Source organism: Aythya fuligula, chromosome 17 (assembly GCF_009819795.1).
Source record: "Aythya fuligula isolate bAytFul2 chromosome 17, bAytFul2.pri, whole genome shotgun sequence".
Lineage (NCBI taxonomy): Eukaryota > Metazoa > Chordata > Aves > Anseriformes > Anatidae > Aythya > Aythya fuligula.
The window spans coordinates 9,133,156-9,389,631 of NC_045575.1; the positions used below are offsets into that span (position 1 = coordinate 9,133,156).

A 256,476-nucleotide genomic window follows, 5' to 3' on the forward strand; every position below is an offset into this window, starting at 1 on the left:
GCCTTCTAATCTACTGCAGTCTGTCTACCAGTGTTTAAAACTGACTGTCATTGGCAGACAGAAGTACTTAAACCAGCCGGAATGGATCAAAGGTACAGCTGCTAAGTAAGCTTCCCTAGAAGAACAAATATTTTTGCATAGATGTGAGTTTTCGGCTGGTACTGTTCATCTCTGGGTCTATTGTTTTGCTAATATTGCTCTTACATGATTAAACAGCTGTTGTTTTCCACCCAGGAGATGGCTATACTTAGCAGCTGGTGAAGCGATACCTGCATATGTATTCAGAGTCTACTTTACGATCCTTTTGCGTTAGTGACATTACGAGATTTTCCTGAGTTATTTTTTTTCTGAAACATAAGAATCTGAACTAGGTGGGTCTTCCATTTTAGATTATCTGAACTCTGCTAAATGTCTACAGAGGCACAGCCCATACGTTCCAATCCAAACACCTCAGTTGGCACTGGCTGCCAACGTAGGAAGAAAAACAAAGTGAAAACCATAACTGTACTGTGACTGATCTTTTGGAAAACAACAGCGTGGGAGAAGGATGGCAATGCTGGAGTTAACTCTGCAAACAGCCTCACTAGGCAGGTTCAAGGTAGTCATCTTAAATCTGTTTCTTCATTTGAAATGTTTACTTTCAAACACTGCTTCATTTCACATTGACAGCTTCAAAAGCAAAATGAAAAAAGTGAAATCAAAAGCACAAACCAAGCCACGAGACTGAGCTAAAATCACAGCATATGCCAAGGTTTCAAGTACGCCTGGGGACTTAGTGCGGTTTATGTTGCCGTGCCCTTACCTATTGCAGCTGGCTGTGCTGCTTACCACCGCCAGCTCTCCCGAATTTGCGTCAGAGCCTGCAGGCCCCTCTGCCAAGGCTGGCGCTGCTCTGCTGAGGTCAGGGCGCGCCAACCGGCCTCCCTCCCAGCCTCGAGCAGCTCGTGCGTGCTGCAGGCCAAGCTCTTGCCCGGCTGCTGCCCGCGGGCCCTGCTGAGTCCTTTCCGGGGCTTCCTTCCTCTTCAGCGGCTGCGGCAGCATCTTCCCCTGCCCGCGCCCCAAAGGGCTTTGACCCCGGCTGTCTGGGAACGGCAGTGGAAAGGGGTGAAACTCTCTCTCAGCCTGTAGGAAGTTGTATAGATATCTAGATCAGAAGAGATTATCGCGGTGGTCCACTTTGGCCCTTAATAAATAGGCATTAATAGGGCAACACATCCTCAGGGAAGGCGAGACCTGCCAACAGCTGCCTGCAGCCTGCACCCTGCAGAGCCGGGAGGGAAGGGAAGCCCCAGGGCAGCCCGAGGCATGGCGGGGGGCAAAGCCCGGGCAGCACCGAGCAAGGAAGGCCCCAGGAGGACAAGGAGAAGGCAGAGGAGCGCCATTGTCCCCTCAGACACCTTCACCTGAGGGGACCAGGCGGGCATTTGGGGGCGACCTGCGGCACAGAGCGCCTACAGCTGGCGCGGGGAGGCGGGCGGTGCCCCCTCCCTCCCATCTTGCCGCCTTTCACACACATATTACACATATTACTCCCCCACCACACACACAGGCAGGGAGGACCCCAGTTATTGCGCCGGGGGCTCGTTTGATCTCCTGCAGCCCGTCAAATAAGGAGACCGAGGCGCGGAGCCGCCCCCCACCTCCAGGGCCGCCTCCCTCAGCGGCGCCGCCCCTCCCCCGCCGCGCTCCCCTCAGGCGGGCGCGAGGCGCCTGCGCGGGGCGGTGCGCCCGGCGCCGCCGCCATTTTGGTGCTCGGATCCGTGAGGGGAGGGAACGGGACGGCACCGAGCGCCGGGACACCGAGCCCCCTCCCAGCGCCCCGCTGCCGGCCGGCCGAGCCCTCCCTCCTTCCCTTCCCTTCTCCCGGCCGCTGTCGCAGCCGGCCGGCCGCCCTCGCCGCTTTATCCCTCGCCGGCCGCCGCTGCTCTTCGCCACCCGCCCGCCCGGGCCCGCCGCAGGCCTGAGGGAGAGGCGGGAAGGATGCCCCGCACGCCCCGCCGCTGAGGGAGACTCGGGGGCCCTGACCGCCGGCTCCGGCCGGCCCCAGCCCAGCCGCTCCTCGGGGCTTCCTCCTGCCGCATCGCTGCCCTCTTTTCCCCCCCGGGCTTCCTCGCTGCTGGGCCGGGCGCTCGCCTCTTCCTCCTAGCCCCCAGCCCCGCTCCGCCTGCCGGGCCTCCCCGCCCGGCCCTTCCCTTCCCCGGCTCTCCTCCTCCTGCCGGGCCTTCGGGCTCGCCGCCTTCCTCCCTCTCGCCCTCAGCCTTCCCCGGCCGGAGCCATGTCCTCCGCCGCCCGTTTCGATTCGTCGGACCGCTCCAGCTGGTACGTGGGCCCGGTGTCCCGGGCGGAGGCGCAGACGCGGTTGCAGGGGCAGCGGCACGGCATGTTCCTGGTGCGGGACTCGTCCACCTGCCCCGGGGACTACGTGCTCTCGGTGTCCGAGAACTCGCGGGTTTCCCACTACATCATTAACTCCCTGCCCAACCGCCGCTTTAAGATCGGCGACCAGGAGTTCGACCACCTGCCCGCCCTGCTGGAGTTCTACAAGATCCACTACCTGGACACCACCACCCTCATCGAGCCTGCGCCCAGGTGAGTGCCACCCTCCCGTCGCCACTCCCACCGCCAGCTCTGCTCCTGGCGCTGCGAGGCGGGGGGCTCAGCCCCAGCACCCTAAGGCTGGAGGTAGGGCCGTGCTGCATGCAGCAAGGAAGCCTTTCTTTCTGGCCCTCCCCAGGAACCCTTCCTAATAACTGTCCTCAGCGCTCTGGAGCACGATGACCAACATAGGTTGTTCTTTTGGTCATCGTTGTCCAGATGGTGCGTGGGGCCTGGCCTTGCATTGCATGTAGATGGATGCTAAGGTAGTGTGTGTACATCCCTGTCGCTGCCTGTAATTGCCTTGCGAGAGGGCGTGGTCTTGCTTTGTATCAACCTTCTGGTATTGTCCTGCTCCCAGGAAGGTTGAGAAGCTGGTTCAGAAATCTTCCTTTTGGTGATTGAAGTACAGCCTCTGAGCTTAACTTGCTCTCTGGCCCTGCATCCACAATGACACACCTTTGTGATTAGACTGCTTCACCCTGTTAACTGAGTTTTAATGCATTCTAGGACAGCATTTCCCAAGCTTCTAGAGTGACATTTCCCCCAAAAAATGTAAAAACATGCATCTCGGTTTGGTTATGGCACTCTTTGTATCTGCATATACTACACTGGGAAATGCTTTTCTAGGAGGATGGGAAAATATGACTTGACTATGAGATCATTCTTTGTCCTGAGCCCAACAGGGGACATACCTGCAGCTTGCATCACTAAACAGCTTATTGATAAGTCTAGAACATATTTCTTTCATCTTTGGGGCTTCCTGAATAGAAAAAAATGAAAATAAAAGCTAGAAAAATAACATGGAAAATAAAAATTGGTTTACTTCTAAATTCTGCGGTTTAAGATTTTTTTTTCAGATTGACAAGTTATTTGGTGGAAAAATAACTTTGAGTTTTATAACCACACTTTAATCTTGGCATAGTCCAGTTCTTAATAACTGTCAGTAACTTGTCAAAGGTTGACAGTAAGTTGTCAAACTGAATTTTGACCACACGTGATCAAAAGTCTTCCTGTAAAGCTCTCAGGTGGTGGGTGGGGGGAATGTGACAAAGCACCAGCTTCAAGAACTCATAAAGCTGTTGAGACATCTTCAGGGTAGTGGCTGTGCGGAGGCTAAAGAAGTGAATAGGTGAAAAATTCACTCACCTTTCACAGGTGCAGGAACACTTAACTGGAGCTGCCCAGGGTTTTGTGCATGTTTAAACTTCAGGATGGTTTGGATGAAAAAAGTCAAATCTACAGCAATTTTTATGCTTACCTCTGTTCTCGTTAACCTGCATACTGCTGTGCCTCTCTGACAGTAAAAGCTTCTTCTCAGTTATGTATGGCAATGACTTCCTGGGCTTTATCAAGACGCTTAAACTTAGCTGATGCCACTTGCTCTCTTGGTGTTTGTATAGAATCTTGCATGAAGTATTTCGTGAATGTTTTCATGACATCATGAACACGCCACCTCATTTTCAAGGTTTGATTCCGTACAGCCATTGGTTGTTCTCTCAGCATACAGGGACAGATGGAACCCCAAGCATACAGCGAACTCACATGCTTTTATATTTATATAGATATATATAAAACTCCAAATGGGGTTGACTAGATGTTTTTCCTTCTAGCATAAATTTTGTTCTAAACTTCTTGAAAAATCAATGACATGGTTGGTGGTTTGAATTTCTGTTTAAAAGAAACATCCTGACGCAAGAGGGAGAATGAGGGGTAGCATTCCCAGATTATTATTTTTAAATTAATGGACTAGATTTAGAATAGGGGTGGACAGGCACTTGTGTCAGAGCTGTTATTGCTAGCTGTCATTTTTCTTTAAAAGTTGGCATTTTCAGAGGAGCATCACAGGTAACAATAAGATTAGGGAGCTTATTCCATATTACTTTCCAAAAAGGAAAATAAAGTATTGTCTCATAAAAACACAGAATCTGCCTTTCTTTTCTTAAACAAAGCAGTTTTCAGTATTAACAAGACTGAGTGTCCCCAAAACCCTACCTATAAACAGCAGCTTTCTGTTACAAAGATGCTCTACTGCCTATAGAATCAGAAAGATTTGAGATTATCATATCCTCCTCTTACTTTTCTCTTTTTCCACTATGCTCCCTCAAGTCTGGCACTCAGAGTTTCTGAATTCTTGAGGAAAGTGGATGCTGAGGTTAAAAACGTGAATGCAAAGAACTGAAGAGGATTAGTTAGCTCTCTGAGAGCCCTTCCCCTCCTCACCCCAAGACACCCAAATCTTTTTCATTTAAGTATCGTGGCCTCTTGTCACTTAAGCTATAGAAATCATTTTAATCTACCCTAACATCTTCAAAACGATCCAAAAAAAAAGTAAACCAATAGATAAGATTTTGCATTATTTCTCCCAATTTTTGCATCCCCGATAGTTTTTTATTGGATTTCTGGGGAAAATAAGATGGGTACTTAGGTAATTGCTTGAGAGTATGAGTTAAACTTGTTAAACGTTTCCCAGTGTTACCAAGCTAATAGTTTTGTTATAAAGGTGAACGTAGGTAGTTCTCTTTCATTTGGTGGTCCTAGTGTAAAAGTGGTGGTTGGCTTTGTTACTGGAAATACAGAACAATAGCTATGGGATAGCTATTGATAATACTGACTTTTTTAAACTTAGGTATCCAAGTCCACCAACAGGATCTGGATCTGCCCCTATGTCCACTGCAGAAGAAAATTTGGAATATGTTCGGACTCTGTATGACTTTCCTGGCAATGATGCTGAGGATCTTCCATTTAAAAAGGGTGAAATACTGGCAATCGTAGAGAAGCCAGAAGAACAGTGGTGGAGTGCCAGAAACAAGGATGGTCGGATTGGGATGATTCCTGTTCCTTATGTAGAAAAGCTAGTCAGATCTCATGGGAAGCATGGAAACAGGAATTCCAACAGCTACGGTATTCCAGAACCTGCCCATGCTTATGCTCAGCCTCAGACCACAAGTCCCCTTCCCTCGGTATCCAGTACACCGGGAGCAGTGATCAATCCTCTGCCGTCAACACAGAATGGACCAGTCTATGCCAAAGCTATCCAGAAGAGAGTACCCTGTGCTTATGACAAGACTGCACTGGCACTAGAGGTAAGTTTCTTTTCCTTTCAAGTCTGACACTTGTTCAATGGTTTTGTAGAATAAGAAACAAAAAATTGTTAGTGGCAAAGTTGGTGTAAATGACTTCATATGGAGTCTGCTCAGCTGTGTCGAGGGACTGAGAAGTTCTGTTAGGTTCTAAAGGAAGATTACAAGAATTGCTTCATCTATACCACTTCCTTTGAGAAAAGTGACTAAGTTATGTCAGAACCTATACTTAATTTACTGTTTTCTTGCCTCTGCAACAGTGAAAATACGCTCAAGGGTAGTAGAATGTATACATCCTACTGTGGGAGTAAGTGCTAGGGGGGATGACCTGCTTCTCCACCTTACCTTGGGGAAGGAAAGGGGTGTTTAATTGTTGCAGTGTTCCAGGTTGAGAACTGGCAGTAGCGTCCTTCAGAGAAAGGTAAGGATTGTTTATGAACAGATTTTTACTTATTTTTTGATCCTCAGCTGTAGCATGAAGTACGCTAGTGTTGAGAGCTTGTGTCTGGGCACATCAGAAATACAAAGAAGCAGAAGAGTCTTCTGAAGGACTCTAGATTTTTTTGAAAATTGGAATTTGAGAAATGGTCTTAAGACCTAGAAGGGGAGGGGAAGGGTGCGTTTATTTATAAGATGAAAGACTGTAGTGTAGCCTCTAACCTTGTGTTGAGCTTCTAATAAGTTCCTGTGCTTGCCAAAACACTTTTTTTTTCTATTAGGGACGTCTTAAAGGTTTTAGAGCTTTATTCTTTAAATGGTAAAGAATTCATGTTACAATTGTAATTAAATTGGCATAAATGATGGAATGGAAGAAGTTTTTGAAACTATATCTAGGATACAGACACTCTTACTCCCATGCTTTGACTATACTGAAAGTTCGTTAACTCATGCTTCAGAAATGTCTCACCTGGAAGCAGTGCTATTGGTGGTTGTTCTGAGTGATGAAATTTGAATGTGGTAAAATACTTCAAGGAGCAAATGCAAGGAAACAAGCAAAGGAAGCAACAGCGTTTTAGCAAGTAAAATAGTGGTTTTAAAAATACTTTTGAACTTCGCCTGTTGCCCTTGCCCTGTTAGTTTGCAAGTTGAGGCTGTTAGCTATAGCTGATACTTAGACTAAGGTTTTATGAATAATTGGAAGTCGCTAATAAAAGTTACCTTAAGGCTTTTTCCTCTTGTAAAATTTCTACAAGTGATTACTCTCAGAGGGTTAGAAATTAAATATGTATCACTGGATTTTTTTTGAGTCTTAGGAAAACTAGTTGCTTGCTATTCATGAACAAGGTGTGAAAATTATCATAGGAAGAAATGTAAATTCACTGCCAGCTGTACCGTACAGAAGATCGCTTGCCTTGCTCTGTTTTCAGAAGTGTGAATAGTTTTGGCAGCAATTGATGCTGTTGTTATCAGTGTGTCGTGGAATTACTTCAGGGAGCTTGCTTTGCTGCAGGGTAGCAGAACTGTGTGGAAGGATGGCTCTCAAATAGATTTTTCTGATTTGCTGTTGAGTGATCTAGTTAATTTTAGCTGCCAGAATGTAGTGGTAGGATTAATTCTGTGACCAACATATAGGTCAGAGTTCTTTGGAACCTTCAAGTTGCTGAAATTCTGTTTGAAATATTCTTCTGTTCCACTGATCTCCAATTGCTTATGGCTTCGTGTCTTTGCATCTCCCACCCCTGGTATATTTTGTCTTCCTATGGAGTCTATTTTTTCACAGGTTCACCTTAGTCACACTGTGGCTTCTCAAGAGGTTTCAGAAGTAGAATTCTGGGAATTGATCTACATTTTCATTAAAATTGGTGGTTACAGCTTCTCCTTCCATGCACAGGGAACATTAACAACCTCATTATAGCAACATTTTTGTCATGTGTTCTATCCTTAAAGAAAATTCCAGATTCTTTTCATTATCTTCCTTCAGCTTGCCTAACACATGCTGGGCTCTGATGTATTAATCCCAACCTTGTCAGGGCTTTGCTTCTCACTAAATAATCTGAACCATTTGAGGTCATAGTTCAACATTCTTAGAAATAATAGGGTTCATTTAGACTAGAAGCTTCTCTTTGGTAAGAGCACGGAAGGTAGCTAATGGTAGGGAAAGGATGGGTTATGAGGGCGTTTGGGGGAAGAAAGCTAATGGTGTTCTTTCAGAGTAATAGTATTGTACAGTGTTGTGCCTCAGTATGACCTCTCAATCATGGTTCAGCTTGTACTGATAATTGTTCCTACAATTGTACAGCTACTGATTGTGTGTAATCTCATTTAAACTGATAAAAGTAAGAAAGCAAAATACCTGCTTGCTGGCTGGAGCTTTATGTGATCAGCACACAGACACTACTTACAAGAACCAGAACACCATCAGGAGTAAATACAGCTATTGAGTGGTAACCTGCTCAGCTTCTTTTAAGTGGAGGGATGCCATTTTGCAAGGTTCAGCTTGAAAATGGGACAAACTGTCTGCTTTCAGGTCCAGTTTGTCTGTTGCACGCTATTGTTTACCTAAGCTGTCAGAGAAGATAAATATTCATAGACTGTTACTGAGAAGAAACCTGGTTTTAAGGAAGGTAATTACATTTTTCATGTGAGAAATGTTTTTTTTTAAACTTGTAAAATGAATATTCTCTTGAAAATCCTTGTCAAGATCTAGTTGGTTGGATAATGATGGAGTGCTTAACTTTGAAGTAGTATTTAAAGCATGACACTTTAAGGGCAAGAAAGTTTGAGAGTGTCTGCAATAGATTTCCTGTAAGGATACTAGGTAGGTAGCATGGCATTTGGTACAACTTGGACCTAACTGGGCTAAAATTGTTCAGCATCCATATTTATATTCCTGGAGTGACTAACATCGAAATGGGGATTTGGTCCTGTTGCATTATATGCTCTACTTTTACTCTCTAAGATAAAACATCAGTAATCTGCTTTACAAGCTAAAATACCAATTTTAGATATTGCTGTCATCCCCAAACGTACAGTTACTGTGCATATAGTTTTGTGCATCCCACTGCAGCAGTGAACAATTAGTAAAGCCTACGATAAGTTTATTGTATGTGAAAGATTAACACATGACTGTGGTCAGTTCTATTAATTACATAGGCCGTTCACATTTAATGCTTTTTAGCGGGATGATTGTCTGCAGTTTCTCACTGCAACTTTACTAATTTTGATTACTACTGTGTGTAGTGTTTTCAAGAATACTGCACGCACACACACACACACACACACACACAAAAGCATCAGCCCAGGTCTGTTCCTCTAGTTGTGTGCTTTCAGCCAAGAGGCAGTTTCCTTCCTTTCTGGTGCTCTAGAGGAAGAAATACGAAGGACAGGGATGCAGTGTCCTGCGTTTATGGGAACTAGAACTCTACGTTACGGGACTATGTACTGCGCCTCTTCACCCCTGATTTTCCGTGGGAAAATGAGGAGGACAGCCCTGCGTTCAAAGGTTACACAAACCAGCACCGCACAGTGATGCAGGGACTGTTTGCTCTGTCACTAAGGTACAGAACAGCAAAGTCTACCTTAGAGTTTCTCATCATTTATAACTTGGAGTTCTTCAGCCAGCCTGCTAATGAAGCCTCATCTGAAACCAGCCTATGCAGTGCCCAGAAGCCTAAGACCTGCTGCATTTTACCTTAAAAAGGAGTTTATCTGTTGGTATTTGGACTTTTTGCTTGGATCCAAGGAAGATGATTAATTGCTAATAGCTACACAACAGAGTTCTTCGTGCCTAGCCTGGTCAGTAGGTAAACTAATGGTAGGTAATTCCCTTAAAAACTGGTGAGCTGTTTGAAGGTTGGCTCAGGTTGTGAACTACAAATTCCTTTATCAAATGGTGTGGAATGACTTAAGGATGTTTTAAATACACCATGTGTTTAAATAATGGTTCTTAAATATACTGCAAGCATTGTAGTAAGTGTCATAAACCACTTTGAAGTCAGTGGTAGTCCTAGAGTTCACATCCAAATCTGACATGACAGTGTTAGGGAATCTTAAGGTTTTATATATATATACAGAGCTTCGTTATATTTTTATAGCTTTTTTTTTTTTATCATAGTGATTTTTTTCCCCAAACCTGTGCCAACATTATAGTGTGAAGTAGCTTATCGGTGTGTGGCATATCAAGCACATAGATGTATCCATGTGCTATCAGGGAGTTAATGTTTCACTGAGATGTTTTGGTGAAATAAATACCTGTTCCTCACAGTTATATAACTGACATAATGTGTCTCTTGAGCTCGTTGCAATTAGGTTATAGTTAACTTTCTTCTCTTTAAAGTTGAGACAAGTAGGGCAAGATGTGCTAGTAGCAGAACTTTCTCAATTAGGAAATTAGGTTGCTATTTTCACTAGACAACAAGTGTTATGCTTCTCTTAAGTCAGGGAAATTCACTATTGCTGTTTTAAACATTAAAATGCATCTAACTGACAAGATAAATATTTGGCTTTAACTACACAAGTATAGGTTCTAGGTTTTAAGTGTTGATCACAGAGCTTTAGCTTGGAGAACCATTGAATTGAAAGTGATGTTGGTGGCAGGATTTCTGTATCTGCTGATACACACAAACTTTTCAGTATGCTATCTTTGAAAATGCAACTGCCAATTACATTGGACGCTGTGTGCGTTCTTAGCCTTTGGGGCTTCCTTTTCCAGTCAGAATTCTTTATCGTTCCCATCAGGACAACAGTCAGTGCCTCGCAATTTAACACATGTTTACCCTCAGAACTGTTTGCAGAGTTTATTTTCAGATGAAACTGAAAGCGATGGGGATAATCTAGATGAGTTCCTGTGCTAAAATGAGTTTTAGTGTGGCTAAAGAGTGACTGACTGTTCATGGGAGTTCTGAGCTCTCCGGATTCTGGACTGTTGTGACAGCATGCTTAGCAGATGGGGACAGGCTATCACAATTCAATGAAAACTGCTCTTTGTTGTGGTGCTCTAAGCCCAGCTCTGGCTCTACTTGAGGTACACGCTGCAGCATTCTTTCTAGGTGAGGCTAGGTTAACTGCATCTGGGGTTTCAGCACTTCTGCACTGCCCTTCGACCTGCTCTCACATCTCAGGAACGATCAAAGGTCTTTCCTCAGGTCAGAATGACTTGAGGCATCAGCTGTTATTGTTCTGGCACGCAGCATCAAGATCAGGGCAATAAAGGTGTGCTATCAGCCATTTGGTTTCTAGAATCTTCTAATACTTAGAGCACCGGCTCCTTCAAAGTATCGATTCGTTCTCCTTGGTATACAACTGAATTCTGCCTCTTTTGTTTAGTTTTATACATTTTGGGGGACAGTGGGATATCAAGTGATTTCTTTGGAATATGTCTAAAACATGCTGAATTAATGGGCTACGTGACTCAAATGGCATGCAGGAACCTTGTGCAGTGTATGAATCAGCTTCAAGTGGAAGACAGGTACAGAGGAGTCTGGAGTGAATGAAGTAACCTTTCTGACTGGCATGTTCCACAACTCACATTTCCCTGGGGCTTTGAATTCGTGCTGTAACAGGGACGTAATGAAAGGATGCTATCTAAAATACGCTTTGATTTTATCGTTTGGGTGGAACCAAATGGCTGCATTTCAGAAATATTACTCACTTCAGTAGGTGCTACTTCCATCTAGTGATGCTGGCATGCTTTGCAAGTGAGTTATTTGTCTGAGAGATGCTGAGACTAAGGAAGCATTAGCCTAATTTATAGATAAGGGCCCATGAGCTGTCCAGAATCATACAGGAAGTTTGTGGCAGAAATGACAATAGAACCAGGACTCCTGACTCTGTCCTGTGCCTAATCATAAGACAATCCTTCTGACTAGCCCAAAATATTCTCTGAAAACAATAGCATGTTAAATAACTTTAGTAGGAGATCACACCTCGGCTGACAGGCTTTAAAGAGACTTTACCAAATACTGCTTGCAGTTAGTACTTGGGAGGGATGCCCATAGAGACTACTTGACCAGATTCTAGAGATGCTCTCAAAAAGAGTCTTTATGAAATCCAAGAATGATTTTATCATGACATCAAGATTCCTTCCCCAAAAATCTTGTTTCAGCATGCTGTTTCATTTAATTTTCTCAAGGGACTGTATTTTGTGTAAATAATACAGCATTAGGGGATATTCGGCAGCTTTCCTTTGGGAAAAAAAGAGATCTGTTTATTGCAAATCACTCTACTATTCAAGTCCTTGGTATATTTTTTTTTTTATGTTTTTTGCGAACCTTTTCTCACCTACCACTCTTTAACAGCTGCTACTGATTTGTAGCAACTTTACCTGCCCAGCAGTGTAAAGAACACTTTGCATTGTTAGACTGCACTGTTTTTTTTGCAAGGTGATACTTAAATTGCCATTTTCTATCATTTTTTGCTCAACTAAACTAAGACTCCCAACCTGTTCAAGCTGTAGAAATCAGAGTCAAACTGAAGTATGTTTTCCTAGAGCTTCTGAATTAATTTTGGATTGATCTCTACAGCATGTGTCCGGAATTAAGTTGTCAGACAAAAAAAAAAAGTCCACGTGTTTGATTCTGTGTACTACTGATTCCCCTCCCCATCCCAGGAATAAGATTAGTGTGTTTCCAAATAGATTGTTTGCGTGGTGTGGGGTAAATGCAGTTTCCTGCTGGGTTTTAACTGTTGTGTCAGATGTGCCTTCATGATTTCGAGTCTAAAACCTGGAACTTGAATCTGTCTTCAAGGGTTATTTTAAATCTAGCAGTGCAACACTGACTATTTATAGATGTTATCAGCCTTTTCCTAAAGAGACTTTTGTTAGGTTCCTGTTTAAATCATCTTGTTACTATTTAAAGCTTTCTCTAGACTTTCCATTTAACGAGAAGTCAGACAAATTGTGCTTTTTATCAAAAACACAAAGCGTGCTGCAGTAGTCCACCAAGAGAAGAAAGCCAGTCAAATTAATGCTATCTGTGTGTGCTAAATGACCTGGGCAATGTCTAACTACTCAGTAGGACATGTTGGCTTCATGTTTGAATTTATGAGCAGCATGCATAAAGTTGACAGTTTAAGAGACTCTCAATTATATCCCAAAACTGTGTGGGGATCAGAGGACTTTCTCCTCTCTTGAAAGCACAGGATTAAAGTTGTCTCAAGTGCGAGTCTTGAATTTCCGGATGGGAAAGGGGAGGGGGAAAGCGCTAAGTAATGAGAAAAGCAGGGTGAGGGAGGATTTGGGTGGGAACAGAACAACACATTTTGAGTTAATGTCCAATTCTAATACACGTCAAGCTTAAATATCTGGAAAGAGTTTCAATGTTTGAGACATCTTATTTTAAGAGATGTAACACTGAGTGACTGCCAAAGAGTTCGTGGTTGTGTCTTAAACTTTGCTCAAGGTTTCTGAATATTTCAGAGTGGTTGTCAAAAATATCTATTGAAGTAATGGTAACTGCTTTAAACAGGCTTTGGATCACCTGGTGATGCGTTTCCTGCAAGATATTTTGTGGACTCGGCTTTTTTCCTTTTTGGAAAACTAAAAAAAATTTTATCTGAAACGTTTTAATCTAAGGTCCTTTGCCAAGGCCCTTGAACTATCTGCATCAGCTGTAAATGTTAATGCTATTTAGATAGTGTGGACAAGTTGTTATATATACACACCGTGTCAAGAATAAAATCTAATTTTTCCTTCAAGACCAAAGCTAGTTTCCTTTGGATTTTGCAGAAGTAGTTTGGTAATCTGAAACCCAGCTACAAATTGCTTGGACCTCATTTGGGGAGGAAGCTTATGAACTGCTGGCCGTTAGTCATAGGCAGGTTCTACCTTTTTTGTGAAGTTAGTTATGAGCTGCTAATGTCACTTTTCTAATATTTACTATAGTTACCACATAGATGCAATTAAGTAAACAGGAAGGGAGGTGTAGTTCAAGAGCTGCTGCAACAGGCCACGGCTTCAGCTATTCTGAAGTGTTTGAGGGAGAAATGACTGTTTAGTCAGTCTCAAAAGCTGGTTGTCATGTTGAGTATTTTGCTTTGTAAATTATCCTAATTCAGGTTAAATACAGACACTGAACAGTGGTAAAGTATAATTTGGGCGGATTTTTCGTTTTGCTTTATCATAGCTTTTCTCTTCTTTCACCACCAAATAGAAGAGACAGTTATGATAGGAAAGGCCTGACATGTTGTTCCTGTTCCAAATTCTTTGATGGGAAGTGGAGGTGAAAGCACCAGATAAAGCTACTATTTGCATATCTAATGCTTATTAAAAACATTTGAGAAGTGTATCATTGTTTTAGAAAACTACACAAGTTTCTTAGGCTGTGGTAGTCAGAAGTAGAACTTCACGTAGTGGTTTCTCTGTCACAGGAATCGTTCTTTGAAAAGCTAAGTTTTCTTTGAAATAAGCATGTTAATGCTAAACCCAGTGAGGGCTGTGCTATTTTGAATGGGGTTTGCATCTCATTATTTATGGTAGCTTTAGTGATGTCAGTTTACATCTAAGCTAAATATATGGCTGCATGAAGTAAGCTTTCCTACAGGAAAAGGCGTGGTTCAGTAATTTATTGAAATACGTAAGTATCCCATTAGTTAAAGTTTTCAAAGCAAATGCAGACATCACATTTAGGAATGGTGTCTGTGTTTTAGTTGAGTAAAACTAACTTTTCTTTCCTTTTGAAGCTTATATCAATTTTCTTTTAAGTGATGGGATTGTATTTATTGTTCTTCATTAGATTTGTATCTGAGGTAAGATTCTTATGTGTGATTTTTTTTATATTTTTTTTTAATTCTGCAGGTCGGAGATATTGTGAAGGTTACAAGGATGAATATAAACGGTCAGTGGGAAGGAGAAGTCAACGGTCGGAAAGGGCTTTTCCCCTTCACACATGTCAAAATATTTGACCCTCAAAACCCAGATGAGAATGAATGATTCCCTTTACCCAACTTACACTGCTGCTTCATTTTCCTGGCTATCATTAGCATTGTTTGAGGTGGAATGACTAAATGGCACGTTGCTAGCATTGCCCATTTTCCAGCTTGCTGCAGTTTGACAGTTCTTTTAATATACATTTGGAATACATACAACCCAAGTCACTGCCTGACCTTCATGCCGTAGTTGCATCAACCAGAATTTGGTTTCACTTTTAAAACTGTATTGGGCTGTAAGCTGGAGAAGACTGAACCGCAAGGTGTGTGGCAGACAAGTATGGGAGGAAAACCTTTCTTAAGACTTCCACGGGCTTGTTCTGGCCTGCTTAGTAGGAAGAGCCCTAACCTTAGATCAAACATGCAACTCGTGTTACTGTCCAACAAAAAGCAACAACAAAAATGCAATTTTAGGACTGAAGAAGACATAGTTTTAAGTGAACCTGTCCTAAGGTAGTACATTTACGATGATGGTCTCTTTAAAGGACAATAATTGAAGCTATGTATTCTAAGCAGTTGTATTAGTAACTGCTCGTTTCTGTTAACTTTTGAGCTTGTTGTTGACCTTCTTGAAACAGTGTGTGTTAAATACAGATAACCATTGATTGAGCTGCATTGAAGCTGAGGCATTTATTTATAAGGAAATTTAGGAGGGGTTAATACTCGTAACTCATTTTTGACATACTTAACGCATTTCTGTTGATTTTGCGAGCACTAACTATAGTAAGTGAGCTTTAAAGGGAAACACTTTGGCCTGGTCTATGTACAGCTCCTCTGCTGTGCTGAAAGTCTGGTTTACTGCCACAGCAGTGCTTGTCACCAAGCTGTTACTTGGTAGACAGAAGAGTCAGTTCACCACAGCGTGGAGAAGTACAAAAGGACCAGGACAGAAGAACCTGGTAAATACTGATGGAATCCTCTTATTTAAGCATAAACCTTTTATACCTATTTCTCTGCAGGTTCCCTTATCACTCCAGAGTTCCCTAGCTAAGCCAGCCCCACCTCGCTTAAGACTCCTTAAACACAGTACCTTTTTTCCAGGGTGTCTCCGCGTTGCTGTGCTTCTCTTCCAGAACTGCGTTCTTCTTCATTTTGGGCCTTTTTTTCTCCCCATCACTCCCTTGTATCACAGATCCTCTGCATGCTACAATTTTTACCCCCTCCAAATGAGTTGGCTCTGGCTTATACATGCCCCAGATCCCTCCTACTCCCAGCACCCTCCAGAAAATGGTGAATTGGAGTCAGCTGCCTGGGTTCCCTGTCAGATAAGTGAATGCTCAGGCTGGAGGAGGCCACAAAGTCTTTTATCAGTATAGTTTTTTCCCCTTTTCTGTACATAAGCTGTACTGTTGTACCTAAAGTAGGGATCTACATGGCTGTAGCTATGTAAGTATAATTAATGCCATGCAGGGTAAGTCCTTAGCCCATTTACAGGATATGAAAGCTTAGGTACAGTGCTGTCTTCTACCTTCCTCTTTAAATGTGTTTTCTAGGTGAACTGGAATGCTCTTTTAAAAATAACGCCAAATTAACAGAGTAACATGTCTGCAAAGACTGTAACTATGAAACCTCCCTTTTCAGACAGCCTGCATAAAGAAAAATGCCTGCTGCAGAAAGCCAGGAATATCTGACAGGAAAACAGCAGTGCTACAATACATTCATTTTTCAACTTGTGAAGGCTGTCAGTTGTAGCAAAATGAGAAACTTCAGACACCTGCAGAACTGTACCACTTCTTACAAGTGTTAAATTATATGGAAGTTGTCATCTTAAGTTCCAGCATGTTTTCTTGTTGATTTGTGTCACTTTTTCCTAGTAAAAGAACGTTGTTCTCACTCCTGTGAAGGTGCTGTGAGACCCTTAAATGGAAGGCACTGAAGAAATGCGAAAATGGCATTTACAACAAGAGATGTAAAATGCTGTGGTTTTCTTTTTAAGAAACTCGGTTCATCTGTTAGTTATTTTCTGTAGTATTAATCAGGTGGCTGACAGTCTAGAAGTTCTTGTAGAGCATTTTACTACCAAATTAACTGTGAAGTAGCGTAGCATTGACTGAAGTGTTTGGTGCTGAAAGAATTTCTTGACAATAGGCGCTGACAGGTTGTCTTGCAAAGAAAAGCTATGCAGCTCTCTTAACTAGAGGAGGTTGTGATTCTTCTGTGCCCCAACTCCACCTGAAGTTTACTACATAGATTGTACTACTGAGAGTCATCATGTGAATACAGAAACTGCACTAAACTCAGTCTGCTGCAGAGAAAGCTTATTTCAGACCTGACCTAGCTGCAGGTAGCTCTTCAGAAAACTGGTTGTAGAATTCTTCTTTTGCATGTTAAAGTCCATGAATAAATACTGTGAGATTTGAGATCTTGAACACAACTTTTAACCTGGATTTTGTCACTAAAATAAGTGTCTTGACTGATCTCCTCATTGAATAAGGTATACGCTTTGAACACAAGCATTGTTTTAGGTTCAATTATGTTCTGATACTGCAGAAAAGCAAACTATTTTCCTTCAAAACTATGCAAAATTTGTTTGCAGTGGGATCTGATGCAAAGATGAGAGTTCGTACATCTCTGTGAACCTGGTTTTGGGCCCCAGACGAACAGTATTTCTCGCGGTAGCAGCGGTATAGATTGGTGATGTTCAATGCGGTTTAAATGTAGCATACTGACCAGCCTAAGCTGATTGTAAACTCGCTTCAAAGTGTCTTTGCCATTTTACTATAAGACGAATATTTTCATATAAAGACTGCATTTGATCAGTTGGTGTTTTTCTTTGAAGGACTCTTTTGATTCTCAATCGCTTGTTGCTTGCTTACATGTGTGCTGTCTGTTGCTTTATGAAGCCTCCTGAATTCGAGTGCTAACCTATCCATGTAGATGTTCCCGGGGGGCGTCAGGTATTCGTACTATGAAGCATGAGTCTGCAAGTGACAGCTTCGATCTATGCACCATTAAAATCGTCCATGCTTTTGAACTAGCAGCCGGTTTCATCACCAGGTGCCACACTAGTTAACTATCATGAAAGGCTTACTGTTTGACTCCCTCCTGTTGTGTATGTGTGTATATAGACATTGAAGCCTCTGACCAGTCCGAAAGTTTAAACGAAAACTGTTTTAATCAGTGTCCATCACTGGATAAGCGCTAATTTAATTCATGATTGTTTACAAATTGGAAAGAATAAACAAAAGGGAATATCCTGTCTGGGCTGGGGCTCTGAAGAGCCTGAGCATTATTTTTGTAAAGGGAAATACAGCATTCTTTGTGCCATTTCATGTGCCTGTAAAGTAATTTTTTAATATTATATTAACATCCTGGGAACGAGTGGGCTGCCTTTTGTTTTCTAGTCAAGTTTTCAAGCATATTTCTCAATACCTGCATTTGAAAGTGAGACCTGCCTAAAAGACTGCCTTTTGGGACCAGTGAAAGCATTCTTGTATAGCTGTCATTTTCTGTTCTGTTAAATGAAAATGTTTTTTGAGACAAGAATACAATTATTGCAGTGGGAAAGGTGGCCTTGTATTCGAGACAGTCTTCACTGTGTAAACTTTAAAACACAATATGTAATTTAAAGACCATGAACTTCAGGCAATAATATTAAAGTGTAAGCTTTTAAAATTTATTTTGGGGATCATAGCTTGTTTTATTTTTTGTGCTATAAAATTAACAGTATTAAATGAATTATATTCTTAGAATATATGGAGTGTCTTTTCTTAAGATTAGTGCCTTTTAATTTCTTACTCCACTTTTTTCATAGAACTGGTCCCAACATCAAGCCACTGTTTTTTTTTTCCAGTGCCCTGTTTGTACAGTCTAAATAAAACTTGCCTCAACTTACAGTATCACTTGTTGTCTTTAGTCTTAAACCCGTGGTGATAGTGGCAGAGTATTTAGGTCCTTACTGTGTCAGTATCATGGCCTATTCCGTAGGTAAATCTGTGCCAGCTGAAGTTTTCCCGAGTCAAAGCAACAGGTAAGCAGGAGAAAATACTGATGCTGAGTGAATGACACCGTCATGCTCCATCCTTGTGCGTGTTCTCCAACTGTTCTGCTGTGCTCTGCAGGCTCAACTGAAAGATGCAGCTCCGGTAACGCCAATCGCTGTTTCCTTCCCCCTCGCACCTGACACCAGCGCTCTTCCTGTCACTACATTTAACTCTTCTTTTGTAGAGGCTTTTAAAAGTCTGTGTGGAAATTATGACCTTCTTTCACTGTGATAATTATCTTGATTGTGCCTGTAAGAACAATTTAAGCATTTGCTTTGAATTTAGCTTATTTTTTAGTAACTAAGGCCTGACGGGTGCAGGTAGGGACAAGTGAAGCCTTCTAGCCCCTGTTGAAGTTGTCACCATAAGGTGTTACAGAGCCCTGCTTTTGTAAATCAAGAACAGGAGGTCAGCTTTTTGCCTTTTTACAGTCAATCCAGATCAAAAATAGAGATTACGGTAACTTTTTAATATTTGAGATCATTCAGGTAAATCATTCACAATGTGTTGAAACTTGAAGTGAGCTTACATGAGATTAAAAAAAGCAGAACTTCAAACACGTAAATGCTGTAAGGGAGAAGTCTTAAAAGCTTGCATTGTTTCCCTGGCCTCTTCGTGGGTATGTGCTCACTGCAATGAAGGCTAGTGGGTGTGTTCTCTGCAGTACAGATTTCTACAGTGTTTTAATAAATGTTATAGCCAACTCTGTATAGTGTAGTAGCAAATACTCGTATTTGGCAAGTTACCTTTCTTCAGGAAAAAAAAAATCTCAAATACTCAAGCAAGACCAAGGAAAGTGCATACAGGCAGCCTGAGAACTGCTTCAAATTATTTTGTGTACCTTTCTAGCAAAAACTGAAAGTGCTGAGCTGCTTACTGCAGCTGCTTCTCAGGACATCATTGCCTCACTATTTATGTTGCTTCACTATTTATGTAGCAAAACCAAGGCCCCTGCTTTACCAGCAGTCTGCTTCCTACAGCCCGAATTCTGACCGCATGTGCAGAAGCAGCACCGCTCCTGGCTACAGTAAGAGGTGTGCAATGCACACAGAGGCAGTTGCTGCCCATCCTCTGAGGAAGGGGCGGGCTGCCTGCACCAGCCAGCCCAGACAGGGCCTGCCTTGGTTTTTGTTTCAGTAAAATTGGGTTTCTCTGACATTAACCTGAGATGTCCACATGCACTGTTATCGGGCAGTGGGAGACGAAGTGCTTTCAGAGCCAGAAGGCTTGGGGAGTTTAATAATACCTGTGTTCTGAACAGAAGAACTTTGCATTTGTCTCAAAATGCATCAGGTTGGTATAAATCTGCACTACATAGGGGTAAGAGGCCACAGAACTCTGCATGGCCTTGTTTTGTCGTGCGCTTAGAAATAAATGACCTCTTCCTACCACTTGAGGTGGGAGGGGGTTGCTTTACTTTGGCAATGTTATCAGAAGGGATGCATTACACAGTCTGAGTGAGCTGCAGCAACTAGGGTGCAAGGGACTGCCATTTGTCTGCATTTTAAAAGGCAGCCTGGTTCCTGGCAGCCCTCGCCCCAAGTGCCAGCAGCACCAGCTTGCCCCCAGCTCCCTCTGCCTTCCCTTCCTGCCACCAGGCTGACCCCTGGGTGGGGCCCACAGCTCTCGCTGCCTGCGCTCAGGGCTCAGGGTTTGTACCAGGAGCACCCACGCTGCAGCTGCCTCCAGCTCCAGAACAGCCAGGGTTACTCAGCAGAACATCAAAGGTAACAAGAAATGAGCAACGACTCAAACGGAGTTTAGTTGTGGCTTACCTGCATGCAGACCTTCACTTATTTAAATTTAAGCGAGTTTGGCTAGGTCAGGCCAAACAGCAGCCAGCATAAGCCCAGGTGCAAGCAAGGTGGAAGGAGCTGGTTTGTCACCTTCATTTAAATAAAAGGTTTTCTTTCTAAACCAGTACAATAGAAAACAACCCTTTAGTTTCAACCAGCTCTACGCCGGCTTGAGCTTACACGAGTAGCAAGTATGCCTAAATACACTAAAATAAAATGCTGTCACAACACATGAACAAGTTTCCTTGTAACTTTTTTTACACGGTTTACAATAACCAGTGTGATGTGCACGCAGGAAAGCTCTTCGGGACTCTGCCAACAGGGATGGCTCACCTTCGAGCAGCTGTAGTGGTTTCTGCCCCGTGTCCTCTGCCCTTTTTTGAGGGAGCGTATCAGCTGCTCTTGTAGCAGCTGTTGGACCACAAGCCACAGCTCAGTGTATTAAGGTAAAGCAGTTCCAATTTCAGGTTACCTTAATACCACGAGCTGCAAACGGTGACGGTCACTATGCAAACAGCTGAGCCCTCCTGCAGCAGGACTGTGAGTCCATGAGGGTCAGGAAGGCAGCAGGGAAAGAAACCATCACAGCTGTCCCAGAGTGAGCCTCCTGCTCTGAAATTTGAGCCCTACAAGCTTGCCTGCAAGCAGAAGTTGCATCAATTATTGTAACTTCTTAATGGGACCATTGCGTGCCCGGCCTGAATCTGGTCAGCACCGCGCTGCTCCAGCTGGACCACCCTCCGCAGCAGCAGCTGGGGACCCCAGTGCTGTGCCTCAGGCCCAGTTCTGCTTTGTGGGGTCCCCAGATGGGCACCACCTGCAGGAACCGGCAGCTGAGCTCCTGCCGCTGCCCAGCGGTGTGGTGACTGCTCACCAGAAACCCAGCGGCTCCTGGCGCTGGATGCAGCCTCACCTGTGGAAGGTGCCCCCCACGCTGTTCCTGAAGCAGGCCGGGGTGAGCAAGTGGCAGCAGGGACTTACCGCGGCGTTCTCCTCAGATAACCTTCCCAGCACCTGCTTGCTTCATTCCGGGCATTTTGTAACCAGAGCCCTCCCGGCACAAGTTATTAGTCTAGCCTGCCGCTGGCACGCCAGACAATTGGGAGCAGGGCTAAATGCAGGCTATCCGCAGGGACCCAGCTCCTGCTTTGTTCGTCCTGCCTGGTCCAACAAGGGCAGCTCAAAGTCAGCGCTGAAAAATCCATCACTTGTAATCCTGCATTTGCTCTAGAACTTAAGCACTAAAACACACGAGGAAGCGTGGATCTCAGTGACTCAACAGCCCTCTCGTATGCTGTTTCCCAGTCTGGCTCTCTAAGGAATCCCCTTCAGGCCCTGGGGCAGGAAGGGCTCTTGCTCAGATGAGGGGGCAGTGGGCACTGGTTGGGGTCTGCTTTGCAAAGATGGGGCTGGCTCAGGGAGCAGTGAGTCAGTGGCAGGGGCACTACTTGGAAAAGACAGAAGGGACTGAAAGAAGTGAACATCAGGGGCCAGATGGAAACTCTTGGCACTCCTCTTATTCCTTCTGCCCACTGCCCTGCAGCAGCCAAGCCAGGCCATGAGACCCCCAGTGTGCTCCTGACAAGAAGTGACAATCCCAGCCGGGTCCTAGAGTGCACTGTCACTGTCCCTAACTTGTCATTAAAAAAACAAAACAATACAAACTTGCCCGTTACTCATTATGGTGAAGCACCCCTGATCATTTATAAGCCTTTGTGTGCCTAGACTCCAGCCCCAGAGCTTGTTGTTTTTTTTACTATACTTTATGTTACTGTACTGATTTGATCTGAATTAGGAGGTAGTTCAAGGCAGGAGACTCTCACTGGGACTTTTATTTGCTGAATCTATTTCTGAAATGTTGGATTTTCTCTTTTTTGCCCTGATCTCGTGACCAGTGTTATCATTAATCGACTGACCTTGCAGAGGAACAGCTTTTCTCTTCCCAGGTGAGGCAGCTGACGAACAGTGGGAACTGGCTCCTCGTTGGGTACACACACAGCACACGGGGCTGGCTTCCTGCCGGGCCTCCAACCTAATGCAGGCATGGCACAGAGGCAGTGTCATTCATCTCACCAGGCCTTCTTAAGGGCAGGAAGAGCCACATCCTTCAAAGAAAGAATACCTCCTGCTGCCCCGACTACCTGCGATAGCTGTGAGTACTCAGCACTTTGGAGACCCAGCTCCAACATTAAAAAGAGAATTTCCCTGCATGAAATAACACCTGGACATGGGACACCTCAGCCTGGGGGGTTGGCCACTGAAAGGCTCAAATGAGCTCAGGTCTGGAATTAAGCTGAACAGGGTAACACCGGGCTGAGCAGCACACACAGCGTATTGGCACTGTCAGAAACTTCTGCTCGAAATCATCCCAAACCACAGGATGTCCCCAGTAGCAGTGTAAGGCTTTCTTCCAGTACTCAGTAGCAGCTCCTGCCTGTACGGGGCTGAGTAACCCACCTGCATCAGAACGGGCACTTGGCATCATTTGATTGAGGCAGAGGTAGCTGATGGGATGGAAATAGCTCTCCAACCGGTGGGACAGCACGCTGGGCTCCGAGCAAGGGTTTGTGCTGTACAACAGTGGTAGCCCACAGACCTCCACCATGGCAATTGTGTTATCAACGCTGGCCTGAATTTAAATAGATAAAAATAAAGAGATGTTAGCCTGGGAACAGAAAGCTTGCACAGTCCTTAACAGGGCAGTGAGGATGTAGGACTTCCATCCGTCAAATGTGTGGGACTCCTGCCTCCCTCACTGCGGTGGCCTGGTTTCAGCCACACGTTGCAGTCCTGCAGCCCTAAGGCAGCGTGGCACTGAAACAGCTTTGGAAAATGGAGGGGAGTGGAGGAAGGAGACGAGTACCTTGAGGAGGACAGGCGGATTAAATGCCCCTCCCTGCTGCCAAACACTCTGAGCTCTGTAGTCATCACCCAAAATAGAGCCATAGTCTGTGTCTCCTCCAAGAGACAGTCCCTGCTGCAAACATGTCAGGGCATTGCTGGGGCAACGATTTACAGCACAGGGAGCCACTTGGGGAGCTGCTGACACCGCACCCCACTGTACCTGGCTGCTTTCCCTTTCCCCCACCATTAAAGCTGCCTGTTGATGCTTGCTAGCCTGGGAACCTGACACAGGGCTCGACCCAGCAAGGAATGTAGGCAGGGTTTGGGCAGAAAGGAAGAAAGGTCCTGCGCTGACCTTGGGTGTAAATCAGAAAGCCACCACATGTGGCTATCATCTGAAGCCAGGGCCACCTGAACCCCAAGGGGGCCTTTTGGAGGAGGCTGAGCAGCTCTGAGGCAGCCCCTGCAGTAGCCTGGACCCTCCAGGACTGGCCATGCTCTCCCCTAAGCCCTGCCAGGGCTCTCTGGCTCTACCAATGCAGACTTTACACTGCAGCTGGGACCTTCCCCAGGGGACAGATGGCAGCAGCGGTGCTGGGCCACCTTTTTTGGGGCTGTTTCAGCAGGCAGGGTACTTGCCCAGAGTGCAGGAGGTGTGGATGCAGCTCCTTCCTCAGCCAGCAAATTGCCAAGCCCAAGTCTCCAGTGTGCGAGGGAACGGCCACAGCACAGCTTCCACGGCGCTGCTCCTCCTCGCCCTCTCTGGCTGCTCTGGGGTGAGGAGTCCCAGGCTGCGAGAAGTGCAGGTGCCTGAAGTGTGGATGTTTGGGGCCCCTCCAGGCCATTCAGCAGCTCTCCAGCTCCACGCAGCCTTGCTCACTCCTCCTGGACAGAGAGGCAATCAAAGTTGAGAGCACAGAGTGGGCTGGGATGGCGCAGAGCTCAGCTCCTTTGGCCCGGAGAGAGCTGGGGACTGGGTCCCAGCTGCCTGCCACAGCCACAGCATCCCCCCTGTGGGTGGGTGCTGTGCGCTGGGAGGACAGCGAGGCCCCAGAGCACTCCAGGATCGCAGCCCAGCAGCGAGGTGAGGGGCCAGCCGGGCTGGCTGGAGAAAGGAGAGTTTCAGGGATATTTGTAACAGACAGATGACACTGGTGATCCATCGAACGAGGCAGTTTGCAAAGCCTCACGGCTCCTCCATCCCTCTCACTGCTGCCAGCACAAACCCCTGCCCACGCAGGGCTGCCTGGAGCACCCAGCAGAGCCGGGGAGCTGCTCCCAGGCCGGCGCTGGGTTCAGCTCTGACAGCCTGCCGAAGCCACGCTGCCCTGGGAGCTCGCCTGCGCTTTCCAATGCGCAGACACCTCCTTCCCTGTGGAGAGCAGCACCTCCTCCTCCTCCTCCTCCTCCTCCGCTCACTCGCCTTGCTGCCAGGGTCCCTCCTGCACGCGAGCTGCCTCAGCCCCAACTTGCCCTGGGCCCCATTGCTGGCAGTGTCTGAGCAAGCCCGCTCACGTCCAACGCCCGCCGCAGACACGTCGCGACAGCGCGGGAGCTCCACGCCCCGGTTACAAAGCACCGTGGCTGCTGCTTGGCTTTCCCCGTGCTCCCTCCTGCCCTGAGACACCCAGGCCCCAAAATCTTCTGCAGCAACCCCTGCGTGTGCTGCCCGGGTCCTGGCCCAGCCGTCCCCTGGCAGTCACTGGGTGGCACTGTGCCCCTGCCTTGTGCAGCCACCCGCCTGCACCCACAGCTGAGGCCATGGGGTGATGACTGCCCTGGCCAAAGCGTGCCCACGCAGGGCAGCCAGGGGCTGGGCCGCGGCTGTGGCAGCAGGGGACGGAGGCCCCGCGGTGGCTGGCAGCCCGCAGGGAGGTGACGGAGCCGTCCCAAGCGCCCGGAGCACAGGCTGGCCGCCGGCGAGGCTGGCTCTCCCCACTGCGCCTCCATTCTCATTACGGTGGTAAAACGAGATCAACTGCGCCCTCACAATATCCCCCCGCCATAAAACTAATAGGGCAGGCAATTGGAAGGGCTCTGTGAAGTGCTTTATGGTCTGGACACTGGGAGTGAGCTCCGCAGCTCAGAGGCTGTCCCAGTCCCCATTCCCAGGAATTTCCCCCCCAGCTGCCCCCTCCAGGCTGGGAGCACCGGGAGGAGCCTTCCCGGAGCACGGCACTGGTGCCACCACCCAGAGCCCCACAAGGGCCCACCAAGAGCACCCAAGGGGAGCTCCTTTCCCCCTCGGGGATCAGGATTTCTGCTTTGCAGCACAGCCCAGCACAGCCTTGCCCCAGCTTGGGGGGCTGCGAGGCCATCGGGTGAGCCAGGGCAGCCACAGCCCCGCTCACGTTTGCTGGGGCAGCCTCCTGCTTCAGCTGGGATTGAAAGGCAGAGGCTGGGCTCGTCTTTGTGAGCACAAAGCAGCCCTTCTCAGCCTTGCTACAGTAAAACCACTCGGCTCTATAAAGGTCACCTCCCTCCACGCTGACAGCCCCGTGCTTGGGAAGCTGGAGGGAGGCAACACGTGGTGCTGGGGGAGCCCCGTCGCAGAGGGCAGGGTGCAGAGATTAAGGGATGGGTTTAACTTCACGCATTGCCAGGACTCACACATCCCAGCGCCGTACTCCAGACCCACATCAGCCTGAAACCAAAAGCAGGAGCCCAGCCCTGCCCCTGGCAGCAGCCCCAGCACCACCCCGGGCAAAGCGATGACCGAAGGGAGCGGTGGCTGCCCGCTGTGCTTCATCCTGACGTGTAAGAGCAGCCCGAGAAGCTTCCCTTCTTTGCTCAATCTCCATTAGACCCTGCAGAGAAAATTAGCACGAGTGCGCCAGCAGTGGCACCGAGGGGATGGACCCTGAGCAACTCAGGGGGGGATTTAATTAGTTTGCTGAAAGCTTTTTAGCTACCTGCTACAGCCCCAAGCCCTGGCAAAAGGAAGAGACCAAGCTCCTCTGCCATCAGGGCAGGAGACAAATGGGAGATGGGAAAGCAAAAGGCTTCCAGGTCTCCGTAAGCATCAGAAGGGAGGCAAAGAGCCTGTTTCTCCCCTCTGTGGTTTAACTGCAATCTCCCTTCTCCTTACTGTCCCTGCTTACCCCGTGGGACACAGCTGCATTTTGCTGTGCTGAAATCCCTAGTGCTTGCAGAAATCCCCTGATAAGAAGTGCCACAGGCGCACACAGTGTTACTGCTTGCTCCTTCTGAGGGACGAGTGGCTCACCAGCACTGTGGCTGCTAACAGGGGCTCTCCACTGCCTGGTTTTTGGGTTCATCCCAGCCCCGGATCAGAGCTCTGTGCTGTCGTGGGGGGACGGGAGGGAGCGAGCACAGCCCCAGCTCCATAACCAAGCCCCTGCTGAGTCCCCTCCTTTAATCCAAGGATACAATTTCTTTGCTAGGCACATGGTGAGCTGCCCTCCCTACCTTCTCCGCTGCCTGCTGACATTTGTATCTCAAACTAATTGTCGCTGTATCATCTGATCCTGCCCAGCTGTCTAAAAAAGCAACATCCTGCGTACCTCTGGGACCTCTTTGTCAGAGACTGTGAACTCATCTCCATCCAGCACCAAGATGGATTGAACAAACCAAAGCAGTATTTTATTGCTGAAGCATAAAACATGGGAATAAACAAGCACCAAAGTGCTACTGATCATTAAAACCAGATGGGAGCCCATTTACTGCCTCCAACAGTGAGGTGCCACCGCTGTGCTGCCGAAGCCCCATTGAAATAGGAAACCCACGGCACCATCTGGGAGGTGCAGGGTGGCCACAGCTACTCACAGCCCCTGGAATTCAGGCCTGGATTTCGCTGTGGTCGCCTCTCTCCTCCACCCTGGGCACAGTAACACGGCTTTGGGTACTGGCTCCAGAAGCACGGTCACTCCTGTAAGGTTGTGCCTAAATTAAAACGCCCCAGTGGGGACAAGCAGCCTGTTCAGGGCCAGTTCCAGTGTCAGGGAACTGGGAAGAATTACAGGCCAAGTTGCCTGCACAGGGTGGGAAGTCAGTTGCATTTTAACAGGATTTTCTCAACACAGGTCAGAACCGTGCTGGGCAGCCCTGTGCGTGTCAGCTCCCGCACACTGCATCACCCAAAGCAGCCCGGGCCTTACCTTGTTTCCTTTCTGAGCGGTGCTGGCTGGCAGGAGAAGCTGAGCACCACGACGGGGAAAATGCTGGGGCTGTTTCTTCTCCTTTCTAAGCACTGCAGACGAATGCACGATCAGCTTCTGCCCCGAGCATAGCAAGGGTGTTCCCAAAGTTTGGGGTACTGGAAATCGGCCTTCAGAAAGAGCTCGGTCCTGAGCTCAGCACCCCACCTGGACTGGGGTTTGTACCTGTGTCTTCGAGCCCCATCTTCCTGCGGCAGGGAGCCCCGAGCATGGTGTGGGGCCGGGGGCAGGTCCCTGGGATGCGCCCCTGTAGCTGGGGATGCAAAATGGAGCAGGAGGCTGCTGGCAAAGCAGAGAGACAGACAGACAGATGCTTTTACACTTCAAAGGAAACGGGGCCCTGTGAGGCTTTCAGGAACACTCACCGATCGATAGACTCCTTTTAAACACCGAGCACATTTGCTCAAGTGTGAGGCAATTAGTCCCTGAGGATGGAGGCAGGGCAGGACCATTAACAGACATACGGGCAGGATGAAGCCAAGGATGAGAGACTTGGGGCCAGGCTCCATGCGAGACCGGCAGCCTTTGGGCCAGAGGCTGCCCTCCTTTCCTTCCCAAAAGAGCAGCCGAGCTGGCCACATGTGGCAGGAGACAGCCGCCCTTCTGCGGGGCAGTACCTCTACCCACACACCTCCGGAGGGCAAAGAAACGTCTGCAGGGCTGGAGGACAGTCTGGGCTCCAGGCTCATTTCTTTTAGCAACATAACATCATTTATCCTGCATCTGCTTTGTTGTTTGTTTGTTTGTTTTCTAACCATAAAGCAGATCTTGTTTGTGAGCATCCCCAGCAATTCAGATGCAGCCTCACGCTGCAGCAGTGCGAAGCTGCTCTCAGCACAAAGCACGCGGCATCAGGAGTCTCCTCGGGAGAGGCAGATGGGTTAAAAAATGGGCTGTACTGGCCTGCTGTTCTCACCCACAATTTTCAAATCACCCCAGTGCCTTGTGCTGGCTGGGGGCTGAGCTGCTCTGGACAAGCTCGCTCTCCACAGAGCCCCTTCGAGGTGGTAAATTAGAGCTAAAACCAGGCTGTGGGAGCGCAGAGGCTGCCCAGTGAGAACAGAGCCAGCACGGGGATGAATCCCACAGCATAATCGAAATCAGGCCTGGTCACCCCCTTCTGCTCTGTATCAGCATTTCCATGAAGCTCTCCCCTCAGCACGGCCGGTGAGGATGTAGCAGAGCTCCCGGTGCTTTGCGAGGCCCCCAGATCAGAGCTGGAGGAGCAGCAGTGCCAGCGGGCAGGAGGTTTCTCCTGCAGAGAGCTGCTGCAGTTCACCTGCACGGTCTCATTTTCCAACACGAGGGAAAGATACCAAAAGTGAGCCCTGCTCTGTGCCTAGCTGTGTGGCTGAAAGCTACTCTCTCTGACTCTCCTTTACAGAGGCACAAAATTTTTCCCTCTTCAGTAAAAATCAGAGAGGAAGAAGAAAATCTCAGCATGCCCCCAAAGAACTGTAGGGGATGGAAATTGAATCCACCCACTGCACTCACCGAGCGGGGCACTGTCTGGGCAGGAATGCTGGAGCCGTACACCTGCACATTCAAAGCAAAAATAATGGAGTATTACAGAAGTGTCAGAGGTAATTCAGCACCCTACAGCAAAGTACTTCGTGCCATAAAACAAACTCACATGACTTGGAAAAACAAAAAAGGAACAACACTAAATCAAGCCCAGCAGCAAGCACAGAGCAACTGGCTGTTTGTCGTGGCCGCAGGGCCTCTCGTTACCGCTGCATTAAAGGATTCCTTCACACTTGTTTAAAATTTTGTCTAAAGCTGCTGCTTGGGCCCAGCTCTCAGCAATGCTTCAGCATTTGTTCGGGGCAGCACACGCTGCACGCCGCAGGGAACACCGGCTGCAGAGGAGAAACACTTCCCTGGTTTGCTTTACTTTGCCCTGGGAGCCTGCGAGCAGCAGCGTTAGCTCTGCCTGGGTTTCTTTGCTCAGATTCGCTGGCTGCAACCTCGAGAAACCACATTTCCACCTCATTACACCTCTACAAAGCACAGCAGCAAAACCAGCTTACCTGGAGCGGCTGGGAGCCTGGCCAGGAGCACGCCTGCACCTCGCAGCTGGGGGAACCGAGAGCTGAGCCCTGGAGAAACAGGCAGGGCCAGGCACCCACCCGTGCCGCCACACCAAAACCGTATCTCTGAGCGCTGCAGGAGCCCACGCAGCCCGCAGGGGGGCTTTGGGGCACGCACCACCCAGGGCAGAGGGGAAAAGTGCAGCAAATCATCCCCTCCCCACGCTTCGAGGAAAATCCCTCATCCTCCTCTCTGCCTGCATGCTCCGACCCCTCTGTCTGCCGTCTCTTGGGTGTTTAAATTCAGCGCTGCCCCCTCACTCCCCTGGGCGAGATGCAGGTAGGTGAAGACACCCGCGCCCTGCACACCTGGGGGCTGAGGAGGGGGCACAGAGGGGCTGGCAGCGCTGCTGAGGCTCCTGCCAGAGCCAGGCAGGAGGTGTTGGGCTCAGCAGCAGCACAGCCCCACGCAGCAGGGGCCAGCAGGTGCCGGCTGCTGTTTGCTGGTGTCAGCCAAATGCTGCGTGCCCCCTGCTAAGAGGCTCCGTATGGGACCCCGACGTGGGGCTCACGGTTTAAGTGGCTTTCAAGCCCTGCAATAAAAAACCATTTGACTCGAAGGATGTTGTTATTCCTGGGAGGGGGCTGCTGCTGCTCGCTCGGCTCCTGTGGAGGTGACCCAGGATATGCGCTACGGCAGGAAGGGCACAGCAGGATGCTCCCCCCGCCACCGCCACCCCCACTGCCCTCAGCGGGGTCCTTCTGTAGGGCCAGGGGGTGGCTGAGCGTGCAGAGGCCACATCCTGGGCCAGGCGAGAAGGGACCGCGCCTCTGGGAGGAACCGCAGTGCCTTGTGAGGGCCTGGGGAGAGGCGAGCACCCCGTGGGGTCATGGCAGCAGCACCACGGGTGCTTCCCCCAGGCCCTGCCACTGTCTGTGGTCGGGGAGCAGCGAGGTGGTGTTTTTCTGCCATCCCCACTTGCATTGAAACAGCCTCAGACTGGGCTTGTGGCTGCAAAACCAGTAGGAGAAACCAAAATAAATCAGGGTCTTTATTTCCCATAGGAAATGTACCTAGATCCTACTTCGAGTCCGTTTGTCCCCATCCTTATGTAACTCTGCTGCGGGAGAGGAGCAGAAAACAGAGAAAATAACTTGCTGCAAAGAATTAGCACAAGACTGAGTCATAGCGAGCACTGCAAGCAGATAACCTGGGGCTCGCTGAGTAAGCTGCAGAGAACAACGAGCGCTGAGATCAACAGCGTGTGCCAGGTAGGAACTGGCTCCAGGTAACATGACCACAGCGGAGCCACTGGCGTGCTGGAAAGAGATGCACAAAAACCACATTTCAGAGTTTATTTTATTGCTCTTAATGGCCTGCCTTCCGCATGTCTCATTTCCTTTTATTGAAGCTGTCAGGGAGGCATTACATTATCTCACATGTGTGCAAAAACAGGACTTCAGTCAAGCTCGTACAGATTTTAAATGCCACAGCTGAAGAAAACAGAGTGGAAACTGCAAAGGGAGGAGGCGGCAGCAGAGTCCAGAGCGCACACACCTACGGGCAACATTTTCCAAGGCTTCACAGAGCAGCAGAGCTGCAGTCCCTAACCAGAGGCGGGCGGGAGGCAAGTGAAGGTACCTCGCTAACGAGCAGGATGATTCACTGAAGGGCAAGGAGTCCTGCTGCAGCAGAAGGCTGATGAGTAATTACTGGCTCCTCCTATGCACACAGCTAGGTCTTCCACCCGGGCGCGGCGGCCGCCTGCCAAGCCAGCCCTACCAACAGGCCCTGTGGGGCAGCAGCACCCCCAGAGCTGCTCTGAAGGTTTGGAAATAGCCCGGGTCTCTTCAGCTCATCGTACTCACCACAGCACGGTTTCCATCCTCATTAGCACCCTAGGGAAATACAGCCCGACTTCTAGGATAAAGGACCTGACCTAGGAACTAGCCAACTCCTCGGCAGGCTTCTCACCTGATCTCCAAGACTCAGAAAAGCAGTGGTGGCAAAGTGAACTACCGACACTCAGAGACATGACCTCTCCTCGCCCAAAGAGGACAGGCTTTTACAGCTGCCCTTTGCACGCAGCTGGCCTGTGGGCAGCAGGAAAGCACGGCGCTCTGGGGCTAACAACAAGCTCCTCCACGTTTCTTCCCCGAGTGATTTCTCCGCAGTGAATCACTCGCGTTCGCAGGCGTGTGGTGCACAGCGGGTACAGGTCAATACTGGCGAGGGTGCTGCCGGAGGAGCAGCGAGCCGACATCATCACATGCACTGTGGCGAAGCCTGACCTTTATTTGTGTGCTGCACATCTCACGCCCATCCTGTGAGGCTGAGGGGAAGTATTTGGCTGCTCTGTACATGTAATTGTGGTGCAAGGCCGGTTAGCAATATGCTATTTAAATAAGGAAGTAGTCATTGGAGTGGAGTTTCACAAATACGTAGGGCTACTCTTAAAAGTCATTTTAACAATAATAAACACAATTTAACACCTCTACACTATGCACACGCACAGCGCTGGCCTGGTCTGCTCAGAGAACATCTTGCTACACACACACACAGGATGCCATCTGGCAAACGGACTAAAGGACACACCTCACTGCCTACTGACGGCTACAGACCACAAAGCAGTTTATTGCAAGTGTTACAAGAAAACATTCCCTAAATAACAACAAGGAACACACCTATCCTCTCTGAGAAGCAAAGAGCCTGTCTCAAACAAGACCCCACTTGGGCAAACGAGGACACTTCCCCCTTCAAACACAAGGACAAAAATAAATCCTCTGTGCCAGGCACCTTGCAGGCTGCTCACAGACAGAACAGCTCCTCCAGGAGAGGGGACCAGAGGTAAGGAAGGTGAAAGCACTGACAGCTGACTGGACATGGAAGCAGATCCCTACAGGCACCCGAGCAGCAGCACGAGGACTGTGCCGAGCTCTCCAGCGGGGCAGAGAGCAGCGTGGCACACAGCTCCGTGCCTACGGTGCTTTCACTGTGCTAAAGGATGTGGGCGAAGCACAGCGCCAGGCTGGTCAGGAGTGTCTTCTGACTAAGCTTTCTCATAGCACAGCACACAACAGCTATAAGTTAAATTCCCCAGGGGTGGCAGGGGGTGGAGGAAGGAAGAAGTTCACAGCGAAAGACTTCCTCTCCCTCGAAAGGAAGAGGTCAGAGTGACACGGCCAGCACCACTGCTGAGGGCCCTATTCGGGCCAGGCACAGGCCTTCGGAGGCCCCCGGAGCAGCCCCAAATTCTGTGAACGACCTCCCTCCACCACCAGCAGAAGGAAAAGTATTTCACTAACCTCGAATCTAGGGGTGACAGAAGAGGGGTGGGCATGAGGGACACGCAGACACAACACAGAGCCTTGCTGCTGATTCTCTTGCAGAGGACAAACTCTTCCCTGCCTGCATGACCTGCAAACACGTTTCACTGCATATTTTACCGTCACATGCTCCTGGAAAAAAAAAGGCAAGACTCTAGCTTCAGTTTGACTATACTAAGTGAGGGAACTGCTCAAAGAGTCACTGGGATTGCATTTTTTGCTTGTCTTCACAAAAATCTTCTACAGCTTCTTGGCCACCTGGAAGGCTAACTGAAGCTCCTCAGCCCCTATCTCCTTGCACTGATTTTCCTGTGAGGATTGGATTTTGGAAGCTGCCACATGCAAGATGCAAATGCAGACTGGGACAGGGTTTGGCAGCTCTTTAACTACTGCTCTTACAGCTTGTGTGCCACTCCTGTTGGAAACAAACAATGCAGAACACACTGATTCAGCCAGATGTGCACTGCCATAGCCAGGGCTGCCAGCACTTCTGCTGCTGCTTGTGAAATACCACGAGGGCTGTTGTGCAAGGAGACAAGGAATTGAAGGTGTCCCATGCTCCCGTCTGTGGCAATGCCTCCTTGTCTAGTGTAGACAAGGCTTCAAGGTTAACACCCCAGAGCAAATTTGTCCTCATTTACAATTTTCTTTTAGTCTTTTCATGGAGAAGGTTCTTCCCTGCTCACCAGCAGGCATAGGGGAACAGCGGGTACTGGCTCCACTCTGCCACGGTCCCGTGGGCATGTCCTGAAGCCCCCTGTGTGTTGTAATCTGTGGAGAAGGCCGAGTAGCTCATTGCCCTGTACTGGCTGTGGGAGGGCACCATCCACTGGCCAAGACCTTGCTCGGTGCCGTACGGACTGTACATGGGCGCTCGGGCTCCAGGTTTCCCCACCGAGTCCAGAGCCATGTTCACCACTCCCGTATAGTCCTGGGGAGGGGGCAGAGGCGGGGGGAGCGGAGGCAGGTTGGTGAAGCCCTCTGGGAGCTGTTTGGAGTCGTGCTCAGGCACTGTGGCAAGATCCAAGGGGTGGCACCTTGCTCGGAAGTCATTCAAGGCGGCGACGTCGCGGGCAGGAAGCTGCTGGCTGTCCCCAGCTTCATGGAACCTGAGCCCCGAGGGCAGAGAGAAGAGCAAGTCAAACCTACCGCAGCAGAAAACCACTGAAAACCCACAGAGATTCCCCAGGGAAAGTCAGGGCAAGCCCTTAGCATGCCCTCTTCTCCTCACTGTTTCAAACATCTGCTGTCCATTCAAAACAAGCATGTCTACAAGGACCATTTGTCTCTGTACAGGCTTCTTACTCCCTCCGTGTGCCTTGCTTCCAGAAGCCTTGACCCAGAGTGGGAATGTGCAATGTGTCAGCTATTTCACAATGATTTCCCACGTGAGAATACTTGCATGAAAGCAAAGTGAGCCATCCTGTTCTCCAATGCACTTACACACATTGCGTATCAGAAGGGGGCAGAGGAGCATCAGCTCAGTCACTCTCCACCTTCACGTGTTGGCTGATTGCACATTAACTCCCACGCAAATACAGCCTCACCTACTGCTTTGTCTTATTGTTAACGTGGATTTTAGCCCAAACCTAGCTGTCACCCACACAGAAGGGCTAAGTGCCAGAGAAGGTAAGCTCAGCCCGCCCTAGCTCTGGCTAAGTTCTAGCCTGGGCTTACTGTAACTCGTGTCTGAATTTGCAACGGCAAAGAGGGAAACATCACTGGAGTCCTGCCACTCCTCCAACACACTCCCACCAAAGGACAGGCAAGTTCTGTGGTACATGAAGTTGGCTGGGAAAGCATTTCAGGACAAGGAAATAGAGAGCACTACTAAGACATGAGTATGCCCAGAAGCAGTGGGCTAGAAGTAACACAAAGGCTTTATTACAGGGATAGCTCCATGCTGCTCGAGTACCTATCACCCAAGTATGGCATGCAAAAGAAAGATATCCTTCCTCACTCACTCTGGCTGTTTTTCTTATTAAACACAATGTAGAAGAGGAGGACTCCCATCAATTTAAGGGTGACTTTGGACACGAGCACCGAGAGATGGGACTTACCGGTATGTCTGGTAGGATGGGGTAGGCACTTGCTGCTCTCTGGCTGGACCCTCCCTCTGGTCGGCTGTCGCCGGCGATGCTGCAGTAAAGGCATGGCTGCCGTTCTGCTCGGAGATCCAGAAGGGGTAGCCACTGCTGACGGCAATGGGGTTACTCTCTTCCTTCACATCCACATTCTCATCTTTCTCGAAATCTGACTCACAGTGGGGAAAGAAAGAACAGGGAAAAATGAGAAAGGAGAAGAGAGAGCCAGGGCTCACAACGGTTTATTAGCAGCGGAATTAATTGCAGCGTGGTGGAAGGAAACACACTATTACCTCTTCTGCAGTCATACTGCCTTAAGGAACCAGCCCTTTGCTGCTTTTTTCTGTCCTTACACTGTGGCATTCAGTCCTTCCCTGTCCCCTCTCCCTAGCTGTGCCACTGCAAGTAGTGCCCTGAACTGGAACACCGAATGATCAAGCTTAAAAATAACCTAACAAAAAGAGTAAAGGTTACTTTAAAATGGTATCAGTTCCCCCATCTGCATCACAACCCAGCTGTACAAGCGCCAGTGCTGGCACAACTGCACACACAAGAACCAAGGCAGATGGGTAGAAGAAAGCCATGGGCGACACTGCAAGCTGGCATCACTGTTGAAAAGAAAATGTTTTGAAAGAGCAGCCTTTGATCACATGTGGTCACAAAGCATGGCTGGGAGGCTGGTGCATGGAGAGCTGATGAGCAGTCACTAATGACAAGTGACATGTGAGCAGGCTCCTGTGGACCATACACAGTCAGAAGACTTCCTAACCCCTTCCTCATCCTAACACAAACTGAATGTGTGTGGGGGGATATCAGGCAGAAATTAAGAGAGGGAAAGGTCTCACAAAGGATGATCAGTCATCATTTGTTGGCTCATTCTACTAAAAGACATCTCTCTGAGCTGCTTTCCTGGCTGCTGTCGTGGGTGCAAAGTGGGTGCCCTTCAAGGATTACAATTAAAAAGCATAAGCAAGCATCAGAAATTTTAAGCAGCTGAATTCGTGTCACTGTGCATGTTCTCTGGCTCCCCATCCCAGTCCCCTGCTCTGTTTGGCCAAACTTCTGTGCTGGGGCTTCCCTCCAGGGCTGCCACCTGTGGGCAGGGGCAAGTGGTGCACTCTCTGCATTCTGGAAGCATCATGTCAGAAAATGCAGTGTTGGAAGAGCGGGCTGTACTGCTTCCCTCTCACCTGCATAGAGCAAAATATTCTTCAAACAGGGATGCGCTGGTCCTGTCTCACACTTCTCCCTACTCATTCAAGCTGCCCCCTCGGTCATTCCTTATTCCTGGCCATCCTCCCTGAATTAGGGAATTAACACCACTTTCCAGCTTTGCAAAGCCGTACGCAACACCCTTTGGGTGCCCTGCCCAGGCCACTCTCCCCAGACAACAGACAGAGCAGAGCAATGTCACTGCCTGGTTTCCTTCCTGTGGCTTAGGCAGTGTTTGGGACTGACTCTGGGTTTGTTGTTATCAAGATTACCACGTTCCTCAGCACCGGACTCCTTTTCCTCAGGCAGCTTCCTCTTCTGGCCCTTGGCTGGACTGGGCTTCTGGGATTTGGCTCGTCCTTCCCTGGGAAAGAAACAGTGCATGGGAGTAGTTTGCAGTTAGCTTTCTACCTAGATAAATAACACAAGGGATGCTTGACAAAGGCCTGGAAGACAAAAAGATGGGATGAACCTCTCTGATGTCCTGCATGTTATCTTTCTGCTCACAAAGCAACTTGACAGATCCATGGGGAATGTTTGCCACAGTTGATTTACAGAGTTGTGTTGCCTGCCACAAGCATCAGCTTCCAGGGAGAGCTCTTGCCCCACAGGATACTGGGGATAAATCAGTAAAGGGGTTGCTGCTCCCTTCATGCTTGTACAAAAGGCAAAATCAGAGTGGAAACCTCAGCAGGTTTTTGCACTGAGTTAGTAACTGTACCCAGTGTTGGATACACATACTACTAGATATGCGTATAGTAGGGTGGGTGTTTTGCTTAAAAGCAGCCTTTTTCCTAAATGGAAAGCTTAGTCAGAAATGATCCTATTATGAGGAGAAAGAACATCTCTGACAGTTTTGAAGGTTAAGTAACTAGAGTCAGGTTGGGCCTTTTTTCTTCAGGATTTTTTTTTTTCAGGCATAAGATAAAACTAAATCTCAGATATTTTCGTACTATTTTCTGCTTGGGGAAAAACAAACAAACAAACAAACCATTTTTTCCCTCTCTATTACCAGTTTGTGGGTTGCATTCAAGATTACTTATTTGTTTAAACTCTCATCCACTGGCTGAGCTCAGACCAGAGAGACCTCACTTGTACTGGTGTTCGACTTTCCTCTTGCAGACAAAACTTGCTGCTCGAAGAGACACTTTTCCACCAAAGAGAAAAGGAGGTGTGAGAGCCTTCAAACGTCAGAAGCAAGCTGATCTCACAGGGACAGAACAATCTACTGTGGAGTCCTTTTACCTTTATCACCACTATTCCCATGTCAGATTCCAATCTAGATCCAAACTACAACACAATGTAAGGTATCAAATCTGTCACGTTTCACACATTTCTGTAGGAAATCCTCTGTTTCCTCCCATTCCCCAAGCCTCTTGGGCAGCTTCTGCGCAGCATCATTCCCAGATACGGATAAATGCAATGTCCAGAGCAAAAAGCTCTGCAGAACTAGCTGGTATACTTTGCTCTGTGGACTTGTGTAGAATTCACAAGTAAACTCTGGTTATACATAAACTGAGATGGAAAAAACAGCTTACCGCCGAGTGTTCTTCCCGTGCTCCCGGAAACCTTTAGCAAATGGATTGTTGTCAATCTTCAGCTTTGTGATCTTAAAATAAAGGACCAAGATTCAGTATTGTGGTAACTGGTTGGGCTCATTATTATTTCAAGACCTTCACCTCAGTATTTATCACAACAGGTTTTGGGGGAAGAAGGGCAGGGGCAGGTGTTTGGGGGATGCCCTTGCCACAGCATCTGAGCTCTCCCAGCAGTTCCCTCTATTAATTAGGAAGTAAGATCTAGAGAGAAGTGACTTTCACAGGTTCAGTGGGAATTTGAGTGATATTGATCTGACCAGACACATACACAGGGCCGGTACCTACATCTGGACCTCTCTCTCTACTTTTTACTGCATTTGGGATTCTGTTGTATTAATTGCCCTGTCAGTGATCAATTAGTGTGCAGGATTCATCTAATCCCTGAGTAGACGTTTTCTACAAGAACAATAACGTGCTGATTTCTTTCCCCTGTCCATCACAGGCACCCAGCTCTGAAGGAGACATCTCCCTCTACATGATTTCTAAGGACAGAATATTTAACAATGTGTCAAAGGACTTGCACACTGTACCTGCTCGTTCTGGTAGGCAGTAACAGAAGTGAAGACAGTCTCAGGGAAGCTGAAGACTTGGAAGATGCTCCAGCGGACACTGAAGAGGTCATCTGCCTGCACAATGTGGAAGCGAGGCTTGTAACGGTGCATGGAGTGGAGGATGATCTGGCACAGAAACAAAAGGAGAAGGTTTCCATGTGCAACCACTGCTAATGCACTGTGCAAAGTCTTCTGTGGAGACTCTCAGGACATCCCTTTCAAAACAGGGGTTCCTGCCTAGAACTGGTGTCTTCACCTAGACAGCAGAGACTAAAACCTTCCTTAGCAGGTAGTTAAGAGAGCAGAAAGGCCGGGCTGAGGAAGGAAGAGAGGGCCCTTGGATATCTTTTAATTTCCACAATCTAATTTCTCGCACATCTCATTTCACTTAATATCTATCTACAATTAATCCCAAGAGAGAACGGCACAAAGGCCAGCTGCAACCTACGTGCCCATGTTGATCCAGAGTGTTGTTGGTGAGCTTCAGTTTTTGGAAGGAGACAGGCTCTTTCATCCAGTGGCTGCCAGGAGCTGGGGAATCTGGGTGGACGTAGGTGCGACAAGGGAGCTGGGGCTCTGCTTTTCCAGCAACTTCCCACTGATCTTTATTCCACTGTGAAGGGAAAGATGGAAATCTAGAGCTTAAAAAACCTACTTTTGTTATAAGGACCCCCAGCAACTTTGCTTCACTGCATGATTTAGTGGATTCCTCTGAGGCATGCAGTCCTGACAAGTAGCAGATTTTCTCTCATGAGCCATGATCATGTTACCAAAACACCTCCAAGTTTAGGCCTCATTTTTCCTCCCTTTCTCCCAGTGGTTGTCAGAGAAGTCTGACATGAATCACGATCAAAATAGTACTGCTTACAATGAAGATTAGTTACCTCTCCAGCTGCTCCCCAAGCATAAGTGACAAATAACTGCAGAGAGGCGTAAAATCCACCAATTACTTCTGAACTTTGTCCAAGACAATTTATTTATCAGCCTGGACAGTGAAGCATAAAGATTAATCTGTTTCAAACAACAATGGAAGGAAAGCATAACGTCTATCATTTAAAGTACTTACCTTGTACCTGAAGTTGTCCACTGGCACAAAATCTACCAGCATGAGGTACTTGGCATATGGGATTAAGCCAGAGACTTTGATTTTGCATTGTGGAAACATGCGTCTGAAGGAGAAATTAAATATACAGTATAAGGATTTCTGTATAAAGTGGATACTGTTTCATGATCTACCCAAGCAGCAGGTCACGTTCACTCACTGCTGTGCAAAGTTCTGGTAGCAGTATTTCTACAGGCCAGCTACTGAACGTTTCTACTATCTTATTGATGTATTGATTGTCTAATCCTATGGGTTTAGGTGGAATAGGCACTAAGGGGACAGTAGTCTCTGATGGCCTGACATGGTTATTGCTTTTGTTCTTCTGACTCCTGTAATGCAACAGTGGAAAACTTAAAGAAAGCACTTGGAATTTGCATGTAGTTCCTAGCTTTATGCAGCTAGCACAGACCTGGAGCACAGATTAAAGGATTTTCTAGCGTGGGTTGTGCTCATCTGAGAACAGATCTAGCTTTCCGTTCCAGTATTCCCTACCACCACTTTTATCTTCTGACTTCGCAAAAAAGCTTCAACAGCTACGTCCCTACCCAAAGGGATTGCTTTAGCTCACAGCAGTTGACACAATACATTACAATTTCATATTCCTTCACTGCAAGCTCCCCAACACATGATTTAAATTTGAATTTTAGAGTAGCCTGCTTGCACTGATCATTACCATTCTATGCCACGTTCTCATCTGCACTTGCAGAATCAAACCCAGGTATTTACTGCTCAACTGCTCCTGCCCGCAACGGAGGCAAAATAAAATCAGGGCACTTTCCAGAGCAACCTCCCAGCGACAGGATGAACATCGGTGTTAAGTACTGAGATAAGAGCAGAGAAGATTTCACAACACATCAGCCCCACAGTGACCTTTTGCACTTCACAGTTTGGACCTCTAGGACATCCTGAAAACACAAGTCTTCTGCCAGAGGCAGGGAGATGCGCATAACTGGCTAACAGTTTAAGAGCTATCATGAAAAAAAAAAAAAAAAAAAAAGTGCTGGAGGTTTGCAAACAGATTGGAAGGGTGTGGTTTGGGCAGCTGTCCTGCTCCCCTCACCTGCCAGATTTGGTGATGATCATCTCAGTTCCTATCTGATGAAACTTCATCCAGAGCCCCATGTCCTCCAGGGTGACCACGATGGAGCTCTGTGGGTAGGGCTCCAGGCTGGGGGAAGGAAGTGCATCACACGGTGCTTTCACGTCTAGGAGGGAGAGAAAACAGTAACTTCAGACAGGCAGGAGGGGAGCCGGCACGAAGCAGCCTCTCCTGCGCAGAGGCAGGGCTCTGAGAAGCAGCACCCACGTCAGCCCTCCCAGTACCTGTGCTCACAGTTACCAAATTTCACGTGCTATTGTAACAGATGGGCTCTACATCTGGTCATTCACTCCTCCTACCTGCCCCCAGGACTTCTCAGCCCCACATCAGTGCACAGGGCACAGCCCTGGTTTAGCTCAGGTAGGTGAATGTTATGGATTTTACCCAGGAAAGGCCCAGGTGCTGCCAAGAGCTCAGTAGTCCGCACCACAATAAACCTCTTAAATAAAATCCATTATCTTCCTTTCAAGGCTTCTTTGTTACTTAGTAGACTCAGAAGGAATAAAGGCTTCTTTGACAGGTTTAGTTTTAGGGGATAAGTCCTTTTGTAAAGATCTGTGTGTTGAACAAATTGAACTTGATTTCCTTTATTCCACAGCTCTGACTGCTAGGTAACCACAATCTGCTTTTATTCCTGTTCTGGTATGATCAGGGTTACACAAAACACTTTACCAAGAGAATGAAAAAGGATTGGAAATATTTTAACTGTAGCAGTAGAAGAAAACAACAGATATTCGGTAGCAGAGGTGAAAAGTCACTCCAGAGGACTGCAGAGGGATAGACAGGAGACCAAGATGTAAATGGAGACAAGAAAGGAAGGAGACAGACCTGGACCAGGGAATATTCCAAAAAAAGGATGGCTGATCTGAACTGGGCTTGGAGATGGAGACCACTGAGATGCCTGTGACGGCAGCAGAAGGCAAAGGACTAATCATGCTCCTGGGGAAGGGAAAACTACCCCGGAGAAACTTCAGCGCCGACAGTCCCTACCTCCTCTGCAATGCCATTTGGATTAAAAACCTTCCATAGGAGCTCTTCACATAAAGCTAATGTAACACACACAAGATCGCTGCTGCTGCCGCCCTACTGAAGAGCTCAGGCAGAAAAGACTCTAGGTCCAAAAGTGTGGCCTGGTGTAGCTACTGGTGGATTGATTTCAAAGCCAGCAAGGCTTTGCTAACACTGCTCTGTGTATGAAGGACATATCAGTAACTCTGCTTGGCTGGGAGAGTGCTCACAGCGGCAGCACTGTCCTCAGTTTAACGAGGGCAGGCCACTTCTGCTGGGTGTTGTGTTACCAGCCATGGCTATTTGCTTAAAAGGGAGATTTTTCTGCCTCTTAGCCTAGATTGGATATTATTCATAGTACAATCAGAAATAAGGGTTTTTATCACCTTGTTACAGTTTTCCTGGGTAATATCTTTAAAAGAATAAACATGAAAATTAGGCAACTACTTCCAGAGAAAACGGCTTCTTTCACAAAGCGACATATTGCCACAAAAACAACTCAATGCAAGCCTCTTCCCACTATATTAGGAATTAAGGAACGTTTAAACATAATTCTGCCAGTTTGTAAAGGTCTTTAGACATTAAAAAAAACAAACAAACAAACAAAAAAAACCCCTTTACCCTTTTTTCTGCTTTGATCCAACATTAATGAACTGGCTAAGAAGTGACACCTAGTTTGCTCACTAAGATTAGCCTGTTAACATCTTCCTACTAAAGCTTCCCTCATATCCTCTTGCAGAGACATGAAAGCTGCCACGAGACGATGCATTGGGTAGCTCAGTGCAGCACATGTATCAAAAGGAGTTACAATAAAATTGGGCTGATTTCCCACAGGAGTCATCCAGTCACAAATACATGCAAACAGATTTTGATTAGCTCGACAGATGCTCCCTCCTTTCCCCAAATGAATTTTACAATTAACATTTTTGTAAGCAAATTCCAATGCCATTAAATGAGACTACAACAAGGGAGATCTCAGGAGTCCTTACTGAGAGACTTCCAACAAAGAAATCAAAAAGAATGAAAGTAAAAGGAGCTCAGTACTGAATTAAAAATCAAAGGCCGACGTTATCATCTGTTTTTACCAAAATGATCCCACCACAGACCTGTATGAGTGACAGGGAGAAAGAGCTGCGCATGCAATAAACATTGCAGCAAAGACTTTAAAATGTTGTTGATGTCATTCTTGTCACAGCTTTTGTGTGCCCAGTCAGAGGCTGAGAAACAGGATCTTTACAGTTTGCATGTGGATCTGGACCACCGTAATGACTGAGCCTTCTGGTAGACCCTCACTGCTGACAGCAAAGTCATGTGCAATCAACTTCGAGGGGATTCTGCAGTGATGGATCCATTTGCAGGATCTATTTCAGATGTGCTTTGCAGAGCCAGAGGCTGGCTTGCAAATTCACTCCTAGTTTGTGCCCATCCAACTAACGCCAAGGCTCACGCTCACGTCTTCCCCATAAAGATGCCTGCGTGTTGGAACTACACCACTAAGAGCTTTGTGGCAGGGCGGCCAAGCACTGAGCTGGATTTGTTAGGTCTGTACTTCTGATGTTTCCTCTTCTGCGTACCTTAGGTTTTAAGGATTATTTGAAAGCAACTTAAACATCTTCCAAGAATTTTAGTTCCAAGCTACTGTAAAACTATTCATTACTATTACCATATTATTACCGCACATGGCACATTTTGAAACATATGCCAAGATGAAGGCGTAGAGCTGCTATGATAAAGGCCAGCACTGAAAATCAAGAGATCTTCACTCTATTCCATGCTTGATTTTAAAGCCCTGATACAAACAAGACAGGTTTGTGCTTTGGTTTCTGTCTAAATTAGGCTGTACCTATCTTTTTCCTATCTTGGAGATGGAGAGAAAGGAAAATGAGAGTAAATTCAGTAATGCTTTGAGGGAAAGGAACAAAAATCTTTGCATAGAAGATGCTGGAGATTAATTCACTCACCGAAAGCAGTCCCTCAATTAATTGTCCACCACTGAGACAATTACATGATGTCAGAAAATCTGTTGCAGACTTCCCATAAAGTATAGTATAAGGTTTGCAATAGTGGGAAACTCCAACAAGGTAAAAGGTACATTTCTTATCTTCATCAAAACTGGTTATCATTACATTGTTTCTGTTTTATTCTCAGTGAAGTCTCATGCTAACAGCTATCTAGCGTCCACGGGGAAGAAACACACATCAGTACGAAAAGCTATCTGATAAATTATTTTTGCCAATAATCAATTAAACCCATGTTTTCTGACCTTATATATGCCAGTAGGAACACCTGGAAGAAACCTCACTTCCTGGAGCCAAAAAGCTTTTTTGGCGCTAACGAAAGGACTGTGTTTCTACAAGTGCAATGGCTTCACCTCTCAAATGCATGCAGTCATATTTCTGCTGTGTAGGGTCATACACCATAAACAACGCAATAAGAAAATCAGATGACTTCTGGAAGAGCTGGAATCCTTAACATAACAAAATACTTCAACGCGTGATTTTCATTTTTGCACTTTTGCTTAAGTTAAAGTTCTCTTGATGTGGCAGAAATCAGTATGAATCCAATCAGCACCCTACAGATGGCTTTATAAAAAAACCAAAACAATGGCAAAGTTGGAAGTCATCGTACGTGTATTTTACTTATGAAACAACTCATTACTGCAATAGAGAAAAGAAGGTGAGAATACCCTGCCACCTCTAACGGGTAGGTGAACTGCATACCTAAACTAGGCAAACATTTGTTTCCTTCCAGCACAGAGGAAAACATGGGACTAAATCTGGGTTTCGGTTATACTGACACACTCAGTGCCCCTGGACTGGTCCTTAGTTTCCCGATGCATTATCTGCCATTGTGCCCAACTGATCATGCCCCGCACAGAGGTTAATAAAGAGGTTAATAGCTTGCTGTGAGAAGGACTGATGAAGAAAACCATAAATAAAACCCTGTGGAAAAGAAAAAGAAAAAAAAAAAACACACCACTGTGTTTGGGCATAAAATGCTGGTAGAAGTTGCGGGGTATGTCTGCTTGGAGTTTATATTATCAAAGGGCAGAAAAAAGACAGGGGCAGGCAAAACAGACGGTTTGCATCTGAACTATTAGCAACATACGAAATATTTCCATACCTTCTATGGCCTTCAAACCCGAAGGAACTCATTGTGCTACTTTTCAGACAATATGCAAAAAACATCTTTATCCTTCAGTGAATGATCACATTGCACAAGGTGACCCAGATAAGGGAGTTTAGGGCACAAGAGTGAGTGAACCTCTGCAAAAGATCTTCCACAGCTCCCAAAGAACATTCAAAACCACAATTGTTCAACCATTCCTACAACAAAATTTAGAAATTATCTCTAGCCACACACATACTATAAATGCTGGTATCCCTTCAGGATGGCTTGTTCGCTTTCTAAAATTATTGTGCATTCTTGGCGTATCTCTAGGATCTTTCCACGCAGTAAGGAATAGGAAGGAGTCCTTTACCTACCTGATAAAACTTGCATTTTTCCATGTACTGTGGAGTCTAGGAAGTTGCTCAGCCACCAGAGTCTGTAAAAAGGGAGCCCAAATAGTCCAGTTCAAAAGCAGGTCTGATTTCCTGCAGCAAGCAAAAGCCGTTCCATCTGAGATCCAGTGTCAAGAGTGACTGAGATGAGGATGGGACTCCAAGCACAGCTAGCCAAGGTGAGTTCCTGTTTTATGGAGGCTAATGAGCAGGGAGGAGCTTCTCGCCAGGGCTGTCCCCTTGCAATCCTTTGATGTCCAAAGGGACAAAGAGAGGAAGGATCTGCAGCAATGGCTGGGGCTAAGGGAAGAAAATCAAAGAGAATTAACATGGCTTTGACATACAGGAAACCCTACAGGGGAAATGCACCTTGATTTACTGCTAACGCACTTTTAAACAAATAGAGACAAAACCAAAAACATTAGTTAAAGACTTATCTACTAAATAAAACCTTAAACATTTTAAGACCGTTCCAAGGATTTGATATAATTTTCTTGTCCATTCCAAGGATTTGATATAATTTTCATCTCCAAGCACAGAATCACTTTACCATTGATTTATGGTATCAGAATCAGGACTGTATTGAGTTGTTTATTTCCCAAGTGAGTGATTAACAGTCCGTGGAAAACTTGAGTTTTGAGAGTTTTATCCCAGCTCAAATCTGGGATACTGAGGTAACATATACATTTACCAAAAGATGTCTTTTCCACTCACAGAAATGCAGGTGATGGTACAGTGTTACCTACCTCACCAACCTCTCCATTCATAGACTTTAACTGTACCGTTCATTTTCCTGTTGTATTGTTTTTTTGTTGTTCTGTTTTGTTGTGTTTTTGTTTTTTTTTTTTTTTTTCTTGGCTTGGTCCTCACCACTGCATCAGACATTCTCAAGCTCATAGCTGAGGCTGCTCTGCACGATACCTTTTTCTGCTGAGCTTCATCACTGAAAGCTGCAGTTGCTTTAATGACACAGCTATGCTAGCACATCGTTTTCCTGGCAGCAAATTTCTTCAGCTGGCACCTTCCAGCACCAGTGCAAGTGATCTAAAAGTCTCAGGTGTGGACCAGGCACTGGTTTTATTTAGGCCTGCTCTTACTGAACGAAAGGCTGTGCACAAGCTGAAGGACTTCAGTGTTTTCCCTTAATTAGTTTATTCTGCAAGTGTGACCATTAGCTTTTGTACTTACAAGTGCTTACAAGTGCTAAGAGACAGCAATCAAGCCTCATGCTTCAGGTCACAAACCAGTGGCTACGCCTCAGTGAAGAAGGGAGTTCTACACATTCATGGACAGAAACGGCTATACTAACATTTACAGGTCCGAGATGGTGTTCAAAAAGAGGAGGTCAAAAGCAGGACATCAGTCTCGATGGGCCAGAGATGGATCCTGCACAACAAATTTAGGAGTTCTTCATTTCAAAGAGCATTGCTGGAAGGCTGCAGCTGATTCATGGTCTAGTTTTCCTCCCAATAAAACAAACACTTTTTATTTTGTGAATGACATTATTGGGACAGGATTTTTTTGTGAATCACATTATTGGGACGGATTTTTAGTCTGACAGGCAAAACATCCTGAATTTATTTACAGTCAGTTCCTATAGAAGAACATGCTTTTAGTTCTACTTTTTCTGCCTTTTGGAGCAGGCAATGCAACAACACGCAAAGAGGACAAAGGAATTTAATCAGAGGAGGGCCCGTCTCTTTTTCACTATTACTTCGAATTTTAGGCATTCTGTTACTGTGGGGGATGGGGGCAAGAAAGGACAGTGTTTATTGTGGCAAGGAAGAACATTTAAAAGAAAGGGGTTAGAGAGTTTGATAAGTCCTGAGGAGGATTTTATAGCAGGAGATGGTCCACTGGCTCCTGGCAACTTTGAAGGACCACATCCAGCCTTCCTGACAATCCTTTAAAACTACGGGATAATGCAGCAGACCACAAGCTTCAGCTAACTCGGGGGCATCCAGAACCAGGGGCTCAGTACCACTGAGGAGGAAGTTATCATCTAGTGGGGTAACATCAACTTGTAGCTCAGCTGGAGATTATTTATTACATGTGTAGAAAAATACATTGGAAGGAAAAAGATCAACTGTAAATGGCATCAAGGTCAAATCTCTTCTGCTTGTACTTGCAGAGCCACTACCAGACAAACTAAACAGGATGCAGAAATGCTTTTCTGCTCTGCTACAAAAGGGAAGGCAGCGTCAAATCTGCTCCCTGTGTCCTGCTTTTGTAATGCTAGTAGTTTAACTGCAGACAGCAGAAAAGACGACCATAATCAGAATCTGAAAAGGGAAAATGGAACAAAAATTGGGTCATATTCAAGCTAGCAGTGAGATGGATCAACATCCCACACAGTTAGAATCTGCACAACAGCAGCAGCAGCGCTGGGAATTTCAGAATCTTCACCTGACAAGAGCGTGGGATGTGTATCATGACTTACTGCTTCTTCCACGAAAGGGGATCAGATGGTCTCCTGCTGCCACTTCATTTGCACACTGCGGATCAGCATGTCTAGAGAACACACATTTGCTACAAGTACTCAGATCCTTTTGGCTTTTCCCAGCTGATTGATGAGGAAGGTGGAGTCATTAATTACCCATGACTAGTTAACAACTAGCTTTCTCCCAGCCATTCTAGTTGCACTGGAGAGGTTTTAAAAGTGAAAGAAAAAAAAAAAAAAAAAGTGAATTTGTTACTATTCCTGGCAAGCGTGGCTAACAGGAGCAATCCCCATGAAATTCATCACAAGCAAAGGGGGATGTAGCAGATTACCCTCCTGTCTGCCCACAGAGTGCCCTGGGCAGTTTGCTGGGAAATCAGAGGTGAACATGCTGGTGTCTAACAATTCACTGGCAAATCGAAGGATAGGGGGAGGAAAGGGAAGGGAGAGAGAGTGGATCTGATATGTGTAAGCCAGTGACATACACAGCTCTGCTCCAAGCTCATTTACAAGCAGCAGGTAAAAATCCTGCTTTGCCTAGCTCTAACAGTAGGCTCTCCTGCTACGCTGAAGGGGATGAGCTAGGGCAGCACAGAAGGGAGGGGACCTGTGATGACAAAAGCAGAAGTCAAGAGCTTTTTGCTTTGCATCTCTTTGAGGAGGTGATTAGAAAGAAACATTCCCCTCTGTGTTTTGTAGTAAGGCAAATGTTTTCTGGCACTTCTCCTGCACGTGAAGTTTTAACCCTTCACACTCAACAGGCCCGGGAGGGAACTGGCCAGCACACACACCCTCCCCCACTCCTACCTTCTGAACTGAGAGCTCTTTGAGACAGGGTGATCACTTCACCATCTCTGGCTGGTGATGAGGGCTCTCAGACCGCAGAACAGATAAGAACAGCGTGTCAGCTGCAGACTGTGGCTATCAGGATCCGAGTCTGCCAGTGGCTGCACAGGATGCACCACCTCCATCCAGGCAGCATTTCCAGGACACCGTTCTGCCCTAAGAACAAGCTCAAGCACAAGGCATGAAAGTGACTCTCAGGGAGAAGACTGCTGAAATGCAACAAAAAACAGATTAGTAATAACAATCTTTGGAATGAGCCAGCCTTGGATCACTTGCTGATCTGTATTAGCACCCTGGTATGGCAGACAGCAACGCAGCCACTTCAGGCTTCCCTCTGTGCACACTGTTGTGAGAAAGCATTATCACAACAGCTTTAATAAAGGTGGGCTTAAGTGAAACAGTGGTGTCTGCCTGAGTTTGTCAAGCCAAATAAAGTAACACAGAGATGCGTAAAATGCATTTAAGAAATACTCCCCTCTACAACATGAAGATTGCCTTTCTGCCATTTAAATGCAACTCAGCAGATTCCTACCAGGTGCATGTAGGCCACGGTCTCAGAGCATCTTGGCAGCTCTTTACGAAGGGTACTCTGCCATCTGCACAGGATGAGTACTGAAAATATGGGAAGACAGTGTGTCGTTAATGGGACTCAAAATAAAAAAAATAGTCTGTTACATATTTTCATACTTAATTAAAAACTTGAAGCAGCCTCAGACTCTCCAGTCACCTTTAAAGCCCACCAATCTGTCCCTTAACTACAGGCTCAGCCTGCTGCAGAGCAAATGAGGCCTGACTGCGCACACCCAGGGCAGTGGGGAAAAGCAGTATTTTTCCAGAGAAAACAAAAATGATGGAAGTGTTGTACCTACAGCTGTGCTAGCCTTGAAGTATGCAACTCCCTGGCCTTGTTAGTGACCAATATTGCATACAGAAAGAGATCTAAGTGCAACTTCAACCAGACACTGAACTGGCTAAGTGAACTGACGAGGATCTATCAGGATAGAGAGGTCTGCCTCTGGCAGCATGGGCAGTCTGAAGTCAGGCAGGTTTATAAGCCAGTCTCTCTATGGGGAGGCTACAGGAACAGTAAAAGCCTGCAAAGTATTTTAAGATCCTCTGGTAAAGTATTAATTAAAATTTCTTGTGGTAGGCATAAGGAACAGTGCCTTCCTGGTTCCTTACAGCAGTTCCCATAGTACAGTATTTTCTTTTTATGGTGAGAAATGGTACTTTTTTAATTTTATTTTTTTTCTTTAAGCAGCTGGGTTGGATGTTTTTTTCCTGGTAAAAGCTGTCGTCTGTCTTCAAGGTGTGCTACATGTGCATTTGCATTCAGCCATTCCCATACTGGAACCCACGCAAGAGGCCCCACTGAAGGCAGCAGCCCTTTGTAGGGCTGAAAGCCCCGTGCTGAGTCCCAAATTGTATTACCCCAAAATCTTCCCGGCATTCTCAGCAAGCAAAATCACATTTGGTAAAACAAAACAGTTGGTTGGAGAGGGCCTGTTGGTAACAGCTCGATGTTAAATTCACAACAGGGTCTCTGGACTGAGGTGCAGTGTGCTGCGGGGACTGGCCACATGCCTGCGCCCACCCTGAGGAGGGCTGCATTTAGCAGTGCCGGGAACCTTTTGGGGAAGGGAACATGTGAAAGTTGCCCATGCAAATGAAAAGTAGTACATTAGAAGTTTAACAGAGGCTTTTCCTCTCGCGGGTTTGTGGATTGAGGTATCTGACCACAAAGCTGTGGCTCCTGAACTAAAAAGCACACGCTCTTCTGTCTCCTCTTTATCACATCCGCCCTCCCCAGCCCTCCTGGAATATGCACCCACTTCTCCCAGCAGTTAGTTAGCATTGAGACAAGAAGGGAAATACTTAACAGCCACTTAACACTGAAGGCTGATTTTGGCCTCAAAGGCTACAGTCCAGAGTCAAATGCAAAATATTTCTGTCTAGAGCTCTTTCAAGTTTTCACAGACTGCTGATGTTAGGTGCACTGTTTTCCTGTCAACCCATTGTGTCTCCCAGACGCGGCTCAGCACTCTGTCCCGCTCAAATCCACAAAAGATACCTTTTTTGAAGGACTTTACAGCTCAGAGGCAGCAAGACCAGCTTTGTCACACAGCAGAGGAAAGTGCCAAAAGCACAATGCTGCATAGTGCTGCCCGTCCTCTCCTGCGCTGGGGAATGCTCTCTGCCCCTGCACACCTGGGGCCCTGCAAGGAAGCATAAAGGATCAGCCTTAGAAAACAGGCAGCGAACAGCTCTGGGTTAACACTCGTGCAGAAATATTTTTGTACAGATACACACGCATACACAGGAAAACGCAAAGAGAAGCATTAGGCAGAGCTTAAAAATTGCTGGCGTTTCAATTTAACCATGAACTGAGATCAGGAAAAAATCCTGGGCAGAATGGATTGTGCTGAATGGAAGGCCAGCTGACAATGCTTCAGCAGTCTGCTAAAAAGCTGATCTTTACAGGAAAAAGCAGCACGCCAAACCCAGAAGCTCGTATCTAAACTTTTTGGGCTTTTGAGATTGCAGATACACTGTAATACTGCTTTGGTTTCTGCAAAGGATTCTTTCTGTTGGCGTGCAAGTGTTCATCAAGGCAAGAAATTAACAGATAAAAAGCCCGACCTGAATGATCCAAGTCAGTTTGCAAGGCATTTTGGTTTGCCAAGGCAGATTTATTGTGTGAGAATCCTAAGAAAGTTTCCATACACTTTGTATCATAGCAAGGTTCTAATCACAACATGAAGTCAGTAAACAGAGCATAATTCCCTATCAAAGGGACTGTCTTCAAAGAGTTTATGAAAATGAAGATTTAAAGGTTTTAGAATTTAAAAATAAAGACTTGTGAGCTCTACAGAGCTGAGTAGAGAATTTGAGAAAGATAACGAACAGCAACAGAAAGCATTGGAGAACAGAACAATTAAACTGTATGTAGAAGATTTTGATTCAGAGCATTTTACAACAAATCATGTTTCATTTTACTAAGGTATTTTATGACTGCATTTTTTTCCTTTACATTATTATTTATCAATTCTTAAAAAATAACAAGTTATATAGCCACAGGTTGCACACTACTCTGCCCATACCTCACAGGAAGAAGGGCCCACAGGATGTCTAACCAACCTGCAGAGCTATTTATAGGATCTCCCATAAAAGCAAAGTGAATACCAAGACAGATTCACACAGCACATCCCGCAAAACTGTTTTTGAAAGCCGATATAGAGTATTATGATGGGACATGTAATCTGTAGGGAAGTCTGAAGCCAGTAACAAAAAGCTGGAAATATCTACCCACTTTAAGCAGAAAGTCCTTGGATAAAATCCAAACCATACTTTTTCTCACCCAACTTGCTCATCCCCTGGTAGCAACACAATACTGATGTCCACAATAGCCAGATTCAGGTAAGAATCCTTCTAAATCATCAATAACAGAAAAAAAAGCACCTGTCAGTTTTCACGGATTCCTCAAGTCTGCAGGGGGATGAGGTTGTCATGAATGTACGCTACTTTACATGATCAAACACAGCTTCCTCTTAGCCATTTTTCTGCAGTCCCTAACTTGTCTAGAATTTTCCTCCATTCTTCTTGTATTAACAAATTCCTCATACTCAGTCTTTGTTGCTGCCAAGGGCCAGGGTACAAACTCCAGGCAGGATCACAGACCCCCAGTTCCCTCCCCCTACCCAGCAGATTGTGAAACATTTATGACCTGGCTCTTATGGCTCTAGAGGTGCCGAATGGCCTTTCCCCCCCCTCCAAATCTCAGCTCCTGATGGGCAGCTACAGACCAACTTTTAGCCGGTTTGGTCCGTAGTTGTGGATTTTATTGCCCAGTTTGTCTCTTCAACTCACATTTGTAAGCTCCAGAGTAGATTTTTCCCTGGGTAACACTCTGCAGCTCAAAGAACTCTTCTTGTTTTTATTACATCCTTAGTGATTAAAGGGATATTTAAACCTCACAATGCTCCCTGCTGTGAATATAAAAGCCTGGCATCATTTTGGATAGATGTGTTTAAAAAAATAAATTAAAAATTAGCCCTCCTATAGCAGACAAATGCTTTTAAGTTGTTAAAACCATCAGGCACTTGAGTGATTTAAATACATTGTTTGCAGTTCCTTGAGAGACCAAGGGACAACCCATGGCTTTGAGCTATCTGAACAATTAGACAGACGAGTTCCACTTGGAGTGAGGACAATGGAGGTATGATACTGAAAATACTCGATTTCATCTACTTATGAATAAATGACTTAGAATTATTTTCCTCTCTAACCTGGCAATCACTAATGCACACATAACAGGTTCCATTCCTGAAAACATAATCCTTGCTTTTGTGATGGAAAAACTGTTTTTAAATGACTGGCACGTTACAAGCTAATCTGTGCCTGTCATCCAAACATAGATACAAACAACAGTATAATGCAAACTCAATAGACATATCCATGTTCTGCTAAGAAGAGTGCTGGGGAATACTCAGGAGGAAATGAAGTTATATTTGAGAGCAAACATTCCTTCTGAGCACAGATTAGATGGTTATCAATAATGGCCTTACTGGTTTTGCCACCCCCTAATGCTGTAGTTACTAGTTTAAGCTTCTCCAGGGAGCTACTGCTGGAGTTAGATCTGGTGAGAGTTAAATATGCCTGCAATGCAGGTTTGGGCTCACCGCTATGGAGCTCAGAGCTTTCCTCTTCACTGCTAGCTCACTTTGCTGATTGGTGCTGCTCAGTTTCTTCCTCCTAAAACAAATTGTTTTGTTTTGTTTTGTTTTTAATCTTTTTAAAGATTTTTTTTTATTAATCTTTAAAAAAAAAAAAAGATTATCACAAGGTGCAAGGAATATTCACACTTGTACATGCACTAGAATGTGCACCTTGTGGCCCACCCTGAGCTTTTACTGATAATTTTCTCATGACCGAGGCATTTAAAAAGGAGCTTTCCTGTCTGGATTATCTGTTGCCTATGATGGTAACTCACATTGCAGCCATTCCCCCAGACACAGCATCTTCAAGAAACCTGTAGGACCTAACTCCTCTGCATGACTGCTACGCTTCTGTCAAATTGGGCTGCAACCTGGTTAAAAGAGTTATTATGGAGGAAAAAAGGCAGTAAGGCCACACAAGTCTAACTGCTGCAGGAAGTCAGGCCATTGAGGGGGCACAGAAATACTCTTCAAAAGATGAATTTGGTCACTGTTTCATGAGATTAAGTCCACACTGTTTTGCCTAGCTACTACAAATAATTGGCATATTCATAAAGACGGCTCTAACCTCAGTCTCCAGCAGTTACAATGGCAGTTCCAACAAGCCTGCCTAATAAAATTAGTCCTGACTCATTAATATACAAATCCTTAGATACGTTTCACATATACCTGTCAAAGGCTAATTATGACAGGACTACTCAGTATTTAATCTTACTGCCATTCCATGATGCTCCCATCACATGAATTCTAGGTGGTGAAGAGCTAATCCTAAAAAATCTCAGAGGAAAGTGTTGAGAATACTCTTGCACTTCTGGGGAATATCCTGTCGTCTCAGCACTCCTGGTGACCTACCAGTCCTTCACTGATTTACTAATTAGCCTGTTTTATCAGTAAAAGGAACCCAAACACAAAAAAGGAACCATCATTCTTACCATGCTGTAACTCAAATCTGCCCTACGGATTTCTTGCTGACTGTGGTCTTAAAACACTCTCAACTGCCTCTGTCTCTCATCCCTAACAGTGCTCCTACCACCACAGATGGAACTGTTGGTGGAAAAGTAAAATGGTGGCTGGTTTCCACTGAAGTGAGAAGCAGATGCTTGATACAACTGGAACTTGTAGTTAAAAAACTACTTACTGATACCTTCTTGCAGCTGCATCTGTTTTCCTAGAAACCTTTTTACATCTGCATTGTTGTTGATCTTCAGTTGGGTAACCTGTGACAGAAAAAAAAAAAAAACAAGGACAAAGAAAAAAATGGTTGGATCAGTGGAGTCAGAGAAATGAATGATGAAAAGTAAAGGTGAAAAATGTAAATAAAAGAAACAAAATAGGGGAAGAGAGAGCATAAGGGAAAGAACCATGTTTAATCGTGCTAAATGTTCTCTGACCTTTCAGAAATAGATGGTATTAAGCAGCGCATAGAAACAGCCGTTGACAATGTAAAAAGATCAGCTGCTGAAATCAGAGAATATTACTGCCCAAACAGTGCTAGAGAAAGGTAACCTCTTTACCAAATCCATCATTTTAAACAAATACACTGGCTTATGAGATAATAAAAAATTAACTCTACCCTAATGAACCTCACCGGCTTGCTTATTTTTGTAACTATGCTTTACCATGGAATAAAACAGAGCATCTTTTAAGAGGCATAATTACAACGTGCAGCATATATTTTAGTCTTACTTTCAGAAGGAATCTCCACATTTCATAAAAAGTGGTGGATGACAGCACATGCTAGAAACAGCTGTAAAGTCACCATGTGTTATACAATTCTCCCAGCACTATTTCATCACTATGTCAGCAGATACTGTGGGGTGACAACGCCTGGTTCCTATATGTTGTGCAGAGAGCCAGGACAAAAATTACTGCCAAGCCTGGTGATAATCGGATGGGATTCTGCCTGCCCTATTCGTTATCTACCTCACCTAATTCCAGTCTATACCGCTGTGAAAGGAAGTACACATTAACAGCACCTCATATTCTCCTGAGTTTTGTCAGTAACACAGAGTTTTAACCCCCTGACAACTTCAACACGTTATTCTAACTCAAGCTACTGGGCTCCCTGGAAGGCAATTTAGTGGTGTGTGATAAGCAGAAGGCCAGGCTGGATGCTCTGATGCTTCTCCCCTTGCAGCTGTTGTTGTTAAAGCCAGCTACTGAGTTCTGAGGTTTCAAAGGCTTCCACTGGGCAAAGCCATGGCAAAATTCCACTGCAGGATTTTATTTTTTTATTTTATTATATCTGAAGTAGGAAAAATGATCAATTTTGTTAATGAACTAAAGCAAACTCAGAGTCCAAACCTCTGTCTCACTCCTACTTATACTTATACTCCTACATCTCTGCATTGAGAGATGTTCCTTTGTCTCATGCAAACTTAAAGACAGATGGATTGAAAAGGACATGAAAACGGTCACCTTGGAACTGTGCTCGGCTGTCATGGCCACAGAGATCATTTCAGGGAATAAAAAGGCAGTTATTGCACTGCAGGGTAGGGTGCAGGTATGCATGCTGGCCAGCACCACGTGAACCTGAGCTGGTATTTCTGTACCAAATGCAAAATGATCTGAAGCCAAAGACAACATAAGCGATCAGGATAATGGACAATGTCATCAAACCTGCTTGCATTCCTGCAGTCCGCAGTGGTTTTGCAGAAGTTGCTGGTATCCTGCTTCATTTTTAAATAACAGCTCATGGGCGAGAGGGAGCCTATAAAATTTAAAGAGCAGTTGTGCTCTAAGGGACAGGATAGAGGGTTATGGTCAGCAGCTTGGAAGGACTGGTTTAGAAACCTGGAGGCAAAAATTTGATATCAAAACGCATCTACGGTCACATCTTACTTCCACTATGTCTTTCTGACCTCTTTGCCTTGTATATCCTCTCCAGGATGGAAATACACCTCCTCCTCCCTTCACATCACGTTGACAAGGAGTCGTTCAAGGGAGGTATTGCTGACTTGAATGGCTCTCCCTCTCTCCTGACTTTCCCCTAAGAGTTGCTTGGTATCACTTAAACTTTTCTTTTGAACACCATGGTGTTCAGCCACCTCCATCTATAAAACGTGTTAATATTAAGGAGGTTACAATATAGAGATAGTTTATATAGTTTTTTTTAAAAATAGTTTTCTGCAGTAAATGCAACGCTTCTATTTCCCTGTTGGATGCATAACCACATATGTGAAAATAGCATAGAGATGAGCAGGAAAGTGGCAGGGCTTCTTCCTGATAGTCTGCTGTAAAGTAAACTGGCAAAATCCCACTTAATTCTTATTGCCTTACTATCAAAGCTACAGGTGAACTGGAGGGAGAAGGGATGGACTGAACGTGGCAGAAGCTTTGAGCAGTTAAGAGTAGCTTCATTGACTGATGGCTCTGTGGTACAACATTCATCAGCATCAAGGAGACAGAGGGTCCAGGCCTGAAGCTAGCAGCTGCCAGGAGGAAAATGATGTCCGTATGAAGGGAGAGAGCAGAACTGCGTGCTGTCACTGTGGGGTTGATGCTAGATTACCTTGTGCTCCAGCAGAAACAGAAGTGCAGCTGTCAACAGAACATGCCAGACAGCTGACACAACACACAAAGCCTTCCTCTTCACCTACTCCCTTCATCTTCATCTTGGGACCATAGCTCTGCCTCTCCTTTGACATTTGTTCACATCGTGCATTGATACATTTCAAATCTGCCCAAGTTATTTAAGAGGGTCTGTGAGATGAAACATTGATCATCCAGAAGGGAGTCGGTGCAAACTGAGTGAAATGCATAAAGCAAGCATCTTCCATGCTCAAGTTTGAACCTCAACAACAACCCTGAGAAGGGCTTTCTTTGTCTCAGGCCCGTCTTTTGTTCAGAAACTTGATAACAGAGACCTTGTGTCAATTAACAGGAAATAAACTATAGTGATAATGCCAAATTTTCCCTTATCTGCTACATGTTTAGGTCTCACAGTATATAAAAAACTACACTACTGCTATCTAAGGTGACAAAAATTATGAGTGTATTGGGTGCCTCAGATGACTGACCACTTTCTCCTACCTGGCATTGGCACTGGTGTTCTTTGCCGTTGGCCAAAGCTGCAGCTATGGCAAGGCTGGTGCCTGCTTTGGCACTGGTGTTGTGAGCCATCTGCGGACAGGTTTCCTGAAGACCCCTAGAGAGGAAGTGTAGAAGGGCTCCTTAATTCCTGTTCTCCATAAGAGCTGTGTTTTTACTTGTCCAGATCCTGTGTTTAGAAAAAAAGAAAGGATGGGAGGTAGGTGGGGGAGAAACGTATGGCAAAGTAAAAGCAGAATGAAGGAAAGAAAAAAGGGGATGGAGGAAGGGACAAAAGGCAAGATGCCATGGAGAATAGAAATGTAAAAGGCTGTGCACGCTTCTACCTTTGGTATCCTCTTGCTGGGCTCAGGGGTCCTGCCATCAGCTTTTGTACCTACCTGAGAATTCACAACAATAAAACCCTGTATTTCCACACATCATGTTTCATAAACCATCAGCCATTTTCTCCCAAGAGAGCTGCGACTGCAATCTGAATGTTGCTGAGCCTGGTAGGGCAGTCCTTTTCCCCACTTGTAACCCTACGCTAAAGTGATGGGAAAGGTGACATTATTGAGCCTCTGGGTTTCATTTCCCAAGAAGCGCCTTTTGGTGACAGTGGAGATACACTAAAGCCATCAGCCATTGTGTCAGGGCTGACAAAAGATTGATCCATGGATGAAAGCAGTTTCACTGCAATTACAAAGCATGAAGTTTACTAGCTGAAGCTCTCTAAAAGCAGAGAGGAAAGCAAACAGCCCTCAAGGGAGAAAAGAGCCTTCAGTTTACACAAATCACGTCCACTTAATATATTTAACTCATGCCCAGTATTCACGTCTCACTAAGGCATTTTCCATGTCATGACAAACTCCTGCTATGGGCAGTTCTTCCTTGCTTCCATCACAACTTTCTATCCCTTGTTACCCATGAGCAGTCCAGAAGCAGAACATCAAATGTGCCACAAAGTCTTGTCCTTTGGGGAGCACAACCCAGGGCTGTTCTTATGACAACCAGCTGAGACTGACAATACCTCCCTCTCCTGTTTCATTCCTAATGTTCACAGTAGTGCCAGATTTCATTTTGCCAACTGCAGTCCTATTTTCCATAACTGGTTTTACTCTGGCAGAGGGAGGGATTGTGTCACATCAGTGCTGGAAAGGGCTGTGTTTCTCTTTGCCTTGTAAACGGGGGCGATATGAGATGAACTTCCCATGTTCCAATACCTGGGTTATGGGCTCTGACTATCAGACACGCAGCAAACCTGGTAATTCATTGAGTGAAGGTGACTGCAGAGAATTAAAACTCACATAATAAATAGTATTTCAGAAGGGAATTTGCTAGATTAAAGGTTCTGGTTTAGCACTTTCTGACTGAATTTTTTTTCTTACCTGAAGACAAATGAGAATAGACTTGCAGAAATACGGGTTTTTATTGCTAGTAAGGAGCTGTTTATAAAAACACTTTCTGTGCAACACCTTCATTTAGTTATTTCTTTTTTACATTAGGTGAGGTGGTTACAGTGAGCCTACAGCAGGATTATCACACTTAAAAATTTATCTGACTAGCTTGGTCTCACGATTTGTTTGCCATCCTCAAAGCTAAACTGAAACTTGCATCTTGCCAATGTTTTAACCAGCAACATACCAAAGGTATTTAAGCCTCAATCCATTTCTGTTCACAGAGATGAAAGTTGTACTAATGGATGAAGCTACTGCAGAAGACAATTATTCTCTAGCAAACTCTCCCCAGGCTGAAGAACCCTAGGTTTCCTGAAGGCAGCTCTGCTCCAGCTTTTTTTGGGTCTATTTCAGAAATGGAATTAGTCCCTTAAGAGAGCTGTCAGTTAAATATATTTGCCAATAAGAGGTCAGCTTAAATAAACCTCAGAATACTTGTGTTTGCACAGACAGATCCATTCCATGTCTAGCCAATGTAAATTCTTCAGCAAATAAACTAAAGTTAGCAGAAACTAAGTAAAATAAGCAAAATAACTCTTTTTGCCATTTTTTTTTTTTAAACTTTATCCTCCACCACACAAGATATTAAATCTACATTGACATTTAGGCATTAAGAAGTATTCCCAAAACAGGATCAAAACACTTATGTCCTCGGATTTGGAAATGTGTTACCTTGATGTCTGTACAGCCACAGGAGGCCATTCAGCAATTCCATTGACATCATCTCTCCAATTCAGTCATAGGGACTAGAGAATTCTATTTTATTTTTTATTTTTTATTTTTAACATGTCTTTCATCTAAAAGAGAATAAGGCAGGATATAATGGATGGTTAGTAACGCTGTTAAATAGTTAAACGAGACGCAGGAAATTTCAATTGGGGAGCAGAGAACATAGCAAAATCTAAGTCTTGATTTAGAAAAAGACTTGATTGTTGCACTGAAGTATCCCAAAATCTCAGCAATCAGAGCTGAGGGCTCTCCAAAACAAAGAGCACATTCTACTTAGAGGAGCGGACACCCATTGTTCTTCTCCAGAATTCTACTCATGGAATTCTGTTATCTATTATGACAAAGCACAGGTGGGTTTTCTGTATTCCTCTTGTTTAAGTCAATTGTGGGAACAGCTCCTAGGCAAATTTACATTAACTCAAATTAAAAAAAAAAAAAAAAAAAGCAGCACCACATAGTTTTAACTGTATTTTATTAGAAAATAAAATTGTAAACTATTTAAGACACATAAAAATTTCCTAGCCTCACATTCAGTGGCTTTTTTTTTGACAAATAGTTCCAATTTTATAGAATTGGAAAATGGATGATAAAAGGGTTTATTGAAAAATTTGCCAGCTAGTGGAAAAACTCTGATACACGATTCATTTTTTATTGACCCTTGAAATTAAGCCAATGAATCAATGGTGTTGTTAATGTAATAGGTGTGGAAAGTGAGTATCAACAGAGCCCAGCTACAGAACATACTAAGAATGAGCCAGCTTCTAGTCTGTCATATTCAGTAAATATCACCAGCTCGGCTGCTGCTGCTTGGAAAGTCACCAGGATTTCCTTGCAGGAACAGTATCAACCACTGAGAATGGGGGAGACAGCTGTCAAAGAAAATGATATTCCCAATAAACACTGCCTCAGGGATCACACAAAGACAGGTATTGCTAAATGGAGTTTTATTTTATGATTTCCCTTTCTGGAATTTATGTAGATGACGTCCACTTTACCTCCAAAGTTAATCTATATGCTGTAGCCATGAAAATTTCAGGGAGAATTAATTGAGGCATTTTAAGTTTCTTAGTACTTCTCTCAATCAATGAAGAACAATTTAAAATTATAGTTTGTTCCTGTTTACTGTTTGTTATCAAAACCTCAGAGTACATCACCATTTTTATTTACACACTTTACCACACCCAGACATATTCTTTGTAGTCGCCCACAAATTTTATACTTGAATTTCTTATTAGCAAATAAATTTCCATTTTTGTTTGGTCTTTTGATGTTTCAGTGGTTAACTGTAAACTTTTGAGCTTTCAAATACTAAAGAAGTATTTATTCTAAAGCATCTTTTTTCAATGGGAATTTTAGTTGCAGAAATACTTCTGTTGAGCTTTAGAGCTTACAATATAAGTCTATGACCAAATAGAAGCTGATGATGCTATTGTCATTGAAAGCAACAGTAATCATATACTTAAGTATTTTGTTGAATCAGACACATATTGCTGGAGAAATGTTGTTCTCCTCTCTTCCTTTTCCCCAGCAGACTCTGGAATTGGAAACATTTCCATATTTTCATATTCTTTATACCTACTTTTCTATTTGTCTTCGGGGTTCCAGGTAACATGACAGTTACTTCTCTGTTCTTTGTCTCCACATTATTACTGAAGCATGCATACACTAAAACTGGACATTTTAATAGTGTATTACCAAGTTCCATTGAAATTGCAGGTTCTTTTTTATCACAAGTGTAAATGCAGGATGTTATAAGAGTGCATATTAGCACATATTTACTCTCCCATTTCAGTTCAATTATCATTGTCTGAAAGTGAACTCATTAATTTAGACAGTAACATTTCCAGAGCAGTCATCTGAATTATGTGCAGTTGTTAAAGAGCCTTGTGTCTGCTTCTTAACAGCTGCCAATACACATGTCCATGGAGCTCAGCCTCAGGAACCGCTCTGTGTCCTGCAGAGGGAGAGCTCCAGTGCTCAGACGAAGCTAAGCACCTGTTATCCCAGCTGAATAGGGACATATTTGTAGCCATGGGGGAGGCAGTGAAAGACATCGAGGGATTAAAAGGACTATGAGATTGTAGTCTTTCAAGCAACCCTGTACTGCTTCTCTGGTTTTTGCTCACATTGAGAAAACCTGCTATACTAACTTCCAAAGAAAAGTACAGGCCTGGTAAAACTTGACATTGCTCAGTTTATTTAGAAGATTGACTTCAGAGACAACGAAAAGCATCCTGGTGCATCCAACAGAATGCCCGTAAACACACTTGACTTATTCGGCTTCTATAGAAAGTGAGTCTCTTTCTTCTCTCAGTTAAATGACCACAGTCCAACAGCACTACCTAAATGCCTATGGATAGTTCTAATTTAAAACGTTACCAATGCAATTAAATGGCTTCTTTATGCTAGCAAAGCAAAGGCAATCACACCCACATTCTCAAAGAGAAACTCTTGAATTTGTTTTTTGCAGCAATACTTTAACATGTGCACTCCCGAGCTGTTATTATGCTCACAGAAGCCAAACTGAAAAATCATCTTGTAGCACAGCTACTTGCTGTGAGACAAATGTGTCAGACGCTTTGTTATGGTCCCAGGAAAGCCCATTTACTTATTAAGTATAGGAAGTGTTTCCAGCAGTGCTGTCTATTGGGAAAGTCATAGCAGCACTGTTATTTGTTTGAACTTGCGTTGACTACTTGAGGGCATAGCATTGCAAATAGATGTTGCAAGCTCAATAATTTCCACTGTGAATTTCTAAACCTTAATATTTTTTTCTAACCCACTTTAACTTAATGGAAATCTAATGTACAGTCTAGACAATCCTAAGAGACAAATTTCCATATTCAAACTACTGCTTTTTGACATTTATATAGCATAGTGTTTTTACATGTTGGTTCAATTAACAAGTTAACTGTCTTTGAGAATTCATCTAGTGCCATATCTAAAAGGAAAAGAGAAAATGATCACTGCAATCTTATTGAAGGAGTTACATTTGATATATATGCACACATTTAAAATAGAAAATGTGACTGTTCATACATTTGGGTGTGCAACTTAAGGAAATTGTATCTCCAGTGTGACTTACATTAGAAGTGTTCTGTGATTCTCTTGTAAAGTATGAAGCTTTTCTGCTCACGTATCATACTTGAACAGTATGTGTTCAGTGCCATATTAGATAATGCTCCATGCAATGCCTATTTGCAAATAAAGTTCATTTGCCAATTGTTTCTTGTGAACAGCCCTCCGTATGTGGCAAACACCTTTGAGAAGTAAAAAGAAAAAAAGGTGAATACATAGACAGGTTCCTAAGCTAACTGGAGCTATACATTAGAAGAATACCAATTAAGCATTCCCACATGAAGCACTATGTCTAAAATACTGATACTTGGCCTTTCAATTATAGCTAGGGTAGTATCACTAACTAAAATAAAATTAATCCCAATCTGATTCTCATCTGCTTTTTCCATATATGAACTTTGTTTATATTCCACTTATACCAGAATTCACTGTTGTTTGAAAAGTCTTTTAAAAGGAAAGGAGAGAAATAATAGGCTGAGAAACACTGAAAGGGGGATATATCACTGTCTGATCTCATAGCAAAAACTCCTTTTTAACACATATGTTGACTTAGTTTAGACAGGCAGTTTCCTTTAATATGACAACGTACTTAGACATTGTGAAGTGTTCTTCCCACTGGGATTATATAATTGAACGCTCTTGTACTAAGCTATATACACAATCATTTAATTGCATAGATAAATCCTAAATGCAGGCAGAAGTGTGATTTTACTTTTTCCCTTGGTAGAAGAGACTTTGGTTTTCTGATTTTGCAATCAGTTCACAGCCTCTGCTACATCTCACTACCCTATTTCATGTGCATTTCTGCAAGATAAGTACAGTACTTGATCTTAGCTCCTGGTGACTTTAGGTAACAGAAATTATACCAGATTTTTCTTTAGGCTTGAAAGTTACGTATTTCTTTCCTCATCCGCACATACATTTTCATCCCCAATTAAAATTTGCCTTAATGAAACTAACTCAAAGCAGTTTACAGATCCATTTATCACTTACCGCTGGACTCAGGTTACACTGACACAAACCCCATGCCACTGCAATGAACCAGATGGAATTAATCAGGATTTGCAATGATGAAGCTGAAAACACTATTTGAGCCCTTTGACACAAGACTGTCAAAAAATATTTTTTCCCTCCCCCGTTATAATATGCTGCATATCAAGACATTGAAAAACACCCAGTAGGTTTCTTACAGGGGGGAAGGGAAAAGGAAAAAAAAAGCTAAAAAAAGCTATATGAAAAGGAAGCATAGAGTATGTCTGGTTTTATGCTAGCGCTGTCAGATTAATAATGGAGTGAGCACACACCTTTGTGCATTTGTTGCTGCTGTATTATTGTTTTGTTTGTTTTGCTACGTGGGAGTTAGTAAACTGACTATGAGAATTCTCTCCTCATTCCCTTTGTTTTGATTCAGACTATAAATGACTATAGAAGTATGAAAAAGACATACGTTACAGTAAGACTGCAGAAGCCTCTTAGAAGTGAGATTAAAAGCAGCAGTATAGTTCAGTCTTTCAGAAATTTAAAGATAGAGCCTGGTCATCCATTTTATTTATTTGTTTTCCTGTCCTAGGGCACCCTCTAGCGCTATTACAGCAGCTAGTGTAACTTCCAAACAGCATGGGATGAATGAACTCTGGGCATGGCTATATACTCTCACAATCTTGAGACAGCCCTCCAGCCAGGTTTGCCATTTACCTTGTTCTTATTCCTACATAACATTTTATTATGGATAAATCCATCCATAGGATAGAAAATATTTTGGAGCTAACATACAGCACAGCCCCTAGATGAGGTCCTACTTACTGTGCTGTGAGGTTGCATCTGAACCTCTGCAGGCAATGAACTCCTTTAATACATGGCAAACAGTTCATGTGCTTGATATATAGAAGGCTTGTGGGAAGTACAGAAAAAAAAATCAAGCAAGCATGAGTGTTGTGTGTGTGTGTGTGTGTGTATATATATATATATATATATATATATAAATATATACACACATATATACTCTAAGACTGACTCTTTTTATGGGTCAGCTATGGACAAATCTAATCAAGAGCAGCAACCTCACATTGCCATAACAAAGCTGCAGAGATGTTGGTGACAACATGCTGCTCTAAGACTGGTACAGAGGTTCTGGAGCTGGCTAGCAAACATTTGCTGATAAGGTGACCCCATAATATGCATTAAATAATCAGCAGCAGGTATAAAATTGTCTATCCAAGGAGAGACGTGTCTTTAAATCTCTATTGAGATTTGCCTGGAGTCTCTACATATTAACATTGAAGAGCCATTCAAGTGAAGATGAATAAAAGTTATCCTCCAGAAGCCAACAAACCCCAGGTGCTGGCCTGTTACCCTTCACAGTGCTGTTGTACCATACCCTGCAACGACAGCTGAGAGTCACACAAGGCAGATCTCACAGAGGCTTAACTTGGACTCGTACAGCCTGTGGTACAGTACCCCAAGGTTACTCCCAAAACACTAACACACAGATTGATGTTTGGACTTGATGATCTTAAGGGTCTTTCACAACCTAAATAATTCTATGATTTTAGCATTAGTGGCTTCCTAGTCATCAGCTAGAAGAGAGGGGAAGGAAAGAAAGGTGTCAATTAGCACTCAACATCTACACTAACATATTCACCATTTTCTTTAGAGGCAAGAGCAAAGCTCCTTCATTCCAGTTTTATGTAACTAAGAAACCATAGTAATTATGCCTGCTGCCTTTTCTTCTGAGAACTCCAACATATTTACTCTGCCACCTTTTTCCTTAAAGTATACGAGCTATGTGCTGTGTGTAAAACTGCATGCAAGCTACATCCACCACAGGTTTTTCCACCTTCCCCAGAAATGTTATCGCCACTACCCAAACTAGAACATCGAATTTAACAAGTGTGATCCTACCCTGGATGATAAGACTTTGTCTATTCTCACCTGGCCCCTCTGCTGCCAGTCAGTGCATTTTGTCTCCTAATCAGCTTCAGCTGCCATGCCTTCCTCATCTTTTCCTGGTCCCTGTCTCCCTGACCATATGGTGTTTGTTTGGGCTGCAAAAGACATTAATTTCATTATTTATGAGAAAGTCTCGTTCTAATAGAGATGAGGAGAGAGTGAGAAGAGAACGAGAAGGGAGAGAGAACAGAGAGAAAGAACAAGTACTGAACCCTAGTGTTTGATAAAACTAATGAAGGTATTTGCTGTCTTCCTTGATTTGGTAATGTTTCATTCCATAACCGAAATATTAGTTTTTGAAGAACAGCATTTCTGAGGCAGTGGGGAGAAGTCACTAACAACAGCTGTTGTTACAACAAAATTAAGTCTTCACAACACACTAACCGCTACCTCAGACACAGAAATTCTCGATAGTGTCAATCATATAGATTACACAATCTTTATGCCAGACAACGAAATTTAGATGAAAATTAAACACAGACAAATCCAGTACTACATACTGGAATGATGGTGATCAGTGAAAGACACTTTACAACATGTAAAACCAATGCCAAACAACAGAAGAGCTATACACAAGTTATTCTCAAAATTTGAGTAAAAGTAATTTTTTTTCATTTGCCTGGATGTCTCAACTGTTTGGGTTTTCAGTAGCCAAAAATACTTGCTTTTTAATAAAATCCAGTTTTCTAGCTCCAAGTATTCGGGATAAAAATGACATTTGAGTTGGACAATGTACTTTATTTGGCAAATTGTTTTCTGTTTTTAAAGCTCTTCCTACGTCAGAGCAGTAAGGATGGTACAAAATACCATCTTTCAATACATTTCTGTCTGCACATGATAAAGACAGCTTCTTAATCCACAAGCTGACTAAACAAAGACCTTACCTTTAAGTTTACTTTAGGCACCAGACATTCCTCTCCCTATAGCCTCATAGGGAAAAACAACAACAACGTATATACAGGAGCAGTATACTTCAGCAGCAGCCATTTATTCATCTGGCACAACATTACAGAGACATCTGGGAACAGAGATTTCAGAACCAATGGTTATCCGGTATATCCTGAAGACAGATGCCGTGTTTACATTTGATATTCAACTCTGAAAGGAGAGAGTTGGTAAGTTTGATCTTGCCTATACTTGGATGTCAAGCTAGTGCAACTAGAATTAGACTAAAATCAAATAAATTATTCAAAGTAAACTCATCACTAAGTGCAGTTTTACCATAAGGCATATTTTTTTTTCCCCTTGAAAAATCCCACAAAACTACCCTGGTAGGCTTTAGAAGCTGCCGTATTAAGTGAATGCTTCTGTTTGTACAGGATTTGAAGTTCTTGCTCCAAAATACCTTTAGGCAGGATGCTTCAGACAAACATATTCTTGGCATCTTCTCTCCAGAATATGGTTCCTTGTACTGAAGGACTATATAAACTGTACTTACAGAGAGAGGATTTCACACATACAGAATGGCTCCATTAGCCTAAGTCAGCAGCAATGCCCACTATGGAAGATGGCTCACAGTCAAACAGTGCACTGTTCAGCCATTAGCAGAAGAATGGGATTTGAAGGAGATTAATCTCACATTAATCTACATTAATCTCAGTAACTTCTTGAGATTGACAAAAAGCCGTTGAGCTACCCAACAATATAACGGGAATGTAAAATTATAGATTAAAAAAAATAAAGGAAAGAAACAAGGGGAAAAGATATAACAGTTTTGAATATAGGACTAAAAAAAGTTATATGGTTCTGTAGTTTGAAGATTAAAACAAGCTTACTGCAGATCAGCAATGTTCAGCTCTCTTTGCTGATGGGAACAGTTGTGTTTACTGTTCTTACTTTCCTTCACCAGCAAAAAAGGACTAGAAATCAAAGAAAGTTCAAGATCAGGTATTTTAACAAGCTCTGGAAGCTGGAAAGAAAGCCCAACTACAAAGAATTCTTAAGAAGAATAAAGAAAAACATTTTCAATGGCCAAATTCAATTAAGACAATCAAATGCTCAGTCATCATACCTCACACTCAAGCTAGAAGTCATTCAGTCTATGAACTTAAATGTGGTCATAAAGTTAACCATACATTGAAAATATAAATCAGCCAAAAAGCTTATGAAATCTATTCGAGTGAAGGACCACTACTGAGAACTAGCTACTCTGAGCTGTCTTCCATTTCTCATTAAATATATATATTTTTTACCATGCTATTTTTTTGCAAAAACAAAGCTTTCTAAAACTTTGTTTTTTGGCTTTGATTTTTTTTTCCCTAAAGCCAGTCAATGACTAGAAAGTATACTATGCATTGTATTTACAAGAACTTATACCAAGTTAAAGAGCAAACAAACACTGAAAACATATTATTACTACTGAAAAGATCCACATACTTTTACTAATCAGTTACCCTGATCTTTTTCACATCAGTTGCATCCAGCTCACCTATCATTTGTAGAAAGTGAACAAGTTACACGAACAACTGCTAATATGCCCAACATGGACATCCTCACTTACTTACAAATTACATTTTGTTCAAAACAAACAACCCAGAGTATGAGAATAAACTTGCAATACTAAATTCAATGCTGCTTCTTTTTATTCAGGGTCCATTTATTATTCTTACACTGAATGAACGACCACTGTACCAGCAGATTAACTGCTACTTTGTTCAGCCAAATATTCTTTCTATGTGGTCACATTTACTACATGTTGTCTTCTCCTTTATGTTGTTCATCAGTATTTAAAGACACTCAGGTGAAAAAACTCAGATCACGTACCAGCGGGGGAAGTGAAACCACTGTGTGCCATCTTGGTAACACTGACTAACCCGGCTCTGGGGGGTTAGTTAGACCAAATCCATCCTAAGAGATCTGACATTCTTCAGAAAAAGAGGCTTCCCCCAGCTCCCTTCCTGCACTACCTCCTCATCCAAGAAATAAAAGGAAGGGAAGAGTACTACTTCTTCCAGGACCATGGCATCTTGTCCTCTCAGACGAACAGAGGCAACAATAGGTACATTTCAGCTTTATTAGAAAAAAACAACAACAACAAAAGTTTATACAAAGCTCTGCATTTTACAGAAAATCACCTCCCCCAAACACAAAGAAATCCAACATGGCAAGCTGTATGCATTTTTTCATATACATACATATATATGTACATACACATATATATGTGTGAACGCACGCGTGTATATATACTGTGACTTTTTTTGCATGGTTTGCATTCATTATTTTACAAAGTTAACATTCAGTAGAAAAAAAGGTCTTTGTTACCATTATTTTCTCATATAAATAACTGTGAGCAGTCCCTCTGCAGATAGATAAAAAACACCTTTTCGTGTCATTCTGTAAAAAACAGACATTACTGAAATGGCATTGAAATCTCAATTATTTTTTTTTCAATACCACCATAAAAATATCATCTAGCCCCCAATTCAAAATGCTTGTCCAAGGCATTAGAAGAGAAAGGACTGTAAGACAATTCTGGAAAGATCAGTTCGTTAAGCCAACATTCAGGTAGGTAATTTTTGCTGGACCTCATACATTGGTGTGAAATGAGCACAAACAGGAGGCCAACCTCTCTGTCTGCCTAGTAAAGCTGGTTCTTTGCCTATTGCCATTGAGTCAAATTCCAACAAAGCACACAGCTGCGCCAAGTAGCTGACACTCTTCACTCACCCTTCTCACCATGCAGCAAAGCCGCAGACTTTCTTGATGCAATCAAAACCTCTACCAGCTCAGCAAACTTTTCCTAATCCGTTCACCTTAATAGGAGCTGGACTAACATGGCATAACTAGACAGAGATTAGGTTGCTGAATTATTGGGAGAAAAACTTAACCAATGGCAAAAATACAAAGACAATTAAAAAGAAGAAAACACTATAGAAAAGAGCTGTCAGAGTGAATCCCAAGGCTCTGGTTTGAAGAAGCAGAAACAGTAGAGAGATGCAAGTTGCAGCTCAAAACATCCTTTTGTTTACTGAAGTTAAAGGTGACGTCGTGGTCCAAATGAATTAACTGCCTGGTAAACAATCATTTTTTCCATCAAGCACCATGATGGAGAGAATGGCAAAGATTTTGAAGGCAATACAAGTGGTAGTGGTGATAACAAAGGTAATGAAAGTGAAGAACATAATGATGCAGATTAAATGGTGAGTAATGCCAACGAAGATGTTTGGACTGCCAGAGATGCAGGCAACAAGAAGAATGGTTATATGGTTGGTGTTGATGATGGCCAGAATTCATTCATATGTCCATGTAGTCATCATCTTCATCAGTATCACTTTCCAGTGAGGACTCCTGGCTTGAGGTCTCTAAGATTTCCAAAGCTGGCTGACAAAGGCTCTCCTTCTTTACATTCGCTGCAGACTGAGCAGACAAAATAGCAGACTGATCCCAAAAAGAGAGAGAGAGAATATATTGCTAAATAGTCAGGATAAACCCATGATCACAGGGACAAAAGCCAACTGGTTGCTACTTCTTCACATTCCAAAGCCCTCTTACTTTTATAAAAGATATGGCATCCTAATGTGAAACACCATAACATTAACCAGTAGGCTTCCCCACAGTTAATATTCTAGTAGCTTCCACTAATATAAGAATAGCAATTGCTGCACTAACTCTCCCATTTCTGTAATTTCTTCTAATTCCCTCAAAAAAAGGACAAGGACTAGAATAGCTGTGATGTCACCCATGGCCAATATTTCACCAGTTCTTAAAAACTGACTCCTGCTGACAGCAGCTCATATCTTAGAAAAGAACAGAATAGTTCATTTGGAAGGGACCTACAAGGATCATCAAGTCCAATTGCCTGACCACTTCAGGACTGACGAAAAGTTAAAGCATATCAAGGGCATTATTCAAATGTCTCTTGAACACTGACAGGCATGGGTCTTCCGCTATTTATGCTACCTCTGGTTATGAACTGGAGACAGGAACTGTTGTTCCTTATGCACAAGTATTTGACTGAGGGGACAATTAAGATGAAAACAATCTAAATAATTATTTTTTCCCTTTTATTACCTTTAATTTTTGCTTGGTCTCTTCTGAAATGCTGCCCTTTGGAGAAAGGAGGGTGGGAGTGGGTGGAGTGACAGTGATCTCAGGTGGAAATTTGGTGACAGATGAAGGTATGAAAAGCTTTGGCATGTTGGGCAGAACACGAGTTTTTACTCGGGTGCCATCTGTCTTGTTCTGCTGACTTCCCAAAGTCTGTGAACTGGAGCTGAGTTCAGGCTTGGAACTGGAGGCTAAACAGAAAATAATAAGAAAAAACATGTTAGGAAGTTATCAAGGATTTCACATGTCAAAGAAGAGGGAACAGATGATTGTTAGACATATGGCTGGCTCAAAAGGCCTTTCTTCAAGCTTTAATTAGGGTTCAGAAACAGAAGAAGAAAGTGCCTTAAGTTTCTAAAATGGCAACTAGGAATAATTAAAAAAAAGTATTTCTAGACAGTAGAAACTCAGCCTGTCTGCACCAATCATGACAGTGGCAGCACTGCACTGGCCCATCGACATCTAGTTAGAAGGCTACCACAAACATCTTTAACTTGTTTCAGAAGAAATCATCTAATGTTTGCATTCTTTAACTGTATTTCCATTCCATAATGCAGCAAAAAGATACTTCATTTTACTTGTGAGTCTTTTTTAAACTTCCTCCACTACAGCGTTGTCCCTTTAGTAACTGAAGCATCAGCTCCTACTTCCTGTCAATTCATACTGTCCAGATCTACCATCCACTTGCTACATTTTCAAACAGGAGTTTTGTAATTTCCACTAAACTGTCCTCACAAGTTAAGAAAAATATATAGTAATGCCTGTCAACACTTCCTCATTACTCCCTTCAAATCCTGCCATAAAAGAAAAAAAAAACAACAAACAACCTCTTTTGGTGTAATGTCCAAAAAAGCAACAAGATCCTTGGTATGCTCATGCTATTGTCTGCCATATGGGCTAGCACCATCACATCATTTCCACATACTCCCCAAGTATACTTTTAGCCTGTGCAATGCAAACTTGCTCAGACGTGGCTCATCTTGTGAACTGAAGAGGGATCTGGCCCTCCCTTATGCTCCATCACAATACAAAACAATGTATATGCAACAATAGTCAGCAGAAGACAATGCTTTCACATTCAAAACTGAGAACAGAGATTTCTTGATATCTTACTAATAACAATGCTTCACGTGAAGTTAAATTAAAAAAAAAAAGTTGTACAAGCAAAAACACCAGTGTCTCAGACGCATAATAATGACAGATGTCTTTATACACATTTTTGTTCGTATTTAGTCTTAGTCAAATCCATCTCTTGCAGGTTTCTGGAACTGACAGGGCTACTTTAGCACAGCAAAACAAAATGCCAGCTCCCTGATGCTATCCTGAAAAACAAACAACAGCAGACTGACTACTAAGGGATGTAAAATTGAATTGTATGTTCTCAGCAGTATACAAGAATGTAAGAACTGCCACAACAGATGAGGCTTTCCATCATGGTCAGTGACCCATCTCCGTTTGCACGCAGTCAGTTCAGAGTCAAGTACCAGAAATGTTGCAGTAATCAGACATGGGATAATGTGACTCATAAATAAGGAAAATAAAGATACCTTCAACATGAATATCTACATTATGCCTGCCTGAAAAAACAAGTTTTACATCTTTCCAGTTAAAACACCTTCTCTTGGGAAGAGGGCAGAGAAGGGATAGACAGCATTAACTGTTATAATGCTGGATTTTGTTAACTTCACTCATTCTGAATATTGTAAAAAATTGTTTCCTTCTGCCAAATATTCCAGTAGTGTAATCCAAAGTGTAGTCATATTGACCTGTGCAAGATTACAATTAAAAGAAAAAATCTACTTCCAAAGAAACACAGACTATAGCACGATAGCCTAGTACTAGGATGTCTTTTATTTGGCTTTGCTGCCATAGTATTTTGTATGTGAGTCACGCACCAAAAAGAATAACCATTAAGGGACTACAAGGCACTTCTCCAGGAAGCTGTGACATTGCCAAGAATGCCTCTAAACTCTGGAATACTCTACTGGAAGGCAAGCCGCAGAGAAGCTGGAGAATACGTGTTGCAACTATCCTGTAAATCAATCCCTACAGATTGATACTCAGATAACCACTTATTTCCACTGAAGCACGGAAAGCTCCTACCTTGGGTACAAACATGTCCCGAATTTGTGCTTGTCACTGATTCCACTTGCCAGCAAACAGGCTCTGGTGATGGTGCAACAGTAGCCATTTTCATCTGCTGACAAAGCCGTGACTCCTGTTGCTGAAATCCAAGCCCCTCCAAAGGCACTTCAAGCTCTTCTTCCTCTTTATTAATGAAACATAATTCACAGATTAACAGACATCCTGCTCTCTTTCCTAAGCTTCAGTCCTTCTGCTGTCTACCCAACTGGTAGAAGCTTTCTTTAAAAAATAAATTAATATTTTTTCTATTTCTAAATCATAACATGACTGTGTAAAATGAAATACTGGCAAGGCAAGATGGCAACCACAACTTTTTCATACCTGGTGCCATCAATTCAAACTCGTAAAAAAAAATTGCTCTTTAAAAAAAGTGAAGAAAAATATGTGGTGTGTGGCATTTTGTTATCTCTGCATACCTACAATAAACAAATACATGCAACTGACCATTAACCTTTGGAGATGTGAGGGGTGAATCACCTGTCATATATGCAAAGCAAAATCCATCACCCTTAATGATGAGCCAGCTGTGATCGATGAGTCCCTGTCTGATCTGCAACCACAGGTACAAGCTACACTGAACTGCAACTTACTGGCAAGTAAGATTAATTACTGTGAACATCCAGCAACAGGGATTTTTTTTTTTAATGTAATCAATATGAAGCTATGCTAAATGCCCAGTTTTCAGTGATATGCCTACCGAACCTTTATAAATGCATTGGTCTAGTATTCCCACCCTCTGTTATTCCAGAATTTGGGATGCTTAAAACTCAGAATCCTGCCATGTGTGAGCACAATTTCTTCATTACAAATCAGCAGTATCTGTTTTTAAATTAATGCAGTGTTAAACCAGTTTTCTTGCACACTGTACTGCATACTGTACTTAACAGGAGTAATTTTCACTGAACTACTGAGAACTATTAATGGCAGCCCTTTCTGGGAAGGGCAGACTGAAACAGCAGCTGGCATTTCAATGCTACAGGCACACAAACAAGGTCTTATTTTCTGATGAAGTCGAACATATCCTTCAAATACAAAGGGCTGTTGAGGAAAATTTGAATTATCTTCTGCTTACACAGGGTAAGGTGTGCACAGGCAGCTAATGCAGACAAGCAGATGCAATGTATATTCACAGCATCACTTGCTCTAAAATTCTTCCTATGTCCATGCTCTAAATCAATTTAGGATTTTGACAGCAGTGTCTTAAGAAGGAATACATTTTTCAACTTTTCCTCATTCGAAAAGTATTCTTCCCCTCCTCCCCCCCCCACCTCACTATATGTTGAAAACACTTCTCCATCTTCGTCATTGTTGATAAGAACTTGAAATTTACCATGGTAATATTTTCCTGTCCAACAGCTCCCCTTGCAGAAAATGCTTGAGAGAATGCCTCAGCTTAACAGCTTGGTAAAATCCACGTTGATGCAGTTTGAAAGACACAACTTTTTAAATGAATTAGATTCCTAGGGTCCTTAAATAATTTTGTATAGAAAAAGCTTGCCAAAGCAGGCTATAAGTTCCTTCATCCGCTAATTTTCATTGGTAAAATAAAATAACCCATTACCTAAACGGGTAGCTGATAGCCAACACAAGCCTCAGGATAAATGAGTCTGCTTGCAGAGAATTCTCCAAGTTACCAAAAAAGAAAAGGTCGCACACTACAGCACAAATCACAGGCAGCTTCTGTTCTGTGATGTTCCACTCACTATCAAGCACAAAATGGGAAGGTCTAACGCAGAAGAATAGCTCTCTTTCTCAGCACTTTCTTGCACATTTTTGTACGGATACTTCAAAAATTAGCATTGGAAGTAGGAAAAAAAAAAAAAGTTGCATCTGACCAAATCAGCTTAAAAACAACACAGAAGGAAGTGGTTATACAACAGGAATCTGAACTAGGAAAATCACAATTCACTGTTTCCCTGTTTGAGAAACAGAAGATAGCTGAAAGATTGTTTTGTGTATTTGCCTGCTCATTCTATCAGATACATGTATGATTTAACCACATGCTGACAAGTACGAGGGACCATACAAAAAAGGATCAGCCCTAATGTGGCCTGAAGCCAATACACACACATCCCATTACACTGTGAGCATCTGACAATAAGCTGTAGTCTAAACCCAGAAGACTCCTATGCCGAAATGTCTACAAGACACTTGATCAAAGATAGAAAGAAACATTACATCGACATTTGAAGAAAAGCAAGATGAAAATTATGATTTCCGATTACCCTGCAAGGCAACAGCTCCCTTTAGCTTACTCCAGAGTGCCAGACCCCAAGTCTTAAACATCCAGGGTAAGTACTAACAGAACCTTATTTATCCACTTATTAACCAAGGATACAAAACACTAATTAATTTAACAGATACAATACTACATAAACTGGAAATCCTATAGCTTTAACTATGCTGCTAGCTGAGAACAGTTTTGCATGTACTTAACTGCTAAATTACATTGGGGACTTAATAGTTCACCATTCAGAACAAAAGCTCAGATTTGCGTTATTGCTTAATGACTAAACCCTACCTCTTTTGTTGGTTATAATCTTTGTTTAATTATAAGATATATCATTGCATAAGCTGATTTGCTGTGCTTTGCTTTAACTAAATTATGCCCCACTGACAAAGCTCTTTTGAGCAGCATATTTCTAGCCAGATGCTACAAGACAGATGTAAGTCTGCATTCTTTTATGAGGAATCAGCTTACTTGCATGCATTTCCATCTTCCACATCACGTCTGTGTTTCTTACTTTTGAAGATGCAGATTTGTAGCGTAGTAAAATTAATTTTAATAAAATTGTGTGTCAGCCCTTTTTCAAAGAAGTAACTGTAAACGCAAGGGCAGGAGCTTGGCACAGCAAGTGTGTATTTCTATTACTACACTTCTGGAAACAACACTTGTTAATATTCAATCAGGCTGCTTCTTTCACTATGTGACATCGAGAACCCCCATCTATTAATCAATCCTTTGCTGTCAGGTATTAAATACACAGTGACTGAATTTTATTCCCTGATTAGGTCATAGACTTTATTCTTTTATGACTGAGCAGTATTTTTTTTTTTGGTGATAGTCACCTGAGTGATATTATTTCTAAGTTAAAAATTATGTTAATTAGCAAAATATTTTTATTTCTTGATAAAGAACTGGTTATTTCAGGTGTATATATCATAATATGTATTATCAATACTTTAATATCTGTGCACTATATTAAAGTATTGATAATACATAAAAAGGGCAAAAAGACAGAAGGATAATCATGAAGAAATACACAGTTGAATTGCTATTATTCGTCTAAAACACATTTCTGAAGAGAGTATCTTGATATTAGTCTTGTGGACGATGCTGTTATAGCCCTGAACATAATGTCCTAGTTTTTCTAATAAAAACTTTCCCCAGGGAGGTATAGACTCCACTAACTCATGAGCCACAATATTCTGCACAAGTGCAAGAGCACAAGAATACAACTAACAGCACATCCTGAAGGTGCTCGGAAGCGCAGATTTAATCTCAGTTAACAAATTGTTTGGTAATATGCAGTACTTGTGCGGTTCTTGCAGGCTTTCAAACATTAGCTGCACAAACCCAGTTTAAAATAAAATCAGTTTGTGAAGACGTAATATGCAACAGTCACTTGTCTCCAGGCTGACAGTGGGACAGATACTGTGCTCTGGAGATCTATTTAGCACTCTCACTTCATAACATAGCACAAAAAAAATAAGCATATAGAAAAAGCACAGATTTGCAATGCATCTTATTAATATTGGTACCGAAAAGTTCCTCTCCGATCGAGCTGAATTCTAAGTATCCTTCTCAGCCTTCCCTCTCCCAGCAACTGGCTAAATATATATAAAATAGCAGACAGAGAGAAAGAGGGACATCATACCTTTCAACATCTCCCTGCTTTAGTGAGGAAGAAACAAGCTGAAAACAATTCAATGCAACAACCTACTCCAGCTTTCCTCTCCAACCTCTTTCCACTTGTTGCCAGGGAAACCAGTGTTTGCAGATGCCTATAGCGGGCGCCGGGGTTCATGACTTCATCACAGCTAATATTCTCCCTCACCATCTCCCTTTATACAAGGAAAACACTATATACACATAGCCGCACACCAGAAACAGATTACACAACTCCTGCACCCATTTTTACACCAGTAAGACAGTTATTTGCTATTCTGACGCGGCCACGTCAAAAAATATTCCCTCGGCAATTTGCAGATGCGGAGAAAGTTTCAAAGCAGTAGCAGTGTAACAACGAGCAGCTGCTCCAGTCCCTGTGCACTGCACTGTGTGCTCATCACCCAGTTTCTTTGTGCTGCCAGGTGGAAGGAGACATCAGCATTAGTGATCTAAGACATTTTAGCTGGAATTTCAAAAAATCCTTTAGTCATGCAGTAAACCTATTATGTTACATGGAGAGTGAAAGACAAGCCCAGAAAATGTGACTGGCACCTGGAAAAAATGTTTTCCACTTGCTGAGGGAGGTGGTTTGAAGTATTAAAGCACAGATATGCTAAAGGCTACAAGTAACTTACAGTGCAAGCACAAAACATCGTTTCGTTAGAGGAAAAAGGAAGAAACTGAGCTTTGAACTCCAGGACAGAACGCTAACATGATTTCAAAAGTGTATGCTTGGAGAAATGAACAGATAACAGCTTCAAGTGCTTCACTGAAGCAGTTGCACCGCTTGCCTTCATCCCTCTGCAGAGCACCTTCCCCAGCAGTTCTGTGTCAGACAAAAAGCCTGAAAATACATTACTGTGATTTGGCAAATCTGCACCACTGAGCCTCCCAAACACTTCAAAAGAGTAAGGGCTACATCCTGTGTGCCTGCAGACACTAGGAAATACCTATGCTATTTGTTCCAGCAACAACTGGTTTACTTTGTATTTTACTGACCACACAGAGTACATACAGGTTTTCACAGCATCGTTACTTTTTTACCATACTAGGTAGATGCTATGCTTTTTTTTCCCCATGTTGATGGAAATGGGTCTGATCCATTGCTCCCTGACACAATGGAGTAAATATCTTGCTGCATTTCCAAAGAATAGTGGCTAATGTGTAAACAATTAATTTCTGTATTCCATCTGCCTTACCCTCTGGCGTGCTGGGAATTAATACAGCTTTTTTTTTCCCCCCCTATACAGCAGCTGCAAAGGCCATGGAAATCCTGAATTTGAAGGAGCTCAGAGTTTCCTCATACACTGTGGTACAAGTCAACGGAAAGACTGGGCTGGAACACAGGTTGGTTCAGCTGAACACAGGCTGGTTAAGGATGCTGACCCACAGAAATAACAGTGGCATCCAGCCCCAAACTGCATGCTGTGTTTGCCATGAGGTACACCACAGCAGGCAGAGAGACCAGGTGTATTTAGTCCATCAGGGGATGCAGGAGGTATCCTTGGTATCCTTTCCTTACACATTTTCTTGCTCTACATTCATTCCCAGTATCCTAGCATGGAATTTATTTATTTATTAAAAAAAAAGTCATAGCTGTAGAAACACAGATTTGCCTTGAAATGCCAAATTCAGGAAATTACATTCAAAGCTGACACACAAAGCCATGTGTTAAAAATTAAGCATCAGTAATTTTGGAGGCGAAAAGCTGCAGAACACAAGTTCTGTGGCCCCCTGAAATGAAAGAAAGTCAAGCAGTCTGCTGAACAGAAGTTCACGCTGTAGTAACGTGGCATACTGCTATATTTATCACTAGAGTCCCGACAGAGTCTGCTGTGCAATTACGTGAGACATACCCCAAACTCTTTCCTAACACTGAGGTCAGCTGTCACAGAACAACATTCATGCTAGGAAAGCTTAAAACAGGTGGCTGCTCGGAAAGTGCTTCCTGGAAATAGTCCCTGGCCCATCCTAATTCCCAAACTCCCAGGTCCCTGAGGGAGCCACATTGGGGCACAGCCAGCAGAGCTCACTGGTACCTTGGTTAAAAAAAAAGCCCTGAAGCACAATACTAACTTTCTCTCTTTTTAAACAAACAAAAACAAAAATAAAAAAATAAAAATAAATAAAAAAAACAACCCATGCCCTCCAATAAGAAATTTACAGGCCAAGATCAAAAAAGCCCAACAGTTTTGTATGGAATGATACAAACTTTCAAATGGCATTATAAAAATTCATCTAAATAGTAATTGTTTCTTTTCTATTCAATTTAGCAAGAGCACACCATTTGAAGAACATCATCTAGTAATAACCATAGATAGCAAATCTCTCGTTTGCAGTCTACTCCCTGTGAATTTTATATACTAGTTACCTAATGAAAGCCATAAGACCCTTCCTTCCCCATCAGTATTTCATCCTTCTTTGACCTGACAGCCAATTAAGCCCAAAACAAATTAGCACAAGCAGCTAAGGGTTTCGTTGTATTCTTTAGAGAGATTTTTCCAAGAACTTTGGAAACCATGCAATACCTGTGCAGTAGGCTTACAACAAGATCTCTCTTCAGTCTGCATTTGTGCAGCAGTTTATAAAATGTTCTGCTGGCAGCAAGCTGAGGCCAGTGAAACAAACATACTGAAACAATACAGCATTGTCATCGTGCTCTTCTACAAATCTTTGTGGTCTCCAGAAGATGCATTGTTACTGCAAGATATCCATAGGGCAGCGCTACAGGGATTTTCAGGGGGATCCAGAGAGCCTCTTTGGCCCCTCAGCCTGCCCAGTCCATGCTATGCCCCTGGCTCTTCCCACCACCTAACAGGGCACAGTTTGGAAGCTGCTGTTCCTGTCCTATTTATTCTTACTGATTGAGCTTGGGCACATATAAACAACAGCTTTAATTTCAAAGGATTTTCCGCACAGTGTTGGACTGAATAAATAAAACTTGGGAAAAAAAAAAGGTAAAAATTAGAAATAGGCATTAACAGTACTGAAAAACTCTGTTTGTTGCAATAGATACTAAATCAGCGTGCTTCCAAAGGGAAGAGGAAAAGACACAGCTGACTGGTACTGCCTGAGCATTAGGCAAAAGGGAATTAAGAAGTCATTCACAAACAGGAAACCCCCTGCTGGCAGTCAGCAGTGAAGTTGTTTTCAGAGTGCACCCATTGTGAAAAATAAAAAGCTTCATGAAAAGGAAGGATCAGACAGGTGGAAGTGAGAATACCAATGCCAACACAGGAGGCAGACACAGAGAGAGATTAGAGAGAGCAAACGGGGAGTTAGTCAAAGGCTGCCTGCTTGATTTCTAAAGGCAACTTCGCAGTCACTAACAGGTGGAAAGGAGCTTCCACCCCAGGGTGCTACAGAAGGCGTGGGGTTACAGGTATTTGAACAGAGCTTTTAAAGCCTTGGAGGAATTCAGCCTTGGGGACTGAGGGAAAAAGCTGTCAAAAACCAGGATAAGTCATATTGTCTGTACAGGAAAGAACCCTCACACCGGGTAACTGCTCGAGGAATAACGCGATACGAAGACTCACATGAGGCCACAGGTCCGTGGCCAGGCTAAACTTCTGTGTTTCACATTTCCTTGAACCATCTGTTGGGATCAACTCTGAACAACACAGTTCAAAACAATTGAACAATACAAATTCAAAACAATTTTGAATTAAGCAGAGAAACCAAGAGATGAGACTGATCATGGTTAGGAGGGCTGAGCTGCTACTTCAGGTCCTTTAAAAAAGAAACTGAATGTTCAAACTGAATTCCACAGTTAAAATAAGGTTAAATAAAGTTAAAACAATTTAGCCTCATTTCTCACTCTCACCATACTACTGTTTACCTTTCCATGCAACCTTCTTCACTGGCATTTATTTCTTCTGCTTCTTGAAGTCAAAGTTCTACAGCTTGAAGCACACTTACACCTGTACCTGCCCTGTTGTGCCTACATAACAAACATCTGAAATCATAGCAGGATTATTTATTTATGGCTTATAGGCTGCAATTCCTCTGCACACTAGAGAAAGACCTGATTGACTTCCTCATCTCTGAATTTCTAAGCTTGGACAGCTGTATCATGACCTTGTTTTGTATTGAAATGCTTTAGGCTTGAATGGATGTAAATTTCATGGAGAGGGGAGAAGAATTTTCATTCTTCCACCTTTATGTTATATTCCAATGAACTGAATAGCTGGTTTTAAGCAAAACACAACATTAAATAATTCCAACTATACAAGCCTCAGTACGAAAAGTCAGATGTCAGATGTGAATGTTTTCCTGTCCATTCATTATAAGAATCGTTATTTGGGCAAGGACACTGAAGTTAAAGAAAATGTCATGATTTTGCAGCAATTTAGAACAGTGTAAAAACAGAGCAGCGGGACACATTGCAGAGGGTTTATCTTAATTGTCCTATTTTAGTTTCCCCACAGAAAATTATAGGCTGAGCCAAAAAGACTAATAGGTCCACAGACATTCCTACATGTAGGAAGCTCTCGTGTTGAAACTACCACTACTTTGCTGCTGGATTTCATCATGTTGTATTCTATACTAGTCATATTAGACAAAATCTCTTGAAAACATCCACATAAGAAATGAGTGGCAACTTCGCTTTTAAAGCCATTCTTTTTTTCTGAGTGAAACCACAGAAAACAATAGCAGCTAATCCTCTGTGACACTGAATACTCTCATATGAACAAATAGATACAGGAGGAGGTTACAAAACATGGCAAGAGATGAGAAAGATGAAAACAGATTACTCTGAAAATGGGGGAACCGATTTTATTATTTATTTTTAAAACAGAAACAGAGCTAATGAGAGGCAGATGAAAAAAAGTGGTAAACCAGATTATAAATAGTACTTTTTAAAGGAGGTGGGTGCAAAGATAGGAGAATCAAAAAGAAAGGAAAAGGAAAGGAAAGGACACAGCAGTAATTGGTGTCTCTCTCAGCTAGAAAAATGACCTGTCAGGTATGTCTGAGAGCCAGAAAGCCAGATACAACACACACACACTCAGCACTGGAACAAGAGCTTTGCAGAGAGAGCCTCTTGATCTTCAGACACAGGGATCCAGGGTTATAATTTTGGCAGCTAGCCCTTCCATCTCCCTCGACCAAGATAAGGTATAGAAGCATAAAAGACCAACGAACAATATGAAACTTCACCACCCTAACAAAGCCTAGGAAGTCAAAAGATTAAAATAAACGTTCTAATCACTGCAAGGCAGCCCGGGAAATTGCTGAGAGGAAAGCATGTCAGAAATGCTCATGAGTTTGTTTGAAAACTGAAAGAATCTGGGACCTCTTATCTGCATTGTCATTCCTACCAGTCTCCTTAGTAAATGCACAGCAACTGCATAAAATAGAGGATTTTTCCCCTGTTGTCTAGGCACAAACCTGAATTACTCCCCGTTGAATAAGCCTGCAAAGATATCTTATGACACTGTGCAACTCCATTCTTCAGCTTCATAAGGAGAATAACAAATGTGGTTTACGCACTGACTCAGCCATTCCCTTCCTTATCGTTTCCCTTCCCCTCCTCTCCCTCCCAAGAGGCTCTCTCCCTACTTTTGTGAAAAAGGAAAATGAGATGATTATAACGCAACTCCTAACACTGGATGTTAAATCTCAATTTTGTCCTGTACTCAGAGATTAGCAAATTGGGAAAACTGATTTCTCCCTCGCTTGTTCTTTGTTGCCCATGAATTCAGCAGACTGCGTGTGTTTAGATGCCAAGGCTGATTACATAAGGCAGTGTATGGATAGAAGTCACAGTACGAGTTTACTTTCACAAAACATCTAGATGATACATAATACCCATTAATGAGTAGGCTATCATTAAGTCTCACAAATCTAGGCACTATTCCCATTGTATCCTTGTCTGTCACTTTCCCCCAAAGCTGTATGTTTGTTGTTCATTCATAACTCTATCTGGGTTCCTATTAATTCTGCTGTGGCATTTTATGGGTAGCTCTAAAGTTCAAGTTTGCGAGCAGATGGAGCGAGTGCAAGCAGCAGCAGGTTTTTCAGACAGTGTTCCTGCTAAGGTTGCAAGGAAGTACACACCATAACAGGTGCTCTACCACTGTAACATGCACAGTGTCCCACAAATAAGCACAGCCATGTCTTTGGGCACCCAAGATAAGTCTGAAACTGGGTCTAATCCTACTGCATTCCCAAAGTGGATCAGCGATTTTTACTACTGCTAACAACGCCAGCTTGCCAGGACAGCAGGAAAGAAAAAGACGGCGCTCTCAATTAACTCTTTCCTCATTTAGGCAATCTGTATAGGACCAAGTATATGACACATTCCTAACCAAATCACACAATCTTGCTACAGAATAAGTAACATTTGTTTTGCCTCTTCAACCCTTTTCTGTACTCCAACTTTGCACATAACCATACTAGGACTATAAATATATTTCCAACATTCCAGTCCTGCCAGATGCTTCTTTTCTCAAATGTGAAACATAATGGTGATGGTACACTAACTTATGAGCTATGCAGAAGCTTGGAATTTTCACAGTATTACGTATCTCCACACACATATACATGGCTGTGATATCTGTGCATCTAATTATGTTAATCTGGCACTTACAAGTCAGATGTAGGCTATCCATCAGTTTATTGCAATTTCAATCACTTCCAACTTTTTAAAAGCATTTGAAGTATTTTAAAGAACCATATCTTTACTTTCTTTAAGAAAAAACAAATGCCACTTCAGACTTAAATGATCTATTTAAAATATTATGTTATTTTTAGGCTGCTATTCCATGATTTCACGTGCAAGTTACATGCAGTGCATACTAGAAGCTCTTTACTCTATCCTAGCAATTAAAATACGTGTAATTTTATACATGTCCCAAAACAAACCCTCTGTTTGTGTAACCTTTTGAGTATGGCCAAGTGATCAGGAAGTGGGACAGAATCAGAACTCAGGCACTGACTCACAACGTGGCCTTGGCAAACTGATTAGAGCGTGCCATGATGTTCTGTCTCCCTGAGACTTACCACGTGCGAGATCACTCATGCTGGGAGCAGTCTCTGCATTCTGACTCCGGAGATGCTCAGTGTCCCTGTGTGACTCCTGGGAGGGAGGCACTGAAGAAGATGCTGAGGAGGAAGAGGATGAAGAGGAAGAGGCTGGTTTGGATTTGGGATGAAGATCATTCAGTCTCAGGAGATTTTCAGGAGTCACAGTGTCTGGATTCACTGGGGCAGGATGCAGCGTGGCTGGTGTTACTGGGAAGAAGCTCTCTCTGGTGTCCTTCGTGTGCTTTGGGGTTGTGGGCATTTCTGCTGTGGACTGCATAAAACACAAAAGGGAAGGCAGAGACAGTGAGAAATACATGCCAGTAATTCTGCACCTGCTACCTGCTTCAGTTACAACCGCAGGCAGTACAACTTCTTGTAGACAGAAAACACTAACAAATAAAAAATCAAACATTATTATAAAGCAATCTTTCTCCTTTACAGATTATTTTCCTGTTCCTTTCAATCCACTTATCAAACTAGCACTTGAACACTTATTCATATTCACATTTACAATGCTTTATTTAACAAGTCCCTCACAACATAACACTTTCCTGAGCTCCATCATTAAGCACAAGTTACAAACTCTTATAAATAGAAATTTATTTCATGCAAAGGTGTGTTGACAAACTTGGCCTGAATGAACAGATACACAGTGCTTTAAGAGAATTTGCAAATTATTAAAATAAATGATTTTTAGTAGATGATATGAGAAGAAATGGAGAAAACAGAAACACGTATTTGCTTGAAAAATAAATCATCAGCCTAGCCCCAAATCATAAGTCCCCAATATCTGCAGAACTGAATAACATCGGTGTTCAATTTGGAACAACACTCCGGGAATTCATTGCCTTTGTAGAAGTTAAAAATGGCACCAAGAGCAACACTTTTCTCCAAAGGCCAAGCTAACAATTTAATGCAGTGCTGTTACTTATGTAGGCAGAAGGGTGACAAAAATTCACCAAAGGGAATAAAAGCACCCATAAAATGAGCATCTTCGCTATAATTTTTATCAGTAATTAAATAAAATATTCTTGCCTGTGGGGCCACAGGATGTTTTTATTTCATGTTCTTTACAGTCTTCATTTAATGGAGACTTACTGTACCATAAAAGATATGGTTGAGTGGAACCTCAGTTGTTTAATTGCCTGTCTCATTCCTCTACCTCTCATACCTCTGCCAGGAATGAACAAAAAGTCATTTTAACCATGGTGATAGAGTACGAGTGTTTGGAATAGAAATAAAGAATTCTGCTGTCAGATGTAAAATCAAATTGGTCCCTAATGTCCTAGATGACCAAAGATTTATTACCGTGCCTTAAGATTCAGCAGAATTTCACTGAGAAATAAAGTAAGCTGGGGAAATTACATCTTTAAAATTCCACGGTGGAAAGCATACAAACACATTTCTGAAAATAAACGGTGGAACGTATTTTAAAGTTCCTGAACTTGATTAATCAATTGCTAAAACATGTGATTAAAGTCTGCAACATTTTATGTGCACAAAAGAAATGAAACATAGCAGTTATAGTCAAAACAATTGCCGTGTAGGATGAAATAAGGTCTACTCTACCTCTGAAAACAGCAAGTTTGTGATGTGTAAAGCCATCAGTTCCAAAACTAAAGGTCTCAAGATGCACAAATAAGATTGTATAAACCTGAGGGAAATTAAGCTGCAGAAGAAAGCCTCACGCCAGAAGTGAGATCACTAGAGGAAATGTTCTCAGCTGTGATTTAGAGGGAAAACCCTTCACACCCATGCACTTCATTAACTCACATAACACGTTATGTAGAACCTGAAATTTCTATGCTTATATTGTATCTATTTTTTTCTGCAGAAATATATGAGGATACTACTAGTTAGTTACTCATTTGTTAAAAATACATCTGCATCTCAAACGGCATTCCTATAAAAATGCACAGCTATTACCACAGACAGAAAGAGGACATCTGGAAAGTAACTCAGCAAGATTGGGATGGCACTCAGAAAAAAAATGATTACTGAGAGAAGGAACACAGCATCATGGAGTAATTCCTGCTGGAAGGGACCTCTGGTCCAACTCCCTGCTCAAAGCAAAGCTGGCTTCAAAGTCAGATCAGGTTACTCAGGGCCAGTGTCCAACCCAGTTCCACGTATCTCCAAGGATGGAGGTTCCATAACCTCTCTGGGCCCTGTTCCAGTGCTCTGCCACCTTCACACTGAACGCTTTTTTTCCTATCACTTCTGCCAAATTTCTCTTGCTCCGACTTGTAACTGGTGCCTCTCATCTGGCTCTTTCTTCTCTACTGAAGACAGCAATTCAATACCCCCCAGCCCTCCAGTAGTCTTCTCCTCTCCAGGATGAAGCAACCCACCTCTCTCTGACTTCACTGCTCTAAGGTCACACCGGTGACCAGAAACCAACTCCTTGTCCACCAGGACCCCGAGATTGTTTTGCCAGTGCTGCTCCCCAGCCAGATGTGTTACACCGGGGTCATTCTGCTCCAGATGCAGGACTTTGCATTTCTCTTTGCTGAGCCTTCAGGAAGTTCTTGTTGATGCTATCCTCCAGCCTAGCGAAGGTCCTCTGAACAGTAATTTCCATTCTCCATCTTCTTGACCATGCCCTCCAAGTTGGTGGCATTCATGAACTCCCTGAGGTTTCACTCCATCCCACCATCTGGGGCCTTACAGAGGATGCTGCCCCAAAACGAGCCCCTCAGGAACGCCACCAGGAACTGGCTGTCAGGTGGAAGCCCAGTGGTCAGCCACCGCACGGGGACACAACAAACGGTGAAGAGAAGAAGGCCTCCTTGCAAGTCGTGGATGGCCAAGCACACAAGGAAGAAAGCTTGAGACTGAAATAACCCTTATAGGTGTACATAAGTAGAACAAATTCATATTTAAATTTCTCTCAAAATAAGGACGTGCTATCAGGGGCAAAAGTCTTTTTTTTTTTTTTTTCTTCATTTTCTTTTTTTCCCTACCAGGTGAAGTTGCAGTTTGGGCAAGTTTTTTTTTTTCCCCCCATATAAAATTAACCTGCCTTATCCAAATGTTAATTGCAGTAAGATTCCTAATGCACAGTCAAATAGTACAGCCTCATATACTAAAGCCTGGCAACCAAAGATTTTCATATTTATGGCTTTAAAGGGAACGTTCCAGATGTGACCTGGTACAGAGCTGTCGAAGGATTCTGGAATTATGTTCTTTTCAACCCAGTGAAACAGACAGACCTTGACAGGAGGAAAAAAAAAACACAACAACTCCTCTCAGTGACTTTCTTTTCTCAAAACAGTGCGTGGGGGTGGGAGAAAAGGAGGAAAAGCTATCTTTAAATAAAAGATGAAGCATAAAAACACAAAACAAAACAAAAAGCTACCGTGCATTCTGTCATTCACATAGCCCTAACAAAAAGGGATTTAAGCCTGGCTTATAGGTTTTATTGGACCCAGAAACTGGAGAAAATCCAAAAGTTGTGTACAGAATGCTAGGAGAACTTCTTCTTTAAGACATTCGTTTTTTAATTTAAGGGCAAGAATTTCAGCACCTCTGATCAGTTAAGTGTTGTTACTCCCAAACTCCAGGTTAGTGCAATGTCATTCGCTATGCTGTTCATCAAGAGTTATGGGGCCACGCCATCATCATCATGTAGGTGACTGCCTCCAGAAAAACACCTTGTAACACCACATTTGAAAAGTAAACCTAGAAAAACTCATTACAGGAAGTCTTGCATTTGCCAAAACCACTTTATGTTCATCTATTCTTACTGCTCTGTCAACACAAGGCACAATAAAGATTATCCTGCACAAATGTGAAGTAGGAAACAGAGTAGCACTGATAATCCTTTAACAGTGTTTTATGTTTCCTCATTGAGGCTGTTCTCATAGAGCAGGGATTCTTCTTAATGCCTGCTTTGCTGTGGCACTTTTAAAATTACAAAAATTCTCCTTCCCTCACCCCTCCAACCCATCTCACCCTGCTGAGCTTCCCTATTATCACTGCTGCTTTTGATCTACAGCAGCTTTATCATAAAGTGGCTTTAGTTACTGAGGGGAATCTTCTGTTTTCAGGCATGATGCTCACAGAACAAGCGCATATAACCGAAATAAGATGAAAACTTATTTAACTGCCTTCCTTATATCTTTTGTTGAAATTACAGGTTCATCCAGTCAAGATTGGATTTTCTTCTGGATTTTTATTGAAGAGCATGAAGTTCTACTTTTGTCTCGACTACCATACTATCAAAGTGGATGGAAGAAACATTTAAGACATTAATATCCAAACAATGTGTCACAGACTGAGAAAAATAGTTCATTACTTCCATAAATATCTACCATCTTATCTCCTGTTCTTTAAACCATCTAGTAAAAATGTTCTTTGTTATGAAGTTCGTATAAAGCCAAAATTCAAATGAGTAATTAGCATGCATGTTTGTATGGATTATGACTATTTCTAACTTAAACACATGAAGGGATCCAAATCATCTCCTTATTTGCTCAAACCTTGACTATTTCAACATACTTCTCTGAGAGATGATTCAGCTTCAGGGAGGCTATGGGCAAACCCATCTCATGTTGAAAAATGATGTAAACAAAGTAAATAAAATGCAGGAAAACAGGCCCTGGAACAGCCTTCCACTAGGAAAACCAGTAGTGAAAAATAAAAGAATTTTTTTCAGAGATGTTACTGGAAAAAATAGCTCCCTATTATTTCCCAGTGAAGCAGCTCAGTAATGAAACAACAGCACGAAAAAATAATAAAATAAAATTGGGCATTAAGTCATAAGAAAATTGTGCTTTATAGACTGTCTGCAAAGGCAGGAGGTGACAACCTGAGCAAGGTTATATTTCTGCCTTGTTGTTTTCAACATGTTCTGAAAAACAAATAAATCCTACAGGAACCTTACTATATTGCCTCTGGAACACTTCACTGCTTTGTGGCTGTGGGAAAAAATAACGTTCAAATGTTCCATAAAATGGGAAAGCAACAGGCTTCCCAACAGGAGTTTCCTAATGAAAGATGCTGGCACTGCAACTATTACATAACGTTTGGTGGTGGTGGTTTTTAAACTAGTCTCACATCTGAGTGTGGCATCCTGGCAGGACTGAAGTCAGAACCCCCCAAACAACAGGTACACCTTTTCAGAAGGACACCTTCCTGGAAGCCATCGCATGAACTGTCTGACTGATATGCCGGCCGCGTTCTACAGCATTACTGCTCCAGCTTCTGTTCAACACTGTTATAATTATACCATGTCTTTTCATATTTTTCCTCCTGATCTCACTATGGCAATATTTTGAAACAAATCTCCCTTGGAAGTTTTCTCCAAAGTGCATTAGAGCTGCAATATCCATTATCCATAACCCAGATTCTGAGGAACCTTCTATTTCCTAAGATTACTGTTTTATACACGGAGCATAATGAACTTCATATATGTTGACCTGACTGCATTCCAGCCTAAGAAAATCCCCCATTTGCACAAATGCATCTGGGACTTAATGTCCTGTTTTACCCAGGCAGCAATATTCTGGCAATACTTTCATACACAAACAGCAGCATTATTATGGACGGAGAAAGATAAGGAAGTAGGATGAAAAATATGAATAGACAAACTAAGAGATAAAAAGTGACTTTTCTTTCCTTCATGTTCACTTAATGATTGCTTTCTGCAGCAGACAGAAGGAGGAGAGCTGTTAATTATATCAAGAATACACCTCCAGGATAGAGTGAGAGGGGGATGCCATGGCAACTGGCAAATGCAACAGTGAACAAAATGGTCACCCTTTGGTAGGAGTGAGACCATGAAAAAGCTCGTCCTCTCGTCCCCTCGATCCTCACCTCCGCCTTCCTCCTCCTTTGTCATCTTTGCTGCATTAATAAAGCACGCAGACAACTCAGGAAAAACAACTTTCACTGTAAGCAGTCTCTGACATCTTGATGTGCAGGAAGAAAAGATGAAAATTAGCAGCATGTGGGTGGAACAAAAGGGGGGAAACACATGAGGTAGAACTAGAGATTATTATTTTCTAATTATTTAATATTTGACTTATCTCCTCCCATCCCCAGCGAAGTGCCTTTACAGAGAGGGCTTTTAGCTCTGTTTCTCGAAGAGAACAGCTTGCTATGGCTTTTTTTTTTTTTTTTTGAAGTGAGAATTTGAGAAGAAAATGCTCTAGACGTTCAAGGCAGTTCAAACAAGTCACTCGCAAGTTTTCTCCCTGAAGAAAAAAGCTTAAAAGACTGTAGCTGCAACGCTGGCTGCATTCCACAGCAGCAGGGGAAAAATCCACTGAAGTGCCCTCTAGCTCCACGCACAGAAGACGATCCTTATTCTGTTCCAAACAAAACGTCACATTCACTGTAAGGTCAAACACAGAGACTGGAACTTCACTAGGCTGGTGGTCAGGAGTCAATCCAAGCACTTTGCTGCTGAGGTTGTGTGCAGTTCCAGCTACAGGCTCCATACACCAAGCCCATTCCCTGCATTTCCCTAAAATCCTTCACTGTGAGGGACCAGCCGAAAACCAGCCATTGCCAGCACTGGGGAGAGTCACACCGGCGAAAGAAGAAACCAAGACCTCCGATACCTGTTTTGGAACTAGAGAAGGGTGGAAGCAGCAGCCCTAAATCGCTGCCTTTCTCCCACAAATATTGCTTTTCTATTACGGAGGTGGCAAAAATTTCGTAAAAGCAAAGATCATGCTGGCAGCCTGCCAGGAGCCTGAAAACACGGCTGATTTGCATAACCTGATTGTGCCTTTGTGTTTATAACAAATTTACTTGTTTTGATTCTAGTGGCAGCTTCTTCATGAAGCGTCATGTTTAATTAGATCCGATATTAAAAATCGCTGGAGTTGTGACTGCAGGTTTAGAAAGGGGAAGCAAGGAGAGCGCTCAGAGGTTGGCACCAAGGAGAGGTAGAAGGTGGTCGCAGATGTGGTACTTTGGGAAAGGAGAGCAGAGTTATGGGCAAAAGGCAGGATTTTACCCGTCAGAACAGCGCGGGGAGAGCTCGAGGTTTTGCAGCTGGAGTAGGAAAGGGGGGGGCTGAAAATTTCTTTTCTCTCGCTCTTCAGGGATTGAGTTGGTCCCAGAGCAAGGATTTTTTGGCTAAGGCAGCAGTGAGTCTTAAATAACTCAGCAATGTTGAAACAGTCCCTTCTCATGACATTTAGATGATATACTATATGGTGAGGAGCCAATAGAAACGCTCAGCTTCTACAACGCTAGCTTTTCCTAGGACTTTCTACATTCAGTTCCGTATTCTCAAGGGTCAGAGCACAGGACTAGAGACTTAGTGGCATTTTGGAACTTTGCCTTTGAACACTACTGTATTTTTAGATGTTAAATCCATGTGCAATGTTGATGTCTGCAATGTTTTAAAGCTGTTCCATATAAATGCAGTTCTCAGGACTGGTGATGCACAGTATACCCTAACGCGTGACCACAGAAGTTTCACTTGTCCTCTTCTCTTCAGACTACCTGTCATGACAGTTTCAACACCGATGAAAGCTGTAATTTTAGCGTTAAAGCACTCAGTATTAAGCTTGCAGTAATAGAAATACTTTTTCAAATTGCAAGTCAAGAAAAAAAAAGCATTCTTAGATTGAAGTATCTCCACTTGCACTAATGGGATACGTTGTGTATTATGAATCTTCATCCTAGTTCGTGCTGCAGTAACTTTCCCACACAGACTTGTCTTTAATGGCATCAGACATCATCATTATACATAAAACGAAGAATTTAATATGACCGACTTTAGGCAGTCAGTGAAAAGGCTTATTAGAAATTCCCTAATTATCTGGAAGCTTCAAAACTCTTTTCTGCTGGCCCTCCTCAGTCCTCAGGACAACACATTTAAGGATAATGCTACGTCAAGGTCAACCTAGTCTGCCTCAACCTTTCATTCTCCCTCACCAAGGCCTCCTAGGTATTCAGTTTCCAGGGACCATTAATTTCATATGAAAATCATAGTTGGCGAGACTAAAAATATATCTCATAACTCAGAGCAATAGCTGACTGCTTTCAGGATCTCTGCAAATCTTTTTAATAACTTTCTCAGACTGAGAAAATAAAAAAAAAAAAAAATAAAGAACAAGCATCCTTCAAAATGCTGTTTGACCATGAACTGGTCAAATAATTTCTCAAGTAACTTCAGTAAGTTAAATACTAATGACACAGTGACCGTTACTGGGCAGCAGTCTCAATACATTTGATACTTTTCTGTCAAAGATCTTGCTCTCAATAAGAACTTAAAAGGAAATACACAAAAAGAAAGACTTTTGGTCACACCTGCTCTCCAACCCAGCACGTTGCACAGCCTCACAGACACCTATGCCAGCACGGAGGAACGCTTCCATACACACCATGGCACAGGAAGCAGCAGCCACCGAGGAATCAGGCTCACTTCTAGCAGCAGTTCTCGTTTAGAAGTGCTGATTTAACTATGCTGTGTTCTTGCACTGTGATTCACTGCCATGTCTCCCGGAGGTATTATTTTAAACAACAATAAATCCAGAAAACCCCAACATCACCATAACCCGTAAGTTCAGCCAGAACTACTTCTTTTCTTCCCTCAGATAAAAACAGCCCAGCAGGCGAGACTAGAAAAAAATAAATTTCAGCAAGTGAACAAAACCCATTTGCCCCCTAACAAAATGAAAATCTGGCCACCCCCCGTCAACCAAAGAAACTTCTGAAACTGCAAAATGAAATTGGCTCAGTACCTGCTCACAGTCTACCCAATATGCAAAGTAAAACAAAAACGTGGAATGGAGCATTTCATGTTTTCTTTATTCTTCCTCTCATTCAACTCCTACCCAAGGATGCAGTTGCACATCACTATGGCATCCCTGCTGCTGCTCCTCTTTCAGATCAAGGTTTGCATGGTGCACAGCTTCAGAAGAACAACTAGGCACTGTACAAACACAGCCAATGCTGCCACAGTCCAAACTTTTCCAGTTTGACTATTCCCTCCATGACTTTAGTAGCATAAAAAATTAAATGTCTTTGGGATCACAACCCCACTCCTGACAGGTTGGTCTGAACTAAATTTAAGCAGGCTCTGGAACTTGACTTTTATTTTACTTTATTTTTAAAAATAGTGCAGTAGGCTAAAGAGTACTAGGTCAATACTACAAAATGGGATTGTTTGAGAAGACATTTGGTTAAATCCTCAGCATACATTCACTTAGTCACACAAAGGCTCAGTGACTTCAACAAGAGCAGTTAAATACACAACAAGCAGCAAAACTGAATTCTCTGAAGGGCTGAAATGGAGTCTTCTGTCCCTGATGTGAGCAGGGTATGCTGCCACACCAAGCATGATCTCATGACACAATACCTAAATTCTCTGTTGAAATGTCAATTTTCAATAGAGAATACTTCCATTCTAACAAGCCTCCAGGAGCACATGAGCTTTGCATGGCAAAGCTTTGTACCACCTTCCTTTTCTGCCTTCTTCAAAGCTGCGAGCCAACCTTTATAAGCCACTTCCCCAGGTATTAGGTTGACTCTGTAGAAGAGGATACTTGAGTCCCATTGGCCTAAAATGTGTTAACATTACCTCAGTCACGAAGACCACAGAGGATTTCTGAAATGAATTGAAAGTGTCACAGCATTGTCAAGCTATTAAAAGGATTAGATCTCATCACAGAAGTATAATAACCCACTTCATCAAATTCCGTTTACTGATTGCCGTATTGTTTCCTGCTTGTGCCTGAAGAGGCATATAAAAAGATTTCAACAGAGTTGTTAAATATTTAGGTTAAAAACCTTGACTGGTCTGGAAGACAGCTGAAATGCTGTAATTCAAATATCTCCTAATTTAGTAGGAAGCGAAAACTTTCATAAAGAAACCATATACTGTCTGGAACTGCAAAATACAACAACTAGCAGAGGAAGACATATATCAAGATGGGTTTTGTGCTTGCTTTTTGTTTTTTTGGCCGGCAATTCCATGGGATAAGAGACTGAAGAACCACAGGCCCTGTAAACCTATTCAAACCATCCAATAACAAAGCACTTCTCTGGCCTGCGGCAGCTTTATGCATGACATCATTTATTTACAGAAGGCGAATACTTGCCAATTTTAAATAAAACAGGATCCAGTCTGTTGAAAACAGACAGATGTCTACAAGAGCGGCTATTCCTGTGTCTCCACACTAATTCAGTGTGTTATACTAGCAACAGTAGGACAGCCTCACACCGCTAACAAGATCTGCTAGAAATAGACGAAAAGGAGACTGCAGAATGTGATAATCTCATTAGTTGGGACTGCTTCCTAAAAGGGACTGCTTACAGGCTTCAAAGTGCATCACATTAAGAAGTATGTTTTATTTCTAGTGATTTAACAGGAAATTTCATTGCCTCCAGTGCAGCTAAATACTAGCTCACCTACTGCATCTATTTCCAGATTAATTTGTGTGCAGGTTTTTCACCATTCTAACATTTTGCTACATGCCTGATGAACCGTGGACTTTGCTGGAAGAGCTGGCACAGCAATCACATACCCAGAACCTTCACAAAGGCCCAGCAAGGAACTTGGCTGATACACACAGCTTCGCACAGTTTTTGAAAAGGTAAATACATCCAAAAAGCAAATTGTAACATTACTTTTTAAACAAGCTTATTGGCAAACTCCTTTTTAAAATCATAAAACAGTGCAATGTCTCCTATTTTTCCCCAAGATAAATAATTAAGACTAAGAAACATCTTAACATTCTGAGCCAATATTTCTTTGTTAGCAAACCACTGTTAAATACCAGAAGACAAGCAAAGAAAGATTTTCACTACAACACCTCTCCTGACATTTCTGTTCATTTCTACAGTTCAATGGAAAAATGTTACTTGTTTCCTGAGGGGCAAAAACTGGAGAAAAATGTTTCCTCCATGAAAATCTTAATGAAGAAAAACTCCCTTTACTCTTACATCTTCTTCTGTTATTCTGCTAGGAGATGCACTGTCTAAATGCACATTCTAATTAGATGCACTCTACGGTAATTTTTACTTCAGTATTAAAAACTGGAAACCTTTACAGATACTCAAGATCCAGACTTTCTACAGAGTACAGAGAAAAAGACAGGTTGGCACATCTCCTACCAAATAAAATTGACACCATTTCAGGAAGAAATTTAGTATGCAGGTAATCTTGTACAGAACAAATGGTGAATAATAGAGTCTGCTCTGAGAGCCTGAACCTCCTCTAGCCTCCTCGATAAGGCAGTAATAACCAGTAAAACAATATTCATCAGAATGAGATGAGGAGAAAAAGTACCTAGAGATTCAAGAGAATGATGCATGAAAATACAAGGTTCAAGCTCCAACAGAAGGCAAATATTAAATGGGAACAAACAACAACAAAAAAAACTCTGAAGGGTTTCAGGTATTTCACAGAAGGCATAGAAATATCTGATTTTCCCAGAGTTGCAGAATAGACAAGTCTAAACCTTGCTGCAGGAGCTGACCTACGGCCTCAGTTTCCTGCAGCTCTAATAGGTAGAAAATCCTAAAAGGAAGGCCTTTAACTCTAGGTAGCATAGGAAGTTCACCTTGCAAGTTTTGCCTCCTATTAACCAGCATCCCTAATGCTACTGTGCTTTAGTTAGCGTATATGACAAATACATTTCCAGAACACACTAGAGGAAGGACCAGAAGGCATACGTTATTTGAGGCTAGGTTGAATAGATTTAAAGAACAGAGGCAGTGTCTGGTGATGTATATCAGATTTGCTTTGTGAAGTAGAAGAATTATCTGAAAGTTTAACAGAAGTATTTGTTTTGAAAGACAGGTGAATTAGGTATTAAAATCCATTCCGCAGTAAGACAATATTTAAACTGCTGACATGAGATGTGCCTCCTCAAAAGGTTATGTTTTTGCAAAGCAGAGACAGCTGTATTTTACAAAAGAAAGACCTCTGCCAAATTTCAAAAATCGAAAAGAGAAATTCTCAAAGACTTTTGTTGTGCTTCAATTGTTATGAAAATTAACACACAGGCAAGTGATGGAGAAGCAGACAGTTCTCCCCCTTCTGCAACCATAACACTTCTTTTGGTAGCTGGTAATCTGCAATGCATTACGTTGCTATCTCTAGAGCAGTCAGAGCCATATACCAGAGGTATATTTCTCATATACCTCTACTGTGCAAAACACACAATGGGAAGAGGAAGTTACAGGAGATGATGGCAAATTGAAACATTAGGCAAAATGAACCACTAAACATGCTATTGATCCATTTCAGGCTTAATTTCCCATTAAAGACTGATAATAATCATCCCTTTAAAGCTCTATAGATGTTTGCTGGAGAAACCCAGATACTACAAGCTAATACAAACTGAGTAATACAAGAGTTAAAATCAGAGTTATTGTTGCAAGCTGAAAGAGAAGACATTTGGTACCTCCGCAGCAGGGTGCAATGTCAGCAAGGAAAGAACTGATGAGGTTGTTAGCCCTTACGGGATCAGAGAGAAGTAATTACCATCCATGAAACGCTGAGGAATGATGCGGACATTCAGAAAATCATAGTGTGCCTTAAGTATTTCAATTTGAAGATTATTTAATGCTTTCAAGAAAAGATTTTGGGCACGCAAATTCAACTTCAAGCAAGACAAACAGTAGTAATGACCCTAATGAAAGGGATGAGCTTCCTCCAGTAATGTGGCCCCACTTATCCTTAGACAACAGTACAAGAGAAGTAGGTATTTCTAATTTCTGCAAGCACTCAGCCACAGACTTGACTTTACAGACAATATAATAAAAGCATGTTACAAGTAACAAGGACTTCACAGAGCTTACCTGTTTCTGTGCTGATGCTCCCATATGCACCTGGCAAAACTTGACTGCCTGTTCAAGTGCTGCTTCTTCATCCACCTGAATAGAGAATCACAATTAATGAAGTCATAATTACTTAGATCATTTACAAATCCAATTACATTCAGATGAAATGGGGATGCGGAGCATGGTAAGTGGGAGAAGCAGCACTCCTACGGCAGAAAAGTGATCTTTAAACGTATAATCCTGAGTAACTGAAGATACACAACTCTTTTTAAACTCAAACTAACATTTAGTATGAACAAACTCTACGGAACTGGTAGTAGGGCTCTTAACTGATTTCAGCAATTTAGAACTGGGTTCTTGAGTTCCAAAACACAGAGGGGCTTACCCCGCCCTTCCCAACAGCGCTCTTGTAGAGAGCAGTTCTCTGGGAGACACTTATCTCCACCTTTTGAACAGATACAGGGCCAACCTTATACTGCTTGGTTTGGCGATTACTGTTACTGTCTAATAATCTCTAAGGTCACCAACAGAAATTACAATGAACAACAGAATGCTTTACCTGTTTAATCAGCATGTACGTCTCAGACATGATCTTCTCAATTTTACCCAGGTCATAGGCCATAACTTTCTGACCTTGCTGCCATACCCGGTAAGCATCAAGTAGAAGTGTTTTCCCAGAATCTACATCCTCAAGTAATTTCCTCTTCCTGCTGGATCTCTGGACAGGTTCTTCCGTAGGTACTGCTTGAACCGTTCCTTTAGTTGCCTGCTGCTGCTTTGAGCTGATACTTAGCTCTTCCAAAGAAAGTTCTGCAGTCCGGCTCTCTTGAGCTCTCTCTTTTGAGTTCCTGCCAGCCTGAATACGGTCTGGCTCACCGCATTTACATGAAGAATCAATTTTTTCAGGGTCATTGGAATATCCATCGAAATCCATAGGCTCAACTGAACCAGGCCTAGGGAGCTCTTTAATTTCCTTGTCATTCTTGTCATCATGTTCCAATATGTCCATAGCATTAGGAATTTGTCCCTGGGTCACTTCTTTTACTCCATTTTCAGTACTATGTACTACTCCATCCGATAAAGCTTGCTTTTTGGGAAGGACATCTTTGCCCTCTTCAGCGCTAGTTTTATTAGAAACGTCTGTTGTCATCCTTCCTGAAGCAAGGTTAGAAGACTTGGAACTCTGATCTTCTGAAACCTTAATAAAAGAAGTCATTCTTCTCTGTTATTATTGAAATCAAAAAGCATTTCAGCACAGCTATACTACCATGACTACTGACATGAAGAACCTTCACATTACTGCCTCTGCTGAAGAAAATATATTACTTCATATTCATTCTTGTTTGTTCCTGAGAATTAATTAATCCAAGCCACAAGTCTTATAATTAAAGTATTTTAATCAGTTAAACACCACAGAGAAATCAACAGCACAGGCTGAACCAAATCTGCAATGATTTTTTTTTTTTTTAAACTGAAGTCAACACTATGGAATCCCATTAAATGAAATCCAAGGTTTTAGTAGCACAAATTTTATTTTTAATGTATTAAAATCAAAACTGCATCTGTTCCTTTGGCAGCTGCAGATCAACCTCAAATACCAGAATCTTTCCTTTGGTTGCTCTTGCATAACATTATTACTAGATGAAGTATGCTAAACTCTGCTATAATATTTCAGTTTTGTACCTTTACATCTGTAATGGACTAAAGATAGAAAACCTCAGTACCATATCCCTTTGTTCAAATATTGCTGATCTTACAATTTCTTACAGACATTTTCTTTAAGTTCCTTAAGACACTGCTAACTTGGAAAACCCATAGGAACAAGTCCTTCCTTGAATGTATTTACAAAAAAAAAAAATCAAAGTTCTAGTTATTTTAATCTGTAAACTTATTAGTCTCTAAATGACATTTAGAAATTGGCAGGCATGCAAAATCCAATTGTCTAGCTTTGTTTTGTAAGAGGAATTGTAGATCATTTTAAATGAAAGTTGCAATAGACTCCACCTGAAAATGCAATAGTTCTTATATCCCATGTAATTACTATTATTCAAAATTTAAAGGTAGTCAAATTAAACTTACTGTAATCCATTCTCAACCATTATATTTATTACTGAATTTAAAAATCAAAAAAAGAACAATGCTGGAAGACAGTTTTCTGTGTAACTGCATATAAACAGAAGTTATGAGAAGTGATAGAAACGTAACCTTTCAACTTCAGTAGATATAAAGAACAAGTAAACTGAATCTAGGAAAACCTAATCATTAAATCAATGAGCATCACACACACTGCTGCCTTACTTGCGTCAGATCGTTGAGCGTCTCCTCCAGCACTTTCACTGTAAGCACGAAGGCTTGCTGGGCCAGAACCTGGCGATCTGCATCACGCAAGTACTTCCTGTGCCACAGTAAAAGAACATAAATGAAGCTAACTGCCAAAAGGTTAGGTGACTAAAAGCAAGTACCGGGATTTAAAACAAAAATTATTTTAAATATGCTAGAAGAAAGCAAACAAAACATATTATACATGAAAATTGTATACAGAGGTGTGTACATGTAAACTCATAAAATGTAACATTTTAACTATGTTTCCCTCCACCTCTCTTCTCCCCATAATAATCAAAGACACGCATGAAGTAAAAGGTAGATAGCACTACCTACAAGTGTAGGTGAGGGAAGGGGAGAAATGCAAAAACTACAGAGTGAAAGAGACAACCAGGATTATAGTTTTCTTTTATCAAGCCATTGGTACTCCTCAAATACTAACTGTGTATTCAAAACCTTCATAAAAAGAGAATTAGTCACACAACATTATCTTGAACCGCCAGGTGATTTTCATGTTATGGATAAACTGGGCATGTGATATTAAGGACATCAGCAAATCCCTCTTCTCATTGGTCATATTGGTTAATTTCAAATCGAGGTTTTTAGAGCTAAAACACTGATGTGCCAATGCCTTTTTCTTATTTAGTACTGTAAAAACCTGACATTCTAACTGTAGAGCTTACTCTACGGCTTCATTTAATTTACTACATGGCAACTTCACAGCATTATGATGCTTTAGACCACTTTCAAGGAAAACATTTCCAGCAATCAACACTACCCAATTGAGTTTGATAGAAAAACGGTTTTGTATTTCAGAATGGGATAGTTTTAATGGGCTAAAATCAAGTAAATAATTTTGAAGGATGCTCTTTAGTCAGCAAGTTGACATTTTTAATAAACATTTTCTCTCTACAACATTACATTAAATTAAAAATTTTTCTTTCTCTTTCAGAAAAAAGATAGAAAAACTTGACTCATCATTAATTCTGATTTTTGTTGTTGTTGTTTAGGTAGGGTTGCTAAAGGCGCATACCAGGCACACCCAGAACATTTGTAAGTTCCTGTAATGATTGCAGTTCACCATGGCTGGCATTGGCTGATCCAAAACATCAAATTACTTGTTTGTTAAATTCAGTCTAGACTTATAAATAACATAATATTTTTAGTACAACTGTGGGCTTGCTTAGAGCAGAATTTAAGCCTTCTATGGTCCAGTTCTTCTGATATGTTAAAAGTCAAATATTTTTGGCTTCAAGTTTGCTGAACATGTGGTGACATATTCCCAGATATACTATGATCTATGCAAATTCACATGCACTCACATGAGAAAAATACATTAAGAAACCTTCAATGCCTCCAACTTATTGCCATCAATCATTCAGGTCAATTTCTCAAGCATTTGCCAGAGACTAATTTCAATGTTTCCCACTCAGTGAATAACTAGAATTTTACCTCGATTGCTTCAGTATTTTCTGTAGAAGTTTGTCTTCCCATTGATACAAATCTGTATATAGTTGTCGTGGTTTAACCCGGCTGGCAGCTAAACACCACGCAGCCGTTCGCTCACCCTCCCCCCTCCCTCTCTGGGACGGGGGAGAGAAATGGAAAGTGAAGCCCGTGAGTTGAGATAAAGACAGTTTAATAAGACAGGAAAATAATAATAATAATAATAATAATGATGATACAATGGTGATAATACGAAAGTAATAATAGTATGTACAAACAAGTGATGCACAATGCAATTGCTCACCACCCGCTGACCGATGCCCAGCCTAACCCCGAGCAGTCCGGCCCCCTCCCCCCGGCTAGCCACCCCTATATATTGTTTAGCATGATGTCAGATGGTATGGAATACCCCTTTGGCTAGTTTGGGTCACCTGTCCTGGGTCTGTCCCCTCCCAGCTCTTACTGCACCCCCCAGCCTGCCCGTTGGCAGGACAGAGCAAAGGCTGAGATGTCCTTGGCTTAGTATAAGCACTGCTCTGCAACAATTAAAGCATCGGGGTGTTATCAGCACTCTTCTCATTCTAAGCCAAAACACAGCATTCCACCAGCTACTAGGAAGAAAATTAATTCTGTGCTAACTGAAACCAGGACAATAGTTCACATTAAATGGCTTTTTTTTTTTTTTCTCAATTAGGGTTAATACAATTAAAATTAGATCACCCTTGAATAGCACAAGCTTTTTAAATAGCATCAGCTGCCCGTAGCCACATAACCATTGTTCAGTCAGTCAGGGATTACAGGAAGGCAGGATGCCTGGGCCGTGACCTCTCACTGGACAAGACTCTTATGCAAGAGGCCATCAGAGGGGTGCAGAAGTCGCAATGCTCTGTTCCACCAGGGAATCCCTTCACAGGATAGAAAGCCTCTGGAAGTCTGGTTAAGGCAGATGCATTTCTCTTGAAACTCCGAGCAGCCACGCAGAGAAACTCCAGGCTCTATTCTGGAATCATAACCCTGAGAAAATTTAACCATCGCTCCACTATATTCCCATGGAAGTCTGTCTACAGACTGTTTCCTAAAGGAAGAATGTCTTTTTTATTTAAAGAATATCCTGACTTGGAAGGGACCCACAAGGATCATCAACTCCAAAACACTTACACAAAGAACAAAACATAGGCAAAACTTTACAAAGTAACAGATTAAAAGAAGTATCTCATACTTTCCCTGATCAGGGGTCCTCTGTAGCATAGATGAGACTTTCAGCAAGGTGTTGTAATCCTTCAGCTGTGCCAGCACGTTTAGCAGTAAGACTATAGAGCGGTTCATATGAGATGCGAAACTGCCCGGACGGTCGATTTCATCCACGGGGATGCGCCAGATTCCCTGTAAAGAGAGGAAAAGAGGAAAACCCTAAAGAAAGATCCAGATGAAAAGGACAGAAAGCTTAAAATGTGCACCTGGTTCCTCAGCATACAGATTTTCAGAGAATCAGGGGAATAAAGGACAAATAGGGAGATGTGGACTTAAAGGCAACTGATTAATTCCTGTTAGTAGCAAAAGAGGGAGTCTTGTAGAAGCCTCAACACACCTTTTAAATGACTCTGAACTATTCCCCCCCCAAAAAATCAAGCAAAGCCTAAATTATAATGTGCTTTTTTGTTAAATGCCTGTGAACACACATCCTACTTAAGCTAAAACTCAGCTACCATTAAAAAAACAAGTAACTTAACACAGATTTTCCATGCCTGAAACCTGCAACTCTTGCCCAGCCAAAAATCTGTAACTAAATGTGTTAGGAGCTTGGTTACTGTCTTGATACCATCAGTGTTCACCTTGGCAGTAACCAGCCTGATAGGAAGAATCAGACTCCTTGGCTGTATCCATTTTCCAGTGGGACATTCAAATACTTGTGCATACATCCTGAGCCTCCTAATTACATTTCTGGGACAAGGGAATCTTTGGGGAGCAAGGCTGGAGATGGATAGAGAACACAATTTAATTATGGTTCGTCAGCTCAGATTTTGCAATGTCTAATAGGTTTAAGCAGTGTTTTTCTCCAGGTGTTTCATAAGAATGCTGCCAACTGCTAGTCAACCATATCTGAAGAACACAATTTAAATAATATTATGCTTGCATCTTGGCATGTGCTTTGTATTTTGTATTATGGCCATGAACAAAAAAAATGCTGTTACATCAGTGCAAACCCTCTGCTCACTTTGCTCAGTTCTGAAATGTTTCCTGTAGCAGCTCTTTAAGATGAAAACCCTCTGGTCATATATACCGCTCTGCGACGCTGCAGGAAAGAATAGCCGCCTTGATAAGAGTATTGGACTGAAAATGAGAACTGCTTTCCAAGCCTGGTCAGAGAGCAGGATATACAAATATTTACTCTTTTATCCTTGTTTAAAGGTCTTGCTTTGGTATTTTTAGCTTTACTTTCAGTGTGAGCAGAACTCTTCAGAACTTAATACAATGTGGAAACAAAGAAAACGAATACTGCAATCACAAGTGACATTTGACCACAAAAGAAGCAGGTACATAAATGGCCTGCTTGCAAACCCCCTATGTCTTCAGAGAATCTGTAGTTCTGCTCCATAGTATGTATAGGAATGTGGGGAGGTGGGACACAACAGAAAAAAAAACACACAAAAAAAAGTACAAATATCAGGAAAAACAGGAAACAATAGGAAACAATTACTTCAACTCAATATAACACAGACTGTTCAGCCAACTTTTTTTTTTACTCTTGCTTTTCTTCCTGCTCTCAACTCTTACTCCCTAGTGATCAGAGACACCCATTTTTCCTCTTTGTTCCCCGGAGCTCTCTTTACAATTTAGTTGCAGCTTTCTTTTTCCACGAAGTTCCTAAAACCTTGAAGTGGTTGACCCCTGAGGCACAACTGTCACTTCCCATCCCCAACTGCTAACACCCACAAGTACCTTCCATGGCTTGGTGGCAAAGATTTTATCTGCTCAAGCAGCTTATTGGCTCTCACCTAGGTACAGACCCTGGAGGAAACAGCTCTGTAACGCAGCACAAACTTTAAAGAGCCTTTTTCTCCCCCAAAACTACTCGATTTTACTTTTAGGCTACAGATGAACATGCACATTCTAGAGCTGATTTTTTTTTTTGCTTGTCTGCACATATGTAAACTGGGTTTCCGCCAAATCCTAAAACAACTGAATGCTTCATAATGGCACCATATGCAACAACTTACTTAGCCAATTTAACTACACAAAACAATTTACGGTCGACTTAGATGCATACTGAAGGAATGGAAAACAGCCAGCGCAGAGGTTCCTGGTCTTTTTCAGCATTATCTCATCCTTTATTTGAATTAGGCAGATCATTTGGAGTAAGTTTCAGGATATCGTTTCTGGAATCAGTTGAAAATAATTCTGCAGATCCCACTTACATGTTCCATGTATACATTTTAGTAACTCACCACATACCAAAGATTATTGATTTAGAAGTCTCCATGTACCACTTTTCTTTGTTTAAATTGAAAATACGAGGGAGAAAATGAAGAGAAACTGCTCTGAAGTAACAGACTTAGTCCAACAAAAAACTTTCGGAAAGGACTAACTCCATGTGAAAAAGGTGAGCCTCCTCATACTTCAAGCCTTCAGGCTCTTCATGTAAACTTACCACAATCCACATTATTTCATTTGTGCCAACAATATTAGCCATGATTATAGCAATCTCAAAATCCCCTTCCCTTTAACTCGAAGATGTATCTTGTGTGTGTTTATGAGGCAATTTTGATAGACCTAGATACATACTGTTACATGAGAAATTCCCACCTCTGCTACCACAGAAACTGCACAACGCAATAACACCGTTTGCAGTGATGGAATATACAAATTGCAGCCAGGAAGCCCAGCAAGTGACAAAGTTCATCTGCTACAGAGAAGGCAAGTTGCCTATTTTGGGGCCCACTGCTCTTCCATCCTTCTAGTACACCAGGCACAGTGGAAGAGTTTTAAACAAAACTCACATTTTAAATTTACTTTAACATTGTTGTACAACAGAAAGTCTGATTTTAAAAGGAAAGTCACTAACTTGTCACGTATTGACTCACAGTGTTACCAATGCAAAACAGCAATGCATAAGATTCCTGTCCTAGGTTACGTACCTGCCCGTTTCATGTGCAGCCTCAAGCCAAAAGCTGAAAGAAACCTGCCATTAGGAGCTGGAACAACATTCATTCCACCCACTGTGATTTTATTAAGCAATATGCAAAACAATTATGGCGAAGTGAGTTTTTCAGAATCTACTTCATAAGCGATATTGAATTCTTTTCAAGAATGCAATTTGAGCCAGAGGCTAAAGAAACATTCTCATCCAAACCTTTGCCAAAGAGAGGTTTAGCTAATCCCACCAGGCGTATATTCTTCCTTACCAAGTATCAAAAGCCTTCATGAAGAATATTTTTGAATTAAGATGAAATTCTGCAACCTTTTTTTTAATGGCCTAGGCCATTTAAAAACATTCAGCTTTTAAAACAGAACTTCAGAAATAAATACAAATGCAAAGCTTGAAATGAAATAACTGGGGAGAAGACTGGAAAAAGTTACTCAGCTTGACTGAAGTTTTCATATCATCATTTTAAAATTCAGATTTGCTAGCAAAGTATCTCCCTTGAAAGTACAAACGCACAGGCGTGCAGATCCTTGCGACAAGCCTCTGCAGTTCCTTAGAGTGCTTTTATTACTGATTGTTACCACTCAGGCCTTTTGACAAAATGTCTCCAACTCTAGCCACCAAATGGATTTTACATCCAAGGCAGCGCTCCGCAGCGCAGCTCCTGTTTGCTGGCCGCCATTCCTGCAGCTGAAAGGTTCTCCTCCCTTCTGCAACAGCCAGCAAGGCTGTTTACATGAAACTAGAGGAAGGAGCGAGGGAGCCGCTTCCAACAACTCCAAATGCCTCTCAAGATCCAAAACGTCAAACTGCTTTCCATGCCTTCCTGGCTAAGCAAACATTCTGTAAGAGTGGGGGGCGGGGAAGCCAGCCTGATGCGCACTGCTAGAAAAAATACATCTGGGAGTAAGGGAAAATTCTGCAGATGACTTCACGTTGAACTTTACATTAAATCCGAAGCTGAATAATGAACGCCCCGGTACAGGATATTCCTCATGACACTTGTTTCAACTTTTACAGCCTGAAATTTACTGCACAACTTCCACTTGCAGAAATCCAGACCTGGGGAGGAAGGTAACAAGAGGACCATGCTGCATGGAGTCTTGTGAGCATGTTACAGCAATAGTGGATACTTTCTAGTTCAGTCACTGAAAATAGAAAGGAAGGAAGTTCTTATTATTCCTCTACACTGCTAACTTCAGAACCTTAAGGGAGGGGATTCCCTAGGGTTTAGGAATGCCTCTCCAAAGAGGAAAAGCTGACAGCTCTTAGCAAAACCCAAACTTCTCTGGAGAGAGCTGCCGCTGACACTGCAGAGTTTTAGAGTAAGCCATTTTCTAAGCAGAGATAAACTTTCTCAACATTGCATGATTTCTCTCAATGAAATGGAGTAATGCTGGTCATAACTCAGATGATCTAATTCCCATGTAACAGGCAAACCCATGGAACAACTACTGCTGCAAATAAAGACCTCCCATTACTTAGGACTCAACTCCCAATTTATTAAAAGGCTCCCAGAAGTGCAAGTTGCACTGGTTACACCAAACAACTCCACTGCTGCCTTCTTTAAGTGACCAAAGCAAATTCAAGCTCTTCTTTGACCCAATATTTGTCAGTCTAAGTAACATCCTAATGTACCAGTTAATAACGCAACAACTTACACAATATTTTAAAATCAGAAGTTGAATTAAGTACAATTGTATAATTCCTGGAAATCTCACTTTCCGAAAGATAAACGTTTTTCAAACTATGTAACAGGGTCAAACACAGCATACTGGAGCACTAGAGGCTATTTCCATCTAGGTCAATATAAGATCTTGCTCTGGGGACCTGAAGAGGGAAGGAACATGGCTCAAGATGAATGGTCTCTGCATACAGGAGTCTAAACCTGACTCTTTTCAGCCAAGAAAGCAGAGCACAGACCCTCAATTAAGAAAACCCCCACTCCCCTCTGTAGGCACTGCTTTATTTAGTGCTCAGCTTGGTACGAGTGTGTTTGCTTGACAGCCCATGACTTCCTGCTAGCGCTGAGTGCTCCCATTGAAAGCTCCTCCCCACCCCCCTGTTTAGCAAGTTACTAAACCACTTTCTTCACCCAACCTTAGCATGCTCCATCTCTCTTGCTGTTTTACTTTGCCACCTGATCTGGGCTTTTCTTCTTTTCCACAGACAATTCTATTATTCATCTTCAATTTTTCTCTTCATTGTTATTCAGTATGTAGTGGAACAATTCCACTTCTGTGAGCAGGAATGCAGGTGGATACAAAAAACTAAGAAATTAAAGCAGTTGTATTCACAATATTAAAATTATTATTAGCTGCAGGGACTTGTACTATCAAGGAAAAAGAGGAGCCTTCTGTGAGTAACTTACAGAGACAATGTCAGAAAATCTTACAAACTTTCACAGCATTTAAAGAGCATTCTTCTTCTCTGCTGTTAGTCCTGTCCACGTTGCACAGTAACAAACTAACAAAAATAGTATAATGATAAATAAATGACATTTTTTCAGCCTGAAAATGTAAAAGAAATAAAGCAAAACTGCAGCAACTTTTAAGAAGCAGAACAAGATTACAATTCCTAGGCTACATGTGTGTATATATTTAAAAACCATATACACAACGAAAAATAAACAAGATGTATGCTTTCTGGCAGAACTGCAAAACTGTGCAGCATGATTTCAGCAAGACAGCAGCATGAAAAATGGTGACAAATGAAAATGCTCTGCATGCTCCAATTATCATATGCTGATAAAGAAACGCAATGGACAATTTTCACTCCTCATTTCTCTCTACAAACTATAACATTTTCAGAGCCTCAAATTTAAGACTTTTCAATTTCTAGAACAATCATTCTACAATTGACATGACATTGAATTGGTTTTAACCCTATGAAAAGAACACCTGAGTTGTACCTACTTCGAGAGACTATTATGGGTGAGCATGAGTCAGGGACGCGCACAGATGAGGTAGGGAAAGGGAGTCATTTCCTCGCTGAATAAGCGATCATCTAAAACCAGAAGTGCCTTGTTAAGATGACAAGTTACAAGTTCAGGTAGAATCAGTGAAACAGAAACCAAGGTCTACAGATAGCCTCTGCAAAACATCGGGTTTGGCCGTTTGCCAGGCAGCATCTAGAGGTTTTCGTTTGCTTGTTCAAGAGGCTCAAGGAGTTTTTTTTACTCATGTTTCCCATGTACCACCTGATTGCACAATGATGGCAACAGACAGACAGACACAGAGACACAACAAGAAATAAAGCATCCATTCCACTCCGTGGCTACAGCAGAAATACAAAGAAGAAAGTGAGAAGGAGCAACAGGCCACTGTCTTCACAACCCCTGCTTTGAAGGTGCAATCCTGTTCAAGAAGTGACACGGTTGCGATGCCTCAGGAGCTCTGCACAGTGTGCCTCAGGCAGACATCACCCACCTGAAAATCCAGGGAACACAGGAGGAGTGCGCATCGTGCATCACCATCTGGATAATGAAGCCTGCTCCCCCTGCTACTTCTCCATGTTAATGTTGACAGTGCCAGTGGAGCATGTTTCCCCAGAGTACTCCAAGAGACAATCCTTCGATTCTTTGGTTTAGCACTTCTCTACTCTGCAAATCTGGGGTGCTAAAGGGAACGTGGATTTCAAGATACAGCTGCAGAACAACAATTTTTTTTCTACATTAAAAAAGGTTTCCTTTTGTATAGCAGGACAACTCCTCAAGCTGAGACAACAGCTATTGGTAGAAGACTTTTGGACAAGTGAACTATGCATGTTTATCATCTTTTCTTCAGCTTTGCTCCAGAAGTTGCTTCCTTTAAGCAGGTAAATTTTAGGAATGAGAGAAAGATGGGCTGGTTAGGATAGGACTGAAATCATCAGCAGTAAGGATCATCCACTGGGTCCTGCAGCCCATCCAGGGTTTTCAAAGAAGAGAAAGAGGTTTGTAAAAGGGATGCAGATGAGCAGAAGTCATCCAAAGATGTAGTCAGGCATTTCCATCCAAAAGAAAACACCAATGAAGGAGTCTGGTCACCTGTTTTGGAATTTCTGATTCTGCCTCTATTAATTCAATATCTTTTTGGGGGTACATTTTGGTTTATGTCCTGTCTCTGTTTGAAGGATTCTGGAATTTTTTTCTTTGGGAGGGCATAGAGCATTGAAACCCCCCAAAAATGTTTCTGGGTCTTCTAATAAGCAAATAGCTTGATGCAGAAACCTAATATACACCACAGTATAAAAAGGACATGAAACTGTTGGAAAGTGTCCAGAGGAGGGCTACGAAGATGGTGAAAGGCCTGGAGGGGAAGATGTACGAGGAACGGCTGAGGTCACTGGGCCTGTTCAGCCTGGAGAAGAGGAGGCTGAGGGGAGACCTCATCACAGTCTACAACTTCCTCGTAAGGGGTTGTCGAGAGGCAGGAGACCTTTTCTCCATTAACACCAGTGACAGGACCCGCGGGAACGGGGTTAAGCTGAGGCAGGGGAAATTTAGGCTGGACGTCAGGAGGGGGTTCTTCACAGAGAGGGTGGTTGCACACTGGAACAGGCTCCCCAGGGAAGTGGTCACTGCACCGAGCCTGTCTGAATTTAAGAAGAGATTGGACTGTGCACTTAGGCACATGGTCTGAACTTTTGGGTAGACCTGTGCGGTGTCAAGAGTTGGACTTGATGATCCTTAAGGGTCCCTTCCAACTCAGGATATTCTATGATTCTAATGAGAGGATATGAAACCCTTGATAAAAAAGCTCCTTACCAGGATTTTGCATTTCTTTAGGCATTCTCAGGGGCCAGACGCAGGAAGATTTCTTTACCACCAAAATAAACAGTTAGCAGAGCACATCTCAAGAGTGACAGGGGTTCTGGTTCTGCCTAACAGACAATCTGTCATTTTAAGAGGATTTTTCTGCTTAGATCTTTCCTGCGTATCTGCTACAACGAGACTGCCTGGCATCAGATGCAAATGGTATTCTAATGAAACAAAGCTTGGTACAGTCTGTCCATCTCCCTGGAAGGGGGCAAGCTCCTGCATTAGTCCCCTGCAGACATTATCAAACTCCCATTTTTCAACAGCACATGGGATTAATTTAATCTAACTTCAGATGTCTATGATATTGTCAAATGTACATGGCTATATTGCCTTGAAACCTTTTACAGAGAGAAAAAGGCATCTGGGGGTGTGTGGCTTACCTGAGCTATTGTAGGCTCTAGCTTAGGATGAGATGAGCTACACTCTAGGAACAACTGTCTTCACTGTTTGTAAAGGATGTCTGGAGGAACAGGTCATAAAAGACAAATATTAGGGGCGACAAACCCCAACTGGCAAGTCTACAGGTGGTTCTGGTCTCTATCAGTAGCATGCTGAGGTCAAGTCCCTATTCGTTCTTCTTCCTAAAGGAGCTGCTGCAGAACCAGAAGAAAACTGGGGCTGACACAAGGCTGGAAGAAGCTGGCAATTCCCCAGTTCCAAACAGGGAGATGGGAAGTTTCAGGACTGAGATTATCACCTAGACCTGTACACTGCTGTCACTAGAGTGACTGTCCCCATCTCCCTAGAGGTTACAAAGTAAACAGCTGTTAGCTGACATGCACTTTAACGGGCGTTAGATTGTAACTGGGGAAAGGAGAGTTACCTCAAACTAATGTGAACAGCCTTTATCTGTACCTCAGAAATGGCTTCAGGCCACAGAACAACCAACTTTGCTACCTGTGGTAACACCCTGAGTCTGTGAACCTGGTGCATTGTTCTGACAACATTCGGCCTTAAATAAATGCAAGAGTAGCACAGCACAACAAAGTCTAGGAATGAAGAGAGATTAAAAATAATAATCAGCAATATAATCCAGGGACAGAATAGTAGAAGTCTGGAGCTAAGTCTCAAATGCCTCTCTCCAAAAGGTAGCCTCTCCACTCCCCTGAGAATAACAACAGGGTAATGCTTAAATGCAAAAGCAAGTTAAACATTGGACAGATGTTCAAAAAGATGTGGAGAATGATGCAATCTGTGGAACCGACCAAGAGCAAGGCAGCTGCTACAGGCAAAAGACAACAGATTTTTCATAAGAACATCAGCTGATTTTCAAGGTGAGTGGAGGTGTGCAGCAAAGGAAAAATGCTAAATCTCAGACACTATTCTTACAGGTAGGTACCTAACGGTGTCTTTCTCCCAACAGCCTGGATTGATTCACTTTCATCGTCTAGTGAGTTATACATGACACTACAAGCAAAAGAGGACACAAACTTCATAACATTGAGTGGTACGCTAATCGCCGAGACTCAGCACGTTGTTAATGGCAAATTATGAGCTCCTCAGAGATCCTTAATGCTGAAGCACTGCAGTGAGGGTCTCCTTGTACAGGATGACGCCTTTAGTATTTCAGAAGGCTTGGAGGATTTCACACGATTTGAAGAAACACATATTCACCTACTCACTTACTGAAACATCCAAGTTCTAGACATGACTATTACTGGGTACCCAGTACACAAAGCGTAAGTGACAATTCTTTTAATAGTCTAGTGAGTCCTTAATACAAGACTCAATGGATACTGAGAATTTTAAACTACGTTGTCAGAGTGCTAAAAAGTTCAGCTACCAAGACATTCACATTTTTATGCCAACAAAAATTGCTCTTCATTCCCACATCCCTTCCTTGCAAGCAAACAAAATGCCTAACTCCTGCAGCTGACATCCAGAATCTCTGCACTGACAGCACAGTGTCTCCCAGCTTTTAGACTCTCTTCTGTGTAATGACACACTGAAATACCACGATGAGAAGCTACAAAATTCAACTGTTTGAAAAACACTTCAGCATATTCATACAATGCTTAGGAAAAGTAGCAACATCCATCTGAATGTTTTACAAATATATTGACAAGTTAGACTCAAAAATCTCAAATAATACCAAAAACTAGAGCATATCAGGTTAGCTCAGTACTACAGAGAAAAACACAAGCACTTCAGAAAAAAAAAAAAAAAAAGTACTGGTCAGGCACCTGACCTGCTCCTTCTTGTCAGCACCAAACCATGGGAATAATATGGTGCTAGAGGACCCTGCTGAAAGTGATCTTTAAGTCTGAGGGAACATAAATTCAAAGGTCCGGAGGAGACTTTCTACTGGTTTCCATCACAGTCTTCGAAAAGAGAAAACCCTCTAAAGCAGTACTATGTGGCAACCCACAGAATACAGATCAAGTGATAATTACTTACCTAGTACAGAATAGCCTTCAGCTTAATTTCACTTTCACTAACGTTAAATTACCTAGAAACATTCTCCTTATTGGTACCTTTTGACTAAGATGCATTGTTTCAGACACGGGTATCTCTTATCTCAGACCATGTCAGCCAAGTCATCAAACTTTGGAGGACACTTCTCCATAATCTGTTGGGCATAGCTTTTCACAACTGACCTGGTGAGTATGAGAAGGTGGTTACTCTGCCTCTCAAGAACACTTCTGAGGTGATGCAACACAAACCCAAGCAGATCTAGTGTATGGTACATACTGCAAGCAAGAGCCATGCCATCATTAAGAGGTGGCATAACAAAACAGAGTAATGACTGCCCGTGGTTTGGTACTGGTGGTGGTATAGCAGATTTTTGTTATAGAGTAGTTATGACCAGACTTGTGTAGTAGCTTACGAGCTACAGCCTTCAAAATATACATAGGTGGGAGTTTGTAGCTTATTTAGGAACAAGCTGAGATTACAGAAAATGTTAATAAGTTTCACTGAACAGGCTGTGAAATGATTTACAAAAGAAAGAGAACTGCATATTGGAATGTAATGAACTGTCAATATTTTTTTAATACTGTGAATATAAATAAGTGCTCTCAACTAGAAGAAAATACCAAATGCCAAACACATCAGTAATTGTACTAACAAGATTATACTCGACTGTTTACTATTAGCTTTTAAACTCTAAAGGCTTGCTGGAAAACAACAAGAATGGCATGTTCCATCACCAGGTGGCATTTTGGTATATCCACACAATCTGGAAGCACAGAGAAATACTTGCACCTTTCATCTATGTTGAAAAAGGGAAAAAAAAATGAACAAAAATTTAAACACTTCAAATGTTCTGACAGGGTAAAATGACACTAGAAACTAGTGAGAAAGCCTCTAAATCTCAAATCAAAATCCCCTAAGACCTGACTAGAGATCCCTACCCCTTTTCTTTAAATGCCAGTTTTATAAAGATACGTGTTTGCAAATACTTGGCTTGGTTCATATTTGAATGTCACAGTTCTGTCTAAGGTTTCATACTGGCATCGGAATGACAAAAGTACACATCCTGGATTTCAGGCTGTGAGCTGAAGTTGAGGACAGGAAGCAGCTTATTTAAAACAGGTAACAGAAAACAAACACCCTGTGTGAGTGACTAGGAACTGGAAAGAGACATAGGCAGTGGTAAAAGGGTGTCAGCTCTTGGGGAATGCATACTCCTCTCAAACAACGTCAGCTCTACGGGAGTTTGCACATTTCATCCTCACCAATTAAGAGCTTCAAATGAAGTTATTAGGAGCTGACAGATAACTCACATTTCACCATCTCTTCTCCCCCCACTACACCAGCGTCCCTAGAACACTTCCCTTCTCTGTCCAGCAAGTGGAGGCTCTGAACAAGTCCTGACTGCTATAAAAGGCAAAAAATTCTCTTACTGTTATGCACCCCATAGCTAACCTCAGAATATCTTTTCTCCTCTAATAGAGGAATTCATATAACAAAAGAGAATTTCATTAACTCTGTTATCAAGCTTTTACTTTTTTTTTAAGGTTAGCATCTAATGTTGTTGTGCTTTCAAAGACTCCCAGGGCTCCCTTGGCCTTTTTTTTTTTTTTAAAAAAAAAAAAAAAAAAAAAAAGAAAAGAAAAGTAAACAAGTTCTCTATCCAATTGTAAGAGTTGGTGGAAATGTCTAATTCAAGTAAACATTTAGGCAGCCATCTGCCTAGCACCCCAACTAAAGTCGCAGATCCCTGATAACACCAGAGGAACATGACATCGCAGGGAAGCTGTAATTCAATTACCCTATTTACAATAATGCAAATCACAATATACACAAGGGATCTTCAATATTCAACCAGCAGCATTATTACAATAGCTTAGTCCAGCACAAGGCATAGCAGTGACTCAGTTAGCTAGGCAGAAGAGAGTGTAGAGTCCGCTGGGGTTTGATTTCAGGGATATTGTGAGATAGGAATGATTTGTTTGAGAACAACCTGATTAATTACTCAGGAGGAGGAGAGAGGACTCAACATTTATTTAGAGCATATCAGGCTCTGATACAGATGCTAAAAACACACAAAAGTCACGTTACTGAAACCAACTATGTTTCTGGGGATTCAAGATGTCAACCTGAATATGCTCCAATACAAAAGACACATCCTGCAGCTTCCAGGGAAATAAAAACCTCCACAGCATATGCTTTAATTCCTAGATCTGCTTCATGCAAATTACCCGTGGCACACACAAAAATCTGCCGTTGCACAAATAAACACATGCTGCAGTAAATTAAAAAACCAGAAACATGAAGCTGCCACAGCCAATGCCGCAAACAGCGCGTGGCACGGGCTTATGCACATCAGAATTTACTGCAATTAAGACATACGTTCTCAAATTATAAACATGTGACTAGACAAAGCTGACCGGTTTTAACAAACTGCTAATTAAATTGGAATCCTCTTATCCCCTCCGTTTAGCTGAATGAAGCAGCGGGTGCTACAGCAATAGTAGCTCATGCAAAATAGATACTGAACAACAGGCTCTCGTCAGGTCAGCGGTACGAAGGGGAATCTCCAGCGTGAGCCCGGCTGGCAGAGGCTGCCCAGCAGAGTGCACAGCACGGATCGCAGCTGGCTCGCTCCGTGCCAGACGCGATTCCTACAGACCTACCACCTCTTGAGTCTTCCAACGCCAAAGCGTCCCTTGAAGGCTGCACCGAAAGCGAGGATGCGAAATAACTCACCCCAGCGAGGGGGGCAGAAGAAAGAGACCGCGAAACCCCGAAGAAGGCACCGGGAACCCCTCAGCCCTTCGCCTCCCAGGCCAAACTTCTCCCGGCTCCCCCGTTCCCATTGCTCCGGGGTTTTTTCCCCGGCCCCTCCGGCAGCCCCGAGGGGGCGAGGGATTCCCCTCCTCTCGCTGCCGGCCGCCCTCGGGGGAGCGGAGGCGAGCGACTCCCCGCGGCTCGGGGCGAGCCAACTTACTGCGGCTGCCGGCCCGAGGCGGGGCACAGGGCCGCGCTCCCACCGCCTGCCCGCCGGCCCCCGGGGCATCACCGGGGCCGGCCCCGCCGCGGTCCCCGGCTGCCCGGAGAGGAGGAGGAGGAGGAGGAGGAGGAGGAGGAGGAGGCCGCCCCCGCACTCACCATTCCCGAGGCTGCGGGCTGGCTCCGCCGAACTTCCCCGGCCCGGCCCCCCCCGGCCGCGCCGCCCCCGCGCCCCCACCTGACTGCGCGGCCCCCGCCCCGCGCTTCCTCTCGCACCGGAGCGAGGCCAGCCTCTGGAAACCGCCGACCTCAGATTTCCTGCTGCCGCCGCTTTTTTTTTTTTTTTTTTTTTTTCTTTTCTCTCTTTTTTTTTTTTCCTCCCCTTTCTCTGCAGCCCGCCTTGCGGCCGGGGCGGGGTGTGGGGGGGCACGAACAGCTGCTGCCGGCGCTCGGAGGGCGTCAGCGCGAAGCCGCCGCCCCTCGCCCACCTGCACGGCCCTGCTGGGGCCGCCTCGCCCCCCCCTAGCCCCTATCGGCCCTCTTTGTCCCCTCTCAGCCCCTTTCCCCTCGCTCCGCCCGCAGGAGCCAGGCCCAGCGCAGGCCGCGGCCCCTTTTCCCTCCCCAGCCCTTTCCCCCCGCCTCAGCTCCCCCCGTGCCGCCTTCCCCTCAGGTGCTGCCCCCCCCGGCCCCTCTTTCCCCTCAGGCTCCCGCCGCCCGCCCGGCCCCGCGCCCCCTCCTCAGCCCCAGGCAGGGCTTTGCGGCCCGGCCCGGCTCTGCTTCCCCCCTGCCTTCATCGCCACAGCCCTAACGGGACATCCTCATCCTCCCCTCGCTCCTGGGACACCTGCTTTGAACTCCTCACCTTGCTGAACTCGGTCCTGTTCACTAACAGCCCAGGTCTAACAACCCGCTCCGCCACTGCCGAAGTCCCTGCATGCTGTGCAGCAGGCAGTTGCTAATATCTCCCCTTTCTTAGCGTTTCAGCCACTTTTTAGTCAATTTTATGTTTCTCTTTCCACATGGCATCAATTCTAAGCTTCTCACTGAAAACCCCACATACCCGGCCCCTTCTCATTTATATAATACACATTTACGCTTAACAGAATCCTTAAAGAAGCTGAAGAGTCATTGACTTATCTAATTTATCTTTCATAAATTACATTAATGAACGACACCGTCTCTCTCCACTTACACAGTAAAAGCCAGCATTTTGGTTTTGATGCTAAAGTTCCGCTGTGGACAGTGCCACACCATGACTAACCCATGTCCTCACCACCTCGTACATCTTGCCACCACAGGCAGTAACCCACGCCATACTAACAATGCTGTCTGGCACTAACACTTCAAAAATCCATTAACCTTTCATCTTTTGACTGAATAATGTTTTAAATACAGAACTTACAGCATTGAAATGAATACTTACTTTCTATGTATTAATGCAAAGCGGCTTTTTTTTGACCTGCAATCTTTAATCTGCTCCGTTAGTCAGTGTTAGCAGCAGAGCTCCTATCCCCTCTATTGCACTGGAGCTTTTTTCCTATGTATTTATGTAGATTAAGTAGTTGTTGTGCCTGGAATTAAATGCATCTTAAAATGTTTAAAGTTAATAGCCCAAGGACTGGGTGTTCACTAGATTGGAAATTATGTCATATAACAACCCTGAACAGCTAAATGCCTTTAAGCCACAAGCACGGCAGTGTAAGAATTTTGTTTTCTAATTAATACTCTGGCTGTTGCAATGAACAGTCATGGTACCATAAAAGCAGCAAGAACACAAACATCTTTAAGTGATGATAAACGGTAAACATGAATACTTAGCTCCTAGATTTCAAACTGCTTTACAAACAAGCAAAACTTTTAAAAAATCATTAGGTGGAATATTCATTATATGTCTGATTTATTGTTGCTTTTGTATAGAAAAATTATTCAGTAAAGGTTTATCACCAACTTCAATTAAAGAAACAAGTTTGCTTCTCAGAAGTTTAGAAAGATATATTTTTCACCACAGATTATCTTAAATTCTGTCCAATTCCCAAAGTTTCCTATCTGCTTCCCCGTCAATCAGCATTTCTATCAATCACCATGAAATCTGCTAGGCTTGCCTTGTGCACCGCCTCATCACACATCCATCTGTCTGAACTATCACGAGCAGAATGAATTTTGCACTATTTCCACGTGTAGGTGTCTGTGACTTACGGTGCTATTAAGAAAGAGCATTCAAATTCAGTAACCTAACATTACAAAATAGAGGCTCAGTGAAGCATAAGTGGCAGTATTGGTCCCTTCTACAAATGGGAACCAGCAACATACGATGGGACTTCAACACCCTCTAGATCTCGGGGATACGTTACAGAGATGCCATAAATCCAGTAGTCGTGTGGCAAAAAGAGGATGAAACGATTTACTTGGCGTTTGCCAAAAGGGAGCTAACGTTGGGCGCTCAGGCCAGCAATAACCTGGAGTCATTCAGGTCCACCCATGAGCACACCTCTTAGCTCCAGCTCTTGCTTACGCAGCTCTGCTCCCATCGCAGCCTGCTCCGGGCTCGCTGGTGAAATGGCTGCTGCAGAAGATGGCTGGCACCACTACGCCCACATTCCTGCTTCAGACTTCACACTATGTAATATCAAAGGCCTTTTCATTAATTATTTTTACACAGCACAGCATTTGGGACATGCTATTCAAGACTTCTGGCTGATTAGGGGTGAAAGATGATATGGTATTTTCCTAATTTATGACTTTTCTTAATTAATGACTTGGGAGACACTGCAAATGAGGGCTGCATGAACAGCTAACAGCTCCTGCTTTTTATGCTTAATTTGGGTGATGGAGGAACAGAACAGCGTGGCTTTATGCATTTTGGCAAGAAAGATGGATGGGGAAAAAGAATGACAGAGCAATTACAGGGAACTTGAAACATGCCCAGAGTCAACAAGATGACTTAACATTTGTCCTTTTAAAAATAAATGCTCATAATGAATACTTTCAGTTCAGCAAACAGTCTACAAGAAAGAACAATCATTCTAGGTGCAATTGTTAATCCTCAGCGACCATGTCTTAAACTCATTTTAGTTATTTACGAGGAGAAAGGAAAAGAGCAGAGAACTACTCCAGACCATTACAAGTGACCAAGTTATATTTAAATATATTTCCTTCTTTGAGAGTCTCATTTCATCAAATATTTTGTTTGTTTTAAAATCTTCTGTATCTTTAAATCAACAACAATCAAAGCAAGTTTGAGGAAGATCTCAGCCTGAATCACCTACTGGGATATGAACTCTAGCATGTGCTTTCCAGTGCCACGATACTACAAGCTAGAGGAAAGTGATTTTCAACTTTTAAGCATTTTTAACTCTTGTACACTGGTATTTCTTGATGAAATGCTCTGGGGTGAATAATAAATGTCCAGAAATGCTGCAGACCTCTCTGCACTGTAGACAAAGATGCTAGCTCTCCATGCAAACACAGCATACAGGTTTGTTAAGGTGTGTGTATATTTGAAATTCTGTTCCACTTTTAAGTGCTTTTCTTCAGAGGATATGCATTTTATATCCTTGCGTGAACTCTATTTCCACTTCGGAAGACTACATTTCATCTTTTGTTTTAAAGGAAGTAGGATATTGTTTTGACTCGCAGATGACTTTTTTTTTTTTTTTTTCTTGCAGAGAGAAAGGTAATCTCCAGCTTTCAGGGCAACAAAAGTCCTTCAGGAACTCTAAAACATTCTTCCTTCAGCAGCAGGATTTGCTTCCTTTAAACCAGATTTTTTTTAATCTTCTTGCAAACAGTCGGGTAACAATAGCTACCAGATCAGAGTATTTGCCTAAAAACCAGTCTAATCCAAAGCGGTGACTGTTATGGTATTATGTAATTATTTTCAAGGCCAATTTCTCTTTAACAAAAGTGCTGGGACTACTACAGAGAGACCACCACTGCAGAGCAGCAGAACTGGCTGCTGTCACTGAAAACAGCAATACACCTGCACTGAAATTAAACCTGCACAGTGAGCAGCAGATAGCAGAAAGACAGAGGCGAAGGGAGGGAAGAAAAATGTTTTTCACATTTCCTTGAAAATATACCAACTTTGTTACCCAAAGATTATCTCCTGTTTACACGCAGCTTTATATTTCTTGGATAAGAACTCATTTTACTTCCCTTTGAATCTCAAAGAGAAAGTTGGACCCACAAGTGTCAAACCTGGGCCTTCAAAAGACTTGTACCTTTTCAAAAGCTGTGCCTTTTTGATATTCAATGACTAAGGGTGATTTGATCCTTTTTTGACAATTACTACTGCTACTTGAAAATGAGAGCTTTGTAAAAGAACATTTTAACTAATTTGATATCATTTTATACCTCATCTGACGAACTAGAATCTCCTCTAACAAACAGGAACTTCTATGGGTGAAGGTTTAATTTGGGGGATTTAATATGGACCACATGTTGTTTTGCCTTGGAGCAGGAGAAAAAACAAAACCAAAAACAAAACAAAAAGCCAGACAAAACAAAAGCAAAAGCCAGGAGACAAAACAGGAGACCAAAAAAAACCCAAACACTCAGCTACCTGACTACTTGTCCACACATTACATTTAAGCTGCTGTTAAGAGGGTAAATGTAAGAAAGAAAAAATGCAAATGGAAAATATGTCAAAAGGTAGCAACAGGAATAAGAGAAACTGAAAGGAGCTTTATAACAGAAATCTGTGGTACGTCATCTTGCCGTCTTCACCTTGCTGTCCACATGCTTCAAAGACTTCAGATTCAGACTCATCTCCTGGTGGGCCTTTCATTTTGTTAGCTCCAGGCTGCCATTGGAGACAGCTCTCAGGATGGAAGTGTTCAGGAAGAAAGACACTTTGCTTTGCTTTACCTTATTGATCTGAGAACATACAGAGGCAGGAAATTTTATTCTGGCTCAATTATTCACAAAAAAGCAAGCAGAGACTTGTCAGATTTTGAAGGAAGAAGAGTGACATATTGAAAAGACAGTGACAAAATAACCCAGAAAATAGGCCTACATGTGAATGGTTTACTACCCACATTGTCACAGTAATGCTGTGCCCAGAATATACTACTTTCTAGCAAAGATTTTAGGCAAGCAATACTCACTGATTCCTAATTTACAAAGAAGAATCCCTCCCTCCTTTTTAAAATGATTCTTCCCTTCTCTCCCACAGTTTCTCAGCAGCGTCAACCATGACTGTCTAAATCCTAGGCTGAGAACTCTCTGGACATGAAGTATCTAAGGCAGTTAAGTCCTTTCTGTCTGGTCTTCTCGTTTCTTCCCTAATTCAAACCTTTTTGCTTTCCAAGTGCCTGGGTGCCAGGTGGCACAAGCTGAAATCACGGCTTTTATGACAATGTTGGTATTTCTGAATTTCAGCATGGGAATGGACTTTCCAAAATTACTCAGCCAGATATTGATGATCTCAAAAGCAGTCAAGACTCTTTTTTGGAAATTTCTTGACATGAAATTCTGCATCCCAGCCTACCAATGCTGAAAACCCAAACCCATTTTCTAATCAAGAGCCATTAGACTCCTCCACGTCGAACACATTTGCTGTGCAGCCCCTCATCAGTGGAGAAGCATAGCAAATTAGTCTTGAAGCTATTTCTACTCCTTTCTCTGCGATTGGAAATAGCTGTAACTGGACTTCAGAAGTATTATTTCATTCTCTTTAACTTTGATGCGTCTATAAGACATGTGAATAAACTAACAGGACACAAAGTACATTATAATCTCATTATGTTACTATCTTCCCACTAAAATCTTAGTTTTGGAATTCAGTCAGTCACAGGAGTAGGATTAAGTCCTTCAGACAGCTAGCTATTGCTCAAGATAACACTTCTTTCCTATTAAGACTAGCTTTACTGCCTAGTGACTTTCAAAATAGTTTTTCTTTCTCCCCTTAGAAAGTCTATTTGTTCTTTCACATTTTAACTGTTCTTTCCCCTAAACTACAGGTAAACATGCATACACATGCAGAGTAAAATTCAAGAAGTCTTTGCTCCTGTTTGATCCCTGCAAGACAAGAATTCACTGCCTGCAGAAATCCTGTTTGATGCTGATGACAAAGCATTTTTCTGGTTTGGGGTTTCTTCCCCCAGTGGAGAAAGATGTATTTCCTTTCTGGGATACAAATACGGATCCACTGTGCTCAAGGACTGCAGACCAGTTATGAAAAGGTGAAACATTTCTTGATTCTTTCTATATGATTATTTTAGGTTAATATTGTTAAAAGGTTAAGGTGTAAAGAAATCTTCATACAACGACCACAAGAACTATGGGGGCAAACTCTAGAGAGTAACTCCTGTATGTGGCACTAACTGATGGATATTCATTTACTTCAAATGAAGAAAAAAAGCAAAACAGCAAGAACATCTCATTACAGAAGGTGTGACAGAGATGCAGCATGTTTACTTCAAGATTTGTGCAAAGAAAGAATGAACATGGAATGAATGTGCCAATCAAACGTTACTCTTCATGCTTCCGAAATTAATTTGACACCAATTTTGGATAGTGAAGCTAATCACTGAAAGCTTCAGAGTTTTTGTTTAAATGCGAGGGCTTCTTGTGGGAACCCCAAACTGAAATTAGAAGGTAATCAATCATAGGAAGCGTTGAACACTAATATACCTCTCAAGTTAGATGCACACACACACACACACACACACACACACACACACAAAAGAATAAAAAAAACCACAAAAACCTTCTTTTGAAAATCCTGGTTTTAAACACTGTTCCTTGGTTTATCTTTAAAAATACAATGACTATGTTACTGCAGCCATGACTGCAGAACAGGCTACCTTAAAGCAATGCTTGGAAATTGATCCACCTGGTTCAAAAGGAACATGTCCTTACCTGAGTTACAAGTAATATAATAGTAGAACTGCAACTGTTTCTAAATCTCTCATCTTTCTTTTTCCCTGAGCCAAAGTTGCTTACTTTTTCACTCCTATCAACTCTGACACAAAAAAAGAAAGTCGCTATTGTTAATTTCAATTTTCATCAGTTTCTAAAACTTTTATATCTTAATGTTTTCTTTACGCTCCTATTATGAGTACTTTCTCTTATGTGACAAAGAAAATGCTTTTGAAATCACTGCACTGCATTCACATGGAAAGCCCCAGCTTTGGTATACCAGAAGAATAGCCTTAAAGTGTCACAGAGTTTGGGAGAGCTACACACTTCTCCACAGATGAGCTAAACAGACATTAAAGGTGACAGCACAATGGCCTATCTTCAAATTTGACCAAATATTTCCCACTGGAAATAATCAGTTACTTAAGAATCAGCATCACTAGAATAAGCGGAGCCCAGTGACCCTGAAATATTGTATTTGATAGTTATACGGTGAATGCAAAAACAAACAAGAAAAACCACCACATCCTCTTAAACCCTTTGAGCAGTCTGTCAGAAGGAACAAACTAGGTATGCATAAAGAGAAATCATTTAAGCTGTTATAACAAGCTCATTAAATTATCTCAAACATCTGAATACTTACGAAAATGCCATTAATTTAATGACTCACACTAGTTCCAGCCTACTAAGCAGTACATCATAGTGTAAGTGCTGGTATCCTTTGAATATACACACAGGGAGTGGTTATGAAGCGATAGAGATTTAAATTGAAAATGACCTGGCACGAGTTTTCAATTTTTGATTTTTTATTCTCTGTCAAACCAAATAGCCAGCAAATTCTGCAACTCATTCTGGACAGCTTTTAGGAAGCGCTTCAACTGAAAGCTTTGCACTTTTTTTTTTTTTTTTTTTTTTTTTTTTTGACTTTGCTTCCTTTAAGCTTAAAAAAAAAAAAAAAAAAAAGTATGAACAGCAAAACCAAACAACTTCATAAAAGCCAAATTTGTGAAACTGCTTCTTGACAGGAGGTGAGTAATCAAATGTGTGGAGGTGAAGTCAGCTGAAATGAACAAAGGTCATAAAGCTCCTGGAAATAAGTTATTTTTCACTCAAGCTCTTGCAGGAGCTTCCCCTGTTGGATCACAGCCATATATTTGGGTGCTCAGAGGAGCAAGCTAGAACACTGGCCACCATGGACATCGTTACTTTCAGTCACCCGTCCAATCACATTTTCTTTTAACACCTTTAGGAGAATGAGACATCTCGTTTAAGTGCTCAACACTTGCAGGTTTACATATTAGCTATCATGCAAACACCAAAAAGTGTTCATGTTATGCCAGGAAATCCTACCTCCTCCACAGGAGCCAAAGAGTCTGGAATAATAATACACTACACAATATTCAAGATTTTTACTCCTCTAACTTGAGGAATTTTGCCAAAGACGGAGTACTGTTACTCAGATAACTCCTGCTTCAAACTCTTCATCTCAGCTCTGCAAAGTGGTACTGCAGTCAGCTCACGAACAGTTCATGCACTAACTACTGCAGAATGACAAAACATGTCCTTACCTATCATAGTCTGCCATCTTACTTCTTCGCCTCCATCTTAACCTTTTAATTTGGCCAGTTTTATCCTGCTGTATCCATTAAATTTAAAATATTTATCTATAAATACTCTCCACTTGCAGAGACATACACACAGACTTGTATCACTGCTCTCATCCCACACTCTCCTGTTTTCGTTTTTACACTGAGGCAATGTGTGGCCATGAAAAACACTCAGATCCTTCTGCCGAGAGCTTTAATTCCAGGAATATTTCTCATGACATATGCTGCTTTAATAAAAAAAAAAAAAAAAATCTACTTTCACTATTAATGTGCAATGAAAGTTGTTATAAATCACTGTAAGTTTTAGAACGTTACTGAGCTGTACATCTCCTTGTGGCTGGTTTTGCATTCTCTTACTGCCATTTGGCTCCTTTAACCTTCACAGTAAGGTTGGTCTTTTTATACAGGCAAGATACAGGAATGAAAAAACCTCACTGCAATATCTGGAATATGGAACAGGCAAGTGCTGTACTGAGCAAGATCAGATACAGAACTGACATCTACCGCAACAGCAGCCCCGGGAACATCTTCAAAATGAAAGATACGGAAGCAGTAGAGAAAATTGCATTGATTAATGCCACAGAATTCTCTTAACATACAACTGGCAGAAAGAGCTCATCAAAAACATACAGTGGAAAAAACACACTTCATCTTGGATATGTCATACAGAGCTTCACCTAAGCAATCGGTGTTTTAGAAAATTGCTCTGTTTGAGAAGGTTTTGATCCTGGCAATACATTTAATGTATCTGTTTTAGAACAAAAGGAAAGGGTTTTTAAAAAACTGAGGTGTGACTTCAGACACACACACATTATTTTCAGCACTGTTGTGCGAACTTTACACTTCAATAGTAACAGGACTTAGAAGAAACCTTTCAGTACCAGGCTGTAAGAATTTGGGAAAAGTGAAACACCAACGCCAGCTAACTAAACTTAAAATTCTGTGTCTTAGGTTTGCTTCTAAAATTCCTAATTTACTGTTTTCTGCTTTTGTTTGCTTTGTTTTGTTTATGTGGTGGTCTACACTGGAATAACAGTTCTTGCCATTTATTTCTATGATAAAAGTAGGATAAATGACTGACAGTAAGAAGCCACAAGAACTAGTCTAATAAGCAGGTATTAGACATATAAAACCATGCATTTTAAAGACCTTTCATGGTTCATTGCCTTAAAACTCTTTTTTACATGTCCTACTGTATTCATAAATCCTCAATAGATTTTTTAATACATACATATATATATTTCTTTTAAGGGAAAGAACCTAGCACTACTTTAAAACAAACCCTGTTAAGCGTCTAAAGGTCACTCTCCCATCCATATCTGATACAAAGCTGACAGATGGCAAAATCAAATTATGGATTTATTCCTTGCACATATGTAAAAGGACACTCATCACACATTATCCCAGCAAACCAGCACCCACCCTTCAAATGCTGTTTAGACAGGGTAAAATGGTTGCTGTTAAACTTTTAGGACCCAGCTTAAAAACTAACTGCTTTATGTCCTGTAACACACTACAACCTCCACGACAACTGCTCTGCTATAAAGCCCTATCTTCACTTTTTCAGGGTTGTTTGTTTTCCAGCTCACCTTCGTCTAAAAATTCATCTAGTCAGTAAAGGAAACTTTTCCTAGGGAAACAAAATAGGAAAAACAAAAAACAAGAAACCCACCCTGTTTAATATCCACTGGCACAAACGACAGTTTAAAACCCCGTGCCTGTATCTCCAGGGATTTAGATTTATTGGCATCTGTGCTAGCGAGGTTTTGGAAGCCTGCAAAGCTAGCCAGAAAGAACAGTGTGTATATATTGAGACAGAAAACCTTGTGAACGACGGACATTTTTCACTGATGAGTTCTGTTTTTCCAAGAGGATGGAGTGAAGAACTGTAAATAACATGTTGGGCAGAGGTTGAAAAAGTTATCTAGCTTTTTATAGGCAACTTTAAGACTTCATTGCTTACTGGCTTTCTGGTCTTAGTCCAATCACTACGAAAGTTTCACTTGCACAGTTAACTCTTTGCTTACCTTTGTTTGCAGAGTTGGTATTAAGATTGCACAAGAGAGAGCGAGCACGCAGAAGAGCAAGCAAGAGAGAACAAGAGAAAATACTCCTTTGCACCCACTAAAAGCATTCTTCCAATTAAAATGTTAGAAAATCTGGGCAGGAGGCGTATGAGTAGAATCACATTAACTTTACAACTGAAAAAAAAAAACATGGGGGAAAGAAGGAAAATGGCTAGCTACTGGCAGAACAACTGTCAGAAAAGAAATTGTGAAATCTTAACTCTCGTTATGGAGGCAACTAGTATCAGTTTCGCACTCTCCCCTTCCCCAGTAGAACCCATCTGTCATGCTAGACAAAAAAAAAAAAGGAAATTAATATGCTTATTTGACTAAAATGTCGATTTTCTAAAAGGTACCTTTTCTACGTAGAAAAGATCTGCCTGCTTTTGATATAGACAATAACAACAGTAAATTTTAAAAAGAGTAAGAGAAAACAGTGATTTTCTTCCACACAGACACTTTACAAAATTGACTTTCAGTCCTAGTCTCAGAAAAGGGTAGGTTGCCACCTCATTATGCATTTTAATTAATGAAACTATATGAAATCCAAGCTTTCATTAAAAAAAGTTTATAGGCTTGATGCAAAAATAACCTCACAAATATGAATCATATTTAACTGATGCAAACATGCCTTCCTGCACCTGCACAATGATTTGTTAGCACGAGTTCCTCTACCTTGTGATTCAGTGGACATTCAAACAACCAGTGCTCAGAATTGAGCGTCCACTTCTGTGCCATGGTACTGCTCCCCAGAGGGTACCCTGAAGGAAAACTGAGGAAACTAACAAAGACCAAAAAGGAAGAAAATCAAGGAACAAAGGATGGGAAAAACACCGATTTGGTTTCACTCTTCCATCTTCCACACTTTAGCTTCTACCATAATGACAAAACAACTGCCATTTATATAGCTGATTTCATTTACAAATTAAGTCATAGGATTATGGAATTGTTTGCTTCAGTAGGGACTCCTGGAGGGTTTATTTATTTACTCCGAGGAAGCTTTCTACACAAATATCTCCTCACCCACACCAGAAATGGTTTTCTCACGCAGCTGAAGAACAATAGCTTTGTAATGACATTAGGCAGGAATGCAGGCAAAGCAATGAAGTACTTGTTAAAATTTCAGGGGAAGCAAGCTGGGCAGGCAGCATGGTGGCTCATCTGCATCCCCAGCACGGTACAGCAAGGCCACCAGTTGTCTCGTCTTAGGGAGGGGTGCTGGCTGAGCCCAGCAGCCCTGGCTCACACGAGCACCTTCGCAGCAAAGCTTCCCTGCAGCACTGAGTCTGCTAACAGCACTCCAGGGCACTGCTGACAGTCCTCGTTTCTAACTTGTCAACCATTTCATCAAGTAGCTGGCTCTCCTAGCAGGGGAAGAAACTGTGTGTCTTTTACTGAACTTAACATCTGAATACTTCATAATCAGCAGAAAGCTGGCATTAAGAATTTGCATTTACTGAACGGCACTTGTACAGAGTAGAAAAACTCTCCCTTAGGGTGTATTAGGGCCTGCAGAGTGAAAACAGATATTGCACAGATAGAATATGGCCATCTCCTGAAAAGATTAAGAACAACCCCGTCTTTTAAAGTACATAGGGACTTATCCATCCTTTAACCAGATATCTCTATCTGCCCACCCCATAAAGAAGAATAAATATATTGTACTATTAATATCTGTTGTTGTTATACTATCATTATTTCGTTTTATCCAGCTGTATAGAAGGTCAGTGCTAATGGTGGAGGTCGTCTTTTCTAGACACTTTTTCTGTGTAGCACCTATTAAATGGTACTAACTCTAATTAGAGTGTTAGCTAGCTGCTGGAATCAGAAGTTTTTTTAAAATTAAACCTTGATTCCTTTATGATTTGTTTCCTTGTGGTTGCATAAAAATGACATACAAAACACTAAAAATGGCATCCAAAACACTCAGAAGCAAGACAAGCAAAATCAAGTAACTAAGACCTTGTGATTTCTGGCATGTCACTTGTGACTTCTAAAAAACTGAATTGGCATCTTCTCATACTCACATGAGGTGTTAGAAGTGCTAAAAAGACCAACATTTTTTCAAAAAATTGCAAGCAATCACAAATAAGCTCAAATATAATGATAAATTCTCCTACAGCCCCCATAAATAACTGGGCACAAAATCCCACCATGCTGAGGCACAGTCTCAACTCACATGGATGCACGGTACATTTCTTCAAGCTCTTTCCCTTTCCTCCCAATCTAATTCAAACGGTACCAGTTCTCTTAAGGAGACTCATTTTCCACACAGCAGATGTCTAGGAGCTGGAAGCACACTTGCCAACTGAAAAGACACACACACAACTGATGAGCAGGAGAAGAGTAACCCAGATCTATCACCAGCCAAGGACAGGAAGGAAAGCAGAGCAGTTAAAGTTCTGGGCCAGTGATTTGAGTCAGCTGTTGCCTCCAGTTTCAGGGTTTTCCAATGCACAGTAAGAAACAAGCAACCTGAGGCTCCAGTCAAGCTCCACAATCAGCCTTGGAGAGCTGCCCTTGGCCCATTGGTGTCCCTCAGGTCAATATCAGTAGCAAACTCAGGCTGGATAGAACAATGCCTGGGAGACCAAACAGATCTCATTTCATAATGGAGAGCACCCTAACAGATTTCACTCTTCCCTTGGATGATATACACACAGTTATCTCTATCACATCACACGGCCAACAGGCATTAAATTCTGTAGCAAATGTTGCATTTTAATTCAAGTTATGGGAATATAAATTAATGCTGAGGTCATACTTCAGGAGCTGGGTTAAAAACAAAAGAAGGTCTGCATCAGATCAAAAGAAAAGCCCATATACTGAGTGCCATATTTCTGACAGTGACCAGTAATATACGACTAAGGGAAGATACACAAACAACTGAGGCATACAATGAAACTTCCTTGATAGAACTTCCCAGCTTCTAGGAAAGCTGAGGCATGTTGCCTTTTTTTTTTTTTCCCCTCCAATAATCCTGATCAACTTTACCTCCATGATTTTATATTGAAGGCTATTATGAAATCTCTATTTCCTACATCTTAAATTCGCCCACATGGCTTGCGTTGTACAGAACTCCAAAGCAGAGTCAGTCCTTGCAGCTTGCTCACTTTGCAGAATCAATTTTCCTCTGGAAAGACAGAGATGTAACCCCCAGAACCTGAAACACAGCCTGGAAAAGAACCTGCTACAAGAAATTAACAATGTGCCTGCTGGTTATTGCCCCGCCCCTAGAAACTTGCAGTACCAAACTTTAAGGCTTTATTCTTCAGCTGCTTAGCATCCAGATCTTGCAGCTCTGTACAGCACACGTCTACTGCAGCGCCTGCTCTCACCCAGTAGGACAATGGCAATTAAAGTGAAACCACTGCTCTCTCTCAGCTTCTGGCTCCCAGTGGACTCTACCTTACTTTGACCCTGCTCACTCAGACCACAGAACAAAGAGCTTTGGGGATACAGAAGTGAATAAAAATACTGCATTTCTTCTGGAATTTGAAATAGAGCAATTAGCCTTACCGGTTTGCAGCCCTGCAAGGCTTAATGCACACGAATGTCTGCATTATAGTAAAATTGTGCACATGCATGGTTTCCATATATACCTTACATGGGGACCAGTTACCAAAGATGGACATCAAGACCTTTATTACAGGAAAGCGTGCCAGGAAAATACAAATACTGTACATTAAGCCATATGGAGAAGTTACTGAAACACCGAGCCCAACCATCAAAATGCTTCTTCCACAATCACCACCCACCCACAGACTGATGAATACCCATCATCTGCGCACAAAGTTTAACTTTGTTTTATTAATAGTGCTATGAAATCTGAATAAATAAAAAAGTACCCTACTATATAAAGCCATGTTATGTTTGTTTTTTTTCTCCGGTGAATTAATTTCTAATTTAGTTACTATAGAAACCATTCTGGAGCCCTCTAAATTAAAACAAGAAGAGTCTTGCTATATATTTACACACATACACACACATAGAAGAGGAAAGCTGGAGCAAACCTTTATACACAGGTTCCAGAGAAAAGTACAACAAAAAAGACTAGGACATTCATTTATGGAAACACTGCTAAAGCTCCTGCAAGTCTAACTGCAACAATCACTGCACCGACCCTAGAACATCAGGGCTGTTCTCTTCTGTTTGGGAAGCAGCAAAGTATAACAACACAGTGAGCATGCTTTACATAAAACATAGAAAGGCGAGTTCTCTGCATCCTGACACTCTCCTAATATGCCAGATGAGGAAACCAGGGCTAAGCAAAATGTGCCTTTTTTGCTCATTCTGAAGACAGCAAAAAATAAATTCAAAGAGATTTCAGACGCAGCTGAGTGACAGTTAACAAATTAGCCAACAGACTGTGACACACAGATTCAGACCTGCAAACCCCCAGTAAAATTTAACGGGAGGCAGCTTTACCCAGGTTTCTTTCTTTTCATACAGTGCTCTCATAAACATTTCATAAATAATTCTACTAGGAGTATGCATGATTTATAAAACGTCTGGGAGGAACCGGCTGGCACAGTCCCTACTTGTCTTTGAGCTCCTCAGCTTTCTCCCTTGCCCACTGTTGTTTGTACTTGTAAAACTGAGTCAGCTATAATTTCAACAACCCTGAATCTTCTGTACAAAAGATTAAAAACTATCGCTACTTGCTCCAAAGGAAAAAGGTATTTCAACGGTAAAATATATACAGAAAGCCACTCAGACATTAATTCTTTTCTACCACAGGCTAAAGAGTTCTCAAAAACAAAACCAAGCATGTTATATGGAAGTAAACAAACACCCTCAGCAAAGTGTTTTTGTTGAAATTACCCCAGAGGGCATTACCAAGCTTAGGAAATCTTAAGGTTGGCCATTTAATTTCTAAGATTACACGTAGTTGCTTACTTGCATAGAGCTCCACAGAGTTCTGCTTTATCACCTGACTCTCTGTGAAGACACTAGCTGGGACAGTGGGCTGTACACCATCTGTACGCAAGGGATGACACACGAGTCTGCATTCTGAGCGCTGACCCAGATGGTGCAGCCCATGTGCTTACCCGCTGCCTGGCTAGGAGCTCTGCATGAGAACAAGCTAGTTAGCTGAGGTTTAACCCAGACAAAATCAATGCAGTGGCAGAGAGGTTTTTTCCAAGCTGTTCACAGATTTCGGTTTGTCCAATTCTGGAACGTTAGAGGCACTAACAGGCTTTTTTTTTTTTTTTTTTTTTTCCATGGTACTTGTAGCCATTTCCCTCTTGGATCTGGATTTTCTCACCATGCTATGTTTGTGTCATCTGTACTGGATTACTGCCACACGTTCTACACAGAGTGCTACTTGAAGAGAATTTTGAAAATATAGCTGGTAGAAAATGACATCACCAAATATTTAATCATGCTTAGCTTATCACGTATATTGTACCTGCTAGCAGCGAGTCTAACCTACATGCCCGCAGGAATAAGTCAGGACATTAGCAAAGATTTACAAAGGCCTCCACAAGTAGTTTTGTCCATCTGAGGCACTCTGTGGTTACAATGTCATCACAGCTGAGATGCACTGCAATGTTTGAGACCCAAACTGAAACGTCTCCAGCCTGGAGGCAGTGTTCTACCTGGATGACTGCAGACTAACATTGTCCTCCTCTGTTGGCAAACCTAAATCCAAGCTGAGGTCATCATTCTCACACATCTGCTCCCTGTTCTAACAGTATTGCTGGGACAGTACAAGCATATACCTTTCATTAAGATTACCTTTTATTTCAAAGTGTTTAATTTGTTATTAAATAAAATTAATAACACTAAATTATGCAAATTAAGTTGTTGTTTTACAAAACAGAATTATTACGCAGCTATCTAGTATCTATACAAGCACTTTCCATCCTTCAGCATACAAAAGGATCAATATGTGAAGTAAGGAATGATTGTTTTATAAAACAACACTGGAGAACATCCACGTAGGGATACAATGGAATCTACCTTTCAATTAAATTATCTGGCATTAGCATTCAGACACTAGACACGATTTAGGTCAGCCAGTGATCTCTCTGAATGTGGTAATTCCCATTTTCAAGTAGAAATATTCCCTTATCCATGTTGCTCAGTTGCCCACTGCACATCTCCATACATGAAAATACAGGATGCTCTTGACGCTTAACCCTGCGATGATGAACAAGTCGGCTTTGATCATGCAAAGCGCACACTTGACTTTAAGCATGCTGAATAATTTCATTAACATCTATGAGGATACTTGGTTAGCTGGACCACAGCCAAGGCATTCACCAGCTTGAAGAGTTAATCACACTGCAGGATTCTTAAGGGAGAATGCAGACAAGTATTAAAGGGAAATAACCAGAACAAAGCCCTGTAATCATCAACCAGGTCACAATTTTTTGGTCTACACCCTGCCAGGCTGATGGTATTGGTTAATCAAGACTTGTTTCCAGAAAGATGGAAGGACATCGCTCTTTTTGCAAACAGATCCATGACACAATTTTGAACCAGTCAGTGTTCCTTGGCTGTTCAGCCCAGCTGAGGGATTATAATCAGAGGAAAGCACTAACTGTATCCTTACCGAGAAGTATGCACAGAAGTACTAATTAATACAACATACAACAAAGATGAAGACAGATGTTAACAGATACAAAATAATAAAAAACAACACAGAAGAATTACGATATTAAAACAGAGCTAGGACATAGCACTGGATGGGGAAGCAGAGACTAAATTCTGTCACTATAGTCACGGGCAACCATATCACATATACATCATCCAGAAAGAAACAAAACATCTCTAGGTCCTTCTCACACATCATAAGCCACAAAACAGCTACAGAATTCTTTCATGAAAGAGAAGGCACAAAAAACTAGAACATATCACAGAGAAGCCGAAGATATTGAAGACAACAGCAATGCACTTAAGTCTCAGTCACAGCAGGGAATTTAATAAGCGCTCATCTAAGTATTGAAAGTATTGTGTCCCATGTTACTGAGAGGGGCACAGACAATCCTGTGGCCTAAAAGATATCACAGACACAGGGACAGCCTACAAGACAGTGTTGCTTCTACTATGTGACTAGGAAAAACTTTCTGCTGAGCCATACTACAGAAGCTGATTACAAGGAAACTCCTTCCAAATCCTGACATTTCTTAGGGCAACTAGTTTAAGAGAACTACTAGTACAGCTGAGAAAGATTAAACAGCAGCATGATTTAGACGAACAGCATTATAAATTTTATAAAGGTCTCAAGCACCAATTATATGGTAAATGATGTGTAACTGGGAAGCATTGATGCCTTCCCATGTTTTCAAGCTCATCAGAAATAAACCCTCTAATGTGTTTCCCTCCAAGAGGAAAAAACCCAAGCAAAAAATATCTCCATAATAGAACTCTAGTTTTCCTTTCGCTAATTGTGTGGCTCATTTAATGTGCCTTTGCTGAATTTTACAGCCTTTTGCAAGCCTTTCAAATGAGAAACAGGTGTTAAAACAATGGCTGAGAAAGTAAAGATCTGTTTATCAATGGTATAAACTTACATTGAAGAAATTCGTCTTGTTCCTCTCGCAGAAGAGGCCCTGTGCAGGCATGTGCTTCAGCTGCTGCCAGGGGACAGTGCTGCCCAGCAGCACGTCGCGGGCCCACTGCAGGTTCTGTGGAAGAAATGGGGCAGGTGAGTTGCAGGCAGGGGCAGATAATGTCCTTGTGGGTAGAAGTACAAAAAGTGCTCACTTGCTTTTATTGAATACCCTGTATTGTGATTTCTCATTTCCCAGATAGCTGCTGTTCCAGCAGTATTTGTAGAAACATGGGACTTGGGGATGACATCCCTTGGGAAGCAGAAGCCAGCTTGCTTCTCAGAGCAAGCACTGAGGACTGATCAGCCCCAGTAGAGGATTAGTCAGTCCCCTACAGCTGCTGAATCCAGCTTCATACCAACAAGTTTTGTTTTCTTGCTTTGTTTTATTTCTTTTAAACTGTCTTTGTTTACTGAGATCCACTTGCTATCTCCTGTCACCTACAGAAACCCGCACTATAAGCATATTTAAAACACCTAAAATTTTGTTAAAAGATGAATTAAAGCACAATATGAAATAATTTATACATAAAATACAGTTTCTCACCAAACTGTGGAGCTCAGTGTCCTGGGTATCCCACAGCCTTCCTCCAGGTCCCTTTGTGCCCACCCTACCACCCCTGCCATTCTTCTCTGACCCTCTGACCCTCCAGTTTGCCCCACCACACTCTCAAAGTCACCTCCCTTAGCCCTTCCCCAGGGCTAGCCACCAGCTAAGAGTACACGCCAGCTCTACCACCAAACAGAAGAGGTAACTAGTAAGCCCAAACTGCAGCCTTCTTTTACTGGGGTGGTTAATTCAGGCCTTTTATCTTTCTAATCAGCCATTGCCCTCCATGTAATTTTACTTAATCTCTTTGAAAAATTCCATGCTTGTCATTGAATTTAGTTAAAAGTGCTCAAGGAGTTCATGAAGAAAGCATTGGGAGGAGAATAAATGATAGACAACAATCAAAAATTCATAAAAGCACTAGTTCAATGCATGAACATCTCTTGTGTAGTGGAGAACTAGGGACAGCTGTTGGCTCCAGGCATAACATGGTATTTAGGATTACAAACAGATGAGACAATTATTAATCATAAGGCTTTACTGACAGAGGTTTGTTTTACTTCATTTTATTTCTTTCGGTATTAGAAAATAGTATTAGGCTGTGCTTTGTCTTGTTTTGGTGGTGGTGGTTTTTTGTTTGTTTGTTTTCCTTACAACTTAACAGAGCAAACAACTGAAAGAGGAAGCTGTTTGGTTCTATAGAGGCAAGTTATAATGGTGAATTCTGATTTGTTGTCAGTGGGCTGGAGATACGCTTCTGTGAATCATAAATTTGATTTAATCATGCCCATCCAACAAGTATATTCCACTTGTAAAATTGCCTCAATACTTTGTTGTTGTTGTTAACAAAAATCTTAGCTTGTTTTCCAGATGGTTTTCTTTATAAGATTCTGGTGAAACAGTAAAAGCCGTGCCTAATCATAAGCACTTGGTCCTAATGACAGTAGTCATGCAGAAACCTCCAACGTCTTACAGAACTGAAGCATCCATTTTAGCAAAATGCTAAAGGGATTGTTATGGATTCATGTGCAAGAGAGCTGAACATTGGAAATATTAACCAGATATTTACGGATGTCAAAAATACTTCATTCAGAGAATGGATATAGAGTACTTACACAGGACCTTCCTAATTGCAACATACAACTGTCAAGGGTTTGTGTAGCTTTCCCTCTGGTAAGGGACGAATACACATTCATTCACAAATATCACAAGGTACTTCCTGGCTAGTCAGGGTGACCACTCAATTTAATAATGTCAAATTTAAGATTGAAGAAAGCAAAGTATATAAACCTGACCTTTTCTTTCTTTCTTTTTTTTTTTTTTTTTTAACCATACTGCTTTTGTACTATGTCTTTCTGTAATTCTATTGACCTATGACTATAAAATACTCTGAGATACATAAAGAAGAAAATACAACAAAAAAAGAACCTACAAAAGCTTGGTCTTCCACGAAAGCCATCCTGTTTTGAATGAAATCAGAATCCAGCAAAAATAAGCCTACTGTAACTCTCATGAGCCAGGCACATAAATGTTTTATTTTATGTCAATCATAGTCATCATATGCATAAGAATATTCAAAGTGTGAAAAACAAAAGAAAAAATTGCCTAATTTTTTAGCCGTGTGATCTTACTGTTAAAACCACTGCATAAAAAACAAAGGAAAACAAAATCCAAATCCCAGTCTAAACAAATTTTAGCTATAGATGTATCCTGAATCTTAGTTTTATACTGAAAATGGAAAGAGATCATTAAGTGCAGTGTCATGCCCTGGTGATCTGCTATGCACATTATACTGACCATTCACAGGCATGTATATGGGACATATAATTCACAGGCTTTTATTGAATATGATGACAGTAACCTAGCAAGGAGCAAAAAAGATCATTCAGACAAATGGTGCAATTATACGGTAACTTCACACAATCAAAACTAATGGGAATAAAAGATGTAGTTACAGACTCTCCACTACCCTTCTTCTTAAATCATCATGATCAGTGATTCCCAGCAAATATGCCTGAACAGGTCTTAACTCATTAGATTTCACAGACTCTTCTCTGCTTTGTTTTTGGCTGATGAAGTTATTAGGAGTGGGTAAAGGGATTCAGGACATAGCAAAAGAGATTTATTCCTCCTGGCACACTGCTTGCTGGTCTGAAATGCTGGATTTAGCTTTCTGACTCAGGGAAATTACAAAGCATTCTTTCCGGTTCAGCTGTTGCCTCCCACATCTTCATCACCCCAAGATTCAAAGCCAAGATGACTGACAGGGTACAATAACTTGCAGAAAAGTTTACCGCATTGTTCAAGAGGGAAAGAAAAATCGTTTATGGTCAACCAACTGGAAATCTGAGGCGCTTCAGAGACAGATACCCTTTAGCTCAAGGGTGTCAAAAACCACTAATTCCTAACTTGGAAACTCCATGAAGTGTTGCTGAGAGGTGTACAGAACATCCTACTACGCTTTAATCCTTCCCTCTGTTTAAAAAAAAAACAAAACAACACCAAACACACACCATAGCGTCACTGCATCAAATAGAAGAAAAATAAAAAGACTATTTTAAAATGCTATCCTTGCAGGATAGCATTTTAAACAAACTTTTACAAACCGTTGCTACTTGAAAGGCTTAGATATATTAAACTTACAGATTATGCCTGTCTGTATGTTAAACCTACATATAATCTTGTAATTTATACATGCATATATTTATTATGCCTGTTTTGACTATCACGTTGGTAACATACGACAATATCTGACATTAATTTCTTCAGCCAACACCTAAATCAGAAAGACACTCAAACAATTCTAATTATTAGCACATCCACCGTTACCTTCCCAGAAAGAACATAAAACACAACTCATCAGTACATTCAGGCAGACCGCATTGTCTCTGTTGTGAAATGGATCATGGTTATTGGATCTCAGCAAGGACTCGGTATTACTAGCCTTAGAGTACATAAATTACTATGTCTCTACCCAGTTGATGGATGAGTAATATTATAAAATCTATGGGATAGAACAATATGACAGTGAATTCATAGTCTTCCTGAACAAAAATTCATAACCTCATCCCGAAAATGTAGCAGAGGACATTTCACTAGAAATAATCTAAGCCAGTGGTAAATGCATACCATGACACTGGAGCTGTGCTAATATTTTTTAAAAAAGTATCTTTCACAAAACAAGTGGACTTTCACACTTCCTCAGTGAATACACAGAGGATCAGGTACTGAACTGCAACAGTTTGTCAAGTATCCCAGCTTTAAATTACTAATAGTATTTTATATACCGTGTTCACCATGATGGTAGCAAACGTTTGTCAAAAAGCATTACAAGATCTGTTAATAACGGACATAATAGAAGATATTAAAAAATCTAAAGTTATACAAACAGCATCTGTGAGCAGACCAAGGATTTTTTATTGCAGGATAAAAAAGCATGTGTTTTTATTTTCTGACAATCTACTGGTTGCAGAACGCCACTTCTACACACTGAACCCTGACACCATAACGCAGCTACTCACTGTCCACAAAGTGTTTTAGTTACAGTGATGAACAATCTCTTGCCAAGTTCTGTCTTCCTGCCCTTCCCAACTGTGCCAACAGCCACAGTGGAGGTAAAATCCTAACATCACAAAGGATGAAAACTTCTCTTCAAGAGAGACACAATGCAAACGGGAAACTAAAACTATTGCCCAAACTGGCAATGAAGTAACTTTTGAAAATTCACCCTTAAGTTCCTGTCTATTTGTTCCAATAAAAAACATCTATGTAAAAATTTGCTGTGATAACATAATAAAATAAATAGCCTCCAAAGAGTAAACAGGAATTTTGCAGGAAAAAACAATAGACTACACAGCCAAACAATGTTGAAAGATTTTGAAAAGGATGTTAAAAAAAACACACTCAACTATTTTTACTAATCTTGCAACAGCAAAGCCAGTAATACTGTAAAATGGGAGAAAACAGATTGCATATGGAAAATTTGTTTTTCTGTGCACTATGGAGGCCTGCCAATCTGCTCCTTTCCTGGCCAAACATGAATTTTGGCCATCAGTCTAAATTTTCATACATATTTCTGGCACTGGCACACAATTGCTGAATTTTCCAAGATGGTTATATACTTAAAATTAACCTCATGTTTCTAAAAATTTACCAGTAACCTAGTCTGCCCCCACAACAACTCAACCTGATCTAATTTACCTATTTTTTTTTAAAATCAGGCTCATCACCAGGATATCTAAGCATATTCCTTACTCCAATTGCTGCTGCAAATGCATAGATACATTTTGTGTTTTACATTTGCTCAGGAGTAAAACTTCCACTAGAAATGCAGTAGCGTACCATTAACACACAGATATTTGACATTGTTCTACAGAAGAATTCACATGAGGTGTCTAAGAAAAAATTACCATCTCCTGAAAGTATGTAGATTAAATACACTAGTAGGAAGATTTTTTTCTTCCAGTGTTGAGTAGTTGTTTGTTAAAAAAATAAATACAGATAGTAAAATGCAACAATACTAGCTGAAACCAACCTGATACCTACCAGGCTCAAACAGGCAAGATTCAATTTTTCTGAGTTCCAAGACAAGATAAATTTAGACAACACTGTGCATTTCATACAGAAAAACATCCAAAATCACTGAGCTGTTATTTTATATAGAGATACAAAGAGCAGAAGAAGAGGCATCATCACTGGGGAAAAAAAAAGATATTTTGGCAAGTAGTTCCTCAGGCAAGGACATGCTACTAGAACCAATGAATTGAAAACAGGCAGCCTTTCACTGTTGAATGTTGATATAAAATCATTTGTCAGCAACAGTAATGACAGATTGCATGAATCTGCAGCTCCTCTTAATGATTAGCTCCATAAAAAAATTAACAACTGTCACATACAAACAGCATAAGAATGTTTTCAAAACATATTATCTTTAAAAAACGGTCATATTTTTCTGGATAATCACTCTACAGCCAAATGAAATATTCATCACCTTTCAATAGACTGCTAATACATGCTACTGCTCAATTTGCAGCAGTACTGTAAACGGGTGTTCTGCTACGAAGAAAACAGTATTAGTTGTTTCCATTACCTTCCTGCCCCTATTAGACAACACATTGGAAATTCAATTCACAAAAGCTTCAGTGGTGGGAAAGATAATTTGGGAAGCGATGCACTGCAGCATTTGCACAAGTTTTCCAAATACAAAATTTGTGAGCTCAAACCTTCATTCTGACAATTAGTGAAACAGCTCTCATAATTTCTGCTTACTTTTCATGCATGTTTTACTAGCATACTTCAGAAAGACAAGGGATTATAATAACAGAAGTATGTAATAACAGAAACATGCAGAAGTAAGATAAAATTTTAAATCAAAATAGTGGTGACTTGTAGCTCAAGGCTTTCAAAATTAATTTTACTATGAAGAACATGCAAAGATATTGGAAGGAAGTTATTTTACCCTCACTTTAAACTGAAACTGGTAATACTACAGTGACCAAGACATTGTTATGCCCATTTAACCCAAAATCATCAGCTAATGATCAGTAGGATCTCCAGCTGAATTTTATTCAATGATTTCTAAACAGCAAATAATTTTGTTGAACTAAATGGGATGTAAATACAAAGTAAAGGAGCTGGAGAAAAAAATTGTATATGTGCTGTTCAGAACATGGACCCAAACTGCTAGCGATCTCCACGCTCCGACACTGGGAAAACTTTCATTCTACAAAGACCTAGGATACCCAGAAAGTTTATCTTTGTCATGTGATGTGTTTACACCAACACTCATGAATTTCTGCTTCCAAGTAACTTTTCAGTCCAGTTACTCAGTAAAAGCAGCAAGTATCTTCAATTTTAAAAGAACATTTTCATTTATGTGACATATCTAAAAGGTAATTTTCTGGTGAATGACACAAAGTAACTTAGTTCATCAATGAAAAAGGCACGTTGTACTCATATGGCCTCACACACACAAATAAAACAATCTAGGAATCAAAGACTTCCCGAAGTACAGTTCCGGTCCAAACTGAACTAAACTTACCTGCTACATTTTAACACTGACTTCTGAATCAGTACAAACAGTAACACAGATTATTTACGGTATTCACAAATTTTACAACAAATGCAGCTAGTCAGCTATTCTATCAGTGGCCTGCTCACCTTGTGTGTTTTGCTGTATGTGTACAGATAAGCCAATCTGTAGAGACTCTTGTAGTGCTGAGGAAAGCGGCTGAGGCACAAACAGAAGGAGGCGATGCACTGCTCTGTCAGGAACTTCCGCTGCTCCTCAAGGTCTGCTGGAAGACCCTGAGGAAATTCAGATGAATCTCCACAAGGTTCAGCTTTCTTCTTGCAGTCCCACTGTGATGGTAGGAGGACGGCAGCTTTGGTGGGATTGCCAGAAGCAGGCTGAGGATCTAACAGAATTTTCTGGCCAGTAGGCTCAGCAGGATGGTAAGATTCTGAGCTTTCCAGCAGCTCTTCTGATTTTCCTGCCACTGAAATATTAAAAGAAGAAAAAATGACAATGAAAATGATAAAATGGCAAATGACCTATGCAAAATGACAAAAATGAACTACAACAAATGACAGTCCTTTTCTTCATTACAGCACAGACAGAATTAGCAAGTGAAAAAAGATGACGACTTATTAAACATTAAGAATAGACATCTTCAGCTTGTTAACAGAGCTACATACTGATCTCTCAATAGTCTTAGTTGGGCCTTTTACCTGTGCAGTAGTAAGAATTCAGCATACCTTACACAGTGCAGTGTATACTGTGTTGGAAGGTAACTGGGGAGGGAGGGGTGGTGGCAGAGGAAGACAGTAAGACTAAATTCAGTGAAATTCTATTGCAAAGAAAGGAACAGAAAATTAAAGCCACCCTGCCAAGTGAAACGTATTATTCTTAACAATCTATCTAGAAGAACACAATTCCAAAATAGACACAGACACACAGACACAGAATTTCTAGGTTGGAAGAGACCTCAAGATCATCGAGTCCAACCTCTGACCTAACGCTAGCAGTCCCCACTAAAAATACAAAAAGAACAATTAGCAGCAGCTAATCTGGCCTTTTGGATAATGCATGACCTACAGTTTTACCCAAATATTTTTGTAGTCAACTTGGTAACTCATAATTGGTCTATCTTTTCATGAAGGATATCAAATCTTACTTCAGAAAAGATCTGTGACAACAGGAGCTTGCAATTTTACTCTCTTACCTTTCCTAAGATAAAGAGCCTCTTGCATTATATCTCATCTCTAGCCTACAGATTTACTAAAGTATACTTCGTACTCAAGTATGAAGCTGCTCCTTTTTCTCCAATAGAGCTGAACGTCAAGTCAAGTCTGTTTTCCAGAACAGAATTTTTTCACAATTTATTTGGATAACGTATGTATCCATCATGATTTTCATATAAAAATAGCTTTATGGTGCATTTTCTCAAGCATTTCTTGGCAGTGTTTTTTTCAAATACTTTTTATGTGGCATGTCTATGGACCTTTCACTTAAAAAGAGCTTGCTTTGGTTTTGTATTTTGTTTAATTAAGCTGAGGATGATTCAAATAACTGGAAAAATATTAGCTCATACAGCATAGGGAATGAAAGCATGTTCCATCTAGTGCAAGTAAAACACACATTATGAATAAAAACCATAGAAGTACCATTTATGTTTAGAAAGCCTTAAGAAACCTTGATATTGAATAGGACTTGGGAGAGAGTAAGTCAGGAAGCTACTTTACAGTTACAACATTTGTTCTAATAAATGTCAGTAATGCAAGAATTGATTCACGCAAGAATTGATTCAATAGTTTTCCTGAAAGACAACTGATGACAATAACACAACTAACTCACTGCAAGCCTGAAGAAGAGTCATGGTTTTAGTCCAACACTCAAAAGGTTACTGGATTTAGTGATTGCATAAGTGCTATTTTACAAAACCAGGAACTGACATCTACTTCACATTGATGCAAGCATCACCGCAGACTTCCCTAGCTCAAGCAAGACTGAAGTAAAATATTATTAAAAACAAGAAAGCAAGATATCAAAGTCTGTGAACATAAAGATGGCTTGAGGGCACTTGCTCCGAGTGAGATCAGTCAAGTGAATTAGGGATATCCACATCCCACGCTATGCGGGTCTGTGAAACTGGAAGAGAGTACAGCACGGTCTGAACTGGCAAAGACTTCACACACAAAGGGCCTACAACCCGGAAAGGTGGGCAAAATTAATACATCCGGTTTGTCTCTTTCCCTAGTGAAGTCCAGCCTCTCTACTGCCATATCCAACTGTGCAAAACAACAGAGAAGGAAATTCCAGCTTCTGGATAAAGACTAAAAAAAATCTGAAACAGTTTTTCCAGTGGAATACAAAAGACTTAGTTCTATTATATATGGAAAAATGTAGTAGAAAGCAATTCCACTCTCCACCAAAATAAAGTATCCAATGGAATAAAACATCTAATTCTACTACTTGTACTCTTTTAAGTACTGAATATAAAGCTGTTACTGGGCCAGAACAGAAAGGGCGTCTACATCTGGGGAAAAGAGAAAATCCTGTGATCGAGGTTACCTTAAAATAACAACTCTCAACTACCTAGTCTTTCTTCGGTGTTTCATATCTCTAAGTAATAACCTAAGAGAAGGCAAACCAGTCACAGGGCCACCGCGGATGGCAGTTTATCACGATTCTCTGATTTATGAAGTCTAACAGGCATTACGATTTGGGATGATGGCCACATGGGCAAAGCACGGTTCTAATTTTAAACTACACACATATATGCAGCAATAATGCCTAGTTAACATTCTCAGCCACAGTGCAGCATATTTCAGTGCTTCTGCATGCCAGAAGAAACATTTTAATGAGAATGTACCAGCTGACATTATCTATTAAAATGAGCATACTCTTTTCCTCTGTAGATCCCAGGGTCTCTTTGCTGGGCATCAGTGCATCAGCACAGGCAGTAGAAATCCTCTTCTCTGTGTAAGTCTTCCTCAGGCTGTCTTGAGAACTGGCAGGCTCATTAAACATATCCTGCGTGGAACTGGAATCAGACAGCACTGCTGCAGTGCTATCCTGACTCCTCTCTGCAAAAGAGATGAAGAAGGAATACAGTATTACATACCCATCAAGCTGCTACTTGCACGTTAGTAACAGTAACATAAAACTGCAGCCACTCTGCAAACTTCTTTCAAATGCAATACAGAATCCTTAACAACCATCAATTCTGTTGTCTAAAAGGTATTTATTTTCTCTTAACTTGTCTACTTCAACTTAGCATTTTCATCTCACCTCTTTGTGCAAAGAAATGAAAACCCCAGCGTTCTTTCACTAGGTAATATTTAACACTAATGTAATAGAGAGCTCCCTGCCCCACCACATTTCTTCCTAGAATATAACCCTGAAATTTGTTTCAAAAGAAATTATGCTTAATTGTGACAAGCAGTTAGTTTGAACAAAAGATTTTAATTGCTGTATGGTCCCACAAAATTTTGCAGTTTTACTTCGCTATGTGCCTTGAGAAGCACCCAGAAGGATTTAGTCTGACACAACCAAAACCCAGTTGATAAAAGAAAACTACGAACAACAATAATGATAAAAATTACTTGTGAAGGACAAAAAATCCAGTACACCATTAGCGTGGGCAAAGACTTACAGGAATGATCAGTGGTGCCATCTATCCTGCAGGTGTTAGATGCTGTTCACCAAACGCTCTGAAAGGTGATTTGATATGGCACATAAACAACCCATCAAAGAGCTAGGTCTCAGACAGGAAAACGCTTAGACTTCAAGGCAGCAGACAAACTTCTTAGACTTCAAGAACAGAAGCAACTTTGCCTTGACAGATTATACCTGAGCGGAGTGTATGGTGACTACTGACCACATTAGGGTCAGAATTAAGTTGTTTATCTGCTTATAGCTGTTACAGCACAAGACAAGTTATACAATATCACAACTGTGCGGGATAAAATTCACACCTCAGAATGAGCAGGCAAGAGAAAACCTTCCACCCATGTCTGAAACCAGCCTGATACAATCCAAGTTGTTGTACATCAGGGGTTATCAGAGACAACCCTGCCTGACTGAAAAAAGGCAACTTCTTATCTCCGGCAGAAAGATGCACACGTTTCTACTGAGATGGGAAACTGGCATTTTTCTGTAATAATTGTGTCCTACACAAAATTCTGATACAGGCAATTCTCTTTAAATCTATAGCCCAAAAGATTAATTTCCTGCCTAAGATAAAGGGATAGCTTAACCAAGAGGCAAGTTATATACATTATCTAGGTAGTTCCATGGCATTCTTATTCATTAAGTTTCTTGATATAATCAAGAAAGAAAAAAAAAAAGGCCCTTGAGATGAGCTGATTATTTAATTAAATTTCTTCTGTTCCATCCAACTTGCACACGTTCAGGAGAGAGCTAAGGGCCTCCTACAAATGTACTTTATCAATATAAATCCCTCTGCAGACCTTTAGCTTGTAGATCAGGTTCTGCTTATTAGGATTCCAACAACTTTAAACCATATTTGATGCAATCCTCAGGCTTTTCACTAAAACACAAAGAAATCCTTCCCTTTCAATTAAGGGATATTAATATAACTGTATATTGAAAAAGAATGGGGGAAGCGTATTTGCTTCTTAATTGGAAGCTTTATGGTTGGTTGATGATGACAAGTTTTATACAGAAAAGATATAATTAGGAAGAATAGGAAAAGAATGATTCTGAGGAGAGGTCAGTCAAGCCTTCAATGACTCATTTATAAAGCTTTAATAACATTCTGTGGCACTATTGAACTCCCAGCTGGTATCAGACAAACATTTACAGTTGATAATGTTGATTTTTTTTTTTTTTTTAAAGGAAGTTTCTGCATCTATGGCAAGGAGGCTTAATTACTCATTAGGGAAGGAAAAAATAATTGCAGATTTCCAAATACTGCCATAAGCATGTAGGTCAGTTCTAACGTGTGGATTGTGATAAATGAAGCATCGGAATGTAAACCAAGAACTGCTAGACCAATACTCAAGAGCAATAGCAGATCGCTAGGAGATTACACTAACTTTTCAGCACGCAAAGATGGACTGTGATTTTGACTTAGCATGGAATATTTCAAATGCGTGCACGACAGGGAAATTTTTCTCTGTGTGAAGAGAATTAGGGGAGAATTTTCAAATGCATAAAATTAGGCAAAATCAAAATAATTGCTCCTCCTATTCACTGAGTACAGAGAAAAAGGCAATAGGTAACAAGAAAGTTATATTTTTCCCTAATCTCAAACTTAACTGTTACATACAGTTAAAAAATAGCATAGGGAACCTACAGAATTGCTACAGATTTCAATGACAGGTGGACAAAGAGCCAGGTTACCCAAGATGCACCTTCTTATAACAGGAAAAAAAAAAAAAAAAAGCTCTGACGATAACCTAAATGCTACAGTTTATAATGCAGAACTCACAGCAATTGCACCTAGTAGCAACTGCCTTAAAAACAAAACTATTTTTCATACATCAGTGCTCTTCTAAGATAACTCAAAAATCTCATATATGCTGTATGTCTGTCTAGCATATATAGTTTTAAAACCATTGTGTTATAAACCTTTTCCTTCATCTTGTAAAAGTTGCCTGTAGTTGAGAGATATTCACTAGTGTTATCAACCTACAAGCCAAAAGCCATTGCAGTCATAGATTCATTTAGGTTGAAAAAGACCCTTGGGATCATCAAGTCCAACCATCAGTCTTTGAGACATGACAAGTAATTGCTAATTCCCAACTGCTGCTGCTATCTGTCCATTTGAAAGATGCACATTCAAGAAGAGCATTATTACTTTTTAATAATTATTGCTATAATTAAAGACAACTTAATGAAACACTGAGTTGCATTAAAATACATCCTGATACCGGATTCTCTCTTTGGTATTAATATATTTCGTTTTATTACTCTGAAATCTTTCTAAAACTTAGGTGTGATCCAACAATCTGACCAACTGAATTACCTATCTCATGTAACCTTGTGTTGTATGCTTATTTCTAAAGACTAACAATATATCGTTCTCAGGAGCTCAACTTGTGACGTTTCAGTGATTTCTATCTCAGACTATGGCATCCAGTGTGTCAACAGGTAAAAGAGAGCAGTACTGGACAGAAGATGTGAAAAGGTCAAAAGGAAGAGAAGGGACCTTCTGGTAACTTTCCAAGAGATTACTGTATGTTTTAACTAGGAAAACATTACTGGGAAAATGGGAAAAAAAAGAATTTGTTTTTTCACCTGCACTGTCAAGAACTTCATGGTATCACAGTGAAATCCTTTTAGTCACTTGGCTAACAAAGTAGCTATAACCCCTGAAACACAGCTAAGATATTTGAAAAAATATTTTTGTCATTTGATTTAGTTCTATTCTTAAGAGCATTTTAAGGCTAATTTTATCCTGAATGAAATAGAGTTACCAGGCTGACTTCTAAGTCCCTATTCTGTGCTATTCCTCCATACCACAAAAAGTATTCATCACTTTGCACTATTAACATTCAGGCACAACATCTGCATGCCTACCAATCAACCATGAAAAGTTGTGTTAAATTTTGGGGAATCTCAAGGGGGTGGAGCCTGTTGGTGGTGGTGGTTTTTGTTTGTTTGTTTGTTTGTTTGTTTTGGTCATTTGTTTGGTTTTAAATTAAAAATACAATAGGAAAAAGGCTCAGTACATTGCTAGCCATTATTCTGTGCCAGCATTCTCCCACATGTATCATTAGCCCTAAGGATTACACACCACACACCTTGTTACCTAAACTGTGTCCACTCACATGGCTGAGAGAATGAAAAGACGAGGCAGTAATGTGTTATCGTGTGACCTGAACTGGTAGACATATAGTCCTAATGACACAGCTCTTCCAAGTATGCTAACCAGATAAAATCTGCTCATGGTACAAACTTACATAATTTATTCTCAGAAGCTGAAGTACAGCTTTATTTTGCAAATATAAATAAGGTATTCTACCCTTGCTGATTAATTACTATGCAGCTCTGTACTTGTTTTGCCTGTCCTCCATCCCTTGAAACTTCTCTGAAATTAAAATAAGCAGGGAGAGGACCTCTGAAGCATCCGTATGTGGGGGAAGGTAACAGGCTTAGAAACCCAAGAGGGTATAATGCACTTTTTCTGAATAACATTGTCTGAAATATCTGAAGGAATAAGTATGCCCACTTATTATAATGAAGGTATCCAAAACGTCAGCTGCAAGTCAAGTCAGAAACAAGTGGCAGAGAAATTTTTTTTTGAAAAGCTACATGCGTGTGTATATATGTATATATATATATGAACTAACTCAGTTTACAGTAAAGAAAAATCCTGCAGCAGAATTCATGCCTTATAGATAATTGACTATGTATTAAAAATATATCTATTTTCTCATGAAAAAAACACATGTGGGTTCTCCAAAGGCTGTGGCTATACATGCTTTCCTTATCCTGCCTGACTATGGATATTGACACTGTATCTCCTGTGCTCTCTTCACTTGCATGTATGAACATTTTTCTTTATCAGTCCGTGGTCAGAAACGTGATGTATCATACCATTTCAATTCTTGACACAGTTTCCACGCATATGGAAGACAACATTGAGCTCTGCAGCAAAGGCATTTGCACGTTACTAAAAACAAAAGACTTGCAAAGATTTGCATGAGGGCAGGTTAATTTCTTGAGGACAGCAAATCCTCTGAAGTTATAAAGGGAGTTCTCTTATAAAATGAGTCAAAGATGAGAGTACGTTCTTTTCATTCATCTACACTGATCAGTGAATGTGTTGCAGTAACTTGCGTTCCATATTGCTGTTTTCTCTTCAAGTGCAGAGCAAAACATCAGTGTCCCATTCCTTCCGTCAAATCCTCTTTACACAATGTCACACTGAATGTCAGTGCCCTACTTGTACTCATCAGAGAGAGGTCACACTGAAGCAAAGTAAAAATGGAGCATACTGCAATAAACTGGATCTGATTCATTATTCATGTAGTCCAGTATGCAGTCCCCACAAACATCCAGCACCATGTGCTGGGATAGGGTATGTACTGCAGACCTGAAGATCTCATTTAGGAGAGATTGAATTAAGGGTTAGATTGTTGTAATGTTACGTACGTTCTTTTTTGCACAGAAATAACCACTCCATCTTTGAAGCTCATTTTACTTTGACATGAGTGACAACCTGGTGCAAAATGTTTCTCAGATCACCTTTGTCTCATCAGGATGTTGAGAAGCCCCGTTTACAAAAAACTGTGCATCTTCATAACATTCGCAGAATTAAAGGACCAACGAACTATGAAGGGAGACTTCTCCCACAGCATGAAGCAAGTAGCCTTTCCCAGTGAGTTTATCATGCAGGATTTGCCAATTATTAAAAGCAAGCCGTGACAGGTAAAAGCAGGAAGAGAATGCCTGGGGAACAGAGATTTGTATAAAGGTTAGAGGCAGCACGGGCAATATTGGTTGCAAAAGCAATCAGGCAAAGACAAACACAAAAAAGATGATTACATCTAACTACACGTAACATACTACATGGCATGGATGAAGACTTAAACAATAAGACATTTTAACACTGCAGTAGCAATGGGTACTGAATACATCATCTGCATACCACCACAATTGTTTGTAACTGAATATCAACACCACAACGGCATATTACAGCAAGACAGACCACACAAATTCTAGTGCACATTTTGGAACCTGAGTTCTCTTTCATTTTTGTTTGGTTGTTTTTTTTGGGTTGTTTGTTTTTATTGCTTTCTTAACTAACTTATGTTTAGCACAAAATCTCACTAAACTGTTTCAAGTCTGTACTGTGACAGGTCTTTAATGACTGCACACATCCAGGCCACATAAATGAGGGCCATGAGCATGTCTGTTTTGATATATAACACTGGCCTTTTAGCTCTGTAAACACACTGAGCCTAGGCCCTTGCTGAGTTCTTCTTGCTTCCTAGTTTGCTCTTGGATAAAAAAGAAGTCTAAATCTCAGGCTTCTACTATCAAATGTAAGTTTTCATTCTGGAGAGTTATAAAACAGCAACAGGCAGAGGTGATGACAGAAAAGACAGGATTAACAGATGGAAGGAAAAGATGCTCCTGAATGGAGCAAGAAAAAAAAGGACAAGAAAGTAGAAAGGAAGCTGCCTACTTTACACATGACAGCAGCTAGTCAGCCAGCAAATAAAAGCTGCAACTGAACAATACTTATCTCCTTGAAGATCTGTGCTAGCAGCTGCCATGAGGAAAAAAGTTCAGTTACTTCACAGGCTGTACTTGCAGGTTCCTTTCTCCCATTTCCATTAAATCTACCTTTAAGCCACCATCAGATGTAAAGCACTTCAATGCACTCAATTGTAACAGCGATTTCTGCATATCACGACCACCTTTTTCCACCATCAAAATGTGCTGGAGAGCTTCAGAAGTATAATGACACATTTAAGTATCACGCATCTAAAACAAGCCTGCCCTCACAACTTCACCTATCTACAGATAAATGCTTGGAGATCTGAGTCCCAACATTTTCAAGAAAGGATGTCTGGCTGTACAGTAATTCTGTTGCGCTTGTAATGAGAATTCACTGCACTAGAAGGCATGTTGTTGGATCTATCATTTAAGGAAAAAAAAACTACGAACATAAAACTCATAGAAAAATAAAGATTGGAAGGAACCTCAAAAATTCAGCTAGTCCATTCCTTTTCCCTCAGGATAAATTAAACCACCATTCCTGGCAGATGTCTCTATCACCACTTTTTCAAGACATCAGTGTTGAAGTGTTGCAATGTTACATGATCCCCAGGAACATAAAGTGTTTTAATTTTATTTAATTTTATTACTATTTCCAAATATTAACTTTTTTTTTTTATGTGTCCAGATTGAAGAGTCCCAAGACTAACCATCCCAGTTCTTTCTCTCTTTCCTCATGGCTCATGTGTAGCACCCAAAAATGGTAAAGGGAGGTCTCACAGGATCCCTATCATTGCTGAACTAAGTACGTTTGCTTGTAACATATGAAGAAAATTTTGTAGGTAAAAATCTGTATAACGCTCCCACTGTGTTTGTCAAATATGATCAATGATACCAATAGAAAAATAAAAGTAAATAAGAGTATTGTGAGGCCTCAGGAAGAATAAATATCTGGGTTGAGTTTAGACCAAATTATCCAATGGGTGAACAATAATAAAGACAGTTCCAATTGCTGTCAGAACAGGTAAAAAAATTCTATAAGTAGTCAAATGATGGATATTTTCTTGCTATTTTTAGGAACAGTACAATGGAAATGCTGGCACCAGTTTTCTTCAGTGATGTGATTATGTGTAAGCTGTCAAGAGCATTTTACTTCACAAGTATGTATTTTAATGTAAGTAAAATGCAAATGCATGCAGAGGAGCACAGCACATGTAGTAATATAAGAGTAGAGGACTTCCAAGCGCTGCTCAGCCTGTTAGCTCTCCTTCCATCTGCAACAGCCCCAAGGCAAATATTTCAGTTTCCTGGGGCTCTTCAACATGCTGTATCCAGAGTTTAGTTTTGCCAGCAACTTACAAAACATTATGAATGATGCCATACTTCCCAATTCTACTTGTCATAAATGTACACCGCCTTCCTAAAGATCACCCTAACTCTGCTTCTTTCAGAAGATAATATTTTGAATTTCTGTGACAGCAGCAAAGCTAAGTCCCAGCTAGGTTAAGCTGGCAGAGCCTAGAAGTGCTGCTTCAGCCCTGACAGGTGCAGCCATTCCTTAGCTTGCACCTCCAGGCTTTGCTCAGCAGCCAGCTTTGCCCCCATTGGGCAGTTAGCCTGCCGAAGTTCATAATATCTTCTGAGTGAACGTACTAATGACATGTACTGGAAGATTCATTTAACTTGTCTGCCTTCTGGGAACATTTCAACTGTCTGCAGGAACTAGGCAGATGTAGTCTTAGGCAGAACTGCTGCTCACAGGGAATACTGTTAGGAAATATTTGCACCCTTCTGTTTTTACTGTTTCAGAAAGACATCAAATGTTAGTTGACCAGTATACTAACACATTACATATGAGATCAAAACAGCCAAACGAATTACTTCACATTTAAATGTAAGCTTGGATAAAATTATCATTTCTACATTCAATTTAGGGGAAGAAATGAAGGAACTTCTGTCAGTTTCACCAAGAATTATTCTGTGGGAAAAGAAATTCACCTTGCAGAGTTTCTAGGCAGGTGAACATTTGTTTCAAAATTGTGTCAAAGGTATTTACAAATTACTGTTCTTCAGAAATTGACAACAGGAAGAAGCCCACTCTCCCCAAACAAATTCATATCAAGCAGAGCACTTCTATGGGGTCCTGCCACATTATACCAACACTAAGCTATACATTGAGGTTATTTTACATCTTCTTGAGAGCTACAGATAAACAAATGGCCAGAGGAGTAGAATAAGAATAAAATTTCTTGTCCAATAATAGCGTCAAGTTACTTGAACAGTAATTCTGTTTCTATTATATTCTACACATTGCGAAATCTTCAGTTATGTCATGATACCACCCTACCTTCTACTGTTATAAGCCAATTCTTTATATCAGTCTAGAGCCTACAAAGATGAGTTCATAGTCTGTCATTGTCAATGATAAAGAAAAATCAAAAGATGAAGTCTACTGGACTGTCATGCAAATCATTTCGTGCTGATACACAATATATTCAAAATAGTTGCCACCTGCCTCCTCCTAAAATGAATAACACTTTTGTTTTGCTTTTTAAACAATTTGTTTTGTTTCAGCCACAGTTCAAATTTTCACCTGGTCAGTTCACACAGGCACTGAAACAGTGTCCGGTGTTCTGAAGTCTGAATCCACATCTTTCCTAATAAGCTCAGACATTTAGCTTTGAAGAAAATAAAAAAGCTCCCCGAAAATCCAATTAACTGCATATTTTTCCCCTCAGTATTCCCATTTTGATTAAGTGACAAGTGCCAATGGTGGCAGGTGACAACTCAATTTTGTATTTAAAGCACCAACTGTACATTGATTCTATTTAAAGCACTGAAATTTAAAAAGCATCAATATTGCCCGTGTTACCACAGACCCATCACCCTCCTTGAAATGAGCAGTTTGATCATTCCTGGTCAAACCCCCCATGATTAGAGCACCTCCCTGTGCTGCCAGTATTGAGAACAGGGACTGTACCGTCCGGCGTTGCCTGCTGACGGGGTTTTTTACATTTGACGTAATCGTGGTCAACTGGAGTGGCTGTGTAAGGTGGGGATGTCAGACCTGGACCGGAGGAGGAGGGGAGGGAAGTCCCAGGGCCTGGCACTGTTCCAGCTGAAGAGTGAGAGTCTTCATCAATCATGCAAGCTTTTTCTCTGGGAGGGGGGGGGGGGAGAAAAAAACACTTTAATATGCTAGTAACATATACACAGAATGAAAAGAGATGACGTTCTTATGGCGTCTCCAATACAGTAATCAAATCTTACTAACAAATTCTAAATGATGGACTTTGAGCACATGCCCACCCCACTGTTTGGAAGTAAAACATTCATCTTACAGTTGTTAAGATGACAAATTATGAGGACTAAAGTCTCTTAACTTTCCAAATGAAAGCATTTTTTTTTTTAATCAACTATCAAAAATGCAAATGCAATTTTATTAATAAGTAAAATAGCTGTTTCAAAATGGATCATAAGAACAAAATTGTTCCATTTGTTCCCTTCCCGTCCGTGTTGTGACAATTAACCGAGCTTTAACTGTACACAGTAGCTGAGAATTGCAAACACTAGAACTAATTCTAGTCACTTTATTGGCCTATACTTCATTCAAACCCATTGTAACAGGTTATTATTCAGTAGTTTGGAAATTTGCTTTCAGATGGTATTCCTGGAAATCAGCACTCACTTTTCTGCAGCTTTTGGGGTGTTCTTCTCCTCACCCCTGGCAAATGGTCCCTCAGAAGCTTCTTTCATGAAACTAACTAGTATCTCTGCATCTACTCCAGAGTCTGGTTTCCCCACAAGTTTCAAAATAGAAGCATGAAGTCGAAAGTACACCTAAAAAACACCGAAGTCCATTTAGTCAATAGAGAACACACAGCTCTGCAAATAATTACAAATAGACCATTCTCTGTAGAAACTGCATGAGTTAGTATAGACAGGCATCTGGTACCTAAAACTTACCTTGAAAGGATCTTTCTTGCCTTTGTAAGTTGCTTGCAAATAACAGAATCTGAAAACTGTAAAAAATTTATAACTGCAACCTATGGAATACAACAGTGAAAGCAGACATGGACTAGTCACCACTGTGTATGATCCAGATAAACTTTTTTTTTTTTTTAAACCAGACAACACAGTAAAAGCAAAGGTGTTATGACTACTGTTCTAATTCTCATGCATAAACTTATACTCTCATAGGTACGAGAAACTTGTGAAATCTACCCACACTTGATTTCTGTAAAAACTGCCTAAGGGGCTGCGTGCAGAAAAATCCAGAAGTGGAAATTCTGTCCAACATATACGTAAGCTGTCTTGAAAACAGAAACAACCTGAGTAGAAGACTTCACTTAATTCTCCGAGTTGATCTTGTAAATGTTGCCAAATGCAGAGCACCATATATGCTCTGCATGCTTCATAATATAAATCAATAATAACTGGTATTACGCTATCTGTAGAGAACACAATGCTTTCAAGTCTAGGTATTTCACTTTCTTCTTTTACCTCCAATGCTTCCATGGCAAGTTCTGGTGGATTATGGTAGTGAATCTTCTTTGGATATCGGGCAGCCTCCTCATGAAGGTAATGAGCTGCCTGTTTGTAATGAAGCAGATAGACAACAGGAGGCTGTTTCTGTTTCTCCGCAATCTTTCCCAGCATATAGTGAATAAGCCACTCTTCTTCATCGCCATCTCCCTCACAGCGAGATGCTGACGTAAAGCACAGTTTGGCTGTCTCCAGCATACTGTCTCGACGTTCTTCCATCTGTGATGGAGTGAAGTGTTGAGAATACATGAGTTCACTGTGGCTGAGAGAAAAAATGCTAAAAATACACTTCTGCACAAAAAAGCACAGAAATGAGGTACCTCATTTAAAATGTTTTCAATCTTTTGTGTATGAGGAACACATTCCCAAACAGATATATTCACAGAAGGAAGATTACATTGTTCAAATTTATCTTGTAATATAATAGAACTTTTGTTAACAAAGTATGCCTTTTTAATAAATTTGCTTGAAAAAAGCAGGTTCAAGAAGACAAAACAAATAACAATTCTGATTTAATCCACAACTTAAGATGAAGCCCCTATTGTACTTTTTGTCTGACAATGTGAAATAACTTCAGCATTATCCCTGGAATTCTTCAGCAAGTTGAATTACCATTACCATTGTCTGTATTTTGAACACTTGTTAAGTTCTATAAATCACAACAGTCCCTCACTAGCAGCACTGCAGCACTTTTTTTTTTTTTTCATTCTGCTTCTAGTTCTGCACTACATAACTATGAAGTACAGAACTACATAACTGACTCAGAAATACTAAGTCAGAACTTGAGTTTACTGGTCAAAAAAGATGAAACATTTCTCCCAGCAACTCTAAGGTCAGAGAGAGTATCAGGAATTGCTCATTTTGATTCAGCAATAAATTTCATTTTATATATATGTTATAGCTATTACGTATGAAAGACTAACAATTTTATAACAACTTTTGTCTATGGAAGTATATTAAGTTCCTTATTCTGATATTTTATTTAAGTAAATAGCGCTAAAACATAGAAAACAGATACCTTTAGATTCAAGAGATGACTCATGAACAGCAGATACCAGAGTAATACTTAATCTTTTCACTACTTAAACATGTATACATTTCAACTTTTCCTGGAAACACTGTATGACATTTACAGAAAGGTAAGGTAAAAAATAATTCCCTTTCCAAAAGGTTATCATCATTTTGTATAATCTTTGAAAGATTATTCAAAGATCAGGCTGAAATTAATCTTATGCAGGGAAAACACAAACAAACCCCTTTAAACAGTGTTTGATGCCAGATGCTTATATGGATGAAAATTAGAATTTCCAATACTACTAAGTAGCTATACAGTCTAATAGGTGGTGTATAGCATTTAAATATTTAATTTTAAAGAAGTTATGTTAGGAAAGGCCACTTAAAACATTTTAAAAGTTCACACTGCTCTAAGTTAAATCCCACCTGCTGCACAACTTCAGGGGGGAGTTCTGTTTTCCACTGCTTAAGCTGTCGGGATGCAAAAGAATGCAGGGCATAGGAAATGGTGCCATATTCTATCCACAAGGAGAGATTAGAGCTGTCAATCTCTAGGGCTCGCTTAAAGCAATTCAAGACAGGAGTAGAGTGTTTCCAGATGGGGCCATCACTTTTCAGTTCATTAGAGTTTAATTTGTCCTGAATACGACTTGCTCGAGCCAGAGCCATGCCAGCCCATGAATCAAACCTATGCAAGCAAGAAAAAAACACATCAGTAATCTCCCCCACACACGTAACACTGAATGGCAAAGACAAGATCCACTTCATTATATTCACAACTTCTTCTTTCTTTCGTCATGTGCTCTCTCAAAACAGATTTGTGCATCTCCTCCTCTTATAGTCAAAAAGACTCTGTATAAACCTAAATCACACTGATTAAAAATTGTTTCCTCATAAAACACCACGCCCAATAATTCTCTCACTTGAAAAAACAGGAAATATCTGGATTTATTTGCTACGCAAAAGTACAATATCTAATGGCTGCATTCCCATTGATTTCTTTTCTTAGTAGCCATCACATCCTGTCCAAACACTGTCACCCTTGACTTCTGTAGCCCAGCAGCTATCGTGGCATTTTGTATTACTGGGCTGAACTGTGAATGGTCTTTATCATCACTATTATTTTCCAACATAAAAATCACAAAAAACAGTGCATTCATATAAGAAAATTCTGATAAACAAAAAGATTGCTTTCTGAGGGAAATGTTCAGCATCCAGTTAGATCACTGACAACACAGTCTGAAGAGTGGCTTCCCTATTTCTTAATTTCATACTAACATCTGAAGTCAATAGTTCTCAATTTTTTTTTTTAACCACAATTATAACTCCAAAGGAAAAATAATATCCTCACAGTTTCGCTCGTTAATTTCTTGCTAATTTCAATTGAAACCTCATTTCTGGGTCAAGTGAAATAGAAAGATTCCCTAAGGAAACGATAATACAGACATTTGAAGAAGTAATATCTAAGATGACTAGGGTAAAAATACTATGCTACCATACAAAGTATGTTCTTCAGAACAACAGAACTACACATAATAAATTCAAAGTGCACTATCATTTGATATCTATAAAAATTCTCTAGAGAATTTTTATTTTATTTTATTTTTTTGTAATTTATCAGGCTCCAAACTAAAGTTCTAGCAATCTGCTAATCAGTTCCCAGGCTAGAAGATTCAATAACACGGAAATACGTCTATTTCCTCTGTAGATTTCACATGCTAAATTGCTTTGTGCCTTCACCTTCCATTTTGTCTATTATGTGACTTGATTTAGAAATAGCTTTCTTTCTCAAGACGTTTACACTAGGGTTTTTGTCACTGACATTGGTCTATCAACTTCAATGAGAATTGAAATGATTGCTAACATCCAACACACAAGCCCTAAATTTAATCCATAAGCTTAAAGATTGCTTCAGTTCATTTTAGAAAATTCATTCAAAACATACTTAATTTTTAAGATGAAAGAGCTTAACCTTGGTGGTATTTCAGTACACTATAAATTATCAAGAAACTAGTTTAAACATAAACTATTTAAGCAAGATAAACAATTTCCAGAAGAGGTCAGCCTAAACAGCTAATCCAGCAGAGACTGCTATTTGTATCCCTTACACCTCTGAACAGTGAAGTCTTTTATTCTTTGACATGTATGAACACATCAAAACCAAAGACTAAAAGGTGTAAAAGAGCATGACTGGTTCAGCCCCCACCCCTCTTAGTCAATCTTGATTTTAACTTCGCTTTACCCCTCTCCTCACCTCGCTCTTTCATTTTTTGGTTTTACTTTCAAAACGATCACTGACCTGTTTGGGCAAATACAAATGTCGTGCATGTAAAATTTGATGGCCTTAGACTGTTCTTTATTCTTGAAATGATAGTCTGCCAGAAGGTAATACAACTCAGTCACCACTGGTGGAGAATAGTCTGCCCCATCTGGGAGAGATGGTGCCTGGAAATGAATAAAATGTACATGTTAAATGAGATGAACGTTTGCTTCTTCCTTGTAGTGAAAGTAGTCTTTTTTATCACAGAATATGAAGGATTGAATATGAAGATAGTGAAAGTATTCCACAGATTTACAGAGCACTAAGAAGCACTAATGAACATCACATATGAATTCCATATTAATCGACATTACATCTTGCCATTTCAATACCAGAAACTTCGGTGGTATCATTCTTATTTCATTTAAATGCAATTATCCGAGGAAATACAGTATTATTGAATAAATCATTCCCTTAACTATTTGAAAGTCAACAAAGAAAACAGTAATTTTTTATTTTTTATTTTTTTTTTAAAGCAACTACTTATACCTTGCTGCATGTTCCTTCAATATAGGCAGAAACAGTATCTAGGCTCAGCATAGGCTTGTCTGTTCGAGGAACAATTGTAGCAGTCTTCTTTAAAAGGTTGGCCAAATCAGCAGAAACAGTACTGGTTTTGTAACTATCAAATTCTGGAAGAGTTTTAGGCTTAAAATACTCAAACATGAACAAAGCATCTTCCCACGTTAGATCCACCTGAAGAGGGAGGCAGATGAAAGGGGAAAAAATTAGCTCAAATTCCAAAACTAAAGTACCTACTAGAAGTGAGTTTCTATGACTTTTCTATACTACTCTAGCAGGAAACAGATTAAACCTCTCAAGAAAAAGAGCAATTAAAGGCACCATTATTATATGGTGTTCCCAAATGCAGCATACTGCTCAGTGATTAAAAGACTACCATATAGGTCTGTAACTTAGTGTATGTTACTGAGAAGTAAAGTCATTCTACTTCCTTAAATAAAATTGTTCTTTGTTTTGTTTATTGTTTTTTTCGGTTTTACTTTTCCCCATTTCCTTCTCGTTAGACCAAGATTTTTTTTCCTTTTATTGCTCTACTTATTCCTACAGTAAATTTTGCGTCTGTACTGAAAACAGGTAATTTGCATTACTAAAAAAGACAATTTTAAAAATAATTTCAGTAAGAATTTTTTCATCCTGAATTGCACAAATGTAACAGGTGTTTTGGGGAGAAGGTACTTTCCTTACCCTTCTTTTCCTTTTTCTTAATTATTCCCATCTTCTCATTATCTCAATTTTCTAATAGGTAAGTTTGATAGAGAAAATTCACAAATACTCAATAACTAACAAAGTAACAGTATTTGTGTATTTTAAAGGTCCTTTCAAAGTAGCAAGATAACTTTTTGCTTGTATGAAACTTTTTCATTTATGATTTAATATCACTTGCATTTGGTAATGGGGTTTGTAAACAAAAAGTCTTTCAGGTGGAGGATTGCTGACCTGATTTTTCTGTCCCTTAATACTACAGCCCTCTTTCCCATGGAAGTATTTTTCTCTTCCCAAACTCAACTGAATCACACATTTCTAATAAACAGCTACTATTCATCATGAATTTCATAAAATAATCTATAGTGTAATTTACTTGCATCATTTTTAACAGTGCCACTTTTCATATTCAATAACTGCAAGACTGGTTGCTAAATCTTTTCTTCTCACAAGCTGACTTTTTCCTCTCTATTGCTCTCAACCTCGAACTTCTCCTCCTCTGTTAAAAACAGGAAAGTCATGGCTCAATAAAAATCAGTTTGTAGATAGTTTCAAACTATGCATAAGACTATACTAACACTTCATTTCAAACATTTTACTCTCTATATTCATAGAAAAGCGGAACCCTTTAACAGGTTATTTTTTTACGATATGTAAAATACATAACATTTACAGGGAAATAAATGAAAAAATCTTCTTCATAAATATCTTAAGGTCCATTAAAATCAAACAAGGGTACATCTTTCATCACCTCAGAATATTTTACTAACAATAAACAATACAGATCTTACCTGTTGTACCGAATGTTCTTCTAGGTACCTCGCTTTGCTTTTTTTGCTAGGAAAGCCGTATAAACAATAAAAACATTGTTCCAAGGCTGTTTCCAGCTCTTCTTTGTATGGATGAGTATCTTCAGAAGTGGATGCTGCAAGTTCTTTTTCTAGTACCTGAACCTACACCAGCACAAATATTAAAAAAAAAGTCATCTAGTTGTCTGGAGTTGTGATGAAAACAGCATACAGAGCTACACATTTTTCCCAAATTATAACCAAATTTTCCCCATATTTCTGTAAACTAGTCTCACACAAGTCATTTAAGTAGCACTAACTGCAATAAAGTGTTTTTACTTTTTTTGTCATTAACTCATGAACTCTTGTTAATCAACTTTCTGATTCTGTGATTAAAACTTCATGTTTTAGACTTAAGATTGATTGAAGTTTCCCACTACACACCAAGTGAATTCTGTAAATATAATCATTATAGTTTGTCAGTCCTTTGAATAAGCCAGCTACCACAAGGAGAATGCATGGAAGAACACCTACACTAATTCACAAAAATCAGTTTTCTCTGTATGGAAAATGTGGAATGGTGAGGCCTTTGCAGAAAAAGAAGCATCAGCTAATGAAGATCAGCCTACAAGGGACACTATCGCAGAGTATGAGCAATGGCTAAACCTAAAGAGTGGCTGTATGAATCTCAAATGACTAAACACAGTACCAAGTTGCTACTTTAACTTCAACATTACAAGAAAAAGTACCCATCAGTGGCACACTTTGGAAAATGCTGTTAGAAGACAGAAGGTAATTACTGAAAATTTTTCACCATGCTTCCTGAAAAAGCAAAACAAAAAGACGACATTCCAGAAGAATCTCAATATTTCACCGTTAATAGAAACATGTTCATCAAGAGTAATCTGTACACCAGGTTTCTGAATCTTTGCTTCAAAAAAACACCAAACACAATCAGAGGTTTAAAAATCAATTCCAATAATGTTATACTATGAAACTTAAATTAAAAAATGAAATGTGTATGTGGAAATTACATTTATAACATCTTATACATTCAACAGCAATCTGAGTTTGTTGTTGTTGTTTTGCTCTTGTATTTTTTTTTTTGTCAGAAAAAGGAGATCTGTGCCAGAGCCCAGGTACCACTGTTTGCTTTAAGACCCAGAACCCTGAAAAAATAAGAGTAGAGCAAGGATGATTGTTAGAAGGCACTTCAACGAAATTTCAAGTGACAGCAATCAACTCTGAATCACAGCTGTCCTTATTTCCACTATTTTTCCTGTGGAAGTTGTGAGCAGCTTCTGAAGTTTAATAAAGTGGAGGTAAATAAGTTGAAAGGCAGATGCAAACCTCACAGAACACTAACAGAAGCATGGTGCTCCTACTGCTGCAAGCAAAATCAGATCTAACACCTGTAACAGAATTATTGCTTGATCAGTGTTCAGAACAACCTGAGTGGCTTTCAAATTGTTAAGCAGTAACCTGGAACTGGATTTTAATAGTTCAGACTTAAGACTACCACCAAAGGAGTTAATTATGTATCAATGTTTTTTCTTGCACTCCTTGATCTACAAGCAATAAAAGAAGCTTCAACAGACAGTTCACCTATACAAGGCAATCATTTAATACCATTTAACACCAGTATATAAAAAGCACTTCTGTAAAATGTTCTTGAAGGTGCCTTCAACTATTTGTCCCATTTTATCTTTGTCATTCCTTACCTTTCTGACACCCTCTCATCTCTGAAAACTAAATACCTGTGCTAAATAATACCATATCCTATTTTAGCTATAGAAGTGGGTGATTCTGAGACTGAAATTTGAAGATTTCATTCAGTGTACCTGATGACATTTGCAAAAATCTACCTGTAAATACATTCAGAACTCTCAGTTAATTATCTGTAGTTTACCCAGGCTATACTATCAGATTCATCAGGCTATGGATACGGGCACACCATTCAAACATGATTTAGATTCAGCACCTAGGAGCACTGCACCTGTACTACACTCAGGGTAAGGCTGAGTCTGGAAATAGGTTATCTATTTTCATGAAGTACAGTGCCTGAGCTAACAAGCCCCCTGGCCCCAGAGGCAAATCCATGCACAGTCAACTCAGGTGTATCAGCATTATGCTCCTAATACCAGGAAGACTGAGGAGAGCAGGATGCAGAGATAATCTAATAGTTCTACACTGAATCAGTCTCAGCTCAAACACTGTTCATTAGCTCCAGCCCTGCTGGGGTGAACTCTCTCCTGCAGAACCCCTCAGGCTCTCCAAACCATCCTTCCTAGCTGTCTAAATTACTGGCCTGGCCACAGCACTGCTCAGACGCAGAGGTAGATGGAGTCTGGCACTAGGCTGCAGCTAATAAGCTCCAGGGAGTGCTGAGGAGGGAAACAAAGAGATTCCAGAGTAGCTCTATGCAGAACTAATAACTGTCTTCTCTTGGCTGAAGGTAATAAGGCTTAGTGAAGTCAAGCTGAATCTGTGAAGTGCAACTGAAATACCCCTGTAGAGCACTACCCAATGAATGGCACAGTACTGTATTATCTGGGTTTTGCCAACAGCCAGGGTATCCCAGACTGCTACTCTGGATGGTGAAAAGCTGACTGCGATTCAGTTTCTAAGCTAAGGGAAAAAGTAAGGAAATAGCAATACACAGAAATATTCTGCTTCAACCATGGGAAACTTCTCAAGGAATTTTCTTGAAAAAGTCAATGAATGGGTAACTCCTTTCATCTAATAATGCTAAAGCATTACTGCCCAGACACACGTTTCTCAAGCACAGTAGATTTTATAATGCGCTCATCTAAACAACAGAGCAGAAAATAGCCTTCAGACACAAGGAGAAGGACTGAATTAGCTCTTCATTCTGTCGTATTTGTTCAATAGATTAGATCTATTTGCATAAGCTGAATTTATATTTATTTTGTAACATGAAGACAATAGAATTACTACTTTTCTCTGTCTGCAGTAAAAAAAATCAAAGCAGGTATAAATCAAAATACTCAAATTTATCAATAACAAAACAGCCAAAACATCATAGCTCCAGGACCAAATTCAGGTAACACCTCTGCCTTTCAAGGGACCACTGGCACTCCAGAAGCATAACTGGGGATAGACCACACCCTACAAATCTTTACTCTTGTGATTTAGAAGAAACAAATAACCAAGTTTAACTGCAAAATTCAAAACTGAATTTTCATCCAAGACATTCTTTTAAATACTAAAGAGTATTTACCTATATTGAAAAGAGTGCAAACTTTACATATTGGTTCTGTGATGTGAGCAACTGTAAATTCAGTAACAACTTTTTAAGATCACTATGATGAACACAGAATCCTACTTTTTTTTTAGCAGCATCCGTAAAGTAACACCTGCAGTGTTACTTTAACCTGCAGTGTTACTTTACTGAGTTTACATGAACTAAGTTGCTCAGCTTTGCTGCCAGCTATCCACATCCATTTTGACATCTTTGATAACACGTAGAAGGTATGTCAGAGCTTAGACCATTTACTAATTCTCATTTAAGATGTTTTTTATAGTACAAAGGTGGTTGTCCAAAGCCATCTCTTGCCTGACAATAAGTCCTGTATAGAAAGAATATAAATGTACAGGGGTTGGGGAAGCAAGCCTTGGCTATTCAGATTAAACCTACTAAAATGTTCACGTGTTTGGCAGCCAGAAGTAAAGTGGAATCTAAAGTGTATTTTTAACATGAAGACACTAGCAAGCAGAAAACAGAAAACACCTTAATCTAATAAACTTTGAAGTTGTTCCCTGTTTTGAGATGGGTGTTGGCCAGATGATTTAGAGAGCTTCTTTCCAAGCTAAAGTATCCTACAATGCTAACACTTACATAGAATTTGAGAAGAGCACCATCTGAGTTGCAACACCAGGATCTTCTTCCCAAATACTCATGAGCAGTGTTCAGCAGCATGAGCGAAGAAGGCAGCATAGGTGTATCAGGACTCGCTGGAAGAGAGGAGTTAGTAAATATTTTAGTAGAACAGAACTGAGTTCAAACCAACTAGCCAAGGCTTCACCTGGCAAAAAAAAAAAAGTTTCATCTGAGATAAGAAAGTGACATTTGTATATCCCTCTACTCCCGTCAGTCAGCAAGGTAACTTACGGATTTTCTATTTACACTCCAGAGCTAGACAGTGAGAAGATCAGCTCCAATATGTAAAAGTGAATAACTACATTACCTTCTTCTCCCTGGTTCTGCTGCTGCTGTTGGCAAAGGGACCGAAAAGCATCTTCCTCATGCTGGATGATCCTGTGTAGGATAATCCACGGAAGCACTGAGGAGACGTATGGCTCTTTTGGTTCTTCCTGGACTGCCATGCTGCAGTCGATGATCTAATAAAGAAGCATGCATTTCACACACAAAATGATACAAATTAAGAGTCAGGTGTGAGTCCTTCTCAAACAACCCAAAGATGGTAATGCATTCTATCCTAAGGAAATAATCTAAAATTAAATCTCAGTTTTTTGCAGTGAATAGGAGTAAGAAGTCCTATAAATAAGACCAGCTGGCATGGGGGAGGGTAGAATATGAATCCCCCCTACCTTGACATTCTCTTGCATCTTTTTTTTTTTTTTCTTGAAAAACCCTTAGATTGGCCAGCACTTGCAAGCAACTCTACCATGTTCCTAAGGCTCATGAGATCTTGTTTTCTAGCCCAAAACATGTACAGCCAAGATAACACCATAACTTACAAACTGCAACCAAGACAGCTAAATCACCATTACAAACAGAGCATATGAAAATTGTTGTTCCCTGGGTTATTTTACTACCACTTGCTGATTACTTTAGTCAGCTTTGCATTTGAAAGTACCTACTGCTACAGATTCTAGAACAGGTGTGCTCAGTGCCTAACACACTGAAATGAAAATGAAGACTGAAGATAATGTTCATCTTCCTTTCTACCCCAACAAAAACATAACTCAAAATGTCACTGTGAACAGGTGGCAATTAAGACAGAAGCTACAATCACATCTAAGGCCTGTATCATGCAGTGCCTCTTTCCAAGTACAGGTGAACAGGTTACCTGAATCAGGTTGGTTGTTAATCGAACGAGGCTTGGCGTTATAGAAGGATCTTTCAGGATGCTGCTGTCTGACGACAATGAACCATCTATTCCTGTGAGCAGTTGTGTTACCGTAGCAACCCACTCTTCTTTAGCAGAGGCTGCTGTCATATTCATCATCTGCTGAATTGCTTCATTCAAGGCAACTTCTGAGCATTCAAAACATTGCTTGTAATCTTTCAGTTTGAGTAGGGAGTCCTAGGGAATGTAAATATGAAGAAGTCTATTGTAAGGATGAAGGGTTTATTTTAAAACATGAACACACAGCAGAGAAAAGCAATACGCTGTATAAAAGTAAGGTGCTTACTCTACTAAGTTTAAGAAAACACCTTCACATTAAAGGACAACAGGAGGTGCACGGGCCCTGGACGATAAATATACAAACATGATCTAAATTTCTGAATATCATCACTGAATCTTTCTGCTAGAATAAGAGAGGCATGAAATACAAATTTTCAAGAAGGTGATGTCTACAGGCTTAATGAATTCTAACCATATACAGTTTATGATCTTGGGCAACCATTTTACCATAACTTTATAAATATCAAAGCGGCAACTACAAGGCCAGCATTGTATCAACATCCTCCTGCTTCTTTATACTCTGCCAAGTTTGGGTAAATGAGATGGCATGGAAACTGTCAGATTTGGCTCAGTCCAGCTAAAAATCAGTCCTTTTTTTTTTTGTGCAGCCTTTTTTTCCCCCCCCTTGAAAACCTGACAGGCTCAAACTATTCCAATAGCTGAGGTCACTCATACACTTATTTTCAGTGTCACATGAACTGAATCTATAGCCATTATATTGGATATATGTATTAACACTTTGTCATTCATGCAGGACAGGTACACTAGATCATAAAAACCATTTATATGCTACATAGCTTTTTAAGTTTCAGGTTCAGAACAGCTGTAAATCACCAACAGTCAACAATAACAAAAGCTGCAAGTATTCACAGCAGATGTAGATAACATGAATCCAGACACTAGATGTTTCTGCAAATGATTCAAGTTTATTTGAATTTAGAATTTTTCTGGCCATTTCAAATAGACATCAGACGTCTTGTATCTGCAGTTAGCAAAAACTGACATACTTCTAATGATGTTGATAAAACTATGCTGTTCTGACCATTTACAGATTTGGTTCCATGTTCTGCTTTGTAAATAAGACTCATTAACCATTAACATCCACTCTAGAAATCCTTTCATCCTGTTCCCAGGACAAAACAAACCTGTAGGAGAAGCAGCTGTGCTGGTCTCTCTGGTATGGATGTTACAAATTCCAGATGTTTTGCTCTTCCAAAACCATTAAAACATAAAGTTGGATGAAGCAGATGCACCACTGCATTATAATCCCCTGCCTCATACAGTCGCTGGATCTCTTCCAAAGACTGGCATCTCTCCAGAGATTTTAGGTTCTTATCAATCTGTAAACATCACAGATAGCACAATCCAACCTTTGTCTTTAAGTACATTTGACTAGTGGCATTTTACCTAGCAGTTCAGCTGTAAAGCTATGTTAACTCTACAGTTACATCCAGGAACATAAAACAGGAAGAAAACACCTACTGTGTAACACTTAAGCTGTTCCACATATTTTAAATTATTACTTAGTACATGACTATAGTGCTATAATGACTATATTTTTTTGTCTCAAATTCCCAAATCATGCATTTCTACACTGCAAATACACATCCATCAAATGGACTTCAAAGTGAAGTTGGCATAACCTGGGTTGGAGTTTATCTCCCAAAACAGCAACAGAAAGAACAGAAGATGGACAACCTTTTATTTAAATATATATGCAAATTATTATGTGGAAAAAATTGACTGCTGAAGTAAGTAGCTCATTTAGCCATCAGTGAAAGTTATGTTCGTAGAACAGAAAATAAAACATTGGTTTAATATTTTTTTGCTGCGCCTAACAGTTGCTCTAATAGAAATATGTTGCATATAATCAATTTTAATTTGTACAGGATAAACAGCTCCAACAGGCATCTGCTTGAAAAGATGTTGGCCATAACATCATCATTAAACTATGAACCTGTTCCTTCACTCTTAGAAAAAAATCTAGAATAGATATGGTAAAATTTCCATAACAAAAGAGCTAATTCATAGATGACCTTTGAAACTGGAAGGGGTAGAACACTGCAAGTCAATTCTTACCTCTTCTAAAGAAACAACAGAATCAACATGTAGATTAGGTAACCGTATTGTGATGCATTCATTGTCAGCCTTAGCTTGCATTGCAGTGGAGCTCTGTAGCATTTCAGTGCAGATATCATAGTTTTCAAGTGCCTGTTCCATGTCTCCCTACAGAAGCAGTACAGTGGGGAGAGAAAAAAAGAGAAAACACACAATGAACCTCAAGTTTTGTCTGCAGCAAGGTTTTCCAAACACGTACAAAGTGTATAAATTCAGTGCAGGCACTGCCAGTTTGATTATTGCACATCCTCCCACATGAAAACAAATCCAAACCAAACCGAAAAAAATGCATCTTAGCAGTGACTTTCATAGGAGTTAAAACAAATCAGAGAAACAGAATTCAAGTTGCACGAATATGAAAGATTAATTTAGATTGACTAAAATACCGTTCTTTTAAGAACACAGAAGCATAAAACAGTGGAAATAATCCTTCCATTTGTACAAATCAAAACACTGAGTCAAGAAACATTCTTTTATTCTGCAAGGTGAATGCATTCCATTTGCTCTGTCCAACCGAAGTACATACTGAAGTTGAGTGGTCACAAATGAAATGAAATGCAAGCTGCACAGGCAGAAGATAACTCAGTGTATCTGAAGAAAAGACTGCAATAGCCCTAAAATAACTCTCATTTTCCAAATCAACTGCAGCATTTCTGGACAACATTACTTTTTAATTGCTGGGAGAAGTTTTATTTTTTAAATCACACTTAAAACAAACCTGAAGTGCTAGAAAGCGAGCTTTCAGCCAATACACCCGAGTGACAAACTCCATCCAGCCTTCCTCAAATAAATCTCGCTGTGAGGATGCGAATGACAGCTGAAGCAGGTCTCCCAAGAAATGAATTCCTGGGAAGTCAGGACCAAACTTTCCATTGACAGAGGCAGCAGGGCAATTTCGGGGAGCAACTGCAAATCAATTGTTTTATGATAAGGTTACTAGCATCCCATGAAAAGAGTCCCACATACAAATGTTTCAAAAGTACTACTTGAAGGCAAACAATTGATAGACCTATAATACGCACCTTTCAGTTCTGTATTTTAAGAAAAGATAACTCCCAAATCCAGTGAATTCCTAGAAAATTTTCTTCATTTACCTATAGCATTTTTATTCTGAGGAAAGAAACACCTGGCTCTCACCTGTAGAGCTCTTTCCTTTTGTCAGTAGCCACTGATCTAATTGCAGTTCCATGCAGGAAAGGCTCATCAACATCATATCCTGCAAAAGAAGTGCGAAGATATTAAACAAATAATTCAGAATATGGTAGCAGCACTGACATTTGAGATGTAAAAAGTCATCATCTCCATGAGATTGAATATGTATTCTAGTCTTACCAGCTTATTAATGCTTGATGGATAAAGTTCAGAAGTATGATAAAAATCATGTCACCATGGATATCTACCAGGTGGTTTTGTGCAGTGAAGAATATACTATTTGCTGATTACATTCACAGGGCTACAGATCTGTCTGTAAAATCTAGATGCTTACGAAAAGTTTCAAAGGTCCATAGTGCATGTTACCAGAATAGCCCTTTGTAGCCTTAAAAACCCCAAACTCACTCAGGATAGTTTAGAGAATGAGTTTAAAATACATTCAAGGATTAAAGTCACTGTCCTCATGCTTTCTCTTCTTTTAAATGGCATAACACGAAGCGTTACATACTAGCAAGATGTTATGCAATCATAGTGACAACCCAATAAACACATTTATAAACATTTAAATTTGTTCAGTAAAAGGGTATGTATACATGAAAATACACAGAAATACAATAGTTACATACCAGATGTATACAAATTTTAACATCTGCTAAATAATACGTTTTTGTTTGTTTTTTTAAACTAAATCAGTGGAGCACAGTTTTCAGAAAAATCAGTAGAAACACTTGATATTAAATATATATTTATTTTACTTCCATTTGTCACTGTAGCTTGCTTCTAATATAGCCTGCATTTTTTTTTTAACTTTATTTAGAGCAGAAATGCTGACCCTCAAACAATGTGAACAAAACAAAATTCTGTCATATCAGAAGCAAAGGGAGGGAAGGAAAAGAAGGAGCAACAACAGAATAAAGGAATAAAAACTATTTAAGTATCTAACATACAAATTACATCTATATGCTTATATATGCACATGCTGTCTATATACAGAGTATTCATACATGCAGTATCACACAGATATGTTCAGGAGCTCAGGAACAAACAGTTACATGAGCTGCAGTAGGTATACCACAGTTTATGGAAGATGCAACAGCTATAGCACAAGCAGCTCCCCAGAAAGAGCTAAGGAAAGCCTGCAGCTAATTGCTGGATTTTGGTTAGGTACTTTCAGTGCACAGAGAGAAACATAGTGGCAATGAAACAGAAAATGTAATACAGAAAAATGTTTCATTACCTTGATATGCTGATTACTTGAGTCCCTCAGTAATGGATTGGGAAGACTACTGCTGTGCTTTCTCCAGCTATTATAGATGCTAAGGACCACCTCAGACAAGCCAGGAGGCCACTTCACCAGGAACTTTTGGCTAATGACTTTCAAATATCTCATCATGAGTTCCAAGATCCCACCATTGTTTAGGTTATCCAGCAAGAATTCATGAACATCCTGTTTCTCTAGAAAGCACATAAACACAAAGCCAAACATGATTAAGGTCAAGACAAACCATGATTTGAAACAAATTAGTTTCAACAGCATATTTTGCACTAAGCTTACAAAAAGGCCACAGCAGTCCTCCTGCACTGCATAAATGCAAAACTAAGTATCCTAATATGCTTAAGTGGGAGACTCCATGCAATACAGCTCTTGCACACAGTAAATAAAGAGTCTCCAAGACTTCAATAAAATTACATTACCAACCAAGATAGCTCCTCGCCATGAAGTTATACTTTTTAAATAGCATATTTATTTGCATCTTCTAGATGTAAGATAGGAAAATACAGAAAATAAAGCATACAAGATGAAAGAAACAACAGAGAAAAGGTTGTTATAATGAAATCCTTACCAGATTCCATGAAAGTTGTAGAATCAAATGACATTCTATGTGGTCCAACATGCTGGAAATTCTCTTCTTTGATCTCTGACTGCACCTCATAGTTATTAAAAGGGTCTTCCTCCTCCTCTGGATCTAATTTTCTTAACCTGTATAAAAGCGTGGGGCAAAAAACACTATACCAACAAAGTCATCGTTCTTTATTTCATGAATAAATCAAACATAAGCGTGGCACATTGTGCATATTTTAATTGTGAAAGCACAGTAACCGAAGCACACTCAGATTTACATCCAGTTCCCAAATTTTGTCCAAACCAAGAACAACTTGTTTGTTCATCTTGCCCAATTTGACATTGTCTTCTAATTGTCTTCTAAACCATTGTCTGCATTGTTTTCTAATTGTTTCACATTAACAAAAGCTTTCTAGTTTGTAAATTAGGTTGTAGTAGTTTTCACTAAAAACAGTGTTATTAAATTTATGAAAAACTGCATTACATGTCCTTTAAAAAATAGCATGGATATAGTGGTTTTAAGGTTGAGCCATATCAACCAACCTGAAGCCCAAACAGCCTCCTCTAATTAGCTCTTGATACTCCCAAGATGTAAGTTATTTCTGTACCATACCTGGAAGGAAGGAATTTCACCAATAGTTCCTGAAAGTCAACCTTCTCCTCTTTTTTACACTTAGTGTTTCGGACTCTAGCAGATCTCCGTTTTGCTGTTTCACCACTATCTTCTGTAATTCTCCTTCTCTTCACCCCTTTCTTGGATTTATCTCCTGCAGATATATCACCTAAAAACAGAAAATAAATAAATAAATAAATAAATAAATACTGACAGATTAAACTGACAAAGAAGTGGATAACCATTTTAGAAAAAAATAATGAGAAGGTACTCTAGAATAGAATACTCTATTTTCCTTCTGAAAACAGCATAAATTTTTTTAAAAAACAACAGAATATAAACTGGCTATGGTATTTTGCTTAAAAATGCTGTTCTGAAGCAAAAAGCAGACTTCTTACTGAAAACTCTGCATTTCATTATTCATTAGAAATTACTATTTTAGTCTCAAGAAGCTTCTGCAATGAGAATCAGAGGAGTCTGCCTTTACCTCCAACACCACTTGTAAATTCCCATGAATATCAATACTGGTAATTCCCTGAGAGTTTTAGATATGTAAATACATAATACAACTACACAATAAAATATTCAAACCTCTTGCTACAAGTTTCAAATAAATATAGCTGACAGCTTGGTTCTCTCAGGTCCTTAAAGTTACACATAAAAGCAGAATAACCAAGTCTTATCTTTTTATGCAACTGCTCATTCATTTCTAAGGAATCCAAGACTCTACACCATCAGCAGTTTGATATGCAACACTGCTGGAAAGGAGATATGATTCTTCCTTTTTTCAGTCTGAGATTAGAAGCATAAGTCAATAGAACAAAAACAGGAGGGGTTAGATACTCCTGCACTAGTGTAACAATTAAAAACAAACCAACCTGACTCCCAGATCCATTAGATAGGAAAGAAGTCCACTGCCCTGAACACCCATCCCATGTCTGAGTTGCCAGTCAGTGATTTTCAGACAGTTTAGGTGGCTTACCTTTTCCAGTTCAAACAGATAACAGATAACTTTATATGGTAGAAAAAAAGTGAAGTTGTGTTCTATGCTATACACATGCTAAAAAGTTTCTGAATCCACCAACAAGCAGTTCAGAGACAGTATTTCCCAGTGTATTCTGTAGTGCTTTTCTGTAGCGCTTCTAGTACCCAGATAAGTAGGAAAAATCACGAATCTTAAACTGAAGTACCTTGCTCACCTACAGTAGCTCCTGGTTCCAATACATTCTGACTGTGGCTTGGAAAATTAGTTGTTGCTGGAGTATAAGATAACACAGGGTCTGCAACTGTCACCACTGCACTAGTGCTGACAGGAGTTGGCTGAATAACACTGACAGGAGTAGAGGTAGGAGAAACAATCAAATGTTGAACCGGGTCTCGGTACTCTGACAGATCAATTCTCTTTCCCAGACTGGGTCGTGGAGGATCACATGTTGTGAGGTGGTGATACATGGCAAGTAAAGCTTCTCCTAAACACTTCCATCTGCACATGAAAACACAACGGTATCATAACTTCATTAGTTCCTGTCACATTATTTCTTAAATTGTATTTACAAGCCTAATAGCATTCAACATTGTCTTTCCCTAATAATTAGAGGTAGCAAGAACAGCTTTTTCAGAAGAATACATGTAATCTGAGAGTCAAAATCTGTTACACAGCTAGAGAGGCTGGAGAATATCTTCCAGTATTCTTGTCATATGGACTATTGACTGTTCCAGGCCTGGAAGAGAGGTCCTTAATATCTTTGCTTCTTGAATGCACCACTATAAAACAAAGAACAAAATATGGCAACAGAGAAAAGTTTTCAGAGGAAACTGGTGCATCAGCTGAAGTAGGAAGGAAATGTCAGTCAGTGTGCCTAGTCTCAGAAAATGTCTTTCATGAATAAAAGATCTATGCAGTAGTTGCTGAAGAAATTAAATTACTCTGTACTGAACTGTGAAAAAAAGAAAGCAGTGTCAAAAGAAACATTTTCAGATTCTGCATTTAATCAACAACAGTAAAAATCACCCTTATCTACAAGTAGACATAGCTTCTCTGCAAGACAACCTACATGCAGAGTCCATCAATGTTCCATGAAAATGTGCAATAAAAAATAACCCTTTATACCTTAATAAAGAAGTATTTAACAACTTAATAGTATCCTTATATCTTGCTGCAAATAAAGAACAGCAATTTGTTCACAAGTTTTCAGCATACCAATAGTAAAAAATGTTTTTTTAAAACCTAAACTTACTTTGAAGTTCTTGTTCAAACTAGTCAAACATAAAATCCAGTAATACAGCTGGAACGATTGCAAAATCATTCTCAGTTAAGATTTTTTAACATCAGTCCGAAGTTCTAATTCAAAGGTTGAAAGTTGATAGATATGTGGCTTACAATAAAATTGTAAGCAGACCAAAACAACCTACAGACTCGTAACATATGGAAGTATTCTTCTTTTTTTTTTTTTTTTAAGCAATAAAAGCCTTCTGAATAAGCTTAAAGTGCAACACAGATGTCAGCATAAGTAGCTTCTGATAAACCTGTTAGAAACAGAAAATATGAAGACCTACGTGAAGAAGGGAATTGGCTGGACCAGTCTGAGGTCTGGTTCTCTGTCTCGCACTAGCAAAGCCTGTCTTTTCTTACGTAGCTCCAGTGCTTCATCTATGATTCTTCCTGTTTCAGCTGTACTCACATTTACATTATGGATAGACATGTCACTAGGAAATATTAAGAAATGAAGAAAAGGGTTTGATTTTTTAAAACACAGATTCATTTTATATTTTCCTATAATGTAACAAAAATAAAGGGTTAAAACATGCATTAAAGAAACATTATTTTGCAAACTTTATAGCCTACAGTAAAAGTGTTCACCACCAGAAATCTCTGCTCTGTTAAAAATTAAGAAATAAGTTTAGATTGTCCTACTCTGTTTCCCAAATACTGAGAAATGAAAGGAAAGCGGTAGGTACTGTTTTCTTTCTTGAACAGTGATAACTTAGAAATTCATGGTTCAGAAAAAAAAATGTACTTCTGAGAAACTCCTTTCGTTCCAAAGTGCTACTCTGAACAATTCACGTAACCACAAAAAAATTGGAGTTGAAAATCATCTTGTATATTGCAAGTCTAGGAATGAATTTTTGAAAGTTAAAAATAGTCCACTCTCTCAGAGATACCACAATCCAGAAACAAAAGCCAAGTGGCTGAAAGCCTTGGCTTAATTCAGCATGCAATTAATTTTAATAGCCAGACGTAAGATAGCTTAATAAATCAGGATCTCTTTAAGTAAACAGAACCTTCTGTGAAGTTATGCATTCTCTTCTAAATCTTCACTCTAAATACTCTGTTTTCACATTTCAGATGTTAGAATATAAAAGTTCAGTTACCTTGGGCAGATCCCATAAGTTTTATGGGCCTCTACTTTCTCCCTGACATCCTGTCGGTAGCTGCAACATTTAGCTTTTTTTTGTTGTTGCTGTTGTTGTTTTTTGTTTAATTTAAAAGATAAGTGTTTAAAAGTGTCAGCAAGACACTGTTATAGCTTAAAGCATTATATCACACCGGCTTTTCTGAACTACCTGAGCCTAAAATTCACACTCCAAACTCAGCACTGACTCTAAGATGACACCCACCATTTGAGGAACATCCTTAAAGAATCTTTCCGGAGGCAAGGTTGCTCCTCAAAGATCTTCTCCTTCAGAACCAATCCTTTGCTGTACAGACAATCTTTTTCCAAGGCTTTGCAGATAAAGTACAAACATGCTGACAGAGAAATGAAAATTGAATGGTCAATTGCTACTTTGGCTCACTCAAACGATCCCATTTCTGGGCTTCACATATACCACTAAACTCCATCTGAACATGACGTTTAGAGAAACCAATAGCTTTGTAACATGTCAGATAACGACATCCATGAAAATACAGTTAAAACAACCTATTACCTCTTCTCAAGTATTACATCTAGGAAAAAAGCACATTAATTTTGTTTAAACACTTGCTGTACATTTTTTGTTTACTTTTAAGACTCCCAGTCCTGCACAAAGAGTATTAGAATTTTGTAAAATGGAATCACAAATGTTTACCATGTTCATGGTTATCAAATGTCTTCCACTACTGCAATAAGCAGTGAATCCCTCCCAGGCTTTTGCTCACATGTGAAACTACATAAAGAGAATTCGGTTTTACAGCTTCCAGACTGACAGACAGCTCTTCTGGAGCAAAAGTGAATTTACAATACAGTTACTCTGAAAACAGTGAAGTGATTCTTTCTAAGAACTGAAAGACTATTTATTGACTGGTCTGGGCTACAGAAGACACAGTCCAAAGCTCAAAGTCAAAACATGACTTGCTAAGGATCAAATCCCGTTAGCCAAGCAAGTCACAGAAGACCTAACAGCTGACGGACTCTGGAGTAGAAAATTCAAATACCCTTAATTCAGACCTCATTTATCATTGACAATATGTTCTGCAGTCCATATCAAACACTTAACATGTCAACAGCACATCCTTTGGTGAAAAATAGCCCACTTGACACCTGATGGAACACAGAGGTCTGACAGTTTTCATTCCCCTTCCTCTTCCTCTTATACACCACTCATGATTTTGTCTACTGAACTAACAAACATGCTAGTTAGGTATTTGTTGCTGTTGTTTTTTGTTTGTTTTTGTTGTTGGTTTTTGGAGGTGGAGTTTGTTTTTGTTTTAAAGAAAGATATTTTAACACCAAAAGCAGAGATCCAACACCAAAATGCAGATCCACTCATATTTCTTGATAAACACCATACCGGGCATTTATTTGTAGGACAACCAGAATTCATACAAATCATCACTTATCATGAAGTAAAAATCTTCACCACATCCTAACATACTGCATGCCTATGAGAGATATATTTTTCTCATTTACAATTGCATTGTGTTACAATATTTTAACATGAAATTACACGTTTCTTCAGATTTTTTTTTAAAGGATTTCTATTGTACTTACTTGTGTAGTCACTGAGTGTGTACAAGACTGTGATAAGGTTATCTAAACAAGGCCAGTGATCAGGATTACACCTGAGACCTTCTTCGAAAGCATGACGAGCCAAAGGTAGGCGGATGAGTTTTATTGCCACACGACCAATTTTATACCATAGGTTGACATCAGTAGAGTCTAGCATTACAGCCTAGAAAGCAGAACAGACAATATTGGTCACATTTCAGATGTGACATTGGTCACATGCATAACTGCTTGTTTACAGAGACTGTCCCTGCTTTAGTTTTACACTGAGGCACTACTGGCTTGGGGACTGAATGGTGAGCATATAAAGTCAGAAAGCACACAGAACTCAGACCTATATACAAACGAGGTGTGCTGAGACGGGTACACTTGTATTTTGGCAAGTTGTTGCAAACATCAAGGCACCAGTATTTTATTTCAGCTGTACTGTACCTCCAAATAAAACTCCATGGCTGTCTCTAAGTCATCCCTCTGTGCTGCCAGTTGTGCTAGGTTTTTATAGGTGGAATATTTTAACATCAAGCCTGGATGTTTCAGCCCTTCTTTCTCGTCACCAGAAAGAACTGCCTAGAAACAGTAAAATAAATGCAACATGGGCATTAGGAATTAGTCAAATTAAAAATAGCAACAAAAAACTTGCCAAGTGAGAACACTGACATTTGTAATTAGCCAGTAAGAAATTAAGTCATACAAAATATAATAACAGTTTATAGAGTTTCATTCTCTGAAGGTCACTGACCTCTCGCAAAAGACGAATCTCAAGCAGTTCGTGATAAGCTTTAGCAGACTCTTCAAACCGGTCATGTTTCTGAAGGTCCAAAGCTTTGTGATACAAAGCAAAAGCTTCTGCTTCCTGTAGTTTAAAAAGTTAGAACATATTCTGTGGGTAATTTTATCAAATATAACAACAACATTATTATTTTTAAGCAAAATTGGATTATTTCATGCTTTTATTTCACCATTTTTCAGACTAGCTTCTGAAAAGATACGGTGCCTTTAATAGTACTTACTACTGCATATTAAGTCTTCACCCAAAAGAACACTAGCCTTACTAATTCAGTACAACTCAAATGAATTTAGGTTGATAAAGGAAGGTTGAAGAGGTAAGTTATTAACAAAACTTTCTTAAGAACAAAAAATTATGGATAAACAACCTCTTCAACAAGAGAGGACAAAATTCCCACCCATTATGTCACTTCAGAAAACTGTGCGTTTACTTACTTGTGCTTCCTTTGTCTGTGTTTTATGACTTTTGAAGGTACCTTCATAGTCATCCTCAATTGTGGAGCTTGCGTTTAGTGCTGCAATTCTAATCTAGAATGACAGTTGAGATTCCACAAGAACCGTTACATCTACACGAGTCTCAGTTTCTCTTGCAAACTGTTTGTTTGGTTGGTTTTTAAAAAACACTTTACTTGGCAAACACACTATATTGTGAGGTCCCTGCATAATGCTACAAGAGCTGCAATGAATTTAGGCGTCACTAATACAATATATACAAATGATAATACATCAAAATCTCTTCCCCAAAGTCAGCTAAAAACAAAGTTAAAATTTCAAATGTCTTTCGAGTAATAGCTTCCCTAGAAAGCACAAAATATATTACAGGGATGCTTTTCAATTTCTTAAATTTATAAATTGCTACAATCACTCTGAAACCAACATTCTTATTATAACGATTTATTCTTTCTTATTTCTCAGAAAGAGAAAGTTTTCAAGTTCCAAAACATCTTGAACACCATGTCAAATAAGCCCTTACCATGTTTGTAAATATTCACACTGTCCTTCTCCAGGATTAGCAGGGAGTGCTAAACACTAGAAAGTCTGGAAAGCAAATTGGATTAGAATATTTATTCCATCCATAAAAGAAGCATTCAGAAGTAAAAGACAGGCTAGATTTACTTTAAGCAATAACCAATTAACTGTCCTACGTCATCCTGCCCCCCCATGCCAAGAGACAAATTGCCCTACCATGTAAAAACAACATTAAAGTTAAAATTAACTAAGGACAGAGAATAAACTACAAAGTTAAGCATGCTCATTACTTCAGGATGGCTTTCCTAGTGGTGATGGGGTAGGGGAAGCATTGGCAACGTAGTTAAAGCTGTAAGGTTATTTGGTTAGCATATATTGAATTAACCCACATTATAGTAACATTAAAACATGAATCCCTGAAATGACAAAAAACTCACAAAGGAAAAGCTTCTTGTGTACACTGGCATTACATGAGCATGAATCATTACAGCTTATGAAATTTCTCTCCCATTAATTAAAATAAAAACGTAGAACTTTTCCTGTACCTTTCATCTGCAACACAAAGCACGGTGCTCTCTCAAGTCTCTAAGAATCAGCAAGTGCCATGGTTTTTAGAACAGGAAATGAAAAAATGGAAAAGCCACCCAAGTCCTGTTGACTTTGCAGCAGATCACAGTGGCTACTCATTACTCGAAATACTGTCTGCACCTAGAAATTATTCTGATTTAAAATGTTTTTATTACTGCTATCCCTGTTACAAGTCACAGCCACTGCATACGCACTTAGACCTTTTATTTTTATCCATTTCTAGAAACTGAACTTTTACTAACTAGTATTTCTTCATTCTGCAGGAGAGCTACTAATATTTTCAGTCTTTTTACCATTGATAAGAAGCTTGAAAGGGAAAATACAGATTATAAGTGTGAAAGTTGTTTTTCCACAGAATTAAACCCAAATTTATATTCTATAAACTGCTTGAAACATGTTAGCAAAAGCAAAACACTATGGAGTTTTGTGTGGCTTTTTTTTAAAGAAAAAAAAGCTTCACTCTTATGTATAAAGCCTTTCCATCAACTGAAACAGAGATGACACATGCAGAACAGGCTAAAAACTGTCTTTAATATTGGAGACCACATTAATAGAAGAATAATTCCAAAATTAACCGCAGCAGGAAGTAGTGGGAGTTTTGAAGTATAAATTGAATTCATACATTATCATGATTAGTTCTGCTTGTAGAAAAAAATGTGCTTTTTCATTAATTTCATCAGTTCAGCAGGTACTTTGTTTGCTCACACACTATTTACTTTACCTGCAGCTAAATCAGACTGACAACTACACAGCAATAAAGCATTTTTCCTTTTAAGTCACTCACTGAACATTAATAAAACATCAAAGACAATAATCCCTTGTCTATATTGCACATGTAGAAAATACATGCAGAGACTAATGGTATCTCTTTTCAAAAGTATTGAACGCCCCAGGTTTTGACAGAAAGTGCAGACATGACATCTAGGCAAATAAGGCTGTATGATCAAATCAATTAGATATTTAAACTGAGGATTTTTAAGTTCACTTACAAATACGCCCATCTGCAGAAACGCATTCGATGCCTTTGCTGAATCACATAGTCTTGTTTAAGACTGTACCAAAGTCAACAGGAAAGTCTACAATCAGTAGTTTACTTCCACGGCTGGATTGCCAATGAGACTGCAACTACGGAAAAGGCGAGGAAACAATTTTAATCCTACTTTAGTTTAAATGAGACGTTTGTGACAAATATTTAGCAGCTCTTCTCTCTGGTGGTCACAAATTGAGACCACAAAACCAAACAGAGTGCAATGCCGCTGGAAACAGGACAAAGACGCAACCTTCACACAGCTTTTACACTGCTATGCTAGGCAAGTGGGTTTGGGGCTTTTTAAGCCAGGCACTGGATGTGCATGTTATCCTGACTGCGGACTGAGTTACAACAGCCTCAGAATATCTCAGAATAAACTTAAGTCACAATAAGAACTTTCGGAGCAAGACAGCGGCATCAGTTAGGCGGGGAAAAACAATCAGTCCAAACTACAAAACTTTACAATCCGTTTGAAATCTTTCAGTTGCAAGAGTGTCTTTGCTATTAAACTGTGGTTATTACAAGTGAACACATTTCTAAAAGGCAACAATAGCCATTAAAGCCCCTTGACTTTAAAATCTTCTCTTTTTCCCTTAGTAGGTTAAAACTTAGGTAAAAATTTCAAGCGACTCTCGTTCCCAGTTATCTGTAACATCCTTTGGGTGATTATTTATTTCGAAACCAGAAACAAAGGGAGTAACCTGGTATTTCCTGGCATCTTTTATTGTTGCTGTACACAAAATTATACACTGTAAATACGTGTTTGTTTAAAGAAGGCTTGGGGTTTTGGTGATTTTTTGTTTTCTGTTTGTTTTAACACCGCAAAGCTCACCTCTGCCGCATTTTAGCGACAGCCGCTTTCACTGAAACGCGGTAACTCTCCGCAAACCGGAGCGGGGACACCTCTCCCACTGCTCGCCACACTCCCCTGCCCGCAGGGTGGCCCAGGAAGGGCTGGGAGGCGGCCGGGGGAGGGGAGGAGACCCCGTTTACCTTCAGGGTGCCCTCAGGGAGCGGGGCAGGAGAGGCCCCGCCGCGCCGGGCCAGGCCAGGCTCGGCTCAGCCGCCCTCAGCGCCGGGCTGGGCAGGGCAGGGCACGGCAGGGCAGCCCCTCACGGCCCCCCGGGGGCTGTGGCGGAGGGGACACTCACCTGGCAGGGCCGCCCCGCTGCCCCGAGCAGCCGTCGGGCCGCAGCCGCCGCGGGGCTCCCGGAGCGGCTCCCTCAGGACAGCGGCGGCCGCCGCCTCCTCAGAGATCTCCACAGCAACCGCCCCGGAACCCGTCGCCAACAAAGCGGCTGCTCATTGGGCCAGGGAGCGTTCCCTCAGCCGACCAATGGGAAGGGGGGGAGAAGGCGGGCGGGAACGGGCTGGGGGGCGCTGCGGCCGTTAGGGGGTTTAGAAAACCGCCCAAAGCGCCCGGTTTTGCCTCAGATTCCGTGTGGGGATAGCTAGAGATGGGAACGTGCTTTTACGTGGCTGAGATAGGGGAGGTTTTCCTGTACGATAGCATGATGATGATGTGAAGCAGTGATTTCAGGCAAACAGTTTGCTAAGCCAATTGCTTGTGGAAAAAAATATTTAGAAGTAATATTATGATATTGCTATCAATTTCAGAGAGCAGGTGTATTACCTACAGCACTCACGAAGGCTCCTTGTGAGGAAAGCACCTGAGCACGCACAGGCTGTGAAGAACACGCTCAAGCCTCACACAATTAGTGGCATATAATCACGTCTAAAGTCACTGATTGTTAAAATGAGTCTACCCCACACTGCTCAAGTTAAACACGATCTCAAGCGTTTCACTGAATTAGCACCTCCCTTGGTTTTCATTAGACGTCTGGCAGGGTAGTTAGCATCATTAATTTTAGCTACAAACTGCATAAGCAGGAAAATCAGTTTGGGGAAACCCATAATATGCACATAACATAAGAAGCTGTGTGTTGGCTTGACACAGTTCAGACTGAAGCATTTCACAAGTTTTTGTACTGTAATCTCCCTTTTTGTAAAGAAACACCTCAGGGCTGGGGTGAAATTTTACATACAGGAGTATGTAAATATACTTGAAATATGCATTGTGGGAGAAAATACTGGCCATCTTTCCATCTAAGAATGGGGTTGCCATCCACATACATTGCAGTACCACGCCATTGTGCTTGCAGAGTAATTTCAACAGCTATCATGATTTTGTAATACTTTTCTGACAGAAGTGCCCTTCAGGGTGTCACTGGTCCTCTGTCTTGTGTAAATACACAGAAAGGTTGTCCTTGCTTCAAAGGCCTTGATGCTAAGAAATAGTTACACAGTCTTCAAAACCAGGTCATTACCTTTGAATATGCAAACATGCCTACACAGTGATCTCAAACAAACCAACGGAGGCCATTTCTGGGAGCAGAGATATTTATCAGTTTTAGAAGGTTAAGCCTGGGAAGTTACAGATGTCAGTACAACGGTAAAAAAAAAACTTACTATGGCTGGGAGATATTAAATCCAGATGACAGGCAGATTCCATACCATGGAAGCAGGACAATCTGCACGTAGCATTCAAGGGAAGGGGATTTTATAACATTAATTTTGAATGATAGATAAGAGTGGTATACCTAATTTACTCTAACCAACAAACATAAGCAACAGAGATGTGAGAAAACATTTCCTGCTTCTAGAGGCTTGTGTGCATACCCTAGCCCACATAACTCCCCTCAGCGTATCTTTAAAGGCCTAAAATAATACACTAAGCTAATCTAAAATTAGCTCAGTGTAAGAAAAATAGCCCATCTATTTACATCAACATGAACGTAAGAACTATACTCAGTACCAACAGTTCATGAAAGAAAACAGCCAGTAGCAAGTTTATAGACTATCAGCATCTCTTTCTGCACTGACAGGCCCCAGCACCAGAAGTATTAAATTGGCTCAGGCCAAGACAAAAAAAAATTTGTAACCAAAGTTGTTCCCTTGATTAATATTTTAACTGCTCTCATAAAAAAAGCTCTATGAAACGTAAAATTGTCAAGCTGGTTATTAACCCAGCACTTCCACTGTGATTTTACATCTTTCCAGGATGTTTTGTCAGACATGCCAGAATGCAGCTATGACATGTAAACAGGTAGGAAAGTCACATTTAATCTCTGAGGATCCTTTTATTGAGACATCTTTACATGGTGTACTCTTCCAAGTTTTCCCTCTCCTTTATCTCTCTCTGCCTGGTCAGTTCCGCAGTGCTGGGAAAGACAAGTCCCAGGGCAACAGCTAACACGGGGCACAGCGGACGGTGAGAGGAAGGCACAAAGCCTGCAGTAATCAACGTGGTCAACACTGCCCAAACAAGCAGAGCTGGGGTACAGGTCAGAACAAGTTTCTGTTATGGAAGTTAAGGCTTTGGCAAGAATTTCTGCTTGCTCCTTCAAGGCACAGAAGTACCTCCAGGAAACAAACAGTTTGCGTTTGCGGATCAGGATTAAAGCTGCATAGTTCTCTGCATTTCAGAGTATTCACCTAAAGCTGGTCAAGCTCTTTTACACCATAGTGGCATAACCAGGGCTGCCCACCTTCTTCCCTGCAACAAAGTACATCTGAGTTACGTGTACTTCATATTCAGTTCACCTGTTTATTACCTAGTTTCAAAAACATTTAGTTGAAGAGACCTGAGAAAATGCAGAGACCTGGGCAGCCAAGTATCTATCTCTAAGCACTAAGAGATATGAAAACGAAAGCCACGCTAAGCCAATAACTGCTGCTTACCAAAAGAGGTTCTGATAAATTTTATTAATCAGAGGTGTGGGCCCCCCAGTGGCCCTGAATGAGATTTTGCAAACATAGAAGGTATTTAAGCTGCATAGGGAATAGCTAACCTCTAATGGTAATTAAAGAGGATATTTTCAACTATCTTGAGACATAAACAAATAAAAATCTATTCAGAATTATGAAGGAATGCAGAAGTATTCTTCAGCCTTGTGTTTCCACGGACCTCCACGCTCTTAGCTCCTCTGTGGCTCCATGTCTGGTACCTGACAAAGTCACAAAGCGGAAGGGAAACCGATTAAAGTTTTCATTATCAGTGGACAGCCAAGATAACATTATACATGAAAAGTACTGTGCTTTTGTTTTAATAAAATACCATGCACATTCCAGTTATAGAGTGATGGAGCATGCAGGTCCTACAAACCAAAACGCTTCCATTCAGAGAGAAGTGTAACAACAGCTGAAGTTGTAAGGGCCCAGGCCCAATAGGCAGAGCGCTGTCACTGTGCTGTCACCTGTGTACAGCTACAGCAGCCCCTCCACAGAGGACAGCGGGCTGAAAACTTCAGCCACAGGGCACAGTGAGATGCTGTACCTTCCCTAAACTCCCTGTAACAGTGGGGCAAGGAAAAGTATTTTGAACAGCTGAGTAAATGACAGGGATTAAATCTAACGGTAGCAGAACCTTCAAAACATTTTCCCGTGGCACAGTGCAGTTCTTCACAAGCAGCTGCATCCTCTGCACACTGCCATTGCCACACAAACATTCAGCCATGAAAATTCTGTGGACAAATGAAACTTTGTGGGAGCAGTCACTGGCAGCTGGCAGTGGCAGACCACAAGATCTGATGTGAGCCTTATATAAACAATGAAATAAATGCAAAAATCTCCCTCCCAGTAATCACATCTCTTTCTGGAAAGGGCTTCTGGGAAGCCCAAAAATAGAAGAACTTGAAGGGATGTCCCAGGTCTCCTCAGCCAGCCTGAGAGCCTTCTGCTGCCACAGGGAAACAGAAAGTAGGATCTTTCTGCATTGCTAAGTATGAGGAAATCTGGATAAACTGGAGAACCTCTGTGATTCTCAACACAACCAGATGTGTTCTGGATTTAAACAAGCTTTGCACTGCTACTAGGAGCTTTGTCTAGGTCTGGTAAGCATGGCCATCACCACATTGCTAATGGCAAAACCACGGGGTTAGCAACAGACAGCTGGAGAGCCTTTGGGCTACAGGACAGGCTTGAGATAAAGACCTCAAATTATTCTAATAACATCAGTACAGCTGATTGCACCAGTCTTCAGCTTTGTAGGCACAGGCTGCAAAGACAGAATTGAATCACACAGGTGAGAGTGCCGGACTACTAGAGCTACAAGAGGAGACAAGTTAAGTGGAGCTGGTCACCTCTAGGTTGTCTTCATCATTGCTTCGTTCCCACAGGTTGCTCGAGGGATCACAGGAAAGTCATCACCATCCTGTTCTTGCCGATCTGCCAGGGCTCCAGTGGGTAAAAGCGGATGACAATCCTTATCAGGCATAAGAGCAAAAACACATCAGACAGAAAAAAATATTATTTTACAATGAGTTGTTATCCCTGCCCGGATTGCAGCAAGCTAGAAAATCTCCGCTAAGCTCCAGCAGGCTCCCACCCCAGGCATTAATTTAACAGAAGCACAGGCAGGCTGCGTGCGGGCAGAGTACAAACAGGTGCCAGAGTTCACCCGCACAGACCCAAACACAGACTGAACTCCTACGAGAGTCTCGTCCGTTTCAGAAGCACCCGAGCACCTCTCATCCTGTCGGGTGTTCATCCTGACGGCACCCCAGGGCCAGGGGAATGTTCCTTTCCATGTGGGGACGGGGCAAGGGGCCGAGCCTCCAGCCCCATGTCCCGGGGCCCAGAGCGGTCCCATGGGCCGGGACAGCCCGGGGACAGCTTGGGGACAGCTTGGGGACAGCTCGGGGACAGCTTGGGGACAGCCCGGGCACAGCCCGCACTCACCGCTCGGTGCCGAGGCCCAGCTCCGCCGTCAGGAAGTCGAAGAAGCGGGCGCTGTGCGCCTTGTTCTGCTCCGCCGAGCCCACCACGCCGATGGAGGAGACGAGCAGCTGGGCGCAGGGCTCGGCCGAGCCCGACACCACCATGGGCAGCCCGCTGCGCACCGTCACGTTCACCCGCTGCCGGCACACACACGGTCACGGTCCCGATCCCGGTCCCGGTCCCGGTCCCGGTCCCGGTCCCGGTGCCGCTCCCGGCCGCCCCCCGGCCCCGCACTCACCTCAGCGGGCTTGCCTAAGATGGCGGCGCTGGCGGCGCACAGCTTCTGAGGCAGCTCCGGCGGCAGGCGCTCGGCCGCCAGGTTGGTGTCCAGCTCCACGAACGGCATGGCGACACAGCCCTCAGCGCCGGCAGCCGGGCACGGGGAGCGAGGAAGCGGGCAGCGGCTCCTCCCCGCCGCCGTCCCGCTCCTCCCCGTCCCGCCCCCAAGAAATGGGAGCTGCAGGGTTTCTTGTCTCGTCCCGTATAAATATCGTCGCCCCCACGTTGGGATTTGAGCTCCGAAGTTGGCAGAAGTGCCCCCTGGCACCGGACTCGGGCTTCTCACAAGCTGAGGTGCTGTGCCGGGAGGCTCCTTGTGATGGTTTACAGCAAAAAGTTACGAGCCGCCTTGGCTACCAAGTCATGGTGTCGAGGTACAGCCCTGTGGTGAAGGTTGGCCCTGTATGACGGGATTTTTTTCCATTTTCCACAGCTACCGACAACCCTAATGAAAACTGGTAGAGCTGCTCGCCTTGCCGGCGGAATTGTTTGGCCTTCAGTGCTGCCAGCGAGGACAATACTGGCATGGGGAGCAGCGAGTGAAGCAGCCAGCAGGAAGGTTGGACTCGGATTTCCAGGAGAGACTGACTGCAGAAAGAGAGGCAGAACGGAGAGGGGGCATGGCAGCCGGCAGGGGATGGCTGCTGGCACAGAAGCTCCCCTGAAACCCAGGAAAGCAGCAGCAGAAATACCCCAGGAAAGCTGTTAGATTTCAGGGTCAATTTACAGAAAGACATAATCTCATTATTAAGGGATGATCTTGAGCCACGGTAACCATGAATTCATACAGTGCTACTGCCTACGTGGTATTTTTCCACACAGTAATTACTTTTCTGTAATAATTGTGCCAGGGGTAGGGAAACCACTGCTGCATAGCAGAGATGCAGTGAGGAAAATTTTAGGACTTGCCCATTCAGAAGCCCTAGGAGACTGTACTGAACTCTCTCCAGGGCACTCACTACCACCATCAGGGAAAGACAGACCAATTTGCCACCAAAACCAAGACACTGGGGGTATTCAGGCACCTTGCAAACCCCAGGCCAAAGCCCACTGCCTGGCTGCAGGGAATCATTGACTCATCATAAGATGCCTTTTAGGATCCATTAAATCCTTTAAATATTAAAAAATCTCTTCCAAATAAATTCCAAGGCCAATAAAAACCCCACCACTACACCACCAAAACACAAGCAAGAGACCAGCATGTCAGAAGGCCTCCCAAGAATAAAGAATCAAAAGAGATTTACTTATCAGAAATCATCAACTACAACAGGATGGGGGTCTGCTACAAACATTTTTAATGATATGCTTTGTCCCTTGCTCTTGATGAGCAATGTGAGTGGCAAATTGTCCGTGGCCTCAGGGCACAACCCAGAATCCCAGAGTTTTTATTAAACTAAAGACATTTGTTTTATTGTTTCTGTCTTGGAGCAGATGACTGATTATTGCAGGGCGATAAACCAAGAGGGATGACAGCGCAGCAGCAAGTAGTCTCCATCCTGCTCAGCCTTTGGAAAATCCTGTGGTTTTTTTTTCACTTGTAGACATCTGTGTGTGTCATCAGCCACTTAGAAATTCCACTCTCAAAGTTCAAAAGTCAACCACTTCCCCTTTAAAATTTAACTCAGTTATAGACAATATTTGTGAATAAAACATAAGTGAAAACATATTATTCAGCCAATGTTTGGGAAAGTGAGAATAAATGTGTGCCTGTTTCTAATGTTTTTGGTTCATGAAAAGAGAGACTTCAGCCAGTTCTCTTGTTCTTATAGAGAACATAATCACAAAATGAAATTTTCTACTAGTGAAAGCTCAAATATATAATGGAATTCTCTTTCCAGTTGGAAATTTGAAGATGTCCCTCGGCTCTGGACTAAATCCGTAGTATCTAGAACTGAAACCTTACAGAAAAACATCATCAAAACATATCAGGTTGTAGAGAACTCAGCAGATACATGACTAGCCAAGACATGTTAATATTGGAAAGAAAAGAGGCTATTCTGTTACTGAGAGAAGCAGTTCCCAAATTATTTATTCATTTTTTCTTCATTCCTTCCATGAAGAGCTCCTGGGCAAAGATTTCAGGGTAAGGTTCAAGAGCAGCAGCTATTTGTGAATGGAAGTATGCAGAGATATTCCACAAGTTTTTGCATCTTTCACTACTTGTTACTTTCAACTGAAGATACTAGAAATTGTTATTTTACTTAAATTGTGCTGCAGTACAAAAGGTTTTTATATTTGAGCTACGACTAATCAGAAGTAAACGCATCCAAGAAAAAGAGCCCTGAAGCTCCAAAACAACTCTCTACCCTATATTATTGTGATGCAATTGAATGCCACAAAATGTTACTTCAGCTTGCACAGAGTGACTTACTTGGTGAACTTCCATCCAAAACAATCTCAGAAGAGCATGTTTGGATTTATTCCTCCTCTCCATTTCCTAGGAGGAATGTGGATTGCTATTGCACTATTACCACAGGAAAAGACAACAAACAACAAAGCAAACAAAAATCAATTGCAGTCATGTTCTCTTTCAAAAAAGGAAAGAATGTGAACACATTCTTTCAGTGTATTCCCTATAATATCAACAGAGTATTTAGGTAGGCAGTTATTTGAAGGCTGTGGCCACCCACAGCTTTTTGAGGTTGCTTGGTCTTTACTACACAGGTCTCCCAAGAATTGCCCTGCCACACCTGTACTGACAGACCAAGCATCTATAAAGCCCAACTTTCAGAATTGGAGAGTTGTGGTTAAACTAAAGAATTACAAAGATTCACAGTTATAGATGAATATGAATAAACTTCGCACAGGATCGTAAAGGCAAACGGAAGTATGGAATGTACATGGGTGGCCAAGCAACATGCTCCAGCAATAACAAACTTTCCAAGAAAAATGTGATGTCGTTTTTCACTTTCGTGACTACCTGTAGTTTTGCTCCATACTTGTCCAGGCAGAGACATGCTGGGAAGGTGAGGATCAGGTATGCTTTGCAGTGCTTGCCACTTAGCTGCAAATGTTACACATACATGAAAACAACGATCCTCATCCTATACAGTTCTCTGATGTTCCAGTTTGCAGGCTGGCTTAAATTTAGTCAGAAAACACCATTCATATCTCCACCATCTCTGAGAAGACTGACACTAAAATACAACCTAGATGCACATACTAAGTGACCCATGGGGCCTCAGCCTTTCGTACAAATTTAATGTTTCAGGTCTTAAAACTTCCTCAGCTACCACCCCCAAAGATGCAGGGAAGTCTTGGTGATGTGGCAGAGGACATCCTGCAATTTCTGTGTAAGAATTACAGTGTTCTTTCCAGTTACATGTAGAGCTGGATATCAGAGAAGTTTGCTTTTTTTTTTTTTTTTTAAAAAAAAAAAGGAGGGAGCAGAAAAAATGGCAATATAGGTTAATTCACTTCAACATCTTCATCAACATCGGTGCCAGATGCTCTTTCAGCTGTGGATCAATTTGAATGTTGCTCAGTTCTTTGATATTCAGGATCATCTCATGGGCTTGGAAGAAAAGCTCTTTCCCCACAGCTTCCTCCACCCGCCTGCGCCACTCCATCAGTCTAGGTCTGTCTTCAAAGATGTCACAACCAACTCCAACAGGCTGCAGAAAGCGAGAGAACAATGATGAGGCACTGGGCAACCCCCTCTTTGCCAAGACAACAGGCACCAAAAATGTACCTGCAGGTACAGGCAGGGGAAAGACAAGGGAGGAGCTCGTGGAGGAGCATGAACAAGGAGGGAAATCTCCACAAGTCTGGTGAACCTATCTAGGGGACACAGACGCAAGTCTGTATTTTAAAGGCTCTTTAAGTCAATTATTGAGTGCAGGAACAGCTCTTACAGAGTAACAGAGAAAACTACCACTTACTGCCAGTGAGTTTCAGCTACAGAATCAAGGATGTGGTGGCCTGACAGTTGCAGGGACAACTGCACTCTACTGTCAGGTCTGCTTGATTACTAATTGAACAGATATCTTAGCTGACATAGTCTACTGCCTTCCATTTGCTGCCTGTGCCACATGCAGAAACACAGTGCTATAGAGAAGCAGAACTTGCTGTTTTTCAGTCTCTGGGATACAGAACTAGGAGAAGGAATCACCTCTGGATTGCAGGACACAAGCCCTGATGGCCTGGGAGAGAACAAGGAGTTTGTAATAGACTTAATTTGATTGCCACTGTCTGGGGTTCAGTCTTACATCTTCCAGACATGGCATGGGCAAGTACCATCAAAAGGATAGTTTTGTATGATAAAAATATTTTAAAATAATTTTCTTACTCATCAGACCTGCCTGCTATTGCTTCTTACTTGCTTTATTTATTATCTTTTTCTCTGGGGGTTAAAAATAAAATCAGGATAAAGGATGAAGGAGAAGTATTGCTAGAGAATAGAAACAAAAGAGATTGGTTGCAGCCAGATTTTTAAATAAAAAAAATAAAAACCAAGTGATTTTCTGAACCCACTCCTGACTTCTCTTCATTGTCTTGGTTCTGCTGAGATATGCCCTTACTCCTCTTTCTAATGAAGTGTTACCACATGCTGCATCCCTCCCTGCCCAGCAGCATGCTCTCCCTTGTGCTGAGACCTCATTACCACAGTCCAGCACTCACTTGCATCAGCTCCACAATGGCCACAAGATCTGCCAGAGAGATCTCATTCCCGATGATAAAAGCCTTGTCCTGCAGAAACCTCTCCTCAAATTGCTTCAGGGAAGTGGAGAGCCCATCCATGACCTCCTGGAGCTTCTCTGAGGGCAGTGGCTGCCCTGTGAAGAGAGGAATCAGCACCTGAGGAGAGAACGCATGTAGAGTACAGCCAGCTGTCTGCTCATGGATTTAGTGTCGTCATTTAAGTTACACCCCCTGAGGTACTCATGACTGTCAGTGATCTTAGGGAGGATGAGCTTAGAGCTTCATATACTGCTGTAGTTTCAAGTAGCTCACAGGCAGGGCACACACAGTCTAAAGTGACTGATCTGCAGTGACAGTGACCTCCAGCTAACGAGCACCAAGACGCAGAAAGAAACCCAGGATTCGGTGTTTTGTGCCTGGCGTTGCACCTTCCCACTCCCCCTCGGTGGGTTACAAAAGAAAAATGGCACACAGCTTCTAGGAAGACAGATCTCTGCAGCAGTCACCGCTGCTAAGTCCCTGGTTTCAACAGTCTGAGAGCGGTGAGCGGGCTGCAGGCCCATCAGCCACCCGTGGTGTCCACCCTGCCATGTAACTGCCCGCTGGAGGCAGGAGCTGCCAGTCCTGTCAGGATACCACAGGAAGGCACGGTGGTGGCTGTGGCAGGGAGCGTAGGAGGCAGTGGAATGCATCAGCACTGGCTGGAGAGGCAGGAAATGGCTTCCTCTGCGTGACAGCAACAAGCAAGGCGGAGAGTGAGTAAATGTCATCGTGACACCACCCTCTCTCTGGTCTTCCAAGCACCATTCCTTAGACCACTAGAAATGTTTCCATAGGAATCATAAGTGTGGCCCTTGTCTTCATGGGCTTGCTGGCACAGGGTGCAGTTGCCTTTCAATGAGGTTTGTCACTGTTCACAGAGGTGTGCGCACCGTCAGAACCTGCAGTATTTCACAATGATGCTGCCTCCACCTACCATGGCTAAAGAAATATAGTTTACTTAGAGAAAAATTTAAAGATGTAAATTTCCACCAGTGGGAGTGGATTGACTTTCTACTTACTGCTAGTATATTCAACAACTCATGTTGTGATTGCTTAATCCAAGCCAGGATTTTTGCCAAATACATTTAGATCTATTTCATCAGAAAATTCAGGGCCAGTTCTCTTCTTAAGTGTTTCCAATTATGAATGATGGGATCTCTGGGTACAGTCGTTTGAAATGGCTTCTCCTTTTCTGTATCTTAGGGCAGTTTATCTTCTCACAAAACTAGCTAATGTATCTTCTGTTAGACAGTGGCTTAACATGTTTCCCTATTTTCATTTGTTCTGAGGACTTTTCTGGGTCACCTAATCATCAACAACGAGCTGGATTTCTTTCTCTTGGAGCAGTGCAATAACAGCTTGTAGAGACTGGAAGAAACTGCTCTTTGTACAAATCTGACTCATATTTGTGTTGCTTGTCTGGGCTCTCTAGCCAAAAATTCAAATGTCAATAAATCAAAAAGCTAACTGAGTCCTGATATGCTTCGTTAGGCATAAACGGCAAAACTTCACACAGGAAGAGTGAAGTTCTTACCTGTTTACTGGCAACCTTTACTTCATCTGAAATTCCCTATTATAGCTGTACTTGTAGGGCTATATTTGTATCTGGGCTTCTCTAAAGAGTTGCATTAGCTTTTTGGTGAGTTGATTGGAAACAGGTGAACAGCCTCAGTGTAATTTTTTTTATATTTTTTTTGCCTCAGGGTGATTCTGTTAATTTTGCCTAAATGTAAATTGATTTGACCACACTGAATAAAGAAATACTCTCTATATCTTTATTCTACCTGTTGCTGAACTTATTTCAGGGTAGTACGTAAGTGTGCCGGAAGGAGAAGTCTCCTGGATTTCCACCCTCATGGGGCTGCAGGGACTCGATGAGTGAAGAACACAAGCCTTCCAGCTTCCAGCAACAACACGTGCACTTGCCAAAGAAGCAAAACTTGTGTGTGCTGCATAGGGAGGGGAAGGCCCTTAGAGGCAATACCCAATCTGTTATATATTTGTTCATAAATCATGGCAATAAAAGTCTGTTGGCCTTCAAGACCTTCTGTATCAGTACTACTTTTAGGCATTGGAATGGGCTGCCCAGGAAAGTGGTGGAGTCACCATCCCTGGAGGTCTTTAGAAGACGTTCAGATTTAGAGCTTAGCGATATGGTTTAGTGGAGGACTTGTTAGTGTTACATCAGAGGTTGGACTGAGTGATCTTGGAGGTCTCTTCCAACCTAGATGATTCTGTGATACTTTAAGGGGAAGAAAAAAAAAAAGAAAACAACAAATCGACCAGAGCTGCTTTTGCCAGATCCTGATGTCAAGCAACTAGGAACAGCTCCGTCTCTGCCAGCTCCTTTCAGCTAGGAATAGCCTGGGTTTGTTATTTGATTCTGACAAACTCTCTATGCTGGGCCTGTTCAGTATTTGGCCAGGAAAACATTGCTTTACACTGATTTTAATACTCAGTCTCCTTACCTTGATCCACATGGTCTTAGGAGCATTAGCCCGGATGTTAGCGTGATGCCATGAGAGGTATTCATCTACCTGGGCCCGTTTTTGGATGTCTGATGGGTACCAGTGATCGGGAGTGTTGTACTTTCGACTTAGATACAGCAGAATGGCAGTGCTGCTCAGACATTAACAAGAGACAAGAAAGGGGTCAGGGAGTTAAGATGCAGAATGCCTTCACTTCAGTTCCCTCTCCTACCCCTTCTGAACTTCCTGAACACTAAAAAGCATTCAGACCCAGGTTTCTGACAGAGCCTAGGGGCCAGATATAGGCACCTAATTCACATTAGAGATGGAACTTTATCGCCTTAGTCCCCCTGAAAACTTTAACCTGCTGGAAAATCACAGCACTGATAAAAGTGCATTGTACTGCTGGACAGTAGTGGGGTAAACAGACAAAAATCCTCCATAATCATCTGTCAGCGATGTTAACCCCATTTGTTCCTCAGCTATTCTGACCTATTTCTCTGACTTTTGCTCAACGTTTATGTGCCTGTGTACTAAATGAAATGTAATGAATTATGTTGCCTTTTGATCAGATCTATGTCTTTCTAGCCTGCACCTTTCATTGAAGCCAGTGGAAGTCCTAGCAGGGAGAGCCTACAGAATCTTATTGTGTTTGTCCACATGTTTATACTTCCACTAATGAGCTGAAAAAGTCAGATGGAAAAAAACCTTAGTCATCTGCAACAATGTGTAGGCTGTTACTACAAAGAGATGTCATAGATAACCCTGTGCTGACAAAAAGAAGGAAAATGCAGGCCCCCCAACTATTCTGATACTGAAATAGTTCAATTATTTTAGTGTTATGACACTATTATCAAGTCTCCTTATTAATTTTACATTAAAAAAACTAAATTTAATCTCTGTAGGTGTTAATTTGTTGTTATGACTAAATGAGGTAAACGAAAGCAGCTCCTTAGTTTTCTCTAGTGTAAAAGGGATTTTCATACAATTTTAAACAATTCTCAGAAATGTTTATGGTCCTATTTTGAGGTAAGTGCATTCAGAGGATCAACAAGTTAAGTCAACTGATTTGTTTACACTATGAAAGATAATTCAAACAGAAAATGGAAACAGAGTAAATGAGGTTATAGTATTACAAATGACTAAGATGTTATAAGGTATGAAACTTTGCAGAGACTTTTTCAATCTTTGCAATTCTCTTTTGAAAGCAAATACACTTGAAATATAAAAATATCATCATAATTATATTTTCATCACATCAGGAACTCGATGTGAGTTCATAGCATATTAACCTCTTCGGATTGAGAAGCAAGGCATGTGATGGAGGAAACAAGCACTTACAACGTCATCGTAGGCAGAAAATGCTTGCTTCTCCATAAAAAGACTTAAAGACATAACAGCTAGTTGATAATCTATAATTACAGAAGTTCCTCCTGAAGGAGCACCTTTCTACTGACTCCAAGTTGTTTATCTCCACATAGGGATCATGTCTATCTGAAATAATGCATAGCTCTAACTGTTTAGCCTAAAACTGCATATTGATACATATACATATGTACATATAAATATAATTTATTTTCTCTTCAGGAACAAAGGAACTGAAATGCCAAAGCAGATCACTAATCTGTTCCATTCATAAATGGCCAGTTTTGGGATCCTTAGTCATTCAGAGGGAATGACGCCTCCTGAACACCATATGTCTTACTGGTGTCCGGGAGGCCTGAATGTCTGAGCTCTTACCATTCTGCTAGGGTGAAATCTCCATCCTTTAGTGCTGGTACTTTCTTCAAGAGGCTGATTTTGCTAGCCCCTTCACTATTTGGTGGCCCTAAGAACATGAACAGACAAGTCGGAGGTTAGAAGAGTAACAGCCAGTGAATAACTAATGAAATATGTGCATCCAACTGGAAAATCATGAACTCTGCTAGGTTTTTCCTATATGGTCATATTTAGCAATTAAAAGGTTGAGAAAATGAAGAGTGACTCTAAAAGCCATCAGTCCTGTCATGTGGCATGAAGCAGTTCACATTTTAATGCATTTTTATGCAGGAATTAAGTTGCTTGACTCTGGTTCCAGCATTCCCTGCAAAAAATACTGAAAAATCATTCCCTAAGAGGCACTTAAATACCATGATGATGATACTGTTATTGAAAACACTATCTGGACTTGAGAACAGCGTCCTATGGTTAGAGATGGGGTAAAAAGATGTAAGTTAGGATATAAGTTAGACAAGTGAGCAGCTGAAAAATACTTCGTATTTGCAAACAAAGCAGGGACTGGAAAAGTTGAGTTTGCATGCAGAGCATCCTGACGAGGCTAGATGGTTGCTGCTCCTGCTCCTCTTCCAGCAGACAACACCAAAACAAATTTGTTTTCTTCCAGTTTGTAAACATGGCTGACTCAAGCTAGGATGTAGTCATGATGGTAAGCAACTTAAGAGCCTTGGGCCCACGGTGATCACTGCAGTGGTTAATTATTCAAAGAGAAGCCGGGTGGCTTATAAGACACACAGAGCAGAATCTTTCCCTTGTTTGTTTGTGGCTCAAGAGCAGGGGGAACTGAGCACTTCCAAAGAAAGCAAATGTTGATCCCACAGCACACACACAGCAGAGGATGTTTCCAGGGTTCTTGCTGAAATGGGAAAAACATGAATGTCAGCAATACAACAGTGGATTCACAAAGTAACTCATTCTGCCACAGCGCACATTCACTAGGGGCAGGGAAACTCAAAACACCTCTGTCCTGTATCACTCGCAGCTCTGGGTCAGCATTTCAACCTACCTCTGTCAGGAAAACGTAAGAGGAAGAAGTTATCCCATAAAAGAGTTTGAACTCCACAGTTACTTGGAGTTTGGAGGCATTAATTGCTGGCTTATATCTAATCAAGTTTTCAATTTCTCACTGAAGGTGCTGAACTTGCAAGTCAGCAGTTAAATGCCAGGGAATTGTACAAAAGTCCAGGAACGTGTACAAAAGAAAAGGTTTGAGAAGTTTGTTTACTTTGCTTGGTTTAAATGCTTTCTGTAAGGAGACATGACATTCCAGGGTGCAAAGCCTGATCAAATCAAATCAGCACAACCAGCAGGAAGTCTTACACAAAAATCCCTTTGTTCAAAAAAAAAAAGTACTAACAGACAATGATCTACATCTCTGAGAACTATTTGCTGCCATACAGGAGGTGGTGGCAGTGTCTGCTTTAATGGACGAAAGTGCAGCACGAAATAGTCTCCAAGCAGTAAAAAGTCTTTGGCCTATCAAATTTATTTACAGTTGGCTGTGGGAAGGGGCTGGAGAAAGCAAGGGTGCTGCATTACAAAATACAGAATGCAAAAAGGTCTCTGACTACTTTCCCAATATTGATTTCAAGTGAGAAAATTCAAGCAGAGCAAACATTACCACCCTACTCTTGTTTCTAGCTGACCAGCCTCTACCTTGTTTCTTCTTTGGGAAGCGTGTCTTTAAATTCCAGCATAAGTAGCTTCATTGGAGACTGAGGGTCACACTCATCCACTGTCTAAGGGGATTCAGATGCCCATCTCCTGTCTCACTGGGAAATGTCTCTATCCACCTACAGTGACCATGCCTTCCTGCTTATAAAGGTGGGATGCAGAGCAGAACCAGGCAGCAGCATCAGGAAAAGCAGGAAGAAAGGGTTTCTTAAGAATTAAGAAATTAAGACAAATGGAAAGTGTGAGGTAACAAGCCTATTATCTGAGAAACCTGAACTTAAAAAAAAAAACAAAACAGCAAACAAACAAACAAAAAACCCCCACCCCTAACAGAAAATCAAGCCAGCAGACAAAGTACAAGTACAAGGTGCCATATTTCTACGATTTATATCACAAAAACTGCAAGGCAGATTTGTGTAAACCTCTTGCCAGCCAAGGAGTTGCTCTGGGAAAGTGTTTGGACCCGTGCATTTAGAGGGGCTCCAAAGGCCAGTGCTCACCACACCCAGCTTGGGCTAGATCTATAGAGTTCAGGTGATCTTTGGAAAAAATGCAGCAGAAGGTTGCAAGTCAATAACACCTGCAGCTAATGAGCAGTCTATTCTTAGACCTAGCTGCTTGGTTGTTACAACCTACTGTGTTTATCATCTAAGGTATCAAACAACTGAAAAACAAGGATATGAGAAGTAAGCAGTGGGTAAAGGCAGCCTGAATCAGATTTCAGCCTGCTTTCATAGTGTATCAGTCTCAGCAGGAATACTGAATACACATTCCTCATGGGACTGACATGTCACTACAGCAGGTTGGACAGTAGGTCAGTGTCTGTTACACAGACTGCACCACAGCCCAGAGACAGCATCGTATTTGCTTTGGCTCCTACAGACACAAAAGACCTGTGCCAAGACCCTGCCACTGAGCTGCAAACTGATAAAAGCCTCGGTATGAACACTAATTCCAGGTTGCTTCAGTGGGACTGGTTGTTTATTGCTTTAGAATAGAGACCAGTATTTGTATTTGCAGTTTAGCAGAGTTTAAGATTGTGCCTCTCCCAGCAAGCAGAATTAGACTTTTTGTTCAGTTATTACATGACCCATCCTTATCAGTCCTGTGATGTTCACTTGATTTATGGTGCTGTTTAGCATCAGTTGCATCCAAGTGTAATTAGTTCTTGGTGTCCCACAAGGGTGTGGGACACTCCCTGTGTGTACTGCTGGGCTTTGAGGAATAACTTTATTAAGCGGATTGGTAGGCTGCACACAGGATTCTTAGTGTAGGGAAGATTCACTGGTGGTAAAAAGAGAAATGGAAAGACTCTACAAAAGAAATAAGAAATAAACACCACATCGGTTCATTTGCCAGTTGTGTCCCTGCCAAATCATCTCCTCAGCCAAGGATTTCCAAGTACTGTGCTTTGCCTTAGGCAAAGAAGTAACAATTTACTCAGAAAATACAATATGCAAATGTTCAATAGTCATCTTATACAGCTGGACGAGTCTGAACAGCTGAAAGTTTCTGCTAAGTACACCCAGAGCAGTCCTCGGCTGTCACTGTGACTAATTTGCTAGAAATGGCTGGAGGAACATTCCTCGGGGATCCACAAAAATAGACGCAGCATGGCTATGAGACAGCTCTTCGAACAAGAGCTCCATGGTCAAACCATTGTATTCAGGTGGGTCTGCAGGGTGCGTGTTGGAAATCTCCCAGCTACCTGACGAGCCAGTCCTTCCCCTGCAGCGGGCCAAGCTGAGCTTCCAGGGGCTGGGAGCAGGTTCAGCTCTGCTGTGGTCTTGCCAGGCTTGACCCTGCTTTACTGGCTCCCCAAGCAGGAAGGGACCCCGTCTTGGAAGGCCACAGGGTGCGACCCCACAAAAGTCTCCTCTGAGCTCTGCATCCCCGCACTCCTCAAGCAGGTGATCTCCTGCTCCCACTAGCTCCTGCATTTTGCTCGCCTCCCGATTTCAAGCGTGTCCTCCTGCTGCTGAATGTCCCCAGGCACACACTGACAGTGCCGTACCCCCTTAGCAGGGAGAGGCCCGTTGCATTTCCATCCACCTGGAGCAGACCGAACGCCCCTACAGGAACAGCCCAAAACGATTCGATCCCCGGGCAAGTCCCAGCGAAGCAGAGCTTGGGATGCAGCCGTGACAGGAGCTCAGTGCGGTGCTGACCCCAGAGCTGAGCAGGACATGGCGAAACCCTCAGGCCTCCTCGCTCAGGGAGGTGAAAGGACTGTGACAGCAGCGGGACGAAGGCACCTGCAGCTCGCAGTGAGGCGTGACGGGGCAGCAGCCCTTCTAGCGGCGGTGGCCGCACGCAGGGTGCGGAGCTCTGGGGGCTGCCAGCACCCGTCCCCCGCCGCCCCAGGGTGCCCCCACCGCCTGGGGCCTGCTGTCAGGAGATTGTGTTACGGCCTGGGCTGCTGCCAGCCGGGCCAGGGCACAGCCTGTTCCTAGCGGGCAGGGCAGGCAGCACCGCCGGGACCCCTCCAGCCCCGAGCCCCCCGGGCGGGCAGGGGAGCTGTGACAGGAATATAACGGCCCCGGGGGAGCCGGGGGGAGCCTCACCTGTGCGGGGCTGCTCCGCGCTGCTCGCCGCCGCCGGCTTCTTCCCCAGCACCGAGTCTGCCAAAGAGCCGAGAGAGGGGCAATGAGTTTCAGGGGGGGGGGACGACAGGGGGACACCCCTCGCACCCCGTCCCCGCCGCCCGCCCGCCTCCCCCGTCCCACCTTTGAAGAGCTCCACGTGCTTGAACTCGAAGGGGATGTTGTTGCTGCGGGCGAAGATGTAGATGGAGCGGCAGGGCTGCGACAGCAGGTCCAGGTACAGCTCCAGCCCCATGCTGCCGCTTACTACTGCTGCTGCTGCTGCTGCTGCTGCCACCGCCGCCGCCGGCTCTGGCCACGGCTGCCCGGAGCCGCCCCGTTGGGGCAGGCGGGGGTTGAGCCGTGCCTGGGCGGGCGCTACCCTCCCCGTGGGCCCGGCCGGGCGGGGACGCGCCCCCCGCGGGCGGTGGCGGCGCTGAGGGGAGCCGTGAGGCGCCGGGCCCCGGCTGAGGGCCGGGGGTGCCCCTCCGGGGTGGTGGTGGGGGGAGAAGGGGAACTGAGGCGGGGGTGTCCCCGGGGAACCGCCCCGGGTGGCAGGTGGAGGCGCTGGGGGTGCTGGGGGTGCTCCCTGCCCCACAAAATGTCGGGTTGGGAGAGGAGAAGGCTGCTGGGGGGAAAGGTGTTAGGGACGGGGAGTGGGGCACGCACTCGGAGCAGGGCTGGGTGCCAAGCAGCGTGCAGCGGGGCCGGGCACCCCCCAGGTTTGGGGTTCAGAAGGGAGCTCCCCCGTCACGCACTCTGCGCAGTGCAGCGAGGTGACGCCCTGACGCGGAGGGCGGCAGCGGAGCGTGGAAGGTTCTCTGCAGGCACTTCACAGGCCAGTGACCCTCCTGTCTCCCTGTTACTTGTCATTCAAGACCTCCACGTGAGCAGAGAACTAAAGTTGAGGCTGAATTCGAGCCCTTGCGTGCACCCGCAGTGTTTCCCAGCTGTGCAAGTCGGGGACAGCGACGTGCTGGTAAGTGCAGGGACGTCATTGACTCTCAGAGCAGCTGAACCACTCAAAGCAAAGTCACCCCCAGTCAAACCCACCTCAGCTCAGCGACACCTTGCTATCAGTGCTGTGCCACAGAGCTCACACGTCACACACAAGTCCTCTGAAACAGCCATGGGAACCTCAAAGAGAGGGAGCTGGAGGACCAATTTCTGGTCTGCCTGTACAAAGCATCGTTACACAGCATGCTGAAGAGGTTCAGATGCTGAGCAGTGAGCTCACTGACTGCATAAATTAAAAACTGGAATGCTCTCATGTGCTTTGTTTTATATTGCTTTGCCAAGGCTTCTGCTCTGACAGTTTCTTAAGCGTGGGGATTGCTGTTAGACTGGTCAGTCTAACAAGCTGTGTTTGAACAAGCTGTGTCTCAACATCAAGTGTTGAGTCCACTGCACCACACACATATTTTCTGGAAGAATTTTTCAGATCCAGAACTGCGCAATATTTTTTTTTCACTTTCTTGGCCTGAATAGCTTGAGAGGAGCTGTGTACACGCTTTAGTTCCTGTTACGCTCTAGAGCACCTGCACGCAGCACCAACATGCCAGAGACAAAAGCTTGTAGAGTACTGTGGTAGGTGCTTACACTCATATCAAATTTTTTCAGTGCAAGGAGATCTTAAATGCTAAGGGAATGGGGAAAAGGAGCATGAATGCAGTTCTGCACAGGTAATAACAGGCAGAAAAGTCATGGTGTTTCAAAATGGTCAAAAGTCCTTCTAAAATGTCAGTGAGCAGAGTTTGTTGATCCCAGTGGAGGGTAGCAAGATCAGCAGTGTGGGTTCACTTTGATCCTAGATTCATGGTTCGGTGGAGCCATTAGTCCTATCTGGATTTTCAAGGTCTTCCCATGGGTCCTGGAAAAGTTCCTTCTGTAAGTCTTTCTCCAGTTTGCTGACTGCACTGCACAACCCACACAACCAAAGAGATATTTTTCATCTGGTCACATTGTATGACATTTTAGTGCATTATTTTTGACCAGAGTTCTAGCACAGTATTTTAATTTAGTTCCATCACTTCAAAGGAAGTTTTTCCTCCCTGTACTTGTAGGCACTGTCAAGAAAAAAAAAAAAAGCAGTAGGCTTTGCATTGTATTTCTTAATCATTTAGAAGATGTCTTGGGTTATGTATCTGGTTTTTAAACTTTCTTTTGATTTTGTGTATCACAGTTTTGTTTTATTCTAGAAAGCACAGGCTCTCACCACTTTACAAATAGTCCCTGGCAAAAATTAAAGAAAATGATTCAGAACAGCAAGTTAAACTGTCATGGGAGGTGTAACATCTCTCCATATTCAGGGGAGTGGACACCAAACGGTGTACTGAGGCATGCAAAACTCTTGCACAACCCGTTGGGTTTTGGCAGGTAGAGAGGGCTGCTCTTGGGGCTCTTAGCCTAGGGCCTGAAACCAGCCAAGATCAAATGACACAAATGAACCAAATGGGGGAGGTGGAGGGACAGCAGAAGGCAAAGTACAAGGATGAGATACTCTATCTCCATGATTTGGAGGGGAAAAAAAAACAGCAGCAAGGCAGATTTATCTGTTGTACAGCTCTGTTGACATGCGAGGAGTAACTGTGGGAAGGTGTTTTGTCCTGCATGCCCAGGTGGGCCTGAAACACCAGTGGTCACTGAGCACACAGCTTCATTGAACATGAACCTGGAACTCAGATGGGCTTTGAGCAGATGGATAATTCTGTGGGGAAAAAATTGAAAATCTCCTCCTGTCATCATGACTATACTGGAGAGAGGCAGTAGCTGATCTGTGTGTTCATCCTCTGTGACACTGGCAACAGAGGAGCACGAGACAAAAGGGCTCTGAACATAGTTCTAACTTGTTTTTGAAGGCAGCGTCCTTGCAAGAGCACACAATGGGTGACCTTTAGGGAAATACTGCTTTATTCAAACAAGCATAAAATAGGCTCAAGTTTCTCTTACACAGAGCTCTTGTGCTGTAGGTATCATAAATAAGAAAAAAAAAAAGACGCTATTTGCTTTGGCTCATGCAATGGTTTTGTATGCACAGCAGCCCTACCTAGAGATTCTGCAGGGAAATGTATGTGAAGCAGGGCACTGCTAACATTTGAGGTCTCTGCCAAGATTAGCACTCTGTACATTTCGCTCTTGGTTTTAATTGTCTCTGCTCTGATTATAGTTGAATAGAAGCTGAGGAGTTTATTGTGCTGGTAATAGGAAGTTTACTCTCTACGAAAAAGGGAGAAGTTGGAGGTCAGGAGCATGAAGCTACACAAAGTACAAGCGGTACCAACAGGAGAGAGTGCAGCAGGGTGAGATAGCTTTAGTGAGGTAGCAAGGAAGGAACTACTTTATTCCAATGGTGCACTGAGAGCCAGCCAGGTGGATGTGGTAAGCTGCAAGTTATAGAAGAAAGGAAGTGGTTGGTGGTGTGGCATAAACAGGCCGTTTTCCTTGGGTTGAGCACTGCAGGCAAACTGCTACAGCAGAAGATCAGTGCAGCACTTACAGAGGTTACTGACGAGGCAGCAGCAACGTGAGCACTCATAGGGCCAGAAGAAAGCTGTTGTCACTGAGTTTTCTGGCTGGAGTGCAACAGGCTGTCCTCGACGAACATACCAATAAAAATCAGGTGAGAATACAAGTATTGTCTGCCTGTGTCAGCACAGAAACCGAAAGAGTTTTGGGGTAAATCTGTTTTTTTCACCACTGACGTTTAGGATTTCCTGCAGGTTGGAAGAATGGAAAGGGGACTGGCCTGCTTGGCTGGTATATCTCAGCCCTGAGGGACGTGCATTGCAAGCTTTGGTTCATGGTGCCCTTTTGAACTACAGGGCAGGTTTACTCAGGAAACGCAAACACAGAAGAGACAGCTGGCTTACCCCTCCAAAACAGCAGGTCCTGGTGAGAGTGTGAGACTGGTTTGGGCAGCTGTTTTCACTTTTTCTGAGCACTGAGTCACTTAACCTGCTGTGGTATGCTGGAGGTGGCTGAGGTGGCCAAGGTGGCCAACATCTCACCACACTGCCACCACTGTGGGTGGTGTAACCACCTAGCAGATCACAGCGCAGAGACGGACAGACTTCCAGCTGCAACTGGTGCCTAACAAGGAGGAAAAAAACAGTCCTGGAAACTAGAACCCTCGTCATGGCTCTTACCTGGAAATGGAAGATTACAGAGGCAGGAAGAGGACAGGAAGGCAAGAGGCGTACAAAAGGACACAGCCAAGAGGTTATGAAGGCAGCTGCACAAGTGTGTGTAATGAATCCATGGCCGCTCCCTTCCAAATCCTGTTTACAAATCCAAACAGAACTACACATGGCAAGTGTAACCATTAACTTTACTGGAGAATCTGACACGACAGAAGAGTAGTGGAACATTGACAGTACTGAGGCACTGGTTGGTTCACCGGCTAGGCACTCCACTCACCCTGGGGCTGGCCACCACAGCTCCCTCTGCCACGGGTACTGGCCCAGCCACAGCAGCCTTCAGCAGTGGAGAACCTGGCTTAAATATCTTCCACCGAGCTGACAGGGCAGCTCAGGGGAAAGGACAGAGCACCAATATGGTTTGCGGAGGGGGACCGTGTAGTTGGCAGTGGTTTCACCTAGAAAAGCAGCTTTTCTCAGCTGTGCAGTCTGTTCCTTGTAGATTATAGCAAAAGTCTACAGTTGAGGACCTTTAGTCATGGGACTCACCCCATCCTTCTCAGACCTCACTTGAAAACCTGCACAGCCTCCTTGCTCCTAGGCTGCTACATCCCTTTATTCCGAAACGTAGCGCAGCAGCCTCTAGTGGCCAGGTGCTCCCATACGTTCCTGGGCAGGGTCCCCCAGCCACGGGCTGGTTCTTGGCCATTCTCTTTACCAAGCGAGCAAAAATCTTCCACCTGAGCTTGCTGCAAAGTGAATGTCATTTTCTACAACTAAAAGGCCTTGTTTCAGGCAGCTCTGTTCTGTCACACTTTCAGGAAATCTCTGCCGAAAAGGGCAGTTCTGACTGGCCTTGTTGCCACCTGAACTGAATTGCCTCTGTCCTGAAGCAGATCCAGTGGTGCTTGAGCAAGAAAGAAAAGCCTACAGGGCTGCAGCTCATATATCTGTAGTGGACGAGAGAAGAAAGCAGCTCACTGCACTGTGTTTAAGACTTAGTTTTCTTCACTTTTAAGTTGCAGAAAGGCTGTAATTGAAGTGCATTTTGTGGAATGGTGTTTTTGTATGATTTTTAAAGGAAATGCAGAAATATTAGGAAAAGCCTGCACAAAATAATTCATTTTAATTTGAGTGGAGTTAGCTAATTCTAGCTAGACTGCTTTAGGAGCTGGTGCTTGAAGTGCTCCAGCAGTTCAGGTGCAATTTTATCAGCGGTCAAATTCTTGGCGTTCAAGATCCCTTCGTGCGCCTCCTGGCAGAGCTGCTTCCCCACCGCTTCTTCCACCCGGTTGCGCCACGCCGCCAACTTTGGCCTCTCCTCAAAGAGGTTGTAGCCAGCACCGACAGGCTGCAGAGAGAGACAGCAACAGAACCTGGGCGTGAGGCTTCCTGCCAGCAGTCAGCCGAAGTGTTTGCCAGGGCTGGGACCAGAACGGAGCACAGATGTGCCTCTAGCTCAAGGCAGCAGAAAGTCGTGGAGTTTATGAGGTGGAGATCATCTCTGGCTCTTAGCTTGCAGGAAGCAAGTGCTGTCATCCTCAGCAGTTGCTGTCCCTTGTGACCTGCAGCAAAAGCGCAGCCACGGCTAACCCAGGGACTGCCTAACGTGGAGCACAGAGGTCCATGCACACCAATCTCTCATCTAAATACCTCTACTTTCTGTGGCTCATTTTATGACATTGATCCTGGTACTTTGAGAAAAATCAATAGATCTGTTCTAACCTAAAATAGAAGGTGATTTTCTTCCTAGGCAGCATGGGCAGTGCTTCAGTACTTCTGTCTAGGAATGAGGGTGAGGAGTCCCTATTCTGCCACTTAAAAGACAATGCAGTGGTTAACAAGGACCAGCTCCCTCAAGACAAATGCAGAGTTTACTTTCTCTCCTCCTGAATTCCTGATCTAAGGGAGCTGTTCTTCCAATCCCTCCTTCGTTCTTCTCTGTCTACTTTGTAATTTATCTTTTTTTTTCTTTTCTATTTTTTTTTTTTCCCAGAAGAAATCCAAGAAAATGGGAATTTTATCCAAACTTCTATAGGGAGAGGTGTCTCAGAGTAGGTGTTCCCTGGCAAACTCAGTTCTGGTCAAAGTCAAAACGGAATAAGTTTTAACTCCACTGAAGAGTAAACTGTGGGGAGAAAGGTCTGGCACGAAGGAGGTGGTGCTGCAGCCTGGCCTGCCCACAACCCAACTTGCATATCCAACAGCACTGCAGCTGATGCTCACCTGCATAAGCTCCACCAGCGCTACGAGGTCTGCCAGGGAGATCTCGTTGCCTACGATGAAGGGCTTGTCCTGCAAGAACTTCTCCTCAAACTGCTTCAGGACAACATTCAGCTCTTCAGTAACACCTTCCAGTTTCTCTGGAGACAGTGGCTGGCCCGTAAGGAGAGGCAGCAGCACCTGACAAGGAGAAAAAAAAAAGTTGTTTTTTTCATGTTTTTCTCGAAATTTTGTCCAGGCCTCCACCTGACTTCTTCTGAGGATTGTCCACCAGCCGTGCACAGGAACAGCTGGTACTGCTCCTCTCCCATGACCGATTAACTTCAGTGTCCATTGCTTCCTGTCTGTCCGTGTCTCCTCCCTAGAAAGTCTGAAATTTCAACCACAAGTGTCTTCTCTCAGGGGAAGGCTGCATCATCTCCAAGCAGCTGCATTTTGTTTTCCAGTGGGAGGTTCATTCTTTCCATGAAGCTGGGCAGAAGCCAGCGAGCTGGATCTGCTGTTTGCTGCTCACCCAGGACAGACACATGGGACGTGCTGCTCCAGACTGCATCTACAAGGGACGAGTCCCACAGACCTCAGGGCGTGCGTGGAGAAGTGGCTATGACTTGAAGGATCCAGACTACTTCAGTTAGGCAGAGACCTGGCTCTGCTGATCAGCCACATCAATCCCAGATCCAGTTTTGTTCCCATCTGTCAGCTGGCTTGTACATTTGCTTAGAAGGGCCTGGCACACGGGGCTACTTCCTGGGCTATAGCACTCAGTTTTTAATGTACAATGGTCTTACCTTAGTTAAGAACAGCTTGCTCCCCTTCCCACGAATGTTGACGTGCTGCCACGACAGGTACTCATCCACCCTAGCCCGTTTCTGCAGGTCAGAGGGGTACCAGTGATCAGGAGTCTTGAATTTCCGGGCCAGGTACAGGAGGATCGCAATGCTGCCAGCGAGCAAGACACAGCAGTGAGCAGGCAATCTGAGATGGAAGCACCTTGTCTTTTCTCCCTCCCCCGAATTTTGTACATGTATTTGAATTAACTGTCAGGTAGTCACAGCACATGGCAGAGTTCGTGCTGGCTTGACCAGCTGCTCATGGACAGCAATTATCTGAGATATCAGCACACTTAGGCAGACGTGGCCTGCTGTACAGTAAGCCCATGGACATTTTTGGGCAAGTATGAGCCACAGAACGAGTTCACACCACATCAGAGCTTTGCATTGCCAGGCTGTCCTGCAGCAGGTGCCTTCTGTCAGATGTAGTGCATTAAACAGCCCTTAGCTGATGGCAGAGAGCTGGAGGACAGGAGGACAGGTATTTTAGCTCAGGAACATTGCCTAAGTGCAAGCTGCCTCCAAGCAGCAGCTCACAGATTTTACCCAGTCAGTGCTGGTTGTGCTGCTTACAAGAGAAAGCTTCCCTTAAAACACAAGTTTGTTTTATGTACAGAAAGAGGTAAGCAACTGTCTGGGCTGGAGTCCCAGCAGAGGCAGCAGCACACTGGCAGAATCCAAGCGTTAGGACAACCAACGTTTTAGTAAAGGGTTGAGCTTACTCAAGCCTTACCTCTCTGCTAAGGTGAAAGAACCGTCCTTTAGTGCGGGCACTTTCATCAGCATGTTCACCTTCCTGAACTCCTCGGTCCTGTGCTGCCCTGAGGAAGGAAACGAGACGTCTTACTCACCAGTGATGCTCAGCACCCATCTGGGAGCACCTGAGGAGTCCATGGGCACCATCCGGCCTCACGTTTCCAGCTTTGACTGTACAAGTACAGTCCTGTTTAAAGTTATAAGCAATCAAGAAGTGCTGCAGGGTGCATCCTGGCTTTGCCCTATGATGTCAGCTTATTGCCTGCATACCAGAACTGTTCTGACCTTTGTCAAGAGGTTGTTAAGAGTCCTTTCATACCAGCAGTGCTTGTCAAATCAGGACTCTATCAGCACGAAGTCTGTGCTCAGAGCTTACCTGTCAGGGTACAAACCTAGAGCGAAGACCAAGCAGCTTGGAGGAGAGGGAAAGGGATCTCAGTACCACAAACACGATCCCAAAGACAGGGAGAAAGCCAGATTTTTTTTTTTTGGCTGGAATATAAGGTAATTTATATTCAACTATCTTTTTAGCCCTCAGACTAAATAGATATTTTCCCCCAGAAAGTAGGCAGAGAGCGAACTCGACTGGAGATGTTTTGTTCATTTGAAGTCTCAGCGTGCTTCACTACATCTGGGCCCAGTCCCACACACTTTTGCTCATGCCAACCTTTTCCAGTCCCCTGGCTTCGGTCATACTTGTGTATCTGTACTGAGGTTTCTCTAACACCTAACCCTCTGCCATGTCCCCACCGCATGAGTCAACTGAGAATCTCTGTGCCCCGGGAGATGCTCTGGAAGAGGTCTCACTTTTCCTAGCACTTGGCAAACCTGATTTGTGACTATTCCCCTTGTTATTTGGCTTGCAGCCTGTCTCCTCCACCCCTTTTCAAAAAGACATTGTCATTTCCTACACGCAGGTCACAGATTCCGATCCTTGGGTGTCTCTGGAGTGCTGCGTGATCTTTATCCTGGCTCACTCTTTCCCTGTTTCCTTGAGACCTCCCCTGCTGGACCCAGGAGCTTTTCAGGTGGGCCGCGATTGAACCAGCCACCAGCACAAACCACAGCGCCCGTCCCCTCACTGGTCCTTGCGTACTGAGACACTGGCACATGTCATGGCACAGTGCAGCCCCCAGGAAGGGCTCCTTCTGGGGTCAGTGTGCCCACACGCCTCTGTCCAGCACCCAGATCCTGGGGTAATCCAGCCCCAGCTCTCAGGAGCCCTGCAGAGGAGAGGTGGGTGAGCCCAGGAGCGGGATGCACCTTTAGTATTCCTGTAAGCCAAACCGCCCCTCTAAAATCCACTGACACCACGGGGCACAGAGCACTGGAAAGCTGGGACTGATTTCACTTATTTTCCTCTCAGTTTCCTGACATCTCTTTCAGTTTCTCTGTTCCCGTGATGCTCTCACGGCTTGCCCACCAGCCTCCTCCTCTCTGTTGGCTCAGCGTCTCGCCACAAGCGCTCGTTGGGAAAGAAGGGACAGGATGGGCTTAGCCCCAGCTGCAAGCAACAGCAAAATCTGTTCCTACCCAGATGAGCAAGTGAAGCAGCGAGGTGTGTTCAATGAACAGCCAAGGCACGAAGGGGAACACCCAGAGCCTCAACCACAACACGCCTGAGGTTTGTTTTTTTAGCTACGAGCTGGAGCCTCTTTTGTTTCTTTATCAGTTTCAGCCCCAGAAGCCTTCTCACCTTATATGATTTTTCAGGCCAGTATGTTAGCTCAATTTCAAATCCCGCAGAGCTCAGAAAAGGCTGAAGGGCAGTTTTTACCAGCTCTTCTTGCAAAAAAAGGGAGATGCAGATCTTTGGGCATCCTTTGGCAGAACGATAGCCTACCTCTCGGGCAGGTGTCTACCAACTCCCGGTCAGCTTCCAAACAATCCAAAATGCCTCCCTTCCGGAGCTCACGGCTTTCAGATCCCCAGTCACCGGGCTGTCCCCACCCTGCTTTCACTGCCTCTGCGAGCCTCTGCTCAGCCCCATCAGGATGAGTGCCACGGGCAGCAGGACCCGATGCAGCACCCAGGGGTGCCAGCTGCCCCGGGTGGGCAGGGCGAGCTCCCACCTGCACAGTTCCCGTTCCCGTTTAGTTCCCGTTCACAGGAGGCACAGACCCGTCCCAGCACCCCCCGAGGAGCTCCGGGGGGGGGGTCCCCGGGGGGCTTCCCCCGCCGCCACCGCTCACCTTTCATCAGCTCCACGTGCTTGAACTCGAAGGGGATGTTGTTGGTGCGGGCGAAGATGTAGAGCGCCCGGCAGGGCTGCGAGAGCAGGTCCAGGTACAGCTCCAGCCCCATGCTGCTGCTGCCGCTCCCTCCTCCGCCGGCACGGCTCGGCTCGGCTCGGCACGGCCCTGCTCGGCCTCAGAGCCCCCGCCCCGTTAGCGCCCGGCCCCACCCCGCAGGGCCGAGCCGAGCCCAGGGGCGTGCTGCGGGGCGGGCTCTCGCCCCCTGCCACTAGAAGCGCCCCGGGTGTAGTGTCAGCAGAAACCCGTCCGAAGCGGTGCACGGGGACGCGGCCCGGTGGGCGGCATTGGCTGTAGGGGGGCGGTTGGAGCAGATGATCGCTGAGGTCTCTTCCAACCTTAACGATTCTGTGATTCTACTGCCGTCCATCAACACATGAGGACGAGGAAACAAAGCCAGGAGTGAGCGGGATCGGTGCCCCTGAAGCAAAGACCCACGTGTGTGCCCAGAGGAGCTCACAGCGCTGGTTTTACTCTCCTGCTCCACCATCCGTGCTAAGCAAAACCAGCGTGACAGCGAGAGGAGGGCACTCACAGCATGAAGGCAGAGGCTGGCTTCACTTTTACAATCCCACCTCTACAGTACGCAGCCACCTCTCCTGCCATCCAACCCCCCAATCTTTCCAGCACCTTCCCCTTCCTTTCTCTCCCTTAATGTATTGCTAACACCGCTGTACAATTATTTTGTTTCACAAAATAGCAAGGCAGTGCTGGAACACTTCCTGCTGAAGGTCTTCAAGGGTGGTTGGAGGCTACAGCTGTGTGGTAGTTCTAAGCCTTCTGCCTGGGGCAGCTAAAAATACCAGGGGCATGTGTCAAATACAGACTTATGGCTCCTACTGGTAGTAGTTGACTGCAGACATTGGACATTTTACCCTGCATTAATAGTAGCCTCATATGAAACAGCATCTGCTGCTACCACTGCCCCCAAATGGAACAATGCAGGCAAGGAAACACCAAAGGCACAGGACTGCACAACCAAAAACCCCCTCAGTGCGATTTCCACCCCTGTACCCAGGAATCTTTAACAGACACAGAATGTTTTAAAAAATATTTATATAGTATTTATTTAAAAGTTCCAGGCCCTTCAGCCTAGAACAGCTCTTCAAACAGTACTCTGTTATAGACACTGCACAGGTTTTTATGCTTTCATGCACTTGCAGATACCGCTCCTTGCGCAGTACAGAACCGAGACCTGGCCCAGTTCAGAGGCAAGGAGGGCACAGTTCAGACCTTTGGTGACCAGCAGTTCCCTCAGCCCAAATTCAGAACGGTGTAGAGCTCCTTGCTAGTTTTACATATGCCAGGAGGGTATGATGCAAAACCCTTTTCAAAGCAATATTTTTTTCTTTTTTTGAAAACCAGTAAATGAACAGTGTTACCTGTGTCCCTGAAAGGGAAACAAGGTCTGTAACAGCTGACTTAAGATATGATAAGTTTGAGGAGACAACCCTTGAGCTCAGGAACCGTATCTCTGTGTTACGGTGCTAGGTAGTAGAGTCCAGCTCAGCAGCTTCAGTGCGATGAAACAATCTCCTCTGCTTGCATTCATTCAGGCTCGTTTCTGTGCTTGCTCCCCCTATTCAAAATTAAAGTTGAGAAGGTGACTGAAGATGCTCCTGTCTCAGGGTCACACAGAAGGGACTTCAGGGAGCAAAGGGACAATTTAATGATCTTTTCTGCCCAGTTCTCTGACATTCCTAATCTGCAACTCAAAATCATAGTTTCTCAAGGACAGGTATTTATCAAGAGTCCTCAAAGTAGAGAGCAGAATACTTCCCCACACCACACAGCACAACGATGTCCATTATGGATCTCTAGTCCACCAATCTGACAAGTTAAATGCTATCCTGCTTCTGTCTGAAAGCTCTCAAACTTCCTAATGGTGTGGAAGGGATGTGGATAAAAGGAAAATGGAAGGGTCTGTGGATAAAGCTTTCCTGGCTTGATACACCCAACTTGAGCATGGCTGTGAGTCTGCATGGTTGTAAATCTTAAAACTCTGGAATGACAAAAGGCAACTCAATCTCTCCATTTTGTTTGCTTGCCTCTGGGTAGCTGCCAAAACCCAAGCTCAAGAGATAAAGAGAAAGCCAACAGAGTAAAGGGAACACCACAAATACTGTCTACCCTTCTAACAGAAAACCTTCCTCTCCTCCCAACCCTTCCCAAGTACTTCAATTCTGATGCACACAAAAAAACTTCCTTCATACTGATACAGAAACAGCTCAGTTAAAGAGGTTTCTGGACTCTGATACTTGTGCTCGTCATGAGTTGCAATGAACCGTGTAAGCTGTAGTTTGATTTTTAAAATCTTCTTTCCTGTTCCAGTTACCTTGACTGTCTTCTCAAGCTTAGACAGAGCTTCCTCATATTGCTGCACCAACGGCGTTAATAACTTGCCCTTCACCAAGTGCTTCTTTATGTCTGGGATGCCAGCATCTTTCAACATCCGCAGAAACCTGCGTTCCTGTGCAACAAAACAGATACAATAGAAGAAGAAATGAAAGTAACTCCCCTTCACTGGAGTTGAGAAACCCCATTGCCTATCAGCTAGAAAATGAGCACATTTTGGAACATGCTGCCTAGTCAGGGAATAACTGAATAGGAATTTCCAAGTACAAAACTCAGCTGACTGGAGAAGGTGGAAATTAGTATGACCCTTATCTTCCTTACTCTCCTCTCTATGCTTCCTTTTCAAATGAATTTTACACCAATGACATACCTGAATTCTAAGGACCATGCTGAAAGCTAAGCCAACGTTTCCTGCACGAGCCGTTCTTCCAACCCTGAAATCAAAAAAAAGGAGCATCAAGTCAGTTTAGCCACATAGCTGCTGCCACTATCAGCTTCAAAAGTCTGATTATGAAATTCTCCACATGTAAGGAAAGTATGATTCTAAGTTTTCACGTCTAACACAGCAGGACTAGCCACATATTACAAAGGATGAGCATTTCCAGGGCTCATTTACAGCTCCAGAGCCTCTGCGGTCTTCTAAGCATCTGGAAACTCAACTTGGTGCTGTCCAGGACAATATTTCTAACTCCTGTAAAATACATTTTGTATAACAGGGTTATATAAAAGTTCTAGTTCTCTATGCTAGTTCTAGTTCTATTCTATTTCTCTATTCTAGTTCTCTACAAAAGCTAGTTCTCTATTTTAATACTACATTGCTCTGGCAATGCTAGGGATTAAATTCTGATTAAAAAAGCTATTTGCATATTGAAGTTAAAAAAAATAAATCAAAAGCTAATAAACACCTTTTAAGTGCATGTTACTTATGCTATGTATTTCAAAGAAAGCCAAGCTCAAATACCTTCCTTTTGTTCCTGGTTGTCTTACCTACCGGTGAATGTATGTCCTGATGAACTGAGGTGCGTCATAGTTTATCACACAATTCACTCCTTTAATGTCAATCCCTCGAGCAGTGGCATCTGTGCTGATTAACCTGGTTTTAAATACATGAAGTCATTTTCAGGTAACCCCTCTTGCACTACACACACAAAAAACAACTGAATACAGCACAACTCTTGCTAATCTCTGCTCAAACTGGGTAGCCAGCTTCTGGCCTCTGAACAGGAAAACAACACTATAAATCACTCCCTTAGATCAGACAGCTAATAACGCCATTTACATAAGTTCCACTGCAGCTGTACATGAAAAGCTGCTTGGTGTTTCCAGGTTCTCCAAGCACACAACACTGATCCCAGTGTACCGGAAGCTAAAAACATGTAAACCATCTGAAAAATTCTTAAATGTGCTGTGTGCATTCAGTAAGGTGTGAAATTCCGGTAGTAAAGGAAAAATTTAAACATATAGGGTTTGGACAAAAAGAAAATCCAGAAAATAATATTTACCTTCTTCTCAGGGACATCTTATAGCTGCAATCCCATATGGTTACCAAAATCACAAAGTAAATCAAAAAAATGAATAGAAGTAAAACTGTCTGCCAGTCTGGTTGGGAGTTTCTGTGGTAGGAAGCCCTAGTACTATATGTAGTTCTAGCAGTGTGGTGTAAATGCCTGAAGTAACTAGGAAAATAAAACTAACATTCACATTTTTAGGAAAAGGTACAGCATTGAAGAGGCTTTCAGGGTAGGGCATAACTGCATTATCTGAGCGTTCCCTAGGCTCCCAACCTTTGATGCTATGGCGCTGGGGAAACTTGGTGTGCTAGCTCTAAGGAACAGCACGGAGCGTAGAGTGGAGTGGAGACACCACGGCTAGGCTCTGTAATCAGATGGGGCCTCGATTGTTCTTGTGCACACAGCTGCACTTTTTGCCACCCTAAGCCAAAGACCTGTCATGTTTTGACAAATGCTGTACCCTAGTGTACTTTTTGCTCATTATAATATCATTATAATACCAAAACACACCTCCATCCCAAAAGCTACCCGCCTCCAAGGTGCGACCACCCCTCACTGAGCATGCGCTCTGAATTCCTCAGAGCCTATTACTTTAAACGGAGACGGGAAAACTTTACACCAATCATAACTAAGATATGCTTGACTAGAGCCACTCAAGCTCCACCTAAAAGATAGAAAATAATATAAATTGGCCCAAGAGAAAGGGGATGTTAGGGAAGATACCATCCCGAGGACAACATCTTTAGGACCTCCTGACTCTTGGGATCAGTCGACGGGCTGAGCCTCTCTTCCCCCCCCATTGGGACGCCTTTGGGTGAGATCTAAATACTTGCTTATAAATCTCTATAGAGCCTCTGATCCTTTTAACGCGTTTATTTCTAGGCTGCGCACCTGTAACACCTGTAACATCTATAACATCTGTAACACCTGTAACATCTATAACATCTATAACACCTATAACACCTGTGTATTTTATGCATACTAACTTGCTTTTGCAGACAGTCACTATCGCCGGCAATCCAAAAGAACCTGATTATCTGTTGCTGTAATAAACCATACTTGATTGCATTGTGATAACTCTCATTGAGTGCAACGAGGGTGAGGGTGGTTATCCGTGATAGTTCAGTGTTCTGAATCTAACCAGACCCCCAGGCGGTTAATGCATTTTTGGTGAATGTCCGAACGGACCCCCAGATGGTTAATGCATTTTTGGTGAATGTCCGAACGGACCCCCAGGCCGTTAATGCGTTTTTGGTGAATGTCTGACTGGACCCCCAGACGGTTAATGTGTTTTTGGTGAATGTCCGACTGGTTCAGTGTCCTGAATCTGACCGGGCCCGTAACGGTTAATCAGCTACACCCCTTAACGCGACAAGCAGCAACATCTATTTTCTTCCAGTAAGCACAAGATCCCCCTAACCACAGACAGTAAAGCTAAGATTTTTCAGAACTGTATGTACATTTTGGGCAACAACATGAGAAAGCAGATACATTTACTACTTGTTATGAAATAACACAACAGGCCAGTTTACATGCAGGTGTAAACAGTTCATAAGTCAGAAGACCAAAGTCCCACACCCATTTTTTAAATTGTTTCCTACATGCTCTGTTTTACAGGGGTCCTTGTTTAAGTATCTTCTTGATTCTAACTAGCTTTTCACACTAGAAATAATCTATATTTGAAGACATGCAGGAAACTTATTTAAGATACTCACAGTTGTATCTTTCCTTGTTCGAATTCTTTTATGGTTCTCTGTCTCTCACTGGGGGGTAACCGGGAAGAAAATTCAGCCACAGTGATTCCACCAAAGGCTTGAATCAGCAGGAACAATCTGTAGGCAAACAGCATAGAAACGGTCACTTCATTACCTAACTCTGTCACATCACTACAGTAGGTATGTGCCAAGTGATCTCATTAACGTGTTCATTCACCTGTGGGACGCCTCCCTGGAGTTGGTAAAACACAACACCCGGGTAAACTTCATTGTCAGCATGAAGTGCAAGAGGAGCAAAGGCTTGGAATTCAGGTTACAAGGCACGTAACATTGCTGCAGTCAGCAGGGAAGAAATTCAGAGACAAAAATTACTTCCTCCAGGCTACCTCCACTGAAACCCACCAGCTGTCTGTGACCTACACAGGCTTGGATGTTTTGCAACTGATAGCAACAAAACCAGACCCCACAATGTCACTGCTCTTAGAACAAGTCACAGCAATGGGCTGGGAGAACACAACACAAGGTAGAGGTGCAAGAACAATGTTGTTGGAGTGATCTGACTTCTTTGTGGCAAGCAACAACACGCACTGCCTTGTCTACTGGGTGACCTGTAACCACATGCCTTGAAATGCATGTGATACATATGTACGTAAAGTACAGTTGAAAGGTACTAATACATTATTACTCCATATCTCCACTCCCTATTGATAGCAAATTTAATTCTGCATGAAGACAAGTTGAATTCTGAAGAATTCTAATCCTAATCAAATGAATGCTTTTCTGTTTGCTCATTACTCAGCAAAGGCAGAGCTCTCTGGGTCATAAATACTGTCAAAGCCACTTTCTCCCAGTACCTCTGTAACACAAGGCATCATATGAAAGCTGTATTAATATATAGGCTACAAACATTTTTCCAGAGTTAAACTGATCTTCTAGTATAACTTACTCAAGCACCTTGTTTCTTTCAACAGCTACCAAGTAAAGTTACTTTCATGGTTACAAGAGAATTAATGTTATACCGATAGCCCCTCAGGAAGTGTGTATTTCTCTTCAGCATCTTGTTCAGTCTCTGTTCCATTTCTGAGTGTTTTTTTCTCAGAATATACAGACGTGAAGAGGCGAGGCTGGAATAAGCCCAACTGCTGCAGTTTCTCTGGGTCCTGGGTCAGCGTGGCTGAAAACAGCAGTTTCTGTAAAGGTATCTGAGGATAGCAGCAGCTGAAATAAATAGTACAGAGAAACTGAGCTTTGAGGTTAGGGCAAAGGACTTCCTCCAGAAGTACTTTTAGGTGATGTTACAAGGGAAGCCATTAACTCTTTTTGATGCTCTTCTGCTCTGGGCCTTTCCAGTGGGTTTTTTTCTACCCTTATTTTATAGAGGAGTTCACAGGTGGAACTGGATCAGCATTCTCAACTCAGCTGCACAACACACATCGGTCACCCTTGCCCCCATCCTAGTTGCTTCCTTCCTTGGTTGCTGATCTGTTTCTGACACATCTCTATCCTGCTATTTGAAAACAGCAGCTGCAGACACACAGTTCTAGCATTTTCCTTCAAATTCATTACTCAGCTTGCCAGAGGGCATTGCTATAGATAATGTGCAAATGATTCAAACACTTGCAATATTTGTGGATTCTTTTGATGTTGCTTTAGTCAAGAAAAGCTCGAAGAATACAGTACGGAGATTTCAGTCTAAAAGACATCCTTTAATACCAGCTGTTTACTGCCTGCTTTTTAGAGCTCTAAAGAAGTAGCTGCCTTAATTTGGCAGACATTTCTCTGAATAAGTAAGCTTTGGGAGCGCCTGTGAGTGTGCTATGAAGCAGGCATCTGAGTGCTGGCATCCACGCAAACGGTTCAAAGAAAAGCATTTTGAAACTTACCTTGCTGCTGTTACAGGCCCTGGTTTGGTCCTCTGGAAAAGCATATTGGAGCCAGAGTCATTTTCTACTTGGAATGCAGCTTTGACAACTTGGTTCAGCCAATTCTGGTGCATGTCATCAATCATACGGTCAGCTTCATCTATGATCTGAATTCACAAAGACAAAAAACATTGCTTGTTTAATACTGTCTTGTGATTAGGCAGCTTGTATTTCTCTTTTGTAACTGTAACAGTGAGTGAGAATGCAAGATGTATAGAAGCTTCTACTCCACATAATTTCTTTCCTTGCCTGTTGTTCCTCAATTGAAGGCAGAAATTTCTACCTCCAAACTTTTCCTTTTGTTTCAGTTGCTCCGTAGCCAAACCAACACTCAAACTATACAAATTCATTTGCATTTAAATACAATTGATGCCTTTGCATAAAAGATAAAAATCACCTTTAACCAAAATAGGATGGCAGCTCTGTCTCTGCACAGACTCCAATACAGTGGAAGCTACTACAGTTTGATAATTTACCCTGTTTTTTGACTGATATGGCTTCACTCCAAATTTGTGTCTGCACAAAGGTAAGACAGAAGGGGAAGTGTGTGGATGCCTGGGTGTCACAAGTTGGAATAAAACTTCTCATCGTGACACAGCTGCCTGAGCAATCTGAAGCAAGGACCAAGTCCACAAAACAGTTCCAACAGAGACGTATTTATGGACCATGAAAGAACAAAGCAGGAAGATCCAACGGACCTCGCGCTAAGGTTGGACACCTGTGGAGCTGACTCACCAGGAAGCGAAGCTGCGTCAGGTTGAACCCTGGGGTCTTGCTAATGTGGTCTGCGAGCCGCCCCGGCGTAGCCACAATGATATCAGCAAGGCTGCAGTAGCCTGTCACTCTGAAAGAACAAGCAGCTCATCACTAAGTTTCTCCCTACGCTGTAAGGCATATAAAAGAGATCCTTGGTGAAAAGACATTAAGATTTTCCCATTATTCTTTTAATTTAACTGAGAAATAATAAAATTCAAACACACAGTTTACCAGCACACAAAGACAATGCTGGACACTAAGCACTATTCTCCATCGTACTACCTGTTTAAACAGAAAGTGACATTATTCATTGCCCTGAAGAAAAAGCCTAATAACTGCAGCAAACCCCCTAACAGTCATTTGTACCTGTGGGCACAAGGTAAACGTTTGCATTCTACTCAGCTGGTGAACAACCCCAAAAATCTAAAAACACAACAACCACAAAGAGGGGTAGTAGCAGGCACTTTGTCAAAAACATGTAGGTTCATGTGGTAGACACATGAACCTACTATCAAAAATCATCACTGCATGATGGTGTGATGCAATAAGCGCTATTTTGACCTCTGCTCACCAAGATTAAATAGCTTACAATCCCCACAAACCTTATCAAAAGAGCATTTAACCTACTTTTTCTGGACAAGCATCTCCTGTTCCTTTGCAAAAGATTTCTGGCCAGTAATTGAAACGACCTTCAGACCTGTCCCATCAGTGTAAATGTTGAACACTTTACTCACCTGCAAAGAGATGTGCTTTGTTAGCCACAACAAAATCAGTGAAAGTAATACTTCATTAATAACATCAAACCCACTGACAGCGTGTTCAAACTGCATCCCTGAACAGTCAGACAAAATATTCCTTGCACCAGCCCTTCCCTCAGCCCAGTTCTCAGTGAAAAGCTGAAGAGCTAAGTTATATACCTGTTGTGCCAGTTCCTTGGTGGGCAGAACAACCAGAGCTCGTACTTGGCAAACTACTCGATCTAGCAGAACCTGCCAAAACAGAGGCCAAATAAGTCCCTGAAAGCCATGGGGTGAAAAGGAGCTTCTTGTATCTAAGCTAGTGAGAAGAGATGGCTGTGACACTTTCCAGAGTTCTATGCTTCCATTTTACTCCCCTCCATACTCCCAACTCCTCATGCTATGCCTGTTGTCTGCAAAAAGGAGTAGGATGCCGCGGTGAAGAATACTCCTCCTACAGCTCCTTCAGAAAGCTCTGAGCAAAATATCTATTTGCATCCACAAATTCCTTGGCTTTCTAACCCACTTTTAAGTTCAGGACGGGGTTGATTTTGTTCAAGCAAAACATTTGCCCTATGTTTTGCTGGGGGTAAACTCACCTGTACTATTGGTATGACAAAGGACAGGGTTTTACCGCTGCCAGTAGGTGCCGAGACACAGATGTCTTTGGGGCGGTATCCTCCCTGCCCCATCAAATACCCATTGGACGCACTCTGCAGAACAGCAGGAATCACCTCTGCCTGAACTGAACAAAAATGGGAATAAACATTACCTACAGAGTTAATGAATGGGATTAAGACTCATCTAGGAAAGCAGTGTTTTATACAACGAATCTATTTCCCTATCTGTGCTGTTGCTGCTACAGACATAAGAGAGGAAGAATAAAAAACATCTTAGTAGAAATGCTATGTTTTTTCCCTGGTTCTTTTTCATTCATGAGCTTAGCAGTGAACACGGAGATTTCCCGCTCCAAGAATTCAGCTATTTCTAGCACTCAGCATAGATGTTACTGTGTTAAATATTGTTTTCAACTCATACATGTCTTGTCTTCGTGTTAGGGTGACACTGGGCAGATTTAAAACCCATGAGCGCTTGTCTATGAGCATCCTTTTTTTGGAGTACAAACTACACCTATAAAAACACATACTATGCAACAGAGCAATGAAGCAACATCTGCCAAGGAGAAAAATGAACACCTCCTGTAGGCTTTGAAGTCATTCAAGTTTGCTGCTCCCTTTAACTCCTTTTAATGAGTTGAACAGGTTCCCAGATTGGTCCAGTTAGTACCAGAGATTGTGGAAGGCAAGGAAATAAAGCACGTGCATAGAACTAAGGGGGAAAAAAGGAGGATACAGGCAAGATCGGTCTCCTGTGGGTGCTGTGAGCTGTTACTTCAAAAGACATCTTTTGTCACGCTGCATTTATGACTAGATATACCAAATTTTATTATTCACCCTTCCTAAGTCTTTGAAAGTAAAGTGTTAAAACTAGTATCATCATTTCAGTGCATTAAGTTTGCTTTTGTGCTATATTTTATTTCACTGAACACATGATACATGCAGCAACAGATTCAGGAACTACATAAGTGAATTCAGAAAGAAAGAAAGAGCACTATCAAGGTACCTGGAAAAAAGGACTCTATCCCATTCATTTGCAGCTTTTTCAATAGCTTTGGATGAATTCCTGGGACATCCCCCACTGGAATCAGGTTCTCTTTGATACGTTTTTGCAGTAATTTGGGTTGAGCGAGCCACTGTGGTAAAAAGGGCTGAACCTGAAATGGAGGAAAGACAGTCACAAAGTGTTTCTGCCATCAAATGAGCAATACCATACATTAAAATAAGCTGGTAAGATGCCTGTTTATACCCAACCATCATCAAAATTCAGTCAAGCTAGTTACCTTCTGCACAGGCTTTCTGTCATAGTCTCCGAGAACCACCAAGCTGGAAGGTGGCGGAGTTGCTTCTTCCCCCGAGGCTGCTACAGGCAGCTCCTCCTTTGTGCTTTGGTTTCCTTCAGCTCCTTCGCTGCGTGCTTTTTTGCTTTCAACTCCCTCAGTTTCACCATTCCTCTTCTTCCTTTTAGATTTATTTTTAAGATTTCTTCTGTCTTCCTGTTGTTTAACATCTTCTTCAGAATCTAGATAACAGAAATACAAAGCTGCAGGTCAGAGCATGCTTCAAAAACGTGATACAGGAAACACTTTACACCACAGAATGTAGTCAGCAATGTGCAAGCTCATCCTTCCTCTTAAATCCAAGTGCAAAACATTGCGGTGGTGGTATAGAGACGGTGGAATACTAAGCTGACACACATTGCCCTTACACTAAATTCACCCCCAAAGCTTGTAGCATAGGGCTTCAGAAAGAGAACTTTCCTCTCAAATAAACCCAGCGAGGTACTCAAAGGGCACCTCACACCTATCTTTCGGCTGAGAACCGCCGCCCCATCGCGCCAGGCCCCCCCAGCCCCTCTCACCACCGCCTGCTCCACGTCCCTCGGCGGGCGCTGCTCCTCCATCCTCCTCCTCCTCCTCGCTGCCTCCTGCTGCCCGCTCCGCAGCCTCCCGCCGCCTTCCCCGCCGCTCGCTCCCCGGGCTCGCGGTCTCGCCGCCCGCCGCGGGCTCCCCGCCGGCTCCCCGGGGCCTCTCATCCCGCTGCCGCCTCAGCTGCCGGGCCCTCGCCTGCTCGCGCAGCCGCTCCAGCAGGACCCGGGCCCGCTCCTGCGCCTCGGCCCCGGCCTCCTCCTCTTCCTCCTCCGCGGCGTACCTGAAACAGCCGAGAACGAACGCGTCAGGCCCGGCCCCCGCCCGCCACAGCCCGGCTCTCAGCCGCCCGCCGGCCCCGGGCACCTGGTGATGGCGAACAGCGCCATGGCGGCGGCACCCAGCGCCACAAGATGGCGTCACGGCGCCGGGGGCCGCCACAAGATGGCGCCACGGGGCCCGCACAGCAGCAGAAGGCTCCAGAAGAGGCGCGAGGCGGCGCTGCCCTGAGGCGAGGAGGCGGCCCCGGCCTCGCTACGGCGCTGGCGGTGACACGGAGAAGGCGACGAGGCGGCCTGAAGGCGCCCCCAGCGCCCAGCAAGGTAGAAATCACCGAGGAGCGCTGCCACACACCCTGCCCTCAGTGAAATACACAGCCTTACAAGCAACACCGACCCTCAAGCATTTATTCCTCCCAGCTCTCAGCCCCCACCACCCTCCCAACCCGCCACAGCTTACACCAGACGGTTTTATTTCTAAATCTTTATTCGTTTCCTACACGGAAAAAACAGAGGAATGTCGAAGCAGCAGTATCCAAACACACGAGCAAGGAGCCATCGCTCCGTGAGGGCACAAAAAGCAGCCCGGGGCCCCTTGTGCCGTGGTCTCTATGGGCAGCGTGAGGGTAGGTCCAGGAGCAGCCTTTTCGTACGGGGGGAGCTCTACGCGAAGGTGGAACCATTCCAGCCCACATTGGCAGCATTCATGTCGAAGTAGTTGATGTACACCCTGCAGAAGAGGCACAAATACAGTGACATTTATGTAAGTGATGAGAGAGAGACGGCAACAGGATATTGGAGAGTGCTTCCTGTTCCCCAGAAAGAAAAAAAAATGTAGTTTTGTTTCTACCAAAATCCAGTTAACTTGTCTGACAGAACCCGTAACAGCAAATATTCCTTGGAGGCCTGGAACTGTACTTAATCTTTTAAATATAAACTCTTCTTCAGTCAGGGGCTGTTCAGACTCCAGAGATGTTTTGTCTCTTCCCTCCAGCTCTGGGATGCAGGAGGCAGCAGGTTCCTCCTGGCCTTCACTGCTCCCTGCGGATATTCCCCAGAGTCCTGCCAGTCCATGAGGGAGCTGTTCACAGCCAGATAGTTCATTCCTACCCTGTCTTTCAGCTCCGGCCTGTAACTCCTACTCCCTTGAGCTTCTAGCCTCAAACTATAAGACAACATCACACCTCAGAGGCAAAAGACTCTGCAACCTGTTAATACCCTGGTATTCTTCCCTACTCTGAGGGCAGGAAGCCATTTGACAGCAGAGGCTCAAGGGAAAGTTTGTAGGCAAACTCTTACGTGGATGCAAGAATGTTGCAAGTGCTCACTTTGTATTCTGTCAAACACATGGACTTATTACTGGCTTTTTATGCTTTCAAATTAAGTTTTCAAGGCAGTTTCAGAGCACCAGAGGAACAAGGTCAGCCTCACACCCCAGCCTTACCTGTCTGCAGATACGTGCAAGTGCTTAGAGATCAGATCGCACAAGAGCTTGGTGTAGGTCTTGTTCTGCTGCCCTCCTATTTTGCCAATGCTGTAGAGGCTGCAGAGAGCACAGGGATCCGTGGAGCCCCCGAAGGACATCATCTGGTCAGGTATGATGTGCACAGCGATGTACTGTGATGGGAGAACAAACAGTTAGGGAATAAGTCAATTAATTCCCTCTCCTCATGGAGACTTGTTGAGGTACCAAACTCAGCATTAAGCATCGTGCAGCTAGCTGTGTGCCATTCTGGAGGCCAATAACAACTCCCAGCCTCCTTATGGGGCCTTGGACCACTAGAGGCTGCTAGGATCTCCCCAGATGCTGGGATCCCCCCGGATGCTGTCTCTGGGCTCCAGATCCGAAGGCTGAGTTTGGGCAAAGCTGCAGGCGAGGCAGCCGCTTCCCCCTGCCGCTGCTGCGGCCGTGGGGCACGCGGTCGGTGATAAGGGCCGAACGCTGCGTTCCCGTGCCAGGAATCACGCCCCAAATCACACCCCAAAATCACACACACCCCAAATCACCGCAACCCACGGCTCTGCCCGTCCAGGCCGTCCCTACAGGCGGCGTAGGGAGGAGGAGGAAGAAGCGGCCATGTGCACCCAGCCACCCGCTGCCCCGGCGCCTCCCCAGCCCCGCGTCCCTCCCGATCCCTGCCCGGCCCCATCCCGGGGCGACCCCGCTTCCCCGTCCCCGTCCCCGTCCCCCCGCCGCCCTCCCCGACCTGCGCGGGTTTGCCGGTGGCCTTGGCCAGCTGCTGGGTGAGCTCGCCCAGCAGGCTGTCGGGCACGGCGTCCTTGCAGACGTTGGTCTGGATGGCGAACATCGGCATGGTGCCGGTAGGGTTGGTGGCGGCGGCGGAGAGCAGAGGAACGGGAACGGCACCGGGACCGGGACCGGCAGCGGCGGCGGCGCAGTGGGGCGAGGGGGCGGCGGCGGCGGCGCTTTTAGGGCGAGCGGGGCCGAGCCGAGCCGGCCTTAAAGGGGCCGCACCGCTGGGGAGGGGGGGCCGGAATCCCCCACACACCCCTACACGCACACCCTACACCCCCCCCACACTGCAGGGACCCGCCACAACGCCCATCCTAAAAAAATAAATTAAAAGGGCCGCCTCTCCTGGCAGTTATAAAATGGGGATATTGGCCCTGGATGGGAAGGGGGTTGTGTCCTTTTGCAAAATCGAGGCATATTTGTGCTTTTTTTTTTGTTTTTACCGTGTGTGTAGCTGTTACACAATGTGAGCGAAAATGCATCTGGCTGGTGGGCTCGATAATTATTCTCTGCTGTGCTTCACTCAGATCGCAAGTGATCTTAGCATCCTCATTTTCATACCAGATTTTTAGAAAAAAAAAAAAAAAAGGATTTTCTTTTCTTCCTTTCTTTCTCATTCCGTTGCTTAGAAAGGGAACGGTGTGAGCCCGTTCCTTGGGGAAAGGCGTCTTGAGAGATGGGCCTTCTGCTGGCTATGTGATGTGATGCACGTAGGCTGCAGAGGGCACGACTCGCCGCCCTGCTTCCCGCTGCAGCTTGGCGCTGGTTGAAATGACTCACGGGAAGGCAAAAGAGAATCAGGCCCAGAGCCCTCTGTGTGCAGACATTTTCCAGACAGGAATCGAGCACGTTAATTTTTAACAAAGTCCCGGTACTGCTGCTGCTAGAATGCTCGTTGGTACATCTGCATTGCACATGTGAATACACATAGCCCTGAACAAAGAGCAGAAGGTGATCTGAAGAGGCACAGGCTGTCCCACAGAACTGGCAGGACTTGAAGTGCTTACTTTCGTTTTAGTGATTAACAGCACTATTGAGACCTGAAGATGTTTCCCTCTGCACAGCACCGCTTATTCCTCCCACCTTTCTCCCTCCCAGAGTTGTTGCACAGGTGTGGGGTGGGAGTTCCCTGGCTAAAAAACTTGGGAGAGCAACAGGACCACGGGGGTGATGCTCTGCGGCCCGCCAGGCCCAAAACACCAGCCCCTGGCCATGCTGCTCACACCATGGAGAGACACCTGCAATTTCCTTCTTGTGTCCCCTTGACTGGGGAAGTAGCAGAGAGTATATTTTCATGGCTTGTAAAGATGCATTTTTAAAAGTTAGATAAGTACTAGCACGCATCTGTGCACCTTTCCCTCAAGTGATTACTCCACGTGCGTGTAATCATGTTTTCTGGATGAATCTGCTTTAGAACAACTGCTTGTGATTAAAATAAGAACATGAAGTGTGTCTAAAACAGAAAGAAGCTGAAAGGTAAAATGTTTTACAGAAATACATCTAACAGCATTCTAATGATGAACTAGAGCCAAAAAAAAAAAAAAAAAAAAAAAAAAAAAAAAAAGCTTAAAAAGCTTTCATATTCCCTATTAGCATAAAGCATGGTTGTTAACAAGTAGAGGTGGTCTTGACTGTACTTGGTCTCAGAGTTACCTTAGGAACATGCAGGTCAGTGTTTGGATGCTCTGAGAATAACTCAGAAAGCATCTAGCACAGAAAGGCTTCAGCAGAGATGGGAGTTGGCTGGAGCCTGGGGTCTTCCCTGGAGCCTGACTGCAAATAGCAGGGGCATTTGCTGGTTGTGGTTGGACATGCTTGGCTTCACTGCAGTCAGAGCCAGAGCACAGAGCCATTGGGCCAGGGAGAAGGAGGCAGGAGAACATCAGAAGATGCCGGTGCCGTGCCTCCAAGAGCAGACAGAGGAGGTGCTCTGAGCTGCTGGCTCAGTGAGAAAGGCAGACTGATTTCTGGAGAAGGGAACGGCCTCCTCAGCCAAGGTCCTGCTGTGTTGAGGGGCCCTGTAGCCATTGTCTATGAGCAATTCTGCTGAAAGAACACCTACCTCGTGCCATGCCTTCCTCAGTGGGCGACTCTGCAAGGCTTTAAGTAGGGGTGAACAAGCTGAGATGGGGGCTATTCTTCCCCCCCAAAAAAAATATTTTTTTTTTTTTCTAAAAAAAAAAGGACACCTGATCTCAGAGCTCCAGGAAATAGTTCTGCATTCAATCTTTCTATTTTCCTTTGGAAGCAAATTATATTATCTGACCCAGGGCTTGAATAGTATTTAAGTGGAAGTCTTCCTTTCATAATTCACCACTTTGACATCTGGGAATAGCTCACTGTGTCTCCCTCATTTTGAGCCGTGCTCTAATCTTCATTGTCATTGCAGATTGCTCAAGGGATGAAAGGGGAGGGCAGGACAGCAGACAGTGGGTTTTTTCCACTTACTCCCTCTGTCTGCTGTGAACCCTGGGAGACTCCTGCAGCACGAGCGTCTCTGCTGAGCAGCTAGATGTCTGCCTAGTGTAGGATCTAAGGAGGACCTGGACTGCAACCCAGCCCTTTTCAATAAAACACAACCCTGCGTTCCCCCTTTTGAAGTGAGGTCCATGCACCACATCAATAGCCACATCCCGACGTACATTTACGCATATTTTGAAAACAGAACTATCTTGACTTGATTAAGTTTGTTCAGACTGCTCAGAATGAACCCAAATGGAGTGTTCATCTTCAAAAGGAGAAACTGTTTTAAAGACAAGGGTCTATTAGGAATATTTTAAGAAAGCACCCTCCCATCTCAGCCACAGGCCCTTCCAGGATAAGGAGAATCTCAGGTGTAAAGGTTCCCGCTGTTCTTCTACTTTTATTGAGGCAGCAGACAAGATGTTAGGACAGCACCCCTGGCTTTTACACTCATGGCATACACAGATAACACAACTAGAGCTGCAGTGTGCAAAAATCACGGTGTGTGTTCAGAATAAGCTCTCACCACCTCAGAGCACTTAAGCAAAGGTGGTGTTGTTCCAGCCCACGTTGGCAGCACTGATCTCGAAGAAGCTGACATAAATCCTGAAAGAGAAGAGAGGTGCTGTTAGCTGCTGAGAGGAGAGCGCTGCAGCTGGCCAGGGTGCTCCTGCAGCAGGACATGGTCCTGCTGCTGCCTGGCCCCAGAGCTCAGCACATCGCAGGGCCACACCACCTCTCTGCAAGCTGCACGTTGCCTCCTGCAGTTTCTGGAAGGTAAATTCATGTGTTGTAACCCCAGATGCCTTGTCCACTTGCATCCTGGAGCTGGGAGTGGTTTTCTGCTTCTTGTTTTAAGGCAATCTCAGGATGCTATATCTAAAGTAAAGTGACACGAAGTCAGTTCTGGGGCAGATTGGTGTACGTTCAGGAGAAGCACTAGAAATGCTTCTATCTAAATCAAAGCTCTTACAAGAGACCTCCACCTGTATCACACTGACAGTGAGGAGGTGTTGGCAGATATTACTCTAATCACCAAATGTATCTGTACCTGGGCTTGTGCATGTATGGTACCTGAACCTCCATCGCTTTTAACTAAGATTTTACAGCTTTTGGGCTCTGCAGCTCATGCAGTTGCTCCTTTCCTCTTTCTAATTGAAGAGTTGCTCTATTGACTTGGCATTTAGCATCTTCAAGGAGTATGTTAACAGGAAAACACCAGAGGACAAGTTTGGGACTAAGAGCTTTGACAATCTGTGCAAAGTCACATCAGACAAGTTGCTGTGTGAGCTCACCTGTCAGATGGTATTTTCAGCTGTTTGTTCAGCAGGTCACAGAGCAATTTGGAGTAGACCTTGTTCTCCTGCTCTCCTATCTTCCCAATGCTGTAAAGAAAGCACATAGCACAGGGGGCTGTGGAGCCGCCGAAGGACATCACCTGATCAGGAGAGATCTGTATTGCTAGATACTGTTGGGGAAAAAAATAAGAAAAGAAAAAAAAAAGAGGAGTATTATCTTCCTTTGCCATGTTAGGAAAAGTTTTGAAAATCGCAAAATCCCAGATGCCATTACTTAGGCTTTTGAATTTTTCTTGTATGTACTTCATTGCACTCTCAGATCTCCTGAATGTTTTTCTGCAAGTCACAGAGATGAGAAGGTAAAAAGTACTCTCATAATATACAATTTGGGGATAGAACTGATGGCTGCTTTCCTAGCTAAAACTACTAGCAACACATGAAACTGAAAAGGACGGTCACTGGCAGTTACAGATATTTTTTTACCACTTTCTGCAGTGCAAATAGGTTCACTCGTGCGCTTGTGAAGTTACAGTGGAGCACCGATCTTTCCCTGCCTTCTGTCTTCTTCTTGAAGACTTTGTCCTCCAAGCCTTGCTTGCTACACTCAAGGCTTTTGTGTGTTGGTACCCAACTGTACAAGCTTGCATTCTTCTGAGACGTTCCCTTCTGTGTTAAGGGCCAGAACAAGGCATCATGACAGCTAGGCTTGGGAGTCTCCGTTCCTAATGATTACTCTGTTCAGGTAAAGATAATTGGGGTGGGGGGCGGATGGACACACTGCACCTCATGTGCAGGACAGCCCCTTCCTGAGCTTGAGCAACTTCCCCTGGCTAGCCAGCACCACCTCTGCTCCTCCTGCGGCCAGGAGTGAAGCCAGGACATGGAGAAACAAAGGCAGAACTGAAGCAGTGGGTGGTCCAGAGTCTGCTGTGTAGGCAGACCCTGCTGAAGCATTCAGAATGGGGCAGGAGGCATGCCTAGGGAGGAGGGGATCCTAGCAGTGCCCAGTGCCTGACAAATGTTGCAGTCTTGCAGTGAACGCTGTAGGTAATTGCAGGCTTTGACCCCAGAGCACCCAGTCCCATACTGGAAGATGGGCTCTGGACGCTCTGCCCAAGTACAGCGTTGGGAGGAGGACCCTGTAGCAGCATTGTCTTGGCTGCCCATGAGATTGGGGTGGAAAGTTCAGGTGCTGAGCACTCAGTGACATGCAAAACAGACAGAATCTGCTCCAAGCCACCAGGCTCTCCCTGCCTATGCAGGGATGAGTGAATGCTGCCGGGGTTTGCAACTGCATTGCTCCAGCCCCACGTTCCTGAGAGATTTTGCACCTCACTGGCTCCTGCTGCAGTCTTCCCTGCTGAGGTAAATGTGAACTGACACAGCTGAGGTCTAGACCAACACCCCCCTCGTTAAACAAAATACAGCTTAATCCTGCTTTTGTTCTTGATAGCAGGAAAACTGGAAGAAAGTATCCATGTTACCATTAACGAGCAGCCTGCAGTTCTCCCTGCTGCTAATGCGTAGTGTCACATCCACACACTGGGGAATCCAGGGATCAGTTCCTTTGGCACCCATTTGGCTTCTGTTCTTACCCACGTTTATTAGTAGCGCATCGTTGGAATTCAGCAGCAATTAACCCCCTCGTAAAAAAAGCAAGCCTGAGTACCAGGAAGCATCTGGGTAATTAGCCTTGGCTGCCATTTACAGCTTGTTTGGGTGCAAGGTGCATCCAGCCACAGCAGCGCAGGATGAACCAAGGGGATCCTGCTGAGGTACCACTTTTCCAGCCCCGTTCTCCCCAGCTGGACACCCTGTGCTCTAAGCTCGCTGCATGCCACTTGTAGGTACACACACACCTCTAAACACCTATCCCAGAAGCAGGTTACTATTTAAAAAAACAAGCTGAGATATTAATCACCATTATTTTCACCTTAAATGGTTTGAAAATGTTTATTGAAATGTTATTTCCAATAAATAATAATAATAATAATGAAAAAAACAACAAACACCACTGATTAAAAAATCAGATTTTTTTTTCAGATGGTACCATTTCCTGCGAGAGGAAAGCTCTGCATTCCTGCCCCCCCTAATCCTTTCCTTCTCTCTGATATATCCAGGAGACTCTCTCCTTTTCTTTTGCCTCCTTTGTCACGAAGAGTTTGCCTGTCCTAAAAAAAGACTTTGTTGTTCCCTCTGTATTTCGAAGTAATGTTACATGTCCCTTCCACAGGGCTGCACAAGCCTGTCCCAGCTGCATCCCAGCCCTGCCCTCTAGCTTTATATTCAGAGCTGTTATGCAAGAACTGGCAGAGGACAACCTCTGCTCCCCCAAACAGGAAGCATTTGTTTGCTAGATTGATGAAATTTTATTTGAAGAGGGGTAGAGCACATCAGTCTCACAGAAGTAGTCAATTATCTTCCTGCATGGGTTGAAAACAAAAATAATCCTACTCCCATTTTTGGTTTAACCTGTTTTCTGGAGAGATAAGGCTTATACAAGCCTAAAACCTGCTCCTGAAATAACTCCCTTCAGCCAGATACTGCAGAGATTGATTTCCTACATGTTTAATGAGACCGGCTGGCTGCGCAGCTCTTTCCTGAGAAATGGCCCATTGCACAGGCACACTTGGCTAAATGGAAACCGCAAGCATCCCGACTTACCTGAGCTGGTTTTCCCATTGCCTTTGATAACTGCTGGGTGAGCTCTCCTGTGAAAGACTCGGGAACTTTGTCCTTGCTTATATTTGTGTTAACAATGAATTTAGGCATCTTTGGGTCGCAAGAGGCTTTTCTTTCAGCTCGCCTCGTTCACAGCACGGCTTTGCTCCCAACACACCTGCTAGATTGTTTACCCCACCGAGAAGGAAAGCGTGCCAGGAGCCCTTAAATAGCCAGCAGTGACGTGCCCTGCTGCTCCGGGGGGAGCAGGAGTCCCTCGGCAGAGAAGGGGCCGCCTGTGCTGCTGGCTGCTGTTGCAGGCAGTCCAGGTAAAGCTTCTGCAGGAGATGGAGCTGGCTGCTCTCACTCTGGAAATCAAAGTGGCCAAAAAAGACACTTCTTGTTTGGATGACTGAAAAAAACCAAACCAAACCAAACCAAACCAAACCAAACCAAACCAAACCAAACCAACAACAACAACAACAACAACAACAAAAAACAACAGTGGAAAAGCAAGGGTTTCAGAGAATTTTTGAGGATGAAATGAATATAATGTGCCTCTTCTCACTATTCTCCTAATTATTTAAAATGTAGATGGACACCTCAACTGTGAGTTTGGGGACTCTCTCTGTGGCATAGACCATAACAGAAAATGTCATGGAGACCTCCCCTGAACTGTGACAAAGTTGTCACAAAGAAGCCTTTAATTCATCCACTGTCCATGTTAATGGATTGGCTCTCCTGCATCAGAAATGCTCTGAAAATAATGAAAATCCTGAAAAAAAAAGTCCAAAAATACTTTTCAGGGCATGTATCCTGTGTCAAAGCATTAAAATGAACTCAAATGACAGCTCCATCCACAAGGAGAGGAACTGCTGTTTGCGGTATTGATGAATCTCTTCTTCAGGGATTTGTTGAAAGCAGGTGGTGTAATCCAAAGCACTTGGTCATAAATCACACTACTGTTGTTAGTGGTCACCTGGAAAATCTTATACTGTATTTGTAATGAACTTCACAACCTGTTTTTTCTACTGGTACAACAATCTCTAGTTATTTGCAGCTTACTTATGTAACAAGAAAAACATTTCCAAAACAAACTCTTTCTTTTCTGAAAACATCTGATGTAATTCCCAGAAGCTGATGTACCAGCTCGGAAACCAGATCCTTTGACACCACAAGGGCTCTTGAGAGCATGCTTTATTTTACAGGAACCATTTCACCTCTTGTACATACACTGAGAACTGTTCAGCTGGTCCTTCTCCCTGCCTGGAGTTACCAGGACATTCTCCGCTGAGACTCCCACCTCATCTCCTGAAGGACTGTCCGACAGTACAATTTCAATGTTTTTTTTTTTTTTTTTTTTTTAACGTTTCCATAGCTGGAACCTGTTTCCTAAGTTCCTCTGCTAAGTTTTGAATCTGTGTTCCCTGGGGTCACAGTAAACCATGCACCTAGATTTTCCTCTATCAGCCTGACAGATATTTTAGACTTGTGTTTTATCCCTGTCTCACGACTGATGAACGTTAATCCTTCCTTCCCTCCATTTGCCTCTTTAAATGATTCTGCTTGGTCTTACATACTTCTAAATGCCCTTCTCTGAACTATTTGCTGGCAGTATTCTGATTCTGAGCTGCTCAGAACTAGTGAGGTCTCACTCAGGCAAGTTCAGTAACAAACTCTTTGTTCAGGTATCTGTGGCATCAGACAGGGCTCCTGGGAGCAAGGGAGGGCAGCTGAGACCCAGGGCTGTGGATCCAGAGTCAAGAGGCAGCCTTTACATATGGTCTCGGGGTGGATTGGGCCCTATGGATCATTAACAAAATGTTTTACAACTTCACAAAGTACACTAAGATAAAAGATGTATTTATTTAGGAAAAAAAAAATTTGCATCCAGTAGATCTTAAAGCTGACTGACAAAATTTCCTGTTAAAATGTTTAGAGATCAGCAAGAAATAAATCTCCAGCATAATGAATTTCATATCTGTATTTAAAAAAAAAAAAACAAAGAGAAGACACAGAAGTGCTCGGAGTCTGTTTTTAATGTTTCTTTTTTAGTTCTATTCCAACATTGTTTCCTGTCTTTTCTAAGAGATGCAAATTTCTCCTCCGGACATTCAGAGTTTGGTGCAGAACAACTGTTCCTTAGGAAAGTTATTTTCTGTCACTGAGATTTCTTTTTTTCCAAAATTCAGCTTGTTGAACTCTGCTTTTATTTCCATGATTGACTTTCCCTTGGTCTCAGGAAGGTACAGGTAGATGAAAATTGCTGATAAAACAAGGATTCCCAAAAAGATAAGGAAGCAGAAGGGACCAAGGTTATCCTGCAAGCAAATGAGAGAGACGGGAAGGAAAATAAGAATCTCATTTCTATTTCTTTGCCCTTAGGTGCAGGTCTGTGTCTTAGTAATGAAAATTCAAAGGTTTGCTCAATACACAAACCAGGGCAAGTATTAAACCAAGAATTTCCACTGGCCATGTTTGATCTGAGTCCAACTGCTGCATCTCTGGCAGGCCTGGGGTACTCTTGAGCAGGCCTGGTGTTCGGACAGAGCTCTAAGCTTGCATGTCTTTGCAATTTATTGCTATTATTTAGCTCCCTGTCAGCTTTCGGAAGGAGATTAGCCTGGAGGGAGGGATCCAGTCAGAGTCACTTACAACAATCAATGGAAAAATCATCCCAAGTACAAACAGCCCCATCCAGTTGATGCAGCCAACAATCAGAAAGGCTGATGGTCTGTATGACTGGCTGAAGATTTCAACCATGATAGATACAGTGGCTCCAGCTGAAAAAGAAAAGCAAAACACGGACAAGGTATTCTTATTTCCTCAGTTCCACAGCACACCTTGCTCCTGCCAAAGATCCTTACGGTGGCAGTGGTAGGAAATGACAGACAGGCAGCAGAGGTGGCCTGCTGGCTGGTGGCTTCTGCTATGAGGCTGAAAGGCCTTCTCCCCACTTGCACCTATCTGCCTTTTCCTCCTTATTTTCTAGATTTTTTTTTCATGGGACTGCTCTGTTCTTCCTCTGCCAGCTGTGCTGCCAGCCAACATGATACAAAAATTCCCTCTCGTACTCACATGGTCCGATTCCATAGAAGAAAACGAAGAGGAAGATCAAGATAACACTGAAGTAGTGCAGCCAGAAGAACTGATGCTAAAGGTGAAAAAACAGTGATACCAAGCTGTTAGATACACGACAGAATAGCAGAGCTCTCTATTTTCTGCCACTGACTTGAGTTTTTGTACATGTTCTGTGAGGTAGGACCAGGAAGGGGACTGGTGCTGGGTGAGCAGCCAGAAGGCTGCTGCCTTGTTACCTGCAGTGACAGGGTCATGGTGAGGAGTGCTAGCACCGAGCACATCAGTGTGTATCCTCCCCACAGCAGCACCTTCCTCCCAAATCGCTCTATAAGGGTGCTCTGAAAAAGAGAAAACGTGTCAAATGACAAAGTTCCTGCCTTTGCCCTGTGTTCTCATAAGCCTTATCTGAATAATAGTCAGAAATCTGTGCCACCTGAGAGACTCTTAACTCCTAGCAAATTTTCTTAGCTTCAAAGCTGTATTTATTAGTCTTCCTTTGGCTGTCTTTAGACACTTCCCTTTCTTGCGTGCTGGTATATGTCAAATTGTGCATGCACACATACACACATCTAATCCTGACCATCAGCTGATGCAGCTCATCTAGGCTCCTGTTCCCTTGGAGCCATGCCCCCAACTCTTTGGATCTGCTTGTCTTCTCACATAGCAGTTACTCAAGGAGTTGTTTGTAACAGAATGAAAAAATATTTTATCAGAATAAAAATAAGTCTAAAGACATCCAGTCATGCAAATACTGTGGGAGAAGAGCTGCCTTTCATCCTGCATATGGTTTATAGAAGCAGGAAGATTTGTTTTAGATTGTGCAAATCTTCCCCGAGCCCAGTTATAAGAAAGGAAAAGTACAATTGTTTGACCACATTAAATTTTTCCTTCAAACTCCAGTCTGAAAAGACTTACACACAAGATAGAAGATAAGCATTCGCACAACCCAACGCCCAGGGACACGTATGGGATAAGGTACTCTTCAAACTTGGCTGTATGGAATACTTCGAAAGAATAGAAGTATATCTGAAAAAAGGCAGAGGAAATTGTGAAAAAAGACCACCTCCAAAGGTCACACCCAATGTAAATTATACCGAGTCTCTCATTCTAAGCTGGTGGAACAAACAGCAACTCAGAGGGTTTTGCAATGCTGCCTGGTGGCTCTTGTTCTAGGGATAGAGAGCACTCAACTGCATTGATTCCACAGAGCTGCAGGGTGGTCATGACAGTCACCAGGATGTAAAGCTGCCAGCGCAGAGACCGCTCTTTTATGACTTCGAGGACGCGCAGGGTTTTGGTGCTTGTCACTGCAGCCTTCTCCTTCATAATGTCATCAATTTCTGCTTGATGGTCTCCTTCCCCCCAGAGCTTCCTAATGGCTGTTGGGGAGAGAGAGGGGAGGGCATTATGCTACCAGAACAGCTCATCAGGAGTGAGTGCATGAAATCCTTCAGTCTGCCTCGCCGTTGGTGTGGGTGGTGGTGGTGGTTTTGTTAGCTGCCTCTATCATCTGGTTGGTGCTAGGCCAGCAGGCAAGCGGAAGAGTTTCGTCTCTCTGGTTGTCACTATAGTGTCTTTCAACTGTTGAGTTGGCTTAATTGTACACAAAGTAAACTTCTAGGTTAGTTTTATTTAGTAATGAATGAACTGCCTGAACCATTTCCTCCAAAGAAATATTACCAGCAAAGTGAGACATACTAGTCATGGTGTTATATATGTTTCTTTTCTTGACTGATTAACTTAGTATGAGTGAGCTTCCAGGTTAACACAGGTGTATTGCTTTAGGTACCTTAACTGTTTCATTTAGAAGTTAGCACTTTGCTGTCCAGCTCTGCCCTGCTTTCTTGACTTCTACACTTCTTGGCACTCTAACATGTGAAGTGAAGTGAATGAGGTGGCAAATTAGACACTCTACCTTTCCTGAAGGCTTCCTCATTACCCTTCTGGATCAGGAGGTAAGATGGTGAATCAGGGAAAAATGGGAGAGTAACCAGTTGAACCAATGCTGAAAGTCCACTAGATGCTAACAACCAGGGCCACAAAGCTTCGCTTCCTAAAATCTCCCTGGAAAGTGTATGTGAAACAAAATTATGCTGAAATAATGAAATGAATGTTCAGGAACTTTTTTTTTTTCTGAGTGGTGAGGATTGCTCAAATTCCACCTAAGGGTGCAGTGGAGCAAACACCTGAATGGATGATTTGGCAAATTTCATGAACGTGGCTATTTTACTTATGTCAATTTTAAAGTATTTCTTTTGGCATCTTGAAATACTTTCTAAAGATCATTAGGATCCAACATGATGTCTAAAGAACTGATGAGACTGATTTGACCATTGTTTGACAACAGGACCAAAACATCTTGCTAAGACTATTCATGTAAGTATAGTACATTTCTAAGAAGCCCCCTAGTAGAAAGGGAGTAGACGGGAGAAGAAAACAGGAAATTCTTTCTCCTATATTTAAAACAATGTCTGCCTCAAATTTGATCAAAATTTTTCTTCTGGCATAAGATAAGGCCTGTTCTGGGGAAGCAGGAAAGGTTTCTCAGACACTGACTAAGTGAGAGCATGGGGATGCAGAAAGATTGCCACTACTTTTCGTGTACCCTGATAGAAAGATTGGAGAATTTACCTTAGTCCAACAACCTGTCCTGTGAGTTTTCCCAGTGTCAGAAAAACAGCAACTGTGGAGTTCGTAAATCCGCGCAGCTTCTTGGGTGAAATCTCTCCTACATACTGAGGATGTATATTGAGAGAAAAACCTTTAAGATGGAAGAGGATAAATGACTATTAAAATGCTGAGGAAAGCTAAACTTTCTGATTCCATCCTTTCTTCCACTGTTTCCACTCACTCTGTTATTTGGATTAAAATTTCTTCCAAAAGGCCTGTTATATTTTCTGGGTACGTTAAAATCATTATCCAAGAATGGCAATACCAGTAGAGACAATCAGGGACAGCAAGGATGCTCACCCTCCACAGGGTCATGAGTGCATACCTGTACCAACGCCATAGAGAAAGCGTCCAGCCAGGATCATCTCAAAGGACTTGGCTGTTTTACTGAAGGCCATGAGAAGTGCAGCTACCAGCATGATCAGGTTGGTGAACATCTGACACTTTTTTCTGAAACAAATAAACAAACCCAAAACACGAGAATTTAGGGTGAAATGAGAATCTCTTGTACTCTTTGGACTAATTTTGCTGTGACAAGAAGCATGGTACAACCATTCTTACTTTTTTTGAGGAATGGCTGAAACAATTTTGACTTTGAATAGCAAAAGTGGTTCTTTAAAATGTTGGGATCCTTTGTGTTTGATTTTGTGAATATTTCTTAGCTTAGATTTTAAACAGTCACAACACTTGGTCAGCATTTCCATGGTCCAAGTGGGAAAGAGATGAAAGAACTGGCCCAGGTTGTCACCAGGGCTTTTAAATGACTGGAACTCCTCATAAAACATCAGATTGATCCCTGGAAACAATCTGAGTTTATGGCTCCCATTTTCGAATGGCTCGTATTAAAGGCACTATTGGCCAAATGGATGTGGCCAGAGGTGATGAGAGATGGCAGAAAGCATTATTCAGAGGCATGACTCTCTGTGTAAACCATGGGCTGCTGTGGTCATGACCACGATGTCTCAGGCTCAAATCAGTCTTTTGCACTCAGTTGTTTTGCTGTGATGCTTGCTAGACAAGGGTCCTCTTGCACGCATTAAGAACTCACAGAGGTCCTCTCTTTAGAAGACACTGATTCAGCAATTGGTTATCACATGCTGAATAACCCGTGGGAGAAGAACGTGATTTTGTTTTCAGTCTTGGGAGAGACCCTCGGAGTGTGGGATGAGGCAGTGTCCCACAAGAAATTTCTTGGGGGCACTTACCTGATAGGAAAGAACACAATTGCAGGCAGGCTAAGATGGTTTGTTGAGACCCATATGAGGGGCCTCTGGACCAGTGGGTTGTGGAGCAGATCTTTAAGTGGGTCACACCAAGCAGATAAGTTTGCCAATTTCTCTGCAAATGAAATTAGTGGTGTTACACACAGGCACTGAGAACAAACCAGACTGGGGAGGAATCCTTTCTCCAGCCATAGGGAAAGAGAGTTTGGGACTGATGGATGTGCTGGCACAGAAAATCAGTTTAGTCTGCAATCAAGCTGCTTTAAGCAAGAAGAAAAGGTTTGCTCATTCACTTTGATATTTCTCTATACTTCATGTACTCTGATTATTGAGCAAGAAACACTTACTTTCTGTATTTTGTAGTCAGGTAACCACAGCAGAGGCTCCCCAGGAACCCTCCTATCCCATAAACAGACACAATGAAGGACCACAGCAGCATGATTGTCTCAGGATGGAGGGGAGAGCCATGGCGCTCTATCCAGGTTTCATTAATAAACTTCCTGATGTGCTGAAAAATAAAATGGTGTTTGACTGGATAGTGGGTGGTGTCAGATTCCTTCATATTCTTTGGCTGTTGTACTTCAGTTCTAGCCTTTGGTTCTAATACTGGACTTCTTCTGAGACTAACTTCCTTGGGAAAATAGGTTAGCTGAGATCACATCGCAAAATCTTCAAATTAGTGTCAGTCAGTAAACTCGAAAGACAAAAATTGTGCTTTTAGCATTCTTCCCCCTGTTTTAAAAAGTCATATTTGATGAAATTCAGGAATCGTAGGAAGGCTTTGGAAGTGTATTAGCAGAGTGGCTCATCTTTTACAATTAAATCAGAAGAAAAAGTGCTGAGGAAGCAGAACTAAAATCACAAATCAAATTCAGAGAGGTTAATTCAAGATGCCTCTCTCACTTAGGGGCTCTAGCAATGAGACATCTTGTATTTACACCTGGAATCAGTCATAGTAGTGAAAGCGTAGAGCTGTGACTTTGATGTCCATGTATTTGGCCATGTTTTGCCAGTAAGTAGCATACAGGAGCAGGGCTCACATGTAGGGCAGGCCAGACAGACTGAAACACCAGAAAGCAAGACCCCATAACCTCAAAATTGGCTTAGAAAGTATGATATCTTGGGGGAATGACCAGTGCAGTTTTAGCTAATGTTCTTCCAGTTATGACCTATATTTTAATAGTTTGAACCTAGAATTCTCCACAAGTATTAAAGTAAGAAACTTTTATAACAGAAGCTGAAACTTTAATATATCAAATGTTTTGAGCTCAGGCTCTCCATTTGGGGATTTCAGCCTCAGGAAGACAGCTACTTACCACAGAAGGATAGTTGATGACAGAAATATGGAATCCGTATGGGAAACTACCACCAATTCCCAGCACTAGAATCATTTGAAATAGTCCTTGGAACTGAACCTGCAAAGTGAAAACAAAAAGCTCAATCAATTTCACGTTAATGCACTGCTTTTGTTTCTGCCTGTGTTGTATCTTCAAGCATGATAAAGAACAGATCCTTTTAATACTCACCTCTTTCAGAGAGGCATGAGCTAAAAAGAGAATATAATAATTTGGAATAGCCCCTGTAATTGCACTAACATGAAACTCTTCCTGACTTTGATTTGTGATTTCACTTATTTCTAAATATTTTCCTTTTTCTACATATTTAACCTGAAAATAGATGCTTGTGTATTGAAGGGTTGGGTGTCTGAGGCTTGGGAGATACTTTCTGTCTATAATTGCCTTGGTCAAGAATTAGGGACTGAGATAGGCTGGCTGCTTTGATGAATGAAATAATTTACCTGTAAATAAGGAAAAGCATAACACATAACTACTTAGACCTTTCTGAGGTAGGTGATACTACTGGGCTTCTGTCCAGCTTCCAAGCGCCTGCAAGTCTTGGTGGAGTTATCCTCCAGCAGCTTAGACTGTACCTCGCAGACCGAACCTAGGCCAACTGTTATTTTAGCCCCATCAGGAGCTGTGCAGGGTCCCTGAGGTTTTGTTGCCCTTCCTTTTTTTACTCAGCACATCACAGACCCAGGACAGTGGCACCATCTCTGCATAGAGGACACTGCGCTCCGTGCTGTTTTCACATCAGACACGATCTTCAGGAGCTCACAGTGTTTTGGAGACCAGTGCATGGATGATGAGAAGCTGGTAGAAAATGCAATCAGACAGGAACAAAGTAAAGCACATGTGACTAATGCTGGATTGGAAGGCATGTAGAAGAACTTCCCTTTTTCTGGCTCTTAGGTCCATCTTTCAAGGCCTTATTACTTAATTGGCCCACAGCTGGATTTCCCAGGTTATCAATGACAAGAACCAAGAAGCTAATGGACCAGAAGATTCTAAATTTCCTTCAAAATGCTGTCTCAGATTCAATGGATTTGCTAATTGGCAAGTTATCTCACCTCCCTCCTCCTATTTATTTTTTGCAATAGGCTTAGAAATTGACAATTTTAGTACTTACAAAGGCAAGCAAAATAGCTTCTTGATGGCAGTTGAAAATTAGAGTGAGAAATGCTTAGTATCATTTCTTCCCTGTTTCAGACTATGGTAGCTCTTGATGGATGATAGTAATTGGGTGGATGAAATGGGGAGGCTCATTTCTTTTAAAGCTTGTCATGTATTTCATAGCCTTTTGGAGAACAGTTAATCCATTCATTACTTTAGAAATAGCCACAGAAAATAATAAGAGAACCTACTAGTTATCATTATTTTCACTAATTCAGAAGGCAAAGTACAATAGCATTGTCAGTGGTGGAACTGTAAAGACTTTTGCTATTTTTCATTTTATCCTTTTGCAAGATAAAGACCTTTTCATAGCCCCAAGCCCCATTCCTCTTGGTGATGTTTAAACACAGAAGAGAAGGATGGCCTCTGTCCCCAAACAGCTCACAATCTTTAAGCAATCTAGATATTTAGTATTATGTTAATTTTGTTCTTTAAAAGTCCAGAACATGAGAAAAAGTGACCAGCTACTCACCAGGTCAGAGAAGAAGGTAGCCATCTCCTACGAAAGAGCTGATTCCTGTTGCTTACTGACTAGTACCTGCCAAAAGAAGCAAAAGCTCACATTATGCAATTAGCAACGTCAGTGAACTAGTCGCATGTTACTGAAGTTAAAGTTTACTTGAAAGGTTTTTGAGTTAATTACACATATTTCAGCTGTTGTACAAAGTTTAGAATTGCTGGATTAAATATTTCAACCAATGGTTATGTCTTGTCCAAGTAACCAAGACAGTCTCCCATTCAAGGAACCCATACATTTTGTGAATTCCATCTTGTGCTAGACGTAACCATTGGCTGAAATATTTATTATATCAGGAGCAGAGACGTAGATTTTAATCAGAATTCCAATAGTTTTAACTTGCTTATTTTTCAGTATAAGCTGAGAAATGGAGAGGCAGTGTTATTGGGAATTTTAGATGTGGCTCCGACAGTGAACTATAGGACTTTGGCATATAGTGGGAAAGAGCTTAACACTTCTACAGCAGCACAGCAGGCCTGAGCAGATAAATATTTAGGAGTAGCCTATTTTCCTTTGCTGGGAGAGGAAGATTCAACATCAGTCTTGTAACCTGCATAGTTGGAGTGCTGTCTCTTACTTCAGATAGAACATCTGCAGGCTTTAATTTGATTTATTTAATGGTTAAGAGGGTTTTGCATGTATTAAATTGGTAAATGGCTCAGATATCATTTACCCTTTACACTTCAGGCTGCCCAGGGAAGTGGTGGAGTCACCATCCCTGGAAGTCTTTAAAAGACATTTAGATGTAGAGCTTAGGGATATGGTTTAGTGGGGACTGTTAGCGTTAGGTCAGAGGTTGGACTCGATGATCTTGAGGTCTCTTCCAACCTAGAAATTCTGTGATTCTGTGATTCAGTTAAAGAAGATGAAGAAATCAGAAAAGGCTTGTTGGATGCAAGTAGTCATAATAGAAAATACATCACCGGCAAAGAATATTCACAAATTCTCTGGTTAATGCCTGAGATGTAGCATGTAGTGCCACCTGGCCATTTGTCCCATCTCTGTGTGGTCCTCATAAAGAAGTTGACTTTGTTTTTGTTGTGAGCTGAGAGTTCATGTGCTTTTTTTTTAATTCCAGATTGGCTTCTCCAGCAGAGAAGTCCATGTTAGAAAATGAGTGAGATCATCCCTTTGATGCTAAGAATTAATTTATTTTTCCATAAAGTCATGTAAAGTTGAAACAACATACAGTGCATCTACCAAGGGACAGACATGCCATGCTAATTCTAGTACCGGCCTTGTTTAGGTGGCACAGGGGGAAGACACAAGCAGGCAATGGTAAGTAGCTGCCAGCCTGGGACATTCCTTCTTAAACACTGCTGTTAGACTAGTTTTCTTATGTTCTCTTTCCCCTATTTCTACTTATTTTGCATTATACATACTGTGACTTTTTGTCTTTACTTTTGTACTTTAATTTTAGGACTCCCACTTTGGGCAGGTTAATAGTTTTTCTCCTGTAATGCACTTCTTCATTTACGTTGGTTAGGTACTGTACTGCTTCGGTGCTCGTACAGCTTACGCTGTGCTGACGCACCCTTCATTACATGTGCAGTTTCATAATTACTGCTAACTAGGTTCTTACAGATATCCTTCAGTCATATTGTGATTGGAACAGGAGATCATCAGGCCATTTAGTTATTTATCTTGCAACCTTCTGGCCATTTGAGACACATATGCAAAGCTATCCTAAGCCTTCCTTAATATAGTCCAACTAACCGAATTGTGTCTGTGTGTATGTGTGTGTGTCTATCTAATAGCAGTTCTCTGATCCAGTTTTAAAGTGTTTATATCTACCTCAGTTACAGGCAGTATTTGAGACGTGCCTTACCTATCAGCTGATGTCTCTGAAAGAAACAGTGTGTGTCGTGCTCCTGAAGCTTCTCAGCAGTGACCTCCGTGCCTGCCACCTCCCGGAGCGCAGACTGCGCTCTGACTTTCTGGATGGGCTTCACACAGTTCTCTGAAGTATCACTGATATGCCGTAGGTCCTTCTCAGATGACTCTGGGATACTGTTAGAAGGCTTTTGACAACTTTTATTCTTGCTGACACAAAAACATTAAAGAAAGCCTAGATTGCTAAGACTGAAACGAGTAAGCAGGGGTGCCAATGTAACTAGTCGTTATGTTGTGTGCAATCAAGTATTGCAGATACTCCAGCTCTGTGCATTTGAACCATACATTTTTGCTTTTTCATCCCTCCACCAGGCTGTTACCGGAATACAGTTCTTGCTCCACTGAGCACAGACGAATGTTGACCTGTGCTCCAAACAGCTGTTCCACTTCGTTGTCACATTAATGTTCCATAGGGCATCTGCTCGCTTCCTGCTGAGGAGCTGATGGAGAAGGCTTTCCTAACAGCCTCTAATGAATAACTGAGATCAGAGAAGTGGCTCACCAGAGAGTCACTCCAGCAATGCTACACGGTGCCACTCTGCTTATATTTCCAAAGAAGTCAGGTATTGTGGTAAGGGAATGAAGGATTTTCTTCAGAATGAATGGTTAGGAAAAGAGAATTCTGTTTTGCAAAAGTTGAGGTTTCCTTTCTACAAGGAAAGATTTCCTTTCTATATTGTCATCTCCAAATGACTGGTAGTTTTTGATTATGTTGTTACATATATAGAACACTGTGAAAATTTGGGGGCTTTTCTGAGTTTATGGACTGTCTATGTTTCAAAGATTATCTTTTAGTGAGAGGTCTTAAACTTCACTCAATATGAAAGACAGAAGTAATGAAAAATCCCAGTCGTGGAAGGATGTGTACGCCTGTAACTTTTCTAGTCAGCTGTTCCTGAGGGTCATCCTGCTGTTGCGGAAGAAACACTTGTGGAGGCCAGAAGTCTTATTATAAGTTCATCTGCCATTTTTATTATGTTTAACATTTCCAATGAAAAATAAGCAACAGTTAAAATGAACAATTGAATTCATATTTTGAATAGTGTCATCTTAGTTGAAGTAAATATGCCAGTCAAAGCAATATCAGAGATGCAAACACTTTCGCTACTATGTAAGGCTAGTGTGTTTAGATTTTAATTGGTATATTTTGCACCACTGTAAACCTTAGCCTTTTTCACGTTCTTGCTTATAGTATTGCTTTGCTACTAGGATTGTGTGAGCTTCCCATTAATAGAGGAAAATGTGCAGAAAATTAGACAATTTCTGGAAAAAAAAAAAAAAAAAAGAAAATCCCACGAGCTTGCATATTTCAAAAAATGTCTCTTGTGAAATTAATCCTTGCAGTACTTTATAAGATTGTGGCCTATAAGGCTCACAAACTCTCTTGATCTTTAACTATATACAGAAGGAAGAAGAATTAGGAACTCAATTCATATGGCCTTGAACATCTTCCACAGTTTGAAGACCTGCAGTAAGTGAACTGAAGCCCAGATGTTGGTTATAGATCAATGTGGGAACTGACATTGCATCCGTTCCTGCAACAGTGATCATTGGGAATGGCATATGACACTAAATTTGGAAGTTAGAAAACATGCATATGATACATTTAACATACTCTGTCATTTTGTCTCCTTTTCTCTGTGCAGACTGCCTTCTTGAAAAAATTGGCAAAATTCCTACGAGACTGTCATTAATCATAAATTATTGTTGGAAATGCTTAAATGAATGCCTTACATGTTATGAGTTACAGTTCTCACTGTTACTGTAAAACTTACTTAGCTGTATGAGTCTGACAAAATATTCAAGGAATATAACATTTCCAGTCATCCCTCCAGCTGTCAGTATCTACGCTTGCATAGAACAATAACGGAAGAGTCTGTGCTGATTGCACTTCCCTGAAATAGGAGGCTGTGTGATTGCTTCCGAGTCACGGTAGAGAAATATACCCCAGAGAGGAGCCTTGCACACACCCAAGAGCTGGACAATGTCTTAGCTTTTGCTGACTGCCTGCTGTACATACAGCAAGGTATTTACAGCTGTTTTTAACAGAAACTGTAAAACCACAGATACTCTTTTACTGCTAGGAGTTCCAGCCTGGGGTGGTTCTGCTGGGGTAAACTGTGTGCCAAAAGTCACACAAAGCAACTGTGGAAAGCAGCAGCTAAACTGTTGTGGCATTCACTGCCCACAAGGTAGCTGCGGGAGCTCAGAGGTGATGATGCTGATGGACAAGATAGCAGAGCGTGCCCGAAATGACTCCAGGTGCCTGTCTTTTCTGGCAACTGGGTTCCATCCATGACTTCGTTAGCTGTATTGGCACTGAAACAAGCCCAGAGAAGAGCTGAATAGCAAATTTTTACCCATACTTTTTCATGAACAATTCTGAGCTTAGAATCAAATGATTGATTTTTTTTTTCTTTAAGCAAAAATAATTATATTAAGGTTAAGCCAAGCCAAGGAGGGCTGCTGATATGAAAAACTTCATTCCAAAAGGATTGAAGAATGAAACAAACAAACAAACTAGACTGAAAGTCTGACAACAGAAGAAAAACATGGCATTTAAGCATGGGAACCTGGGAAGGTTTGATTATTCAGTTGAGTCTAAAGAAACAAAGAATTTCTCTCCTATTCCATTATTTTTATTCTTTAATCTGTCATGGACTGAAATCTAGCCAGAGGTAGCAAGCCAAGAACTTTACTATTCCCGTTTCAGGAACACTCATAAATCAGAGAGAGACGGGAGATCATTGGTCTTCCCTTTTTGTGTGTTCAGCAGCGTATTTACAAATTCTGCATGTACTTTCAGTGTGTATTAATTGCTCTGTTATAAAAGAGATTTATACATCAGCAGGTTAAGCCAAGATGCTCTTGAGTCACCCAAGTCTATCCTGCTAATATCAGCCATCACTCCTTCTCTAAGCTGCCGGAGCGGAGTGCTTTTGAAATGTGATATTTTGGCAAGAGGAAAACCTTGTAGGAGACAGATTGAAAGCTGACAGCCCATTTGGACCAGCTTGCTAGTCAGAAAATGATGAATGTCTTCTTTCTTCCTTGTAAGAAAGCCTGACTCCTCCTGCTGGGCAGTCAAAGCCTGGTGCAGTAGGTGTAATCCTCCATGACATGGTTTGGAGTTGCTGGAACACACTTCTTCTTAAAGTTTAGCTTATTAAATTCTTCTGTGATTTCCACAATTGACTTCCCTTTTGTTTCTGGAAGGAACAGGTGAACAATTGTCCCTGAAGTGAAAAGTACCCCCATAAAGATGAGGAAACAGAATTGCTTGAGTCTTTCCTGCAGGGGAGAGCAGAGCAAGAAAGAGAGCAAGATGAGCAAATCTCTTCACTTGTCACTTCCTTGGGACAGATTTTGTATTTGGGTCCTAAGGTACTGTGAAGTTGATAAGGGATTCTTTGCATTTTGGCCTTTGACAAGCATTTGAGTTTGAATCGGTCTCCTGAGCAAATCTGGGCCTGACACTTGCAAAAGTGGTCTCGGGAGAGCAGACACCAAGACCTCTCTAAAGTGCCACTGTCATCTCCTGCTGCTCTCCTTCCTGTCCCATGGCTGGCTCTGGAGCCTAGCGGCGGGGCCGTGTCCCGGGGACGGCGACTCACCACGATGAAGGGGAAGGTTGTTCCGATCACAAAGATGCCCAGCCAGTTGAGAACAGCGCCGATCACAAAGGCGGGTGGTCTGCACGACATCTGGAAAATTTCAGCCCTGATGGAAATTGTGGCACCAGCTGAAAGGAGAGTGGAGTAAGAATTACTTGCCGATGTGTTTCATTTGGATGTTCGGATTGCATGTTACCATTGCACAGTCAGCAAACAGGTGCTGCTGTCATGGACTGGCATTCAAAAGTTGTGAGTATGTTGCTCTCGTTTAGGAAAGAAAGTGTTTGTGGTGTCTTACAAGCAGCTAGACATCACTTTATTTAAATATTGATTTATTCAAATAAATTCATTGGGAAGATTCTAGAATTAGCAGTTTAACACTTGCAAAAATCTGACATCTTCTCATGAAAAAAGTATGGAATAATGATTCTTATATACCAGAATTCCCAGTATGATGTTGCTAGATCAACAATAAGTGATCATCCCAGATTCACTTCCTGGGCATTTCAGTTCTGTTTTGAAGTCACTGAACTTTGCCAGCTTTGAGTTAGGAAAATAACTCCACCTGCCGTGTGGGAAGGCAAATGCTCAAAAATAGGCTTTTTACATTAAAGAGGAGTAGGTAGCATACATTAGGAAAAGAGCTCCTCCAAAGGATGGCATCTACACTGCTGCTCATTTGTGAAAAGAAGTAATATTATATGACACAGAATTTGAAAGAACTCTTGCTTTTCTTTTTCGCTTTCTTTCTTAGTACTTCTAAGAAATCTTTTACCCATCAGCTCGTGTTCTATATTTTCTGGTTTTCTGGTGAGCTCTTTTTGCTCTCTTCCTTCATTGGTCTCTCAGTCTCTCATTAGAAAAACCCAAACCTGATGACACGGAAGTTTCTGGCCAGTGACTGAACAACGTTTAAATGACTACAAGGTTAGGTTAAATGAATTTACTTATGCTAACTGTTATGCAATATTATGCAGTATTTTTCCCAGCCATATGAATTAGTTCACATGACTTGATTCCTTTATTTCTTTTGAATTAAGTTCTTACCTGGCCCAATTCCAAAGACAACTACAAACAAGATAATCAGACAAAGGCTGCAGTATGGCATCCAGAAATACCAATCCTGGGGAAAAAAATCACAGTAAGAAAACCATACACAAGTTCTGGATGAAATCTGTTAATTAGGTTAGCAGGTTAAATAGGTTATAGAAGCTTATTGTTTTCCAACATTGTCACTTCAAGAAGCAATATCCAGTGTGTGGGAACAGGCAAAGAAATGTGAGTACTTCTTTCCACGGATGGAGCAGTGAGGTTTCTGTTAGGTGTGCAGAGAAGCAGATTTGCTGGTGGGGAATAGCTGTCAAGCTTAGAAGCCTTCAATTAAAGGTTGCCCAAACAGCTCTTTTCCACCCTGACCTTTTTCCTCCTTGACCCCACAGTGCTTCCCCTAATCCTTAGAGATACAGGAAGGCCAAATCACATCTTTTTTTTTGCTTTTGACAGGTGATAGCTATAATAATTCTACTGAAAAGGAAATTTCCTAGATCTTAGTCAAGAAGATATAAGACAAAATGTTTTAAGAAAAGATTTCTCTCTCCTGTGTCTAAGATCCTTCATGAATGAAACAGAAATGGAAGTCTGCTGCCACCTTGCTTCCAGGGCAATTTTGCAGTAGTCTCTATGGGAGAGCTCCTGGGTCAGTGCTGGTGACCCAGGAGACTCGTTTCTAAAGTTCCAGCAATGACAGCATTACAGAGGTGAACTGCTCTGCAGTATGTGAACAAATACGTGCATTTCCAGTCTCTTCAGCAGCAGTTAAACTTCAAGTTAACCAATGCAAAGAGTCTGTTTTGGTGTGTGTGGGTTTTTGTTTGCTTGTTTGTTTGTTTTCTTTTTCTTTTTTTTTTTTTTTTTTCACTGGCTTGTTAAGAGCTGCATGCAGAGAAAGGCCATTTACCTATGACTGTCTTTTAGTTTATGCTGGCCAGTGGTTGGTGCTTGCAGCCCGATGAAACCAGGACTCACAGCTAGTATCTCAGTGCTTTCTGTGCTCCTCGCTGAGCGCGTGAACTTGGGGAGGCAGGAGTATAGAGAGTGCTGGCTAAGAGAGGGTTTAATCCTATCTACAGACAAACTTGATCTTTAGACTATTCCCTTCATCTGCCCCAGAGGTAAGCTGTTAACACAGATGTTACTTTGGCACTTCTAAGCCTCACTTTTCTTTCTCAGTAGCATGTTGAGCAGATGTTAAAATAGAATAGATACTGGAAAGAGACCTGCCAGAAGAGTTTCCTTACCTGTAGGGAGAGAGTCACTGTGATGGCAGCTAGCAGTGAACCCATGATGCAATAGCCTCCTCTTACGAGCGTTTTCCTGCCCAGACGCTCAATGATGGAGCTCTGAGGGACAGAAATCACACTGGTGTCGGTGCTAGAAAAGCAAATTACGACCCATTCCCACAGTAATGTGACTTACACAGACCATAGCAGCTAAAAGTTCCGAAAGCCCAACAGAGAGGGTCATATAGGAGATCATTCTGTCATCAAAGCCAGCTGCCTGGAGGACTTCAAAAGTATAAAAATAAATCTAGGAAAAAACAAACAAATATAAAACTGTAAGACAAGAATGCAATGATTTCTTAGCCATGTCTGTGTGCCACTGCCCTGGATGCAAGCTAGTAGCTGAGGAGGATGTGGCTCAGCTTTGGAGTAAGCTAGATTTCTGCACTCTTTTAGGTAGTACTCACTTTTTTGGCAGACAAAAACATTGTAAAACATTATTGATTAATTAATTTTATGAAAGATAAAATTCTGTGGTAAAAGGACCTCCAGCTGCTGCAATGTAATTAAGGTTGCATAGACCTGATTTAGGGGCTTTCAGAAACAGCCAGGTATATCATCATTTCTGGAGCCTATCCAAGAACATCACTGTAGGGTATATCCTTCTTTCCCAAGAAAGAATATCATGGGCTATGGAATCAAGAGGGAGCAGAACAAACATCTTTTCTTTTCAAGTATCTCTGCTCTATTTGGAACTTTGCTGAGAAGGAAAGGTTCCAGTTTAAGCTGTGGCAGACTCAGTTATGTATTTCCTTCACAGATGTTGCTGCACCGTGAAGCTACACGTGGAGGAATGACACAGACGATTGCAAAGCTGTGGCTTCAAAATGGTCCCAGAGAAGTTCTGATCTGAGGAAGAGGAGAAGAACTGCAGAAGCCGCCAGAACTGTGAGTCTGCTCCTTGATTAGCTTTAAAGTTGGAGTGTGTACTGCCGTCCCAACACGTGTGCTCCTTAGGATGCTGAGGGACAATGGCCAAATAGCAGCAGCTGCAGGCAGCAGTAACATAAAATTATGCTCTGGTTTTTGCCAAGATAAGGTGGGCTCATTTGTAGAAGCAGGTTCTGGGGCCTTGTAGCAGCTGCCCCAAAATGGCTGTTAAATAATAACAGAGGATGTTAACTCCAGCAAGGACCAAGAGTTGGGCAAAAGGATGTCACACACAGAGCCTGGCCAAGCTCTGCATGCTGCTGCTGCTGCTGTGTAGGAGGGTTGGCAGAAAACAAACTGTGGCTGAGAAACCTGAGGAAAATGAGGAGAGCTCCTGAGAGCCATGAGATGTCTCTAAGGTTGTCAGCAAATGTTTTGAGACTTTAAGGGGGAAATGCACTCAACTGCACTGATGCCACTTAGCTGAACTGTGGCACTAAGAATAATTATCATGTACAGCTGCCAACGGAAAGCTGGTTCTTTCATTAGCTCCAGGACACTCAAGATCTTGGTGTTTTTCATTGTTGCCTTCTCTTTCATGATGTCATCAATCTCTGCTTGGTGATGGCCTTCACCCCAAAGCTGCCTTATGGCTGTGGAGGAGAATGAGAGTGAGACCTGCCATGTTAATTCGGCTCTGTTGTTTGTTGACTGAGGAGTTTGTTAAGAGGTGATGCATATCTCTGTCAGAACAGCACACGTGGGCTGTGTCTGTGGTGTGAGGCGCTGATGTCCTATGGTGCGTTCCAGAGCCCTGGTACCCTCTTGTACAGAGGAGCCTGTTCTGACAGGGGACCTAGTGGGGTGAACAACGACTCCCTCCCTGCCCATGGGTCTGCTTTTCTCCCTTCCACCTTCTCTCAGGGTATAAGCATGGTACAAAGCCAACAACCAGAGCTGAGTGGTGCCTTGTGGAGCCCCTGCAGTGCAAACAGCCATGTGTCATTTATCATTATTTATCATTTATCATTAAACTGCTCAGGGGGTGTCAGCTGAATATAAAATGTTTTATTATTACAGAATGGTAAGGAGAAGTAGTTTCATGTTCTAAGTGGAACTACGACAAAAATATACTTTGTGGATATTCACAGAGTCACCTTAGAAATGAGCAGGGGGAAACTTTTTTGGCATGGGGAAAGCAAACATCACAAACCAATTGAAAACCAAATGCGGAACAGGAACCCGAAGCCCTCAGTTACCTTTCTTGCATCCTTCCTGGTCTCCTTTGTGTATGAGAAGATAAGGTGGGGACTCAGGGAAGAAGGGCAGGGTGAGCAGCTGGACCAGTGCAGGAATTCCACAGGAGGCCATCAGCACGGGCCACAGGGACTGACTGCCCAGCAGCTCCCTGGAGGGGATAAAACACACATGTGTAGAATAAAAGTTCATTGCATTGGTTTTTGAGAAGAGAAAGGAGTGGATGGAGAAGCAGAGGAAGAAGCAAAAGGTAGAGGAGGTCCAGGTATGAATTGGGTGGTAAATCAGTTGTACTATACCTTTGTCCTGCAATTTGCCCTGTGGCTTTTCCCAGTGACCAAAAGAAAGAGGCAGTGGAGTTTGCAAATCCACGTAGCTTCTTAGGGGAAACTTCCCCAACATATTGATGATGTAAGGGAACGCAAAGGCCTTGAGGTGAGGAGGGAATTATGGGAGAGAAGCAAGAAGACATTCATAACCATGGGAAATAAAACTGAATGTAAAAAATTAAGCAGTACCGAACATAGCTGCTTCATGCACCAAATCTCAACCCAGGTGTGAGATTTTTCAGTACCAGATTTTCTAACGCTTTCTGCAAAACCGTTTGGTTCCTGCCCTATTTGCACAGTGCAGTTTTCTGATCTTAGGAAATGCACACCTCAGGGATGTTGCCTCATCACAGTGTCTCTTTTGAATCTTAGCAGATTTTAGAGGAAATAGAGCATGCAAGTGCTGAATATCTAAACACCCTGTAGTAATATCTAATTTACATGTAATCAGCCTGCATAATCTCAGCCCTTTTTGACATGATGTTATGGACGAGCTGGTATGGTCAGTCCATAGCAGATTAAAGTAAGTGGTGTTATATTCAGTGTTGATTTGTACATGATTTGGGGGGAGGCATGAGTATTTCTTTTTTACTGTACAGCAATAACATTGGCTTTAGGCAGAGTTGATGTTTCCAGCTATCAGTGAAGTACTTAATAACTCAGAAATTCTGAAATCTAGCTGGGAACAAGAGGTTTTTCCTGATATGATGGTCACAGGCCATCTTATCTGATTTGAACACAACATTTTCTTCTCCTGGCTTAGTGTGATGGCAAAGTGATGGAGATATGCAATCTTTTTAACAAAAATTAAGTCTTTGCATGAGGCAAGATACAGGCTTTAGATCATAGCAGGGCCACTGTAGGTGAGTAATTCTCAAAAGACTGTTGTTCTTCAATGTGGCTGTATGTCAGAGAAGCAATTTACAAAATTTGGTTGTTTGAAACACAGACATTAATTTCTAATAAAATAAGTTAAAATAGGCATTCTTGTGAATATCCAAAACTGAGTGGAAGAGCACCCTTTTGTGTAGGAGACAAATACAAGGCATACTGGTCCTAGCACAGGATGATTTCTCTGTATATGGACTACCTACCAGGACTGATTTTACTTGATTACTCCCAGCTCTTTGTACTAACCCCAAGGACTTACAGCTTAAAAACAGGTTCAATGTAGAACATTCCTGAAATATGTACAGAGTCAAATGAAATGGCCATGACTTTAAACAGCCTGGTTTTCTGGAGCCTTATGAGAATACTAGATTTCTAGATTTAAACCATGTCTCATACAATTTCAAGTACTGTTTGTCAATATTACAGTAACACTGCATCTATTTTTCCAATAGAAAAAAAAAAAGTTTTAAATAGCATCAAAACATTTCTGACAGCTCTGAATATTCATGCATGTGGCAAAGCTGAATTTCATTTGGTATAAGCAGAATTAGTAATAACTAGGCTCTTTATTGCCGATTGTTATAGATGATCTTCTGACAAGGGATCACTGACTTTAAGATTTTATTTTCTTAGTGAAGGGTTATATACTTTGAATAAAGATGTGCCATTTTGGGAGAGGGTGCTGACCCGTGGGAGCAGTCACCTACCTGCACTTACGCCACACAGGAAGCGCCCAATTAGGATCATCTCGAAGGACCGGGCCATTTTGCTGCAGCCCATGACAGATGCTGCAGTTATCATAAGGAGATTGTTGCACAGGAGACATTTTTTTCTGTAAGTGCAAGAAAGTCAAAAGAATTTTTGTAGATCAGGAGGGAATTGGCATTTAAGCTCTTGGCACGTAGGATGTCCTGAGTGAAATTTATCTTGCTAGTTTTGTCAAGTTATGCGTATGTGGACAGGGACAAAATATGACCCTCCACCTGTTGACACTAGATACTGTGTCCCTAGTACACAGAATTATATTGTCATCCAGCTAGCTCAGGATATGAACAGGGAGAATTCACTAAAGCCAAGGTTGTTCTTAGTATGGTCAGCAGAGAAAGGCCCTTGCAAAAAAAGGCTTTTTCCAGATTCCCTGGCAAATGTATGAGCGCCATCATTTCTAGGAGATGACTGCCAGCCAATGCTGGCTCCCTTCTGGATCATACATTGAAGTTTCTTTCCCATGTAACCCAGGGAGTGGGAGATGAGGAAGGGAAAAGGTGTGTGTACAAGGACTCATGGCTAGACCTGGGAGTTTGGGAACGCTTCTGGGTTTTGTAGCAGAGAAAAAGTCTTCTTGCTTTTCTGCACTTGAAAATCTACCATGGAGCACATTGATGTAACACTTTGGAGCATCTTGATGCTGCTGTGTTGTGAGTAGCACCTCCAAGAAACACTCTGCCTTCAGCCAGGAGGCTGCCTTTCCTCCGTGCCAGTAGTAACCCAGCCTCCCTGACTGCGTCTGGTGTGACCGGCCGGCAGCACAAAGGACTGGCAGTGCTGCAGGACAAGGGCAGCAGAATTTGTTGACACCACTGCCAAGCCGGCTGTATTACAGCTAGTACTAAGCCTGAAAATCTATCTCACATTTAAAAACGCCAACTGTCATTTCTTTAGGTTAAGACCTGATCGACAAATTCTTTAAACATACATACTTGCCATACTTGACAGTGAGGTATCTGCTTCCTGAGGATCCCACGAGACCTCCTATGCCAAAGATGGACACGGTGATGGACCACAGAAACAGGAGGTTATCCTGGTGGATGGGGTAGCCGTATCGCTCCAGCCACGTTTCATTAATGAAAGCCTTAACGTGCTGAGACAGAAAAAAGGATTCTCGTTAACAATAACCATGGCTCCACTGCATGTATTTTATTACAGTTAGAACACAATTTTGTTGCTTCAGCCGAAGCCACTATTCCATACAGACTCTAAAAGTTTGCATTAGCTAATAGCCATAGTGTAGTAGAGTACACTACGTTGATTTTGCCAGCAGGAGGAGTTTGTTCTTTGTTTTGTTGCTCCTGAAATCAGAGGAACCAAGGCCTGGACCTGTGGTTAGGAAAATGTGAACTGCCCCGTAGAGTTCTGTGGATGTGTTGTTTTTTCTCTGCCAAACAACACTCTTAATAATAATAACTTGCCATAATGTGATTTCTACTAAATAAGAAGCCTCAGCATTTTTACCTGTGGTCAGTGGAGGGAAGCAGACATTTTCTTACAGCGTGCTTCACTTGCCTTGCTCTGTTTGTCTACCCTGCGGATGGGCTGTAAGCGTGCCAAGTGGTTCCCCAGGAGCAGACACGTGCTGTGAGTTTACGGGCAGACAAAGGCCACGCCTGTCGGTGCCTCTTTGAGGAACAGCTCTATAAACAACTCTCTCTTTCCTACTGTTTTCAGCACTTTGACATGTTCTGCTTTACACAGTAGCACAGTAATGAGAATGAAACATGAGAGGAGAACAGAGTGATGAAGCCCCTGCTGGCTGTCAGAGGAGCATCCTCAGACAAGAATGCAGACTCAGTGACACCATTCACCAGTGTGCTGTGTGAATCGTTACCTACCTGAGACATGTAGGTGATTGTAGAAACCTGAAAGCCATTTTGGAATGTTCCACCGATCCCCAGGACAGCGATCATTTGAAAGAGCCCCTGGTACTGTACCTGCAAAGGTAGAACAAAACCTTTTTAAAAAGGTTTTAAAAAGGCTTGTAGTCACACCAGTCTGTGCCTTAAACGTGTCGATCATTCTCTAGAAACATTTGTTCAAGGAACTTGCAGGGGTACATCCTGCTGGGACTTCCCTACAGCCAGCTGGGGGAAATGCAGACTGCAGCGTTACCTTTCCCTCTCCTCCTGATCATCAGTTAACAGAGTGACAAGCAGAAGGTTGTTCCACACCCCAGGGCTAATACATGTGAGAGTGGTTTTGGGGCAGGAGGCCTTACCTTCCTCTCTGCTACCTGGGCAGTGCCTGGGCTATTTGCAGCTCGGACCCCTGCCCGCCATAGTGCCCAAGCCCAGTGCCCAAGTACCCAGAGGATCTTTCCTATGTTAACTGAGAGTAGCTGCTGGGCTAGCTGCCCTTCAGGCCCCTGCACAGGGATCCCTCAATTCGAGGGTTGTGGCAAAGCCCCCTGAAATTGCCCATAGCAGCTAAAAATTAAACAAACAAACAAGTCTAAAATGGGCAGAAAACCAGACTAATGTTGCATGTAGCATGTTTTTCCACTCAGGTTTCTGTCAGTGTGACAGAATCCATGTTTTCTACCTACATGGAGAGGAGGGAACAGCAAATACAAGCTTTGTGACAGCTGTGCATTCTGTGCTGATTCTGCTCAAGCTGTGCTACAGGAGGAAGGTCTCTTCTCTAGCTGCTATTACCATGGTCAGTTCTGAACTCCTGCCCTGCCTGTCTCAAGCAGCACAGTCATCTTAATTTCCCAGGAGCTTTGGAAAATAGGCATTGCACTGTGATGCTTTTCTGGTTGCTTACAGATCCAAAAATGCACAATCAGTGCTGCTGTTACATTTGCACCGCAGCAACCTTTGCAACAGGACAGTGAATATGCTGAGAATGAATGAAGAATTGCCCTTCAGAGGTGCCCTGCCATATTCTCTTTCCTAGAAGAGAGGCTCACTGTGGTGAGCCGAAGCTGGGAGCTCTTTCTTGAACAAGGACTGTGCTAACTGAAGGTGTTACACTGATGAGCAAGGCAGCACCTCTGAGTTCAGCTCAGCCATAGCCAGAAGATGAACGCTGCAGGCTCCCGTAAATATCCCTGTCTGTGGTCACAGCTGGCAACATCCAGTCCTGTTCCCTGCCTTTCAAAAACTCTGCCTGCCAACCAACAGCAGACAGAAATATCAGAGATGTAAATCCCTCACCAAGTACTTACCAGGTCTGAGAGGAAGCCGGTCATCTCTGGCTACGGGGCTGGTTGTCCAGCGTGCGATGTCTGTGTCATCCCAGGCTTCTGGCTCCTGCCTGCTGGTGTTGCAGTGGGTATCTGGCTTCAGGGAACAGAGTTAAATTTTTACTATCGTGTCTTCACTCGCTTACGTTTACTTCGACTGGCCAAAGTTAACACTGCCAGATTAAATATTTCAGGAAATAATTGCATCTGGTCCAGCCCGCAGGGGGAAAGTTTCAAGGCAGAGGAAGTTTACACCTGGGGGGACTGAGAGGAAAAAGAGAACAGCTCAGGAAAAAAAATCTAAACAGTTTTCAGGAACAGTAAAATACTTTATTTCTGTGATACGAACCGAGCCGTATCTTTGCCATAATCTGCACAAACCAAAACGCGATTGGTAAGACATTTAGCTACTGGTGTTTATTATTAAGTAAAGATGTGGTGTTCAGTTTCAGATACACTGGTATGGTAAATACCTTTTATTAGATGAAAAATGGACAAAGTTTCAAACACAGCTATTCAATAGGCATGAGATACAAGTAGCAAATTTAAAAGCTCAATTCAGCGGTTCGGACTTTATGTGTTGGCTAGACTGTACTGAGGAAGGGTTCTTGTCAGATGGTTATGAGGGCATTTGTTGGCCAGGAGAGGTGAAAAGGCTCCAGCTGATAACTGCGCCCTGGCAGCGGCTTTTGGAGCAGAGCTCGGTGCTGAAGCAGGCAGTAACTGTGTGACCCGTGTCCTCGTGAGAGTCAGCAAAGGGAGTAAATACCTCTCAGTGAGTTAGGATGGTGCAGCTGGGCTCTCAATCCCTCTGCTTCAGCTTTGAGCATTACAGACACAGAACAACTCCAAACCTGGTGCTGCAGCCACTGAGAAGTCACCTTCAGTCCCCAGAGGCTCCCAAACTGTGACTCTGCGTGGCTCTGGCTAGATATAGCATTTGGAAGAGAGGCTCTCATGTGTGCTTGATGCTGTGCGCTATTCCTGTTTTCAAAGCCTTCTGCTTTCTCTTGGTCAGGCCGGGGGACTTTCCCCCAGCCCCAAGGCTTGGTGTGGGGGCAGATGTGACAATGGGGTTGTGCTGGAGCCCTCAGTAAATGCCTAAGCTCATCCTCAGGACTTGTACTTTTAGTTCATAAAGCACAGAATGCAATTATTTACAGAGGGTTTTTCTGCAAATACTGTGAGTCTAAAGAAATGAGAAAAAATGCATGTTAATAATAAAACCTTGGTTACTGTTGTAATTCCAACTATTGCCTATATAACCACACAGCAAATGCTGTTTTTTCTGGCTTGTGATAGTGGCCAGAATGATTTGGCATTTTTGTATTTTCTCTTGAATGCCAACAAGTGTAACATTCTGGTTGTATTAAAATGCAAATCACATAGCTATTGACTGATTCTTTTTTTGTTTCAAAATGTAAATTTGTATTACATAATGATTTTTCTCAATTTGTATCAAAGCACAGGTTTTTATGTTAAAATGATTCCTACAGTCCTTGCAAAGTAATTGCTGAGGATCTCAAATAGCTAGCTCACAATCAAATTTCTCTTACACGTTTGTGTCTTTCTGGTGATCCTGAGCCACATAGTTCAGACTTTATAGCATGGTACTGGTTCACCTTAGCTGCAATTTTAGGAGTGAGCTCGGGAGACTTTTGCTGTTCCTTTCTCTCTAAGGAATCAAGCAGTGAGGATAGGCTCTTGGCTTCTGCTTGTGCCCTGTGCCCTGCTTCAAAATTCAGCTACCATACATGCATATCACCTCTGCTGCATTCTGCTGTGCTCCTTTATGTCCGTACTTCTTTGTAGTTGTCCAGTATTGCAGATCTCCACAGGGAATTAATAGTACTCAGAAATCAGCAAGCCTTAACCAACTTATAGTTGGTTAGCCCCAGTACCCTGGCAGTTCCCTCCTCCTGCTCCCTCCACGCGTTGTGCCTCCTGCGGTGCTTGTGCCGCACCACACGTTTCTGCAGGTCCTGGGGAAGGTCGCAGCAGTAGGAAAGGGGCTAAAAGTCAGAACACCAAATGAGTAACCGAGGCTGCGACAATCGCATACCCTGTGACACAAGAAAACTGCTCTGTTGAATCTGGAATGCAAAGCTGACTGGGGAAAAGGAGACACTCGGTTCTCTCCTCATTTCTGATTTCCCCTAAATAATCAGACCTGATTTTTTTTTTTTCTCCACACAGAAGTCTATTTACATCCATTCTCCTCCCATTCCCCTTTGGACTCTACTATTGCTCTAGCTTTACTTATGTAATGTCAGCAAGACAGACAGCACCGAGGCCACAGAGCCCTTCCACAGCAGCATCTTCCTGCCACACCACTCAGTGGTAAAGGCCTGGGAGGGCCTTTTGGGCCTTTGGGGACACTCTGATGCAGTGCACCTTACACAATGCACAGGCCAGCCCCTAGAGATGCGGATGGAATAAGGCCCTCTTCAAACCCAGCTGCCTCAAGAGTGTAGAAGTAGGACTATAAAACACAACAGAAAAAAACCTTGCACTGCGAACAACAAACTGCATGTGTGATATCACCTCCTATACGAGGACTGCAAGCAGGCCAATGGGCTGTATTTCCAACGGTGACCTGTCCTGTCTGCTGCCTGCTGGGAAAATACTTTTCAAGAATGGGTTAGAAGTAGAAAGTATCTTTTAAGAAGTTTTCACATGTTTTTTACAGAAAGAAGTTGCTTTCATTTTAAAGTTTCAGTCCTGGTCACCATCTGATGCAAGCCAGCTGTGGTCCAGAAAAAACAAGGAATACACCTGTCATCGTCACTTGGTGATGGACCTACAGAAGTGAAAACAGAAGTGTTAATGGTGGGTGAATTTCCTTGGGGAAATGAGGGAAATCGCATGAAACATTTTTCTTTCTCCTTTTGCTATGGCTGCTGCTATTCTAGCCCCACTGTGTCAAGGCAAAACCAGGAAAAGAAGCAAAAATACAGGATATGAAGGCTGACAACAGCAGCTACTGAAGCCATAATATTTACAGAATGTAATCTCTGAAAAATACAAGCATAACCCCGACACACTAGCTGTCGTGCCTCTCCTTGTATTCAGTTTCACTGGATGCCAGAAGCAGGCTTGTAACGGTAGTGTTGGCCCTGATGCATGAGCCTGCACTGAAATAAGGCAGGCTGGATGGCACCTGAATTGCCAGCTTCTTCTTGGAGGTGGTGGCCATGGCAGTGACACTGAGGCAGAGATACAAAATGAGAAAGATAAGAGAAAAAAACTAGCTTTCTCACTTTATCTCTCCTTTTGGGTAAAAGATAGGCAGAGTGAGTAGTTAACAGCAACTTAAGATGTTGCTTGCAGAAGTATGAGAAAGCAAGAGGCCTTGGCATGGGGTTAAAACAACTGGCAAACATTAATATTGGTGAGTTAATCATGTACGATCTGGTTTATCAGTAACTGCAAGAGATGCAACAATAGCGAGGTTTGGGGAGAGCAGGCTCAGTTCTTGGATTGGATTGGCGGATCCTGGGAGGATGAATGCTTAAAATGGGGAGGATCCTTCAGCTGGGTGCCCAGCAAGACTGCCCACAAAACACTGGCTTCTTGCAGGAGACAGGGGAGCCAAATCAGGGTGAGCTTGGCTGGAGCTCCTAGGAGAGGAACAGAGGGCTTCAAGGCTCCCGCTTCTAAACCTGACGCTGCGCTGTGTGGCACAATGAGCGGTCCCTCTGCAGTGGTGCGGCCGTGCTGCTGCTGGCACCGGGTCCTGCAAAAGGACCAGCAAAGCCAAATGGCACTGACCAAGGTGACCGCAGAGGATTCTCTCTTCTTTACGTGCTGAAGGCCTGGCAGATTTCGTTCAGCCAGAAGAATATAAAATCTAAATCAGGTTTTAGTTGTGGGAACATGCACCGGTGCTTTATTGTCAGAGTTTCTTCTGCAGCTATTCCTTTAGGAGTAGCAAGTACGTTGTTTAAAATTTTTAAATAGAAAATTCCCCAAAACTCAACACTGATTCAGAGCTCCCACACAATAACAAGCAATGTGGACAGTTAAACTGTGGACAGACAGGACTTATGGTCCTACTAAACAGGAGGCATTTGCTGGTATGCCATTTGTATCTGTGACAGAAAATGGAAAACTAACCGATAGTCTTACACGAAGGTAGAAGACTCTGGGGAGGGAGGAGATTAAATGGTGGTCAGCAGGATTAACAGCGCCGGGCCAGCAGCAGTGCCGGGGGTTGTGAAGCACAGCAGTGCAGTGCAGCACTGCCTGCTGATGGGCCCTAGTGGAGCGTGGTGTGTCCTCATCCAGCACCCAGCTAGCAGACGTTTGTCCCTGCAGCTTCTGCTTCTTGTCTTGAGCAGTTAATTGTTTATAAAGTGGGCTGAGTTTTCAAAGTGCCTGCTC

At 42.5% G+C, this 256,476-nt stretch overlaps 11 protein-coding genes and 1 long non-coding RNA gene across 14 annotated transcripts; 1 reads left to right on the forward strand and 11 right to left on the reverse strand.

Annotated features, from left to right (window-relative positions):
* Positions 1 to 2,220: 2,220 nt before the first annotated feature.
* On the forward strand, positions 2,221 to 18,235 carry CRKL (CRK like proto-oncogene, adaptor protein). The gene is made up of 3 exons (XM_032198883.1): positions 2,221 to 2,589; positions 5,225 to 5,681; positions 14,413 to 18,235. The coding sequence occupies exons 1-3, from the start codon at positions 2,276 to 2,278 to the stop codon at positions 14,545 to 14,547; spliced, it is 906 nt and encodes a 301-aa protein (XP_032054774.1). The 5' UTR covers positions 2,221 to 2,275; the 3' UTR covers positions 14,548 to 18,235.
* On the reverse strand, positions 17,636 to 22,945 carry LOC116496038. Its single transcript, XR_004253993.1, has 3 exons — positions 22,780 to 22,945; positions 22,239 to 22,354; positions 17,636 to 18,775 (listed from the first exon to the last, which is right to left on the reverse strand). It is a non-coding gene; the product is annotated as an uncharacterized LOC116496038 (long non-coding RNA).
* A 10,438-nt stretch (positions 22,946 to 33,383) lies between these two features.
* Positions 33,384 to 44,856, reverse strand: LOC116496336 (T-box-containing protein TBX6L). The gene is made up of 9 exons (XM_032199351.1): positions 44,841 to 44,856; positions 40,309 to 40,453; positions 39,213 to 39,315; positions 38,595 to 38,759; positions 38,126 to 38,272; positions 37,536 to 37,606; positions 36,270 to 36,361; positions 34,762 to 34,954; positions 33,384 to 33,810 (listed from the first exon to the last, which is right to left on the reverse strand). Exons 1-9 carry the CDS (start codon positions 44,854 to 44,856, stop codon positions 33,384 to 33,386), a joined length of 1,359 nt encoding a protein of 452 aa, XP_032055242.1.
* A 23,300-nt stretch (positions 44,857 to 68,156) lies between these two features.
* On the reverse strand, positions 68,157 to 176,050 carry CABIN1 (calcineurin binding protein 1). Of its 3 annotated transcripts, none has more exons than XM_032198893.1 (37): positions 175,991 to 176,050; positions 175,450 to 175,514; positions 174,912 to 175,004; positions 174,430 to 174,543; positions 174,123 to 174,257; positions 173,676 to 173,856; positions 172,324 to 172,453; positions 171,262 to 171,411; positions 169,905 to 170,188; positions 168,706 to 168,874; positions 168,094 to 168,230; positions 167,487 to 167,704; positions 166,235 to 166,313; positions 165,816 to 166,003; positions 165,059 to 165,205; positions 164,125 to 164,319; positions 162,860 to 163,096; positions 162,014 to 162,167; positions 161,665 to 161,780; positions 157,809 to 157,970; positions 156,283 to 156,489; positions 155,773 to 155,918; positions 153,900 to 154,161; positions 152,418 to 152,678; positions 151,603 to 151,754; positions 150,895 to 151,073; positions 141,623 to 141,805; positions 138,878 to 139,215; positions 132,131 to 132,244; positions 100,954 to 101,117; positions 98,265 to 98,361; positions 96,526 to 97,164; positions 95,985 to 96,059; positions 83,190 to 83,484; positions 72,251 to 72,415; positions 70,112 to 70,338; positions 68,157 to 69,478 (listed from the first exon to the last, which is right to left on the reverse strand). In XM_032198893.1, exons 2-37 carry the CDS (start codon positions 175,450 to 175,452, stop codon positions 69,335 to 69,337), a joined length of 6,540 nt encoding a protein of 2,179 aa, XP_032054784.1. In that variant the 5' UTR covers positions 175,453 to 175,514; positions 175,991 to 176,050; the 3' UTR covers positions 68,157 to 69,334. The 3 variants fall into 3 exon arrangements, with proteins under 3 accessions (XP_032054784.1, XP_032054783.1, XP_032054786.1); XM_032198892.1 differs by having other exon boundaries at positions 169,896 to 170,188; XM_032198895.1 differs by lacking the exon at positions 72,251 to 72,415 and having other exon boundaries at positions 169,896 to 170,188.
* Positions 176,051 to 180,183: 4,133 nt separating this feature from the next.
* LOC116496311 (D-dopachrome decarboxylase) lies at positions 180,184 to 183,403 on the reverse strand. The gene is made up of 4 exons (XM_032199291.1): positions 183,080 to 183,403; positions 182,803 to 182,978; positions 182,205 to 182,326; positions 180,184 to 181,070 (listed from the first exon to the last, which is right to left on the reverse strand). The coding sequence occupies exons 1-3, from the start codon at positions 183,185 to 183,187 to the stop codon at positions 182,254 to 182,256; spliced, it is 357 nt and encodes a 118-aa protein (XP_032055182.1). The 5' UTR covers positions 183,188 to 183,403; the 3' UTR covers positions 180,184 to 181,070; positions 182,205 to 182,253.
* Positions 183,404 to 186,526: 3,123 nt separating this feature from the next.
* Positions 186,527 to 196,559, reverse strand: LOC116496256 (glutathione S-transferase theta-1). The gene is made up of 6 exons (XM_032199204.1): positions 196,448 to 196,559; positions 196,286 to 196,342; positions 192,012 to 192,099; positions 190,272 to 190,422; positions 187,741 to 187,917; positions 186,527 to 186,734 (listed from the first exon to the last, which is right to left on the reverse strand). Exons 1-6 carry the CDS (start codon positions 196,557 to 196,559, stop codon positions 186,534 to 186,536), a joined length of 786 nt encoding a protein of 261 aa, XP_032055095.1. The 3' UTR covers positions 186,527 to 186,533.
* A 4,054-nt stretch (positions 196,560 to 200,613) lies between these two features.
* Positions 200,614 to 206,578, reverse strand: LOC116496366 (glutathione S-transferase theta-1-like). The gene is made up of 5 exons (XM_032199400.1): positions 206,441 to 206,578; positions 204,226 to 204,313; positions 203,451 to 203,601; positions 202,666 to 202,842; positions 200,614 to 201,790 (listed from the first exon to the last, which is right to left on the reverse strand). The coding sequence occupies exons 1-5, from the start codon at positions 206,550 to 206,552 to the stop codon at positions 201,590 to 201,592; spliced, it is 729 nt and encodes a 242-aa protein (XP_032055291.1). The 5' UTR covers positions 206,553 to 206,578; the 3' UTR covers positions 200,614 to 201,589.
* Positions 206,579 to 207,541: 963 nt separating this feature from the next.
* On the reverse strand, positions 207,542 to 218,394 carry DDX51 (DEAD-box helicase 51). The gene is made up of 16 exons (XM_032199095.1): positions 218,348 to 218,394; positions 217,975 to 218,264; positions 217,397 to 217,635; positions 217,120 to 217,270; positions 216,096 to 216,241; positions 215,677 to 215,748; positions 215,387 to 215,493; positions 214,739 to 214,847; positions 213,965 to 214,110; positions 213,101 to 213,299; positions 212,299 to 212,414; positions 212,082 to 212,198; positions 209,847 to 209,948; positions 209,226 to 209,289; positions 208,836 to 208,970; positions 207,542 to 208,079 (listed from the first exon to the last, which is right to left on the reverse strand). Exons 1-16 carry the CDS (start codon positions 218,368 to 218,370, stop codon positions 208,053 to 208,055), a joined length of 2,043 nt encoding a protein of 680 aa, XP_032054986.1. The 5' UTR covers positions 218,371 to 218,394; the 3' UTR covers positions 207,542 to 208,052.
* A 333-nt stretch (positions 218,395 to 218,727) lies between these two features.
* Positions 218,728 to 220,662, reverse strand: LOC116496073 (macrophage migration inhibitory factor). The gene is made up of 3 exons (XM_032198952.1): positions 220,467 to 220,662; positions 219,704 to 219,876; positions 218,728 to 218,989 (listed from the first exon to the last, which is right to left on the reverse strand). The coding sequence occupies exons 1-3, from the start codon at positions 220,572 to 220,574 to the stop codon at positions 218,923 to 218,925; spliced, it is 348 nt and encodes a 115-aa protein (XP_032054843.1). The 5' UTR covers positions 220,575 to 220,662; the 3' UTR covers positions 218,728 to 218,922.
* A 2,853-nt stretch (positions 220,663 to 223,515) lies between these two features.
* Positions 223,516 to 227,046, reverse strand: LOC116496358 (macrophage migration inhibitory factor-like). The gene is made up of 3 exons (XM_032199388.1): positions 226,939 to 227,046; positions 224,272 to 224,444; positions 223,516 to 223,582 (listed from the first exon to the last, which is right to left on the reverse strand). The coding sequence occupies exons 1-3, from the start codon at positions 227,044 to 227,046 to the stop codon at positions 223,516 to 223,518; spliced, it is 348 nt and encodes a 115-aa protein (XP_032055279.1).
* A 2,003-nt stretch (positions 227,047 to 229,049) lies between these two features.
* LOC116496321 (solute carrier family 2, facilitated glucose transporter member 11-like) lies at positions 229,050 to 236,918 on the reverse strand. Its single transcript, XM_032199305.1, has 12 exons — positions 236,895 to 236,918; positions 235,226 to 235,324; positions 234,257 to 234,417; positions 233,012 to 233,136; positions 232,648 to 232,777; positions 231,932 to 232,080; positions 231,208 to 231,395; positions 230,932 to 231,042; positions 230,253 to 230,354; positions 230,014 to 230,089; positions 229,591 to 229,718; positions 229,050 to 229,256 (listed from the first exon to the last, which is right to left on the reverse strand). Exons 1-12 carry the CDS (start codon positions 236,916 to 236,918, stop codon positions 229,050 to 229,052), a joined length of 1,500 nt encoding a protein of 499 aa, XP_032055196.1.
* A 4,998-nt stretch (positions 236,919 to 241,916) lies between these two features.
* Positions 241,917 to 252,099, reverse strand: LOC116495944 (solute carrier family 2, facilitated glucose transporter member 11-like). The gene is made up of 12 exons (XM_032198681.1): positions 252,076 to 252,099; positions 250,742 to 250,840; positions 249,833 to 249,993; positions 248,840 to 248,964; positions 247,212 to 247,341; positions 246,915 to 247,063; positions 246,121 to 246,308; positions 244,922 to 245,032; positions 244,744 to 244,845; positions 243,494 to 243,569; positions 242,447 to 242,574; positions 241,917 to 242,123 (listed from the first exon to the last, which is right to left on the reverse strand). The coding sequence occupies exons 1-12, from the start codon at positions 252,097 to 252,099 to the stop codon at positions 241,917 to 241,919; spliced, it is 1,500 nt and encodes a 499-aa protein (XP_032054572.1).
* Between the last annotated feature and the right edge of the window lie 4,377 nt (positions 252,100 to 256,476).

Bases quoted from the DNA above. Each gene is read 5' to 3' on its own strand.
- LOC116496256 (XM_032199204.1), bottom strand. From the start codon at position 196,559: ATGGGGCTGGAGCTGTACCTGGACCTGCTGTCGCAGCCCTGCCGCTCC. The intron at 190,423-192,011 runs GTAAGAGCTCAG...ATGTCTGAGCAG, and splicing joins GATTTCACCCTAGCAGAATG to CACTGCCATTCTGCTGTATC. The intron at 186,735-187,740 runs GTGAGTGCTGGA...CGCTTTCTGCAG, and splicing joins CCATTGTGGAGCTGATGCAA to CCTGTTGGAGTTGGTTGTGA.
- DDX51 (XM_032199095.1), bottom strand. From the start codon at position 218,370: ATGGCGCTGTTCGCCATCACCAG. The intron at 215,494-215,676 runs GTATATAACTTA...ATCTCTTTGCAG, and splicing joins CCAAGGAACTGGCACAACAG to GTGAGTAAAGTGTTCAACAT. The intron at 208,080-208,835 runs GTAACTGGAACA...AATTTTGAATAG, and splicing joins AGCTTGAGAAGACAGTCAAG to GGGGAGCAAGCACAGAAACG.
- LOC116495944 (XM_032198681.1), bottom strand. From the start codon at position 252,099: ATGACCGGCTTCCTCTCAGACCTG. The intron at 243,570-244,743 runs GTAAGGAAACTC...TTTTTTCCCCAG, and splicing joins CAGTGACTCTCTCCCTACAG to GATTGGTATTTCTGGATGCC. The intron at 242,124-242,446 runs GTGAGTCGCCGT...TCTCCCCTGCAG, and splicing joins CAACCTTCCCCTTCATCGTG to GAAAGACTCAAGCAATTCTG.
- CABIN1 (XM_032198892.1), bottom strand. The intron at 166,004-166,234 runs GTGAGAGCCAGG...ATTGATTTGCAG, and splicing joins AAAAGGAAAGAGCTCTACAG to TTGCTCCCCGAAATTGCCCT. The intron at 164,320-165,058 runs GTAAGAATTGAC...TGATGTTTACAG, and splicing joins CTGTTGTTTCTTTAGAAGAG to ATTGATAAGAACCTAAAATC.
- LOC116496358 (XM_032199388.1), bottom strand. From the start codon at position 227,046: ATGCCTAAATTCATTGTTAACACAAATATAAGCAAGGACAAAGTTCCC. The intron at 224,445-226,938 runs GTAAGTCGGGAT...TTTCCCCAACAG, and splicing joins CAATGGGAAAACCAGCTCAG to TATCTAGCAATACAGATCTC. The intron at 223,583-224,271 runs GTGAGCTCACAC...CTTCTCTTTCAG, and splicing joins CTGAAAATACCATCTGACAG to GATTTATGTCAGCTTCTTCG.
- LOC116496311 (XM_032199291.1), bottom strand. From the start codon at position 183,187: ATGCCGTTCGTGGAGCTGGACACCAACCTGGCGGCCGAGCGCCTGCCG. The intron at 182,979-183,079 runs GTGAGTGCGGGG...GTGTGCCGGCAG, and splicing joins TCTTAGGCAAGCCCGCTGAG to CGGGTGAACGTGACGGTGCG. The intron at 182,327-182,802 runs GTGAGTGCGGGC...ATGCCTGATAAG, and splicing joins CTGGGCCTCGGCACCGAGCG to GATTGTCATCCGCTTTTACC.
- LOC116496366 (XM_032199400.1), bottom strand. From the start codon at position 206,552: ATGGGGCTGGAGCTGTACCTGGACCTGCTCTCGCAGCCCTGCCGGGCG. The intron at 204,314-206,440 runs GTGAGCGGTGGC...TTCCTTCCTCAG, and splicing joins GCACGTGGAGCTGATGAAAG to GGCAGCACAGGACCGAGGAG. The intron at 203,602-204,225 runs GTAAGGCTTGAG...GCTCGCTGGCAG, and splicing joins TCTTTCACCTTAGCAGAGAG to CATTGCGATCCTCCTGTACC.
- CRKL (XM_032198883.1), top strand. From the start codon at position 2,276: ATGTCCTCCGCCGCCCGTTTCGATTCGTCGGACCGCTCCAGCTGGTAC. The intron at 2,590-5,224 runs GTGAGTGCCACC...TTTTAAACTTAG, and splicing joins CTCATCGAGCCTGCGCCCAG to GTATCCAAGTCCACCAACAG. The intron at 5,682-14,412 runs GTAAGTTTCTTT...TTAATTCTGCAG, and splicing joins AGACTGCACTGGCACTAGAG to GTCGGAGATATTGTGAAGGT.
- LOC116496336 (XM_032199351.1), bottom strand. The intron at 38,760-39,212 runs GTAAGTACTTTA...TTCCCTTCACAG, and splicing joins TGGACAACTTCAGGTACAAG to TGGAATAAAGATCAGTGGGA. The intron at 33,811-34,761 runs GTAAGTCCCATC...CTCGGGGCTCAG, and splicing joins CCATCCTACCAGACATACCG to GTTCCATGAAGCTGGGGACA.
- LOC116496073 (XM_032198952.1), bottom strand. From the start codon at position 220,574: ATGCCGATGTTCGCCATCCAGACCAACGTCTGCAAGGACGCCGTGCCC. The intron at 219,877-220,466 runs GTCGGGGAGGGC...CTCCCATCACAG, and splicing joins CCACCGGCAAACCCGCGCAG to TACATCGCTGTGCACATCAT. The intron at 218,990-219,703 runs GTAAGGCTGGGG...CCTCTTCTGCAG, and splicing joins TTGCACGTATCTGCAGACAG to GGTGTACATCAACTACTTCG.
- LOC116496321 (XM_032199305.1), bottom strand. From the start codon at position 236,918: ATGGCTACCTTCTTCTCTGACCTG. The intron at 231,396-231,931 runs GTAGAGTGTCTA...TCTCCCCAACAG, and splicing joins TGAGGAAGCCTTCAGGAAAG to CCATTAGGAAGCTCTGGGGG. The intron at 229,719-230,013 runs GTGAGTACGAGA...TTTCTTTTTCAG, and splicing joins CTTCTATGGAATCGGACCAT to CTGGAGCCACTGTATCTATC.